The sequence below is a fragment of the Peromyscus californicus genome, unplaced genomic scaffold (assembly GCF_007827085.1).
Source record: "Peromyscus californicus insignis strain IS unplaced genomic scaffold, ASM782708v3 Scaffold_11__1_contigs__length_118956290, whole genome shotgun sequence".
In the NCBI taxonomy this organism is placed as follows: domain Eukaryota; kingdom Metazoa; phylum Chordata; class Mammalia; order Rodentia; family Cricetidae; genus Peromyscus; species Peromyscus californicus.
In genome coordinates, this window is record NW_026294402.1 from 60,882,327 (window position 1) to 61,168,280 (window position 285,954).

At 46.8% G+C, this 285,954-nt stretch overlaps 5 protein-coding genes across 9 annotated transcripts; 3 read left to right on the forward strand and 2 right to left on the reverse strand.

The window, feature by feature from the left end:
- The first annotated feature begins 7,975 nt into the window (after positions 1–7,975).
- On the forward strand, positions 7,976–14,979 carry Ppib (peptidylprolyl isomerase B). Its single transcript, XM_052712795.1, has 5 exons — positions 7,976–8,202; positions 9,332–9,445; positions 10,810–10,903; positions 13,559–13,743; positions 14,416–14,979. Exons 1-5 carry the CDS (start codon positions 8,068–8,070, stop codon positions 14,536–14,538), a joined length of 651 nt encoding a protein of 216 aa, XP_052568755.1. The 5' UTR covers positions 7,976–8,067; the 3' UTR covers positions 14,539–14,979.
- Positions 14,980–15,098: 119 nt separating this feature from the next.
- Positions 15,099–17,881, reverse strand: Snx22 (sorting nexin 22). Of its 2 annotated transcripts, XM_052712805.1 has the most exons (7): positions 17,716–17,879; positions 17,288–17,371; positions 16,802–16,906; positions 16,242–16,336; positions 15,901–15,933; positions 15,643–15,710; positions 15,099–15,326 (listed from the first exon to the last, which is right to left on the reverse strand). In XM_052712805.1, exons 1-7 carry the CDS (start codon positions 17,788–17,790, stop codon positions 15,250–15,252), a joined length of 537 nt encoding a protein of 178 aa, XP_052568765.1. In that variant the 5' UTR covers positions 17,791–17,879; the 3' UTR covers positions 15,099–15,249. The 2 variants fall into 2 exon arrangements, with proteins under 2 accessions (XP_052568765.1, XP_052568774.1); XM_052712814.1 differs by lacking the exon at positions 15,901–15,933 and having other exon boundaries at positions 17,716–17,881.
- A 20,396-nt stretch (positions 17,882–38,277) lies between these two features.
- Positions 38,278–77,838, reverse strand: Snx1 (sorting nexin 1). 2 transcript variants are annotated; one of them, XM_052712835.1, is made up of 15 exons: positions 77,809–77,838; positions 62,226–62,337; positions 57,619–57,746; positions 57,039–57,105; positions 52,847–52,890; positions 49,480–49,621; positions 48,272–48,350; positions 47,622–47,697; positions 45,077–45,190; positions 44,803–44,896; positions 43,591–43,796; positions 40,906–41,049; positions 39,783–39,863; positions 39,373–39,444; positions 38,278–38,713 (listed from the first exon to the last, which is right to left on the reverse strand). In XM_052712835.1, exons 1-15 carry the CDS (start codon positions 77,821–77,823, stop codon positions 38,663–38,665), a joined length of 1,425 nt encoding a protein of 474 aa, XP_052568795.1. In that variant the 5' UTR covers positions 77,824–77,838; the 3' UTR covers positions 38,278–38,662. The 2 variants fall into 2 exon arrangements, with proteins under 2 accessions (XP_052568795.1, XP_052568787.1); XM_052712827.1 differs by lacking the exon at positions 77,809–77,838 and adding an exon at positions 75,865–76,135.
- A 139-nt stretch (positions 77,839–77,977) lies between these two features.
- Ciao2a (cytosolic iron-sulfur assembly component 2A) lies at positions 77,978–89,987 on the forward strand. 3 transcript variants are annotated; one of them, XM_052712849.1, is made up of 6 exons: positions 78,224–78,340; positions 83,013–83,086; positions 83,863–84,027; positions 84,394–84,443; positions 87,275–87,320; positions 89,344–89,987. In XM_052712849.1, the coding sequence occupies exons 2-6, from the start codon at positions 83,047–83,049 to the stop codon at positions 89,439–89,441; spliced, it is 399 nt and encodes a 132-aa protein (XP_052568809.1). In that variant the 5' UTR covers positions 78,224–78,340; positions 83,013–83,046; the 3' UTR covers positions 89,442–89,987. The 3 variants fall into 3 exon arrangements, with proteins under 3 accessions (XP_052568817.1, XP_052568804.1, XP_052568809.1); XM_052712844.1 differs by lacking the exon at positions 83,013–83,086 and having other exon boundaries at positions 77,988–78,340; XM_052712857.1 differs by lacking the exons at positions 83,013–83,086; positions 84,394–84,443 and having other exon boundaries at positions 77,978–78,340.
- A 21,442-nt stretch (positions 89,988–111,429) lies between these two features.
- Positions 111,430–223,717, forward strand: Dapk2 (death associated protein kinase 2). The gene is made up of 11 exons (XM_052730139.1): positions 111,430–111,454; positions 111,804–112,111; positions 119,772–119,869; positions 180,866–181,087; positions 192,480–192,618; positions 210,150–210,279; positions 213,447–213,495; positions 214,230–214,256; positions 217,191–217,343; positions 218,869–218,914; positions 220,293–223,717. Exons 1-11 carry the CDS (start codon positions 111,430–111,432, stop codon positions 220,905–220,907), a joined length of 1,812 nt encoding a protein of 603 aa, XP_052586099.1. The 3' UTR covers positions 220,908–223,717.
- The last annotated feature ends 62,237 nt before the right edge of the window (positions 223,718–285,954 follow it).

Here is a 285,954-nt window from a genome sequence, read left to right on the forward strand (position 1 = left end):
TACAAAAAAGCTTTCAAATTTTACACCCCTTTACAATCCACTGGCTCTAAAAACAAACAAACAAAAAAGGGCATTAAATTTGCCTTTTGTCACTCCATCAGCTCCAGACATGTGCAAAAAATTCCAAAAGCTAGAGGTCTTTTGAGACAGGATTTCTCTGTGTAGTTTTGGTGCCTATCCTGACCAGGCTGGCCTCAAACTCACAGAGATCCGCCTGCCTCTGCCTCCTGAGTGCTGGGATTAAAGGCGTGCACCACCACCACCTGGCAAAGCTAGAGGTCTTAACAGGATTAAATACATTCCAGCTCATCCAAGTAGCCCCAAAGGTTACAATAACCAAGACACTAAAAGGCAGAGGCAAGCAGCCTCGACTGCTAGCCTAGCCACACCCAGTGATTATGCTGGCTGCTTTCCACTCATCTGAGTCTGAGTGCTTGTGTTAAGAGAGAGATCCTCAAAACAAAATATGGAACACAGGCCGACTGAAAAGGGATCCAAGAACATGTTAAGTTTCAAACAAGGACAAAGGCTGAGGAGCCTATTTAACATATTAAAGTGGACCTGGCCACCAGATTCTCAGAGCATCCCTCAGTCCCTACCTGTTACTGGGTATGGCTGGCATACCCTGCCCTCTACCCTGAACTCTCCAGCCCAGGGGCTGGGCTGCCCGTCCCTCAGAGGCTCTTCCCGCTATAATCCAGACAGTTTGGTTAACGGTCTCTTTTGTACCTTTGGCCTCCTGGCTGCTGCCCCTCGTTCTCTTTCCTCCCCCTCCCCCCATGACTGAGTTCAGCCTGGTCATGTGCACTCTGGACTCTCCCAGATGTCCCTGCCTCTACCTTTTATCCACAATAAACCTTCTTCTCCACCATACCTAGGAGCAGTCATGTCCTCCCCTTTCCTTTTTATTCCTTCTTCCCCCATTCAGTGCATATCATTAAAAAAAGACACACATATCCAAACCATCCCAAACCCAGAAAAACAGTAACCCTTCTGACCACAAGACAGATGGACAGTAAATCAGAATGAAAGGCTGGGGCTCTACCCTCTTAGGCCTCCAAGAGCCCTTGGTCACTGTAGCAATAGAAAACTGCCTAATTAGGTTTTTGGTAGACACTAGGGCAGATGCTTCTGTTTTTAAAAAAAATCCATTGGGACAGAGGTTTCTCTTTCTAAAAATCCAGGTACCAATAAAAAGATACAAGGAGCCACAAACACAATTAAGGACATTCTCTTTACACCTCAAAATCTCTGTGAGCCAAAAACGGGTAAGTCACTCCTTCATGGTCCCAGACTCCCCTTTCCCCATTCTGGGCAGAGATCATCTTTGAAAATTAAAAATATCGCCAGGCGGTGGTGGCACAGGCCTTTAATCCCAGCACTCGGGAGGCAGAGGCAGGCGAATTTCTGTGAGTTCGAGGCCAGCCTGGTCTACAAAGCAAGTTCCGGGAAAGGTGCAAAGCTACACAGAGAAACCCTGTCTGGAAAAACCAAAAAAAAAAAAAAAAAAAAAAAAAAAAAAAAAAAAAAATCTTCTGGCTCTTCCAGACTCCACACAAAAATAAATTCAGACCCAGAGACCCTGATCCAGCTAAGTCTCTTGGCTATAGCCACATCAATATTGGTCTGACAATAACCCTTAAATCAGTGGTTCTCAACCTTCCTAATGTTGTGACCATTTAATACAGTTCCTCATGTTGTGGTGACCTCCACCTACAAAATTATTTTTTAACCAAACACTTTTTTAAATTTATTTTTCCTTTTTTTTTTAATGTACATTGGTTTTTTGCCATGGGTTTCAGGTCCCTTGGAACTAGAGTTACAGACAGTTATGAGTTGCCATGTGGGTGCTGGGAATTGAACCCGGGTCCTTTGGAAGAGCAACCAGTGTCCTTAACCACTGAGCCATCTCTTCCAGGTCCTATAAAATTGTTTTTATTGCTACTTCATAACTGTAATTTTGCTACTGCTTTGAACTTAATGTAAATATTTTTGGAGATAGAGATGTGCCAAGGGGGTCACAACCCACAGGTTGAGAACTGCTGCCTTAAACCAAAAAGCTAAACTGGGAATTGCTCCTCATATCAAAAGACTGTCAGAAGCTAACATTCTCACCTCATGCCAGTCAGCCTGGAATATACCATTCCTGCACGTCCATAGACCAGGGACCTCAGATAACAGCCAGGGTCTCGGAGAGGTAAATAAATGAACTAAAAACCATTCAACCTTCTGTTCCAAATCCACCCACTTTGCTCAGTCACCTCCCACCAGGCCACCAGGTCTATACACTCCTGGATTGTTTTTTTAGAAGATGTATTTATTTACCATATATACAGTGTTCCACCTGCATGCATGCCTGCAGACCAGAAAAGGACACCAGCTCTCATTACAGATGGTTTTGAGCCAACATGTGGTTGCTGGGAACTGAACTCAGGACCTCTGGAGGGACAGCCAGTGCTCTTAACCTCTGCGCCATCTCTCCAACCCCATAATCCTGGATCTTAAGTCTGCTTTTTTCTCTATTCCCCTGGCATCAGTTAGTCAGTCCATATTTGCCTTTAAATAGATTGATTCGATGTCCAAGACTAGACAGCTACCTGAACATGGACTACTCCAAATTCCCCTACACTCGTTGGGGAGACATTACAAAAAGACCTCACAGAGTCAGGGTGTCACACTCCAATTCAACTCTGCTCCAGTATGCAGATGACCTCCTGTTGGCAACACTTGACACTGCCACCTGTTTGAAAGACACAGAAGATTTACTCCATGGGGAATAAGATTAAATTCAACTGGGCATGATTGGGGTGCTCTGTGTACCACCCAGAGCAGATTGTATGGACCCCTCCACCCCATTGGCCCCAGAGCCCAGCTGGATAAACCTCTGGTTGCATTCCCCTCCCCTCCTTTTCCTCCAGGTAAAGGGAGTCAAAATCTCCTGTGGCCAATGGCCCCGGTATATTTATCAGCCCAGGGGCTTTGTTAATTGCCTTCGTTCCTAAAGAGGTCTCCCCTTGCCTGATCTTTACACCCAGCCTGAACTGACGCAAGACTGCTGGATCTGCTTAAAAGCCTGCCCCCCATTACGTCAGGTTAAGAACAAAACTTGCAATAATCACGTCTCCCATGTCTTCTCTTGTCCACGCTCACAAACCACTATTACACTGAAAAATGTGACTAAAATCACTTGGTCTTGTCACTACAAATTGCCCACTTGCCAGTTCCCCCTTTTGCCTCTTGTAACATTAGTCTCATAGTAACTTTTTGTTGTTGTTGTTGTTGTTGTTGTTTTGAGACAGGGGTTCTCTGTGTAGCTTTGGTGCCTATCCTGGATCTGGCTCTGTAGACCAGGCTGGCCTCGAACTCACAGAGATCCACCTGGCTCTGCCTCCTGAGTGCTGGGATTAAAGGTGTGCGCCACGACCGCCCAGCTAGTAACTTTTAACTCAGAAGCTTATTTCACTCCCCCAGAACCTTGGTTTGCCTGTACCACCAGGCTCCCTCACTGTACGGCCTCAGAACACCTATATAAATATGTCTACGACAGATAAACAATCAGAGAAATGCAGACCTCAGACACCCTCATCTCTCCCTCGCTGGCTCCGTACCCAGGGAGTCTCTAACAGAAGTAGTCCTCCAAGGCTGAGAGGCTTAGACTGGGTTTCCATGTCCCAAGGAGGACTTGGTGTGACCCTGGAGGAGACGGGTTGCTTCTATAATAAACAAACAAGAGTTATCCAAGAAACCAGCCAAACCAACCAACTTTACAAAAAATAAAAAAGAAATAAAAACAAAAACATAAATAAATACTTTCTCATACCATAAAATGTTGGATTACAGTCCATGGCTCTCAGTCCTTTTCACGGCCCTGGCTGGCCCCTTACTCCTGCTTGTTTTCGAGACAGGGTTTCTCTGTGTGACAGCTCCAGCTGTCCTGGAACTCGATTTGTAGACCAGGCTGGCCTCAGATTCACAGAGATCCGCCTGCCTCTGCCTCTCGAGTGCTGAGATTATTCCTCCTTTTTAAGGACTTGCTGTGGGGCCTTAAAATTCATCAAACAAAATTGCCTTAATTAGGCTAATGATCTTCGGGACCCAGTATTTCCTGCTTACCCAAGAGCGAAGATTTAGAGATAACTTTAAGTGGGGGAATGAAATGCCTAAGGTAACGCCAGCCATCCTGTCTGACTCCATTTGATATTTGCTTAGGCAGTCCTCAGCCTTCTCTCCGCTGTCCCCCAATAGCCACATCTGCCTTGGCAACACATTGGAGAATTTTATGGCCTTGACCATGGTCCATATATATTAATCAAAAATAATTGGTAAGTGATGTCAAAATGTTTCAAGGTTATGCTGACCCTCATCTCACTCTGATGTATCATTCTTGCCCCTCCTCAGATCATCTTCCTGCAGGCCATGGTGCTTGCAGGGACCCCCAAATCTGACACCCAACATGGGACTCAGTCCTCAGAAAAGGTAAGAATTTTTCTTTAAATAGAAATTAGGGGTTCAGGAAACTCAGCCTCTCACCCAAGGATTCACAGTTGTGAGAGAGTGGAATTATATGGGTTCTTCTCAGTCCTTTGAGACAAAGCATTTTGTGCAATTATTAAGACATTTGTGTTAAGATCCAGAGGAACAAATATTCAGAGCAAAAGCCCTACAGCTTTACACTCCTAGGAACTCATGGAAAGAAAGCCATGAAAGGGGGGATAAAATTTCTGTCCATTTTTTTATAAATATTTTTATTTTATTATTAATTTAATTTTACATATCAGCCACGGATTCCTCTGTCCTCCCTCCTCCCGCCCCTCAGCAATTATTTTTTTAAAAAGGAGAGAGAGAAAATTTTCTGCCAGACATGTCTTAGCCAGTCTTGGCAGGGTGGGCCAAAATGGACTTGGAGGCCACTCATACTTCCTGGTTGCCAAGCCAGGCACATTGTGGTTTTTTACTTTTAAAATTCCATATCCAGATCTCTGAGTTCGAGGCCAGTCTGGTCTACAGAGCAAGTTCCAGGACAGCCAGGACTACAGAGAGAAATCCTGGAAACCTCTTTATCTCTGAATTTGAGCGTCAAGAAACTTTTCAGACATGTAAGCCTGCTCTTGTTCTGGCCATCAACAAAAAGAATTTAAAGCTTTTAATTGGTTGGCTTAATTAGGGTGGTGTGGTGTTTTGTGTATGCTCCAACAAATAAAACGTTCCTGAAGATCAGAGGGCAAAGACAGCCACTAGTTAGCCATAGAAGCCTGGTGTTGGTGGTGCATGCCTTTAATCCCAGCACTTGGGAGGCAGAAGCAGGTGGATCTCTGTGAGTTCGAGGCCAGCCTGGGCTACAGAGTGAGTTCCAGGAGAGTCAGGACTGTTACACAGAGAAATCCTGCCCCCTCCCCTCAAAAAAAGCTGTATAGCACATTTATCTTGATATCTGGCTCTGGGTTTTTATTAAGACCAGTTAGGATTTATGCTACTGTGTGGTTGTTAATAACTATCTCATGTGGATCACTACTAATCCCAACACTCAGGAGGCAGAAGCAGGGAGATCTCCAAGTTGAAGACTAACTTGGTTTACATAGCAAGTTCCAGGCCAGCCAGGGCTACATAGAGTCCCTGTCTCAAAAAAGACTTTTTTGAATTTTATTTTATTTTATTTTATTGCGACAGAATTTCTTTGTGTAGCAGCTCTGACTGTCCTGAAACTTGACTTTGTAGACCAGGCCAGCCTTGAACTCATAGAAATCTGCCTGTCTCTGCCTACACAGTACTGGGATTAATGGCATGTGCCATTATTTTCTAGGTATGTTTATTGCTCTTGTATACTCTGTGATAAAGCACCATGACCAAGACAACTTATAGAAGAACGTTTATTAGGGCTTGTGGTTCCAGAGGGATCAGAATCCATCAGGGCAGGGCACTGACACAGCAAGGTGGCAGGCATGGCAGCAGGAACAGCTGAGAGCTCACATCCAGAACCCCAGCAGGAAACAGCACTAGCCAGGAACAGTGTAGGCCATTGAAACCTCAAATCCCGCCCCCCGGTGTGCTTCCTCCAGCAAGGCCACACCTCCGAAACCTGCCCAAACAGTGACACAACTGGAGATCAAGGATTCAAATGCCCAAGTCTACAGGGTAAATCTCACTGAAATCAGCAGAGTGTAAGGCTCTCAAAGTATGTGTGTTGTAGAATGGAGCAACACCGTGTGTGGTACAACCTGAAACAGCCCAGGTTAGCATCTTTTTCTACGAAAAAGAAAAGCCAATGTCAGCCTCAGGCCTTTGCATATATTAGTGTATGTATGTATATTAATGTATGCGTGCATAAATTAATTGAAAGCCATCCCAACCAATACTTCCTGAGCACAGACCCCTGGAGAAGGGTTAAGGAAGCCGGATACAGATAATGTGCAAGACAGTCCCATCCTCCTAAAAGAAAGAAAGTGGTCTATTTTTAGAAAATGGGCAAAGAAATTAAAATTCAGGAGCTGGCAGGGTAGCTCAGTTTAAGTAAAGCTGCCTGCCTCCAAGCCTGAAAACCTGAGTGCAAATCCCAGGACCCATGTGATGTAAGGAGAGAACCAACTCTCTCCACGTGCATACTATCGCATGTCTACCCACTCAAATATAATCACACACACATAAAAAAGGAAAAAATAGGGGCCGGGCAGTGGTAGCACACGCCTTTTATCCCAGCACTTGGGAGGCAGAGGTAGGTGGATCTCTGCAGGATCGAGGCCAGCCTGGTCTACAAAGCGAGTTCCAGGACAACTAGGACTGTTACACAGAGAAACACTGTCGCGAAAAACCAAAAAAAAAAAAAAAAAAAAAAAGGAAAAAATCCAAAGTATACAACAGAATGCACGGGCTCCTAAGTTCACACAGTGGGTAAGCACAGAATTCAAAGAGAAAAATGAGTAGTGATGTGTCAAAAATTAAAAACGGAAGCGTGTGTGTGCGTGTGTGTATACGCACAGTTTATGTGTGCAGAGGCCAAAGGAAGAGGTCGAGTGTACTGACTGTTCTTATCATTCTCCACGTTCTTTCTGAGACAGGGTCTCTTCTTGAAGCTAAGAACTAGTCTAGCATCCAGCAGGTCTACCAGATTCTCCTATCTACACCCACCACTCCTACAGCACTAGAGTTAGGAGTACGTAAGTACGTCCATGATCTGCTTTTAGGCGGCTGTTGGATCCAAATCCTCAGGTCCTCATGATTTTGCAGCAAAAGCACTCACACACTGAGCCGCCTTTTCACCCCTCGACCCCTTCTTTTGAGGCATAGGTGTTACCATGTAGTTCTTGCTAGCACAGAACTCACTACGTAGAGGAAGCTGGCCTCAAACTCACAGAAATTCGTCTGCCTCTTCCTCCCAGGTGCTGGGATTGAAGGCACACGCTACGACGACCGGTCGTGTTTGTTTTGAGGTAAGGTCTCACTCTATCTAGCCCAAGAGGAACTGGGACTCAACTCTGTAGCCCAGGCTGACCTTGAACTCACTGTTACCATCCCACTTCACCCTGCCCAAAGCTGGGAGCGCAGGCGCGAGCCACTAGTCCCAGTCCCCGGGCAAGATATTATAGAAGAAGATACAGAAGGCTGCGCTGTAAAACTCAGCCGCTAAATTCAACCCCTAGCACTTCGGTTAAGTATGTCGAGTTTTTGAAGACCACCCACCCACTGGGTAGTGAGTGACTGGGCTTTACACACCCTGACAATCGTCGGAAGGGTTGGTGGGCCGGTCGGGCCGCAAGGCATGCTGGGGTTCGTAGTCTTTTTTTCTAAGGCCAATCCCAACGCCGCCTTCCGCGCACCGCCTTGACGCAGACCGGAGGGCGAGGCGCATATCCAATCAGAGGGCTGTAACGTGGCAGCCACCCACAGCCCCGCCCGCGGCAGCGCCTACCACTCGGCGTTGCAGCGCAGGGGGAACGTGGCGCGCTCCTCGCGCTGCGAGGCCTCCCGCAGCCCCAGGTCCACCCCCGAGCCCGGGCGGCAACGCGCACACACCGCGTGTCCACACCCTCTTCCGGTCCGGGCTCCCGCGACTGTTCTCTGTGCTGTCGGTGGATGCTGCGCCTCTCGGAGCGCAATATGAAGTTGCTCTTCGCTGCCGCCCTCATCGTGGGCTCCGTCGTCTTCCTTTTGCTGCCGGGACCCTCCGTGGCCAACGATAAAAAGAAAGGACCCAAAGTCACAGTCAAGGTCTGGGATCTCCTCTCCCGGCGAGGCCTGCCTTCCGCCGCCTGCGGTCCGACCCCGGCCCGCGCGAGTCTGGCTCAGTAGTTCCGACCTGAGCGTCCTTGTCCTGGTTCAGCCCATCCTTGGGTCGGCTGTGACCTCTTGGAGCCAGGCTCGCCCTACCCACTCAAACTAAAGAATGACCTGGACTCCCCCAGCCTCCGCCCTGACCGAGGATGCTCAGCTGCGGCCAGCGCGAACAACCTCAGCCCTTTGCACATACCCTGCAATACCCTTCTTTTACTATGGACACTTCTAGTTTACTGTGCTTTGTAGCACGCACAGTAAATTGAGTTAAACTTGCAAGCATAGTGATCTCTTTATGTATTTTCCTCTTTTAATGTCAGTTTCTGTCATCTGGAGTCATTGTAAGAGCACAGATTGCTATTCTGTAGTCTGAGAACGTAACCTTTCTTAAGAATGTTGCATAATTTACTTGCTGGGGAGAGGGACTTATACGTGCCACAGTGTAACTAAAGGTCAGAAGACAACTTGCGGGAGTGGATTCTCTATTTCCATTATGTGGGTCTCTCAGGACTTCAGGCTTGGCTTCAACCACGTTTACCCACTAAGGCATCTGGCCAGCCTGTAATCATTTCTTTTGGCGGGGTGAGGATAGGAGGTGATTAATGCAGCAAGTCAAGTATTGTGGCTTATGTCTGTAATCCCAGACACTTGGGAGGATTACAATTTAGCAAGACCCTCTCTCAGAATATTAATTATTAGGGGGTTATTAGCTCTGTAGTAGAGCACTTGGCTGCCTATAGTGGACAAGGCCATTTCATCAGTCCCTAATATGGAGTTGGGGAAATCTAGAACTTTACAGTGTACAGGTGATTGTGAGCCACCATCTGGGTGCTGAGAACAGAAGCTATGTCCTCTGGGAAAGCAGCAGATGCTGTTAACAACTGAGCCATTTGTCCAGCCTGTAAATTTGGTTTGTACAGAAGTTTTGCCCCGGCCAAAATCAGACTCAGCCACAGCTTTAGGGCTTTAGCTGCAGCTCTCTCTCATCAGGGTGATTTCTTGGGCCCTTCCTAATCTACCAAGGACCCTTTAAAAGGCTAAACTTGCATTTGTTCATTTTCCTTAGGTGTTCTTTGATCTCCGAATTGGAGATGAACCTGTAGGCCGAGTGACCTTTGGACTCTTTGGGAAGACCGTTCCAAAAACAGTGGATAATTTTGTAGCCTTAGCTACAGGAGAGGTAAGTGACTGGTACAGAGGTAGGCAACTCCACGTAGTAGGGATGGAAGTAGGTGGACTGCAGGGTGTGACCCGTCTGCAGCAGTGGCTTACACTGACTTCCCTAACTGGCTTCCCTGAGGACCAAATGTTTTTGTTAAGAATATTAAGAATAAAGGGGTCCAGTTTGTCCCTAATTTTTAGAGAAGGCCCTGGTACTGCTGAATTACTCAAAGCCTCAGTGGCCCAGATTTTGGCATTACACAAAGATCCAACCCCTGCTGTTTCGTACAGCTATTCACAGGACACACACAAAAATAATCCAAAGTGCTAAAACTGGTAGTTTCACAGTTAAGGAAGCTGTGCCAAATGGTTCCATGACTGCCGAGGTGGTGATGTGGTCTTCTGGTGGAGAGAACCTAGACAAACATGGCATTGTTTGGCTATAATGTGTGAAGACTAATCTTCAATGTCTGGTTTTATTTGAATGTTCTTAGTCCACACGATGTGACTGCTATCGGAATAAAATAAGAGCTCTTGTTTTGTTTTGTTTTGCTTTGCGTTTTGAGACAGGGTTTCTCTGTGTAGCTTTGGAGCCTGTTCTGGATCTCGCTCTGTAGACCAGGCTGGCCTCAAACTCACAGAGATCCGCCTGCCTCTGCCTCCCGAGTGCTGGGATTAAAGGCATGCGCCACCTCTGCCTGGCTCAAATTTTTAAAAAGGAGAAGAAAGGGTCCAAGGGACTTGATCCTAGAATATGGCACAGACTTTTTGTGGGTTTTTTGTTTGTTTGTTTGTTTGGTGGGACTAAAGGTGTGTGCCACCGCCGCCCAACATAGCACAGACTTTTAAGGAAATATATATTCTATTTAATGAAATTTATATTTTAACGTCTTTGCTCGTTTTGTTTTGTTTTTTCCTGAGAGTCTTGTGTAGCCTCTGGCTGATCTTGAACCTGATGTGTAGCCAGGGGTGCTCTTGAGCTTCTGATAGGCCTGCCCCTACCTCCTGAGTGCTGGGGTCACAGGTGTGCGCACCATGCTCACTTTGTACAGTATTCAGAGTAGAGCCCAGGAGGGTGTTCATGCGAGGACAAACACTCTGCCAGCTGAGTTGTATCCCAAACCTTGCACGTCGTCTTAGGATGAGAAGAACAGAGAGGGTGAAAAAAAGCATTGTGACCTTGAGTTACATCCTTCAGGAACTGCGTAAGGGTCGAGGCTAGGGATGTGGTCTTTTCCAGACGGACATGCTTTGTGTTTGTCCTGCAGTAGCTGGTCACTCGGTCCATTAAATGCCAAATCTATATCAGAAAGCGCTGTAGGTGTGTGTCTGCAGGGCCAGTTTGACATCTGCTACCTCCTTGTCTCTCATCCCTTTTTCCAGAAAGGATTTGGCTATAAAAACAGCAAGTTCCATCGTGTCATCAAGGACTTCATGATCCAAGGTGGAGACTTCACCAGGGGAGATGGCACAGGAGGTAACTTCAGATCCTCTGAAAAGAGGAGCCTTGACATTGTAGTGCCCATGGTGGGGTGGCCAGGCTGCCTCAGTTAAACAAAGTGTCTTCTTTTGCCTGCTGTACAGGCCGGCCTCTCTCTTGCACGGAGATTAGCTGCATCCTTCTTTGAAAAGAGAACCCAGTGCAAAGGAGAGGGAGGTGGGATCAGGTAGACTGTGCTCTCTTCCAGGTGCCCACCATTGATACAAGTCTGTAGCTTGTACCACACACCCTGCTGCTTGTATCACATATATATGCATAAATAGATAAGTTAAAAAGGCCAGTGAGGTGGATAAAGGTACTTGCTGCCAAGCCTAATGACCTGTGTTTGATTCCTGGGTCTCAAACATTGGAAGAAGAGAACCGACTTCTGCAAGGTGTCCTCTGACTGCACGCATGCTCTGTGGCATGAGCGTGTGCACAGTACACATATACAAACTAAGAAACATAATAAATGTGAAGAACTCAAGGCAATTGTAGTGGTGTGTGCCTGGAACCCCAACACTTAGGAGGTAAAGGCAGGAGGTTCTGGGATGACTTTAAGGACAACCCAGTCAACATGAGAACTTGTCTCAAAAATCAACCACCAGGGGCTGGAGAGGTGACTCAGTGGTTAAGAGCACTGGCAGCTCTTGCAGGGGACGTGGGTTCAGTTCCCACCTGGTGACTCACAGCTGTTTATAATTCCAGTTCCAGGGAATCTGATAGCCTCTTCTTGTCTGCTCAGGCCCAGGTGTGGTACCAAGACATACACGTCGGCCAAATACCCACATACCCTTAAACTTAAAAAAAGCTGAGTGTGGTGATGCACTCAACACTGGGAGGCAGAGGCAGGCAGATCTGACTGAGTTCAAGGCCAGCCTCGTCTACAGAGCAAGTTTCGGGACAGACAGGGCTACACAGAGAAACCTTGTCTCAGGGAAAAAAAAAAATGGTGGGCTTGAGGCTTAACCGTTTGCAAGGCAGCTGGATGGAAGTTCTGGGATAGAAGATACTTATTTCTTGAAACTTGGGAGCTCCTTGTGTCTTGAGGAAGAGATTGAAATAGGAGCAATTAAAATCCCATGGTTGACTAAGATTTCCAAGGAAGTTTTTCAAATAGGAAGCGTTAGCAGTGTACAGCCAGGAATCACTGCAGAAAATAAATAGGCCACCTCACTCCCACCTTGCCATCTAATGTAGTCTTGCTTCTCCGCATCCCCAGCTGCTGCACAGTCAGCCTTATCTCCCTTGTCAGTCTCAGGCCGGGGCAGGTCCTAACCTGGGGCCTCCTGAGGAGCTGTGTGATGTAGCTGGAGTTTTCCTGCCTGGCCCACAGTCAGGACAAATCTCTCTCACCTGCCAGTCCCAGAGCCGCTCAGACCCGACCAAGTAAACACAGAGACTTAAACTGCTTACAAACTGTATGGCCGTGGCAGGCTTCTTGCTAACTGTTCTTACAGCTTAAATTAATCCATTTCCATTAATCTATACCTTGCCACAAGGCTCGTGGCTTACCGGCATCTTCACATGCTGTCTGTCATCGTGGCGGCTGGCAGTGTCTCTCTCACTCAGCCTTCCGCTTCCCAGCTTTATTCTCCTCCTTGTCCCGCCTACACTTCCTGCCTAGCCAATGGCCAATCAGTGTTTTATTTATTGACTAATTAGCAACATATTTGCCATACAGAACATCCCACAGCAGTGTGATGAACACATGTGCTGAGAGCTAAGGTTAGCATGCAGGTGAAGTGATGAGCAGTGAGCCAAAGAAAGTGACTCTGTGCCTTGGTTGGCCTGGAACTCCTAGAGCTCTGCCTCCTAAGTGCTGGGGTTAATGCCGTTCTCTGTCACAGCTGGCCTTTTCTGTGCATATATATGGAGTTGGCTAGCACATGCCATTGCATGCATGTTAAAGTCAGAACATGCCTGGCAGCAAGTTCGTTTATGTGCAAGCCTTCTCAGCAGCCTTAGACGATGCTGCTTCGGTGCTAGTTTTCCAGGCCCATCAGTCCATTGATGGGGAAACCAGCTTTGCAGACAGGATCTTGGGGAGGGTGTGGAGCTCTGTGCTTACTGTCATGGCCCCAGTCCCATACCCCACACAGACAGATGACACTTATTCATAAGCATTTTTTATTTTATGCTCCAGTCTTGATAAGAGGCTCTTGGCTCTTAAGAAACCAAAGAACAGCCCTGTGTCCTATTTTTCCTTCCCCAGCTAACCCCCATCTGCTATTCTGCTCTGCAGCTGCACCTGTCTTGTGACTCTGGAAAGGCAATCTGGTTGGCTGTAGCAGCCTTTTTTTTTTTCTAAAGAGTTCCACACTCCCAGCATCCTGCATAGCACCAAGGCATCTCTTTTGCAAAGTCCCTCCCTATAGGCCTCAGGACACAGCCAAGGATAGTTGACATTATGTCCCATGACAGTCATAAAACTACTCATCATACTTCACCCAAGTCAGCCTGGCCTCATGCCCCAGGTGGTCTTGTTTCCGATGGCTTGGGTAGAAGATAGGAAGGCTGTTTTTATGTCCTTGTTTGCCAGTCAAGCCTGGCCTGACAGGACAGTCTGGGTCCCATAGATCCTCACCCAAGCATCTGTTGTGGTTCAGCCCACCTTGGCTAGACTCCCTGACCTACTGATTCTCTCCCCAGGAAAGAGCATTTATGGTGAGCGCTTCCCAGATGAGAACTTCAAGCTGAAGCATTACGGGCCTGGATGGGTGAGCATGGCCAATGCGGGCAAGGACACCAATGGCTCCCAGTTCTTCATAACTACAGTCAAGACATCCTGGCTAGATGGCAAACATGTGGTTTTTGGCAAAGTTCTAGAGGGCATGGTGAGTTTAAAAGTGAGGGCTGAACCCCGCTAGTCTTCACCAAGGACTTCAAGTAGCAAATCTTCCCCACAGGCACCTAATCACAGACACAGCCCAACAGTGGTTCCTCCTAACCTGGCAGCCTGGCATAGGGGTGGGGAGTGTCAAGAACAAACAGCCTGACCAAGTGCCTTTGGTCCTTGCTGTTGGGGAGGCTGAGGCAAAGGGATAACTTGAACTCAGGAGTCCAAGGCCAGGCTGGACAACATGAGACCACATTTCAGAGTGTCCATGTGACTGTGGCTGCATGAGAGAGTGCTTAACCTAGCATGCATAATGCCCTGGGTTCAGCCCCCAACACCACAATCAGGAAAAAAGAATGAAATACGTGATACTCAGCCTTCATTTCCATTGCCCCAAGGTCCTAAGTCCTCCCAGACCCCAGACAACCTGTCCAGAAGACCTTGTTGAGTTTGTCCAGCTGCCAGGACCTCTGTTCAGTCACCCTGGGCGGTACTGGGTCAGCTAATCCATGCTCTGCATTCACCCTGGCCTTCAGTTCCTTGGGTTTCTGTGTTCATCCCATGAGGGTCTCAACCCTCCTAAGCCACTCACTTGGGGCTGTCTCCCAGTCCTGTGTGTCTCTCGACCTTCACCCTGCCCACTCCCTCCTTTCCTGCCTTTCTTTTCTAGGATGTAGTGAGGAAAGTGGAGAGTACCAAGACAGACAGTCGGGACAAGCCCCTGAAGGATGTGATCATTGCAGACTGTGGCAAGATCGAAGTGGAGAAGCCCTTTGCCATTGCCAAGGAGTAGAGTCTCAGGGACCCCATCCCTCCAAGCGGCTGTACTGCAGGTCCCATTACTACCCTCCCAGGGGTGAAGGTAGCCAGTCACAGGCCCCGTGCCACTCGGCCCCAATGCTTCCATCTGAGGGGGTGGACTCACACCCCCTCACATTCCACAGGCCTGGTTTTTATATCAAACTATCAATTCTGATCAATAAAAAAAAGTGGGTTTTCTTTTTTTTATAACTTAGGTGTGGGCTGTGTCTGTAGCACCTGTCCTGAGTGTACATCCCAGCATGTCTAGGACTCTCATGTGGCGATAGATGCATGCCCCTTCCTTGGGCTCCTGCCTAAGCCTGTGCCTGGGTGGTACCCACTCGTCATCAGGCATGGCTAGCCAGCTACTGAGCCTCACCGTAGCTTCTGCCACCTGCCAAGCTGGACTGGGAAATACACCTGAATCTTCTCAGCCTGTGTCTGGAATGACTTTATGCTTTTTTCTTTATCTTGACTTGGAAGAGTCTTGAGGTCTACCAGCTGCAGCTGTCAATGCACGCCAAGTTCGGAGCCTTGAGTGGGGTTGGGCACAACTGAGCCTCAGCTAGTTACATCCTGAGGCCAGTCCCAGGGAAGACCCAGTTTCTTATATGGAACTCCTAGGACTGAGGCACATAACTGTCCTGACAAGTGACCCAAAGACTGGGCTAGTCAGGGCATTGGCGATGGAGCAGGATGACAGTTAGCCTTTGGCTGGGCTAGTGCTGAAGCCATAGAGGCCCTGGAGTACACCGTCCACCACCACTTCCGGGAGAGGTACTGTGGGAGGAAAAGTGAAAGAGAGGGAGGGAGTTAGCATGAGTTCAGCTTTGGGCATGCAGCACCCTGAGCCGCCCACAGACTGGGCTGTCTACCCAAAGGGAGGCACTGTTTGCTTTGCCCAGCCCACGTTCTGTCCATGTTAGCTTTTGAAGACAGGCCACAAGCGGGCAAAGACCAGGTGAACCAACTGTATACTTTGAAGTAAGTAAGCTTGTATAGCATATAGTTTCTATGAAGTAAGTTACAAAGCAGTTTACAGGAGCCACAGTGTGGCCCCAAAGGACAGTAGGAGGGAGGTGCTGATGTGCCTCACCTGGCGAAGGGGTGTAAATGTAGGGGTCCATACGGAAGCCAATGACGGGCCTGTGGTGCAGCTGTGAGCTGTGAGGAGGAAAGAGTTGTGAACCATGAGTGGAGATGTGGCAGCACAAAGACGCACATGGGATGGACGCTAAGGACCAAAGTCAGCAGGGACCCACAAAGGAAGGAACTAGAAGACAGGTTGCTGGCCTGCCTCCTCACATGTAGCCACCAGGGGGCAGCAGGCACTTAGGGCAGGACTTGGACTTGCCTGGTGTCACTAGGCAGGAATTCCCTCAGGGTGCTGAAAAGAAGAGAAACACTCACTGTAAACTGCTTAAGGATACCCAGGGGAAGTGAGTTCGTGGAGACACAGAATAGCCCAGGGGACTTGCTTCTAAGCCCAGTTCCGGAGGTGGAGGCGGCTGGGGTCATCAAAGCTGTCAAAAACCCAGCCCCTCCACCAGGGTCAAGAAAGTTGGTAAGGGAGGCTATGTATCAGAACCAGGCCAGGGCCCAGCATTTGAAAACGGAGAAAGCTTGTCCTTAGGGACCCTTTCATAGCTGCTTGTGAAAGAGTCCTTGTCACACCCCAGCAGGGGCCATCCTTGCCTCCAGCTGCTGGCCTTGGAGTCTGTGGGGAAGTGTCTAAGTCTCAGGAATTCCAGTAGCTCCTTGGGCACATCCTGATTCAGGTATAGGATACCCTAGGGAGGAAGACGGAAGACGCCCGGAATCAGATACAGCTACTAATTATTAATCCGTTGTAAACAAAAATTTGAGGACCTTTGTTCCCAAATTATTAAGAATTTCAAGGCAGTGGAGGCAAGCATTATCAGACCAAGCTCACGACCCAGTATGGACTGCAAAGACTGGCCCCATAAAGTGGGCAGGCTAGTTCAATAATGCCTATCATTGTTGGCGGAATGAGTCCACACACACCTCATGAAGATAACACAGAATCTTACCCCAGGGCTGAAGGATCTTGAAGTATCTACCTGTTGGGTTATTCAAAACTTTAAATAATCCAGATAGAAAAGTTTGCACTCACGATTGTTTGGAAAAAAGGAGCTTGGAGTGGTAAATAACAACCAAGTTGTGGGCCCCCCCCATCTCTCTCTGGGTCACCCCTAGTCCCTGAGGCTAGGGACAACCAAGTATCCTGTGCACACCTGGATATAGGTCTCCAAGCCCTGCCGGCGCTGTTCCAATCCTCTGGTCCTCCAGTTGGGCAGGCGTTTTGAGGGAAAGTCAGGCACTTTGTACCGTTTCTTGATCTGTCATCAGTTACCGAGGTGAGATTCCAGCAAAGCCCTCAAGCCCATTCCACCTAGCTGAGACCTCTCTCCAGTCCTCCCTCAATGCCTTTAAGCTCTAACCTGGGTCTGCTGGTGAAAGGTGGTTGGGACAGACGTGACGTGCCCGAAAGTGGAAAGGACGCACGCAGACAAGGTCAGTCTGAGCTGGGACCTAGCCACTGCGTCCTCCCCAAGAGGGGCCCTGCAGTCAGTCCTTGGGTAGTTGCCCATAATCTGCACCCTCCCGGGACTGGGACGGTAATGGGGGTGGCCAACCAGAAGCTGGAACCGGAGCCCTTTCGCTTGCCACCCAGGGGATTGGCTTGGAGACAGACTGGTGGGCAGTCCACGCCACCTCACCCGCTTGTGTAGAGCGTGGAACTCGCTGTAGCGCCTCGGCACGGTGTGTCTGCGTCCACTGTACAGCACCTCCACTTGGAACACCTAGCGGGGCGGGCGGAGGAGTGCGGGCGGCGGGTCCAAATGATGCAGCAGGACCCGCGCCGCGAGACGCACCCACTTTCTGGCCTTCGAAAGGCACAAAGACGAGTTGGCGTGTGGCCGCTCAGGGAAACCCCTCCCGCACCCCACATACACCTGAAAGAAAAGGCTGACGGCCCGCCCCTCTGCTCCACGCGATCCCTCAAGACCATCATCTGAGGGACTGGCAAAGCCAGTAACCCCAACCTCTGAGATGGACGTCCTAGCCCGGAATGCTGGGTCCCCTTTGCGCTCGTCGAGGGGATATTCGGCGGATCCCCACGCGCACCCCTCCATCCATTGCTCACCATGTGGCCTTTCTCTGGACTCTGCCTGGGCTCTTCGGCCTCGGGCCCCACCGAGGGGATGTGAACTTCCAGCATCCGCGCCCTGACCCCACCGCAGCTTCTCCTTGATGGCGCGCTGAGGCACCCAAACTCCCTAGAGCAGCCAGGCAGCCCTACGAGGTCGCCCCGCCCTCGGGCTCCAGGCCCTGCCCCCGAGCGTAGGCCCCGCCCCATTTTGTGGTCCTTCGGGTCTAGGCTCCACCCTCTTGTCCAGGACTCCGCCCCCGAACCAGTAGACCACGCCCTTGAGTCCCAGTCTTGCCCCGCCCGAGGCGTTCCCTGGCTCACTAAAGTTCTGAAGCGAAAAGATAACACCCTTGGTCTAGTGATGTCGCTCGCGGTACCAGGGGGAGGAACCCTCGGCAGAGTCACCCGTTTGTCAAACATTTCCCTAGCGTCTACTGTCTGCCAGATACGCAGCAGAGATTAAATTTCACCTGGTCTTTGTTGAGTGCCCTGGATTCTGAAGGGGCAGGTTAGGTAGGGCACAGGCAGGGTCCAGGCCTGGGCGTCCGCCCCAGGACCACCCTTGCTCTCAGGGAACCTGGTCACCCCAGCCTTCCCCTTTCAGGTGGTCCCTGGTAGCGCCACCTAGAGTCTCCAACTGAGACAATGCCTGGGTGAGGCTGGGATCCATCCTCGCTTTGATGGGCACCCACAGACCCTACTTCATTTGTTCATCCAGCCATCCACCCATCCAGCCATCCTACCTTAACCTTAGCAGCCCTAACTTGCTTCAAACTAGTGTGTGGCGAAGAGGCGGTCATTTCGAGGTCTAGAGAGCGAGTCCTAGGACAGCCAGGGCTGTGCAGAGAAACCCTGTCTCAAAAAACCAAACCCAAACAAACAATCCTGCTACATTCCAAGAAAGACTATCAGGGCAGAGAAGAGCAGCCTGGTGCCACCTCCAGAACCTCCCACAGTTCCTCTCCTTAGACCCTGCCCTGTAGTTACCTTTATTATCTACCCGTCACTGCCCACCCATCTTAGTAGAACAAGCCCCTAAAGAAGCCACCTTTTTTTTGAGACAAAGTCGGCTGAGTTGCTCAAGCTGACTTTGAACTCCTGGCCTCAAACAATTCTCTTCCTTCAGTCCCACAATTACACGGAACCACAGGCCCATGCCACCCTGCCCAGCCTCACTCAGTTGCTTTTTGTTTTTTTTGTTTTTTTGTTTTTTTTTTTCGAGACAGGGTTTCTCTGTGTAACAGCCCTGACTGTCCTGGAACTCACTCTGTAGACCAGGCTGGCCTCGAACTCACAGAGATCTGCCTGCCTCTGCCTCCTGAGTGCTGGGATTAAAGGCGAGTGCCACCACCACCCGGCTATAGTAGGATTTTAATACAGAACTCTTACGTCATGTGATAGAAATAAAAATGGCCTCTATTTCTACCTCAACCCCACAACCCTCACTCAGCTCTAAGGGAGTTGCCACCACTCAGGAGCACAATGGCAAGTATTCTGTTCTTAAACTGGGTGGTATGTGATGGCTATTCTTAGTTGTCAACATGGCTGCAGCTGGAATGAACTGAAAACCCAAGCAGCTGGCACAGCTGTGAGGGATTTTCAGTTAACTGGATCATCTGAGGTAGGAAGACCCACCCTAAATCTGGCCACACCTTCTCTTGGCAGCCGATGTAAAGACCATGGAAGAAGGAAGCTTTTGCTTTTTGCTTACTTGCCCTCATTCTCACGGATCCTGCTGCACAGGCTTTCTGTCACGGGCATTAGAGCCTACGCTGGGACTCCCGACATATACTGAAGACCAACTGACATCTGGCGTCATGGACTGAATAACTATTGGATTCTTGGACTTTGTTAGTAGACAGCCATTGTTGGACTAGATGGGCCACAGCCTGTAAGCCACTCTAATAAATCCCATACACACACACACACACACACACACACACACACACACACACACACACACACACGTGGGAGGGGGGCTTGGGGGGAGATACACCCTATTGGTTCTGGTCCTCTGGAGAACCCTGACTAATACATTTGTGTAACTGGATGTGGGTGGCAACAATATAAAGTTTCTGAATATGTAACAACTAAAAATTAATTCAAATTCCAACATCTCTAAGGTGTGTCTGGCAGCCCTTGCCCATGTTGCACCCTGAAATGTCACTTCGGCCTTGGCTGTGAGCACACAACATGCATACTTTGCACTGTGCATGCTGCCACACCACGTTCGCACTGCCAATGAAGATTACCTACAACACTTCAGCTGTAATTTGAGATTACTGATGGTTAATGAAATGCTGTGATTTTAATGTACAAAATTTTTTACTCTTATAAAAAAAACATAGTGATTTGAGTCAAAAAACAAAGACTTAGTATTTCCTCTGCCCTTCTTACATGGCAGCGTGTAAGTAGGTGCCCCATTTGTTCTTTGCCAGCTCTGGGAAGAGGAGCCTTAGTTGAGAAAACACTGCCATCAGAGTGCCTGTAGGCCCATCTGCATTTTCTTGATTAATGATTGATGTAGGAGGGCCCAGCCCACTCTGGATGGTGCCACCCCTGGACAGTGGTTGGGGCGGTGTAAGAAAACTGACTGGCCAGGCAGTGGTGATGCAAGAGGCAGAAGCAGGCAGATCTCTGAGCTCAAGGCTAACCTGATCTACAGAGCCAGTTCCAGGACAGCCAGGACTGTTGCACAGAGAAACCCTGTCTTAAAAACAAACAAACAAGGGGGCTGGAGAGATGGCTTAGCGGTTAAGAGCACTGGCTGTTCTTCCAGAGGTCCTGAGTTCAATTCCCAGCAACCATATGGTGGCTCACAACCATCTGTAATGAGATCTGGTGCCCTCTTCTGGCCTGCAAGCATAAATGCAGGCAGAACACTGTATACATAATAAATAAGTAAATCAAAAAACAAACAAACAAACAAACAAACAAACAAAAAGAAAACAAAAAAAGCAGACTGATAGCCAGATGTAGTGGCCCACACCTTTAATCCCAGCACTTGGGAGGCAGATGTAGCCTAGTCTATATAGTAAATTCTAGCCGGGCGGTGGTGGCGCACGCCTTTAATCCCAGCACTCGGGAGGCAGAGCCAGGCGGATCTCTGTGAATTCGAGGCCAGCCTGGTCTCCAAAGCGAGTTCCAGGACAGGCGCAAAGCTACACAGAGAAACCCTGTCTCGAAAAACCAAAAAAAAAAAAAAAAAAAAAAAAAAAAAATTCTAGGACAGCCAAAGCTACAGAGAGAAGCCCTGACTCAAACCAAGCAAAACAGAAAACAATCTCAGCACTCAGGAGGCAGAGGCAGGTGGATCTCTGTGAGTTCGAGGCCAGCCTGGGCTACAGAGTGAGTTCCAGGAAAGGCTCCAAAGCTACACAGAGAAACCTTGTCTCAAAAAACAAAAACAAACAAACAAAAAACAAAAATAAAAAAAAAAAAAAGGAAAGAAATCTCGAGGCCAGCCTGGTCTACAGAGTGAGTTCCAGGACAGCCAGGCCTACACAGAGAAACCCTATCTTGGAAAAAAAAGAAAGAAAGAAAGAAAGAAAGAGAGAGAGAGAAAGAAAGAAAGAGAGAGAGAAGAAAAGAAAAGAAAAAAAGAAAAGGAGACTGACCAAATCATAGGGAGCAAGCTAGAGGTGTTCCTCCATGGCCTCTGCATTAGCTCCTGCAGAATCCAGAAGCAGAGGCAGGTGGATCTCTGTGAGTACAAGGCCAGCCTGGTCTATGTGAGAAGTCCAGGACAGCTAGGGCTACCTAGAGAGACCCTTTCTCAAAAACAAACAAAAGATTGGCATGGAGTTTTACAAAGTTGGGGAGATTTATAGAATATTTGTCCTCAGCGGGCTTAGCTACCTTTGATGGAAGAAAATTTTGCTCACATAGGTCAACCTGATCTACATAGCCAACTAGGGTTACTTTATGAAACCCTGTCTCAAAATGAAAACATTAATTTTGTCTTAGGATTAGGACAGAATTTACAACAATTTCTGAAATGGCCCTAAACATACTTCCGCCACTTTCTGTACTATGCATTTATGTGAAATGATGCTCACACCATTGATGATTTTAAACTCAAAATACCCATCAACTCTGATCAACATTGATGGTGCCCTATGTCCTACAGCATCAAATATCCAGCAAGATTTCAATTTTTTTTTCTGTAGAAATAAACAGGCACCTTCATCCCATTGCTGTGCAAACTTGCTTTCCTTTTTAGTAAGTCGTAAAATGATTGTGTGTACCAAGGAATCCTTCTGCACGACTTCACACGATGGAAGGCCCTGCGAAAGAAGGTGAGAAGCCTTGCTTTTCCAAGACCTGGGAGGAGGTGTTGGGGTAGGGCCAGGAGCAGAGCTTCTGTCTCAAGGGTTGAGGTTGGGAGACACCTTGCCCCTGCTAGGACTGAGGTGCTGCTCTGTGCAGAGGATGACCTCACCAATACTGGGTCCTACATTCTCTTTCTCCACCTTCAATGTACCCTGGCCCAGGAATCAGGAAGCCAACACTTCCCAGAGAGAGGTGGAGGTGTGGTCTCAGGAAGGGAAATGAGCCACACGGAGGAGAAGTGCTGGGGTTTCGTTTCCTCTGTGGGATGTTGGCATCCGAACCGAACAAAGGGGCACCACGTCTCTTTTACCTACGGGGCCACCCCAGTGTTCAGAGCATCCTCCTAGCGGCCTTTGTCTCTTGGCCTCTGCTTCCTTGTCTCTCTCCTGGGTGTAAGGCCGGTTCTCTACCTCAAAATACAAACTGCTATCAGAGCACCTGCTTCCCCACAGCATTCCACTTGGAACTGAGACCCACACTCCCTGCCACAGTCTAAGATGGCTCCAGCCCAACACTCACCACCCATCTCGCTTCAGTCCTCCTGACAGGTACCAGACTCTGCTCAGTGGAATCTCCCAGTTCTTCAAACTTCCACATTCTTTCCTACCTGGAACACACTTTTTCGTGACTCCTCTGGTGAGTTTACGAGGCTTCCTTCCACATCACTCTGTGTACAGTTAGTCCAGTCTGTATTGCTGGCTCTCCAGCGTAGGAGAGGGAGAAGGGTGAGGCACTTTTCCTCACCAACCTCTTGGCTAGGTTTTTGTTTGTTTGGTTGGTTTTTGGGTTGGTTTTTTGTGTTTTTTTTTTTTTCGTTTTTCGAGACAGGGTTTCTCTGTGTAGCTTTGCGCCTTTCCTGGGACTCACTTGGTAGCCCAGGCTGGCCTCGAACTCACAGAGATCCACCTGGCTCTGCCTCCCGAGTGCTGGGATTAAAGGCGTGCGCCACCACCGCCCGGCCTTGGGTTGGCTTTTTGAGATAGGGTTTCTCTGTGTAGCTTTGGCTGTCCTGGAACTCACTCTGTTTACCAGGCTGGCCTCGAACTCACAGAGATCCACCTGCCTCTGCCTCCCAAGTGATGAGATTAAAGGGCCATTGGCTAGTTTTTATGTCAACTTGACACACGCGTTATAAGAGAGGAGTGAGCATCAATTAAGAAAATGCCTCCAGCTGGGGTGGTGGTGGTGCATGCCAAGCCATCTACGGTCAGGTGGTCCCGGGTTCTATAAGAAAACAGGCAGAAGCCTTTGATCCCAGCACTCAGGAGACAGAGGTGGGCAGATCTCTGAGTTCAAGTCTAGCCTGGTCTACAGAGTGAGTTCCAGGACAGCCAGAGCTACACAGAGAAAAACCCTGTCTCAAAAAACAAACAAAACCAAAAAAAAACCCAAAGCAGGCAGAGCAGAGCAGGCTGTAGGCGCAAGCCCAGAAGCAGCGCTTCTCCATGGCCTCTGCATCAGCTCCTGCCTCCAGGTTCCTGCCATTTGAGTCCCTGCCCCGAGTTCCTTCGATGATGAACAGTGATGTGGAAGTGCTTTTGGATGTGATGTTTCATCACAGCAGTAAAACCCCTATAAGAATCATGTTGATAATTCCTATAATAAAAGAGAGGCTAGCGCTGGAAAGACGGCTTAGTAATTAATCACATTGACTGCTCTTCCAGAAGACCCTGGTTCGATTTCCAGCACCCGCATGGTGGCTCACAACTACCTACAGCTCCAGCACCAGATGTGATGACTTCTTTTGGCCTCCTTAGGCACTCACAGGAGCACAGGTGGACACCTATACATAAAACTTTTTTTTTCTCTTAAAATACAGCCAACAGCCTAATCAAAGTTTGATGTGACATGGAATACTTTAGAAGTGAAGGTCCAAAGATCCTGGGAAAACCTTGGGGGTGGGAAGGCCAGGACTGTAGCTCAGTGGTAGAGCATGCATGAGACCCTGGATTCAATCTCTGGCACAACAAAGCAAAGAAAAACCACTTGTTTTTATGCTTAGGTTTCATGAGAAATAGACAGCCATACAGAAAGGAGATTTGACCAAAGGGTGTGATGTAACGTCGAGAGATAAAGGAAGAAACGCAGTGAGGCCTGTCTGCTCAGATTCTTCTCCTCTATGTATGGCCCTCCTCCCGCCTCTCCTGGGTGTGGGACAGGACACTCTGGAATGAGGGTCTTCCGGGGAGTAGGGAGAGAATTATAAGTGAGGGTGCAGTGAAGGAACCACCAAAATGGCTGTTCCGTGCTTGGGGGGAAGATTTTTATTGTAGATTAGAAAGAGAACATCCAGAGGCATCTGGGAGAGTCCAGAGCAGAGAGGAAAAGGAGCAGACATGTGGCCAGTGTTCTCTGCCCGAGAAGCAAGAGCAGCAGAGAGAATAGGAAGAGAGAGAATATTAGGGGCCATGATATAGAGAGTGAACAGGTAGCTACTGCAACAGCCTGGAGCAAGTACAGTGGAGGAGGAGTGTGGGAGGTGAGAGGCCCAGGAGGCTAGCACAGACTTGGAAATGTGTAACAAGTACATGTGAGTAGAGGCTGAAGGAGTCTAGAGGCTAGCATGGGCTTTGATACGTAACTACCTGTACATACTAAGGGAAGTGGCCCTTTCTGGCAGGCAGAAACTCATTTTCTCAGGTTCCTGAGAAATGCTGACCTAGGCTCTTAGCAATCCAGCTGAATCAGGACTGTCATTTCTGAACTGCCTTTTGGAGTTTGGGGAAATTGGAGTTTCCTTTGGACCTGACAAGAATGACCTTTCTAGATGTGATGACTAGCTGTAGGGGTGAGGAGCCTAGCCTGGCCTTGAACTCCCGAACACTGCAGTTACAGATGTCCACCACCATGCACTGGCTGGGTTGCCTGTGTTGCTGTTTAGTTTTCAGGTGTGTGTGCATGATGTCTGTGGGTCGGGGTGCTAACTGTGCATGTGTGGAAGACAGAGGACCGTGCATACAGTCTACCCTCTTCCTTCATATTTTACCAGGGTTCAGGGGATGGAGCTCAGATTGCCAGGTTGGTGTGCATTCACCTTTATCCGCTGAGCCATCTCACTGGCCATGGGTTCTGATGTTACGTTTAAAATAACGTAGAAGAGAAACCCTAGTTTCCATGGGCCACTTCAGGGGAGTAAGTGGGGCAAAGATGAGGGGGGCCTTACTTCTGAGGCCCTTCCAACACCCCCACCCCCATCCCGTTGAGTTCAGGACCATACTAAACGCAGCACACATGCTGCCACTGAGTTCCACAGTACAGTCTCCTTACCCGGGTGTGCTAAGGCAGTGTGGTCTGGGTATTCTGTTCTGGCAGGATCCCTCACACGCAGATCGAAGCCTCTGTTTACTGAAAGGCTGTGAGGTGAGCAGGTGGATGGGGGTGTTAAATGAAGGCTGTGGGGGGAGGTGGGGGGAAGAAGGCCTGAGAGCGTACTGACCAGGGATTGCTGAAGGCTGAAGAAGCCTGCTGCAGGCAGACAGAGACAAGTGTCACTTCCTACCTTCACTTCCGGGTTTAACTCTCTCTCTGTCTCTGTCTCTCTGGGCAGACTTGTGCATTTCATTCTTACTCCATTTTCAATTATTCTTTCTCTTTTTAACAATTGTGTTGATTTACTGTGGGAGAGAGTGCACATGACGTACAGGTCAGAGGACTGCTTAAGGGAAGTCAGTCTTCTCATTCCATCATGTGGGACCCACGGATTGAACTCAGATCACTAGGCTTCGCAGCATGCGCCTTTACCCACTGAACCAAATTACTAGGTATTTTCAAATCAGCGCCTTTTCCTCACCAATTACAGAATGAAGATTAGTGCAGCTGAGGTGTAAGCACATCTGCAGTAACCTTCCTGCTCCTAGGTCCCTCGGATTCCACATAACAAGAGTGCAGAGTCAAACAGAAAGCAAGAGGCTGGGTGTGGTGGCACAGATCTGCAATCCCAGCGCTTGGCAGGTAGAGGCAGGGGTTATCCTAGGCTACATAGAGAGTGTCAAGCCAGCCTTGGCTACATGAGACCCTGTCTCAATCAACAACAGCACCCAGCCCCCCCCCCCCCCCCACACACAAATCTCCTTGCCCCAGAGGACTTACTTAGAGTATCTTTGGGGAGCCACTGCAAGTTATGTGGATTCTTTTCCTCCAAAGAACAATAAATGTCCTCATGTCAACACCAGAGCAGTTACTGCAAAGGACGTGGGCCTTTGTCCCAGATTTGTCTGTAAACCCTAAAGTGACTTCTGTCTAGAAAGTCTCTTTTAAGGACAGATGTTTTAAGGGCAGATCTTGTCTTTTTTTTTTTTTTTTTCATCTCTGTCTAGCATGTGAATTTCATTCCCAAGTTGTGGAGTGACAATTGCTTAAAAGTACTCGGCTACTTTTTAAAGTTTTGTGACATCGTTATTTATTTGTGTACACACAAGCTCAAGTGTGAAGGTCAGAGGACAACCTGCAGGTCCCTAGGAATCAAACTTGGGTCATCAGGCTTAGTGGCAAGAGCCTTCCTTCTGAGCCATCTCACAGGCTCTTGGTCACATTAGAATCTTATACTCCCTTATTATAGAGCAGTGCTTCACCCCAGATTTTCTGACTGCATAGAGCTTGGAGGAGCCTGACAGTGGCATTTTCAGTGAGTTCCAGATCATGTTCTAATCTTCAACATACTAAAAAAAAAATTAAAAAAAAATTGTTTTCTGGGACCCAAATGGTACCTGTCCCTGGACTCTCAGACCAGCCTTCCTTATACCATGCAGACATGGATGGAGCCCACAGGTTACAACTCGTAGGCAGGATCATGGACTAAGCAATAGACGGGAGACACTGGGGGTAACCGTGTCTCCCCAGCATAACCCTGCTCCTGCTGGGGCGCTGCTCCTGCTGGGGCGCGGGAGCGCCCCATGCTGGTGCTTGAGTTGGCTTTGCTCCCGCCTTGGCTGGGGCCCTGGCCCTTCCCCTTCGCGGCCATCACACAAAGCCCCTTTTCACCGGCAGGGCTTCTGCAGCTGAGAGGCGCTCAGGAGGTTTGGTTAACCCCGTTAAGAAAACAAACAGCTCCTGGGTTGCAGCCTGCAGGCGCCACTGGGCACAGAGGCTGGATTCTTTTCTGGGGTGGGTAGGCACGCTGGCCTAGGGGGCTTCCACAGGACTGCCTGTGCAAGGGTGGGTCTAACCTGCTCCCGCAGACCCTAACTTTGCTTGTTTGTGTAATCTTCGACTCCATCCCCAACCCGAATCCTTATCTGCAGGAGGTCTGTACTTGGGTTAAATGACATTATGCTGTTAAAGTATTTAGCACGGGGCTGGCACACAATGAATAAATGTTAGCAAATTTTTTATTTATACAAAATTACTGTTTTTGTATTCCATAAACCAGTGGGATACTGGTAACCAAATTTGGTTCACTCTAATACATTATTACTGATTCGTTTGATTTCTTTCAGTGCATTGAGATTCAAAGGTTTGAGATACAACTATTTCAAGTGCTGAATGCTGCAATCAAAATCCCCCAATTCCTCCATAGTGCACAGACGTGTTGGAAACAGGCTGGAGCGAACCAGCATGTCTTGTTCAACAGATGAGCTTTGTTCCTACTGATTGGCTTTAAAAGATTATATATATATATATGATTTTATACATATATATTACATACATATGTATTATTTTAAAATATATACACATACACACACACACAACTTTTCTTTTCACTGTGTAGTCCTAACTGTCCCAGAACTCACTCTGTATCTCAGGCTGGCCTGGAACTCACAGAGATCCACCTACCTCTATCTCCTGGGTGCTGGGATTAAAGGCAAGCACCACTATGCCTGGCTAAAAGACATTTTATAATTTTTGTTTTGTTTTTTTTCGAGACAGGGTTTCTCTGTGTAGCTTTGTGCCTTTCCTGGATCTCGCTCTGTTGTAGCCCAGGCTGGCCTCGAATTCACAAAGATCCGCCTGCCTCTGCCTCCCGAGTGCTGGGATTAAAGGCATGTGCCACCATCGCCTGGTTGACATTTTATAATTTTTAATTTAATTTCTTAAAAATGGCCTCTCCTGTCTGGCCTCCAACTAGCTGTGGCTAACCCTGGACTTCTGATTCTCCTGACTCCACTTCCTGGAAAATGCTGGGATTTCAGTTGTATGCTACCTTGTCTAGTTTTAGGCAGCACAGGGTATCAAACCCAAGGCTTTGGGTATGCTCAGCAAGCACTCTACCAACTGGGCTACAGCCCAAGCTTGATTTTTAAAAATTACTCCTGTATGTATGTGTGTGTGTGTGTGTGTGTGTGTGTGTGTGTGTGTGTGTGTGTGTGCTAGTTTCCCACATTGTAGAACAGGGGCTCTCTTGTTTCTGCTGCTAGCTACATCCTAGAGGCTGGGTGGACCTCAGGCTTCTGGGTGGCCCTCCTTTCTCTGCCTTCCATTTTGTTGCAGGAGTGCTGGGATTATGGATGCACACCATTGCATCTGGACTTTTGTTTTTAATGGGGGTTTTGGTGCTCAAACTCAGGTTGTCAGTTTGTGTGGTTAGCTCTTTTACTCACTCAGCGATTTCCTCTTCGCCCCCTCCTTTTGAGAGAAGAATTCACCATGTAGCCCAGGTTGGCCTTGAACTCACTATGTTTAGCCCCTGGCTGGCTTCAAACTTACAGAAATCCTCCTGCCTCAGTCTCCCAAGTGTTAGGATTATAGTTATGTACCAGACGTCTACACATTCTAAATTTAAAATAATAAAAATTTGAAAGTATTTTTACGTATGAGTGTTGACTTTCAGAGTAAGAAACCTTTTAAGAAGTTTTGCTAAGCATTTTAAACTACAGAGTTAGTCTAAACTCTCCATTTTTACAAAGTGAGAACAGGGCTTGAGGAAGGAAGGCAATGGGTTTTAGAAAGGGCTGTGGCACTTTGGTGAGCATGTCCTGTGTTACCCCAAAGCAAAACCTAGGACATCAGCCAGCAGTGTCACTCCTGCCGGCCACTTCCTTCCTGCCCAGGTAGGACAGGGGACAGGACTCAGGGATTCTTTCAGCACTTTCCATGGCATAGATTTTTTTTGGCAAAACAATTTAAGTCAACCCATCAGCCCCCCAGTGTACTCACCATGGGGTTTGGGGTACAAAGAAACACTCATGTAACAACTGTACTTCATGAAGATGACTACGGAATAAGAACTGAGGACAACAGGCAGAAAGAATCCGGGAGGGCCTGTGGCTGTTGCACATCTTCAGGTCTGGAACGGAGGTGCCCCACCTCACACCCCAGCATTCCACAGGGTGTTGTCTGAGGCTTCTCAAAGAGTGGGGTTGTTTTGCATATACTGGGGTTGAACTCATGGTCTTAGGTATGCCAGTCACGGGTTCTACCACTAAGCTAGATTCCCAGCCCTACCCATGTCCCTTTTGAGATGCCTGTATGCCCAAGCTGACCCCTAACTCAGGCTCAAATGATCCTCCTGCCTCAGCCTCCCATGTAGCTCAGACCCACACAAGGCTCAACAAGAGTAGTGTTTAGTTCTGTTGTGCTTCTCCTAATACCAGCAAGAAAAGGTGGCCTGGTGAGAGTTCCAGGAGACTGTCTCAGATGCTCAAATATAAGGACAAATTGGTACCAGAATGAGACTTGCTCATAATTTCCCCATTGGGTGAGTTTATTTATTTATTTTTCTTTTCAAGACAGGGTTTCTCTGTGTAGCTTTAGAGACTGTCCTAGAACACTCTCTGTAGACCAGGCTAGCCTTGAACTCACAGAGATCCACCTGACTCTGCCTCCCGAGTGCTGAGATTAAAGGCATGTGCCACCACCACCTGCCATATTCAGGTCTTTAAGAAAACAATTTAGCATGCCTTTAATCCCAGAGCACTTGGGAGGCAGAGGCAGGTGGATTTCTGTGAGTTCAAGGCCACCCTGGTCTACAGAATCAATTCCAGAGCAACCAGGGCTACACAGAGAAACCCAGTTTTGAAAAAACCAAAACAAACAAACAAACAAACAAAAAGAAAACAACTTAGCTAGGCATGGTGGCCCATATTTCCCAATCTTGAAAGGCCAGAGGATCAAGAGTTCAAGGTAAGCCTTTGCTAAGTAGTGCATTAGGGGCCAGCCTGAGTTTTATGAAACCATCTCAAAAGGCAAACGAATAAAACAGCTTAATAGTTCACTGTGTAGGTTCGTCTTGACCACCCCGTCTACCTCATGTGGGGCATAATGGAGCAGACAGGCTGCTGGGAAGTTTGGGTTTAATTCTTAATTCTGGGGTGTTTCCTTGAGCAAACTATTTGACACACTCTTCCTGTAGATAATGCCCACCAGGCAGAATGCCATCTCATGGCCTGAGCAGTGCCTGGCACACGGTGTTCAGATGGCACCTCTTATTGTAGTTGTAGACTCATCAGTTGGCAAGGGCTGTCGAGGACTCTATGCTCCCTGCCTTGCACATGTCCCTGGCTGCCTTGTGCCTCATCATGTTTTTCTGGTGATGTTCCCCAGAAGATAGACAGGCTGGCTGGGCCCCTGTGGTCTTCACACAGCCACTCATAACGCAAGGGGAAGCTGAGGGCTTTAAAGCTGGGGGATAGTCATTTGGAAACAGTTGTCCAATCTCTTTAGGGAAAGGTCCTGTCTCAGACTGAACAGGGTTTTTCTGTGGGTTTTTTCTGGACCCGAAGTATATCTTTTGGAAGATAAGCTGCTGGCTGCCTCTGAGCTGCCTTAGGCTGGTGGAACGTTCTGTCCAGGTCTGGTCATCACAGCCACAGGGGCATTTGCAAAGCGAACCAGGGACCGAGGGAAGAGGCTGTGGAAGGCAAATCTCACGGGACAGGTAGCTATGATGAGGTAGCATGCAGGCTCAGCCTAAGCTGCCAGACACCTGTCTTACTGACCATGGTGGGGCCCATTAAATCTTAAATTAGCACAGATTTCTGGATCCCTTGAAAAGTGGCCTTGGTGGACCCACAGGTAATAATACGGAGCAGGCTATGGTCTTCAGGTAACACTCAGGAGGCTGAAGAGGTCATTTTGAGGATAACAGGATACAAGGCAGAAAGGACCAATGCCCAAGAGGACCATTTCTATCAGAAAGTTTACATATGTTGAAGATGTCTGCAACTCGTCCTCAATAGTGAAAGTCACTTCTTCTGATTATAAATACAGAAATTTTAAGCAATATAAAATGACATAAAAAAGTAAAAGAAAATTTCCATTTCTAGAGGTAACTATACTTAACAGTTCAATCAATACCCTTCCAAACATAGTTTCATTAAATGTGGATCATATAGTTCATGTAATTCTATTTCCTGCCTTTTTCACTCAAAAATGTTTTCCTTGTCCATGAATACAACTAGGCATCACTTTTAATGTCTATGTAATATCTAACAGCATGATTGTACCATACCCCATTTAATTCCTTCCTGATGGCCATTTAGGTTGGTTTCAGTCTCTGCAGCTGTCCACAATGCAGTGATGGACATCTTTGAATAGCTGTCTTTAGTGCTTAGTTCCTATAAGTGTCCATGAGGATCTTCAGTGAACTCTCACACCATCCATCCATCCACACCCATCCACGCCCGTCCACGCCCGTCCACACCTATCCTTTTCCGTCCACGCCCATCCACAGTGTTGGAAATGACTGTTTCAGGAAGGTATAATTCTGAGACTGAGACTGGGAGCTAAGGGGCTGGGGAGATGGCTCAGCAGTTAAAAACACTTACTGCTCTTGCAGAGGACCTGGGTTCAACTCCTAGTGCCCACATGGTAGCTTACAACCACCTGTAACTCCATTTCCAGGGGACCCAACTCTAGCTTCTGATTTCCATGAGCTCCTGCACACACCTGGTACGTATTTGTACACTTAAGAACATATACATATTATGGGGGCTGGAGAGATGGCTCAGAGGTTAAGAGCACTGACTGCTCTTCCAGAGGTCCTGAGTTCAATTCCCAGCACTCACATGGTGGCTCACAACCATCTGTAATGAGATCTGACACCCTCTTCTGTGTACATAATAAATACATAAATCTTTTTTTAAAAAAAGAACATATACATATTAAGAAATGGGGGCTGAGAAAGCATGCTACAGGCACCAATCCCAGAGCTAACAGAAATAAGGAAGGAAAGGGCAGATTTGGAACTCCCTTTGAAGAGATGTTAACTACTGTGAAGGACTGGGAGATAAACAGGAAAGGGTGAGCCAGGGTCCTCACAGCCAGGTATGGGTACCAGGTGGCAGAGCTGGAGTGTTTGGCACCTGTTTTGAGCCTGAACCATGTTTTGAGTTCAGGACCATGGAGTTGCAAAGGCCTATGACCTCAGAGTTTATAGTTTGGTGGACAGTGCCAACATAAAGGCACACAACTGATAAGACAGGACACTGGCGGGTGACATATCCCAAGGTCTGGAGGACGGGCCAACTGGTCTCATCTATATCTAGCACTCAGCTCAGGCCTGACCTGCCCAAACATGGAGAGGCTCGGCCAGTGTCTCCAAAGTTCCCAAAAATGCCAGTTGTGACAACGACATGTCCTTCTCTGCTCCAGGGGATCCACTCATTGTCCTTCCTCCCCTTCCCTTCCAAATGCTGGAGGGGGAAATCTCAGCACCTTGGGGCTAGATGCCCCTCAACATCCGCAAGCTTCACCCTCCTGTGCACCCTGAGCTTGCTGGGCAGGGAACACCCCTTCATCACCTTGCTCTGCTCCGCCAGCGCTTGACTCCATCCTGAGCACATCTCCATCAGCACATCCTTTCTAAAATGGTACGTTTTTAGACTTCCAAGCCACAGAGCCCAAAGTTACTGGAATTTATGTGTGACACTTTCAATCTATCTTAGATCTCTGACTTTGTTACCAAACACTTATACTAAAAATTAGGATCTCTCATTTTCAGATGACATCAATAGATTTGGGGTGTGTGCGCACGTGTGTGTGTGTGTGTGTGTGTGTGTGTGTGTGTGTGAAAGAGAGAGAGAGAGAGAGAGAGAGAGAGAGAGAGAGAGAGAACTCAAGGACCATGTCAAGGTAAGTATAGACTTCTCTCCATATCTTTTATCTAAAAGGCTCAAATGTGCCCAGCTAGCTCATTCAGTGGAGCATGAAACTTAAAAGGCTCAAAAGGGATGATCCTCCCTGAGAGAAGCACAAAAGGAACACCTCTTCTCAAAGGTTTCTTTCCTAGTGCTTCCACAGTGAGCACATGATGGCCCCACCCACAGACACAGCTGAGACAGGGTCTGGAACTTGGTATGTAGACCAGGGTAGCCTGGAGCCTACTGATATTCCCTGGCCTCTGTCTCCTGTGTGATGGAATTAAAGGCTTGTGCTACCATGCCTGGCTGCTTCTTTACTTTTAAGAATTTTTTTATTTATGTGTATGTGTGTCCAGAGGCCAGAGAGGGCATCAGATCCCCTGGAACTGGTGGTACAGACAGTTGTGAGCCACCATGTGAGTGCTGGGAGTCGAACCTGGATCCTCTGGAATAGTAGCCAGTGTTCCTAACCATTGAGCCATCTCTCCAGCAGTCCATTCCTTACTTTTAGGACACAGTTCAAGCATCAGATTCTCGATACATTTCTGTCTCGTGAGAAAAAACACCTACATTTGTGCCCCCTTTCTTCTCACAGGAGCTTGGGTCTCAGACCCTCTTCCCTGTGGCTGACCCTGACTCCTTCTCTGCATGACCCTGAACAACTGGCCCTGCTAATGTGGGGACATGGAAGATGAGCATGAAGCTGTGAAGCCAAAGAAGCCTCCATCCAAGCAAATGAGGAGCCGTGAGGCTGAGCACTGGAGAGGAGTTAACGTAGGAAAACAAGAACATGACAAACAGGGAGAAAGGGGGCAGACTAGAGGAAGCCCCAGGACTGAACCTGAGCTACTCAGGAGGGCTCTTTGTTTCAGGCTGTGGTGGGCCCCAGGGCTGAGCACACACGTGCTGGAAAGCCTCCACCACTGAGTTACACACCCAATTCCTTGATTCTGAATACCTACTTAGGTCATTATCCCCACCTTCCTGGCTATTTCTTTACATGTCTGTGTTGCCTGCGTGTGTGTGGCACACATGTGGAGGTCAGAGGACAACTTGCCGGAGACAGTTGTCAGTTCTCTCCTACTATGTGGGTCCCAGGGATGGAACTCAGGTTACCAGGCTGGGTGGCAATCACCTTTACCCACTGAGCCATCTTGTCAGTCCTTCTTCAGGTATTTTTAATCTCTCTCTCTCTCTCTCTCTCTCTCTCTCTCTCTCTCTCTCTCTCGTGTGTGTGTGTGTGTGTGTGTGTGTGTGTGTGTGTGTGTGTGTGTGTTCTTCTCATGTCTATGGAGAACATTAGAAGCATGGCATTCAAGTATCAATGAGCACACTCAGCACTCAGCTTAGTTTCTTTTTTTTTTTTTTTTTTTGGTTTTTTTGTTTGTTTGTTTGTTTGAGACAGGGTTTCTCTGTGTAGCTCTGGCTGTCTTGGAACTTGCTCTGTAGACCAGGCTAGCCTCAAACTCAGAGATCCACCTTCAGCTTAGTTTCTAATACCATTCTATACTTTAAGGAATCAAGACTCCTTAGAGAAGTACTTAGTCTAGGCCTGGGCTGGGGAAGACAGAAAATAAGCCTGGTTGCCAGGCATGGTGGAGCAACCTTTAACTTCAGTGCTGGTATGGACAGGCAGATCTCTGTGATCTATACAGTGAGTTCTAAGCCAGCCAGGCTACATAGTGAGACTCTGTCTTGCCTGGGCTGGGCTCTCTTGTTATGCTAGAAGGTAAAAAAGCAACAAATTAAAAAGACAAGGGTGATGGGCAGTGGTGGCGCACGCCTTTAATCCCAGTGCTTGGGAGGCAAAGGCAGGTGGATCTCTGTGAGTTTGAGGACAACCTGGTCTACAAAGAGTTCCAGGACAGCCAGGGCTACACAGAGAAGCTCTGTCTTAAAAAACCAAAACAAAAAAAAAAAAACAAAAAACAAAAAAAAAAAGACACAAGACACAAGCACCTGGATAAATATAAGACAGCTTGGGAGTCAAAGGCAGGACTTAGCTGACTACAGTAGGAATCTACACATGTGCATTGATTGCCATGTGGTAAGTACATTGGGGGAGAAGGATGCTGTCTTGTAGGGTGGATGCCACAAGCACAGAAAGCATTCTGCTGCTCAATCGCTGTGGTGACTCAGGCAAGACTACTCACCAGCCGATGCTGGAACAATAAAGGAACAAGATGGTTACAGGTTCTCCAACTATCTTCCCACACTTCATGGCATTCCTACCCAGAGTGCACAACACTCCCGGCTGGTCGGGTGGAACCATCAGACAAGTTCAAGTTAAGAGCCAGCCTAGAAAACAACTGGCCTCCATTTTTCAAAAATGGCTTGGTAATGAGAGACAGAGGCACGCTGAGGAATTCTTCCCTATTAACAGATATATGTAATCACCCAGCATGCAATCACATGTCAGTTAGTAGAACTCATGATCCTTTATAAGGAAAAGAACTGCTACAAGGACACCCGAGAAACAACAGACAAATTTAAGTATGAGCCATGCATTAGATAAAAGTACAGTATTGTACTGATGTTAAACCTGGTGTGTGTGTGTGTGTGTGTGTGTGTGTGTGTGTGTGTGTGTAGGGTACACGCATTTGAGTGCAGGTACCTAGAGGTCACTGAAGAGTTGGATCCCTGGAGCTGGAATTACTGGCAGGTATGAGCTGCCCAACATAGGGGCTTGGAACTGAACTGGAGGCTTCTGCAAGAGCAGTATGTGTTCTTAACCACTGAGCCATTTCTCAGACTCCAACTACTTGGTTTTGAAAACTTCATTTATTTATTTATTTATTTTTATTTTTTCCTGGGACAGAGTTTCTCTATGTAGTCCTGGCTGTCCTGGAACTTGCTCTGTAGACCAGGCTGGCCTCAGACTCACAGAGATCTGCCTGCCTCTGCCTCTAAAGTGTTAGGATCAAAGGCATGCGCCACCACTGCCTGGCTGGTTTTGAAAACTTTATTTAAATTATGATGGGACATTCTTTTTTTTTTAAGATCTATTTATTTATTATGTATACAGTGTTCTTCCTGCATGTATCCCTGCAGGCCAGAAGAGGGAGCCAGATCTCATTGTAGATGGTTGTGAGCCACCATGTAGTTGCTGGGAATAGAACTCAGGTTCTCTGGAAGAACAGCCAGTGCTCTCAACCTCTGAGACATCTTTCCAGCCCCATGATGGGACATTCTTGTTCTTTGGAACTGCATACTGAAATTTGGGGGTGACTGGTAATGCCTGCAACTTACTCTCAAATGATTCAGAAAATACGTGTGAATACTACAGATAAAGTGGGTCAGTGTGTCGGTGCAAATCTGTACAGCACCTGGGAGGCCCAGGAGGCCCAGGCAGGAGGCGCAGGTGTCCAAGACCAAGCTCGGCTACCCAGCAAATTCAAAACAAGCGTGGGCTACACAAGAATCTGTCACCAACAGAAACAGACAAGCCGGCAAGTGGATAACATGTCAACAATGGGAATTTTCATAAAGGAAATACAAGTTCTGTTTGAAATTATATTAACAGTTACCCAACACTTCCTTCCTCAACCAAGAATCCAGCAATGCGTGATGAATCTGAATTACGGTATTCCAGGGAAGTTTGTTTGCTTGTTTTTGTTTGTTTGAGATGGCATCTCACTATGTAGAGTAGGCTGGCTTTGAACTCATACAGTGTTAGGATTAAAGGTATGCTTCAACACACCCAGTCTCCATGGAAGCCTTAAAAATGACATAGTTTTGTGAAGCTATATAAAGACGTGGAAGGAAAATGTTTGTGATATACATGATGCTGAATGGTAAAAGCAGGATACAAAATACTTTGTATAACTTTAACCATGTAAAGCAAGCATCAGAAAAGGACGAGAAGATAAAATTGAAGGTGGTAAGAAGGTCCTGGGGAATACTGGGAGGCAGCTGGGGACAGATGACCTTTTTTTTGTAATTAGCCCATTGACATCAACAGTTGCAGCTCTAGCATCTCCCCTGGTGCCAATGTGGGAACGGGAGTCAGTGCTGTTCCCAAGCCTTAGCCACCCACCTTGACGCAGCCAGTCCAGCAGCCTGTGTGGGGCATCTTTGGAGGTTGGGAGGCTGAAGAGGATTCCCACAGCAGGCACTGTCTTCTTTTCTCTACGGAGGGGCCTCCAGCTCCTCTCTAGTTTGTACCACAGAGGCAGCTGTAGGGGAAGCCCAGCGATGACCGGCCTGAGATCCCAGCTTCCCGGGCCAGATCCAGGCAGGTTTGAAGGCCCCTGGCTTGTGCTCACCCACTAAGGCTCCTGGGGGCATGCTGTCTTCAGGTCCATCAGTAAGACTTAGTTGCTCTGTGATGACCCCTTCTGAGGGTTAAAGCTGCCAGCCCTGCTCACTCCTTACACAGGAGCAGGGACAGCCCTGAGGATGATGTGGCTTTCTTTCTTTCTTTCTCTCTCTTTCTTTCTCTCTTTCTCTCTCTTTCTTTCTTTCTTTCTCTCTCTCTCCTCTCTCTCTCTCTCTCTCTTTCTCTCTCTCTCTCTCTCTCTCTCTCTCTCTCTCTCTCTCTCTCTCTCTCTCTCTCTCTCTTTCTTTCTCAGACAGGGTTTCTCTGTGTATTTTTGTGCCTTTCCTGGAACTCACTCTGTAGACCAGGCTGGCCTCGAACTCACAGAGATTCACCTGGCTCTGCCTCCCAAGTGCTGGGATTAAAGGCGTGCGCCACCACTGCCCGGCAATATGTGGCTTTCTTTTGTGTTGTGTTGGGGACCAGACCCACACCCTCCACATGCTGACAAGCACATACCCAGCAGCTACTAAATACACCCCACCCTCCAGCCTGAGGACCTATTTTTGATAGGAAGCAAAAAGAGGGTTAGAACATAGGATAGGCCAGAGAGGGCTTCAGGTCTAGGGAGGCAGGGTTAGAAGACCAAGGGCCTCCTTCATAGAACAGGCTTTCACTTTTTACTTAAGACACGTCTGTCTTAAAGCTCCCTCCTACAGAAATAAGAACACGATTCAAGCGGACTAAGAGACGCTATAAGCTGGGAGCTGAGGCAGGTAGACAAGAAACTCCAGCCCCACAGGAAGGCAGCGGAAAGTCATGTGAGTGCCTGTGGGGGAAACCTACTAGACCCAGCAACTTCTTGGTTAGGAGTACTCTAGACCTGCTTCCTGCTTCCCGACCACTTCCCAGCAGAAAGCAAAAAGCACTACCATGCTGAGTCCTATGACCTGATTTTCAAATATTTTATTACATAATCTTCCATGGCACCATCAGGAGTAACAGAAAACGTTATTCCCAGTTCCTAAACCACAGCCTGAAAAATATACATTTGTATTTATATATTTATATCAACACTCCACCCCTAACCTATAATTCCACCACCTATTGTAGGTCTTTGCTTAAAGCAGGAAACTATTCTCTTAGGTAAGAAAATATATGTGGAAGCTAAATGAAATATTGGGTAGAGTAACTGGGAACAGTTTGTTTGTGGGGGCACAGTAGAGGGGCTAAGTCCAGCCAAGGCAGGGTGCATCAGTTGGGGTCCATCGAGGGGGAGGAGGGCAGTGTATAAAAAGGCAGCGTCACACAGGTGGGCTCTGGTATCCTTGGTCCCTCAGGAGATGGCCTTCGCCTCAGGAAGGAAGGCTTCCCAGTATTTTGCCAGCTGCAAAGAAGTGAGGAGACAGTAAGCAAGTTCCCCACCTAGTGGTAGAGCCTGAGCTAGCCTGAGCCAGCCTGAGCTAGCCTGAGCCAGCCTGAGCTAGCCTGAGCCAGCCTGGGAGGGAAGCAAGTTCAGTGTGATGGCATACCCCATGGACCACAGGCCACCCAAAAGAAAGGCCTGTGGGGCAGAGGCACCCACACGGTGCCTCCTCCCTCTAGACTTAAGAAGGCATCAGCTTCTGTCCCAAGTCCAAAGGCACCCTCTGAAGGCCACAGCTCTGTCTGCGCCTCACAACGGTACCATTGTTCCACAGACTGATTAGAGCCTCAGAACCAGAGCGGTAGACAGGACCACAGGGTGGGCATTAGGACTCCACTATCTGTGAGAGAAGAGATGGAGGTCCCTGAAAGTGCACTGGGGACTGAAGACAACATGGTTGTCGAGATGGCCAGTGACTGGTAAAGATGGCGACAGAGACGGATCTTCACGCCTAGCAGAGGGCCTGATGAGACAGAGCAGTAGGGCCTGTTCTCAAATATCAACTACAGCAGAACCTCCTCCCTCAGAAGCACGACCCCAGATCTAGTCACCAGAGCCGCACATAGACAGCTGTCCTTTGGGGCAGGCAATGGGGACCAGGGCTGTGCGTAATTACATACCTGCTGTTGGGAATGTAGGAGTGTCTCCAGGTACTTGATCACGTGGTTTTTGAAGTCCTTGGATTTCTCTTTCTATAGGAGACAGGATTCTACACTGACCTCCCAGACAGGTCTTCCTTCCCCTTTTGGTGGGATGGTGGTGTTTACTGCTGACCAAGGTCAAGCACAGCCTTGGGAAGTAGAGCCAGCAGCTTAAACAGCTGCACTTTCCAACCAAATCGCCTCTGCCAAAGCTTTGCAGGCTTTCTTAGAGGGCAGGGAGAGGGAGGGTGGAGAGGGCACACTGCAGCTCTTGGCTTGGCTTTGGTCCAGCAGCAACCGTTAAGGCGGCCACCACATCTCAGGAACTATCACACCAGAGCAGACACACACGTACACGAAGAAGGCCGCACATGCTCTAGCTCACTCACCTCAAATCGAATCACTTCTTTTCGGACAACTGTTGAGATCCTTTCAAAGTCCCTTTCATACTGAGTCACCCGAGACTCCCACTGGGAAGGGAAAAAAGGCTTATTTAAGGTCTGGGGTGCAGCTTCAGTAGCAGAATTCTTGACGAATATGTATGAGAGAGAGAGAAAGAGAGAGAGAGACTGGGCTTGAGCTCCACTACCACAAATAAAAAAAGGTGGTGGGGCTGGGCAGTGGTGGCACTTGGGAGGCAGAGGTAAGCCGATTATCTGAGTTCGAGGCCAGCCTGGTCTACAGAGTGAGTTCCAGGACAGCCAGGACTACACAGAGAAATCCCGTCTTCAAAACAAAACAAAAGCCCCCAAATTGGTGGGGCAGTGTCACTTAACATGGTGCAGTTCTACAGGAGGTCTCAGTGGGCCTGACGTCTGTCTGTCTCTTTGGGAAGGATGAGAGACATAAGGGATTCAGCACTGCATATCACAATCCAGAAGGCCACTGTGGGGATAGGTGGAAAAGACGGCCACGTGCCCAGGCTAAGCCTGGTCTATGAGAAAGTTCTTGTACCATAGCAGCCTCTGACTTGGGAGCTCAAAAGCAGAGCCACAAGCCCCAGAAAACTTAACTTAGCTCTTTCCTGGAGTATGGGGCATATCTGAGTTACCTAAGTGGCTTTTCAAAGATTCGTGCAAGGAACTAGAGCTGGCTGCTCTCCCAGAGGATGCAGGTTCAAATCCCAACACCCACATGGTGGCTCACAGGTTCCTAGGTATCCAACATTCTCTTCCGGCCTTTTCAGGTACTAGGCAGGTACATTGTGCACAGACATATATGCAGGCAAAACACTCATAAACACGCAAATTTAAAAAAATATATATATATCTACATATATCGACATATATATATATATATGTAGACAGACAGACAGACAGATAGCATAGTGGTGGAGAGCCAGGCCTCAAGGTTGCTCTGAAGTTGTTCTCAGAGACCTGCCCAGCAGCCCCGGCCCTTTAATTATGTCTCTTGCCTGTTGTAGGCTTCCAAGCATCTGGTCAGGACGGGAGCAGTGTTCCCTGAGGAACCAGCAGTATACCCACACTGGGCTCACTCGGCTGGGCAGCTCACCTCTGTAATCTCATCCTTGGCTTGCTGCAGTTTGTCAGGCTTGTTGGCCCACAGTAGCCGAGCCTCCGACTCCCGCTTCTTCTGCAGCGTGGCCTGCGCATCCTGCCAGCGCTGCCACGTCTTCATGCGCTGGTCGAAGGCAGCCTACGGGGGCGGACAGTTGGGAGGGGTACAGTCAGCTCCTGGGCAACCTGGCTGGCTCTGCCTTAGAAGGAGGCTCTCCCAGCAGTTGTGCCAGGGAAGCACTGAGCAAGGGCAGGGTCTGCAGCCACTGTTAGTGCCCAGCTGGGGCATTCATGTCTAAAAGCACAAGCTTGGGTCAGGTCCTCTTCAAGCTTCCAGTGGGCCAGTGCCATGCTACTCTCAGGGCCGGATGCCTGTACCTGACACTAATAAAGTCTCTAAACTGCCGTCACCTCAGCCAAGCCAGACCATGAGTCTACACACTTTCCCTGAGTCTGCCACATGTGAGGAGCTAAGACTACAGTGGGAGTTGAAACACATAGTCCTACTCTCAAGGAACCTTATCTTCTGGAAAGGCCGTCATTGTATTAGCTATTACAGTAGATGTTTACGTAAACGCAGGACACTGGGAAAACAAGCAGGTACCGAAACTTCCAGCTAGGGACCTTGCCCAGCCCCGGAGCTGTAAGTCTGCAGCAAGGCAGCAGCAGTTCAGCTGACACAAATGAGACACTTGGTAACAGAAGGACTTTTTTCCCCTTTTGAGACAGGTCTCAGGTAGCCGGGCAGGGCTGATCTCATTACATAGCTGAGGATGACCTTGAACTCCTGAGCCTCTTGCCTCAGTCTCTTGAGTGCTGGCATTACTGGCATGAGTCACCATGCTGGCAGCTCAAGGATTCTTTACATAAACACTTAAAATGGTCACACGACCTACTTACTGCCTTTATCTCACCCACACACTAGTTGGCCTGATCTGGGCTAGCGTGGCCCACAAGAAGCGCTTCAAAAGTCATTATTGGCTTCCTGTTTCTAGTCTTTTGAACAGAATTAGCATTTTCAGAGAAGGTCATTGTTGGCCTAACCATCTCCCATCCCACCTACACACTATGGGCTTCAAAAGGCAGTCCACATCTAAGAGTATGCCTAGGGCCAGTCTCCTAGCCCTGTCTGTCTGCTCCCCAGTCCCTACAAGGGTTCCCTGGATGTGCCCTAGGCTCCTCAGCACACAGCTGGACCAGAACAGAAACCCATGAACGCAGAGTGCAGGGCTACCCATTCACCTTCTCAGCCCTGCTGCTGCTCTGCGGCTTCTTTGTGTCTCCAGACAGGTTTCACTATGTATCCAGTGAACTCACAGTGTAGCACAGGCTGACCTGGAATTTACCATGAACTTCTTGTCTTAGCCTCCCAACTGCTGGGATTACAGGCATGTGTTCCTAAACCTGGCTCCTGAAATTTCTTAGCACATCAATGTCAAAAATTCAGGTAAAGGGTGACTCCATCTCAAAGAAAGGCTTAAACCTAGCCTATTGGGCTAACAGGGGTTCCGGGAAGGACACAAAAGAAACCTTTGCTCATTTCTCCATTCCCACCGTTAGCTTACAACATAAGGGGGGGCACAGGCTCTCTGAGAAAAGACCTGCTCATAGTTCTGTGCTCTCAGGCTGCTGCCCCAGCCCATGGAGAACCAGGCTTGGCTTCTCTTTGCCCTGTTCACACACGCTCACCTTGTCTGGAGTCATATCCAAAAGCTGTGCTCTCTCGGGAACCCCTGCCCGCGAAAACAAAGCTCCTCACAGAAAGCTTTCCCCAGACAGAGCCCTTGCCCAGGATGGCTCTCCAGTCTGAGTAGTCTAACTGGTTCTAAGAATCTCACAGAGGGTCCTTTTTCAAGCCTCTTATCTCTCCAAAGTTAGCAGCAACCCAGGAGCAGAAGGACCAGGAGAAGCTCGCAGGCTTCTGCGTTTAGCAGCTATGACTGCAGGGAAGTGAGACCCAGAGGGCAGCTCCACAGTAGGAGATGCGCTGGGGATGAGGAGTAGGCTAAGGCTCATGCACCCTGATACCGTGCAGAATCAGGTCCTTACAGTGCAGGCGCCAGGCTCCCCTTAGATTCTTCCTTTATCAGGGAGGTCATGCAGAGAGCTAATACTGCCCCAACAAGCTTCCTTAACTGATCCGAGAGCTCTGGAAACAGACACCCTGGTCACCAAGAAAAGTGAGGTGTTGGACCTGAAGGGCAGCGTGCAGTGTTGCTACCAGTGTGGTCAGCACAGCACAAGGAGGGCTCTGGTGACAAGCTCTCTCAGCACGTGGGCCACACTCCTCCATGCAACACCAAGCCAGTTCTATGTCATTACCTGACTGGTCACACTGGAAGGACAAGTGGAAGCCAGCAAGAGCTCTTATCAGGGCAAAGACCAAAGGACTGAAGAGTCACTGCTCCAGGGGCCAAGCAGCAGTCTGTAATAAGCTTTGCTTGGAGAAAGGCGCACAGAGAATACTGTCTGTCCTCAACATTAGGGGGCCTACTTGGAAATTCAAGAGTGGGCTGCTTGTGGGCCTCAGAATACCGAGAGGCTAGTTTAAGCGACTGCTGTGTCTGCAGGGTTCTTTCAAGAGTAGAACTTACAACCACTCCTAAACTAAAATGAGATAAACTTTTCTTAGGAAGTGGAGAGCAGGAGACCCCCTGGGCGGGGAGGAAGTGAGGCTTACTCTGACGATGGCCAGGAGGCGAATGTAGTCACTCAGGAGTTCAGCAAGGAGGAAGAAGTCGTTGTTGGCCTGTTCCTGGTGGAGCTGCTCAATCTTTTCTTCTACCTCAGCCAGCTGGGAGAGCGCTCGTGACAGGGCCGTGTTGTCCTCGGAGCTCCCAAGCATGGCCAGACTCTTGGCAAACTGGGCTGTGTTCAGAGCTAGCTCTGGAAGGAGGTAAAGACAGCAGAGGCCTCTGATCTCTCGGGAGGGGGACAAGGCAGCTGACCCTGTGTAGCAAGTCCTGGCAAGTCTGGCCCCTGCATATCTGTCAACTGGGGGTTCTACAATCTAGTCTCCAAACTCAAAGTGAAGGGAAAGTGGCCTGAGTTGCTATCTACACGTGACTAGGCCTGGCCGCCTGAAGGAAGCAGTTCCAGCATCCTGGAGAGCCCACTTCAAGCTCACGTAAGCAGGCCAAGGGAAGGAGAGGCTCTGGTGTTGGATGTTGAAGATCATGAACTGCCTACATGCATCACACAGCCACACACACAGGCAGCCACACAAATACACACAGCCACACACACAGGCAGCCACACAAATACACACAGCCACACACACAGCCACCACACACACAGACTCTCCCACTTTCTAGAGCAGAGCAAACTTGCTGTACAAGGCCAGTCAGTACCTTAGGCTCTGCAGGCCACGCAGTCTCTGTGGCCTGCTCTTTCTTCCTGCTCTTCTCATGGCAGCAGGGTCCAAGCCCAATCTCTCCTCTCAGCCATGTCAGAGCTCGCCAGCCCTGACCCTGCTTCACGCTAATGATCTCTTAGATTTCTTGTTACCAGTGTGTTTAAGACACAGAAGGGAAGCAAAGCCCACTGAAGGCAGGGGAGAAAGGAGACACAGTAGACGGCTTCCCTGCATTTCCACCTTGCTAGCATGACCAGGTAACAAAGCACTAGGATTCTGGATGCAAGCCACCAACTCCCATCAACAAAAGCAGCATGTACCTAGGCAGGCTCCCTCCACCCACTGCCCACAGTGCTTTGAGTCATGTTTCTTGCCAGGAGACCAGGACATATGGTGTTTATCAGAACATCAAGCAACAGGTGGGCTGAGATTTCCTACTTGGACTGCTGAAGGTTGGGAACAGCATGCTTCTCATCTCCAGCCCACTAAAGACACTGATTTCCTCCAGTCCAGGGGCGTTTCCGAGCCAGTGGTTACCTTTCCTGTGGTTGACTAGCGTCTCTACCACAGCATGCAGCTTCCGTAGGCGCTGCTCCTCACACTCCACCTCCTGGAGCTTCTCCTCGAACCACTGAAAACACATGAGCCCAGAGCTGGGCTGAAAATGTTCCACAAAGTGCAGGGAGTGGCTTTTCTTTAGCTGCTTTTTTTTTCAGGGGTTGTTTTTGTTGTTTGTTTTTTTAATTGAGAGGAAAGTCATCTCAGAAATTTCAGGACTTCTCAGGGCATCTGAGAGGCGTAGGCTACTCACAATGTCTGACTCATTCATCTTGATGGTCATCTTGCTGACTGCGTCTGTAGCTTTGTTGAACATCTTAAGGAGACCAGCACCACTCAAAGCCTGAGTGCCCACAGCCCGTGGCAGCTACAAGACCAAGAAGGCGGGATGGCAAGTTATCTGCTGCCCCTATTTTAGGTTCAGAAGAATTCATATCCATCAGATGGCATGCCCCAAACTTGTCAAAGAAGTTATTTGACCTGTAGATTCTTGTATTCTAAGGAAGTTATAGTAATCTAAAACTAGTATGTGCAGAAACAAAAATCCAAGTGCTATGGCTGAAAGAACCAATAAAATTTTCAGCCTTTGATGTGATTCATAGAAAGAAAGTAGATTGAGTGTTGTGCGGCTAGGCAATCTCACACCAAGACTGTCTGCCTATCCACGTGTGAACTACTTAAATACCAAACATTCCTTTATTTTATTTTATTATTATTATTTTGCTTTGTTTTGTTTTTTGTTTTTGAGACAGGGTTTCTCTGTGTAGCCTTGGCTGTCCTGGAACTAGCTCTGTAGACCACTCACAAAGATCCACCTATCTCTGCCTCCTGAGTGCTGGGGTTAAAGGCATGCACCACAACCATCTGGCCCTTTTATTTTTATTTTTTAACATTTTGAGATTATTTTGTGCTTGTATGCATGTGCCACAGCACACCTACAGAGGTCAGAGGACAACAACTTTGTGGAGTCAGTTCTCTCCTTCCACCTTTATATAAATCTAACTCTGTTGTGTGATATTTTCATTGTGTTCTGACAAATAAAGCTCGCTTAGAGTCACAGGTGGAGCTAGCCACTAGCTGACCATAGAGTTCTGGAGGACTGTAGAGAGAGGAGACAGGAAGTGGTAAGGTGGGGCTGAGAGAGGATCTCGAGCCCTTTTGGTAGGAGGAACAGAAGAGGTAGGAAGTGACTGCTCCCTTGCTTCTCTGATCTTTCAGGTTTTTACCCCAATATCTGGCTCCTAGTTTTTTATTGATAAGATTAATTAGATCAACGCTTCATAATTCAGGTGGTCAGGAATCCAGGGCAAGCACTTTCCCAGGCAGAGCATGGCATCTCTTTGTTAAAGTCAAAGCCTCCTGTAGGGCGTGGGAACATCTGCCTTAATCCCAGCACAGCCAGAGCTATGTAGAGGAACCAAATCTCAAAAAAAAAAAAAAAAAAAAAAAAAAAGGGGGTCTCTTTTAGATGAACACACTCTGCAAGAAGGGCACTCAGCTTTGAGAGAGCTTCCACAGTGAAGGAATGCCCAAGGATAGGAGCATATTCTGTATGGAGCTACTTTTACACAGTAAAACTATGTTGTAAAATGAGATTTTAAGTGTCTTAGGCGTCCAGGATGTCATTCATTACTTCTCAGGTTGAGGCCACTCTGCTCCAGAGGACACTTGACAGTCCTGCTGTCAAGATGAGTGCTGCTGGCATCTAGCAGGCAGAGGGGTTCCTCATTGTGCCAAACATTTTACAGCACAGGACAGCCCCCACACAAAGGGTTATCCAGCCCAAAGGTCTCCAAAGACAAACCCTGCTCTGGGGTTATCGAGTGAGCAAGAATAGATTAGAAATACCCAGAGGTAGAATTAAAGGACTTCAGGCTTTGACATCATTTTTAATTAGAAAAAAATCATTTTGGAGAGGGAAAAAAAATCTCATTACAATAATCCTATTTTCATTATAGTAACATAAAAGTTTTTAAAAATTAAACACAAAAACATAATGAGTCTTGTCATTCTAGTTTTCTAAGATTCTAAAATAATAATAATTTTTCTCTGGCCGCGTGCCTTGCCATCTTTACTGACTTCTGCTTCAGGGAATACTTGCTATTTGATGCCTCCACATACTCGTATTTCTTTACATGTTCTGGTTATGGTCAAAAGAGAGTGTTTGTTGTGTGGATATATTTTATTTAGTTCTCCAGTTATTAATGACTGCAGTGTCTCTAGTTTCCCACAATCATGAATAGCCTATGCATAGTCTATAAAAACTCCTGTCCACTTTAATCAACCCTTCTGCTATATGGCAGTTCTACCGTCTGTGGTAACTGGTTTGTTGTTGTTGTTTGTTTTTGGTTTTTCAAGACAGGGTTTCTCTGTGTAGCCCTTGCTATCCTGGAACTCACTTTGTAGACCAGGCTAGCCTTGAACTCACAGAGATCCACCTGCCTCTGCCTCCTGAGTGCTGGAATTAAAGGCGTGCGCCACCACCATCCAGCGGTACCTGGTTTTTAACTAATGCCTTTAAGCCTCCTAGCACAAAACACACGTTCAATCTGAACCAATTAGTAACGTATGCAAGACATGTCGAGACCCTGCCAAACAGCACTGTTTTCTACAAGACTCGATCGACCAGGTCATCGTTTGATACAAGCAGAGCTGCTTTCATTTGGAGCAGTGGAAATCCTTGTCTCTTTTGGGGGACAAACTCACTGGCTATGGCATTTAAGTATTTGTCAAATGAACCAGTTTCATTTCACTAAGGGTAGACAGAGATATGAAGTTGAGCTTTGTAGAACACTAACCTCTTCTTTTTCCAAAAACTCCCTGACGTCTGGGTCTTGTAACATGGTAGGATGATTGACAATTCTTTGAAGGTACCTAAAGGATGAAATCACCGTCATTTAGGACTCTGAAGGTTTGGGGTGTTGCACAGTGCTGGCTGGGACTCGTGTCTTTTAGTATTTAAAATGGCCTCAGATAAGGCATGTAAGCAAGTTTCTGCTTGTAAGTATTCAAAACTTCATGTTTGGGGCTGGAGAGATGGCTCAGTGGTTAAGAGAACTGACTGCTCTCCCAGAGGACCCAGGTTCAATTCCCAGCACCCACACGGTGGCTCACAACTGTCTGCAACTCCAGTTCCAGGGACCCAACACCCTTACATGGGCATAAAGGCAAAACACCGAGGTACATTCTTCACATTTCAAAAGACAGCAAACTGACTCATCAGACAGTCTTCAGAACCACCCACTAGATTATTCAAGAAGGAAACTATGGTCGTTCTTTCAGGATGGAGAGGAAAAAGATGGCTTATGACTGAAGTGGGAAGGTAAAGACTTGGGGAAAGTCAGCAGTAACAGGGAAGTGTGACTGTAATGACCTCAGTTCATCTCCACGAACACAGCAAACCAACAGCTTCTCACAGAGACCTACAATAGGGCTGGCAGGCACCTACCTTTCCAAAGCAGCCCTCCTTTTTTCAAGAAATTCTGCAGACGAAGAATCTTCCTTCCCGACTTTCACTTTTGTCATTCCTGGAATGGAATTTAAGAAACAAAATAACCAGAAACGGTAAAAAGGACAAATCTACGTTTTATAAAGAGTCATCCGAAGGAAAGGCAGCGAGGACAGCTGGACACAGAGCCATTGAAGGAAATTTCGAGGTCCTGATCAGGGCTGGACCAAAGGTTCTTCACTAATTAAGTTTCCACATGCTGGAGGCTGTAAACTATGGGGTTTAGACCGTATATTGTCTTTAAAAAAAAAAAAAAAGGCACATGTGACGGCACGTGCACGGAGACCTCTGTGAGTTCAAGGCCAGCCTGTGCTACATAGTGAGTTCCAGGCCATCGAGGGCCACATAGTGAGATCCTGTTTCAAAAAAAGCGGGGGAGGGCTGGAGTGATGGCTCAGTGGTTGTGAGTACTGGCTGCTCTTCTAGAACGTGCAAGCCCTATTTCCAGCACACACACAGTGGCTCATAACTCTAGTTGCAAGGGCTGTGACAACCTCTTCTGTCTTCCTCGGCACCGGCACACACTTGGTAGACATACATACATGTATGCAGGCAAAACCCCATACACATAAAGTTAAAAATAAAATAATAAACCCTGTCTTGAAAAACAAAACAAGACAAAATAATAATAGAAGAAAATGTTCTGAGATTCTGAGTATAGATTAACAATCACCTGATGGCAGTGAGAAGCCTCCTCCCCTGGTTCCCAAAGCAATTTCAATCTGGAGGGAAGAGCAATTACTAAGAGTCCCAAAACCGAGGGCAGAACTCTGGTAGAGTGTTTCTCTAATGTTCATGAGGCCTTGTGTTTAATCACTAGCAACACACACACACACACACACACACACACACACACACACACACACCCCCCACACACACGTATATGAGCATGCACGCATGCATGATACTTGATCCTTTCCAGGTTGTGGTGGTGCATGCCTGCAATTCTAGCACTCATGAGTCTAAGGCAGAAAGATGGAGGCCACCCTGGTCTATACAGTGAGTTTGAGGCCACTCTGGGGGGATATAAGAATGTTCAAAGTGCTACAAAACTAAAGGCTAACACCAGAGAAGATGTAAAAATAGCTGGCTATTGCTCTAGTCCCCAAGTGTTAAAACTCAAGTGGAATTAAAGACCACAGGCTTACCTATTAGGCTCTTCTCAGGTGGAGGAGGGACAATGAAGCCATTTTGAGAGTGTTTCTCTGAAAGCTTCTCATAAAGACCCAGAAAATCACTAAATCTTCTTTTCACTGCAAACTGCTTACTTCTGAACATCGGCAAGCTCGTCTTGGGGATGGAAAAAACACAAGGCAATTTTATTTCTAATCTAGGAGTGAGTATCTATCCCGCTGACGTCCAAGGCAACAGATTTCCCCGATCCTTGACCTTTAGACACCCGGAAAATAACTCTGTCCAAGACAGGCTCTTAAACCCCAAGCTACAGTCTTTTCGGCAGTCTGGGAATCTAAGAAACCCTACTTAGATTAATGATTTTAAGCGTATAAAATAAAAAAATATATATATATAGGATTATGGGACTTGGTGGGGGGATGGCTCAATGGGTAAGCACAAGGACCAGTTTGAATCCTCAGTATCCACAAAAAAGCTGGGCATGCCAGGCGGTGGTGGCGCACGCCTTTAATCCCAGCACTTGGGAGGCAGAGACAGGTGGATCTCTGTGAGTTCGAGGCCAGTCTGGTCTACACAGCGAGAGCCAGGACAGGCACCAAAGTTACACAGAGGAACCCTGTCTTGAAAAACAAACAAACAAACAAACAAACAAAAACGCTGGGTATGTCTGAGTGTGGTGGCGCACACCTTTAATTCCCAGCATTCAGGAGGCAGAGGCAGGTGGATCTCTGTGAGTTCAAGGCCAGCCTGGTCTACAGAGTGAATTCCAGGAGCCAGTTACACAAAAACCTGTCTCCAAAATAAAACAAAACAAAACAAAACAAAATAACACTTGCTCCAATTAAAGTAACATTGAATTTTTGCTAAAAGATAGAATTTATGGTCATCTGTAACCAACTTGTCATTTATTGACTTATTTAAGGGTATCAGCTACTATAATCAAAGCAGACAAACAAAATAAGACACACTGAAGAATGCTTCTAAGACAGTGGGGAAGGAAGGAGATAAGATATCTGTAGATAATAACCACTAACGTGCTGTGGGTTTTAGAGTTCACAGGAGGGCCAAGGAGTATTAGAGAAAAACACAAAGAAGCCTCCTGGTAAAAGGGAGAAAAAGGCTAGGGTGACGGCCCAGCAGGTAAGAGCAGTGGCTGCTCTTCTGGAGGACCCAGGTTCAACTCCCAGCTCCCACACAGTGCATCACAGCCATTGTAACTCCAGTCCTAGGTGAGCTGACATGTATATATAAACATATAATCACTCAGACATATAAACTTTATTATTATTATTTTTTTTTTTTTTTGGTTTTTCAAGACAGGGTTTCTCTGTGTAACTTTGGTGCCTGTCCTGGATCTCGCTCTGTAGACCAGGCTGGCCTCGAATTCACAGAGATCCACCTGGCTCTGCCTCCTGAGTGTTGGAATTAAAGGCTAAGATTTTTTTTTCTTAAAGATTTATTTATTTATTACACATACAGTGTTGCGTCTACATGCCAGAAGAGGGCACCAGATCTCATTATAGATGGTTGTGAGCCACCATGTGGTTGCTGGGGATTGAACTCGGGACCTCTGGAAGAACAGCCAGTGCTCTTAACCACTGAGCCACCTCTCCAGCCCCTGGCTAACATTTTTTAATTAAAAAAAGACAGGAAAGCTAGGGGATGCACTAGGAGACATAACTTTTAAAATTTACAGAGGTTGGCCCTACCAGTTACTGGCAAGGAAATGAATCAATGAGAACTTTTGGACCATTTTTTGTATAAATTGGTACAAAGACATTAAAAAATAGTTTATATTCCTTGCATTCACTATTTCCTAGTTGCTTATATACCTAGAGAAACATGTCCATAGGGCACCAGAGACATGTGAGGAAGTATATACAGAGTTCAGTTATGAAAACTGGAAACATTTAGGGAAAACAGGTTTGTATACTACGGTACATTCATGTAGAGGACTAACTATTGTTACTCCCAACAAGGGATAGGTCTGGAAAATCATGCTAAATAAATGAATCACTATTTTCAGCAGATTATTTTTAGGAATCTTAAAGCAAAGCATCACATCACTTAAAGATACATATGCAAAGACTTTTTATAAAGGAAATAAGATTACTCGGGAGCAAATGCCTCTGAGGTATAAAGCAGAGGCTATGACAGGGGACACACAGGAAGGTAGAGTTGATGAACCAATGGTACTCATCTTAAAACTTCTGTTTTACCAGAGTAACAAAACGGTATTTAATAAAAAAGGGGCAGATGAGGAGCAAAAGTTTTAGAAAGTATTAAAAGTAAGCCAGGTACAGTAGCAAATCCTATGATTTCAGCACGTGGGAGACTGAGGCAGGAGGATCATAAGTTCCAGGACAGCCTGGCTTTGTGTTGGGTGTGATGGTGTGAACTTGTGATTTCAGCACCAAGAGGCTGAGGCAAATGTATCAGAGCTTGAGGACAGTGTGGGCTAAATAAGGAGATCCTGTCTTCAACAGCAACCACCTCCAAATTCCTCACTTCTGAGAGTGCATATACAACCCCCCCCCCCCCCTTTTCTCTCTTAGTTTTTTGAGGCAGGGTTTCTCTTGTAACTTGGCTGTCCTGGATCTCTCTCTGTAGACCAAGCTGGCCTCAAACTCACAGAAATCCTGCTTCTGCCTCCCAAGTGTTGGGATTAAAGGTGTGTGCTACCATTGTCTGGCCACATATACATAATTTTTGTTTCTTTGAAAAAGGGCCTCATTAAGTACCTCAGGCTGTTCTCAGACTCCTGATCCTCCTGCTCCTGCCTCCCTAGTGCTGGGATTACAGATGTGGGCCACCTTGTCTAGTCCAAGAATTGAAAAGTTGTAAACAGATTATTCTTCATTGGAGGTAATCCATTAAACTAGCTCCAGTCACATAGTCCCTGAGGGATGGGGAAAAGTCAGATATGCTGTACCTCTTAAACCTTGCAAAGTTTCACACTGAAATATTAGCTTTCTGGAAGAATAATGGGAAGGCCTAGTCTAGTGTACCTAGTTAAGATGACCAAGCAGGGGGCTAGAGAGATGGCTCAGAGGTTAAGCTCAATGGCTATTCTTCCAGAGGATCTGGGTTGGGTTCAGTCCCCAGCACCCAAATGACAGGTTATAACCACTTGTAACTCCAGTTCCAAGGGTTTTTAACACCGTCTTCTGGCCTCTGTGGGTACCAGGCATGCAGGCAAAACACTCATATACATAAAATAAAATAAGATTACTAAGGCAATGTAGACTTGCTACGGCTCGAGTAAATAGGAGAATATTGGAAAAAACAAAAACAAAAAGATACCTAGAAATAATCTAAATGTCAACTTTGTGTGAGCAGTCAGGTCTACTGAGGTACATAAGCAATGTCACTGGAACTCACCTGTGTTGTGACTTTGTAGGCTACATACGCATTCATACCATCCCCTGTGGGAGAACAAGAAAGCAGGAGAGAATTATTCCTTTAACTGAAGTAAGGAAAGCTAATCCAATAACATTTAACCAGAGACCATAAGCTACAGGAGCCTTCTATTAGAAGGGCTTGTTTCATTTCCAGGCTTTATATGTAATCCTAAAATCCAGTTTTTCCTGTGCCTCGGGGATGTGTGGCACACATGCCCCCACGGATGCTGGCTGGGTCCCAGTTTGAGTTAAACAAGAGAGTCAGTCCCCTGTTCCAAAGCCAGGCTTCATTTATATCCTCCACAAAGCAGCACTGGATACTGACAATTCATCAGTTGTTACCATGCCAATATTTGGGCTGGTTACACACATCTGTCCAAAACCAAACAATTCTCTTGCTGTATAAAGCAGGAGAAGGAAGCGACTGATGTAAAAGGAAACAAGCAGTTCTACCCTAAGCTAGCTCCAGGCTTGCTCCGCTCTTTCAGAGACCCCACCACTGGTGCTGGAAGACACTGACCTCTCTGATCCAGCATGTTCACCCAGAGCAAAGGGCCTGGCAGGAAGACACTTGGGCTGCCTGATGTCACAAAAATCTCCCTTTCCTGGAGGAATTATATTTATGAAAAAGCCTTTGACTGTCAAATAATCTGGGATTCAAGCAACTGTTTTCTCTGTGGTAATGTCCTGACCTAGACCACTTAGGGAGATAAAGGCTCTATTGACTTCCTGAGCCCTGAAAAGACATAGATTGGAATCCAGACAAAGCCCCAGTGCTGGACCATGGGGTTTAGGTTTTTTCCCCTCCTCTTTTCCCCTTGTCTCTGATTTTTCCTCTCATGAAACAGGAAAGCCTAAGTCAACAATTCCCAGTTGCCTTTGCTTCTGATCTGATTCTGGAGTGAGGGGCCAGGGAGAAGGGGCAGAACTGGACCAGCAGGGTTCCCATACTATAACATCATTCCATTGTGATGGGTGAAAATGCTTGTTTTCATTTGTAAGTGAACACGCAAGGGCACGCACACACAAAGCTAGAAATTACACAGAAATAGAAAGCATATATGTCTTATCTCACCAACACCTACCAAAAAGAGTGTTGCAAAATAGGATTTACAAGCTAAGCTAAAGAAATTACCTTACACTGATTAGCACCTTTACAATACACTGAAACACTTATAATATGCTGCCTGATACTAAGGCTGTTTACTACTCATTTAAAAAAAAAAAAATTCTTGGGCTGGGCATAGTGGCACACACCTTTAATCTCAGCACTTGAAAGATGGAGGCAGGTGGATCTCTGTGAGTTTGAGGCCAGCCTGGTCTACAAAGTGAGTTCCAGAACAGCCAGGGCTGTTACACAGAGAAACCCTGTCTTGAAAAACAACAACAAAAAAACCCTTAAGTTTAATCAAAATTTCACTCACCATAGAATAGTCATGTCTAGTTCCACAAGGAAGAGGTCTAAGTGCCCATGTCCACAGAGCACATTAGCCAAGCATGACCTCCAGGTACCCTGCAGTGTCTCCAGACACTGTTCAAGCCAAGGCAGTATGTGTGGAAAGAGGTACCTGGCTAACAATACAGAAGCCCTGAAAGTAGCCTGGTCACATGACAGTCTGACAATGAACAGAGTTCCTAAATAACTTCCAAGTTGGAGATGTCATATGCAAATTGCCAAGTCTCTAAAAAGGATGCCCTGGTAAATGTACAATTCTAATTTATTTAGATGTGTTCTGGAATGAGAAGCACATGTTGACTAAAGAGCCCACACAAACAGAACACGCTGTTATAAAGAGCGTGTCTTGGAGAGAAAAATGTTTTAATTAGCTGGTTTCTTGAAATCAACAAGACCAAGAATCCAGACAATATAAAACAAGGGGATGAAAGCACCTAGAGCAATCTGTGTTCAGATCTGATTTGTGAGCTCTGGAGTATGGGGTCAGTACTTCATAACATGACTTTATTGAAAACATTGTCTTCACAGATATAATGACGTTAAAACGAGGTCATTAGGGTGGATCAAGTCCAACATGACTGTCGTCCTTAAAAAAATAGGGCAACTCAGACGGACATTCCTAGAGGAATGATGATGTGGAGACACTTAGAATGACTTGGGACAATGATGACAATGTAATGATGCATCTTCAAGCCAATGATGCACACCTCAGACTCAGAAGGCAGAAGACGGGCAAGGACCTTCCTTCCCTTCCAGTTTCAGAGGAGCAGGGGCATGCCCACACCATGATTTCAGAGGAGCAGGGGCATGCCCACACCATGATTTCAGAGGAGCAGGGGCATGCCCACACCATGATTTCAGAGGAGCAGGGGCATGCCCACACCATGATTTCAGAGGAGCAGGGCCATGTCCACACCATGATTTCAGAGGAGCAGGGCCATGTCCACACCATGATTTCAGAGGAGCAGGGCCATGCCCACACCATGATATCAGAGGAGCAGGAGCATGCCCACACCATGACTTCAGAGGAGCAGGGCCATGTCCACACCATGATTTCAGAGGAGCAGGGCCATGCCCACACCATGATATCAGAGGAGCAGGGCCATGCCCACACCATGATTTTGGGGTTTCTTGCCTCAGAACTGTGAGAAAATCTCTGGTTTTTTGTTTTTGAGATAGGTTTATTTTTCCTTTCTTTTTCTTTTCTCTGTGTAGCCCTGGCTGTTCTGAAACTCACTCTGTAGACCAGGCTGGCTTCAAACTCAGAGATTTGCTTGCCTCTGCTTCCCAAGTGTTGAGATTAAAGGCATGTGCTACCATTGCTGGGCTTTGAGGTAGGTTTTCACTTTGTAGCCCAGGTTAGTCTCAAACTCATGGCATCTTTCCTTCCTCAGCACTCAAGTGTGGGAAGTACAGGTGTGACCCACCACCCTTAGCTTAATTCTTTTTTGTTGTTGTTGTTGTTTTTTTGAGACAGGGTTTCTCTGTGTAGTTTTGGTACCTGTCTTGGATCTCGCTCTGTAGACCAGGCTGGTCTTGAACTCACAGAGATCCTGCGTGGCTCTGCCTCCCAAGTGCTGGGATTAGAGGCGTGCACCACCACCGCCCAGCCGCTTAGCTTACTTCTATTGTTACGTCTGCAAGTTCGCGGCTCTGTTCGCAGCTCTGTGTGACAGCAGGTCTAGGTAACTAACACACTTGCTCTCCTGTTCAAAATCACAGCAGTAAACGTTCAGACAATTAGTACCACTTGTAATTTGTATTATTCTACTAAGGATTTCAGCAGCTAAGCTTAAAATTAATGTGTTAAGGAATATTTCTAGTTCTAGACTATCAGGCAAGAGATTCCTAGATATGTACCCATTGCCCTGGTCCTACTTTCCCTGTAGACCACACTCTGCCTTCACAGGAATGCTGCTTTCTCTTTGGTCCTCCCTTCCCTCTTCTGATAGGTGAAAGAACTGAACAAGATGCCCATAAACACCCAGCTAGAACAGCTGGCAGTTGTGAGAAACCCACTTTAGGTACTGGGTCTTCTGCAAGAGTAGTGGGTGCTCTTAACTGTTGAGCCATCTCTCCAGCCCCTGTTTGAGGTTTTTTATTATTATTAATTAATTTTATGTTTATATATATGAGTGTGGGCATGGCCATGCCATGATACTCATGTGGAGGTCAAAAACAACTTTCAGAGTGGATTCTCTCCTTTAAATGTGGGCTCTGGGAATCAAATTCAGGTGTCAGGCTCGGCTGCAGGTGTCCTTAGGCCCTCAGTCATCTTCTGGTCCCGTTTTAGTTTTTATTTATTTATTTATTTATTCATGTATTTTATGTATATGAGTGCTCTGTCTTCATCCACACCAGAAACCAGAAGAAGGAATCTGATCCCATTACAGATGGCTGTGAGCCACTATGTGGTTGCTAGGAACTGAACTCTGGACCTCTGGAAGAACAGTCAAGTGCTCATAACTGCTGAGCCATCTCTCCAACCCCTGCCCCCAAATCTGCATTTTTAAAGATTGTAATTATATTTCATGTCTCTGTTTTTTCTTCCTAAAGATAAGAGGAAAAAAATCCAAGCAATGTACTCAAGAAGCTTAGTTCCAGGAAAGATACTGATGAAGTACATCACTTTTGCTGGTTCAGCTCTGTTGAGAGCCACTCCCAGACTAGCTAGTTAGGGCCCATTGTAACATCACAAGAGTCCAAAGAACCTTACCGATCTTCTCAGGATCAGTAATACCGACTGTCAGGTCAAACTGGTCCTCCTGTTCTTCTTCCTCTAGCTTTTAAAAGAAAATGAAGAGAATTCACATGAAGAAGGCTAGACATCACACAGTATTCAATACCTGTCAATATAATAAAGTGTTTTCAGTATTCAGCTCTGGCCATTCCCAGTAGCTCCAGTGAACCAATGCTCACAGTTTAAGTCATGAATCAGTTCACAGATCACTTCACATTGATTCCCTTAAACCCTTATTTTCTCGATAATGAATAATTATAGGATTTTGGTAGACTTGGCCTTTTTTGGGTAAAGAGGGGGTAGGGCAAGGCTGTATTTCAGCTTATGGGAGTCTGACAGTAAATAGCATCAGTGACCAGTGAAAACCTTTATGCTGTCCTTGGAGAACAGACACTGTCTAAGAAAGAGTTCTTGTTTGGATTCTGGCTGTGCATTAATCATAAGTCTTCTTCAGGAGCTGTAAATGTTTTCTCAGGTTTAAACCCAAATGAACTCCAGACCAGGAGCACACAGTCCTAAAGACAAAAGTCAGAAGACCAGCAGTGCGTTTTCTTACCTCCTCATAGCTTGGCTGTGGCTTAGGAGAATTTGTGGCTTCTTGTGGAGAATGAGAACTAAGTGTTTTGGCTGGCATCATCTTCTGGTTATTTTGTGTGCTGTCCAGGGATAGTTCCACTGTGGCATCTGGGAACAGTTGATATTTTAAAATGAGCATCAATACTGGGTTTTTGAAGGCTGAACATCAGTCCTACAGGGTGAGGGCCACAAGAAAAATGGCAGGCACCCAATACAACAAAAAACAAGAGCCACGACATTTTTACATGACTCAAAGGAGAGGACACTGAGGGGGAGTGTTACTTATCACAGGTTTGGTAGAGCAAGCCCTTCCTTTTCTTCCCAGATGCAACTGTTTGGCCAAAAAAAAAAAAAAAAAAAAAAAAAATGATGTAGCAAAAAGACTCTAATTTTACTCCTGGGAGTGGTCACTCAAAAGCTTCCATGAAACTCATTTACTCTTGTTTTTAGTAGTTTGTACAAGACAGCACTTTTGGTCATCTGCTTTATAAACAGCATGACAGAACAGGCCAGCACACATCAGAGGAAGCCTCATTAACTAAAAAACACACAGTAACGCTTGGGAAAGGGTGGTTTGGTACATTAGAGTTACATTGAAAGTTTAAAAACTAGCCATAAGCCGGGCGGTGGTGGCGCACGCCTTTAATCCCAGCAGAGCCAGGCGGATCTCTGTGAGTTCGAGGCCAGCCTGGGCTACCAAGTGAGTACCAGGAAAGGCGCAAAGCTACACAGAGAAACCCTGTCTCAAAAAAAACAAAAAAAAAAACAAAAAACAAAAAACAAAAAACAAAAAACAAAAAAAAAAAAAAAACTAGCCATAGCCAGCAGTGATGGCACACACCTTTAATCCCAGCACTTGGAATGCAGAGGCAGGCGGATGTCTGTGAGTTTGAGGCCAGCCTGGACTACAAAGTGAGTTCCAGGACAGCCAAGGCTACACAGAGAAATCCTATCTCAAAAAATCAAAACAACAACAACAACAAAACCAAAACCCACTTCTGATCAGAACAGTTTTCAGAGTGAAGATCTGCTCTTTAAGAGCCGCCTCTCTGGAGAAGACGCAGGTGAGCGGAACAACTCATTCTCTAAGTGTTCCAGAGAAACGACTTCTAAAATAGCATTCTGTACCATTTTTAGACAGTAAAATTTCTTATGCAAATGCACTTCCAATGTGGAGCAATGAAGCTGCAAGTTTTAACCCCAACCAGTTCATTGTTTTTCTTTTTAGTAAAGAAAAACATAAATATCCACTTTTGGGTCTGACGGTTATGTATTCAGTTTAGTCTTGGGGACTACAGAGAAAGCTGCTTCCTTTTCTTTCTAGATTTTAAAGGGGAGCTAGGCAGAACCATAGGCAGTTTTAGATTACTGTGCTGACCATCGAAAGTGAATCATTTCTGCAAAAGATCCTGCCTGCCATGGGGGCATAAAACAGGAAGCAGTACACAGAATGAGTGTGTTAGGTTGTGAGGTCTTTGAAAGAAGAAGCCAGCTCCAGTTGGTATAGGTGGTTCACTGCATGAGATCCAACACAAGAGACTAAGCGAGTCAAACATCAACTATTCATTGAAAACCTTTGGGTGAAACTGGGTGTGATAAATTGTACCTGTAATCCCAGCACTCTAGCCAGGTTCAGAGTGCAGACCTGAAATCTAGCCACTCAGGGGGCTGAGGCAGGAGGATTGGTAATTCAAGGTCTACTTGAGCAATTTAGTGAGTTCTTATCTCAAACAAACCAGCGAACAAAAAATGGCTGGTGTCCTGTCTAGTTTATGTCAGTTTGCCATAAACCAGTCATCTAAGAGAAGGAAGCCTCAGCTGAAAAATACTTCCATAAGATTAGGGTGTAGACACGCCTGGAGGGTATTTTCTTATTTAGTGTTGATGTGGGGCCAATACATTGTGGATGGGGCCATCCCTGGGTTGATGGTCCTGGGTTCTATAAGAAGGCAGGCTGAGTAAGCCATGAGAAGCAAGTCAGGAAGCAGCTCCCCTCCATGGCCTCTGCATCTGCTCCTGCCTCCAGTTTCGTTCGTGCCCTGTCTGATGGACTGTGGTATGAAGGTGTAATCAAAAACAAATCCTTTCCTTCCCAAGCTGCTTTTGGCTGTGCTGTTTCATCACAGCAATAGAAACCCTAACTAAGATAGCTGGGGACCTAATTCAGTGAAAGGACACTTGCCTAATATACCTGAGGACCTATGATCGATTCCCAGTACCATGAAAAAAAATTCCTAAGAAGTTGAAGTAGGATAACAGAATGATAGGGAGTTTGAGGCCATCCTGGGCTACATTAAAGGACCCTGTCTCATATGGGCATGGCATTTTCCAAGCTTCATGCTTATAACCTTAGACTTGGGCTGCTGAGGCAGAAGGGGTGCCATGAGTTTGAAGTTAGCTTGGGCCACAGAGTGATGAAGGAGAGGCAGAGGGGAAGAGAGAGAGAGAGAGAGAGATCTTAAGAGAGCCAAAGATACTTTGTCTCAAAACAAACAAACAAACAAAATCACAAAATAGTGAGGCTAGAGCTTGGCCAGCCTGGGCTATACAGTAGAATCCTGTTTAGAACCAAAGGGGTGAAAATACAGCTCAGTGGCAGAGAGCTTACTTAGGTATACCCAAAGGCCCTGGACTCAATCTCCAGAATGGAAAATAGAAAATATCTATGGCTTGCTGGAATTGTAAGAGCCTTTGAAAAGCTGAGCATTTCCCATTGAAATGACTTCAAGAGATGCCCAAGCATGAAAACATGGGCTTCTTCCCCTTCACTCCTAACAGGGATATGTTTGGAAAGCCTCTGGGATCTAGAGGGACCAATCAGCACTGTGGCAACTGTGTAGGAAATAAAATGGAGCTTTAAAGCATGCTCAAGTCCTAAACAGGATGTCTCACGGCAGAGCATTGAATGCTCCTTTCTCAGTAGTGAAGCAACAACTGGCTGCCTGTAAAGCTGGTAACAGATGACATAAACCAGAATGATTGTGCTGAGAAAATCTGTAAGATTTACACCATTGTAGAGAAAGCCAGTCACTGTGGATAACTGCAGCACTAAGATTTCAGGTTGTAGAAGGAAAGATCACATAAATGTCAAAGGCTCAGAGACAGAGAGTTTACCTTCTTAATACACTACTTATTAAAGACAAGTGATTATTTATATTTTATTAGTTCTCTTTCATTCACCCCTCTTCCCCCCTAAAAATATGACTGCCAGAGTGCACTGTGTACTTGTTCATGTGCCAGAGACCAACTGGAGCGGAAACTTTTAAATCTTTACATTCTCCAAGCCTCTTTGTCCCTTTCACGGTCTTCAGATGGTCTACGGAGTCCTAGTGGGAGGGGTCTCCCCAGATCTTATCTTCAGTCTGTCTCTCTTTCCTTACCATTTTTTTCCTCTGAAAACCTCACTCACGCAGCAGTTTCCATTACCAGCTCTAGGAACAGAATCTCTACGGATATCCACAGCTCTCCTTCTTTGGCTTTGCTTTTACAGACAGGGTCTTACTGGAACTTGTAAAAATCCTGCCTTAGCCTCCTGAGTACTGGGATCACAGGTGTGAGTCACCACACACAGCTGTACAATTCTTTCCCCAGACAGTTCATCACCTGGATATTTTCCTTTATATTCAAGTTCAAAATATTAAAATCTAAACAAACTTTCAGTTTTCCCTCTAAAGCCAGATTCATGTAAGACTCACATATATCCCACCCCCTCTAGCCTCTCTGTCTCTCATGGTTCTAAGGGACAGGCATGGGGGTATATATATATATATATATATATATATATATATATATATATATATATATATTCTATAATTCTAGCACTTGGGATGCAGAGACATGGTCACAAGTTTGAGGCCAGCAAATTCAGGTTGGTGAAGGCTACAGAGTAAAATAGTGTCTCAGATTAATTAAGTAAGGTCAAGAGTGAAAGCATGTATCTGTAATCCCTGCTATTTAAGAAGCTGATGCAGAAGGATTGAGAGTTTGAGAGTTCTAGGCCAAGCTACACAGACTATATATCTCAAATAAAAGCAATGGTCAGTAACCTCATACTTTTGTGAGCTCCTGTGACATACTATTTCTATAATTCCCCTGACCACATTTCTTTTCTTTTCTTACTTTCCTCTTTTTTTTGGTTTTCAAGACAGGGTTTCTCTGTGAAACAGTCCTGGCTATCCTGGAACTCGGTCTGGCCTCAAACTCACAGAGATGTGCCTCCCTCTGCCTCATGCTGGGATTAAAGGTATGCGCCACCACTGCCCAGCTTCCCTTACCATATTTCTGACATTTAATAATTTAACTCATGTACTTAAAAAATAGATTTGTTTGTTTGTTTGTTTGTTTAGGGGTTTTTGTTGTAGTTTTGTTTTGAGACAAAGTCTCAGCTGGTTTGCTAAGTAGCAAGGATGACCTTGGACTCCTGATCTTCCTGCCTTACTTTCCAAGAGCTAGGATCATAGACATAGACCTCCATTGTGCTGGGCTGAAGCTTTCAGACTTATGTATATGTATGGAGAATTTGACTTTAATAATTCATAACTTAATAAAGGTGAATAGAGGGTGCCTAAACTTTGAGTCTCTACTTGCCTGCAAAGAGGTCCTGTGGTTCTTGGTCTTGTTCCTCATGGATCCCATTTTCTTTGGAACCATTTTTGATAGGAAAAAGGGATGTGGTTTTCTTTGGAGACTGGGGCTGACTCTGAAAACAAAGAGATACTCTGAATAAAGCAGAACCATTAAAAACAAACTCAGCCTACCTAGAAAGTGACTGTGATGTCCCTTTGTCCCATGGTGTTTAGAGGAAGACGGACGGGCTTGCTAGGTAGCCAGCTCAGTAAGTGGCAAATGGCTGCTGGAATTGGGAATGCTGTTGCTCACGTGACCACGGGGCTAAGTTCATGCGATTTAGGGTTAATTTTTATAACCTTAATCTTGCTGGAATATGACACCCCAAACCACAAGCTACCAGCACAGATATGGATACACAGAAAATGTTTAATCTGTCCCAGTGCATTTCTGTTTCTCAGCTGATGACCTTTGTCATTTCAAATGCTGACTGGGCGTATTCTGGTGACAAGCACACCACATTGGAATTTAGAATTCAAGCTCTGGTCCCAGGCTTCCTTTGAGGTGTTGGTTAAACTGTTAACTGAAGCTTAGAGATTCCTAACCCACCTGACAAACACAGGAAGAGATAACACTTTCTATCTAATGCTGCTAAGAAATACCGTTCAGTTTTTGATCTGGAACTCACATGGACAGAAATTTAGCCACACTCTGTGGTAGGTGGAAGAATAAGACCAGTCATGCTTGGCCTAATAGTCACACAGTGAAAACACAGTTGGTCCTTGGCCTTTATTAAAAGCTCAGTGCAGAGTCACAAACAAGGGTAGGGAGGATTCCCAGGCCGGTACAGGAGTGAACAAAGCGGGATTGTGCAGCACACGAACAGAAAGCCAGCTTGTGGTACTGTAGGCTTTGAAGTCAGCCCCTACGGCCAAGTCAGTTAAAAGAGCTGACTAAAGGAACTTTTCCTAAAACATCCCCTTAACTAATCTGAGGGATTCTGTCCCCTGGACAGGCCTTTTTTGACCCAAAAGAACAAAGTGAAATGACAGATCTTTCGGGACAGTCTCTGAGTTTGTCATGCCAACAGCTTCCTCACCAGAAAGTTTCAGCTGCATTTGATTTGTATTAGCAAATCATGTTTGTACAGGGGCTGTTCTGTGTTACTGAGGTTCAGTGGCGGATGCTCAGATAGTATCCTCATCTGTCAGAGACAGTGGTCCCTCCTCTAGCTGCTCCCAATTCTAAAGAACAAAACAGAACTACTTCTGAGAAGACAAAGAAACCGAATGAAAACAAAATGAGCACTTCCGGCCTCCAACACCGCTTGGCCACCCTTCCTATACAACCACTTCCTCCCTTCACTCTCACTCCATAAGATCTCAGAAGGCCCGGTTCCACTTCTTTCCCACTGGGACCAGCCTCTCCAGATAGAAAACCTGGAGATTAAAACACAGTAGGCACCGAGGACACAGCTGCACTAAAGGGGAAACGATAAAGCAAGATGGAAGCCCTGTCAGAATTTCCTTTTTAAACACCTCAAAGAATCTATCCCTGTGATGTGTAGATGAATAAATCCGGCTCCACTTCTGATCTACCATCTGATCTTAGAGGGTTCAAGATTAAGACTGCTCTACGAAAAAGTATTGGAACAGCAGCTTGTCCCCTCCAAAGCAAGCCACAGGTCCAGATGAATAAGTTACTTAGGACAACCAGGTAACTGTCACCTGCCTGTCTTCCTCCACCCACCCTCTGCAAGCCCTGACCACAAGTTTGATGGAAACCATGACTGAAATAAGATTTGGGCTATTAGTTAGCTAGGTAACAATTACCTGTGAGAAGAGAAAACTGCTCTCAGATTCCCTTGGGGCCCACATCCAATCATCCATGGCTGAGCTCTAAGACAAGTGAAGGTAGTTGACGCACTATTACCCTGATCTTTATTTGTAGTTCTTTTATAAAAGTATGTTTATATGTACATTTATATGTAAATTTATAAATACATCTTTTTCACGGCTGGGAGGATGGTTCAGTGAGTAAAGTGCTTGCCACACAGGCATGAGGACCCAACTTCAGATCCTCACCTGTGACACACTTAAAAAGCCAGGCACAATGATGAGCAGGCAGGGACAGGATTGTGGGGGTCTGCTGCCCAGACAGTCTAGCCAATTGGTGAGCTCCAGAGCTCTTCAGTGAGGAGACTATCTCAAAAAAAGGTGGAAAGGGAAGAGGTGAGTGGTAAGCGTTGGTGGAGCATGCCTTTAGTCTCAGCACTCAAGAGGCAGAGACATGCAGATCTCTGTGAATTTGAGGCCAGCCTGGTGAGTTCTAGGCCATCTAGGGTAGGTAGATGCCACCAACCCCTGGCAAGTGTATACACACAGACACACACACACTCATATACCACATGCCATATGCAAAAAAGATTTTAAATTTATTTTATTTATTTTCCATTGATTTATACTGATACTGAACCAACTAATCTTACTGGGGAGAAACCAGGGCACAGGTGGCCTTCATAGCATAATAATGTTCTCAAGTTTAACTTACAACCAATAACAAAAAATTGAACAAAGCCACTTAAAGAAAACGAAAAACAAAAACAAAACAAAAACCTTTAGGTCTTCCTATGTAATCCAGACTCTTCAGACTCACAGACCTCCTGCTGCTGTCTCCAACGCTGAGTTATATATGCATGCCACCAAACCCAGCCAGAACCCTTTTTTAAATAAAAGGAGGACATTTCATGGTATCTCTGCACTGTGTGGGTGGGGTGGGGTGCATGGGGTGCACAGGACAAGGCTTCAGCAAGATAGGTTACAAAGGCTTGCCATCAAAATACAACCCGCCCAGGTATTACAACAACAGTTGCCATAGTCACATCTAAAGTTAAAAGCTAACTCAAAGATTCTAAGATTGTTTTTATTTTTCATTAAGTCTATGAATGTGTGTCTCTGTGTTGGTATGTGTCTGTGGAGGTCAGAGACATCAGATTCCCTGGAGCTGGAGTGGCCCCATAAGGGTTCTGGGAACCAAATTCAGGTCCTCTGCAAAAGCAGTCTCTGCCCTTAGCCAGTAAGCTATTTCTCCAGTCTCCAAAAGCTAACTTTTAATTTGTGTTAAGGTTTTGTTTGTTTTAAGAAAGCTAGTTTTGAACATGTAAAATTTCAGGATGAAGTTATTTTTGAAGAAGGAAGAGACACAAACATTACACTGAATGCAGAGCCAACACTAATGCTTTATAAAGTATACAGTAAGTTTAAGCCCACACTGAACTACTCACACCTTTTCAAAAACACTGTATCTCCTGGGTAGTCAGTAAGTTACAGCTACCCATCAGTTCGAAAGAGGAAGCATTTCTAGGCAGCCGATGAAAATAGTACGTTGAAGAAAATAGAGCCAAGGACCTCTCCTGCCTGTCTCCCCTTGTCGCTTTTACATGACAGCCACATTCTCTTTTGTTAGCCGACAGAGTTCCTAGCTAGGATATCCAACACCTGCTTACTCCTTTTGGCTGTGAATTCTAGCAGGTGGTTCCACTGATAAGTCTGTCTAAAAGCTCCTGCTTATTGCAGTAAGAGCAGAGTGGGCTTATGCTAATCTTAGAGATGTACTAGAAAGATCCTCCAGGAAGAGGGCACTTTTGTTAAGAGCAAATGGGTAATTTTTAACAATTATCAGCCTCAAACTCTTAGGCACAGGCCATGAGTGTGATTTCCCTAGCACAGAAAGCCAGGCGTGGGCTCCTCGGAGCTGACGCGGCCAGTATGGACTGGAAACCACAGCCAGGATTCCGGGCAACTTCCCTTGAGGTTAGCAGCTGTGATTCGTCCCCGGGTTGCTTAACTGCTCTTTGCTCCACATAGGACATAACAATTACATTTAAGAGACCTCAGTAGGGTCTGTCAAAACTCAACTGGGGCTGGCTCAGAAGGTAAAGGTGCCTGCCACTAAGCCTGGTGACATGAGTTCCATCCCTGAGACTTACATGGTGGAAGGAGAGACTTGACTCCTGAAAGTTGTCCTCTGACCGCCACAGTTGACAGTGGTATGAATACACATGTGTACACACACACATAAATAAATGTAATAAGTAACTGCATTAAAAATAAAACCATAATTATACTTACAGGCCCAATCCAAATTAAATGCTACGATAACATGGCTTTTGGAGGGCTAGATTTAATATTTGTTTATTAAATTTAAATTTATTTATTTATTTATTTATTAGGGTTTTTTGAGACAGGGTTTCTCTGTGTAACAGCCCTGGCTATCCTGGAACTCACTTTGTAGACCAGGCTGGCCTCCAACTCACAGAGGTCTGCTTGCCTTTGCCTCCTGAGTACTGAAATTAAGGCATGTGCTACCACACCCAGCTGAGTATTTACTTTTTAAAGAGAAAATGAGTACTACTGAATAAAGCTAAGGAGTTAAGGAACTGTTGAACCACACTGCTTTAATAAGGCAAGCACAGAGAGGAGTCAGTCCCAGGAGCCACACCCACACAACAAGCTGCAGTCTTTAAAAATGACTCTAGAAGTCCCTGGCATGAAATAATACTCCCTTTGCCACCTTTACTTGGAGAAATAAATGAGGTGGTATCAGTATATTAGCTGTTTACCAGCAGTAATAAACTATCACAAATTCAACAATTTCATCATTCTTTAGTCCTATCAAAGTCCATACAGGAAGCACCAGGCACAAATCCAGATGTTAATGGGGCTGCTTCCCTTTCTGAAGGTGTTAGGGACAATTTTAGGAAGTATTGTAGATGAGTCCTCTCCCAGAATCAATGTTTAACAGTTTAACACCTACTTGGGAAAAATGAACATTTTGTGTTGGTTGGAATCTGGGTGCATCTTACTCTACAAACTGGGTAAACAAATGGTTAATTTAAACATTTCACAGTGTTACCTTCTCTCATAGCTTTGGCACCCCACCCCCACACACTTTGGGCCTCATAAGCCATAGCATTCAAGGGCTGGTCTCTGAATTTCCATAGGAACAAAATTACAATTTCATTTTCCCTAACCTCTGGCCAAAAAGCACCATTTTCTTTGATTATAAAGGAAAGTATAATTGCAACAGTACTTGAGACAATAACTAATAGACATTAGGTGTTTTGTTCTGTTTTGAAGTGCTGGAAATAGAACTCAGAATCTGACCTGTGTTGGGCAAACACGTCACCAGTGAATCACAACCCACAGCCCAACAGTAGATATTTCTGTATGATGTAACTGCTACAAATACCTAAGTATCATTTGTGCTTATCTTTATTCAAAAATTGGGGTAGTTATACATATTTCTAGATTTTATTATTTAAATCATCTAAAAGGATATGCTTGCTTTTAATCCCAGCACTCCAGAGGCAGAGGCATTTGGATCTCTGTGAGTTCAAGGCCAGCCAGGTCTACAAATCAAGTTCCAGGGCAGTCAGGGCTGTTACACAGAGAAACCCTGTCTCAAAAAACCAAAAAAAAAAAAAAAAAAAAAAAAGAAAAAGAATATTCTGAGTTAGGTATGGTGATCCATGCTTACACATTCAGCATTTGAAGGGCTGAGGCAGGAGGACTGCCCTGAATTCTGAATTCAAGGCCATCGTGAGCTGTATAGTGAGACCCTGTTTCAAAAAACAAAGAAAGCAGTACCTGCTACTAATACTAGTGGTTTCCTTTGTAAGCTTACATATTTTACTTTATGTATTAAAATATTTTGAGAACGGGTCTACAGAATGAGTCCATAACACACACAAAGGTGAAGGACTTCTGAGGTAGACAGTAGATCAAATGAGAAGGAAAGAGTATTCTGGAGGGGTGGAGAAAAGGAGCCTGAAGGCGACCATTTTACTAGTTAAGGAAGATCACGAACCAGGCCATTGGAGATCTCAGAGTAAAAAGGCATGCTGTCTGTGACCAGCTAAAACAGAGCTGCAGACATGGCTCCACTCCCTGCTTTAATTCCTTTTCCTCACTTCTAAGTAGGGAAAGCTCCAGGAGGATCAGAACACTAAAGGGTGGATCAGCTCCGCCATGGAAAAGGCAAACCCAGATCAATGTGTCCTGAAGCCAAGTGAAGAAGCCCAGCTGGCCGTCTGACTCAGCAACAGGATTTTTCTGGAGCTGAGGTACTTGTGGCTACTCTCTGCAGCAGACACCCATGATCTATTCATGCCAAAAGTTACTTCAAAGTGCTGAGAAGCTCTGAGGACCACGGGAGGGAAATCAGAGTTCATTTTCCCCTCTCCACTCTCAACCCTTACCAACTACCCGCAGCCAAGTCATCAGAATGGACCAGACACTGCGTAAGAAGAAAGGCAGGCTCCTTTAGAAACCAGAAGTCTGGTGGCAATTTCAGATGAAATTTAGGTTAGGGTCTCCCCCCCCCCCACACACAGGGTTTTTTCTCTGTGTAACAGCCCTGGTTGTCCTGGAACTCGCTATGTAGACCAGGCTGGCCTCGAACTCACAGAGATCTGCCTCTCTAGTGCAGGGATTAAAGGCGTGCGCCATCACCTCCTGGCACAGGTTGAGTTCTTATTTGGGAACTCTTCTCTTTCCCCCAAGTACTTTCTAACTACTTCCGCTATAATGCTGAAAATTAGGTAAACTGCCAGAACAATTAATGACATATGCATTCTTCTTCTTTTTTTTCAAGACAGGGTTTCTCTGTGTGGCTCTGGCTGTCCTGGCTCTGTAGACTAGGCTGGCCTCAAGATCTACCTGCCTCTGCCTCCCAAGTGCTGGGACTAACGACATGGGCCACCATGCCTGACCTTCAGTTGAACTTCAAAGCATATCTAAGCATATAGTTTGAAGCAATGTGTCCGTTCAAGATATACACTCTAAAGGAAACTTCTTTTGGTTTCTGAGACAGGGTCTAGCATAGCGCTGCTGGCCTTGAAGTTCTTAGCTCCACCCTGGAGTACATGTGCCACCACATCCAGCCTTAAAAAGAAACTTACCTATAACTGCTTACTATTATGAGTTCTAGTTGACTTAACTGTTAACTAAACAAAACAATACACCTTTGTTTAAAATACTTATTACAAGCTGGGCAGTGGTGTCGCATGCCTTTAATCCCAGCACTCGGGAGACAGAGCCAGGCGGATCTCTGTGAGTTCGAGGCCAGCCTGGTCTACAGAGCGAGATCCAGGACAGGCACCAAAACTACACAGAGAAACCCTATCTCTAAAATCAATCAATCAATCAATCAATAAACAAAAAATATTATTGCAGGGTGCGGTGCTAGCCTTTAGTCTCAGCACTAGGGAGGCAGGCATGCAGATCTCTGTGAGTTAGAAGTTAGCCTGGTCTGCACAACAGTGGCAGGGCCAGGATTCAGTCTAGAGCGATTCAGTATCAGAAATCCTGCTAAAACTAGAGAAGAGGGTTGGGGGTATGGCTCAATGAATAAAAGCACTAGCCCCGTACCCAAATCTGATCCCCAGAACCCACATGGTGGAAGGAGGGACTGATCAGAAAGTTGTCATCTGACACCCCCCCCACACACACACATCACCAGCATCATTTAAAAAAAGGCCAGAGTAAAGCTTGTGTCAAGAAATCTAGTGAAGGGCTGGAGTTGGTGAACATGAGGATCTGAGTTCAACTGCCAGCACCCATGTAAAAGCCAGGCTTGACATGAACCTCCCCACCACACATACAAGCACACTCACTGAGAGGTACACACACAGAAAATAAATAACTCCTTTGAAGAAAAAGAAATTTACTGAAGGGGCTAAGGAGACACCTTAATCAGTAAGGTGTCTACCATGGAAGCATAAAGAACTGAGTTCTATGCCAGTTTCCCCCTAAAAAGCTGGGCATGGTGGCACATTAGAATTCCCAGTGCTGGGAAGACTGAGCAGGTCAATCCCTAGGATTACTAGTCTAACTAGCAAATCCATGTCCCAGTGAGAAACTATTTCTTTTATTTTTAAGATTTGTTTATTTTTTATGTACATTGGAGTTTTGCTTACATGTATATCTACCTGAGGATGCCAGATCCCCTAGAGCTGGAGTTACAGAGAGTTGTGGACTGCCATGTGAGTGCTGGGAATATGAACTAGGGTCCTTTGGAGGAGCAGCCAATGTTCTTAACCACTGAACCATCTCTCCAGCCACAAGAAACTGTTTCAAAACACAAGATGGATGGCTCCTGAGGAACAATGCATGATGATGGGACCTCTGGCCCCACATATACAGGCACACATGTGCATGCATACACATGCACCCCTCCACCACAAGAACTTACACATATATGCTCACAAATTTATTGAAGACAGGCTAAACCTTTGGGAATAACCATTATATACGTTTCACAGAATATGGAATTAAAATACTAACCAGGTAAATCGTCACTCTTCTCATTTTTAAAAAAATAAAATTATCAAATTCTGTCCAGACTGAATGAAGTTACTCTACATGCACATAAGGTTGAAAAAGAGATGAGATGGAATTGTAAAATGGTATAAGCACTGAGGTTCTTTAAAAAAAAAAAAAAAAAAAATAAGCCAGGAGGTGGTGGCACACGCCTTTAATCCCAGCAAAACCAAAAAAAAAAAAAAAAATTAAAAATAGAGTCGCCATATGATCCAGCAATCCCACTACTAGGAATAGATCTAAAAGAACTAAAAGAGGAACTTTATGTTTGCACACTCTTGTTCAGAAGCACGTTTCATAATAGCCCAAATGTAAAAGCAACCCAAGTGTCTAATGGCATATGAATGGATAGAAAGAAAAGATATACAATGGAATATTATTCACTTTTAAGATGAAGTCCTGATACATGCACAACATGGGTGAACCTTGAGGATACTATACCTAGTGAAATAAGCCTGCACAAAAAGACACATACTGTTGAGCACAGTGGTGCATGCCTGTAATCCCAGAACTCAGGAGGTCACAGCAGGCAGATGTGAGACTGAGGGCACCCTGGACTTCATAGACCCTGTCCCCAAAACAAAACAAACAATCAAACAAAAGCCCAGACTTCTAAGATTATACTTATATGAGGTATGTACAATAGTCAAATTCAGAGGTGGAGGCAGCAGAACAGGAGTTCAAGGTCATCCTCAACAAGAGGTCGGTCTGGGCTACTACATGGGACCTTGTCTCAAAATAAAAAAAGTAGCCACCAAGTTCATAAAATCTGTGCTAGTCACTGTAATTCATGCCTGTAGTCCCAGTTACTGGGGAGGGTGAAGCAGAAGGGTCAGCCTGGTAAGACGACTACAGTTTGAGACTAGCCTGAGTGACACAGTGAGACCCTGCCTCAGCAGGAAACATTCTTACATACCACGATGCTCACAGAAACAAGACTAGAAATAAAAAGGGGAGTGGGTGTTGTTGGATGGCTAGAGAATTTTAAATTTGCCCAATGAAAACATGAAGATCTGTTTTGCAGTTAAGTGAATAGACTTAACCCAAATTAAAAATATAATAAACTTTGTCAGCTTTTACTACAATCTTTACTACGCATATACCCCCACCCCAGGATACATGTTGTACTAATCACAGATTTAGGGCTGGACTGTAAGAAGTCCATGTCCTTTTCTGTCTAAATGCTAATTCTGTCAATCACAAGCTACTGCTATCTAAGAATAAGAATTGTTTTTTTTTCCTTAGTTTAAAAAAAATTAAATTACATTATTATTATTATTTTTTTTTTTTTTGAGACAGGGTTTCTCTGTGTAGCTCTAGCTGTCCTGGAACTCACTCTAGACCAGGCTGGCCTGGAACTCACAGAGATCTGTCTGCCTCTGCCTCCCGAGTGCTGGCATTAAAAGCATGGTCCACCACCACCCTGCTAAATTACATTAATTTGTGTGTGTGTGTGTGCTCACTCGAGTACAAGAGCATGCATCACAGCACATATGTGAAGGAAGTTAGTGAACAACTTTCAGGAATCAATTCTCTCCTGGGTGCCAAGGATTAAATTCAGGTTGTCGGGGTTGGCAGCAAGCACCTTTATCTTGCTGGTCTACTATCCAAGACTTTCAAACACCAATAAAGGTAAATTATATTCTCTCATTAATCTAAGTCTTATTGTTTGTGTTTTAAGATAGGGTCTGCTATGTAGCAAAGTCTGGCCTTAAACCTGTGACCTTCTTGCCTCAGCCTCCCAAGGTCTGGGATTACAGGTATTACAAATGAGAATAATGAGAAAAAATTTCCTAATTGACTTGACATATCACAAAATAAAGAAGTTGCCAGCTTTGGCCAAAATTGGAGCTAATGATTTCATTTCTCTATAGCCACCATAGTTCTCTCCTTTTTATTTGGAAGAGAAACCTATTATGGTCCTGGCATGCTGCTGAAGAGATGAGCAGGTAGGACTTGGGAGGACAAAGGGATCTGCTTCTGTGAAGCCCTTTCCTTACAGTAAGCAGACCAGTGAAGTCGTAAAAACCTGCATGCCATTTTACAAATTTTGAACATAACATCAAGAACTTAGAAATGCCAATGGCTCTAATTCAGTCCCTTGTTTTATTGAGAGAGAAACCCTATTCTAGAAGAAAGCTTCAACTAAATAATTATCCTGATTCAAGTCTACATCAAAGTTCTGGATAGAGTTTCAGACTTTATTAATGACTTCAGATTTGTTTTCATGATTCTTTTGATTTTAGGCTCTCCAACTCAAATGAATGGCTTATATATTTTGAGAAGTACCTCATGGGCCTATCTGTTGATTACAAATCACATTTTTATTACTGTAGTGACATGGCTTCCCGGCTGTAGAGGAGAGCAGATGGGATGATTAACAACTGCAGCTGTCCAGAAAATTACATGCATACCATGAATTAGTTTAAATGTTACATGCTTCAGCTTCCCAGTTATTTAATGCCTATTTCTTTGTCTCTAAAATGTTAACAAACCACAGTAGGAAGATTAATTTGGGCTGGGGATGTAGCTCAATGGTAGAATGCTTAAGTAGAATGCTTAAGACTCTGGATTCAAGTCTCATCTCCCTCTCCCTCTCCCTCCCTCCCTCTCTCTCTCTCTCTCTCTCTCTCTCTCTCTCTCTCTCTCTCTCTCACACACACACACACACACACACACACACACACACACATACATACATATACACACACAGATTAACTTAAAATAATAGGAAGCCAAAGACCCATAAAGTGCTCTGATGACTTTTAGCTAATTAAATCAATCTTATGGGTTAGCTTTGATTATGATAAACTATTAACCATTTTAAGATTAACTTTTCTAATTTATTATTAGTTTTGTGGGAGTTTTGACTCAGAAATGGTCATCAACTAATACAGCCCAAGCTCTCTAAAACAGTTAAGGTTCTTTAAATATTTATTGTGTAGAAACAACTGTTCCCAGTATTTCACATCCTAACTTTACCCTCATAATAGTAGTAGTAAATACAGCAACCTCCTGCTGAAGTGTGTGTGTGTGTGTGTGTGTGTGTGTGTGTGTGTGTGTGTGTGTGTGATTCTACTATATCCCTCTTACCCTGTCCAGGCTTAAGGAAGCTCAGGTCCCTATTTATTTTAATCTCCTGAGACAATGTCCCATAAAGTCCAAGGTGGCCTTGATCCTCCTGCCTCAGTCTCCCAAGTGTTGTGACTTTTCCACCCCCAGATACTTACTTTTCCCTCTTGTTAGGAACTGAGGAAATGTACTTACAGCATACTTTGTCCAAAGTTAAGCTAGCAACACTGAGCCTGGTGGAGTATGCCTGCCTACCATTCAGAGGTGGAGGCAGGAGGGCGACTGGGAGTTCAAGCCAGCCTTGGCTACATGAGACCCTGTCTCAAGTAATAACAAATAAAAACCAAAGTTAAAATAGCAAGAAGTACAGCCCAGATTAACATCAGACTTCAAAGCCTTATTATTTTCTCTGTACCCAGGCTGACCTTGAACTTGTGACAGAGGCCCCTGCCTCAGCTCCAAAGCAGCTGAGCTTATATACAGGCTTGTGCCAACAGGTCCAACTTGATTTATTTTTCAGTGCTTTTCCTTAACTATAACTGTGCAGAAGTGCTGCAACCCTTTATATTTGTTGGCTCACAACTAAAGCATCTATTAAAATATAATTTATAATTAATGGCCCCTTAATAAAGCAGTTTAGCGAAGCCTTAGTTTACTTAAGATTAGTATTCTGTGTCAAATCTAAAGATAATTAGTGACTCAGGACATAGTTCAGTGGTAGAATGTTTGTCTAGCATTTGAAAAGATCTGGGTTTGACCCTAGCACCTGCTTTCTGTGGTAGAGCAAAGTCAATCTGACCTTCCTTCCCTCCTTTTTTTGGGAAGGAGACAAGAGAAATCTAGTCTTAAGAAAAAGAGGTTTCATGCCTCTATCAGCTTCCTGGCTGAGCTTAGTAAGATCACAGACTTCTGAACTTCACTTGAGAACTCTAGAAAATAGCTCCTCAGTGCCAGTTTCAATTTTCATCTGTCATCCCAGCAGTTATTAACAGGGGCTGGTCTCCATAATTTATGAGAGATTAACTATATAAAGATACTTAAAACAAAACAAAGACTACATTAGCAGTGAGCTATTCTTTTTTAGAGTAACAGACATCATTAGACAATTTGCTGTTATATTAGCACCAGCAAGAACTTTATGAGCTGGGATTAAGGCCCTCAATTTCTCAACACAGTAAAATTCTAACTATGATCATGGAAGAAATGCCTCCAAAATCTAAACTTTTTCTGACATAAGGCGCACCTTAAAAGTTTTCAGACACATGCTGTATACAGAATTAAAAATTGTTTAACTCAGTCAGATACTGATTAGCTATTCTGAAGAGAAACAAAAACCAAGACCGAAAGATAACTCCATAGACTCAGTACTGAAGACGTTTATAAGCTGGAACTAACTGTACCAAGTGGTATGAGTCAGTGTTCTCACAAAATAGCCCAAAACATCTCTCCTGGTACTGTTAACTCATGACATTCCACATATAAAGACTAGGGGGTTGGTTTGTTTTACCAGCAGCTAGCTCTCATTTGAAGCCTGGATATTTATCATGGGAGACGTTTTTCCTCTTCACATGGACAGATCGGTTTCCAAGCACTTTAACGTTTTCTTTTACCAGAAGCAAAGCTTTCTGGTCCGTGTAGTAATTTATCAACTGGTTTTTGGCCCGATCCTTTGAGAGATCAAAGGAGTCACAACCTAACTTTCATAAACTAGGATTCAGAATGGGCTTTTGGTAATGACCAGGAAGTGCTGGGTCTAACAAGAGGATCAGTGGGCGGGTCATGATCCTAGACTACCCTAGATCAGGTTTCCCCTTTCGGAGCACTAAGGCCGGGGAACTGAGGGTCTGCACTCCTTTCTCTTATCTGTCATATTAAGTTAGTCTCCCCAGGTCAAAACCAGCAGAACTGCCAGGTGGATCCACGAAGTAACCACACCGCAGAGACAGAGGACGGCCTAGGTTGCTCTTGGCTATTAAGGATCCGCGGGGAAGCCACCACACCCCCCATCCTCTCTTCCCGCCCCGGCTTGGGCAGCCCGGCTCGAGGGCTCCTCTCACCCAAGGGCCCTCGAGTCCTGACTGCTGACACTGGACGAGGACTTCCCACCAGGCCCACTATCCTCAGAGCTCTCGAACCCTTGAAAAGCTTCTCTTCTCTTTCGAGGGGAGCTTTCCTGTCTGCTAGCTACCCCAAGGGTGGGAACTCACAGCTGCAGCAGCGCCAGTGAAAATATCCTCCCCCTCTGTGTCGCTGTCCCCAGCCTCGGGTTCTGACCCCCCGGCAGCCCCTTCGGACTCGGGATCCATGCCAGGGAAGGGCGGAGGGAGTCGTTCCGAAGCGCTACAGCCACCACCTCCCGACGCCATCTTCCTCCACCGGTGGCGGAAGCAGCAACAACAACTTTATAGACAGTGCCGCGAGCAAAGCGCTCCAGCTGTGAGAGGTGCGCGAGGGCCGTTAGGGACCCCGAGGGACCAGGGGGGCGGGGCTTCGAGGGGCAGGCACTTGGGGTGGGGCCTGGACTGTTGCCCAGCCAATCCGAGCCCCGAACCGCAACGCCGCACTCGGGCGGGCCAAACGGGCAGAGGAGGAGCTAGAGGCTGCCCCGTTCCTCCAGGCCTTTGTGCCCTGCATAGCTCTATCTGTCACGCTTCTAAGGTTTTGTTGTGATAAAAAAGTCTGTGACTAAAAACGTTTGAAAACCTCTGCATGCCACCTGCTCATGCCAAGGACAGTGCTCGTACAGAGAGTCAATAAATATTTTTGATTGAGGTCTGAAAAGACTGCAGGAAGTTTGGCTATTTATTCTTCGGACACTAATTCATTCAACATATACTGTGCATTCACTGTGAGCTTGGCACCTTACTGTGCATTTCAAACACAAACACAAAAAGCTCCTGGCTCACTAAGTGCTTACAGTTTAATGAAGGAGACAGTTTTGTAAATCAACAATTTAAACACAACTCAGGGTTACAGTGTGCAACAATAAAAGGTTATCGATTCTTTTGTGAGAAGTTAGGCTTCACATAAAGGGGAGATCTTAGTGTATTAAACTCGTTCGTTAAGAATTTGGGGTTATCGACCAGGCAGTGGTGGCTCACGCCTTTAATCCCAGCACTCGGGAGGCAGAGGCAGGCGGATCTCAGTGAGTTCGAGGCCAGCCTGGTCTACAAAGTGAGATCCAGGAAAGGTGCAAAGCTACACAGAGAAACCCTGTCTCGAAAAACCAAAAAAAAAAAAAAAAATTGGGGGTTATCCTTTCAATGGCTATGAAGTGAAATGGAAGAGATGACTGGGATATTGTTGGGACTGGACTAAAATTTCCTGGGACCTAATCATAGGTTGGTGAGTCGAAGTCAACTAGAGTTCAAAGATAATGTAGGTTATGTTATCATGGACTAATTCTGCACAATGATCCTTTCTTTTCAGAGATGAAACTTGTCACATCAACAAAGGTGGTTTGCTTTTCTGGTTGAAACAAGGTCTCACTTAGGCAGGCTTGAAATTCTGTAACCAAAGTAGGCCACAAACTCACGGCAATGCTCCTCCCTCGGCCTCCCAAGTGCTGGAACTACAGGCGCCAGCCACCAGGCCTGGTAAAATTGGTTGTTTTTAACCGCAAACTCCACATCAGTGGTGGACTCCTTCACAGATTGTAAGCTGCTTGAGTGTCTTAGCTTGTAACCTTTATTTATGCAAATTAAGTGTCTAATAAATATTTGACGCTGGAAACACAGTCACCCTGTAACTGGCACCCATCACAGCCATTAACACAAGAAAGCTTAAGGGATGCTTTTTTTAGAATGGTGATTTCCATTATCATCACTACACTCAGTGAACACAGAGAAAGTTCTCCTGCAAGGTAGAAATACTCCCCATAGAGGGAAGCTGAGTTGGACTGTCTCTAGAAGACAAACAAACAAACAAACAAACAAACCCAAACCCAAATCTTCCCTGCCCCTTCATCATGCCTAACTATCAACACTGGTCTCCTAAAATACTCCCTTTCACCGCAAAGGAAATCCACTTCCGGCCTGATCAGGAAGTAAGAAAGATTTGATTGGAAGCAGGTTTCTCTGAGAAATAGCTGAGAAGAGTCTCCGTTCTAGGGCTTCATCTAACAGTAGTAACCTTGATCTCCTCTTCCCTACCTCTTCAGGATTCATCTTTAATTCTTCCTAGGAGCTGAGTGGGGCACCTGGTGACGCCTAACAGTCCGTTACTTGATCCTCTGGATGAGACTACAAGTCCCAGAATGCAGTTCGCCGCCACTCAGCTAACCCCAGACATCCCAGCATGCAACGCGCCTAACGGGCCGCCAGCGTGGTTTTTTCTGTCCCATGGTAGCAGAGCAAAGCATCCTGGGGCATGTAGTCTTTGCAGTTTACTTCCCTAAGTCCTTCGCGTTACTGTTTTGAGACCCGCCTAGTCTTTGCTCCCCGAAACCTTTACACGTGTCTTGGTTTATTTGAAGACCAGGAAGTTGATAGCTCCTGAGGCCGGCTGCGGAAAGACGGTGGCTCGGTTGGGACAGTCGCCAGGGATGGCGGAACGTGAGAATGGAGCGGGTGTCCGGGCTGCTCTCCTGGACGCTGAGCAGGGTCCTATGGCTCTCAGGCTTTTCTGAGCAGGGAGCTGCTCGGCAGCCCCGGATCATGGAAGAGAAAGCGCTAGAGGTTTATGGTAATTAACTTTACCCAGAACAGCATTTGTCGTTATTTGGAGAGGCGGCAGAGGAGAGAGGGTGGAGGAGGGCCTCACTTTTGGGCTGGAGTGGACACTTGTTTTTTTTCCAGACCTAGAAGGAAGCGTGTACTTCCGGGTCCCAAGTCACGCAGCAATTTCGGTCATTCTGGGACCCGGGCTATTCTTAAACCCGGTGCGAAATCGAGTCTGGAACTCATAAACCTTCATTCCCCTGGTCTGCCTACTGCTCCAGGGACTATGGCAAGGCGTGTGGGCAGAATGAGTTCACAGTGGGCAGGGAGCAAAGCTGAGAGTCTTTCCTTCTTCAGCTACTGCACACGCGCTCCTCCCGCCATAGCTGAGGCCACTGTTGGGTACTGGCTGAGCTGGGGACTGGCCCAAGGTCATAGCCACTCTCTCCTGTGAGAGAGTCAGTAGGAAGTGAGGAGGTTGAAATAGACATCTCAGCGTGAGGCTTCAAATGTACAATTCTCTTACACAGTCAAGATATGTATGTATGTATTCTCTCAGATACTCTCCACTTTGAGGGACTGTCTTCATTGTACAGATAAGCGAGGGCGGGGAGGAGTGGTTTAACAAGTACCCGGAGGTCACATTGTCAATAAGGAACAGAGAAAACCAAACTTGTGATTCCAAACGTAGCGCCTTGTTCTCTCTCTCTCCACCTCCTCCTCCACCCTTGACCATCCCACCCCAGCCTTTCCTTCCCCACCCCCACCCCCAAAACTTGTAGTATTCTTTTTCTGGGTCGGGGAGAAAATCTAGGGTCTCATGCAAGGTAGATGTGCTCCACCTCTAGCCTAGATGTACCGCTAAGAGATCTGGTCCTAGCTGGGTGGTGGTGGCTCACGCCTTTAATCCTAGCACTTAGGAGGCAGAGGCAGGGGGATATCTGTGAGTTCCAGGCCAGCCTGGTCTACAGAGTGAGTTCCAGGGCAGCCGGGGACTGTTATACAGAGAAACCCTGTCTCAAAAAACCAAAGAGGAGAGAGAGAGAGAGAGAGAGAGAGAGAGAGAGAGAGAGAGAGAGAGAGAGAGAGAGAGAGAGAGAGAGAGAGAGAGAGAGAGAGAAACAATCTGGTCCTACAAATATAATTTAGGTAAGGATTATAGGCCAGGAAGGATGATTCCAAGGATGGAAAGAGCCGGGGACCTAATCAAGTTTACTTCTCTCTTTGTAGAGGCAAGGCTGACAACCCCAGGCAGAAGATAATTATGAGTGTTCTATCTCCACAAAACATTCCTGTCCTACCGTACCTCTATCTATAGCATCTGCAGACTGCAGCTCTGCAAGAGAGATGATTCTAGTCCTCAAGTTCATAGTGAATGAAACCCACATATGCAAAAATATAGTATGTAGTAGAAGAAGGTCACAGCTTAGTAGGAGATACGGACATTCAGGGAAAAGGGATAGTAAACGGACTAGAAACATCTGGAAAGATGTACGAGCGTTACTTGAGTTGGGTCTTGAAGAGTAATTTGGACCTGGATGTCAGAGGTCATATAAGCTTGAAGAAACCAGAGTAAAATATGGAGATGAGAAGACATAGGGAATTAGCAGTCCAGAAGGAGATACCAGTGTTTGCAGGTGGAGGTGTGTGGCTGGCTGTTGCTTTAGATAATAGGTTGGAACTGAATACTGAAATTTTAAATGACTTCTATTACGTTTATTTACTTTGTGCATGTTTGCACATATGCACGCACGTCACAGTGCAAATTCAGCAGTCAGAGGACAACTCGCTGGAGTCAGTTTTTTCCTTCCACCAAGTGGGTCCTGGGGATGGAACCCAGGAGGTTAAGCTTATTTGGTGGCAGGCACCTTTACCTGATGAGCCATCTTAGCACATCCCCCAGTGAAACTTTTAAATTTAAAAGAAGAATTTTCTTTTTAAACATTAACTTTTAAAAGTGTGTGTGTGTGTGTGTGTCTGTCTGTCTGTCTCTGTCTGTCTGTCTGTCTGTCCAGGGAGGCCAGAAGTGTTGGATCTCCCTGAAGTTGGAGTTACAGGAGGTTTTATACTGCCACATGTTGGTGCTGAGACCTGAACTTAAGTCCTCTGCAAGGAGTAGACCTTAATGTCAGCACAGAGCAGCAAAAACTTTCAGTGGCGGGTACAGGGAGAAAGGGAGAGGAATGGGAGAACAAACTTGATACCTTGTTAAAGAAACCAAACTTCTCAATTCGCTAGAAAGCTAGAGGTGTTAATAAGGGGTTAAGTTTTAATTTCAGTATTTAGTAGTGTTCAAAGAAGATAATACAGCTTTTTACAAGTTAAACTTACAAGGAGAAGCCTAGGATAGGAGAAGGAAAACCCTACCTCCCTCAATCCCATAATAACCTGTTAAGTGAAGGGAAATTTTATCCTCTTTCCTGCCTGTATTTTCAAATTCATTTTCTAGTTTATTGGCAAGGCCAGAAGATGGCCTGGGGGAAGGAAAATTTGATTGATTTCCCCAGCTGCTCATGTGGTCACTGGGGAGGTATGTGTGATAAAACAGACCCCCAAGCTCCTAAAAGTATCAAGCCCGTATCCACTAAAGCCCTGCCCCCACTTTGTCCTTATCAGTCTTCTCTTTAATTTATTTATTTATTTTTTCTGTAGCCTCAAGGTAAGATGGCACTCTTGTTCTGGCCCCTGCCAACGCAGGGTCTAGCCTCCTCTTCATCTTCAGTCCCCTTCCCTAGCCCCTGCCAACGCAGGGTCTAGCCTCCTCCTCGTCTTTAATCCCTTTCCCTGGCCCCTGCCAACTCAGGGTCTAGCCTCCTCCTCGTTTTCAATCCCCTTCCCTAGCTCCTGCCAACGCAGGGTCTAGCCTCCTCCTCGTCTTCAATCCCTTTCCCTGGCCCCTGCCAACTCAGGGTCTAGCCTCCTCCTTGTTTTCAATCCCCTTCCCTAGCCCCTGCCAACGCAGGGTCTAGCCTCCTTTTCATCTTCAGTCCCCTTCCCTTCCACTGTCTTTTACCAGCCTCCCTTCGTAGTTTAGATCTCCTTTTTTTCAACCTTCCCTTTGAGCTAAAAGCCTCTGCTTTTAAAGCTTCTGCTTTAGGAATGCATTTTCAGTTCTGTTAGCTTCCTCTTGCGCTCCATCTTCTGCCAAACTGCTTTCTTACTAGTGGCTCGTGGATTAACAAATTAAGACCACCTTAGCCTGAGTTTTCCCGGAGTGTTTAAAGTTGACCACCTCTGTCTTCCCTTCTCATTCTTTTTGCTCATTCTGATCCTTTTTCTTTTTGAAAGTCTCACAGTGTAGCCCAGGATGGCCTTGAATTCAAAGTCTTCCACCTTAGCTTTTCCTGTAGCATTTGATGTTGTTAAATATTTCTCTCTTCCCTTCTCTGTTCCTCTTTACTTTTCCATTTGGGTCCTTTTCTTTCTGAGACAGGGTCTCATTGTGCAACCTGGGAGGTCCTAAAATTCAAGCTCCTCCTGCCTCAGTCTCAACAGTGCCAGGATTACAGGCATGTGCCACAGCCAACTTTCAGGGCTCTATCTGTGGGTTTCCCTCCCTTTACACCAAGGCGTCTCAAACTAGGTTGCATATAGGAATGACCTGAGAGGGCTGGAGAGATGGCTCAGCGGTTAAGAGTACTTGTTGCTTTTGCAAAAGACCAGGGTTCGATTCCCAGCACCCACTTGGTGGCTCACAACTATCCTAACTTCCAGGTCCAGGGGATCTGAAGCCTTCTTCAGACGTCTGCAGGCACCAGGCATGTGCCCTGTGCTGCACACATAACACATATATATTGCACACATACATATACATGTAGGCAAAACATTCATGTGCATAAAACCAACAAAAAATTTCAAGAAAATAATCTGAGAAGTTTTAAAAACTCTAGCTGTTCAGGTCATGCTTTAAACCAGTTCAATCAGAATGCCTAGGGGTAGGGTCCAGGCAACATTTTTTTTTTTTTTTTTTTTTTCAAAATATTCCTGGTAACTGCAATATTCAGCCAAAGTGCTTCTCATTCTTTTCTTTTTCCAGACAGAGTTTCTCTGTGTAGTTTTGGTGCCTGTGCTGGATCTTGCTCTGTAGAACAGGCTGGCCTTGAACTCACAGAGATTCACCTGCCTCTGCCTCATGAGTGCTGGGATTAAAGGCGTGTGCCACCCCCAACCCCACCCCACCTCACCCCACCCCCATTCAATTACCACTCTGGCCTTGGTGTACACTACACTACAGAATTTGCTGGGGCTGGCTGGAGAGATAGCTCAGTGGTTAAGAGCACTGACCTCTCTTCCAGAGGACCTGGGTTCAATTCCCAGCACCCACATGGTGGCTCACAACCACCTGTAATGAGATCTGGTGCCCTCTTCTGGCCTGCAAGGACACGTGTGGGCAGAACACAGTATACATAATAATAAACAAATAAATGTTTAAAAAAAAAAAAGAATTTGCTGGAACGTTTCGTTGGCTTGTGCTGAAGCACCTTCAACATGACTACATATGAAATTGAACTATTTGCTGTCAGTCTTTCTACCGTGTGGGGCTGAGAGATCAAACTCAGGTCTTCAGGCTTGACTGCAAGCGCTATATTTTCTCCGGCTAGCCTCCATGACCCGTTTTTTATCTTAATACTATTCTCTTAATACTATTAACTTAAAATCTGAGTCATCTTCCTTTTCTCTCTGTGCTTGTCTTTCAGATGTAACGAGTTGCCGCGCGCCAGTTCCTCTGAAATGACTTCATTGCGTGTCCCATCTCTGTCCCTGTTGTTGGGTGCTGATTTTAGGCCTAGCTTCTGTGTGGCTGTCCTTAGCACTGCTCTTTGGTTCTGGGCCTTGTAGCTGACAGCTCACAGCACTTTCCTTTTCTCTTCCTTGTTCTAAGTCTCTTGAGGAATCTCTGTTGCCTGTGGCTAGTTGTGAAAGACCCTGGTGGTTGGGCCCCACCCTTCCTTTCTCCTCTTTCCTTACACTGGGTTCCAAGCTAAGGAAATTCCTGGTGGTTCTGTCCTTCAGTTTAAATGTGAAATATTGAAAGGCTTAATCCCACCTTCTCTTTAGCTGAAATTCCTCAGATGCTCCCTTGATGTTTTCCCCATTCGTATTCCCTAAGGATATGAATTAAGAAACTGGATGTGGGCTAATAATGATCCAAGAAAATAGTTTTCTCAAAAGTAGTGGAAATTTCTGTCAGAAAATTGGGAGTTGCTGAAATGTTTGTTTAAAAGAAAGTTAGGGTGGGGTGGTGGGAGCAGGAGAGATGGCTCAACAGTTAACACTGGCTGTTCTTGCAGAGAACCTGGATTCAGTTCCCAACAACCATATGACAGCTTACAGCTGTATGTAACACCCATTCAGTGGGGTCTGACGCCCTCTTCTGGCTGCTGTGGGCACTCCATGCACATAGTGCACATACATATAGAGGCAAACATCACATAAAATCAAAATAAATCTTTAAAAAGTAGTCAGTGCTCCAGCTGAGATGGGAAGAATTGTCCTCACTTTGGATACTCATATTTTCATTTAATGCCTCGTCTCTGATTCCTGTAGATTTGATTCGAACTATCCGGGACCCAGAAAAGCCCAATACTTTAGAAGAACTGGAAGTGGTAACGGAGAGTTGTGTGGAGGTTCAGGAAATAAATGAAGAAGACTATTTGGTTATTATCAAGTTCACACCAACAGTACCTCATTGCTCTTTGGCAACTCTTATTGGTAAGTGTGTGTGTGTGTGTGTGTCTGTAAGCTGTCATAGAGTATGTGGACAGTCTGGGCTATCATACAGTATGTGGATGTAGTCTGGGCTGTTGTATAGTATGTGGACATAGTCTGAGCTTTGTGCTTTTTCTAAAACCAGTAAGAAGAGATAAAAGACCAGGTGTTGGTACATGTCTTTAATCCCAGCACTCAGGAGGCAGAGGCAAGCAGATTTTTGAGTTCAAGGCCAGCCTGGTCTACAGAGCGAGTTCTCGGATAGCCAGGGCTGTTACACGGAGAAACCCTGTTTCAAAAAAACAAAAAGAGGGAAAATATAGACAGAGAGAGATAAAGAGATAATGGAATTTTTTCCCCCCGTCACAGGACTGTGCTTAAGAGTAAAGCTTCAGCGGTGTCTGCCATTCAAACACAAGGTAAGAAAGCTTGTTGTTATCTTTGCTAGGCCAGTGCCCTGCCACTGAACCATGTGCCTACTCCATATTGTCTTTTATGACACTTGTTAAGATATCACACATCATACAAGCCCCCTGAAGTGGACAGTAGTGGTTTCTCGTAACTCCTCCAGAGCCCTGCAGCTGTCTCTGAGTCACTTTTAGAACATTTGCATGCCTTCAAAAGAAGTCCTTTATCCAGTCAAGTGTGGTTGTATATAAGTGTAGTGTCACCACTTGGGAGGCTGAGATGGGAGCTAGCCTGGACTACATAGCTAGATCCTGTATCAAAAATGGAAGGGAAGGTAGGCAGGAAGGAAGACAGGAAGGCAGGCTGTCTGTCTGTCAGCATATACTTACTAGCAGTCACTCAGCTCTTAGACCATGCCCTTCTCTCTACTGGCACAACCATCTATCTCCTATCTCCATGATTTGCCTTTGGACATTTCATTTTAATGAAGTTATATAGTATGTGGATTCTTTGACTTAGTATGTTTTCAGTGTTTATGCTTTATCATGCATAGGTATTTCATTCTTTTGTATTATATAATATTCCATTGTATAGAGACGCCTTGTTTTATTTTACTTTTTTATCAGTTGTTAGACATTTGAGTTGTTCCCACTTTTTGTGAAGTTAAAAACATTGTTTTGGGGGGCTGGAGAGATGGCTCAGTGGTTAAGAGTATTAACTGCTTCTCCAGAAGACCTTGGTTCATTTCCCAGTACCCACATGGCAGCTCACAACTCCAGTGCCAGGGACCAGACACCCATGGCAGAACACCAACACACATAAAATAAAAATAAAATTTAAAAAAACTGAAAAAAAATATCATTTTGGGGCTGAGGAGATGGTTCAGTGGTTATAAGCACTGACTGCTCTTGCAGAGGACCTGAGTTCAATTCCCAACACCCACATGGTGGCTCACAACCATCTATAATTCCTATTCTTCTTCTGACTCCCATGGACATGCTATACACATACATAAATGCAGGTAAAACATTCATACACATAAAATAAAGTAAATAAATCTTAAAACGATATATAATTGTTTCCCCAATTGTCCAGTAATATCCTTCATTGCAATGTTCCCTCCCATTACTACCCTTCCCTGCCATCACATGTTCTCATTAGAGTCCATTTTGGCAGCTTCCCAAGTGCTGAGATCATGAGCACCAACAGCACATCCAGTGATCTGGACACTTGTGAGGAGTGTAGAGTAGACATTTCATAGATTGTCTCTCACATTGGGTTTTCAGATTTTTTTTTTAGAGATTTATGTATTTATTATGTATACAGTGTTCTGTCTGCATGTATGCCTACAGGCCAGAAGAGGGCACCAGATCTCATTACAGATGGTTGTGAGCCACCATGTGGTTGCTGGGAATTGAACTCAGGACCTCTGGAAGAGCAACCAGTGCTCTTAACCTCTGAGCCATCTCTCCAGCCCCCTTCAGATGTTTTATGATTAGATTGTTACTCATTTTTGGCAAGAAAACAGAATAAGCATGATCTCATTACATGACATCAAGAGGCTATAGTTTTAGTTTGTCCCATTATTGATCACAGTTGCTTCATTAACTACTTGGTTACACTGAGGTATATTAATAATTCACAAAGGAATAGGGGGATAAATACTCTTCATCTCTGTTTGTCAGCCTTTTTTTGAGACAGGATCTCACTATGTAGCTCTAGCTGTCCTGGAGCTCATTATATAGACCAGGCTGGCCTCAAACTCACAGAGATCCACCTGCTGCTGTCTCTCAAGTGCTGGGATTAAAAGCATCTGTCACCATGCCCAGCCTATGGCTATTTCAGAATACTGAGTCATGTGAAGGAGTGGAGAGTGATACTCATGGGTTTGATAAGCATTATGCCACTGGGGGAATCTGCATGGTGGTCTTTCTAATAGTGTGTATGTGTGAGTGAGGATGCATGTGTTCTGTAGCACATGTATGGAGGTCAGAGCATAACTTTCAGGAGTTGCTTCTTTCCCTCCTTTGTGACTTCTAGGTATTGAATTCAGGTCATCGGGTGCGTCTGGCAAGCACTTCTACATACTGAGCATCTCGCCAGCCCATATTGTGTGTTTTTAAAAGAGACTGAGCTAGATGATCTCTAAGGTCCCTATCAACTCTAATGGGTTCTGAGTGTTTTCCATCAAACAACGCTGATCTCCGTGGTGATTCTGTGCCTCTGGGCACTCTGCACAGGCTTGCCTGCGCCACAGGATTTGAAGCCGTTTTGTGGTTGCATCAAAAGCTCTTGTGCTTAGAAGTTGACTAATTTGTGGGCCTAGCAAGTCTAAATGAGATGGCTTTACTGGTATTACACTTGGGAATAAATTTTGCAAGATAATAGAGGAAAAGGAGGATGCAAAAAAAACCCTACATATTTGTCTCATTTTTGTAAAACAGTAACTGTGTGTGTGCATATAAAATATGCATAAGAGAAAAAGATATGAGAGAGTGAGTGTGGAAAGGAGGAAGGAAGAAATAACACTAGGTAGTTGATGTGGCCCTCCTGGGAGGTGGGACAGAGAGCAAATTAGATACGGATTTGGAAGGATAAGAGGGTAGGGCAAAGGTCCTGTGAAATCTCTGTACAAAACTGTGTGTGTTCATACACAAGTCCATGTGCACGCCCCCTGCAGGTCAGTTGGTGGAAATACTACCGTCCGTTCCATCCTGTTGAGGTCTCTGATAGTAGAAAGGGGGTTTGGGCTTTCCTCCCTGACCCCTGGGTCTGCCCTACACACCCCTCCCTGAGCTCTCAGGATGTTCAGATGTTTTGCTTCTGTCTCGTTTCTTTCCAGTTGGAAATCTACATTTCTGAAGGAACTCACTCGACAGAAGAAGACAGTAAGTGATGGCGACCGTTATTGCAAACGGCTGCAGCCAATTCTTTTGTCTGGGTCCTAGGTTGTCTGTCAGCCACTGCTCTGTTGGGGTGCCTGCAAATAGAGGGGACACCATGAGTTGTGCTTTTCCGTCATAGGTCATTTTCCACTGTGTCTCTGGTAAACTGGGGCCCATGAATAGTAACTGGTTCAGGTCGTAGGCTACAAACGTATCTGTAAACATCCAGTTCTAGGGATCGTGAATTCCAAAGGTTTGGTTCTGCTCTGACAGTCCCTTAGCTGTGGGAAAGTTGAAACTGGGGATCTCACAAATCAAGCATTAGGGAATCTCAGGGCTGAGGCTGTCTGTTAGAGTTAATGTGCTAGGATGGAAGTGGGGGGTGACTGTCTATTGAGGACCCCTAGTCTGCAGAGAGAAGTCAGCCAATAGTCATTTGAAAACTGTAGAGGTGGGATTTGAAAACAGAAAAAGACATGATGTTTCCTAATTAGTGACGTGGTACATGGGAAACAGACTATTATACAAATGACGAGACCAAGTAAAGAGAAGAGCACTGGAAATCTTGTTTTCTGTCAGGTGTGGTGGTGCGCGCCTCCAGTCCCAGCAGTTGGGAGGTAGAGGCAGGCCAATCTGAGTTTGAAGCCAGCCTGGTTTACATAGTTAAGACTACATAGAAAGATTCTTTCTCAAATAAATGATAAAAATGTTTGTTTAGCTTTCGTCACTAGATAGACTGATAGTGTAAAGAAGAGCAGAGGAGGGAGGGGCAGGATGGTGACGGGAAAGAGTGAGAAGGAAGAGCATGAGCCCAAAAGGTACACACAGGGCTGCGGGGAGACAGAGACACATCAACATGGATACTGGGAGAGAGGAGCAGAGAATGCTCACTGCTTCAGAGGAAGCCCGCCAGCCTGTCCTAGAAGTCTGCTAGGTACTGTCAGGACAACGGGGAAAATCATGTCCTAGCTTTATATTCCCTGGGGATAAATGCACCAAACCCCAGAAACTAGGAGCTTTACCTCTCACTTTGCTTATTTATTTTTATTTTATGTGTGTGGATGTTTTGCCTGCATGCATGTCTGTGCACCTGTTTGCATGCCTCCAGCGCCTGCAGAGGCCAGAAGGGGCATCAGACTCCCTGGAAGTGAAGTTATGTTGTGAGCTGCCATGTGGGTGCTGGGAATCAAAGCCAGGTCCTCTGGAAAAGCATCCAGTACTCTTAATCTCCGAGTCATCTTTTCAGCCCTCACTTTATTTATTTTAATTATTTACTCTTTGTCATGCTGGGGATTGAACCCAGGGCCTCATATATGCGAGGCAAGTGCTGTACCATTGAGCTGTATTCCCAGTCCATTTAATTTATTTGTGAGACTTGGTCTCATTTCGTAGACCAAGCTGGCTTCAAACTCACAGAGATCCTCCTGCCTCTTCCCCCTGAGTCCTGGGTGTAAAGGTAGGCACCACCATGCCTGGCCAAAACACTTAGAATTTTTGCTATGTAAGCAGCACTGTAGTTTAAAAAGCAGGCTTACGTGGGGAAAGTGGCAGTTTAGAATTTCACTCTGAATATAGAAATATGTGTGTTGGTGATGCCGAGAAAGAAAGAAATTAAAATAGCATTGCTTGTAGAGTGGTAGAGCAATAAAGAGTTTTTCTCTTAAGACTGCTTTCCAGACCTTAGACATGGTGTTAGGAGGGGCTAGGGAGCCGGCTCAGTGGTTAAGAGCGTGTGTTGCTCTTCCAGAGGACTGGGGTTCAGTTCACCCCACTTAGAGCTTCAGCCCCAGGACATGCAGCAACCCTATTCTGGCCTCTATAGGACTTGTGAGCAATTCTCATACATGTGTGTGTGCACACAAAAGAAAAACATCTTAAAAGAAACTGAATGATGCGTAATTAAAGTTCTCAATAATTAGTTGTAGGTTCTCAAGGATTTAAATTCGTCGTTTTTGCAGGCTCATACAAATGGCCGTCTGGTCTCTGTTGACACAGCTCTGTTAACTTTTGTCCACGTGTTTTGCAGTCAACAAGCAGATAAACGACAAAGAGCGAGTGGCAGCTGCAATGGAGAACCCCAACCTACGGGAGATCGTGGAACAGTGCGTCCTTGAGCCTGACTGAGACGGCTGAAGAGCCAGGGACCGTAGTCATTCAATCTGTTGATTTAAATCTTTGTAAAATGCGGGACTCACGTTGAATATGTAGGTGATTTGTACCTCAAAGCATTTTTTTTTTAAATTTTTTTGGTGTTTTTTTTTGTTTGTTTGTTTGTTTTTGTTTTTTGAGACAGGGTTTCTCTGTGTAACAGCCCTGGCTATCCTGAAGCTCTCTTTGTAGACCAGGCTGGCCTCAAACTCACAGAGATCCCCCAGCCTCTGCCTCCTGAGTGCTGGGATTAAAGGCGTGTACCACCATCGCCTGCTTTTTTAAAGGATTCTTTCCGAGCAGTTATGAAGTAGAACTTAATTGTTCAGAGAGTAACATTCTCAGGATTTCTAACCTAAGTGATCAGACAGAAAAATATTTTCTAGTTCTTATGTGTAAAATGTTACTATTTTTCTGATGACCATTCTGATACAACTGCTTTTCATGTCAAATATCTACTGTGCCCAAATATATTTGATTTAAATCATCATTCTAAATAAATACAACAGATGATTCTTGTAATGGCTCACCTAATGTCAATGTGAACTTCGAAGATATCTCCAAAACTATGTTCACTGATTATTATGTAGAGAGAAGTCTAAAAATGAGTAAGAATCCTTAAGGAGAGGCCCTGCCTTCCTTTGTGGGGAACCCTGGACCCATTTAGAGCTGAGGAACATAATGTGGAGAGGGTCAATTTTAAATAATTTATTTTATGTGTATGATTGTTTTACCTGCATGTTTATATGTGCACCGCATGCTGGTCTGGTGTCTAAGGAGTCCAGAAGAAGAATCAAACCCCCTGGGACTGGAGTTACAAACTGTTGTGAGCTGCCCTGTGGGTGCTGGGATCGAACCCAGGTCCTCTGGAGGAACAGTGCAGGTAGGGGCTCTTCAACACTGAAAAATCTCTCCAGCCTGGTGCTTACACAATTTTAAAGAAGTCTCCTAAAGAAGAGTTGGGGTTATAGCACAGTGAAAGTATTGTGCTTTGCAAGGTCATGTACCTGGGTTCAACATCCCTCCAAAAAAAGAACAATGAAGTTGTCTCAAAGGTTTTTGTTTTGTTTTTACTGAATCAATCCAGATGCTTGTTCTGGTATTTCCTTATACTTGGTTCATCTTGATACGGGGAAGAGTGTTCATCTGACGTGTACAAAGGGTGTAATAGGTAGCTTGCACCAGCCCCTGATGTTCCTCACTGCCTGGCACTTGTGTTCTCAGTTTCTTCTGCATTGATTCAGAGCTGGTAGGCAGACCCAACTAGACATGGCAGAGGACAGTGTGGGATTGTGAGTGTGGATTGGAATAGGTATTGCTCACTCTGCCAGGATCTGGCCACCATAGTCTGAGAGCATTCAAGCATCCCAGTGGAGATTTTCACAGGTAGAGGTCGCCACAAGGCTTCCTACAATCACCATGCACCAATTTACAACCTGAGTGGACCACCATGGAAGCCATCTTCCATCCTCAGTCACTGTGGCAAGTGGGTAAGAGCCTAATAAGAGACCCTGAGCGAGAACTGTCCAGATAAGCCACTCCCCAATTTCTGACCAGAAGAGCTATGCAAGAGACTGCATGTTTATTGTTTATTTCACTAAGATTATTTTTTTGAGGGAGGGGTTAGTTTGTTATGAAACACAAAGTCACAGAGTGCTGGGTGCCAACACCCATTTTGGCAGAAGGCTGGGATGTAACGTGGCACTCTGTTGAGGGGAATTTTAAGAAGCCAACTCAGAGTTTGTGCTGTCTGCAGATGACTCGGGACATCAGTGGCAGGCCTTAGGGACAAAGTGGAACAGGGCTAGAGGTTGGGGGCAACTCCTGCTTTGGAAATTTAGAACTACTTTGAAAAAAATACTATTTTTTTTTTCTAAATTTTAGGTGTATGTTTTGCCTGCATGTGTATCTGTGTACCACATATGTGCCTAGTACCTGTGGAGGCCAGAAGAGGGCATCAGATCCCTTGAAATAGAAGTTACAGATGGTAGTGAGCTACCATGTGGGTACTGGGAATTGAACCTGGGTCCTGCAAGAGCAACAAGTGCTCTTAGCCACTGAGTCATCTCTCTGGCCCCAGGGTTAACTGCTTTGAAGGCAAAGCTGTGCTTGAATATTTCTCATGAGTTTTGCTGTGGGGTTATAATTGACATGGTTGATAGCCAACAGGCTCTCAGCAGGGCCAAGGAAACCTCAGCAGAAAGGGTCTAGACATGTGCTGCCTGGTGCCCGGGAATCAACTGAAGAACAGCAATGAGCAGTGAGGGAGGAGAGGCCTCTGTTAGGATCAAGAACTCGGGTGAGAGAAAGCACCTTCGAGCTCAGAGACCATGAGCTGACCGGCAGAGGAAGAACTGTCTGGGTGTTCAGCAGCGCCTCACAGGGCTCCCCAGGCAGTGGAGAATGACCAGTGGGGGAGTGAAAAGGAGGGGAGAGGGGCAAGGAGCCGCCCCTTTTCCCACACTAGGTTCAAGTCTGAAGAACGAGACTTCATGCCAGGTTCATAGTTTCAAGCATGAGATGTGACGGGATATTTTGATGAAATGTGATTATAGGATTAAAAGTGATAGGTGGGCGGGCTGCAGAGCTCAGCTGGTAAGGGCTCCTGCTGCCACAACTGACAGCCTGGGTTCAAACCCAGGGACCCACATGGCAGAATTGAGAGCTGATTCCCGAAATTGTCCTCTGACCTCCACATACGTGCTGTGGTACAAGCACCCACACAGATACACACAAAAAAATAAGATGTTATCAGAAGTAAAAATGGCAGGAAGGAGCTTAGGAGGTGGCTCAGTGATAGAACAGTGTGTGCCCTAGCATGTGTAGGGTCAGTGCCCAGCACCACTACCAAACAGAAACAGACAAATCATTCCAGAAAGACAATCAGACAAAAGTCATGTGTGTTTGAAATCCCCCGTGGACAGAAGGTAAGTGCTCTTCCAACAGAGCTTCAGGATAGTGGGGGATGGGAAAGGTCAAAACTGATTTCAGCACAGCACTGGTCGTAGAAGTTTCTTTAAAAGCCTCCTGGCTTCCGTTGAGATGCTGTCTCAGCACAGCTCTGCCTGCGCCCTTCCTTCCTCTTGAGACCATGGAAACGTTAGCTTTGTGGAAATACTAGGGTTTCCTCCCTATCTTTTGCTGTAACTTTCCAGGGGCTTCTTCTTCTCTTCCAGTTCTTGCAAAACATGTTACCAGGACTAGGAGTGTTGTGCATGCCTGTAACCCAGCTCTCAGGAGGTAGAGGCAGGAGGATCCAGAGTTCGAGGTCAGCCTTAGCTACAGAGGGAGTTTAAGGCTGGCCTGGGCTATGAGACATGGTCCCAAAAAACCAACCAAACAAAAATGTTACCTACGTATGTAAATAGTGAAGTGTTCCTGATTTCCTTTCTTTTGTTGTTTTGTTCTGTTTTTTTTTTTTTTGTTATGTTTTTGGTTTTTGTTGTTGTTGTTGTTTTCTGAGACAGCTATTCTGTGTGTAGCTTTTGAAGCCTATCCTGGGACTTGCTCTGTAGACCAGGCTGGCCTCGAACTCACAGAGATCCACCTGCCTCTGCCTCCCAAGTGCTGGGATTAAAAGCGTGCACCACCACTGCCTGACCATTCCTGATTTTTTTTTTTGGACATTAAATTTTTTTAAAAGATTTACTTCTTATATATGTGAATTTCTTGCCTACATGTATGTATATGTGCTGTGTGCATACCTGGTGCTCACAGAGACCAGAAGAGGGTCCCTGGAACTGGAGTTAGGGACTGCCATATGACTGCCGGGAACTGAACCTGGGTCCCCTGCAAAGCAGCAAGTGCTCTTAACTGTAGATGAATTGCTAAACGGTCTTATTAATAAAAAAATCTCGGAGCCAGAAATTGGAGTTAAAGCCTGAGAGAGATCAGAGGAATAGGAAAAGCCACAGCTAACCTCACCTCACCAACTCCGCTGCTTCCAAAGTGAGCTACTTCCTGTCTACCCACACCTACATGCCTTTCTGTTCTCTCATTTGCTCTCTCAGTCCAACTACATCACTTCCTCTTCCTGCCCAGCTCTGTCACTTCCTGTCTGTACAGACCTCCAGACCTCTGTGGCTAGTGCTGGGATTAAAGGCAGGTATTACTATGCCTGGCTCTGTTCCCAGTGTGGACTTGAAGTCACAGAGATCCATATGGATCCCTGCCTCCCAAGTGATAGGATTAAAGGTGTGTGCTACCGTTGCCTGACTTCTTTGTTAATATAGTGGCTGGCTTTTTCCTCTGATCCTCAGGTAAATGTTGTTGGGAGACGCAATATATTGGGGGACACAATACATCACCACACTTAACTGCTGAGAGCTGTCTCTCCAACACTTTGTTTTTGTTTGTTTGTTTGTTTGTTTGTTTTTTGCTTTTCTTTCTTTTTTAAAGAAATTCTCCTAATATTTTGTTTGGCTATGACTTCTTTTAATATATATTTATTTTGGGATGAGGTTTCACTATATTGCCCAGGTTGGCCTTAAATTGGACTCGAGAGACCCTCCTGCGCCAGCCTCCTACAGAGCTTGGGACTTCCAGTGTGTGCTGCTGTACCCAGCACGTGTTCCTGTTTTTCAGTCATCACTGTAGACACCCGCGGTGGTTTGAAAGAAAATGACTGTCAAGAGAGTGGCACTCTTTGGAGGCGTGGCCTTGTGGGAGGAAGTGCGTCACTGTGGGGGTGGCTTTGAGGTCTCTTTTGCTTAAGCTTTGATTAGTGTCTCGGTCAACTTCCTGTGGCCTGCAAGATGTAGGACTCTCAGCTACTTCTCCAGCACCAGACTCATGCGTATAATCCCAGTGCCCTGGAGACTAAGGCAGGAGGATTGCCATGAGTTCAGGCCAACCTGGGCTAAGGAGTGAGACCCTGTCTTAGCCCCAAAAGTAATTAAGACAAAGCCTCAAAAGCAAAGTTTCTCTGTCCTTCTGCCCTCCTGTGTCCTGTGCTTCTGTCCCTTTCTCCCCTGGAGTCATAGAAACCAGAAATTTCTTCACCAGGGCAGGTCCAGGAATAGCCCCTCTTCCTGCTTTGGAGCACAGCATAAAGAAACTCAGCTCTACCGTGTCTGACAATAAGATTCTTCTTCATTCCTCGGAGGGAGGACTGCTGCAGAGAAGCTAAGAAGAGCCTGGACAGAGATAGGCCCTCCTAGTTTCCTGCATGCTCATTACCTTATGCTCTTCTGTGCATCTCTGGCAGAGAAATTTCTTTGAAACAGAATGAGTTAGGAAACATTTTAGGGTAGCTGAGGGTCTAGCGCTATGGTAGAGCACTTGCCTCATATACACAAGGCCTGCGTTCAGTCCCCAGCACTGCGGGAAAAATTCCAGTGGTGGTGGCATGTTGTTCTTGAGAAACTGAGACAGTAGGATCCAGACTAAGACCAGCCTTGCTGCATGGAAAGACCCTGTCTTAGTTACTGTTCTATTGCTGTGGAGAGACACCATGACCAAGGCAACCCTTACAAAAGAAAGCACTAAATGGGGGCTTGCTTACAGTGTCAGAGGGTTAGTCCATGATCATGGCAGAGAGCATCATGGGAGCCAGGCAGGCAGGTGGCTAAGAGCTTACATCCTGATCTACATACAGGCAGAGAGAGAGAGAGACACACACACTGGGCCTAGTGCCATACCCTTTTCAACGAGACCACACCTCCTAGTCTTTCTCAAACAGTTCCACTAACTGGAAACCAAGCATTCAAACATATGAGCCACTGGACACCATTCACATTCAGACCACCACAGACCACCACAGATCCTGTCTTAGTCAGGGTTTCTATTGCACTGATGAAGCGCCATGTCCAAAAAGCAACTGGGGAGGAAAGGGTTGATCTGGCTTAAGCTTCCACATCATAGTTCATCATCAAAGGAAAGTCAGGACAGGAACTCAAACAGGGCAGGAACCTGGAGACAGGAGCTGATGCAGAGGCCATGGAGGGGTGCTGCTTACTAGCTCGCTCCACATAGCTTGCTCAGCCTGCTGTCTTATAGAGCCCAGGACCACCAGCCCAGGGGTGGCACCACCCACAATGAGCTGGGCCCTCCTACATTATTACTAAATCAGAAAATACCCTGCAGGCTTGTGTACAACTTGATCTTCTGGAGGCATTTTTAAATTGAGTTTCTCTCCTCTCAGATGGCTTTAGCTTGTGTCAAGTTGACATAAAACTGTCCATCACAGAGCCCATCACAACAAAATAAAACATGAGAGGAGAGAACGAGAATGCTTGAGACTTTTTAAACCTTATGTTCTGTTAGGACTGTTTAACTCAGGATAGCAGGTAGACAGAGTGCCCGAGTTCCAGTAACATTTATATGTGGGGTCTGGGGATGGGGCTCAGTTGGCAGTGTGCTTCCCTAGTGCATGCGAAGCCCTGGGTTCTATCCCCAGCACCACACAACCCAGGGCGGTGGTGGCACACGCCTTTAATCCCAGCACTCGGGAGGCAGAGGCAGGTGGATCTCCAAGTTCGAGGCCAGCCTGGTCTACAGAGCAAGTTTCAGGACAGCCAGGGCTACACAGAGAAACAAAACAAAAAATAGAAGAGACTTCTGGCGCTAACTGGGTTCTAGGCTAGGCGCGATTACTTGAAGAGAACACTAGATGGCAGCAAAGCGCGACTCTGACAGCGTTGGGCTTGAGGCGAGGGCTGCTTCCATCCAGGCAGGTGACATCAGATTGGACCCCATTGCCACCAGCTCTGCACATTCTTTCTTTGTTCTGATTGCAGTACTGGAAACTTTCTTAGGCATGGAATTTTTCTGCCAAAGATTATGATTCTTTTTACTTATTATTATTTTTTTATTTTATGCATTTGGGTGTTTTGCCGGCATATATTGACTGTACACTATATGCATTCACTGTGTAGGTATTGGGTTTCGAACTGAAGTCCTCGAGCAGAGCAGTCACTGCTCTTAACTGTTGGGCCATCTCTCCAGCCAGATCATGATTCTTTCTGAGTCACTGATATGAGTTGCTGAATATAGCCGGGCGGTGATGGCGCACGCCTTTAATCCCAGCACTCAGGAGGCAGAGGCAGGTGGATCTGTGTGAGTTCGAGGCCAGCCTAGACTACAGAGTGAGTTCCAGGAAAGGTGCAAAGCTACACAGAAAAACCCTGTCTCGGGAAAAAAAAATTGAGTTGCTGAATATCATTCTGAAGAGTCTGTACACATAGATACAAAGAATGTGGCCTGTGTGTCCCCGCCCTGCATTGGCATTAGAGTTTATTACTTTAAAAAAAATTGGCCAAGGTAAAGGATGAGAAAAAAAGTCTTTTTCTATTTACATTTGTTTGCTAAGGTTAAACATTTAAAATTTTAAAATCTCATTGGGAGATATATGTATCTCAAAGGATTTGTGATATTATCTACTTTTCTTTTGATATTTTCAGATTTTAAACCTAACTGTAGGGACTGGAGAGATGATTCCATGGATAAAATATTTGCTCTACCAGCGTGAGGACTTGAGTCTAGGTCCCCAGCACGGATGTTAAAGCTGCCATGGTGGCCTGTGGCGGCAGGAGGAGGATCCCTGGGGCTTGGGAGCCAGCCAGCCTAGCCAAAATGGCAAGTTTCGGGTTCAGGGACAGACCTTGTCTTAAACCACAACCTGTTAAAACTCAAAGAACAAGAGATCATGGGAAGCCCAGTCCTGGTGCACGCATCCACAACACAGCTCCTGCACCTCAGGCTTGTGGCGGAAGAGGGGGCAGAAAGACTGTAAGAGCCAGAGGACCAGGACGTCTGCTGAAAGTGTGTCCTAGAAATGTCAGAGAGACTACCTACACTCATGAAGTCTCATTAACATGGCCACCTCAACAAGACCTGAGTAATGATGACACCAGTGGAAGAGAAAGCTCTTGGAGCCCCAACCCTAGACAAAGAACTCTGGGCGACTGGGGCATGCTGAGAGTGGGAGAAATGGTCTTCCTTCAGGAAGAGCCCCCCAGTGGGTTACTCAGTACCAACTAGTTAGCCTTGAGATCATGTACACACAGGTAACACTATATGGACTGAGCAGGTTGCATTTATGTATTTGTGTGTGTGTGTATGTGTGTGTGTGTGTGTGTGTGTGTGTGTGTGTGTGTGTGTGTGTGTGTATGTGTGAGAGAGAGAGAGAGACAGACAGGCAGACAGACAGAGACAGAGAACAACTAAAAAGAAGTCATGAATTTGAGAGAGCAAGGGGAGGGCATGGAAGGATTGGAGGAAGTAAGAGGAGAAAATGATGTAGTTACATTACCACTTTAAAAAAATGATGGAGAGCAATAGAGGAAGACACATGATGTCAACCTATGGTTTCTATGTTTGCATGTACAGGCAAGCACACACATGTGTATGCCTCACCCCAATGCACACACACACACACACACACACACACACACACACAAAAAAAAAAAAAAAAAAAACCCTAAGTATAAAGTAGGTATGTGCTTGTTTGTAAACCTGGTACCTGGAAGGAGGGTTGTATGAGTTTAAGGCCAGCCTGGACTGCATAGCGAGACTTGTCTCAGAAACAAAAACAAAAAAACCGAAAAAGCAGGATCTGGAGAAATGGGTCAGTGGGTAAAGTGCTTGCTATGGAAACGTAAAGACCAGGAGTTCAGATCCCCAGGAACAATGTAGATAGATGCAGGGTGGGTGTCGTAGCATCCTGCCTGTAATCCCAGCTCTTGGTAGCTGAAGACAGGGGAGCCCAGAACAAGCTGGCTGGCTTAGTCAAATTGTAATGCTCTAGGTTTAAGAGAGATAGCTTGTTTCAATATACAAGGTGAAGAGAGGTTGAGAAAAACATCTGGCATCAACATTGGGCTTCTACACACATGTGTTTATGCATGTGCACATGCACAAATATGTGTCCACTCACCTGTGAGTACACACACACACACACACACACACACACACACACACACACACTGGGGAACATTCCTTTATGCTGTGTGAATATATGTCACTGTGATTGGTTTAATAAACAAGCTGACTGGCCAATAGCTGGGCAGGAAGAGATTGGGCAGGAAAGCAAGGCTAGCAGGATGCTGAGAAGGAGGGTGGAGTCAGTAGTCACCAGCAGATACAGGAGGAGCAAGATGGGCATGCTGTGCTAAGAGAAGGTAGCAAGCCATGTGGCAAAGCATAGATAAGAAATATGGGTTAATTTAAATGTAAGAGTTAGGTAGAAACAAGCCTGAGCTATCAGCCAAGCATTTATAATTAATATTATTTTTATCTGTGTTGGTTATTTGGGAAGCGGCTGCCAAAATACAGAAAAACTTTGCCTACAAATGGTGCCCAATGTGGGGCATAGATCCACATAAGACTTGAAAAAGCTTTAAAAAGGTTCTAAACACATAAAAATGGAGCTAAACTCGGCTTCCTAGTCTCGTGTCTCTCATGCTGGCCACAGTACAGAGATGCATCTCCTGGCAGCTGCCAGTACACCATGAGCTAAGCCACATGGTGGGTTCCTACAGTCTCTCATACAGGCAGTGGTACAAAGAGGCATCTCTCAGCCACTGCCTGCAGGCTTAAACTACCAGCACAAAAGCTCCACCAATATGCTGCACAGTGAGGTTTGGGGTTTTTGCTCATACAGAGAGAAATGTTTACAGATATGCAGTAAAGATTCAGATGGGGGAAAAAAAACCTGTAAACGGGTTACACTGTGTTTAAAAATATACATAGGCTTGAGAGAGAAAAGAAAAAGAGTAGAAAAGGCCCTTAAAAAGGGAATAGAGTAATAAAAAAATATAATAAGCCAAGTAAAAATGGAAAATACACTGAGTCTGCATCCTGTATATTATTGTGTTGTCTTTGAATTTTTTTGGCTGCTAAGAGATACTGGACTATAAAACCTGCTAGATCCAACCAACCTATATATCTAAAAAATATTTTTATTTCAAAAGATATGTTATTTTTGGGGAAAGGTTATGCTTTTATTTTATCTGGAAATAAGATGCTATGGATTCATTCTGGGTTAAGAAAAGTCAGGTTTGATTGAGGAAGACCCCATGAGAAATCGGACTACAGACATAAAAAATAAACATAGCAGAACTAAAAGACATGTGATGTATATTTTACCTGCTCAAACATAAAAAAAAAATTATCTTTGGCTGACATGTGTACAATGCACAGTCTATATTTGTATTAATACAGATATGCAAGTTACCTTTAAAAGTTTATGCATTTTCAGAACAAGGAGACCAAACACCAATAAAAACGGATGGCCCAGGTGATCCAATGTTTGAAAATGCCTCTGTTACAGTCTCTTCAGAATTCTGCATCCAGAACAGCTTCAAGGCTGCTGGCTGAGATGATCTAGCCTTACAGAATACTCCAGTCAAGACTTGACCATAATCCTAAATTTTCTCAGGGTCCCATAAAGATTACAAGCACCTCCAGTCATCAGGAAGTAGTCTAGAGAACTATGCCCACATTCCCAAAAAATGGATTATGGATGTTTATTATCATTTAAGGGGGGGTGGTTACAAGTTGTTATTGGTAATAGAAAAAAAACTGAACAAAGGAGATTAGATTCAGTGATCTTGATCTAAAAAGAAAAGGGGGGGGATATAGAAATAATAGGATGAAAGTGTAGATTATTGAATCTACTTTAATCCAAAAAACAATTAATCTTAAATATTTTATGTTGGTATGGATTTTGGTTTATTGATACAAATTTAAAGTTAATTTTATTATACTGTATGTATATTTCTACTCTTCTTTAAGGCATTGTGTTTATGCAGCTCATTTAAAATATAATGTGTAATTAATAAATACAGATTATTAGTCATCTATAATGGTCAAACTTATAGTCAGGTTAGGTGTGTTTTCAAGGTCATACACCGATATATACACTTCAAAGACCCACAGAATATGGCATTAATATGTTTAATAACTTAAGGCTTTTCATGACAGTGAGACATATCTGCTCCTGGCAGCACTGATTGCTTAAGAGAAGATGATGGGCACCGAAGAAACTCTGTATGGAGTTTGTTGTCTTCATGGCAAAAGCTAGCCATGTGGGCAAAGAAACTGTCCTTGCGTCAATTGCTGACAGTTACTGTCCAAACTGGACTAGCAGGACACAAGAAAGGCAACTGCAGAACTTTGTCAAGAGAAGGTGGGACAGTCCTTCAGAATTCCCTGCTTCACAGGAAAGTCTGTCAGATATGCTAGGCCTGTAGGCCAGAGTAGGATGCCCCAATGTTACAGAGGAACTCTGAGTGGTTGTCCGGGCAGCCTGGTGTCCCCGTCATTAGGTAACATTTCATCCTTCTGGGGTCTTTGATGAAGTTAAAGACTAAATAGTTAAACTTACAGTTTTCCTTAGTTATGATAAAAGATAAATTAGGTATAAAACTTTAGACTCACCAAGATAAGATAGTTAATATTTTCTCTAATTTTGCAAAATACAAATAGACTGAATATTGTAACTGTAATTCTTACTTGATGACTGTTTTTGTTGTATATAATTTTACTATGTTAAAGTTAAAACTGTTGTGGCACGGGTGTGTGAGTTCATGTGGATCCATGAAAAGAAGACTCGGAGGTACCTTGAGAATGAATCTAGTCTTCTCAGCTGCAGGGGGGGGGGGGGTCCAGCCTCTAAGGACTGAAGCACTTTCCCTTCAACCAGGGCATTTTTATTTTTCTCAGTATTTACACTTTAGCAAGTTGATTTCCATATGCTCAACAACCTAAAAGGAGCTCCCAAAAGGGTTGGGGATTTAGCTCAGTGGTAGAGCGCATGCCTAGCAAGCACAAGGCCCTGGGTTCAATCCTTAGCTCCAAAAACAAAAAAACAAAACCAAAAACAAACAAACAAACAAAAAACATGAAGGGAGCTCCCAAAAATACAATGTCAAGTGCAAATTCCTCCATTTATCAGGTACCACGGTTTTCCCAATTTCCTGAACCAACTTTTGCATAGGCTTTGTATCCTTGGGATACAGACAATCAGACAAGATTCACATAGGGCAACTAGAGAAGCAAAAGGTATCAGTTAAACAAAAATGGATTAGGGCTAGGTGCTACTCTCTGAAGCCAGACCAGGAGTAGCTCAGCAGGAAGGCAGCTGCATAAAATCTTTCTTTTAATTAGACAAAAAGGGGTACATGCTGTGGAATAATCCTTATGTACATTGTGTGAATATATGCCATTTAATTTGTTTATTAAATATGATTGATTTAATAAACAAACTGACTCACCAGTAGCTGAACAGGATAAAGTGAGGCGGAAAAGCTGAACAGAGAATGATGGGATGAGGAAGGGTGGAGTCAGAGTAGTCACCAGTCAGATGGAAAACAAATCATACACATGCAATGGAATAGAGGTAAAAGCCTTGGGGGCAGCACATAGATTAATAGAAATGGGTTAAGTTGTAAGAACTAGTTAGTAACAAGCCTGAGCTATTCACAGAGCATTTATAATTTATATTAAGTCTCTGAGTCAGTTATTTGGGAAGCAGCTGCCAGTTATTTGGGAGCAAGAGGTCAGGACAGGAAAACTCCACCTACACACACACACACACACACACACACACACACACACACACACACACACACGGGGTGGGGGGGTGCAGGGGGAAGAGAGTTACAGATCAAATGAAGCCCAGTGGTGGTGTATTCAGGAAGCAGAGGCAGGCAGATCTCTGTGAGTTTGAGGACATCTTGGTATACAAACTGAGTTTCAGGTCAGCCAGAGCTACATAGTGAGACCTTGTCCTAAGAAAAAAAGAAATAAACCCACAGGGATGTCTCCTCAATGAAGGAGATGTATACCTGTTTTCTACCTGCAAAGCTAGGGATGGTTGTTAGTTAGTAGCCTGGCGTTCTGTGCTATCTACAGGGCCAGGCCACACCTGAATCCCCCAGAATATTATGTTTGTTTTCCCCAGACTCTTCCTCACTAGACTTTCATCTTGAGCATTGTTTCTCAGTCAACAGAACCCATTCTTATGGGAGATGATGTCACTTGTACTTTGCAATGGCATAGGTGACCTCTGAGGCACCTGTAAGGTCAGGCCACTCCTGGCTACCCCAGACTTTTATGTTTATGTCAGTTGTTCTCCCTAGACCCTTATCTTGAATTCTGTATCTGAGTCAACAGTAACCATCTTTATGGAAGAGGCCAGATACTTTGTAAAGAGTTTTGATGTAAATGTATCTGAAGCTTTGTTGGACACATGGGATTGAGTTGTCATCAGGAAACTTTCCCCTCAAAATCATGCCGTGCTTAAATATGGCTAAAATAAACTGCTCAGGGTCAGACTCGAGAAGTTTGAACCAATACCAGCTACTGAGTTGTGTTGAACTGGATTCCTTCTTGCCTCACATGGGTTGTTCTTCTGCTAATCCTGGTGTTTGCAGAAACCCCCACAGATATTTACATTTTCCATCGTATACTGTTTTTCAATTTTTTGCTTATTAAATATGGTTGGGCTGAAGTGATGGCTTAGTGGTTAAGGAACTCCAGCTTCAGATCTGATGCCCTCTTCTGGCCTCCATGGTCACCTTGCATGCATGTGTTACAAACTCATGAAGACACACACACATACAGCTACATAATAAATCTTTTTTTTTTTTAAACAAGTAAACATCTTGATCGTTACTTATTCCCCGTTTGAATGAGCATGCCATAACATGATGCAAGAGCAGAACAGAAGAACAGAACTGTATGGGGTGAAAAGCTTGCTCCCAAACCAGTTCTCTCTGGTTAATCATTTCTTACTCATTCTCGAGTGTTTTCTTTGGTAAACAGCAATTCCAGTATGCATGCCCCTTAGCATGGGTCATGTAGGGCCACTCTGCTCTGTGCTTTCCTTTATCCTTTACATTAACAATGTATCTTTTGTATACCCCCCATCCGTTTACAAAGAGCTTCCTCAGTTTATAGCCTCATAGGGTTTCATTGTATGTATCATACTGATGGACATTTAGGTTATTTCCAGCATGGTACTGCAATAAACAAAACCACAGTAGGCAATGCCAGACACACCTCATATTTGTCATGTACAAGTGAGCGCTAAGGTAAATTTCTGGAAATGGGATTGTTGGGTAAAGGCTGTGCAGTTATTACTTAGGTGGATAATGACAAATTGTCATCTACAGAAATTGTACCGACTCATACTTCTACCATCAATGCCTGAATATGCTCACATAGGTAGGACATTATAAGACTTAGATTTTGTTTGTTTGGTTGGTTGTTTTTCTTTTCCTTTTTCTTTTTTTCCGCCCCGCAACTGAGGACCGAACCCAGGACCTTGCGTTTGCTAGTCAAGCGCTCTACCACTGACTAAATCCCCAACCCCCAGACTTAGATTTTGTCCAAGTGGTAAGTGAAAAGTCCCACCTTGGTAATGTTCTGATATTTCTCTTAAGGATGATATTGAGCATCTTTTATACATATGAATTAGAAGCATTTGTATTTCCTTTCCTGTGAACTATCTGGGTTTTTTGTTGTGTTTTTAAAAGTTTTTAATCAATTAATTGGTTGATTGATTGATTGATTTCTGTGTATGCCTGTGGAAGTCAGGACAGTTTGCAGGAATTGGTTCTCTCCTTTCCCTCTTGTGGGTCTCAGGGATAGAACTCAGGTCTTCAGGCTTGGCGGTGAGGGCCTTTACCTCCTGAGCCTTTTTGCCAGCCTCCTTTTAAATTGTGAAGACGTTTTGTTTCTGAGGGCTTTGCTGCTGCTACTGTCGCTATGGCTGGGCTCATTAGGCTGACGTGGGTCAGAACAGCAGAGTGTCCTCATTGCTGGAGCCCCAGGCTTTCACATCAGTGTTCTCTGGCTACTTTGAGGTGAAGCCTGTCAGGTGAGTAAGTGCACATGAGAACATGTACGGGGCTCCAGGCTGTCTTGCTGGGAGACCTTAGGAGATCACAATTTTGTTAGAGCTCCATGAGGAACCCTGGGGACTGGTTCCACGTCAATCTAATCCTACTACCCACTTTTTTTTAAAAGTTTATTTTTATTCTATGTATATAAATGTTTGTCTTCATGTACATATGTGCACCGTGTGTTCCTGGTATCTGAGAAAACCCGAAGAGGGTATTGGATCTCCTAGAACTGGAGTTGCCAACAGTTGTGAGTTGCCATCCAAGTGTTGGAACTGAACCCAGGGTCCTCTGCAAGAGCAAGTGCTTTTAATCACTGAGCCAGCTCTGCAGTTCCCTACTACCCATTTTATAAGTAAACAAACTAAGTCAAGAGATGGTGGATGAGTTGTCTACACCACATAACACTGAGAATCAGACTGTGGAGTTAAGATATATGGAAAGTTCCCAGGTGCATACTTGAGAATCAGCAGCACGAGTTAGCCAAGTCATATTGATACAATGAAATTAAAGATAGAATAGGGGCTGGGGAGATGACTCGGCTGGGGTGAAATGTTTGCTGTTTAAATGGAAGGACCTGAGTTCGAATCCTCAGAACCTACATAAAAGCCCAGCACTGCGGTGTACATCTATAATCCTGATACTTCTATGGGGATCCTGGTAGGCATAGACAGGACCTGTATTCTTCTATCTCAAGCACCATAAACATGTAAGTAAATAAGAAAATATGTATAATTTTCTAGGTCCTTTTTTTGTGTATTGAAAACAAGGACAGGGGTTGGGGATTTAGCTCAATGGTAGAGTGCTTGCCAAGGCCCTGGGTTCGGTCCTCAGCTCCAGAAAAAAAAAAGAAAAGAAAGAAAAGAAAACAAGGACTAGGTAGATTGGCAGACACAGAACGTCTTGATACAAACCAGGTACAGCTGGATGAAAGAAGAAGGTGTGGTGGGTCCCATTTACTTCGTTTGTAACCATTTCTGAAAGACATTTACAGCACATGCGTCTACACGTTGGTGATTTTAATGTTCATGATTGTTGTAGAATAGTATTTCAAGGTGTGTTACATTTGTTTATCTCTGGAACATTTGTTTAATGATGCAAAGATTTGTTTAATTAAATAAAATTCACTTGTGGCCAGGAGGCTGCGTCAGCAATAGCTGACAGGAAGTGGTAGAGAGGAGCCAGGTGAAAAAGGGTTTATAAGGAGGGTGAGGAGAAGCACAAGGGCTTTTTGGAGGAGGAGAGGAAGGATAGGAGGTGAGCTACTTTCTATTCAGCCTCTGAAGAGTGGAATTCCACCTTAACCTTTGACTCTTGAGTTCTTTGAAGGGAGGGAGGTTTAGTTAAATTCCCTTGTATTTTTAATATAAAATGCCTTTTCCTTCTTAATTCCTTTAAAATATTTTGTCTATCCTTAGGGTTCTAATATTTCATAGTGATGTCACTTGACAGTATTTTTAAAAATTAATTCTACTTGTCACTTGGTGTCCCCCTCCCTGCCCTCCCCCCGCCCCTGCCCTGAGATAGGGTCTCGTAATCCTAGCTGACCTGTAACACACCCAAATAGGAAGGGGGATTAGAAATTGGACAGCTCCAATAAATGCAAATATTTGCTACATTCTTCAATTTTCTATCTCCCCACTGTATTATAGAAAACGCAATAATTTTACTCTAAAAAGTATTCAGCATGGGGATTAAAGGAAATATTTGGAAGCTGGTTCGATGAACTCTCCATCTGTTGATATGATCTGGGTTGAAGGATGAAAATGTTCTGTGTGGATGGAATGATGGGAACCAAGACTGAGAGGTCAGGGAGCTCCCACAAAAGGAAAGGGACGAGGGAACCTGGGTCCTTTAGCCTAGAGAACAGGTCTGAAAAGGAGAGGGCAGAGGCCCCCTCCTGTTTGGGACAGAGGCCACGGTAAAAGGGTGGACATCATTTTCCAGGATGCAGCTGTACTTCATGGGGTCAGGGCATGGGCTGGGTTCATATGTTGTCGTCATGCAGACTCAGGAGGGCAGAACCCGGGCTTTGAGAGGGAGAGTCAGGACACACAGGGATCAAGGGTCAGCCAAGGGTGTGGAAGGAGTCATCCTAAAGTCATTAGCCCTCATCAGGTAAGCCTGGGAAGGAAATGCTGTCCTTTCTGTCCTTCCCATGTGGATCCAAAAAAGGCCTCGGGTGGATCTCACAGTGTGTGGAAGGGTGATAACAGGAGTCAAGAACCTGTTAGCAAACACAGGAAGGTGAAGTATCTTCAGCTTTGCATTAGGACTGAATTCAGGGAAGAGTTCCCGTCCTGGGGGGCGGGGCAGGGAGCATCCCTACTGTTCCTTTCCAAGTACTCAACACCCTTCTCTCCAGTCTCTGGGCTCCTGCTGGGCTCTGTCCAGACCCTGGCCTGGCCCCAGAATGCAGAATTCGTGCGTCTTTTCCTAGGATACCCCCTCTGCTTGTCTCTGAGCCCCCCACCCCATGTTAGTGCTTCATTTCTCCATGGGAGCAGCTCAGGGTACCAGCGGTGGGCACCGAGAAAGGTCTGAATGCATGAGGTGGACTCAGGTCACAACTGAGACCTGGAGAGATGGAGAAAAGAAGAAATATTTCTGAGGTGGAGGAAGGAGCATGGCTGAGAGAGATGCTCAGAGTCAGACTGTCTCAAGGTGGGGGACCTTGGGTCAGGGAAGGGAAGCTGACATTTGTATTACTGCTTTTTCAAGTGTTTGGCTCTGTGTGTGTGTGTGTGTGTGTGTGTGTGTGTGTGAGAGAGAGAGAGAGAGAGAGAGAGAGAGAGAGAGAGAGATTCTAACATCAGCCCTGAAGGTGTAGTTATTCTCATTTCACAGATGAGGCAGGATACAAACAGGACTGTGTGACTTCTCAGCCTAAACTCATCAGTGGGTAGCCATAGGTTGGGGCCTTGGCTAAGTACCATATCACCGGACTCTGCCCTTAGTAGAAGGCAAATGTGTGGGTTGAGATCCCTCACTGTGGCCCCTCTGCTGGTCAGGAAATCCGGGCAGGCCATGACGGGCGGCTTCACACCCACAGTCCTTTACACATACACAGAGGTTCCCGTTTTCCACACCCCCTTGTTCTCTTCTGGTCCTTCCTGCCAACACAGCTCTTCTTTCAAGCTGGACTCCAGGTTTCCCTTTCTCTCCAGTCTTCTCACGGGACAGACCTGACCCTTGCTAACACTGGGCCTCCACCTCTCGCCAAGTCAGTACCCTACAAGTGCAGCGCGATGCTTGCAAAGTGAATCTCCATCCTCCAAGCCTCCCAGACGCCAGCTCCTTTCTTTCCTCTCTCTTACCCTTCCCACGGTGGGCTCAAGACTTTGCCCAGTCCAGCAACATTGTAGTTACAAAAGCCACCAGACCTCCCTCATGAGGAAGCAGGAAGAGCTCTGTCGAAGCTTGCTCCACACCCGGGTTCTGTATGGCTGGGCTTAGAAGTGCAGAGGGCATGGAGCTGGGCAGGCAGGGCTAGAAAGCCAGGTCACTAGGCTACCTTTGGGAAGAGGAGGTTTCCTGACTGTGCCACCCAAGCAGTGGACCAGCTGTGGAGAGTCCCCTGCTCTGACTGGTAGGAGAAGTGTCATTGTCAGTCATCACTGGACCCATTGCCAAGACATCTACATGGCAGACTTTATTTGGTACTTCCTTAGACTCTGCTCTGGGCAGGGTGGGGGTGGAGTGGGTGCAAAGGTGAATAAGATGTACCTTCTCCCCAAGGGAGCTCACACCCAGACATTTACAGAATAACAGAGGTAGCTAACGCTAGCTGAACCTGTAATGGAGGGCCAGGCACTGACCTCAGACTTTCAGAGGTGTTGAGAACTAACCGAACATGCTATTTTTAGCTCCATTTGACTTCTGGGGGTGAAGTACAGAGAAACCAAGTCACTCGTCTGAGGTCACAGTGAGTAAACTCTAAGCTTGTACTTACACTTAGTCCTTCATTTAGCTCTCATACCCTTGCGTCATCTAAGCCAACCCCAGTGTCATCCCAACCCGTACACCAGCTTCATCCCTACACTGTCTATCTGCAGGAGGTCATCAGGGTCTGTCAACTCATCAGTTGGCACAGCCCGGTTGTGGCTACCATTTGCTGCCTGCCCCTGGGACCTCTTTACCCACACACGGGCTTGTGTTGTCATCCTACAGAAACTTCCAGCTCCTCCGATGCTCCCATTAGGGCCCCTTAGAGCATCTTGCACAAAGCAAGCACTCAGTGTGTTGGCAGTTTGGTAGATGGTGGAAGATGCATTCGTTTCTCCAGGTCTCTGAAACAGGGGTGCAGTGGTCCCCAGCCTGTGCCATGGAATCCCCCGATAGTTCAACAATGCATGATGTACAGAACCTGTCCTAGAGATCTTAATGTAAATGATGCAGGATGTAGTCAGGGCACCAAGACTTTTTAGCACGTGGCCAGAAGTAACCCTATTTTAGAGATGTTGGGCAAAGGATGGTGGTGCACACCTTTAATCCCAGCACTCGGAAGGCAGATGCAGGTGGATCTCTGAATTTGAGGCCAGCCTGGTCTACAAAGAGAGTTCCAGGATAGCCAGACCTACACAGAGTTAACCTTGTCTTGAACAATAAAATTAAACTAATAATAAATAAAAAGAAATGTTGGGCTAGGTGTTGTGGTACACATATTTAATCCTAGCACTCTGGAGGCAGAGGCAGGTGAATCTCTGTGTTTGAGGCCGGTTGGGTCTACAGAGGGAGTTCCAGGACAGCCAGGGCTATGCAGAGAAATCCTGTCTTGAAAACAAAGAGATGTGGAAGTTTCAGTTGAAGTCAGACATTGGGAGAAGGAAAAACTTGTGCTGTGGAGGTGACTAGGCAAGATTCACATCACAGCTTGACCCCTCATGTTGTGTGAACTTGGGAAAAATTAACTGCCACGTGTCTCGGTTACCCTATCTGTAAAATGGGAGAATAACATTCACCTTGAAGTAAAATACTCCAAGTAAAGGCTTGGGAAGGCACATGTTAGAAGATATATGATGTGTAGTAGTTGTTAAAATTCATAACGTATTTGTCTATCCAATGTTTAATTTAAGATTTATTTTATTTTTAATTGTGTGTATATGTGTATATCTGTGTTGTCATATGCATATGTGAGTGCAGATGCCCTTGGAGGCCAGAAGAGAGTATCAATCCACTAGAGCTGTAATTACAGGGCTTGTGAGCTGTCCAACATGGGTTCTAACCCTGCTTTTTTTTTTCTTTTTTTTTCTTTTTTTTTTTTTTCTGAGACAGGGTTTCTCTGTGTAGTTCACTTTGTAGACCAGGCTGGCCTTGAACTCACAGAGATCTGCTTGCCTCTGCCTCCCGAGTGCTAGAATTAAAGGTGTGTGCCACCACCACCTGACTTCTTTCTTTCTTTCTTTCTTTCTTTCTTTCTTTCTTTCTTTCTTTCTTTCTTTCTTTCTTTCTAAAGATGGTCTGTTGCTCTGTTGCCTAGGATGGTTTTCAACTACTTAGATCAGGCAATTCTTCTGTGTGGGTCTCTTGGGTGCTGGGATTAAAGGTGCATGTCATCTGGCCAGGTTATCAGCATGTGATTATCTAGCATCTTCTCCTGGGGTGTGTGATAGCTAATATTCATAGTCATTTTGTCAAGACAGACTCATCTAGGACACACATCTCTGAGCATGTCCAAGAGGGGGTTTCTAGATTGAGTTAACTGAGGGGGAAGACTCACTCTTTATGTGAGTGGTACCATTCCATGGGTTGGGCTCCAGACTGAATGAAAAGGAGAAAGAGCTGAGCAAGCATTCATCTCTCTCTGTGCTTCCTGACTGGGAATACAGTGTGATCAGCAGTCCCATGCTCCTGCTGCCATGAAGGACTGAACCCTTGAACTGTGAGCCAGAAACAAACCTTTCCTGTAGTTGGTTGTTTTTACTCTTTTGCTCTTTTGGGGGGCCCGCCACCCAGCTCCCAAATAAACACACATGGAGTCTTATTATTACTTATGAATGCCCAGCCTTTGCTTGGCTTGTTTCTTGCCAACTCTTCTTAGCTTAAATTATCCTGTCTATCTTTTGCCTCTGGGCTTTTATCTTTCTCTATTTCTATATACCTTTCTTTACTTCTTACTCCATAGCTTGCTGTGGAGCTGGGTAACTGGCCCCTGGGGTCCTCCTCCTTCCCCTTTTCCTGCTTCTTGATCTCCTCCCGCCACCCCCCCCCCAGATTTCTCCTTCTATTTATTCTTTATACCTGATAGACCCACCTATTCTTCTGTCTTGCCTAGCTATTGGGCATTCAACTCTTTATTAGACCAATCAGGTGTTTTAGACAGGCACAGTAACACAGCTTCACAGAGTTAAACAAATGTAACATAAAAGAATGCAACACATCTTTGTATCATTAAACAAATGCTGCACAGCATAAGAGAATGTAACATGTCTTTTTTTAAAGATTTATTTATTTATTATGTATAGAATATTCTATCTGCATGCCAGAAGAGGGCACCAGAACTCATTATATATGGTTGTGAGCTGCCACATGGTTGCTGGGAATTGAACTCAGGACCTCTGGAAGAGCAGTCAGTGCTCTTAATCTCTGAGCCATCTCTTTGGCCCAAGAATATAACACATCTTAAACTAATACTCCACAACACTTTCCTTCCTTAAGTTGCTTTTGTTTTGTTGCAGAAAAGTAACTACTACCTGGAACAACAGAGAACAAGACGGTTGTGGTTTCTTCTTTTATGGCACTACATTTGCACTCAACATGCTTTTATTGGGTTTGGGATAGCATGTAATCTGTTAGTTCAAGATGGACAAGAGATTGTTTTTGCTCTTGTTGAAAGTGGATATTAATCTTAAGTAAAACATAAGAAGGGAAAGAACTAGAGTGACTATTAGAGGATGGACTCCAGGAATGCAGGAGCATAATGAAATACTTGTTTCGTATCAGCAAGGCTAGACTGGTTTGTCACACAGCAACAGCACTAAAGACAAGAGAGGAGGTATTTGGGACTGGTTGGAGGATGAGGGACCTCTCTATTGTGGTGGCACCTCACCACCAGGGGGTGTCCTCCTCTCTGCCCACTGACTTCAGAAGCCACCAGATGGTAGCTATTCCTCTGTAGCATGGTGTTCGAGAACCCCAGAACCTGTACAGACCTGAAAGGTCAAATGTGAAGGTCTGGGATCTGCCCAAACTCTAAGGCAATGATCAGAGTTGGGTGGTGCTGTCAGTGCCTCGGTATTGAAAAGACTGAGGGACAGTGTGCTCCTCTGGGTGCATTTTACATGTTACCATTCATTCTCTAGCATCACTAATGACTACACTGGAGGCTACTAAAAGAATTGTTCCCACTTCCTGGGAGTTGGGGCAGTGGGACTTCCTCAGGGTGTGTGTGCGTGCGTGGGTGATGAAGGGCAGAGAGAGACTGTTTTCTGGGCAGTTGGGTCGGGCTGTGTAGTGCCTGGAACATCAGCTCACTCAAGTTGATTCCCCACAGCTGGCACAGCATGTGACAGACAGGGCGGGAAAGAACGCAGGGGACCAGCCGGTCTCCTGAGCATCTGCGCCCTCACCTCGGGGCGGTCCCGCGGGGGTTCCAGCAGGGGGCGCCCCGAGCTCCGGGTCGAGTGTCCGGGCGCGCCTCCAGCCGGCGCCTGGGACGGGGCTGGCCGCTCCGCCCCCTCGACTCCCCGGCGGCTCTGCGGGAGGACGTCGGGCGCCGGGAGAAGAACTGAGCCGAGCACCGCGCACCCCGCTGCGCGCCGGTGTCCATCCTGCCCGCCGCACGCAGCGCAGCCTCTCGCCGTGAGTAGCGCCGGGGCCACAGGGCTCGACAGCAGCAGAGGCTGGGGTGGCGGGACATTGCCTGTCTAGGATAGGGCCCTTCTACGGTTTGTGCGCTGTGGCGGCACCCGGAGGCCAGTCTGCACGCTGCTACCTCGGGGTGCCTCCTAAGCTTGGCACTCCGATCCTGGAGACCCGGTGGGGGCACACGGCACCTGGGCAGGAGAAGGGAAAGAGCCTCTCATCAAGTTTGGCCCCCTCAAAGGGGACCAGTTCCGGATAGGAGAGAGACAAGCCCGGTCTCTGTGGGCTCACACCTCCTCCTCCTCCTCCCCTCGGCCCAGGAGGTTGCTTCCTGCGAAATGAACCTCCAGTGTGGCCTAATGAGCTGTGGGCAGGTGGAGGGACACTCCCTGGCGCCCTGTCCTCTAGTAACTGGGTGCTGCTCTTTTGATTTCTGACATTGGTTCCCAACCACCTTGGCATCCTAGGGGAATTTTGTTGACCAAGAGAAGCTGGCACCTTAACTGCTTCAGGGTTAAGTTTAAAGCCTGTTTTCCTCCCAACCCACCCCCTGTTAAGTTTTTTGGCATCGAAAGTGATGGCATTGATAACCCAGTAGCTTCCTCAGAGTAGGGGTCAGGAATTATCTGCTGCCCCCGGGGCAAGTTTCCTGCTGGAGGAATAAAAGCCAGCACCCTGACCAACTCCCTAGAGCCTTCCAGTCTGTCAGATGGGGAGGGGGGCAATCCTGCTCCCCAAGGAAGCTGACCATTCATCAAAAGACGGAGTTTTTCTCGTGTCAACTCAGGGAGGTGGCTGACCTTCTCTGAGCTCCAACTTCTTTATCAGGGATTGTCCAAAGAGGTTCTGTGATGCTAGAGTCCCTCCTTTCTGCTGGCAGCTTCCTCCGAGCCAGAGTCTGAGAATTCTTCATAGGGGTGTGTGTGTGTGTGTGTGTGTGTGTGTTCCAAAGAGTCTAAGAATTCATAGGGGTGTGTGTGTGTGTGTTCAAAAGAGTCTGAAGAGTCTTCATAGGTGTGTGTGTGTGTGTGTGTGTGTGTGTGTGTGTGTGTGTGTGTGTATTCCAAAGAGTCTGAGGAGTCTTCATAGGTGTGTGTGGGGGGTAGGGTGGTGTGTGTGTGTGTGTGTGTGTGTGTGTGTTCCAAAGAGTCTAAGAATTCATAGGGGTGTGTGTGTGTGTGTGTGTGTGTGTGTGTGTGTGTGTGTTCCAAAGAGTCTAAGAATTCATAGGGGTGTGTGTGTGTGTGTGTTCAAAAGAGTCTGAAGAGTCTTCATAGGTGTGTGTGTGTGTGTGTGTGTGTGTGTGTGTGTATTCCAAAGAGTCTGAGGAGTCTTCATAGGTGTGTGTGTGGGGTAGGGTGGTGTGTGTGTGTGTGTGTGTGTGTGTGTGTGTGTGTGTGTGTGTGTATGCCAAACCACTGCCTGCCCTGCCATAGCCTGGCTTCTCTTACTGGAATTGGGTGAGGTGGGGTGAGAAACTCAGAGAGTTAACATTGCAGGATGAGGTTGGACTATATGGGAAGGGAACGGAAGTGGGGTGGTGTTCCAGACCTGGGCACCTACTCCTACCTTGAAGTTGTCCCCCGAGAAGGCCACTGCCTTTCCAATCCTTGGAACCACCTTGAAGAAGTTGGGTAACTATGGGAAGCTTGACGGCCTAGCTGTGTGATGGTGGGCAAGTCCCTTCCCCTGTCTGGACCTCAGATTCCTCCTTTTGTCAAACAAGCGAGTTAGACCAGACCCCAGTGGGTTCAGACTTTTGTTTTGAGGTGAGTTTTTACCCCAAACCCCAGTCCACAGCAAGGATAGTGTGGGAGTGCTCTGGCCCACTTCCTCACTCTGCTGACTTCTGAACTGGAAAGGTATCAGTGAGGTCCCTTTCTGTGGGGTCCTAGGAAGTCTGTGTTACCACCCAGACTGTTGCTTGGTATTAGGGCCATGGGCAGGAAGGTGAATTCCCAAGGCTCCCTTGGGAGATATGTGGACACCCAGATGGGTGTCATCTTCAGAACGTCTGGAACTGGTAGCCTGATTCTCTGGTCAAAAGTTAGTCATATCTCTTGCCTGTGATATGTGGTTTCAGTTTTTCAAAGCTGGTGGCTATAATTCTACCTTAGAGTTGCTGTACATGACTCTGAGAATTTACCAATTTAAGTAAAATGCAAATTGATTTTGTGGAGGTGTTTGTTAGGTAGGAGAGAGTGCCAGTCCACCACTAGGTGTTTTACTTGACAGTGAAGTATCTGAGCTGTGGTCTTGAGAAAGGAGGCCGGGCACTAACTGCAAGCCAACCGTTTATAGAGTACTTGCTGTATATTCGCTACTACAAGGGGCAGAGGTGAGAATGGTACAGCCTTTGCCTTCATGGGGCTCCCAAAGCATTCCACACGTACCATCGCACTTACAAACAAAGTATATATTTACTAGGAGGCCGGAGAGATGGATGACTCAGTGGTTAAGAGCACTGGCTGCTTTTCCAGAGGACCTAGGTTCTGTTACCAGCACCCACAAGATGGCTCACAACCATCTTTAACTCCAGTTCAGAGGATCTGACGCCACCCTCTGGCCTCTTTGGGCACTACACACATGTGGTGCATAGACATACATGCAGGCAAAGCAACCATACATATAAAGATAAATAAATCTAAAAAATAAGTTTAATAGAGATATTAGTTTACTCTCACCACCCCCGCAGGGTCTCATATAGCCCATGCTGGTCTTGAACTCATTATGTAGCTGAGGTTGACCTTGAACTTCTGGTTCCTCTGCCTCCACCTCTAGAGTGCTGAGATTTTGAGTATGAGCCACCATGCCTGGTTTACGGAGTGCTGAGGATCGCAGCTACAGCTGCTTTGTGTCTGTGACGCAAGCACTCTACCAATTGAACCATATCCCAGCGCTTTTATCTTCCCATTTCTTTTTCTTTTTGGAGACAGGGTCTTACCTTGTAGCCCACACTGGCTTGAAACTCAAGGTATCTCCTGAGTGCTGGGATTACAGGTGTGTGCCAGCCACATCCAGTGCATTTGGTGCTGGGGATGGAAGCCAGGGGTTCATACATGCTACGTACATACCCTGCTAACTGAGATATAGCCTAGTCCTGTGGAGACGTTTTCTCCAAATTGACTCAGACAGTATATAATCTTTTTGTGGGCTCTGGTTTCCTTTGTTCTTCATGCTTGAGAGATCTGCCCATGTCATAGCACTTAGTGACTCCATTGTGTGTATATATCCAGTGGGCCTATCCATTCTTTTCTTGATGGTTCCAATTTTTAGTTGTTGCTAGTAGTTTAGTTGTTGACAAATGGGCCATACTGGAAAACAGCTGCACAGGTTTCTCACAGTATGTTCACAGAAACGGTTCCACAGGACTCAGAGTGTTTTTGCCCAGTGAGTATCTCCCCTGGCAGTGTCTGGGTGCTCTACACAGTCGCCACCATCAGGGTTGACTAGGCCTATTTTCCATGGAAGTTAGTTTGAAGCTCAGAAAAGCTATCTTGTGCTTCGTGAAGGTCACAGAGCTGGGGTTGGGTCTAGGCTTTGTCTTTTTCCCAAATTTATTTATTTATTTATTTATTTATTTTTTTGTTTTTTGTTTTTTTTGAGACAGGGTTTCTCTGTGTAGCTTTGCGCCTTTCTTGTAACTCACTTGGTAGCCCAGGCTGGCCTTGAACTCACAGAGATCCACCTGGCTCTGCCTCCCGAGTGCTAGGATTAAAGGCATGCGCCACCACTGCCCGGCGTCCCAAATTTATTTTTATGTGTATGAGTGCTTTGCCTGCATGTCATCTGTGGGCCACATTTGTGCCTGGTGCTCATGGAAGCAAGAAGAGGGTGCCAATTCCCCTGAACCTGCAGTTACAGATGGTTGTGAGCCGCCATGTGGATGCTGGAAATTGAACCCAGGTCCCCTGCAAGTGCTCTTAACCACTGATCCATCTCCCCAATCCCTTTGCTTTCCTTTTTGAGACAGGCAGAGAGATTATGATCTAGAATGAGAAAATTATAACCTGATCCTATTAGGGGGATTTTTCTAGAATTTGAAGAAGGGAAGAACAGAGTCACGGAGCCTCACAGAGAAGGTGGCACATGGGCTACTATCCCCTGAGGGAATGGAGCAGGTATCAGATGGACTTCCCATGGAAGGCGCACTCCTGGAGGTGTGACATGGCAGGGTGAACTGAGAGGACGGGAAAGAGTCACTGTGGCTGTAACACAGGCTGTGTGGAATGAGGAGGTGACCTGGGTCTGAATTCTCTTGTCCTCCACTGCACCCTGGTTCATTTTTCTGGGGGAAATTGGGGCTTCTGTGAATCCAGCTCAGCTCCTGATGGCAAATGGAGCTGGCCTCTCGCCACGGGAAGCTCATAGCTGTTCTGGGATCACGCGTGTTCCTGCCAACAGAACTTTGAGGTTTTCTGTGTTATCTGTCTGTGTGAGATCGGTGCCCTCCCCTAAGAGCTGGATGGATGGGTTATTTGGAAGGAGCTGGTTTCAGGGGTCTTGCTTCAGGGACAGTGAGAGTGAAGACAGGTTCAGTGTCCGATTCCGGTGGAGTCAAACTTCGAGTCGACTGCAAAACCTTTTCCTGAGAAGGGAGTTGAATTGATTGACTTCATGCCATGGGAAACAGAAACACAGTGGCCTGGGGCAATTTATGACAGTGAGACTATCCTCCGTATGCGTCCAGTATCTTACGTCATTTTGCGGTGGATCCACACAGTGGGATATGAAGTAGATGCTAGGATTGATAGGGTGTCTCCATTTACAGATGAGGGACTGAGGATGAGAAAGGGTGCCAGTCTGCTGTGGGTGACAGGGATAATCCATGCTAACCTAGTCCTGTGCCTAGGCTTGCTCTTTTTAATATCTGTGCATACTTAGGCCCACCCTGGCTGTACAGTCGACATGAAGGAAGAGGATACATGAAGGGTCATGGGTGTCCACCGCAAATGGCCCTAAAAGGGAGACCTGGGAGCCAGCCAGCTCTGTCTAGGGGTCTGAGGGATCTGTGTGTTTTGACAGAAAGGATGAAGGAGGGGGCATTTTGGTGATGGGGCTCTGGTTTGTGAGAAGGAGAAATGTATACACCCCCTGAGATCCAGAACAGCCCCAGGCTCTTGATGTTGAGACCGGTCCTATGTGATGATCCCTCAGAGGACAGTCTTTCAGGATCGTGGCTGAGTATAGTTGACATTTGATTGGCAGGTGGGAGAAAAGCTGCCCATGCTAGCCAAAATGGGCCGAGAGACCTTTGCTAAGGACCCTTGGATGATCCCATAGGCAGCTGGTCATATCTCTCTAATGGGGCCCTGCTCTCAGGGTACTGTCTTTAGGTGAGCTCTTTGGGTAAGGGGATTGCAAGGGAAGATACATGCCCCACAGTGAGGGCCCCCCTGTGACTCAAAGTGCCCTGTGTCTTTTGCTGAGGTGCCCTGTGTAGGTAGAGGTAGCTGTGTTCCATAGATGGAGAAACTGGGTTCCTCAGCCAGTGATGAGGTCACTCACAGAGCTAGATGTGGGTAGTACTGGAACCAGCACCTCAGGCTCCTGACTCCTGGTGCTCTTTTAATTTGTCACACCATCCCCACCCATGTTCTCTGTAAGGTGATGAGTGAGCATTTACCAATCCGTTCAGACTCGCCATCGGGTGGCCCAGCCCCCAAGGGAGCTGAGGTCATGATAATCCCTTGTCTTTCCACAGCACTTAATCGTTCACCAAACAATTTCATGACGTGAGATTGATTTTTATAGTATTGACCCCAATTTACAGATGGGAAAGCTACATGTCTGGTGACTTAAATAATTTACCCAGGCAAAACTGGGTCTTACATGCTGGGCATATATTCTACCTCTGAGCTGCATCCCTATATTTTGGCCTTTTAAAATATTTTATGTGTAGGAGTGTTCTACCTGCATGCTTATCTGCATATCACATGTGTAAATGGATTTTTCTTTGGGCCACCAGCTCACAAAACAAAACAAAACAAAACAAAAAAACAACCAAACAAAAAAACCCATGGAGACTTATTATTAACTCAGCCTTAGCTTAGGCTTGTTCTTAACTAGTTCCTATAACTTAAATTAATTCATACTTTTAAATCTATATTCCTTTATGTGGTTCTGTTATCTTTACCTGTATTCCCCATCCTGCTTCCTCTCCATCTGCTGATGACTCTGCCTTTCTTCCTCCCAGAGCGCTCTCTATCCAGAAGTCCCACCTGTACCTCCTGCCTAGCTATAGACTGTTTAGCTTTTTGTTAAACCAATTATAATGACCCCTCTTCACACCATGTAAAGGAATATTCCACAACACACATGTGCACAGTACTAGCTGATGCCAGAAGAGTGTCAGATCTCCAGAACTGGAGTTGCATATGATTGTGAGCCACTGTGGGGTGCTGGGAATTGAACCTGGGTCCTCTGGAAGGGCAGCAAGTGCTCTTAACCACTGACCCAGCTCTTCCAGCCCAGCCCTTGGCTCTTTGAGACAAGGTTTCACTGTTGAGTCTAGGCTGGCCTTGAGTCCTCCATCCTCTGGCCTCTCAGTGCTGGGATCATAGACTCCTGGGTGCAGACACCTCTTTTCTCAGTAGAACAAGTAGCTGAAGTTCCCGCGGTTCTGTTTCTCGGTGAATTTCTTTAGACTGAGCAGGAAGGACTCTCTGTCTCTTTCCTTAACAAGCTGGAGACAGGTGTAGTGGTGCATGCCTGAAATCTCAGCTCTGGGGAAGCTAGGGCAGGAGAGTGACTGCCAATTCAAGGCCAGCCAATGAGTTCTAGACCAGCACGGACTCCTAGCAAGACCCTGTCTCAAAAAACAAAAGACAGGGGGAAAAAAAAAGAATTAAGAAGAATCAAATCATGGGTTTGGGGAGATGGCTCACCAATTAGAACCCCTGCTCCTGCTCTTCCAGGGGACCTGAGATCCCAGAACACATGGAGGGGCTCACAACTGCCGGTAACTCCAGCTGCAGGGCATCTGAGGCCCTCACCTGGCCTGCTTGGCACCTGTACTTGTGTGCACATACCCACCTATAAACACATACACGTGCACATAAATAAAAATACAACTTTAAGAGAGGAATAAAAACTATGTCTTAGAGTTACTGTTGCTGTGGTGAAACACCGTGACAAGAGCAATGTGGAGAGGAAAGCGTTTGTGTGGTTTACACTTCCACATCACTGTTCATCACTGGAGGAAGTCAGGGCAGGGACTCAAACAGGGCAGGAACCTGAGAGACAGGAGCTGATGTAGAAGCCACGGAGGGGTGCTGCTTACTGGATTGCTCACCATGACTTGCTGAACCCAGGACCACCAGCCCAGAAATGGAAACACCCACAATGGGCTGGGCCCTCCCCCATCAATCCCTAATTAAGAAAAATGCCTTAGAGCCAGATCTTGTGGAGGCATTTTCTCATTTGAGGTTCCCTCCTCTCAGATAATCTAGCTTGGGTCGTTGACATAAAAGTAGCCAGGACACTATACATCATCAGCCACACATGAGACGCTCACACAGACCAGTTCTTAAGGAATCAAGGCTGTGGGTAACTTAAACTCTTTTCTCACTTGTAGTTGGTTGCTTTTCAAACCCAGACTTGTAGGCTTGTGCTAATTAGCATGGCCATCTTAAGCTTAGGTTTCTTTCCATTTCAGGATTGTCTGGTCCAGGCCTCGATGAGGAGCCCAAACATGGAGACGTTCAAGCAGCAGAAGGTGGAGGATTTTTATGACATCGGAGAGGAGCTGGGGAGGTAAGAGATTGAGTGAGAGGCGGAGGGGTGTATGTGGACCCACTGACTGTTCTGTTGGTTGATTGGTGTTGTAAAGCTGGGCTTGTCACAGGGTTTTTGGGAAGCTTTCGAAAGAAGCCTGAGGTTCATTCATCCTCATGGGCGTCTCTGCAGCTCTTGTCTCTCTGGAAATGACGTCATGACGTCAGAAGTAGTGCACCGCTGGGGTCTGTGTTTTCGGTATACTCTGACAGCTATGGGAAGTCTTCATGAAATCTGTCACTCCCCCACCCCCCATAAAGCCCTCTCTCCAGGTTGGTTAGACATCTGACCTGTTGGTCTTTGTTTTTAGTGTCCCGTTGGGATTCTCCATGGTTCCCTAGGATTTTCTTTTTTAAGCAGGAGCCTGAACGGGAGGTGAAGTAATCCTCCTGAAAAGGGATTTGTATTGAGTAACAGCCTTACCAGCTTCATCAGGAAGTTTCTGGGATCTGAGTTGCTGTGTTTGCTCAGCCCAGAGCAGGGCTATGCTAAACTTTCTCATCTCAAAGTCACTATTTTGTGAGGGGAGAAATGAGATTTTCTGAAGCCTCCCCCTGGACTTCCATTTCTAAAAATGGCTAATATTTAGTGGTCACAAAACACCAACCCCAGAATCCTGGTCTCCAAACCATATAGGGGATGGCAGTTCCCTTCACTCTGGTCCTCCAGGTAGGAGACTGTGGGACAGGGCTTGAGCGAGTTTCTCAAAGTTGCTGAGGGCAGCAAGCCACACAGCCAGGGTTCTGAGCTGCTCAGTCTGTCCTGCACACTCGTCCCACTCTCTCCTGTGAGCAAGGCACTTGCACACTCAAATGTTCCCCAAGGCACTCCACCTCAGCCCCTCACACACCCAGCAGAACAAAACCATGGGGTGTTGAGGGTGCCCATGGAACCAGACAGGTAAAACAGGAAGCTTTTCTCCTTCTATAGAACTGTTGAATTAGCACGAATTCTTCTATCCTTTGTTTTAAAGGCAAACAGAACAAAGCCAGGGGGCCTTCTCCAAGATGAGAGTGAGCGGCGGGGAGGGGGCACAGATCAGGGGGTAACAGATGTGGCAGGCTGGTTGAGTAGGGAGCGAATGTCTGTCTGTAGACTTCCAGGACTCCTCAGCTTACTAATCTTGAGCCTAGAAAAGGGTTTGAGAAGGATAGAGGGCAGAGGCTTTGGGGCCCTTGCTGGAGCCTCTCTCTGAATGGAAAATCAGGGTCTCTCTGCCACAGGCCCTTTTGCACTTCAACCCCACCCCCGACCTGGGAAACAGCATCTCCTGGCAGGGAGGGACCTGCTAGAGGTGTCTGAGTTGGTGTCCTCGCCTTAGCCCGTGTTCTGTCCCGTGGGTACAATGACAGCAAGGTATTAGGTGTCCCTCCTAGAGCTCCAGCCTGGCTAGAGGCATGCCTGATAACAAGGCCAGGGTGGGACTGGACTAGTGTCTGAGGGGCAGAGGACCTGAGAAGGTGGCTGAGCAAGGGCCCTGGAGAAGCATGCAGAGGTTGTTCCTGGAGAATTTTTTGTATCATTCCCTCTTTGCCTTGGCTCTCCACCACTTTGGACATGAGCTGTTAGAACCGGGAGGCAATCATGTTTTCCAGCCCCCCCTCGCTGCAAGTGTAAAGGCTGCATGTCCCTCGCCTGGGATCCTCCCTCCCCAAAGTGCTGGCTAGACAAAAGGTTGGTAAGAGTCATCCGAGACCTGGGACCCGTGGAGTGCTCAAACATGCTAGGACTTGGCTTAGTTGAGCTAGAAGGCCATTAAAAGTCCTTCCTCGGGTTGGGGATTTAGTAGCTCAGTGATAGAGTGCTTGCCTAGCAAGCGCAAGGCCCTGGGTATGATCCTCAGCTCAAAAAAAAAAAAAAAAAGTCCTTCCTTCTAGGATCCCCCATTTGACTGTGGTTCAAGGTGGTAATGGGTCCTGCAGGGGGCCATAGAGTGGGCTGGAATTAGAGCTGCTTTCGGGTAACCACACAGTTTTTTTGAGGGGTGGGATGTGCTAGAGGACCCAGCCCAGGGTGCTGTCGCCACTCACTGAGTGATGCTCTTAGCCCAGGACCACTCAGCTTATGGAAAGGTTGGTCCTGCTTTCGCCACCTGATTCTCTTCACTTAACACGGTGAGGACCTACTGTGCCAGGCCTTGCCTGAAGCAGTGGAAAGTAGAGCACGTGTCCTGTCTTCTTGCAGTCTGTGATTTATTGGTGTAGAGAGTCACTAACCAAGTGGATTACAGGGGTGAGTCATGGTCAGGTCAGATATGAAGGGGAAGGACAGAGTGCTCGGAGGGAGAAGAATGGGAGACATATTTAAAACAGGCTGCTCAGAAAGGCTGTTCTGGGCTATGGCCCCAGTGCTGAGTACAGAGACTTGTCTGTACACACAAGTTCGGCTCCAGCCTGCTCACAGTGCTGGAGGTTGTCTGCTGTTTCTAGAGTGTTTAGAGAAATGCTAGCTTATGTAGTTTGGCCTCTTCCAGCCTTCATAACTACCAGTGAGGCAGAACAGGGGCCTGGAGCAGGCCTCCTAAAGAGAATTCCATCCCATTCATTATTTTATAGATGAGGTTAAGACTGGTGGCTTGTCCAAGATCACAGAGTGAATGTGTGCTGGAGTGAAGGTAGGGACTGGTCATCTAGTTTGGGGTCCTGGCCTTGAGGGAACATAAAGACCCCCCCCAACACAAAACCATTTTCCTGCCGGGCGGTGGTGGCACACGCCTTTAATCCCAGCCCTCGGGAGGTAGAGCCAGGCGGATCTCAGTGAGTTCGAGGCCAGCCTGGTCTCCAAAGCGAGTTCCAGGAAAGGCGCAAAGCTACACAGAGAAACCCTGTCTCGAAAAACCAAAAAAAAAAAAAAAAAAAAAAAAAAAACCATTTTCCTTTATTTGAATGCTTCTGGGGAGTGAGAGAGAATATATAGTAGGGTGGTTATTTTCTTTTCCTTTGTCTGTTTGACTTTGGGGCCAATGTTAGCAACATAGTAAGATTCCTGTGTCTCAAAACTAAGAGCCAGGTGTATGGTGTACACCCTCATCTTGGTGCTTGGGAGGCAGTGGGAGGATCTCTGTGTGTTGGAAGCCAGCTGGTCAGTTACCTGGTAAGATTCTGTCTCAGAAAAAAAAATCCACATTAAATCATCAGCTATTTTTATTTCTGAGTCCTTTCCTCTAATCTTGCCAAGGGTGTTTCTCGTGCTTTTATACACCCTTCTCCTGTGAGTCCACTTGTGCATGGAGTTCACATTCCTCCAAGTGCTACGGAGGCCCAGAAGGCAGAGGAGCAGGCAGCCCCGGGAGAGGCCAGGCATGAGATCAGGCCTGTCTCACCTTGGTTTACGCTGGATGCTTTGATGTCAGGCCCACCTCTCGTTTCCTATCTTAGGCATCAGACCACACTGAAGCTAAGGCCAGAGGTCCCCCAAACTTCTGTGACTTGTTTTTGCCCTTGCTGGTCCCTTCACTCTTAAACATTATACTTTTAGGGCTCAGAGGTTAAGAGGCTGCTCTTCCAAAAGACCTCAGTCACACCTTTGCTCTCTCTCACAAACCCTGGAATTCAGCTAGAGTGGAAAACACAATGCAAAACACTTCCCTCCACAGAACACCATCAATAGTTTGGTTGAAAAAAATTACGCATTTATTTATTTATTTATTTCTATTTATTTATTTATTTATTTATTTTTGGTTTTTCGAGACAGGGTTTCTCTGTGTAGCTTTGCGCCTTTCCTGGGACTCACTTGGTAGCCCAGGCTGGCCTCGAACTCACAGAGATCCGCCTGGCTCTGCCTCCCGAGTGCTGGGATTAAAGGCGTGCGCCACCACCGCCCGGCACGCATTTATTTTTATGTGTGTGAGATTGTGGGTATGTGTACATGAGTACAGGTGCCCTGGAGACTAGATTCCCTGGAGCTGGAGCTACAAGAGGTTGTGAGCTGATCAACATGAGTACTGGGTACTGAGCTCAGGTCCTGTGTAGCAGCAGTAGATTGTAATCCGAAGCCATCTCTCCATTTAATTCTTTTAATTACTCACTTACATTTTTTTCTGTGTGTGTGTACATACATAGGAAGACAGCGGGAGGTGGTTTTTCTCCTTCCATTATGTGGTGGATCCTGGAGTTTGAACTTAGGTCGTCAGCCTAGGCAGCAGGTGGCTTTTTCCACTGAGCGATCTTGGCAGCCCCTGTATTTACTTCTGACACCATTATGTGATACAGATCCTATCTCCATCCTGCAGATGAAGAAGCTCAGCCTCCAAAGCATTGAGTAACTACCTCAGGCAACAGAACTGTGGGACCAAGAAGTCAAGTGGGAAATTCCGCTGTGACACAGCAAGCCTCAGAGAAAATCGGGGCTGAAAACCAGGGACTTTCTCTAGGCAGAGAGTCCTGTCCCTCATTCTGATCTGGCGGTTTTTTTTGTTTGTTTGTTTGTTTGTTTTTTTGTATTTCCTGCCTCTGAGAACGTGAAGTGGCCTCATGTCAGGGATCTGTCCTTGTCAGCCTGCTCAGAGTCCACGCTGTCCTTGCAGAACAATGCAAGTGGCCTCAACGTCCCCATTTAACAGTTGAGTTAAACAAGGGAATGAATTTATATTCATGGTCACAGTCTGAGAAGGACCACCAGGCCTCTGTTCTAGGACTGTCACACTGGAAAGCTCATGTTCTTTTTAGATTTATTTATTTTATTTATGTGTATGAGTGGACACCTATGCCTGTCTATGTGTACCGTGTGTGTGCCTGGTGCCCCTTGGAGGTTAGAAGAGGGGGTTGTTTCCCTCTGTCACTGGAGTTATGGGTGGTTGTGAGCTACCATGTGGGTGCTGGGAGCTGAACCTGGGACCTCTGCAAAAAAAAAAAAAAAAAAAAAAAAAGTGTCCCTAACTGCTGAGCCATGCCTCTAGCTCCCTGACTCCATAATTAAATCAGAATTGGTCCAGGATATTCTTAGAGGCCATTTATTCTGGTAGAGGCCAGGGCGGTGAGGGTAAAGGTTGTTAAGATACTTGCTGAGGGCCAAGAAGGGCGGAGTGGCAGGGCAAATGTATCTTGCATAAAGCAGAAGTGAGGAGCACACCAGGCCACAAGTTCCCTTGGTGGGAGTCTATTCTGCAGCTTTCACGTGGTTGTTGTTTGAAACAATTTGAGTCTTTTAGCCACACAACTGTGGCCCAGTTTAGGATGGAAAAGTGATCAAAAGCAGGAGAGGTGGATGAAAGGGAGCCAGCAGCAACCCCCTGGATACTGAGGAGGAGCATGACATATTTCCACCTGTCTCTGGTCCTGCCATCACCATAGTAGGCTATGATGGGGGCTTGCCTGTGCCAGGGGTCTCTTGGAGCTCTTGGCCTATGCATCAAATCAAGGTCAGACCTTCTGAAGGTTGGAGACTATTGTGAGCCAGATGGATGTGAAATGGCACAGTAGAGTGGAGCGGCTTCTTGCCACCCATGTTGTGGGTCTGAGCTTCCTGGGCCTAGTATAGAATAGATATGTTTGATGTTAGCATCAAGGAAGCCTTCTGGGCTAGAGCTGCACCCTAGACTGTAAGCCAGTGGCTTCTATAAGGTGTGTGTGTGTGTGTAGACGCATGGGTTCCCATCTGTGCTTTAGGTGACATCTTAGGTACCTGTTCCTATTGGACATTGTCATAGCACAGGAGAGCCGGGCCTCAGTTCTTGCCCATAGAGCTTAAGGCTCCACTTGGGTCCAGGGGTACTCTCAAATGAAATGAGCACATGGACTAGATCCTGTGCTAATGGAGGGCCCCCAAAAACATGTACCAGGAGTACAGAGGAGGAAGGTACCACTTTGGGAGGGACACCTTTTCATGATTGAGTCTCACAGTGGTAAGGGAAGGGATCCTTAAAGTGAGGACTCTGTCAGGACTCAGGAAGGGGGGAGGGGGGCAGGCTTGGGTAAAAAAGCAAAAAAGTGTGAAGGGCCGGAGCTGCCTGCAGAGAGCCCTGTATGACAGAAATCAGGGGCGGGGTGGGGGGGGGTGGGGCGGGGGGGGGGGGGAGGGAGGGAAGCCTGTTCATCACCCATTGTGAGGAAAACAAAGCACAAAGCCACTCAAACAAAGTGACTGCACGGAGCCCCAGCCCCGGCTTCAGTCAGAGGAAAGCTTAGCATCCATGCAAATTGTTCGTCCCGATGGGCGCGTCTCATGGAGCCTGGTTTGCATTGTGTGAACTGAAGAGCTTCTCCTGAGGGGTCATGGACGCCATCATCACCTACCCAGGATTTACGGATGCACTTTATTTTCTATTCATTTATTGTCAGCATATAATTTTGTGTGTGTGTGTGTGTGTGTGTGTGTGTGTGTGTTTTACTTATTAAAAAAAGTTATACCTTTCCGTGCACCCAGAGTTCATATACTAAATTTTCAAATGAAATAGAAAAAAACTGTAAAAATAATGGGCTCCTGTGAACTTTCACCTAAGATATCTCCCAAAATTAAAAGACTCATTTATGTGTGTGTGTGTGTGTGTCTGTGGAGACCAGAAGAAGGCATCAGATCTCCTGGAACTGGAGTTACAGGCAGTTGTGAGCTCGCTGCCTGTTGTATGTGCTGGGAATCAAACTCTGGCCTTCTGCAAGAACAGTAAGTGCTCTTAACTGCTGAGATATCTCTCCAGCTCCTATCTCAATTTTCTGTTGTTGTTGCTGGTTTTGTTTTTTTTTTTGTTTTTTTTCCGAGACAGGGTTTCTCTGTGTAGCCTTGACTGTCCTGAAACTCACTCTGTAGACCAGGCTGGCCTCTGACTCAGAGATCCTCCTGCCTCTGCCTCCCGAGTGCTGGGATTAAAGGGGTGCACCATCATTGTCGGGCTTCTACCTCAATTTTTAGAAGCTTTTTGTATTTGGTTACACTTATTTACTTATTTGTGCACGTGTGTGTTGGAGAGGAGGATGTGCTCACACCACCGTGTGTGCACGTGTGGAAGTCAGAGGAAAGCTTGTGGAAGTCATCTCTTTTCTTCTACCATGTGGGTCTCGGGGACTGAACTCTGCTCATCAGAGTTTATCGGGTGGTAAGAGCCTTTATATGCTGAGCCATCTTGCTGACCCTAGATATCCCAACTTTTACCATTTTCATCACCCCCTCCTTTTTCCTTCTCTCCCTGCCTTCTTTCTTTTTTCCAGAGTCTATGGGTGTATACATTTCTGTCCATCATTGTTTTTGAGCCGTTTGAGAGGGGTTTCCGACATAATGCCGCTCTATCCCGTGATACTTCATCATGCATTTCCCAAGGACATCGACATTCTCTTTCCTGAGTCACCAGAACATTTAATACTATCAGCAGTTAATTTTATTGTAATTATATCATCATTTCTATTTGTGTTTTTTGTTTTTGTAGGGATGTTGATAGAGTATCTCACTATGTAGCCTAGGCTAGCCTATGATTTGCTGTATAACTCAGGCTGGTCTCAAACTGGCAATCCTGTCTCTGTCTTCTGGGTGCCGGGATTACAGGCACATGTCGCTGTGCCTGACCCTCCCACTAGCGGGCTTTCTGTTTTTCTCCCCCTTGATATAGAATCTCAGATATCCCAGGCTAGCCTTGAACTTGCTATTGTAGCTGAGGATGACTGACTTTCTGATCTTTCTGCTGCTATTGCTTCCTAAGTGGTGGGATTACAAGATGTGGTGCGGGGGATGGAACCCAGGGCTTTGTGCCTGCTAGGCAAGCACTCGACCAACTGAGGGCCCTGTCACACACACACACACACACACACACACACACACACACACACACACACACACACACCCCGTTAGTGTTCCTTGTCGGTTTCCTCCCTACTTTAGAAGACCCAGTACAGGATGGTGTGTAGCACCTCACGGTCACTGCCCTCTAGTCATCTTTACTCTCCAACAGTTCCTGATGTGTTGTTTGCCTTGTGTGACACTGGTATTTTTAAATACTGGCCTTTAAAAAATTAAGTATAGATCAGTTCACTTCATGTTATTTTCCTATATAAACATTCTCAATGAACGTGTCTGTTTTTTTTTTAATGCTAAAAACGGGAGTGTTTCTGTGAACTCATTTATTTAGTGTCCTCTCTTGGCATTGTTTCTGTTGGGTGTGTGCCCAGAGGTGGCATACCAAGACAAGAGTTATGCCTGACTTGCTTAAAGGCTGAAAGGGGAAATACTGAGGAGAGTGCAATGTCTCACATCTCCTTGTGGCTTTGCCAACACTCACACATTGATTGTGTGTGTGTGTGTGTGTGTGTGTGTGTGTAATAGTAAAAGAGTTTTGTGAAGGTACGCTAAGATTTTTCCACTGGGTATGTCAAGTAGTTGAAGTCCTGTTTACTTCCCCTTAATCTTAAACTTTATTGTCTTTGTTTCTTTACTCCCCCCCCCCCCCCCCCCCGGAGTGTTTCTGTTTCATTTCGTTACGTTTGCACGGATAAAGTGAAATTCTAGCCATCACAAGGTAGGTAGGGCACATGCTATCATCCTGTTTCACACTGATGAAAGCAGGGCACTCCACCGGCTGGCGAGGACTAGGGACGGCTCCGGCATAGACGGGAGGTGGTCCTTGGGAGCCCAGGGCGCTGGCTCACTCGTGCTCTGCTTCTTTGCCTCTGCTTGTATGAGCAGCTAGGACAGTTCTGCCTGGAAGCGTTCGGACAGAGTGCCATTGGGAGGGTGGGTGCTTGAGGTCGGGGTGCTTTTGAGAGGAAACCGGGAGAAGCTCTTATTCTCCCCCTTGCTGGGAAACCAGAGTGGGGGCCCTGAGGCTCCCCATCAACTCACCTGCAGCGAGTCACCCAGGGTTCTAAAGGAGAAGCAGTGTAGGTGGGAGGTCCTGCCAGGCCCCGCAGCATCCAGGGCCTTCTGGAGAGGGACAGCCACAGCCTTCTGCCTCTTTCCATTACCCGGCCCCAGTATCAACTTGGACAGCCTCTCAAACCTAAGCGCTTTATTCCACGTTGTCTAGTCCAGGGGACAGAAAACTACAGCCCTGCTTGAAAAATCTGAATGGACTTCTGTGTGACAGGCTTGGAGCTGTGTTTTTTTTTTTTTTTAACTTTTAATATAATTATTTTTGTGTTTGACTAAGTCTTTCACTTTGTATCTCTGGCTATAGACCAGGCCAGCCTAGAACTCAGAGGTCTCCCTGCCTCTGCCTTGTGTACACTGGGGTTAAAGGTGTGCGCCACCATGCCCAGCTAGCATAGGTTTTACAAGTGAACTGTTCCAGTGGGTTTGATGGTGGGGAACTCCAACCTAGAAGCGAGAAAAATGTTACCTGTACCCCCACTTCCATCTGGGGACCAATATTCTGTAAAAAGTCCTTAGTTACTTAGTATGTGTCAAACTATAATCGCTTAAAAACTTAGAGAAATTTTGCTTTCTACCGTGTTATATAATAGCCAGAGAATCATGTGGATCTTGCCTTTTGGTCCCCAGGGCCTCAAATATTTATTTACCATTTGGCCCTTTGCTGAGAAAAATACGCCTGCTCCTGTTCCCCTTCAAGAGCGCTGACTGTTTACACAGCAGAAAGTGGACAGCCAAGGAGGGGAAGGAACCGGGGTACAAACAGGTCTCAGTGAAAGGGGAAGGGGAAGAGGGGTGAGCAGAGGCCCCCGGGTCTGCTCTGCTGTCCCTCTCAGTGCCCATACAGGGCCCCTGGGCGGTCAGGGCTCGAAGAAGCCTCCTTTCAGAACAGCCTGTACTCCCAGGTGAACCCTGCCCTTCTCAGAGAGTGACTGAGACGGGAAGAAGGGAAGGGGTTTGAGCACCAGGAACTGTCTGTCCTCTCTAGACCTCACTCTGCACTAGGCCTAGGGGGCCCCATGGCCTGCCTTAATCCTGCAGCCCTCTGGGGTGCTGTGAGTTCTTCCGTTCTTATAGTTGAGAAACAGACTTAGAGAACTTAACCAGCTAGCCACCAGGAGTCAGAGCTGGGATTTGCCCATGACTCCTGATTCTGGTCCCGTGCTCCCTTTAAGGTACCAAGTTGCCTAGCATTTTCTTCCCACCTGTGACCCTCAGATCCCTCCAGAGAGCAAGGAAGAAGATGGATCAGTGCCTTTGGTAGGTTACTGGGTATCTGCTGAGAGTCCCCTTGTCCTGGTCCAATCCATTCCCATGGCTGAGATAGCTTCTTGTCATACCCCTATGACAGCAACTAACCTGAGGCTCTGATACCCTGATCTGGAGTTCTGAGCTGCTGAACTCTAGTAGGCTGGGCACAGGGTCTGGAGTGGACAAAGTGACCTTCTGTCTTTAGGTCATTTATGCTTAGCATGTTGGGGTGAGTGCAGGCGGAGAGGAGGCCATGATCAGTGTGGTTCTGGGTAGTGTGGCATTTCTACCACCTTGGAGGCGCCTGGGCTGAGAGAACTGGGGCACCGGGTGAGAGCCGCTAGGACCCAAGCTGGAGGACAGCCCAGGGCCAGAGCCTGAAGGGCCCATCCTAGCAGCACTACTCTTGAGCTCTGGAGTCACCAAGTCTTCATATGATCCCGGCTCAGCCATTGTGAAATGTTGGATGGGAGCAGCTTGGCTCTCTTATAGGCTGTGTTTATTTGTCCTGAGATGGTCGTTAATTCACAGGGCTGTTAAAACACCACATGTGCAATACAAGTCCTCCATGTTTTCCATCTCTTTGAGATCCCCATCCTTTAACATCCAATGTCCAAATCAAAAGGAACATTCCTGGACCACTGGCACATGCCTTTAATCCCAGCAGTTAGGAGGCAGGGGCAGGCAATTCTCTTGAGTTTGAGGCCAGCCTGCTTTACATGGTGAGTTTCAAGCCAGTCAGGGCTACATAGTGAGACCCTCATAAATAAAGGCGGGTGCGGTGTGCGTGCGTGCGTGCGTGCATGCATGCATGCATGCATGTGTGTGTGTTCAGCAGTTAAGAATACTGTTAATCTGAATTTGAGTCCCAGTACCCACACAGTGACTTACAACTAACTGCCTTTAGCTCTAGTTCCAAGGGATCAGGCACCTTCTTCTGGCTTCCACATGTATCAGGCATTCACATGGTGCACACACATGCATGCAGGCATTCATATATACACATGCAATAAAAACAAATTTTTTTTTTTTTTTTAAGAGTATCCCATCCCATGGCACCAGGAATCCCTGTTGCCTGACCTAGCCCTTCCAAGGCCCCCAGGGAGTACTTTTTCCACCACAGTCTTGCTCTCAGAGCTGGAGGGACCACCTTCTTGGAGACAAGGCTACCCATTCTCTGTGACCTAACTCAGGCAGGGAACAAGGCCCAAATTTGAATCTGCTCTTCATCTCTGAGATAGATGCAGGGCCAACTGAGTTTCATGCTGTGATTGGAGGTACTGAGAGGAATTTCTTCACAGACAAGAAATGAAGGAAATGGCTGCAGATGGGTAACAGACACCTCTGCTCATGTGACTGTGCCTGCTGCCATGATGCTGCAAGTATCTTTTGTACTTACCACCCAAGGGAGACAGATGGTCCTTCCCTTCACATTTAGGCAATTGAACTCTGTTACCAATCTCTCCATGAGGGCCACTGGATTTTTTTTTTCTCTTTTTGAAACAGGGTTTCTCTGTATAGTCTTGGCTGTCCTGGAAACTCACTCTGTAGACCAGGCTGGCCTCAAACTCAGAGATCTGCCTGCCTCTGCCTCCTGAGTGCTGGGATTAAAGGCGTGTGCCACTACCACCTGACTAGATCTTTTCTTTTTGAGGCAGGGTCTCACAGTATAGCCCAGGCTGGCCTTAAGTTCGTGATTCTCCTGCCTGTGTCTCCTGCAAACTGAGATTACAGGCATAGGCCACCATACCCAGTGACTTCTTTTAGGGAAAAATTTCAAAGTACCTTTGAATCTACAAAAGAAAGTCAGTTCTCAGGCTAAGGAGATAGTGCAGTCAGGCCAGTACTTGCCATGCAAGGTGGATGGATGGCCCCTGAGGAACAGCTCAGTATTGACTTCTGACTCTCTCTCTCTCTCTCTCTCTCTCTCTCTCTCTCTCTCTCTCTCTCTCTCTCTCTCTCTCTCTCCACCACCACCCATAATAACAACAAAACCAAACAGAACAGTTAACTCTGATCCCAAACAGTGGTATCCTGTGCCTCCCTTAGCAGGTGATAGATAGTTGCTTTGAGGAGCTTTCAAAGCAGCACCTTTTCCTGTTCCTGCCTCAGATTTAAAGGGCATAGCTTGGTAGGTGTGAAACGCTCAGCAAGTGGCCACAGATACCAACACCTTTGTCCGGTAAAGGTAGCCAAGTCGTTTTGAAGAGCTGGACTGAGCTGTTTTTCCGCTCTTGCTGCCTGTGTTCTTGATTTTCCCTATGTGGGGCTAGTGGACAGTAGGAAGTCATTGTGCCCATCTGACAGATAAGGAAGCAGAGGCACAACGACCCAGTCTCTGCCCTGGAGAGCAGAGAGGTCAGATGGAGTGGAGATAAGGCTACATGTCAACAGAAGCTTATGAATGCAAATCTGAAATGATTCCTGGAGAAAGAGGTTTCAAAGCCCATCTCCAGCTGGAGAGCTGGCTCAGCCGGTAAGAGCACTTCCTGCTCTTACACTAAGTGGACCTGGTTCAATTCCTAGTACCCACATGGTGGCCCACAACTGTCTGTAATCCAGTTCCAGGGGATCTGATACCCTCTTCTGGCCACCAAAGGCACACAGCTGAACCACAGAGATTTCAAACAAAGACACATGCAAGGGTTCAGATTTAGAAGTCTGGGACAGTGCCCACCCCTGTGTAGAATATATAATTGGATCTAAAAATCACTTCTCCAGATGGTCTTTGAGACACACAGTAGACTCTCTGGGATGTTATTCCTTTTTTATTTTTCTTCTTTTTTTTTTCCCCTCCTCTGAGACAGGATTTCTCTGTGGAGCCCTGGCTGTCCTGGAACACTCTCTGTAGACCAGGCTGGTCTCGAACTCAGAGATCCACCTGCCTCTGCCTTCAAGTGCTGGGATTAAAGGCGTGCGTTACTATCGCCCAGCTGGTTTATTCCTTTCTTTCCTTCATTAAAGAAATTTCTTTGTCGTCTGTCTTGGCTATGTTAATTTTCTCACAATGGATACCTCCTGGGCACTCTTCTCTCCCACTGTGTGTATGTGTGTGTATGTTCATGTGCATGTGTATGTATGTGTATATGGTTGTGTGTATGTGTGTGTATGTTCATGTGCATGTGTATGTATGTGTATATGGTTGTGTGTATATGTGTATGTGTGTGTATGTTCATGTGCATGTGTATGTATGTGTGTATGGTTGTGTGCATGTGTGTGTATCTGTGCATGCACACATGAGCGTGTGGAGGTCAGAGGATAACCTCTGCTGTTGCTTCTCACCCTCTGCCTCGTTTGAGAGGAGGTGCTGTGTGCTGCTGTGCTCACTGGTCTAGATGATGCATGAGCCTCTGGGGGATTCTCCTGTCTCCACTTCCCGTCTTGCTGTAGGTATGCTGGGGTTGCAGACACGCCCTAATGTATAGGTTCTGATGATCAGAACTCAGGTCTCGCCTTGGCTAGCAAGTGCTTTTGCCAAGTGAGCCATTTCCCCAGCCTAACCTAAAGCTTTGGCAAAAATAACCGCGGACCGGAGGAAGAACTTGGACTGTCTAATCATCCACAATTGCAGGGCTGCTCCTCCGTGTCTCTGTAAGACTGCCTAATGCCCAGCCCCGTCAAGACTTGCTGACCCGCGTTGATTTTGACTAGGGTGTTGATAGCTAGCCTTGTAAAACTGTGTCAGCCCCGAGGCCCGTGTCTCTCCTGTTTGCTTCTTTCGGCTGCCACCTCAGTTTCCTCTTTGGAGGGCAGGTGCCTCGGTCGCATCTTCTTGTACGACATCTGAAACGGAGCCAGGAGAAAGTGGCTGCTAGGCTGGAGGAGGTGACAGGTAGCCCATCGCCTCACCCTCTCACCATCCAGATCGAATAGTTCCTCTCATCCTAGCTGCTCTGCCTGAGGCTTTTTTTTTTTTTTTTTTTTGTTTTTTCGAGACAGGGTTTCTCTGTGTAGTTTTGGTGCCTGTCCTGGATCTCGCTCTGTAGACCAGGCTGGCCTCGACCTCACAGGGATCCACCTGCCTCTGCCTTCCAAGTACTGGGATTAAAGGCGTGCGCCACCACCACCCGGCCTGCCCGAGGCTTTTAATGAATTGTTCTTTTTCTCCTGGTCCTCTGATCTTATTCCTCTTCTTACCTTCTTTCTAATTCCTCTCAGCCCTTAGATCCTGTAGAAATCCATCCTTTCCCTCGGAGACCTTCCCATGGGCTCCTCTTCCCGGCCCCATTCACAGCTCTTAGAGTTTGTGTTTCATACATCACTGCTGTAAGCAGCATGTTTTCTGTAGTACAGTCTGCATTCCAAGTCAGACTGTGAGCCCTTTGAAGACAGGGCCAAGTGTTAGTTTTCTTAGTGTCCTTGGTACTTCTAGTAGGTAGCTGGATATGTCTACAGTGGGTGTTCAATACGCATGGGCTGGCATAGTGACAGACTGTGTCTAGCCACTGCTAAGCTCCTAAGGGCTATGAATTTGTGTCTGTACCAAGGAGAAGGTAGAGATGCATCCTGAGTGGCATTTCATCAAGGCCTTGTTCTACAGTCTTTATTGTTTTCTTGTCTGGAGGGGACAGAGCCAAGGAACAAGCATGTGACACTGTTTGACATCCCAGTGGCCTCTTAGAATATTTACTTGTGCGCATTGTAGTGTCCCAGGGTCATCCCGCATTGCAACATCTTTTTGCACTGGTGTGGACCTGATGACCCTTGTCTTGGCTTGTTTCTTTAACCCTAGGGGGAGCCATGTTCTTTGGAGCCAGCTGGAAGCGCCTTCTCTCAGGGAGATACTAGGGACCTCCCCTCGTTGGCAGGGCCTGCTCTCTTTCATCTGAATAGGAAGATGAAGAGAAATCCTTTTGCTATAGAAACTCCAGATTGGGGTTTTGGCTTTCTCGGGGCCATCCAAGGATTAGAAGAATAGAAAGAGTCAGCTGTGGTCTCTGAGCCATCAGCCATAGACTTGGAATGAAGAACTTGGTTCAGGTACCAGTTTACACTTCTTCTTTGGGTCGTATGTCATTCGGTGGCAGAGGTAGGATATGAACACAAGTCTCCTCACTTGAGGTTCCTGTTTCCACTACTTCGCCTCTTCACAGAAACATTATGCGTATTTGGTGTCACAAAAAGTCACCTTTCCTTTCCCTTTTAACTGTTCCTTTTGCTTCCCAAGGCATCTTTGAGAAAAGGACTTTATTCCAGAGCCCTCTTGATGGAGGACTCCCCCAAACCATCCTCCTCCTGCTTTTCCTTTTTATAGGTATTTCCCTCTAGTCCGTGGACTTCCTTGGATTAGCCAATGGATGTATCTCTTGACAGTCTTTCAGGAGAGATGGGCAGACTGGTGTTGCCTTGGGGAGGCATTGTTCCATCATTAGGACATAACACAAATATGAGTGATGGGCTGGCTAGGTGGCACAGTGGTTAAAGACCCTTACTGTTGATCCTAACAACCTGAGTTCAGTCCTCAGGACCCATGTGGTGGTAGGAGAGAACCAACTCCTGAAAGTTAGCTTCCGGCTTCAACGTGTATGCCGTGAGATGTGTAAAACCACGCACAATAAATAAATACATGTAAAAAAAAAACTAAAACATTATGATTTAACATCAGCAAGAGAACTGAGGGTGCCATGGTTATCACCTTAGTCAGTATTGCAAGAGACCAGGCCACGCTGCGAAGACCCTCGAGAGAAATGGATTCTCTCAGAGTACTTGGCCTAATTTCTGGCTCTAATGAGTTTTATTCCTTTACCTTCTCAGCTGTCTCTCCGTGTTGATGTGTTCAACGAAATAAGACAATAGAGAGCATTAACATGGGAGCAGAAGAGTCCTGGCTTTGACTCTGGGCTGTATGTGCATAGGCAGGCCCTTTTCCTTCAAGGAGTCTCTCTGTCTCTTTGTCTCTGTCTCTGTCCCTGTCTCTCTCTCTCTTTCTGTCTCTGTCTCTCTCTAAGACCTTACTCTGTAGACCACAGTGGCCTTGAACTCACACTGGCCCACCACCTGCCTCTACTTCCTGAGTGCACTATCAAACTTGGTTAGTTTCTCCATCTTTGACGTGCTCCCCATCACTCCTCTCACATCATGCTCATGTGAAGCATCCTTGCTGGCCAGCAGCCACCTACCTGCTCAGAGAAGGCCTGATTCACTCCCCCTGGTGCTGTGGCCTGTGGTACAGTAAAGCCTGCGGGTGCCACCGAGACTACTGCGGCTGCTGTGATTAGACAAGGTGACTTGGCCCCATGTCTGTGACCAGTGCCTGTTTTAGCAACGTGGTAAATATTGACTCTGCGGTGTGACTGTGGAAAGGAGAGATGACGGCATTAACTCATTCGGAGAAGAGCTCACCCACCCTGATAACGTAAGATGGAGTTACGCAATGGGGAGGTGCCCCTCCCCAACAAATAAGTTGTTTAGGAGTGGAGAGCGTGCAAAAGAACAAGAGAGCCTTCCATGCACAATCGATGGTCGGAAAGCTCTCTGACCCATTTGTTAGTTTTAAAATGAATGTCACATAGAAAAATAATACAAGCCAGGCAGTGGTGGCGCACGCCTTTAATCCCAGCACTCGGGAGGCAGAGGCAGGTGGATTTTTGAGTTCAAGGCCAGTCTGGTCTACAGAGTGAGTTCCAGGACAATCAGGGCTACACAGAGAAACTCTGTCTTGAAAAACAAAAAACAAACAAACAAAAAAATAGGTAGGTAGGTAGGTAGATAGATAGATAGATAGGTAGATAGCGTTTTTTCTCCCAAAGAGTCTGAAGGAGCTTTCGGAGTCATCCAGGTACCTTTGCATCTTGCACAGTGGCACCTCAGCTGTCAAAAACAGAGTCTGTGTAACAGAACCCGATTGCAGTGTGTTTACCTGCTGCTCTGTAACCATCAAAGTGGAATGTGGTGGGGAGAAGAATTCCAACCATGTCAGGTTTCAGGTCCACATTTTCTATGTCAATAGTCATTCAGTTGCTTTGAGTACTTCCTGGTTGCCAGGCCTCTCCCTCCATCAGGGCATGGGGCTGGGCAGAGCTGGGGACAGGGCACACTTGAGAGCTAGAGGTGGGAGGAGCCAGATTTGGAGGAGGGCCCAGGACATAGAAACTGATGCACTGGGGTGCGGGGTAGGCTGGGGTAACATTAGAATAATTCTCATTAATTAGGCACTAGCATTATTCCAGGAGCCTTGTGTGCTATTAGTAACCCCACAGAAATTTTATAGGATAGGTGTTAATCCCACAGGTCGATAATAAGACCATACTACAATTTAAAAACCAAATTTGAAGCAAGCTTTAATTAAATACTGGCCAGGTGGATGGGCTCTAGCCAGGTCTATCCCTGGGTTTCCAAAAGATGACCCCAAGTTACTGATTGCAGCAGCTTAACTGTTTCCCATCAGGTCCAATCAAGGGCCAAGAGTATATATCCTGACTTACCTCCAGCCTACATCCAGTCATGGGAAAGCATACATCCTGATGTATTTCCTGCCTGTGAACCTCCTGCCCACATGTGATCAAGCACATTCGATGCAGATGGGTCAAACAAACTGTTTCAGCAAGTGAAAACATGTGGCTTGTTATCTCCCATAAACAGTAGCCTCCAGCATTTCAGGGACTATCTGTCCTTGGGCAAGGGGCTTGCAGATCAGAGACATTTTTGTTTTATGGATCTCTAAGGCATAGTAATTAAGACTTAAAGTGTAACTTTGGCTCTCACATAGGCTCAGGCTACCTTCTAGGGAGGAGGGTACCTGGGCCAGGCAGTCAGTTCTGGTCAGAACTGGTCAGCAGACTACCTAGCATTTGTACCTTCTACCAGGCCAGGCTGCCTCTCATCTGCTTCATAGTTCTGTACTAGAACAGAAGCCTAAAGGGAGCCTGAGCTAGCAAATAAGTGTGTACAGACCCCATCTGGACTGAGGACCGTGGAGGAAGAGGCAGCCTCAGCTGTAAGATGTGGATGGGCTGCAGATGTGTGGCACCTGCACCCAGGGCTGGGTGTGTCAGCCCTCAGTTGTGGGACAACCCTACGAGGCCAGTTGGTTCAGACTGTGGGGCTACAAGAACCATGGGATAGATAGCCTCCTTTGAGGTACCTTTTGGCTAACCTGGAGGTCCTTCATTTGCTGACTATTTGTAGAATGAGGAGGCCCTTTGTTTGGGAGCAGGGAGCTGGAGTGTAGGGAGCTCCCTCAAGGCTCTGGGGTGAGGAGAAGGTGGTTGGTTGGCCTTCCTTGTTTCTGGTTGAGTAAACCAGCAAAGGGGTCTTAAGATTGTTCAGCTTTTGAGCTGCATTATTAGAGCTTGTGTCTGAGTCGCAGGAAGTAATTGACTCTGGTTCCACAGGACCTGTCTCAGAGTGGGGGACCTACCCTGAGAAATCTCCCGTCTGCACACTTTAAGTGGAAAGTGCTTGTCCCCAGATAAGGGCCTGTCTTCCCAGGGTGCCCCAGAGCTGGCCCTTATCACTTAATGCCAGTTTCCACTTAGTTCGTTTTCTTAGGAGGAAGGATCTGTGTTTCGGGGGAAGGGCTGGAATGTTTGTTTGTTTGTTTTAACCTAAGTGGCTGAGTTGATTAGAACCTACCCATACTCATAAAAACGGCTTATCCCATGGTCAGGATATTTTGAGCTGTGGCTAGAATATCTTTGGTTTCCCGGCAAAGCAGTTTGTAATTTGATGTTGGGAAGGTTTCAAAGTTGCAAAAACAGAAAGGAGCCGTGGTGTCTGAATTCTCTTTGAGGTACACACCTCGGTTCTGGCTTTTACCCAGTGGTGATTGTTGGGAGGGGGAGCCCGCCTTTGGTTAGAGCTGTAAAACTGACAGAACATGTTCACAAACACCGTCTGTCTCCTTCAGTTCTTTCTTCTGCATTTCTAGAAAGCCTCAGAGAGGTTAAGGGACCCAGCCGCACACCTAGGGAAGAACAGTGTCACAGTTGAGTCACGCTCTCTGCCGAGATCAGAAGCAAGGTGGGAAGCTTTATGTTCTTTTTGAGGTGCTGGCCCTTTCAGGTTCCAGGATGTGAGCCCTCTGCACACAGGCAGGTGTGATAAGTCACTGACTGGGCCAGGCTAGGAGGACCAACAGTGTGGGACCAGTGTGGTGCTTTGTCCTCCAAGACCTTCTGTGGCGGATGCTGATGCTGCTTAGTGTTCGTTTTCTCCATGGAGCGGGCAGGTGGAGAGGTAAGTATTAGCTCCATTTTACAGAGGAGGCAAATACTGTCTTAGAGTGACTCAATATTATTAATTCATCATTCACAAAACAAATACTATAGGAGGCACGAGGAACTGAGGTCACAGCTAGTGACCGGGGAAGAAGGGACTTGAAGGCAAACACAGTAGGTGCCTGTTTTTATTGCCAACTCGACACAACCTAGAGTCACCTGGGAAGAGGGAGCCTTATCTGAGGAGTTGCCTCCATCAGATTGGCTTGAGGCGCTCGCTGCCTGTAAGAGACTGACTTGATGATTAATCTGGGAGGGTCCAGTCCACTGTGGGCAGCACCGTCTCTAGGCAGCTGGATCTCAGTTGTCTGAGAAAACTAGCTGAGCATAAGCCAGTGAGTGAGCCAGCAAGCAGCTGGCTTGGTCCTCCTCCGTGGTCTCTGCTTCAGGTTCCTGCCTTGAGTTCCTGCCCTGACGTCCATCAGTGATGGACTGTGACCTGGAACTGTAAGGTGAAATAGACCCTTTCCTCTCCCGAGTTGCTCTTAGTCATTGTGCTTATCACAGCAACAGAAAAGCAAACTATAACAGTGTTCAGTGTCTAGTGAGTGAGTACCCTGGAATGAGCCAGGCTGGGTAACTCCTGATGTTCACCATAGCATTGAGAGCAAGAGGACTCCAGCCACTGCTGCAGAATACTTTTGCTATGATGTAAATCACGACAATAATAATTGCCAGCACTTACTGTATGCCTGCTGTATAGAGGACATACACTGGGCATTTTGCACGTGCTATATCTGATAGTCAGATGGGCTGTGAGGCAGCAGCCATTGACCTTGCTCGGCAGAAGAGATGCAACTCATACTCTAAGTCAGTCTAGGGTTAAAATTGGGAACTGTTGACTACAAATCCAGAACATTTTTTTTTTTTTTTTTTGCTGAAACACATCACCTCTCTATGATGATGAACCTTGAGTTACCGGATAGAGAAGGATATTGCCAGTGTCTTCTGGAAGCTCAAAGTGAAAAAGGGTCAGGTGTGACAGGGGCTCCGGTACGTGGATTGGACCATGGCTCTGGCAGAGAATCTAATGTCTGAGAGAAAGGGGTGTGTGTTGGGGTGAGGGGATCATCCCTTTGTATGACCTCTGTATCTGGTTGGCCTAACGTCCTCAGCAGCAAGATTCCCTGGGCACAGTGAACCCTGAAGGATCTCTGAGCCCCTTTTCTTTGCTGTATGAGTTTCCTGAGGTTGCTGTAACAAATGATCATCAACTGGGTGCTTTAAAGCCACTGGAATCTATTCCTCATAGTTGTCAGAAATCTGAAATCAAGGTCTTGTCAGGGTTGGTTCTCCCTCACTGGGAGCCCATTTCGTGCCTTCCTGACTCATTGAGCCTGATGAGTCTTTGGTGTTCTTCACAACCCCCACCCCCCACCCCCACCCCTTGTGTCTGAGAGTCCAGCTCTCTGGTCTACCCTCTTCCTGCTTCACTGTCATTGGCCTCACCTAGGTAATTCAGGATTGGCCTCATTTTAAGATCCCCACGTTAATTTCATCTAAGAAGACTTACCAAATCTGGCCACGTTCACATTTCCTAGGGGTAGGACGTTGGACATCTTTTAGGAGTCCGGCCCACTACATCTGTCTACCGTTTCCTCATCAAGTCCAAGACCTTTGGAGTCCCTGTCCTCACTGGGCAGAGGTCCCCATACTCATATCAGCTGCTCTGCCCCCTGCCCCCTCCCAGGCCTCTTGGTTACATAGGTCTTGGCTCCCTGTTGCTCACTAATGGTGGGCCTTGTAGAAAGCACCCACAGAGCCCGGGGATTAGCTGCTCTTGTACTTCAAGGTGGTGATTCCTACCTTGAACATGCTGCCTTTTTTCTTTGTGGTACTGGCAGGCAAGAGCGTATTGTTGGCCTTGCAGAGTTCCAGGTCAGCTTGGCGGTTTGTTGTGCTGCCAGATTGACATTGGCACCTATCTGTGACCACCAACTCCCCCCTCCCCCCCATCCTGCTGCTTTACCTGTGTGTCACTCTGCAAAAGTCCGTTCTTCTGTCAGGTCCCTGCTCTCTCCCTGTTTCCAGCCCCTTAGGGCTGAGACTTACTGTGTGCCTGTTGGCTGCCTGCTCACTGTGCTTGGTAATTTACCTCTCTTCCCTGAACTGGGTCATATGTTATTTTTATTTAATGGTATTGGCTTACCTGAGGGCCCAGTTTCTGTTTCTCTGTTGAGATATAAGCTTCCCTGTGACATCTTGGACATAGCTTTTAAGAAATAGCTGTTGCTTCCTTGAGTACTAATCTAGCATAGGAAAGCATTTATTTATTTATTAGTGTTTTTATTGGCATATGTTACTCATACATAACAATAGGTTTTATTATGTCAGTCATACATGGATATATAATGTATTTGTCTCATATTTATCTTTCATTACCCTCGCCTGTTCCCCTTTCATATCTTCTGATCCCCTTCCTCTTCCCACCTAGTCCCTCTTCTACTTAAAAAAAATTTATGTATGTATGAATGCATGTATTTGTTTTGAGACAGGTCTCACTCACTATGTAGCTCTCATTGACCTAGAATTTGCTGTGTAGACCAGGATGGCCTTGAACTCACAGAGATCTGCCTGCCTCTGCCTCCTGAATGCTAGAATTGAAGGCCAACATACATGGCTTATGTATTTACCTGAGGAGGACATTTTATCTCATCTCATCTCTGTTCCTAAATTTCCAAGGTGGCTTTGAATGTGTTACCAGTCTCCTTAGTTTCTATTTCTTTCTTTGGAAATCCAGAGCATTGGACTGTGAGATGTCCTTGAAGGTCCCTTTCAGCCTGATCATTCTGTGATCATCCGAACAGCTTTCAGTTCTCCAAAGGCTCACGTCAGAGAATGTCAGGGCCTGGACCAACGTGAATGTTTTCCTTATGACCACAGGAGGGTCACAGATAGTGGCTCCTCAACTCTGGTCCTGTGTTGGCTAAGTTTCATGTCAGCTTGCCACAAGATATAATTATCTGACAGGAGGGAGCCTCAGTTGAGAAAATGCCTCTATAAGATCCAGCTGTACCCAAGCCTGTAGGGCACTTTCTTAATTAGTGACTGGTGGGGGAGGGCCCAGCCTATTGTGGGTGGTGCCATCCCTGGGCTGAGCAATCCATGAGGAACAAGCTAGTAAGCAGCCTCCTCCACAGGCTGTGTCTGCATCAGCTCTTGCCTTCAGGTTTCTGCCTCAACTACTGTCGATGTGATGAACTGAGAAATGGAAATGTAAGTGAAATAAAGCCTTCCCTCCCCAAGTTGCTTTTGATCATGGTGTTTCATCACAGCAATGAAAACCCTAACAAAGGTAGGCCCCAATACTAGTACTGCCTCTGTAAGTAGTATTTCTAAAAGGCAAACTGCAGGAAGGAGCCATTTTTCTGTTAGAGCAGTGTCCCTGCCAGCCCCATCTCCCATGGATCAGCTTCTCTGGGGTCCATTGAGGCCATCCTGGAGGCTGGAGACCAAAACCAAATAAAAAAAACCAAACAAACAAAACAAAACAAAAAACTGCTTGACTCGCTGTGACCTCCACAGGAACTGCACAGCCACGCCTCCTGGACCTGGCCCCCTCAGCCACACCCGGAGAAGGCGGGTGGCTCCCTCATTTGCTCAGGGAACCGACTAATTTGTCCTGAAGCAGACAATGTCAGTCTTGCTCACAATGGCTTCCTGATTTATTCATGTGAGGCTGGACCACTTTGCAGGATTGAGCCCTTGTTTCCCCGTGGCTTCCATGTAATGGGCAGGCAGCTGTGTTCTCCCAGAATCCATAATTTCTGAAATCCAGCTTGCTTTCCCAGTCACCGCAGGAAACCTATAACTTAATAACACCCTCTTCTTGGGTTTGTGGTCATTTTAGAAGAAAGATATTCTTCTCTGGGCCTCTGTGCCTTCTCCGTCAGTGTGTGAGTTGGGCTAGATGCTGTCTCAGAGATTTTTCGAGCCCTTAACTTCTTTTATTCTTTGTCAATAAATGTTATTGCGCATGTGTATCTTGCAGTAGTGGGTGGGCATATTTGATGTTGGGAATTAAACCCAGCCAAGGGCCAAGCACATGCTCTATCATGAACTTGTCCTCCAGCCCCATGTTCTTTACTTATTTTTAAAATTAAAATATAATTACTTCACTCCCCCCTCCCTCTCCTCCCTCCAGCCCCTTCTGTGCCCTCCTATTCCTTTTCAAATTGATGGCCTCTTTTTCTTTGCTTATTATTGGGGAGGGTGTGTGTGTGTGTGTGTGTGTGTGTGTGAGAGAGAGATATTTCATAGCTGAATACTTTCTGTTGGATAGCCAAGTAAGGGCTCATCTCTGGAAGAGAGATTAATTCTCCTTCTCTTAGCAGTCATTACTGGAATGTTTGTCTAAGCTCGGGACCCGTTAGGTTTCCCCCTTCCTTGTTAGCATGTGCATCAGTGCTGTCACCGTTCAGGTCTTGTTTAGACAGCCATGTTGTTGAGGTATCATGGGGGAAGCCTCCCTGCCATTTCTAGGAGACATCATCTCACAGCAGAGGACTTCCTGGTCCTCTGGCTTCATTTTCTCTTCTGCGATGTTTCTTGAGCCTTGGGTGCGGGAGTTAGGTTGTAGATGTGTCCACTGGGGCTGGGCACTCCACAGCTGGTTGGCCTCTGCATTGTGACCAGTTGCGGTTTCTGTGATGGTCTTCATCTGCTGCCTGGCGAGGGAAAGCTTTTATGCATGATGAGAGCCACACTTACCTGTGGGTGTAAGGATAAGTTTTAGGATGCAATTAGGAGTTATGCTGGTCTAGTAAAGTGGCAATAGTAGGTTATACTCTAAGATCTATGTCCTCGCTAGTAATTGGCTAGGTTTAGTACCAGGCATGATTCCCTCCCGCTACCCTGCATTGAGTGGGCCTTAAGGTTCTCTATTTTCAAGTGTTTTGTTTTGTTTGGCTTTTGTTTTTTCATTCACCTAGCACCTCCGCCCTTTAGTGTATTGCGATACTGAGGGTTGAATGCTAGGTAAGTACCTTCGCCACTGAGCTATATCTCCAGGCCTCTTCTTACCTTTAAATTATCATAATCGTTATTATTTATTTTTGTTTGTATGGCATATGGGTATGTAGATAGTTGTGTGTGTACATACATACCCATAATGTGCACGTGTGTGTACAAACTTACCCATAATGTGCATGTGTGTGGAGGCTAGAAGTCAAAGTCAGGGGTCTTCTATCACTTTCCACTTTATTTTTAAAAATATTTATCTGTCTCTATTTTATTTGGTTTTTGAGACAAAGTTTCTCTGTGTAACAGCCTTGGCTGTCCTAGAACTCACTCTGTAGACCAGGCTGGCCTCAAACTCACAGAGATCCACCCACCTCTGCTTCCCAAGTGCTGGGACTAAAGGTGTGAGCCACCACAGCGCCCGGCTATTTGTTTTTATTTTATATGTATGGATGTTTTCTTGCATGTATATGTGCACCACGTGCCTGTAGAGGCCAGAAGAGGCATCAGATCCACTGGAAGTGGAGTTACAGATAGTTGTGAGCTATCATGTGGGTGTTGGGAACCGAACCCAAGTCCTCTGCAAGAGCAGTAAGTTCTGTTAACCACTGAGCCATCTCACCAGCCCCTTCTTTTTAGTCTTTGAGACAAGGTGCTTTGCTGAACCCGGAGCTTGCAATTTTGGCTAGATTGGCTGGCCAGTGAGCTCCTGGGATCTGCCTCTCTGCATCCCCCCCATCCCCATCCCCATGCTGGTGTTACAGATGAGCGGCGCCATGCCTGGCTTTATATGGGTCCTGCGGATCCAGACCAGGTCATTATGTTTGTATGACAAGCACTTTACCCACCAGCATCTCCTCAGCCCCCGTCTTCTTATTTTGAGGCATCTCACTGTTACTTAGATTTAGCCCTCCTGTTTCCCTGCGGCTTTTGCTTCCATAGGATGGCACAGAATGTAATCAGAAACATCTCAGTTGCTTGGAAGCCTTTTGTCTGGTTTCACTTTTCTGCCCAATTACTAAATCTTAAAGGCGCCTCGTGTAGTTTAAGTGGTTAGCTCTTGGGCTCTTACCCAGATTCACATAGTGCCTTCCGGCTCCTTCAGCCTCCCAGCCTTAAATCTCAGCGACAAAGGACCAAGTTTTAGGCCTGCTGTAAAGGTATTGGCACCCCCAATCCCAGCAGGAAGAGAGAGTTGGAGCCTGTCACTTTACAGGACATTTGAAATGTTGTTGTGACAGCTGCCGCACTCTGGCTGCAGAATGAATCAGCTCTTAATGACTTGGTTGCCACCTTGTGGATTGTCTGGGGGCCGGCCAGGTGTGGTAGGGATCTCAGCCTCCTTATGGGGACCAGACTGACAGGGACAGTCCTAGTTGTCTCTTCTCCCCTCTCGTGTGTGTGTGTGTGTGTGTGTGTGTGTGTGTGTGTGTGTGTGTGTGTGCGCGCGCGTGCGCGCGCGCGCGTGCATGAGCATTAGGTGTGTGCTCACATGTGCAGAGGCGAGAGGCTAACATTGGCGTACCTTCCTCTATTGCTTTATTATCTAATTTTTTGAGACAGGGTCTCTCATTGGACCTAGAGCTTACCAATTAGCCAGACTGGCTGATTAGTGAGCCCCTGGGACCCTCCTGTCTTTACCTCCCAGTGCTGGGGTTATAGAAGGGGTCATCATACCTGTCTCTTTATGTGGGTGCTGGGGATCTGAGCCAGGGTCCTCATGTTTGGACTGTAAGTACCTTAGCTGCTGAGCCATGTTCCCCATCCCCAGTTGTTCCTGTACAATCTTTTATCAGATGTTAAGATCATACTGAAGATAGACTTGATATCCATTTTTTTTCCAGTTAGAGTATATTTTTCTCTATCATTTCCTCTATAAATATATTTATTATTATGCAGTGTTACAGAGAGGATTTTTGTTTTGTTTTGTTTTTTCAAGACAGGGTTTCTCTGTGTAACTCTGGCTGTCCTGGAACTAGCTCTGTAGATCAGGCTGGCCTCGAACTCACAGAGATTTACCTGCCTCTGTCTTCAGAGTGCCAGGATTAAAGGCGTGCGCCACCACTGCCTGACCGAGAATTTTTAACATGATCATGTTTGACTCCCTTTTTCCAGACAGGGTCTCATTCTATAGTCCAGACTGGTATCAAACTCACACTGATCCCCTTGCTTCGGCTTTCTGGGTGCAGGAATTGGGAGGCAGGAGCTGCCATGCCTGGCTATGCTTAACTTTTATAATTGGAAACTAGTTAATGAAACAATAGTGCATTTAAAAGTTTCATCTCATTGCCCTCCTGGACCTTTCTAGTACCTTCCTTAGAAGTATCATGGCTTCTTCAATAGCCCATCACAAATCCATGCTTATGTAACCATACATATGCCTATTCTGTATTTAAAAAACACAGATGGGACCAGACTACACACAGATGGTATCAGAATATTGTTCCACAATTTTATTTTATTTTATTTTTTTAAAAAAGGTTTGTTCATTGACCAGGCATGATGACACATACTTTTGATCTCATTACTTGGGAGGCAGAGGCAGGTGGATTTGAGACCAGCCTATTCTATGTAGTAAGTTCAAGGCTATTAGCTAGGGCTCCATAGTGAGACCTGTCTTAAAAAAAATTGATTTATGGGGTGGGAGGATGGAGGAGGGGGGAATCTGTGGATAGTATGTGGAGTGAGTAGAAAATTTCTTAATAAAGAAAAATGAAAAAAATTTGATTTATTTTTATTTTATGTGTGTGTTTTCCTATATGCACGTATGTGTACCATGTGTGTACCTGGTGCCCATGGAGGCTGGAAGAGGATGTCAGACCTCCTGGAACTGGAGTTACATATGATTGTGACCACTATGTGGGTGCTAGGAACTGAACCTGGGTCCTCTGCAAGAGTATCAAGGGCTCTTACCTGAAGAGCCAACACTCTAGTCCAACAACTTGATTATGTCTGTCTGTCTGTCTGTCTGTCTGTCTATCTATCTATCTATCTATCTGAGACAGGGTCTCACTATTTAGTTCCAGCTGTCCTAGAACTCACTCTGTAGACCAAGCTGGCTTCAAACTCACAGAGATCCACTTGACTCTGCCTCCTGATTGCTGGGATTAAAGGCGTGCGCCACTATGCCAAGCTTTGACTTTTTAATACACTTTTCAAGATCACTGTACATTTGTGTACACAGATGTGTGCATCACATTCTTTTTAACAGCTATGTAGGGCATCTGTCGACAGACTTTTAGGTTGTTACAGAAATGAACATCTTCATATGTCAGGTATCTCTCCTATCACCCGCCACGTATGGTTCTAGACAGTGAGGACTCACCAGTAAACAAGACAAACACCCGGGTCATCCTCTTTATCAGTGTACCTGTCAAAATCGGGAAAGTGAAATCACCAGCCGGTCCATCTATCTCATTTCCTGAATTATGAGACAGAAAAAGGACTTAGAATATTGAACTGAATGTATGATTAATCAGTGGATGTTTGGATTAATCTCCCTTTCTGTTGGCCCCAGCCACAGTGTGATAATCCTCTCCCCAACCCTCCAGGGCTTAATGGGCATCATCCAGAGGCTTTGGGCAATGGCTCCCAGTGTTGTGTGTTTTCGAGTGCCTGTGAAGCTCCTTCTAGTACAGCTTTGCAGTGTGTCCTGTGTGAGGAAGTCAGAGTGGCTGTTTACAGTTTACAAGAGGAACTGGATCACTAAGAGGTCAAGGTCATTGTGGCTGGAGAGGACAGACTCTTAGTTCCTCACTTTAAGTGGTTGATGGAAAGGCTAGGCTGAGCACCCAGCAAAACGGGCTCTTGTTGGGCGGTGACGCACGCTTTTAATCCCAGCCTTCGGGAGGCAAAGGCAGGTACATCTCTCTGAGTTGGAGGCCATCCTGATCTATAGAGTGAGTTCCAGGACAGCCAGGTTTACACAGAGAAACCCTGTCTCCAAACACAAAAACAAAACAAAACAAACAAACAAACAAAAATCTCTTTCCTGGGACTATTTCAGAGCCCTCAATATTTCTGCCATATAGATGAAAGCATCTTCAAATGGGAAGAGCAGTTAATTTTATCTTTGTTACTTGCTGTGTGGATAGAGAGTCCTCCAGAACTTTTTGTTAATATTCCATGAGTTTATTTAGAATTCTGCTGTGCAGTGTGGTAGCCAAGACTGCTCACAGAGATTTAAAATTAGTAGTAGAATGATTAAAATAATTGAAAGTTAGGTTAGTTCTTCGTTCACGCCGTCTCCATTTCAAGGGCACAGTAGACACTTGGTGGCTGATTGCTGCTGCCTTGGGCAGAGTGTTTCCATCAACAATATCAACTTGAGTGTCTGAAAGGCTGTAGATTGTTTTTCTCCTCAACACTCCAATGTTTATGTTTTAACTTTTTGTTTTGTTTTGTTTTGCTTTTTTGCAAAAGGGTCTTGCTATGTAGCCCAGGCAGGCCTCAAACTCATGGCCCTCCCAGGTGCTGGGATTACTGGCATGTGCTGCCATGTCCAGTTTAGAAGGTCATCTTGGCTTTCTAATTTGTGGGGGAGGCGAGGATCACAGGCAGGGTAGGTGACTTGTCTGCAGTTAAGCATCTGGGAGTGCAAGCCCCAATTAAAGCCAGTCCTCTGCCTGTGTTTTCTCCACGGCCATCTGCCCATTTATCCTGAGAATGCATTTATACATGGTGGCATCTGTTACCTTACTCTGCCCACTGGCTCATCTGGAGGGTGTAGATTCAGTGCCTGCTACAAGCAGGACCCTCTGTCAGGTAGGCCCAAGCCTTTGTACCCCAAGACTATAGTGTGAGTTGTTCACCTCCATATGAGGGTGCTGTGCCCCACAGACTCTCCCCAGGGACTGCTAGCCTCTCTCTGAACCCTTTTCTGATGTGGTCAGGACATGTATCAACAGTTTACCAGTAAGCTTATGGGAAGCTGGGCCGTCACTCTGCATGCAACCCACCCTACCAGTCTGTGGCCCCGGGGCAGGTCCTGAGGAATGATGAGATGCCCACAGACCGGCCCAGTGTTTTCACAAGGGGAGGTAGACAGACAAATTAGAGATTAAAACTCTCCGTGGGGACTCAGCAATTAAAGTGTAAACTCTGAAATCAAGAGCAGCTTCGCTGCCCGAAGTGTTCTTTGGGGGCCAGTGAGTGATGACAGTCATTCAGGACTGAGACAAACGGGGAGCCTCACCACACTGAAAGGACCAAGAAAGTCTATGCTCACGTCCCAAAGATTTAGTTTCCTCATGTTCCTGAAAACTGTCATTAGGAAAACTGCCAAAGCACTGGGTCCTCAGTAACTTGTGATTATCACTGTTTTCTTAGTGTTAGGAATTGTGCTAAGTGGAAAGGCGTGCGGTAGAAATCCCACCCACAGGCAGTCCATGGAGTTGAAGAAACCCTTTTTCCACCATTCAAGAGAGTCCTGTTGAGTGTTTCTCAAACTTGAGTGGACACAAGAACCACCCTAAGTTTCTGATTTAATAGGTACTGACCTATTTTATTTTTATTTCTCACAAATAATGGTGCACTGGTCTGGAGCCACACTTTGAGACGCACTGATTTCTACCATCTGGTGCCAGGGAGAACTCGCTTCAGGTTCCAGTGACATAAGCTTGAAGTTCTGCGTCTTTTTCCAAACCTTGCTACCTGTGCCCCAGCTGTGCCAGCTGCATCTGACCTTGAGAAGACATTTTTGTCATCTTTCTCTCTCTCTCTCCTTTAAATTTCTTTTTCTATGTGTTGGTGTTTTGCCTGCATGTCTGTGTGAGGGTGTAGGATCCCCTGGAATTGGAGTTACAGACAGTTGTGAGCTTCCATGTGGGTGCTGGGAATTGAACCTGGGTCCTTTGGAAGAGCAGCCACTGCTCTTAACTGCTGAGCCATCTCTCTAACCCCCTTGCCATCTCTAAGATTTATTTAAGTGTGCATGTGAGCGTGTATGTGCGTGTGTGTGTGTGTGTGTGTGTGTGTGTGTGTGTGTGTGTGTGTGTGAGTTTACACACAAATGTAGGTGCCCTTGGAGGCCAGAAGAGCATGTCAGATCCTCCAGAGCTGGTGTTACAGGCAGTTGTGAGCCACTTGACATGGGTTCTGGGAACTGAAGTCAGGTCCTCTGCAAGAGCAATATACGCTCTTAATCATTAAGCCATTTCTCCAGCCCTAATTTTTTGCCATTTCTCACCATAATTGTTTCAAATAGTTTTCAGTCCTAACTGTTACTAAGTCTGGAGATTTCCATTGTGCCTCTTATGGCAGGTGTGGTAGATCACAAATGAAGTGTTAGACATTGCCACTCCCTTAAGTAGATTAATCTAGTTTGGGGGTGAAAGACAGATATTCAGCAAAGTACACAAGAAAGGATGGACGTGAAAAGATGATTAGGTGCACTCAACTGTAGGATCATCAGAGGTGACGATCCTTGGGAGTTGGCATGGTCAGAAAGGCTTGCAGGAGGAGTTGAAACTTGAAGCAGGAGGAGGACTTGGATAAGAAGCTCTCCCAGGGTAGGCAATCAGGACTAGCAGAAGCCCTGAGGTGGAAATGAGTATGCCGTACTGCGCCTAGTGGGAAGCCAGAGTGCAGTTGGGCAAGTGGATTGGAGCCAGGTGATGAAAGGCTGCTGGGGCCCAGCCAGGGAGCTCAGGCTTGATGGGAAGGGGAGCACAGCATTGAGTAGAGAAGACATGATGATGCCAGTGCTCTAGGAAAGTGGGCTGGGGAATGTGGGCGTGGGCTGGGGTGTGGGTGGGGGACAGGAATGCTGATCTAGGAGGTTGTGCCAAGTGCATTGGTTTATGAGTAATGCTCAAGAAGGAGGCAAGAGACACAGAGAATCTAGCATAGTTCTATTCTGAAAACAACACACACCAGGAGACAACACCGGAGAGATGGCTCAGTGGTTAAGAGCACTTACTGCTCTTGCAGGGAACCCAGCTTGAGTGCCCAGGACCTGCATCAGGAAGCTTATAACGGCATGAACTCTGGTTCCAGGGCATCCCATGCCCTCTTCTGGACTCCATGGGCACCTGCACATAAACTTACACACACACACACACACACACACACACACACACACACACTCGCACACTCTCTCTCTCTCTCTCTCTCTCTCTCTCTCTCTCTCTCTTGCATGTGCACACACACACACACGCACATATTAAACTTAAAAGAAGAAAATGCATATTACAAATCTACTGTGCAAATATTGTCAGGTGCCAGAGTACAAGGAGGGATACTTGTGGGCTCTGTCCAAGGTGCTCAAAGTCAAGTAAGAAGAGGAATGCTGTGTGTCACCAGAGAACTTCGTGGTGTCCATGGTGATAGGCATTGAAGGAGAACCTCCTACCAAAGACAGATCCGTGGTGACTGCAAAATGCTGCCTAACTTCCTGCAGACAAAGACGAGGTTTACAGACTGCAAGTGGGGGCTGGCCCCTTTCCTTCTCTGGCCATGGTAAGGCCCTTGGTGACTCTGTAGGCCAGTGTCCTGTCCTCCAGGTGACCGTTGACTGGATGGTGGAAGAGCACCGCCATGTTTGTTAGGGAATGTGACTGTGTAACTGTCCCCTTTCTCATTTGCTCTCTGTTGAAACGACACAGGAAACGTCATTTTATTTTCTCTCTTGTCTTTTTTTGTCGATTAAGTTTGTTCTTTGACAGTTTCATACATGTGTATAACGCACTGCAATGGCTCTCGCCCCACAGCCCTCTTTCATCTCGTCTACACTGGTCACCTCCATCTCCCTATGAATTCCTTTCCCACAGGCGTTCTTTCTGTTTTGTGACTCCTTGATTTTAACCAGGGCCATCTCTGTGACCACAGGTTTCGTGCCACTCACTGGCGTCTGGTGGGCTCTGTGTTTGGTACACAACTAAAGGCAATGACTGCCCCTCCCCCAGAATCCATCCGTAGCCAATAGTTCAGCAGAGAGGGCTGGGGCACACACACACACATACACCCGCACTGGCACAGGCAGGTGTCTGAGGACAACTTGTAGGAGTTAGTTCTATCTTCATGCTAGGTCCTAGGACTCAAACTCGGGTCATCAGGAGTGGTAGCAAGCCTTTAGCCCTTGAGCCATCTCACCAGCACAAAGATGTCCTTCCTGGTGTCCATCATTTGAATATCCATATAATTGTCCATTGCGTCCAGACCATCTAGTTGTCATAGGTGGTTCTTGCTAGAGGATGCCTGGCTTATTGGGTCCTGCTGAATGCTCTCCATAGGCTAAATTCCCAAAGAACACTGCACTTAGATAACCTGATTTTAATTTCAGATGTGACAGACTGTCTTGGTCAAGGTAGTTCTGTAAGCCTCGTGTTTCTGGTCTGTACAATGCTGGTAACACCGACTATGCAAAGGTAGAGACAGAAGCCGTGCAATATGTACATTCCAGTCATCTGGGTAGAAACCAGCAGGGGTTGGGTGCTGCTGAGCATGGTGAAGTAAGGATGGGCCCACTGCCTTGTAGCTGTCCCTGCCCATGCAGTTGGTAGGTTTTTCTGAGTGAGGTTTGGGCCTCTCTCTATTCATTTGGTTTCCTGGAATTGGGCTACCTGTGGGTGGGAGGGAAGAATAGTCTCTACTTCCTTCTTGGCTACCTGCTTCAATGATGTAATGTGTACTTGGCCTTCTCCTGTTGTGGCTGCCAGCCCTTCCCCATGTAGGTGCCAAGTAAGAGTTGTAGGGAACATGAGGCTGGATGGGAAGGAACGTGAACTGGGCTACCTGACAGGAGACTTCTTGGTCCTGAATCTGCCAAAGCTTGGGCAAGAGGCAAGTTCTTCACTTGGACCTGACCTCAGTTTCCCCACCTCTGGTTTGAGGGTGATGATGAAAAGTTCCCTTTATTTCTGTGGCTTGCTAAGCTCTGTGTCTTAGGGGAATCACAGACAACACTTATTGGTTGGCTCTGCTGTGCTCTGTGGACATGAGCTGGATCTGCAGGAATTGGTGACTTCTATTGATTCTCTCTCTCTCTCCTTTCATGTGCATTGGTGTTTAGCCAGCATGTATGTCTGTGTGAGGTTGTTGGATCCCTTGGAACTGGAGTTATAGACAGTTGTGAGCTGCCATGTGAGTTCTGGGTGTTGAATCCAGGTCCTCTGGAAGTTCTTCACCACTGAGCCATCTCTCCAGCCCCTCTTTGAGGATCTTAATGGAGATACTGAGGCTGTCTTCCTTAGCTGGAGACAAATGTTAACTCTTCATGGCTGAGACAAATGCCTGAGAGAAACAATCTGAAGGGGGAAAGATTTGGGCATGACATCATGGTGCCAGGGGCATGTGGCAGAGGAGCTGCTCATTGGCAGCCAGGGAGAAGAGGGAGGGCTGGAGCAAGATTCAGTCCACAGGGACATATCCCCAGTGGCCTATTTCTTGCAGCAAGGCCTTATTTCCAAAAGTTTCTACCACCTTCAGTAATGCCAGCAAATTATGAATCCATCAACAGATGGATGCACTGATTAGGTCAGAGCTACTATGATCCAGGCACCTCTTAATGCCTGGATCTACCACTCAGGGACCAAGATGTCAACACATGAGTCTTTGAAGATGGCTCATTTAAACTGTTGCCAAGAGCTGTTATACACCATAAGACCAGGACATGATATGAGGAAGAAAAGACCACTTTGGTTTCTGGTACCTAACTGATCTGTTTGGAGGCCCAAGGACCCAGTGGTTGGTGCTGATTCTTTGGTTACTGACTTGAAAAAATTGTATTTATGTGTATGTGTCTGAGTGCATGCAGGCCTGTGTGCAGGTACCCATGGAGGCCAGAAGAGGGGGTTAGATCTCTTGGAGCTGGAGCTACAGGTGGTTACCTAATATGGGTGCTGGGAATCAAACTTCAGTCCTCTGGAAGAACAGCAAGTGCTTGTAACAGATGAGCCTTCTCTCCAGCCCCCTGCCTACCTTTCGATAAACTGACAAAAGTTACATGTGACAGCCTGGCCTAGGTACACAGTGCAGTGGCAGGTGCTGCTGTTGTGACCCAAGTCAAGTTGGCCTGGGGGAACTGTGACCGTTAGAGTAGCATGCTGGAACCTAAAGCCTCAGGAGTGATAGGGTGTTAGAGCAGGCACAGGGAGAGCCATGCCCTCAGGCTGGTTCTGCCCACCATGCCTCTGAGGGGGTTGGTTCGTTTGTTTGTTTTAGGGGGAAGGTGCTCAGCATGTATCTCTGGCTGGTCTAGAACTGGCTATGTAGACCAGGATGGCCTCAAACTCATAGAGATCATTTTGGGATTAAAGGTGTACACCACCGCGTCCAGCTGCCTGAGAGTTTCATTGTGGGAACTTGTTCCACTCCTGGATCAAATGCCAACAATTCATTTCCGTTCCTCTGTGGGCAAGAGAGTTTCTCAGTTTTTCCCTTCCCACTTCCAACCTGCCCATCTGTCTCCCAGTGTTTGCCATTGGCCTCAGGCAGGAGGGACTCTGGGCAGACTGTTAGGGACTCACTCCTGTCTTGGAAGGTCATGTGGCCACCCTCCTACTTCTGAATTGCCCTAGGCAGCCCTTTCCACACCTTCTCCAGCACCTGCACTTATTTCCTGAATACATATGGCATTCCTGGGCTGGCATGTGGGATTTAGGTCAAGGAAGGGTAAGTTCCTACTCTGGTTTTTAGTGTCTATTTACTTCCCTGACTGAACCTCATGGCTTTACACACGGAGCCTGAAAATCTAGGTAAGAAGGCTGGTCATGAACGGACTGTGCATCCCTCCGGAGGAGAGCCTCTTGGCTTTCCTGAGACCACACAGCAGAAGGCCCCCATGAATTGGGGATCAGGCTACGTGGCAGCACACCCCTGCCTTGTCATAAACATGCTCTCATCCTCCTAAGGGCAGATCTGAGGCCGGAGTGATACAGTATGGAGAGTAGTTGAAGCTTTGGGATCAGTTTCCCTGTCTAGGAAGTAGGGCTTCTCTCCTAGCTACCTTCCTCACTTGAGTGCTAGGAGGATTGTGTAAGAATGCTTCGAAAGCTCCTGAAAATTCTCACCTCAAAGGGGCTCTGGCAGTTGGAGAAGTTAATGTTTTAAAGGGAAGAAAGACAGGCACACATTGCTTTTGGGACTGAAGCCAAGGATCTGAGGTCAAAGAACAAATCCTGGCTGCTGAAAGGGAGGGTGTGTCTCTCAGAGTTACCGGACTCTTGGACTGTGTCCTGGGCTCGGTGAGCAGGTCTGCACGTGCCCAGTGTGTTTGTGTGTGTTTCCCAGAGCTTGTGTGGAAAGCCCATCTCCAATCCAAAGGGCGCAGCAGGTAGATGTTGTGATAAAAGACCCCCACTCAGCCATTCATCAGAGTCTGCAGAGGCTTAGCAGAGACCCCCACCTTCACCTATTGCAAATGGGGGGCCATCTTTGGAAGTCTGAACCCCACTAAGAGCCTAAACTCTCAGACTGCTCTTCTTTAAGCAGAGCTGTCCTATCCTTGCAAAGATATCATTTGGCAAATCCTTGACCAGCACAATGATGTTTTAAGATCACTCACTCCCTTTGAATTAATGAGTCTAGACCTGGATGCTAGTATCAGAGAGACAGTGGCATTATACTATACCTCTTCCAGCGGATACATATGATGCCACCTATGAATTTTGTCCATCAGACCTGAATCTGAAGTATATGGGGGGAGAAGAGCATGCAGACACACTATGGAAAAGTGATCAACAAATTCCAGACTGAAAAGCTACACAGTTCAAACAACCTGTTTTGTTTTTTGTTTTTGTTTTTTTAAACAAATGAAGTATAAGGGATAGAGAGAGAAGGGGAGGAGGAGAAGGGCTAAGGAGGGGTAGGAAGGAGAAAGAAGAACCGATGGACTGAGAGGAGGCTTACGAGGCTTTCAACAACTGCAGTGCAGGACCTTATCTGGATCTCGGCATAACAATGGGAACTGTAAAATATCCTATTTTGACATGATCGGAGAAGTATGAACATCACTGGATATTGTTGGTGTGAAAGAATTATTGATCACTTTTGAAAACACAAGTACTATGGCTCAAGATTTTTTTTAAAGGAGTCCTTATCTTTCAGAGGCATATTTTGAAACGTTTATAGATGAAATCATATTATATCCGGGGCCTGGGGATGTGGCTCAGTTAGTAGAGTACTCGCTCAGCATTCACCAAGCCCTGGGTTCCATCCCCAGCATAAATCAGTTGTGGTGTCGTGTGGCCGCAGTCCCAGCTCTGGGGAGGAGAGTGGGTTCAGGATGATCAGAAGTTCAAGGTCAGGAACACGAGATGGCTTCGGGGATTAAAATACTTGCTGTCTAAACCTGGCAACCTGAGTTCATTTCCTGGAACCCGTGTGGAAGTGGAAGGAGAGACCTAACCAGAGTTGTCCTCGGGCCTCCACACTCACTCTGTGGCATGTGCACTCCACCCCAAGCACATATAAACACACACAATAATAACAAAACAGAGATAAAAATATAAATTCAAGATCATTTTTGACTAATGTTGAGTTCAAGGCCAGCCTGGCATATATGAGATCCTGTCTAAAAAAACCCCAATATCTCAGATTTGCTTCAAATTAATGAAATGGGTATGGAGAACCTAGGAATTTAGATGAAATAAGATAGTTATGAGTTGATGATTGTGCAAATTAAAAATATCTGTAGGGCTGGATAAAAGGCTCAGTGGTTAAGAGCCCTGGCTGCTCTTCCAGAGGACCCAGGTTTGATTCCCAGACTCACATGGCCACTCACAACCATCTGTAACTCCAGTTTCAGGGGATCTGATACCTTCTGGCTTCTATGGGTGCCAGATACATGCAGTGCACATGCATACATATAGAAAAAACACATACACATAAAATAAAAATTTGGTATGGTTTTTGCACACATTTAATCCCAGCACTGAGAAGGTAGAGCCAGAGGGAATCTCTGAATCAAGGTCAGCCTGGTCTACAGAGTGAGTTCCAGGACAGCCAGGGATACATAGAGAGACCTTGTCTCAAAATTTAAAAAAAGAGAAAACTTTAAAGAAAATCCATTTTTTTTTTGTCAAGGTTCAGTGGCACGTGACTGTAATCCTAGCATTTGGGGCAGCTGGATTGAAAGTCCAAGGCCAGTTTAGGCTCATGGCAAGACCTTGTTTCAAAAATGAAATCATGTTAAGCCAAACCAAACTAAACTAAACCAAAAAACTATTGTTTTGCTTTGCTTGCTTGTTTTGTTTGAGACAACTCTTGTAGGCCAGGCTGGCTTATAACTGTGACTCAATTTCCCTTGATGTTAACATCTTATGTAATTCTGGTGTATTTGTCACAACTAGCCAAGGAAGGTGGCTCACACCTCTAATCCCTTCACTTGGGAGACTGAAGCAGTAAAAATTTGAGGCCAGACAGATTAAGTACTACAGAGTAAAACCTTGTAGTTTATTTTAAAAAAAATTGTCATAATGAAGAATCCATTGTGGGGGGCTGGAGAGATGGCTCAGTGGTTAAGAGTCCTTTCTGTTCTTCCAGAGGACCCAAGTTCAGTTCCCAGTACTTACATCGGGTGGCTCAAAATGGCCTGTAACTCTAGCTTCAGGGAATCCAATGCCCTCTTCTAGCCTCCAAGGGCACCAGCACATGCTTGGCATATACATACCCAAAACTAAACAAAAATAAAAGTGGATCTTAAAAAACAAAACAAAACAAAAAAGCCCTCTCAGGCTTTCTTCGGCTCTGGAGTTTGTATCGATTTTACCAATTTCCCCTTTGGCACCCTGTTTTGCTTGTGAGAATTCATCCAGGACACTACATTGCGCTTAACTGTCATATCTCGTTGGTCCCTTTGCTGTCAGGCTCTTTCTTGCTCTGTGTTTTTTGGTTTCTCGTGAGCTTTTGGAGTTGGGGAGTAACTGGTCAGATGTTTTGTGGGATGCCCACAGTCTGTCTGATGATTTTCTTGGTGTTAGACTGAGGTTATAGGTTTTGGAGAATGGCACACGGAAGTAAGGGCCCTTCTTAGCCCTTTAGATCAGGGCTGATGTGACAGCGTGGTCGGTCTCGGGTGACGTTGGCCTCGATTGGTTGTTTGAGGTGATGTCGCCCCGTCTCCCCTTTGGAAGGTCACAGTTTTCCTTTTCCATAGTCTTTAGAAAAGAAAGTCCTTCAAAGGATAGGAAATGGAGCTCTGCATCTATACTGAGATTCTCCTCCAAAAAGGATTCTGTAATACCATTTATAAGATGGGGAAACGAAGGCACAGTTCAGCAAACTGCCTTATTTAAGGCATGCATTCTCCATAGGCAACCATAAGCAACCTTGTGAATACCCCAACTCTAAACGTGGTCCCTTGACTTGCCAATAAAAATCACTTTGTCATTTTAGCTCTGATTCATTCTGACATGTTGTTTGTTTTTTGAGACAGAGTCTTACTCTATAGCCTTGGCTGGCCTAAAGCTTACTATGTAAACCAGGCTGACCTTGAATTCACACAGATCCCCGCTCCTCCCAAGTGCTGAGATCAAAGGCAGGTGCCACCAGGCCTGGCCCACTCCAACATTGTTTAGCAGCTGCCAGCACCAGTCATGGAACCCCAAAGGGTAGAGAAATTGATTTTCAAGCCATGTTTCTTAGAACCTAGGATATCCTAAATTACCACACAAATAGAGGGGACAGGAAGTGGTCCAGCTGGCTTTCTTACCCTTATTCTGTTCTTTTGTTTAAACGTTAGCCCTCCCCAATTGAGAAGTTTAAAGACTATGAATAGAGTCTAATATCGTGTGTGTGTGTGTGTGTGTGTGTGTGTGTGTGTGTGTATACATTCATGTGGAGGACAGAGAATGTCAATGTTGGATGTCTTTTATTTATATTTTATTTTATTTATGTATATGTGAGTGTGTCCGAGTATGACTATGCACGTTTTCTGGTGCCCTTGGAGGCCAGAAGAGGGTGTTGCATCCCTTGGAGCTGGTGTTGCAAGTGGTTGTGAGCCGCTTGACATGGTGCTGGGAACAGAACTTGGGCCCTCTGAAGAGCAGCAAGGACTCTTAACCGCTGGGCCATCTGTCCACCCATCGGATGTCTTTCTCAGTCACTATCTTACTTTTTGAGACGAGGTCTCTCGTTGATCCTGGAACTTGCTGACTCTGCTGGACGGAATGGCCATCAAACCCCATCGGTCTTTCTGTCTCTGCTTCTCCAGTTTGGGATGACAGGCACACTGCCGTACCTGCTCCTTACATGAGTGCTAGCGATCTGGAGTCAGGTCCTCACGCACACACACTGACTGAGCCAAGTCCCCAAGCCTTTATCAACTTTATAATACAGGAAGCTAAGGCCTGGGGAGGATGGCTGATTGGCACTTGCTTTCTCAGCTGGCCAAATCCAGGTTCTGAACTCCACTCTCTCAGCAAAAAAGCAGGTACATCTCCATGATCTGGAAGCACCAGATACTTTATAGGACCTTGTCTTATAGTCTCCAAAGGTCTCTGCCAAGACTTCACAGTGGCTGTGTCGGAGCACATTGCTACTAAACCTTCCTGTGAATTGAGATTAATTTCACACCCTTTGGAGTGTTGCTGACTTTGCTCAGTCTCTGGACAAAGATAGAGTCCAGGACCTGAGTTGGCCTTCAGGAGTAAAAGAGCAGAGCTGGGGAAAGGGGTCCTTTACCTTCTCACCTGGAAATCTCTCTTCTGAGGATAGTTCTTCCCCACTTCTTTTCATGTCTACCCCTCCCTGATCAGCCTCCTGATCCCACTCTTGCTAATTCTTGATGGGGGAAGTTAATGAAGGACCCAATTATGATTCACCTCCACCTCCACTTCTCTCTCTCTCTCTGCCCCAGTTTCATCCATTGGTTAATTCTCTGTGAAAAAGATTTTTGTTTCATTATTTTTGAGGCAAGGTCTCATTAAGCCCAGTCTAGCCTCAAATGCATCATGAAGTTGAGAATGACCCTCTACTCCTGATCTTCCTGCTTCTACCTTTCAATGATGAGAGTACAAGTATGCACCGCACCCAGAAGAAGTGATACTTACTTACTTAACTTATTTACTAACTATATCTATGGCTGGCCTGAAAAATCACTATGTAGATCAGGCTGGGCTTGAACTCACAGAGATCTGCCTGCTCCTGCCTCCTGGGTGCTGGGACTAAAGGTGTTTGTCATCATGCCCAGCAGGAATGACACTTTTAGATGAAATGACAGGCATGGATTTATTTGAGGGACACATGTTTGTCACACGTAGAGGTCAGAAGACAGTTCGTTGGCGTCTGTTCTCTCCTTACACCATTTGGGTCCTGGAGATTGAACTCAAGTCATCAGGCTTGGCAGCAAGCTGCTTTGCCCACCAAGCCATCTTCCTGGCACTCTCCCAGTTCGCTACAAGTCTCTGCACACCATTTTATGTTGGGATTTCTCTTGTTTACAAAGACGATCCCTTTTACTATCATGTTGGCCTCACATCAGACTCACATAGGCAGGGCATTTTACAAAAGGGGAAACTGAGGCTGGGAGCTTAGGATATGTTCTGATCACCTTTCTCATTGCTCATCTATCTGATCATCCATTCATTAACTAATTTTAAAATATTTACTGATTATAGCGTGTAAACCGCTGTGGTAAATGTTATGGAGGACATGATGATGGAGGAGACACAGTAAGACCTCTCAGGACCTGCCACCTTCAAAAGCATTTAGTTCAAGCACACATACCAAAAAGATACTGCTCACTGAGAGAGCATGGGAACCGACTCCTATTTCCAAGAAAGCCCAATCAAGGCATTCCTGACGAACTTTGCTACTAGAAAACATTTAAGCACTTCCCGTGCTTTCCTGTAAACACCAGCTAACCCCGGCTGAGCTGTGCTGTTTCCATTCTGTGACTTGAAATGACCATGTAGTAATTTGTTTGCTCATGATACTGGCCTTACCAAGACAGGAAAATGGATTTTCAGCAAGAAGGTCCAAACTGGAGGGGATTAGCAGTGAATTTGAGGGTACCCAGATTTCTACTAGGCAGTGGGTTCAGGCCTCGCTGCTTGTTAAAAATTCCTCTCGTGGTTTAATGTGTGTGCAAACTGTGTAGGTGCATGCAGATTCTAATTCAGCAGGGCTGGGCGAGGTCTCAGACTGTACCTTTCTAAGCAGATCCCAGGTGAACACTGTGCTACTCATCCAAGGAAAGCAGTGTTCTCAGGATACTAAGACGCAGTGATGGGTGAGGACAGGAACCGCAGAGCCAAGCATGGTACTGAACTATCCGAGCAGTAACATGAGGTTTTCAGAAAGGTCCATGTCCCCATCTACATCTGGAGGGTAGAGGCTGATGTCTTCCCAGGCTGGGCGTATGCTTTGAATTTTGGATGGTGAAGATATACACTGTGAGCGTTGGAGCCCCATTTGGGGTTGGGAGGAGGAAGAAAGGCGATTACACCATCAATATGGTAACTGACCTCCAGAGGGGCATGCTGTATTTATTTCCCCATGGCTGCTCAGTGATCTAGAGATAACAAAACAGGTCAGTTCCTCCTATCAGTATCTGTTCGTGCGGGGCAGCAGAATCCAGGGCAGACTGCACGGTTTTGGGGTTTGGATGCTTTTGTTTTGTTGTTTTCAGGGGGTGGAAGTGAAGCATGTTAACTTACAACTTGTTTTTTTTTTTTTGGTAGTTGGAGGGACAACTGTCAGAGCTGGAAACCGAACTCTTACATTTTTGGTTGTGAGCCTAGCCTTTAACAGCTGAGCTATCCTTCCAGCCCTACAACTTGTTTTTTAAAAACATTTAAAAAAATTTTATTTACTTAATGTATTTTTTATGTGCATTGGTGTTTTGCCTGCATGTATGTCTATGTGAGGGTGTCAGATGCCCTGGAACTGGAGTTATAGTCTTGAGCTGACATGTGGGTGCTGGGATTTGAACCTGGGTCCTCTGGAAGAGCAGCCAGTGCTCTTAACCTCTGAGCTCTCTCTCCAGCCTGACTTACAACTTTTGAAGAGAATGCAGATATGTGATCTCAGGCTCTTCTCGCTGCTACATTCTCTTGACATGCTTTGTCTTCCTTTATGCCCAGCTTGCTGGTTTCTGGATACCCACATGCTACCCTCTAGCACCCCAAAGACCCACATGGAACATGGACGTTTTCTATGAATTTGAACCTCTCCTGAGCTACCTAGTGAGACTCATCTGAATAATAATATAAAAAAGCTAGGTGTGGTGGTGCATGCCTGTCATCCCAAAACTTGGAGCCTAAAGTGGGATATATAAAAAAGGTCAAAGCAAAGGAGGACACAAAGCACCCATGCTCCCGTCACGTGGGAGGCTTCTGCTGTAGAGCCCCTCCTCTTCCCCTGCTCCATTATTCCTCCTTTCTCCCACCTAAAAGTTTCCTTTAATGTGCCAGGCTTTCGTGGTGCTGTTGATCCCACCGGTCGATAAGAAGACCACTACCACAATCTAAAGCCAAATTTGAGGCAAGCTTTAATTAAATACTGGCCAGGTGGATGGACTCTGGCCAGGTCCGTCTCTGGGTTTCCAGAAAATGGCAGTAGCTTAAGTATTTCCCATAAAGTCCAATACATTCCTGCCTACCTTCAGCCTACATCCAGTCAGGGCAAGCATACATCCTGAGGTATTTTCTTCCTGTGAACCTCCTGCCCACATGTGATCAAGCATATCCTGTGCAGATGGGGTCAAATAAACTTGTTTAGGGGAGTAAAACATGTGGCTTGTTATCTCCCATAAACAATAGCCTCCAGCATTTCAGGAACTATCTGTCCTTCGGCAAGGGACTTGTAGACCAGAGGCATTTTGTTTCATTGATCTCTTAGGCATAATAACTAAAACTTAAAATGTAACTTTGGCTCTCACAGTGCATGCCTTTAATTTCAGCCCTTGGAAGATAAAGGCAGCCTGGTCTATATAACAAGTTCCAGGTCAGCCCATTTAAGCAGTGGGACACCCTCATCCCCTGCCACAAATTCCTTAGCTTACCTGAGTTCTACCAGTTGGTGAAACCTAATGCAGTTAATTAATATTAATGGATACATGACTACTAACCCAACTATTATTTGTGGTTTTATGAGTTTTAACACATGATCCTTCTCTCCCTTGGTCCCCCTAGTCAGAGCCTACACCTTAGAGAACCTATAGAAGTCTCATTTTGTAGATGATGATACCCAGAAATCCAGGTGCAGAGAGAGCTTTGGGGCCAGTGCTCAGGTCTACCTACAGCAGGTGTGTTTCTTTGGGAGCAGGGAAGAGATTCCTCCCCCTCTATTGTAGGCCTCCACTGAAAACAGGAGGCTGTGACATAAGGGCGACTAACTGTAGTACTGTGCTTTTCATGCAGTCTTGTGGTGGAGACATAGGGGCTAGTCTGTGCATATGCATATGTGTGTGTATGGATGCATGTGCGTGCACATGTGTCAAATGACTGCTTTGTGTTTTTCCCTTTCAACCAAAGTGTCTTTGCCTTGACCTGTTTTGTATATCCTACTTTAGGCTCCAAGTTGGGATGATAGGTATGTGTGTCTGGCTTTTTATTTTATTTTTTTAGTTTGGATAGGGTCTCACTATGTAGCTCAGGATGGGTTCAAATTTATAGTAATCTTCCACGCTCCATTGGGAACAGATGTTTATTTGCTTGCTTGCTTGCGAGGGTCTTGTATAGCACAGGCTGACTTCGAACTCACTATGTAGACAAAGTTCAGTTTTAACTTTTGATCCTCCTGCATCTCCCCCCACATGTTGAGATTATAGGTATGTGCCACCATCCCCTGCCTCCAGAACACGTTGTCACAGTACTCATAGAATGGCTTTCTTTCAGAAATTATGATTGCCTACTTGGAAAAACTGGTACTCTTCCTTGTCTCAGAGAGAGAAATAATCTCTCTTAACTCTTTAATTCCCTTTTGTTGTCTTGGTGGCTTAGATCTTGGGTATATTTCCTATTGCTTTTATACTGGCATTTCTTAGACTCACCTAGGGAATGTGTTAATATTCAAGTGTCACAATTTGCCAAATCATAATCTATAGAGGGCTTAGGGCTTTTTTTTTTTTTTAAAAAATAGGAGTATAGGGTCTTATTATGTAGCCTAGGCTTGCCCAGAACTCAATTATCCTGCCTTAGCCTCCCAAGTGATGAGAATACAGGTACGTGCTACCACACTCGGCTTCCGCTTTTTAATCTTTACTTTTCTGTTCCACTTTGAATTTGACTGTGAGCTTCCTGTTGTGTATTGCCTTACATCCTGAGCATACACGAGCAGGAGGAACTTTAAGTGACTTGCACGGCAATCTACACAAGATCTGCCGGCTCAGAAAGGAAGCATGGAGAGAGGCAGTGAGGAGCGCACGGATGCAGTCAGCCCTCAAGTACTAACGGCACTGTAAGGCAAGATGGCTAGATGGGCCGGGGGTGTAGTTTAGCTGATAGAATACTTGCCTTGCGTGAAGGAAGCCCCAAGTCAGATACTACCCAATAAACTGGGATGGTGTACATGCCTGTAATCCCTGCATTTGAGAGGTGGGGGCAGGAAGATCAGGAGTGCCAGGTCATAGCAAGTTGGAGGCCAGCCTGGTGTACATGAGATTCCATCTCTCTGAATGACAACAACATGATCCAGACAACCAGTTGTAGTTTATCTCAATGGCCATGCTGACTGACTGCAGAGTGGAGGCTATTTCCCACAGGAATTCGGTGGATTCACCCTACTGCTTCTCCCAGGCTTGCGAGTGGCCATTCCCTCATCCCCACCCTTCCATAGATTTAACTGTGTAGATCCACACCCAGACTCCCCATGCCCACAAGCCCAGAGGGCAAGGTGGGGGTAGAAGGCCCTGGCTCCAGTCCTCTTAGAAGCCTGCAAACTTCCCTCCACACCCCCTCACACCCAGCCCCGATTCCCAGCAGCAGCCAGAGCCTCTTCTGGGCAGGCAGCTCAAAGCAGCCCAGCCATCTCCTCTGTCATCGCCGCCGCCAATTAGCGGCTCCCGGGCGCCTCTGGGGCTGCCACTCCCACCTGGCTCCTCTAAGTGTGCTCTGAGCTGTTCTGAGCGTTGGCACTGCCTGCCAGCCTAACTGTCAGGGCACAGGAAGGGTACGTGTCACACCCAGTAATAGTTTCCCTCTCTACCTAAACTGAGACCTAAATGTGCGCTAACCTTTAATGCTGCCTCTCCCCACCTGCTGAGCCTCATCACCACCACCACCGCCACCGCCACCGCCACCACTCCTCCACCTTGCCATAGTTGCTTTCAGGTGGTTTACTCTTTGCTGAGGTGGCCCACATTGGTATCATAGAGGTTAATAAGCATTCCTCTCAGGGTATGGGGGGGCGGGGCTCAGATATGGAGTGGACCCCAGGAAAACTGCATGATGGTTCTGTTTCTAGCTGCTAGTGAGGTGCTGAGTGAGTTTCTCGGTCCTTTGATGGGGAGGATAAACCCCCCTCAGGCTGTAGTGAAGATGAAATGTGTTGCTGTCTGTGAGTGCCCATGAATGATCACGGAATCCTCCGGGTTCAGTTTCTTTCCCTGTGTAGTGAAAATAATACACTTACCCCGTAGAAGAGCTGAGGAGATTTAACACTAGAACTATATGAACACAGTGGAGCACACCGGCTCATGTCTGTCACCCCAGCACTTGGGAGGAAATAGGAGGATCAGGAGGCCAGGGTCACCCTCAGATACATAGGTGAGTTTGAGGCTAACCTGGACTACGTGAGACCCCGTGTAAGCAAATACATAAATAAACACATGCACACTCATCCTGGAAGACCCATGGTGCTCTGGGAATAGTTCTGATTGATGAAGATAAATTAATCGATGAGTTTCAGGACTCAGAGCAGACGTTTCTACTCACGGTTGCAGGCTGCCCTTTCCTACCCATCAGTATGCCAAGAAAATCACCCCGACCCTCAGTGAGGCAAACCCAAGCACAGTCAGTTCCTGGCTGTCACTCAAGCCCAGGCTGGCCGGACAGGCACATTCCTGCCTTATCTTGAGCATTAGCAGGTCTAGGCTTCCCTCCGGAGCAGAGGGAGAAGCCAGCTTTTGTCTCAACGTGTCAGGACACAGCATAGCCAGCCAAAGGACAGACTGTCTCCCTAGGGCCACCTGCTGCCACCCTGTTTCCCCAATTCTGAGTCTCTGCCAGAGACTGGGTCTGGCTGGCATTGCTCTAATACCAAACAGGGCTCTCGGTCTGGGACCCAAGGTCTCTGCTTGTGTCCCTGTCTTAGTGGAGACCCAGGGACGTTGCCTGGAAGCCCAGCCAGTTGTGGCCAAGATTACTGTGACCACAACGACAACAGGTGCCCCCTCCGTAGCTGGGCATATTCCCCATGGCAGCTTTTGCCATTCTGGAGCGAACTCTCTGGTGAGCTGCGTGTGCCTGCTATGGCTGTCAGCTCCCGAATGACCAATGTGGCTCTCTTGTTCATCATTGTACTTTAGCCTCTATAATGCCCACTGAGTATCAGATGACTGGATTTGTCCTGAGTGTAGGTACAGGACACAAAGATGAACAAGGGCCTGTCCCTTTTCCACAGGGAGCCATCAAATATTGGAAGAGGGCATTTACCTACCCATTCCCCCAAGAAAGTTTCCCTTGTTGAACTCCATGTCCTCTGTTCTAACACTCCCTGAGGACAGGACTGCTGTGTAAACCTTCTTCCTACCCCAGGTACACAGTGGGTACGCTACACACAAAGCTCAGCTCAGGAACATGGTCCCGATGCTCTGCCAGACACCCACCCCATCTCTCTGAGGCTACTGTCTGCTTTGGAATGGATTTTCCCATGGATCTCAGATACCAGCAAGAATCAAAGTACTTCAGTCAAAATCCCCTTCCTCTGCAGCCCAGAATTCACTAAGTAAGATGGAGCTGAGATTAGGACTTGCCACAGGCTAGATGTCAGACCAAGCCTTTCCAGGCACAGCTGTGTGCGTGTGACGATTTTGCCTCTACAGAGGCAACCTTTTTTTTTTTTTTTTTTTAATTTTTGAGACAGGGTTTCTTGTGTAACAGTGCTAGCTGTCCTGGAACTCTCTTTGTAGACCAGGCTAGCCTCAAACTCACAAAGATTCACCTGCCTCTGCCTCCCAACTGCTGGGATTAAGGCGTGCGCCACCACTGCCCGGTAGAGGCAACCATTCTTAAGCCTGTACTTAAGAAACACTCCTCCCACCCTTTCAAATAAATATTACAAGGCAGGTATGGTGGCACACACTTATAAAACCAGCCCTGTGGAGGCTGGGACAGAAAGATTGCTATGGCTTTGAGACTAGCCTGGGCTACATGGCATGACCCTAATTAAAAAAAAATAAAAACAAAACTACTAAAACAAACAAACCCAAAGAACATTGCACAATCTGATGGATACTTTAGAGACAGGAGGTGCTTTGTCTAAAGGGAGTCTGTGTGGGAGCCTAGCTGGGAGACCAGCCCCCACATTTTATGACAGAGTACTCTTGAGGAGTGAGAGATAAGAGATATTAGATAAAAGGATAGAAGGGAGAGAAACAGAAACACAGGATAGACTCGAGAGGGCCTAGGTCATTATCTACCGGCCCCTTCTGTCTCTTCTAAAGGGCCTTTTATAGGAATGCCAAGGGGTGGAGCAAAAGACCTCCCCCTAGCACAGCCAAGTGCAGACCCTTTCCAATTACCTGGTAACCACATACATGGCCAAGCAATCCTCTAATGCAGCCCTGCTGGGTAAATCAAGCTCAGATCTCACTAGGAAACCTTTGTGGGCCTCCACAAGTCTGGTTGGCCACTGGCCTTTGGCAGAAGACCTGCTCATTTGCAGATGCCACTCCTCCCTTCATTTGGCCAGGATGAGGGACATTGCCAGGAGCAAGAGTGCAGTGGCTTTGAGAGAAATTTGAGAGGTGAGGGATGGTGGAGGAAGCCCTGTGTCTATGAAGTAAGTCTGGAGATGTGCCATGAATGGAGAGCCTAGGTGAATAACAGTGTCAAGAGTTTTACAAGGGCATGGTGGCTCCCTCAGAGTGTCCCCCAGGCATGGTGCTAGGGTGAGTGAAGTGACAGACTGGAGAAGAGAGGGGTAAAGTGCTCCAAAGACCTAATGGTCCTTTACAGACGTTAAGCCTGGAATGACTCTGCCATAGGAAGAGAGATATTTGAGCATATTTGATTGTCTAATATCACAAATATGTAAAGAGCTTTTTACAAATAATAAGAAAAACCTAAACAGTCCAATAGAACACTTAGAGAAACTTAAATAACAGTTCAAATTCGCAACAAATATAGGAAAACGTGTTAATTCTTACAATTTTTTTACATTTGATGTCCACATAGTGAGTTCAAGGTTACATAGTGAGACTCTATCTTAAAAAGAAAAAAAGAATATGTAGAAACCACCCCAATAAAAATATTAAAATAGGGGCTGGAGAGATGGCTCAGAGGTTAAGAGCACTGACTGCTCTTCCAGAGGTCCTGAGTTCAATTCCCAGCAACCACATGATGGCTCACAACCATCTGTAATGAGATCTGGTGCCCTCTTCTGGCCTGCAGACAGACATACATGCAGACAGAACATTGTATACTAAATAAATAAATCTTAAAAAAAAAAAAAAAAAAAAAAAAAAAAAAATATTAAAATAAAAAGAATGTATATTGAGATTTGTGTACGGGGGTAATTATAATGATGTTATTAATGATATTCAAATTGAAACAGGAAGTAGGGTGAAGAGGTTCCTGTCTATACTCACAGGAGATATCAGGAGTTCAGCCTTGGCTATATGAGCTGCTATCTCAAAAATCAAACTCAAAAATACTAGAAATAAACACTCATACTTAACCCAGGGCCTTTAAAGCAAATTTTTATCTGTATAATGAGGCATTTAAATTATGGTGGGGAAATGTTCACAGTCTGTTCTTAATAGATAATAAGGCAAAGTGTGATGACACACACCTAGAATCTCAGCACGTGGAAGGCAGAGGAAGGAAGAGTTAAGAGGCCAGCCTTGGCTGAACAGCCAGCAACAGCAACAAACAAAGAAAGTGCAACAAAAAGACTGAAATTGTATTTACAGCACCATCTCCCTTCCATCAAGAGCTGGCGTGGTGGGGCGGGCCTGTCGTTCCAGCTCCTCAGGAGGGGGATTGCAAGTACAAGGCTTACCTGGGCTGCAAAGTTGAGTTCAAGGCCAGCCTGGACAGTTTATAAGACCGTCTCAAGATAAAAAGAAGGAGGAGGGCTGGGAACATAGCTTAGTAAAGGGCTTTTCTAGCATGTGTGAGGCCCTCACTTCAACCTCCAGTATCAAGAAAAAGGGTAAAAAGAGAATGAAAAAGATGATAGAGTATGCACTGAAAACAGAAATTCCAACCGAGCAGATCCCCCAAATGGTCATCTCAGGAAGATAAGTTGAAGAGAAGGTTTTAGCTTCCTCCTCCTCTTCCCCCTCCTCCTCCTTTTTAAAATGAACACGTGGGCCAGCAAGTTGGCTCAGCAGATAGTGACCCTTGCTACCAAGCCTGGTGACTTGGGTTTGATCCCTGGATCCCACAGGGAGAAAACTGTCCGCTATAAGGTGGCCTCTGACTTCCACATGCACACAGATACACCATATAAGTGTAAGTGTTAAAGATAATTAACATGTTGCATTTATGAACTTAAAAAATCAAGGATGTTTTCTTTTTTAAACAATTCTGACATTGAAGTGCCCTGAGACATCGTGGGCTGGCTGGGGGAACAAGGCCCTTCACCATACTACCTGCCTCTTCAGCTATATTATTCATTTCTTTCTTTTATTTTTTATTAAAGATGTTTTATAATAATAATTTATTGATTTTTTTTTTTGTTTTTTTGTTTTTTTTGTTTTTTTTAATTTATTTTAATTTATTTTGCAATACAATTCAGTTCTACATATCGGTCACGGATTCCCTTGTTCTCCCCCCTCCCGTCCCCCTCACCTTCCCCCCAACGCCCCCCCCCCCCCCATTCCCATCTCCTCCAGGGCAAAGCCTTCCCCACAGACTGAGGTCAACCTGGTAGACTCAGTCCAGGTAGGTCTAGTCCCCTCCTCCCAGGCCGAGCCAAACAATCCTGCATAGGCCCCAGGTTTCAAACAGCCAACTCATGCAATGAGCACAAGATCTGGTCCCACTGCCTGGATGCCTCCCAAACAGATCAAGCCAATCAACTGTCTCACCCATTCGGAGGGCCTGATCCAGTGTGGACCCCTCAGCCATTGGTTCATAGTTCATGTGTTTCCATTCATTTGGCTATTTGTCCCTGTGCTTTATCCAACCTTGGTCTCAACAATTCTCGCTCATATAAACCCTCCTCATTCTCGTTAATTGGACTCCCAGAGATCCACCCAGGGCCTAGTCATGGATCTCTGCATCCAGATCCCTCAGTAGTTGGATGAGGTTTCTAGCACAACAATTAGGGTGTTTGGCCATCCCATCACCAGAGTAGGTCAGTTCGGGCTGTCTCTCGACCATTGCCGGCAGTCTGTTGTGTGGGTATCTTTGTAATTTATTGATTTTTTAAATTTTGTTTGCATTGGTATTTTACCTGTGTGTATGTCTGTGTGAGAGTGTCAGATCTTAGAGTTACAGATTGTGAGCTGCCAGGTAGGTGCTCAGAATTGGGTCCTCTGGAAGAGCAGTCAGTGCTATTAACCACTGAGCCATCTCTCAAGCCCCTGTATTAAGCATTTCTGCACTTGCTGGCTACATACTCATGTTGTAGCTTGTGCTGGGCTAGACCCCATGAAATGGCAGTCCTTACTCGCTGAGAGTTGAGGACTGGGGTCAATGTCCGGGTCATTTGCTAGAGAAGTATTTCTGTGGTTGGAATGTCCCTTGTTTTCCTGGGCTCATCTTCATAGATGGCACATGGGCATCTCAGAGTGTCAGCCTGAAGCTCTGGTCTTCTAGAAACTGAGGTGGCAAACATGATCAGACTAGTATTTTATGGCCATGATTGAAACCTAGAAGCAGCCTGTGCGTCTTTGGATTCATGCTTCTCACTGATATAGACGTGTGATGTACTGACTAGCATCAGAGAATCTTAGCAGGATAAGATGGAATGGGATAGAGACCTGATGGAGAGATTTTGGTCCATCACTTTATTTTCTGATGACAGAGCTAAAGCCCCAAGAGATAAAGCAGCTTGGAATTGGGTGACAGGGCCAGGACGCCAAACCCTGTGTTGTGTTCCCATGTGGCCTTTGCCATTCACAGCCCTTGATATTGAGAGGTGATGGGCCAAACAGTGGTGATGAAGCAAACCGTGAATAAAAAGTTCACAGAAATCCTGGGAAATAGCACCTACCTTTAGGATGCTAACAGTTCCAGTATACCGATTAAGAAGTTGCAGCCAGAATCCCTTAGCCTATAACCCCAGCCCGAGGGAGGTGGAGGCAAAAGGATGATAAATTCCAGGTAGTCTGTGCTCTATAACAAGAATCCCTTACGCATTAACGTTTGGTGTGCTGGCCTGGGGATACAGGGGGATGTGCTAGCAACAACAATCAAAGCCAACACCAACCAACCAAACGAAATCTCCAAATCTCCAGAAGAAAGTGGATTGTGATCTGTGGACACCGACACACACATTCACATCTACCCAGTGTGAGTTTTGGGAAAGTAGAAAGATCTGGCTCTAAGTAGTTTCTCTACTTGACCAATGTTTGCCTAAATTTGTTGCTAATTTTTTTTTTTAAAGTCATTAAAACGTGAACATGTTACTCAGCAAAGAGATCCGTTTAACTCTGGAGTCTCTTGTCACCTTGTATCAATTATGGAAGGAATTGAAGGGTTCGTTAGAGCGCCTGCATGCAAGGGGAGGGTCTGCAGATTGGGATGGAGGTATTCAAGAAGATGAACCATTTGTGTTAGCTTATAATGAGGGATGACCTCACATTCCACAGCAGTAGGAGAAACACCCTGGGTTTTCAATCTGTGAGGTCTTTTCCTTTGTCCAAATATTTCTTTTTATTATTATTCATTTATTTATGTGGATGTCAGTGACAACTTTGCAGCAATTGATTGGTTCTCTCTACCCAACAAGGAGGCTCTGGAGCTCGATCCCAGGTTGTCAGGCTTGGTGCTTTGACCCCCTGAGCCGTCTGGTCAACCCAAAGTCCTCTTCTTGCTCTGTAGCCCAACTCATGTTTAAGGATCTCTTCTGCATGGACTGGTCTCTAAACTCCAAGGGAAGCTTGAGTGAGTGCTGAGCTCCGTTTTCAATGAGAACACTTCCCGGTATAGTCAAGCCTGACTTGGACTGAACATGCTTTGTTTTAGAACGTGTGTTTGCGCACCTCTGTTCATTCGACAGCAGCCTGAGAATGTGCTTACGTTTCGAAACCAGTGACCCACCCTCCGCTCCACTTGGCTCTGCTCAGCAATTCCTTCCTTTTTGTGCTTTAGGAATTTTTTTTTTTTTCTCACAGGAAAAAGAAAAAAAGACAGAGGAAGGAAGTTAGTCTTCAGGGCCAGAGCTAAGCTATGAAAACAGCTGTCACTGTCCATCCAGCACAGAACAGCACCTGTGACTGGGGACCGGGGACATTTGTAGGCCAGGCTTCAGTTCCCCGGAGACTTCTAATTCTTGATCCTTATCTTACACATATTTCTTATTTTTTTAAAAAAAGATTAAAAAATGCTTATTTATGTGTATGTGCATGTGAGTGTATATGCCCATACAGACCAGAAGAAGGCATCTGACCTCCCTGGAACTCAAGTTACAGGTGATTGGAAGCTGCCCAATGTAGGTGGTAGGAACCATACTTGGGTCCACTGGGAAAACCAAGTATTCCCTTTTAACTGCTAAGCTAAACCATCTCTCCAGCCCCATGTTTCTTACTCTCGACCCTGAGTTCACTTTGATGAGCATGCTTCTTAAAAGAATAGATGCTTTTGCAAAGCATCCGTGTCTCCTCTTTTGTTTTCATTTGCATCTTGAAACTCCCTTGGGATCATCTAAATTCATGCTTCCGTGTTTTAAGAAGTACTTCTCAAACTCAGTTCCCTGGAGCACTGGAGGTTCCACAAAGCCTTTAAAGGGTGGGTTTCATAGATGTGGGAGCGGCACACAGGCGGCCTCAGAGTGTTTCTCCCACCAAAGAAATGTGGCTTCTTATCTGTTTTACCTATTGGATTTCTACAAAGTATTTGCCTGAGAGAGGCATCTCCACCCCTGAATAAACGTGAAAGTCGTTGTCAAGAACCTAGCAATGCTGAAGCCGTGAGCCAGGGAGGGGGCAAAGCATTCCTCAGACGGCAGACAGACCCTTTGGATGGATGTGGGTCTCTTCTGTTTGTCCGCTGTTTCTGTTGCTCCAGATCCTCCACCTGCTGTGGGTGGGTGCTGCTCCTCCTTGTCTTGTTCCTGACTCATGGCCCTCATGGCTTTGGGCAAAGCTCTGCTCCTTCCCTCTCTCAGATCACCTGCTTTCTGCCCTGGCTTCTGACAACATTATGTTTCTTTACTTTGGTTTCTTGACTGTAGGGTCCCCTGCTTGTCCTGACTTGGATACCGGTGCCCTGAAGTGACGTATTTTCTGTCTTCCTGGACCCAGATCCGACCAGGGCACCCTGCTCTTCAATGGCCGTAGCCCTTCCAGCGCTATTTACTTTGAAGCTCAGGCTGGGGTTCCTCAGGGTTCCATCAGGTTCCTGAACCCACTGGGATTAGGAAATGGAGATGTGCTGATCCAGTGAGTAGAAGGAGACAGTGGTTTGCACCCCTGGAGGCTTGGTTTACCTGGTGCTTTCCGATTCCTTTCATTCACATGACAGTGTGGTAAAACTAGAATATCCCTGTCTGTGTTATGTGCAACCAAACTGAGGTTGAGACTTGAATAATTTGCTAAAGGCAACAAAATCTGAACTAGACCCTGGGTCTTTTGACTCTCACTTCTGAATTTGGATGACTGTAATTTATGAATTTACATGTATGAGATTAGAATCAGGTTGGTGGCCAAGACAGTGGGGGAACACGCACGGGCACACACACACAAACACACACCACACAATTTCTGCAGTCCTGGTCATTGAACCTTTGGCCTTGTGCATGCTAGACGAGCAGTCTACCGCTGACCCATAGCCTCAGCCTCAAGAGTTGGGAGTAGCTTGGTGGGAGGATGGTTATGTTGGAAACAGCTGGGAGATAAGAAAAGGGCAGCAGGGCCGGCCACAGAGGCCCAACATTGGAACCCAACCAAGTAGAGTGTAAATATAGTGAAACTGCCCAGGAGAGGCTTTGGTGGGTTTGGACCAAGGTGCCCCGCTGCGGGTGAGGCACACCATGCAGACGGTGTGGAGCGGTGGAAAGTTACTCACAGGGCAGATGGACATCCACGTGGAAATTTCATTATTAAAGGGAGAGAAGGGAGGAGAGGGGAGGGAGAGAGAGAGAAAGAGGGAGAGAGGGAGGGAGAATGGGAGGGAGGGAGGGAGGGGGAGAGAGAGAGAGAGAGAGAGAGAGAGAGAGAGAGAGAGAGAGAGAGAGAGAGAGAAAGGGAGAGAGGTGCACATTACCTCTGGCAAGGTGGGGGGGGGGTAGAGGGGGGAGAGAGAGCGAAGGGGGAGGAGTTTTTTCTTAAAGGGGACTTTATATAAGATGAAGTCAGGGTGCTGGGCGAGTCCCCAAGGGGTGGTTCAGAATACTAACAGAGAGGCCTCAGAGACACCATCCCCAGAGTGGCTGTGCACCCCTTAGAATTAGGCTGATCCAGTTCCTGGGGACTGTAGCTTTGACCTGCTCCTGCCTTTGAGACACTGGCTGAAGGTCCCTGTTGGGCTGCAGCTTGATTTTCTAAGCACCATCTGTCCTTGTCCTATGGCCCTGAATGCCTGCAGGGTAATTCCAGAGGAACTGTGGTTCATTGTTCTCTGGGGGAGGTGTGTGTGGGGGGGAGAGGAACTTCAGTAATGGCTATGGGGAAGCAGGAGGAGGAACCCTTTGCCTGGGAGTCCTTCCTAATCCCCTCTTTCTGGCTCAGACCCTATGTGCTCTGCTGCTCTGCCTCCTCTCCATCCTGATAAACTGATGACTTTGGGACACTCACTTCATGGACACCTGAGAGTTGATTGAGAAAGGGAATGAGTTAGATCCACTGTTCATTCACAGGACTTACAACATCTCCAGCACCTGGCCCCTGGGAGTTGACAGAGCAAGTCTGGCTGGCCTTGGCTTGGCAGAGAGGAGGGGGTGGGTGGGCAGTGGGAGCAGTTAGCCTTGATGTGGGCGTGAGTTAAGGGTTGAGTTGCCTTTTGAGAATTTAACATCAGCAATAAAACTTAGTTTTTTGTTTTTTGTTTTTTTTTTAAACAAACCTGCTGGCAGTGTTAACAAATCAGCGTTAAAATGCTGCTCCACAAGGCTGGAGATTGTAGTTCAATGGCAGAGTGCATGCTTACATGAATGAGACCCTGGATTTGAACCCCAGTCCTGCAGAACAAACCTTTCTTCTGGGATGGGCCCTCTCCCTACTGCTTGGCACGCACTTCCTTGGAGGGTAGTTACCTTGAGAACCCTGACGCTGGAGTCAGAAGACAAGGACTTGTGTTTATATGACTTAACTCAACTGTCAAGCTGCTTAACTTTTCTAATCCTAGTGTTCTTTAGAAGTTACATTTATTTCTTTATTGTTATATTTAGTGTGTGTGTGTGTGTGTGTGTGTGTGTGTGTGTGTGTGTGTGTGTGTGTACGTACAGCACTGCATCTGTGGAGAGACAGCCTGCAGGAATTGGTTCTTTCCATCCTTTGGATCTCAGGGATCCAGCTCAGCTCATCAGGCCAGGTGGCAAGTGAATGGAAATCGGGACACACCCGCCCCAAGGTGAAGTTGAGGTTTATTGTAGACGTGAGGGAGTGTAGCTAGAGTTTTCCTGCCTGGCCCACAGTCAGGACAAATCTCTGTCACCCGCCAGTCCCACAGCTGCTCAGACCCAACCAAGTAAACACAGAGACTTATATTGCTTACAAACTGTATGGCCGTGGCAGGCTTCTTGCTAACTGTTCTTATATCTTAAATTAATCCATTTCTACAAATCTATACCTTGCCACGTGGCTCGTGGCTTACCGGCATCTTCACATGCTGCTTGTCATGGCGGCCGCTGGCAGTGTCTCCCTCCGCCTTCCTATTCTCTCAGTTCTCCTCTCTGTTTTTGCTTTTTTTTGGTTTTTCGAGACAGGGTTTCTCTGTGTAGCTCTGCGCCTTTCCTGGAACTCGCTTTGGAGACCAGGCTGGCCTCGAACTCACAGAGATCCGCCTGGCTCTGCCTCCCGAGTGCTGGGATTAAAGGCGTGCGCCACCACCGCCCGGCTAGTTCTCCTCTCTGTTAGTCCCGCCTATACTTCCTGCCTGGCTACTGGCCAATCAGTGTTTTATTTATTGACCAATCAGAGCAACACATTTGACATACAGACCATTCCACAGCAAGGGAGAGTATAGCCAGAGGCATCTGGAAGGGTCCAGACTGAACCGGGGCGTGGGTGCGGAGATGAGAGCGGAGAGGAGAGAGGGAGCAAAGAGAGCACCTGGGAACCAAGAGACCAATAGCAAACCAGGAAACCAGAAAAATGCATAACCCAAATGGCTGAGCTATAGAGGAATCAGGCAGGGAGAAGGGAAGCTGAACCCAGCCCCTGGGAGGGAGAGGTTTAGGGTAGGGGGTGGGGTGAGTAGGGCTGGGAGGAGCCACAGGTCCCAGTGAATCGTGTCTGGGGTTTCTTTGAGACCTAACAGCAAGCACCTTTACCCATGGCTTCAACCCCCAGGTTTTATTTATTATTACTGTGTGTGTATGAGATGTGTGTGTGGGCATGCGTGTGGAAGTCAGAAGACAGAGGGTCAGTTCTCTCCTTCCACATTTCTGTGGGTTCCAGGGATTCAACTTCAAATCCTTAGGCCTGCACAGCAAGCCTTTATCCATTGAACCATCTTGCCGGCTCCCTCAATATTCTAATCTAGAAAATGGAGCGAAGATTGTGTCTTCAAATATATATATGTGTATATATATATGCATATAAATATATATGTATAATGCATATAAATATATAGAGAATGACTATAAAATTAGCCTTTAAAGAGAATAGCTGCATGTGTAACAACATCCCCATAGCTTTATGAATCTATCTCATGGTGTGATATTTGGGCCATTTGGGGATTATTCTCTCTTGGCAGTGAAGAGTTTGAGAGGGTTGAGTCAGGTTTTTCCATGCAGTGCTGGGTGTTGGGGTTGGGACATTAACAAACCCTGAGACACTATCTAAAAATATACTCCTTTAAATGGGGTTCCTAGGCAGATAACAGGGGAGCCCTTGTGAGTTGCTACCAGGCCCAGGAGAGTTCTGGAACTAGGCCTAGGCAAGTTCTGGAACCAGGCCTATCTGCTAGTGACCTGACATCTTTGCAGCCTGCCCTGTTCTAACAGGTACTGAGTGTTTGGGGGGGTAAGAAACCTTGTCTCAAAAAAAAATCAAAGAAAAAAATTTAATTTACATTGTTTTCCATCCCTGTCTTCTCCCTGTAACACCTCCCTTTCCCTCTTCCCTCCCTAGGGCTCTCTCTCAGATTTATGGCTTACACACACACACACACACACACACACACACACACACACTGTTCATCAACATATTGACCACAGTTTGCATAAAGCCAGAAGACATAAAGAGGCTGTTAATCTCTTCTACAACACTTTGACTTTGCTGATAAGGACAAAGGCGGTAGAAGCATACCTTTCACAGGGGCTGCTGAAAACCAACGACACTGTCTGTCTTGATGTGTAGATTACTATCCCAGCAGTTATATCCACAACTCCCTCAAGCAGAACCTGATGGTCCTTTCCCATGTGATTCCCCGTCTCCCTAAATAGTATGGTTAGATTAAAGAAGACCTCCCAGGGAATGTGACACCAGGAAGGCCAGCCAGTGATAACAGTGACCCTAATGGGGTGCTTTACCTGCAAAGGAAGCTGTTCTAAGTCACGGTTCCCAGCATAGCTGTCTAAGAGGGTCACCAAGGGGCTGGGCACAGGGGTGCATGCCTGTCATCCCAGCACTGGGGAGGCTAGGCCAGGGGGATCAGGAGTTTAAGGCCTGCCTAAACTACATAGTGAGGCTCTCTATAAAAACAAAACCAAACCAGAATAAGACAAAAAGTTAAATATCTTCGTCTCCTGGCCGCAGCCCAGATAACTCAGTCTCTGGACTTGAAATCTAGATCTCCTTCATTTTAAAATTCCCAGGAGGGTTCTAGAATGCTGCCAGGGTTGCGACCTGCTGCTCTGGAACTGAAAGAGTCAATGAATTGCGTAGAGTAGAAGTATGTGCACATCTGGGTGTGCGCTGGAGTCAGGGGAAAGGGCACGTTTAAAATTAGCCTTTGGCCACACCTTCCAGACCGTTTGAAGCAGTGACTTCCAGTCCTGGGTATCTCTCATTCAGTCCTCGTCTACGCCAGCTGTTACTGCTGACGGCAAGCCAACCTTACAGATGTTTCCTTTACAACGGTCTAGCCGTGAATCATGACTCCCGTTTCACAGGTCAGGACATGGATACTCAGAGCAGGTAGTGCCTGGCCCACATGAGTGCAGAAAGAGGGCCCTGGAGCAGGTCTGCCTAACCTTGAGACCTGTCCCAGTTGCCTGCCTACCTCCCACCCACCGCATTATGGGCCTAGTGGAAAGTTTTCTCTGCTCTTCCTGAAACAGCCAAAGGCCAGGGGAAGGCAGCCCGAGGCTATGGCTCTCCTTCTGGCTACCCCCAAAGCCTGAGCAGGGGGCCCTTCCTGAGAGAAGAAAGGCCACAAGATGCCTGGTGTTCGCCTCCATCCTAGCTATCCACTCTTGGAGTGCCTCCCTTTGGAGGGAGGAGGATTAGGTCTGCCCCACTCTCCATTCTCACCCTTATCCTGGCGAAAGTAAGAGCCCAAAGCAAACACTCGCTTGCTTTTTGAGAGCTTGAGGAATTTTTCGGTTATGTGACAGAAAGACAGCTCCATTCCCTTCATAAGACCAAGGAGATGCTACATTAAGGCGATCTGAAACCTTTGGCTCTGTTTTACAACATCATGTTTGTATCTTCCCAGGTCATGATATAGTCAGTGCAGCTTGAAGCTGGGAACTGGGGCTGTGTGTGTGTGTGTGTGTGTGTGTGTGTGTCAGACCTAACCCTGTACCACCACCAGCATGCATACAACTGAAAATCCTTGAGTTTCACTTTCTCCATCAATCAACTCACTCGGGATTGTGGGGGGACAGTCACAGGAACTCTGAAATGCCAGGCCTGCCAGCAGGTACCGGGAGGAGAGGAATCTGCTGCCCTGGTGCTGACCCAAAGCTTTGTTAAGTGTTTGCTGGCACCCACTCAGGGACCTTATGTCCCCAAGACCCAGAGTGGCTCCAAGTGGCATCTGTGTTAGAAGTCACATTGAATATGCTCACTCTGCCCTTCTTCCGCTTCCATCAGACCCTTGTGTGTGGACAGCTCAGAGCTAACACTTGGAGCCTGGACAGCTGAGACCTTAGAGTTAGTGGACGGTGTAATGTAAATTTGGCCCCAAGCCTAGCTCCTACGGACCTCCTCTCCCCCAGGGCTCCCTCTGCACCTGCTGTCTCTGCCTTTGTTCCCTGTTATTTACCAGCCAGCACCGGGCACGTGTTCGGACAGTGTTGAGTGAAGGGCGAAGGTGGAGGGATGGCGTCTCTCAAGTGCTTGTCGTAGGAGGCTGTTTCGCTCTTGGCTGTCCGCTTGCTTGCTCAGCTTTACTTTATTTACATCAGCCAGTTTATTTAGAAGACCGTCCCTTTAAAGTTTCATCTGGCAATAGAATACTCTAGATGCAGTGCCATTTTCTGAGGTCGGGACAAACACCCGGTTTCTCACAACTGTAACTCTTACCCCAGATCCACTAAGGAAGCATATCTGGGCTCTGGATCCAGCAGGCCCCTTATTAAGCCGTTAATCAGAATAAGAAACCTTTCTGAGTTACCCAAGCAGTGGGTACTTGAGGGAAGGTGGAGGAACATAGGGCAATGCGGAAGGTGAGAGGGAGGACCTCAGAGGGGAAGGAGGGGACACTAGCAATCACCAGGGATTTAGATCTGTCCCAGCTCGGGGCCTGGATTGAGATGAAGAAGCATGGGTTGTCCTCAGAGCACCCAGGGAAGCTGGCCCAGGGCTGCTTGGATCTGTGGCATGGACACCATTTCATGGTCTCTGTCTCAAGGAGCCTGAGCGGGGTCGTGTCTCCTGTAACTATCTGGGAAGCGTTGTGGGCAGCTGGCTTTGATGTCTGGCTTTGTCATTGTGTCGTGAGTCACTTGACCTCTCCTTGTGCCCCAGTTTCCAAATTTTACAACTCCCTGTTCACACTGTGATGGTGACTAACCCTGGTAAGTGGCCTTTACCCTAACCCCATCCCAGTCAGGATTCTTACCAACCCCACCTGTTTATGGACATTGTGACTGTAGCTGGTAGTTCGGACTTGGGTTCTAGCTGAGGCTTTGCAGGGACAAGGCCGTGTCATCCTAACCAAGTCAGCACTTGCCAGGGTCTTGGTGTTCACCTTTGTATACCAGCAATAACTTTAACATCCTTTCCTAGTAAAATATCAGGGTCTCGTAGTAATAGAAGGGAATCCCAGTCCCTGCCCTATCTCAGTCACTGCGTGTCAGCCAGGCAGGGCCACCAGCCAGTGACATGCCTTTCTGTCTTGGTAGAATAACTCGGTGATTGTCTTGGTAGCTGGCTGTGAGGGTCACTCCTCCAGTGGCTACACCTTAATTGTGTGGGTCCGTGTCCCCACAGCGGCCAATTTGCCATCGTGAAGAAGTGCCGGGAGAAGAGCACAGGGCTGGAGTATGCAGCCAAGTTCATCAAGAAGAGGCAGAGCCGGGCCAGCCGTCGGGGCGTGTGCCGGGAGGAAATCGAGCGGGAGGTGAGCATCCTGCGGCAGGTGCTGCACCCTAACATCATCACGCTGCACGACGTCTATGAGAACCGCACCGACGTGGTGCTCATCCTCGAGCTGTGAGTGGGGCCCCAGGACCCATGATGGGGGGGACGTAGGGTGGGCAGCAGAGATAGGTCAGGGTGGTGGAAGCCCTGGCCACAGGCCCCCAGGGCGACCAAAGCTCAGCCCAGAGGAGATGCAGTTAGTGGTAGGCAGTTTCCCTCTGCCTCGGTTATTCCATCCTCCTCCTAAAATGGGGCCAAAGGAGAGGGGTGAGCTTGCCAAGTGGCAAGGATAGCGAGGGATGGCCTAACTCTTGCTTTCATTGGGTCTTGGAGATCAAAGAAACCAGAGTTTCTGGCTTCTTTCTGGCCAGAGGAGCATTTATGAGGGTGAGAAGGAACAGAGGGTAGTGTGGGTAGCAGATGCTGTAGCAGATGTGGGTAGCAGAGAGGGGTCTGTCTTAAAGAGAGGAAGATGAACATCCTTTCAGCTCTTCCAGAACCCTTCTCTAGCCCTTCCCTGGGGAGAATCCGCTACACGGGCACTGTGTTCAACACTTGTGTTATCACAGTGGTAGCTGTTTTTTACCCACTCTCTGGTCAATAGCAACTGTTTAAAGAGCCCAGCTATGCCCCTGCATTTGCAAGATGCCTAGCGTTTGTCGTCTTGCTCAGTCCTGGCTTTAGGGAGTCTTACTAACTCAGAAAGGTGATTTTATATTCATTCTGTTGACCTTACTTCACCCTCATAGTGATACAACCACAGAGACTCTTAGGATACTCATTTTACAGATCAGAGCACCAAGAAGTCAACATCCTATCACTGGGAAGTGGCAAGGCTGAGACTGCCATCTAAACAGCTTGTTCAGATAGCCATGCACACGAGGTGGTACAGCCTTGTGATGGCCTTGCTGGGAGGGACTTCACGGTGGTTGGTGGAATTTACTTAGGTGACACTAAGACTCCAGCTTGGTTGGCCACTCTGATGTCCTCCTGAATGAGTCTCCATGGAATGAGCAAGTGGGGCCTGGTGGGTAGTAGAGTCACAAGTGACAATAGCCTTATCCAGCCACTCAGCAAGACCCCATGATAAGAGTATTCTGAGCCTCATGAGCATGTAGTACACATCTGTCCATCAGCAGAGGAGTGGGGTGTCTGCCCCAGAAATTCTTGATTTTGTGACTGTGGGCAAGTCACTTGTGAACCAGAAAGTCTCCTTAACCTGCCTCCAGATTAAGTGGACCACCTGACATTTGAGATTGCTCTAATCTGAGACTCACCTGCATATTGGCAAGATAGAAATTTATCTAGCAGAAGGGAATTTGCATCCTCTCACATTTGGTTCTTGAATTATCAACCTCTGTGTTGAACTGCATGGAGTTGCCCATGCCTTCCCTAGGGTCCGGTGTCCTCTGTGTTTCACCCATGGGCCCCTTGGTAAAATGAACTAGTTATTGGCTGTGCCTCCCTGACCCAGACAGGAGCCTGATGAAGACCACCTTCTTCCCCAGGGATGGTCAGTCACATGGACACTCCACATGGTGTGCACCAAGGTGAAAGGTCACTGGTTAGCATCCTGATTCCCAGCAGATAGTGACAAGCCCATCTTCCTGGGAAGGCCAGAGTCACTTCTTCAAATGGCTATTTATTATCACCCCCTTTCATCCCAAACCCCACAGGAACTGCAGGGAACGGATCTGTAATTCTCCTGTCCAAACACAGCTACTTTGTTTCTCCGTGGTTCCTCTTAATCTTTATCGCTTTGTATATAATTTTACAATTTCCTGTCCTACTTTTTCAAAATCTCCAACTAACAAAATTCCATATATAGCCCTTTTTTCCATTTTAATAACTATATCATGTTTCATTAAATTGCACAACAGTGTTTCTCTATTGCTGGACATTTGCTTATAATTTTACAGCTGTTACCTATTCCAAATTTTACTGGCAAAAAACTTTCTTCCCAATGTTTTCTCCTTTTCTTTTGAATTAGTTATTTCAGCTGAATCTCCAGGAGTGGAGGGTTAAATTAAAGGTGGGCAGGTACAGGCTCTTGGTGACTTCACTTCCAAAGGATGCAGGGACTGGGCAGTGTTTCTGTTTGCCTTCAGCCTTGGTGGCCGTGGGTCATTTGTTTAAAAAAGCACCTCTTTCTTTATTCATCTTTATAGTTATAAATCAGTATCTTATGGTTTCAATTGGTGTTTCTTTAACTGCTGGGAAAAATGGTCTTCCCCTGTTTGTGGAACCCCAGCATTTGGGGTATAAGATGCTTCTGCCTTGTCTCCAGCTCTTCGAACCAGGGCTCACGATCAGCCAGTATTTATATGCGCGAGTGGTCATCTTGTGAGTGCAGGTGCACCATGGGTAATATCAGTCCCCACGCAGGTGCTCCCGGACTTGCCGTGATTGTTGAGTTCTAGCTGCCCACAGTTTTTGTCTCCTCCTCCACTTCCAGGTTGCCTCGTTGTGGTCGGGATGTCTAGCTGAGGAACCCTAAGGGTTTATGAAATTAGAAAAGAGCCAAGTTTTCAAAGACCGTGCTCAGACCACACTTGCTGACCTCCAAGGAGGATTTCCTAAAGGAGGAGGACTTCTGGGGAGGGGAGGACTTCCCAGGGGAGAGGAGGACATCCTGGGGGAGGACTTCCTAGAGGAGGAATTCTGAAGGTTTTTGCTTGGACTTGGTGACTCTTGTTGGACTGATCAGAAGTTTTTGGCATTTGAGTCCTCACTGGGCAGTAGGCTTGCCCAGGGTTGGTCATAAGGGTTATTGTCCTCTTGTTCATTTTCAGAACTTGTTTATTTGTCAGTGTTTTTCTCACACAGCATCTCACTACTGTAGTTCAGGTTGGTCTAGACCTCATGACACTCCTGGCTCAGCCTATGAAGTGCTGCTTTGACAGATGTGTGGGTTTATAGATGTGTGTCACCACATGTGTATAATGTGTGTGTGTGCACATGTATGTGTTCAGTATATGTACACATGCGTGCATGTGCCTCTGTGTGTGGAGGCCAGAGGAGAACATCCAGTGTCCTGCCTTATTTCCTCGAAACAGGTTCTCTCCCTGAAACTGGAGTTGGGCTGGCAGCCAGCAGACCCCACTGAACCCCCTGTTCCTGCTCTGCACAGTACTAGGGTTACAAGGGTGCATGACTACACCCAGCTTTTTACTTGGGTCCTGAGGATTTGAACTCGGGTCCTCAATGTTTGCAGAACCATCGCTCTTACCCGCAGAGTCATTTGCCCAGCCCCTTACTTGCAGTTTTAATGGTCACTGTTCCCAGTGCCCTCTTCAGCAGCTGTTGTCTGGTCTGGTGCTTCCTTTAATGTCTGCTAAAGGGGCTGGCACTAGAAGACATGCCAGGCCCTGACTCCTGTTCCTTTCAGCTGTCTTCATCCCATCTGTGGCCATAGAAGCACCTGCTTCTGGTCATGGCAGGTGAAGGGAGGATTAGGAAGGATTTTGTTGTCGAAGTTGACTTCTGTATGGCACTAAGACTATATTCAGTGTCTCAGTAGCTGAGCTCATCTCATAGTTGGAGAATGTTCCTTTGCAGCTCCAAATGCCCTGGGTCCTCCTGGGCTCTCGGATGGCAGCGAGTGATACCCTGGCAAGTGCTCCTAGGTGTTGCTGATGCTTCCTAGTCTCCTGGGCCCAGCAACTGTGGCAACATTGTTTCTCCTTGTGCAGGTCATTTATACACTGTTGCTGGATCCTAATGGCTCCCTTGGGGGAGGGGGTGAGAAGGCACAGTGTCAACAGCACAGACACTGGGAGTCAGTTGAAGGCAAACAACAAACTTGTTTATTCAATGATACCCTCCTCCCAGCACCCAGTCTATGTCCCAATCTGGTGGCATTGTATGGTTGTCCCCCATTGGCTGGGCATGCTCAAGAACTCTGACAGTGATCAGGAACTCTGACAGCGCCTGTTGCTAGGTCCTCAGGCCGACTTCAGGTTGGCTCATAAGGAAGTATGTTATGTGCATGCCTTGGCAACTGGTCTGAGCCAATTTCCTCAACCCTATGGGCCTGTCCTACTACAATACACGTTATCAGAAGGACTCTGGAAAATATTTCACCAGATGTACCAACCTGCAAGGGAGAAGGGGTTGACCCTGAGAACACTATTACAGAAGAGAGCAGCCAGACTCTTAGCCTTTGCTTTACATGTTAAAGCTGGAGATATTTGATTTGGTGTGTGAGCTAAAGAAGCTTGGAAGGAGCCGGGTGGTAGTGGCACGAGCCTTTAATCTCAGCCCTGGGGAGGCAGAAACAGGCAGATCTCTGGGAGTTTGAGGCCAGTCCCTGTCGAAGAAGAAGAAGAAGAGGAGGAGGAGGAGGAGGAAGCAGCTTGGGAGGAGATGGGAAATGACCCAGGACAGAGGTCTTAGACCTGAGAGGCTTTGGGGTAAAAACTATGTTACCAGGTTTGTATGTGTCCTCATTTCCAGAGTAACTTGGGCTTCCTGATGTGGAGAGAGCAAGGTGAAAGGGTCCCATGGTGATCTGGCTTTAAGTCCTGGTTTTGTCACTCACTAGCTGTGTGACCCAGGGCGAGTCACTTGCTCTCTTTGACCCCCGTTTCCTCCTATGACCAATGGGGTTAGAGAAGTAATCTGCGTTCCTCCAGGTAGATGTGAGGGTCAAGCGAGAGAATATTCAGGAAGGCGTATTGCAGGAATGGTGAACTCTCAATAAACTTTTTTGAGACCTCCTCCAGCTGTACCCCTGCAGTGACACTATACCTAGTTTTTACTTCAAGGACTTATCAAGGGCCTCCCGGCACTGATCCAGCCTTGAGTCAGGAGTCCTCCCAGCCTGAGGTGTCCAGGAGACATCTTTTCTCATTCTTGTTTCAAGAAGAAAAGCTGACATCCTGGAACTTGCACACTGCCCATCCCAAGGTTAAGGTTGTGGAAGACCTGGGCCTCCACCCTAGCCTGGGGAACAGACTCAAAGTGACCCTTGCAGCAACTGTGAGGTTCCAGTGGGGACATGATGCTGGATGATGTCACCGTGAGACACAGAAAATGCTGTGTGTGCTAGACTCCTCCCCAGCACCCGATCATCCCCTGAGGGCCACACCCAGCTCACCCTGAGCAGAGAGGGCCTGCAGTGTGCACAGCAGATTCGCTCCATGAGTACCTGTGTCCCCTTCCCCCAACCTTAAACACTAGTCCTGTTTCTGTCATAAAAGGACCCCAACAGAAGCAACTTGAGGGAAGACGGGTTTACTTTGGCTCCTATTTTGAGGGTGTAGTCCATCACGGCAGGAAAGGCACACTGAACCACATCCACAAATCAGAGAATGTCAGCGCATAGCTCAGCTTTCTCTTTTTTACCCAGTCCAATAGAATTGAATATTGACCATGTGTAATTCTAAATTTTCTAGTAGCCACATTAAATAAATAAAAAGTAATAGGTGAACTAATTTTAATAGTAATTTTATTGAGCCCAACACATACTGACTTTATTATGTAGCCAGTGTGAAGTTATTGAGTTTTATATATATATATATATATATATATGTATATATGTATGTATGTATGTATTTTAATTCTAAGTCTACATAAGCTGATGTGGATTTGACATTTAGAGTGCAGATCCACTTGTAGGTAATGCACTGACTGGTTAAAGTGTACAGCAGTTCTATCTAAACAGTAAACTTGTGCTTAGTGAAGAAATTTTATTCTGCATCAGTTTTTGTGTTAAAATTAAATTAAATAAAAAAATTCAGTTCCTTAGCCACATTAGCCATATTTCAAGTGCTCAGTAGCCACACATGTTTAGCGGCCAAATATCATTGAGCAGACTCGATAGAGAGGGCTAGTGAGGCGGCTTCAGCAAATCGAGCGCTTGTTTGCAGGCCGGCACTCCCGTGCACTATTATGGAGGTGTGGAAAACGCTGGAAAGGGCCAGTTCTGTAGTTTTTTTGCATATTATTTTATGAAGTATTATGTGTAAGTTAAGGACCATGTCTAGATTATCTTGAGTGCATGAAGAAGGCACATTTCATAAAAGCAAAGACAGGAAGCTCTAGGGGCCATTTTGCCCAATCTTCTCTTTTTTTCAGGCTAGAAAAACCACCGAGGCTTGCCTGGAGCAGGGAAAGGAGACACCAGGTCACAGCCAGGCAGGGCTGGCATTTACTCCTCTTTGTCATCTGTCTCAGGCTGTTCAGACTGTGACATTCATCCCCCTTACCCCCCCCCCCAATTAATGTCATCCTCTCATGTAAAATATGTCTATACTGTCCTAAGAGGCTCGAAAAATCTTAACTGATTTCAGCATTAGAATTTAAACCCCGATGACACGCCAGGCATGGTGGTCCATGCCTTTAGTCTCAGCACTTGGGAGGCAGAGGCAGGTTGATAGATATTTATGAGCTTGAAACCAGCCTGGTCTACAGAGTGAGTTCTAGGCCAGCCAGAGCTACAAAGCAAGACCCCGTCTTAAAAAAGAAAACAAGCAAACAAACAAAGCCAGTGTCTTGGAGAGCACATCTAAGGCAGTTATGGGTAGGTGATTCGTTCTGAGGTCAATTAGTGGAAATGGGAGCCATCACACAAGCATTGTGGTTTTAAAATTCAGTGTGTGGTAGGCACAGTATAGATCTTTCTATCCCAAAGGAGCAAATTAGGAAAGGAAAAAATGAGTGACAGGTCTTGAGTCAGCAAGACCTCACAGCTTTAGAATCATTTGGCCATACTGTTTTGTCTTTCAGGCCCACTCGGGCACCCACAGATCCTGCATAACAGCTTTGGGTAACCCTGCCCCTGTCTTTGCTGGGAGCAGCCCACACCATAGCCCTCACAGGTTGGAGTCGCTTGACTGTGGCTCTTCCAGGCTAGAATGGTTCACACACCTGTGGGCCTACTGGTCTGGAGTCTCCGGGCAACCCTATTCCCATGGCCTGCTGGGTATTACTGTAGTGAGCGCGCTCCGCATTGGCCTCCACCCACACCACAGTTCTCTTTCCAGGGGCCACCAAACTCTGAGGCATCCTTTGAAATCCAGGTGGAAGTAGCCACACCCCCACAGCTTTGCTTGGCACAGAGCAATCACTTCAGGAGCCGGTGGGAGCCACACCTGGTGTGACTGATGTGCGTGGTGTTAGAGTTCAGGAAGCAAAGGCCTCCGTATGAACCAGTGCTGGGCAGTGGCGGGACTCTTCCCTTGAGAGGGTTCTGTCCTCCGGGCCCTGAATGTGGCCTTCTGATGGGAGTGGAGCCCTTTCCCTCCGTGAAGTCTAAGATGACTTGAAATCATTATCTCATTGTCTTGGACAATAGGCCCTTTATACAGCTGACTAATCTCCCGCATTGTCTGGATGAACAACACCTGGCCTCCCAGGGATAGGCGATCCATGTAAAGCTCCTTATCAAGCAAGCCTCAGGTACACCTGTGCTCCCTCCTCCACAGACTTTTCTCATTTTTTTCTTCCCAGTAGGAATAGTCTGGAAAAAACTTCCAACTTTTATGTTTTCCTATTTATTTTAACTAATAATTCTATTTTTAAAATACTGCTCTTTGGGTCAGTGAGATTGCTCAGTGAGTAAGGGTGCCTGCCACCAAGCCTGATGACCCGAGTTTGATCCCTGGGATCCATGTGGTGGGAGGAGAGAACCACCTCCTGCAAGTTGTACACACATCACATGCATAGACTCACACAGACAGACACACATGCGTACATACTACATTTTAAAAAAATTATCCTCTTCCTTTACATTTCACGGTGTCAAGAGGAACCAGACCACTTAATCAGCATGGTGCCTAGACATTTTCTCAGCCAGATGTCCAATCTCATCACTCACAAGTTCGACCTTCCATAGATACTAGCACATAAACAAAATTTGTTGGGGGATATTCGATCACACTGTAAACCCCAAGTTTGCATTTGCGTTAATTAAATAACGCAAGTTATTGGGTCAGGAGGCTTCATTAGCAACTAGCTGACAGAAAGTAATCATAGAGCCTTAGAGGGCATCCGGGAGAGATAGACACGGGAAGTAGAAGGGAGGGATTTGGAGTGGCGCAGTCTTTTCTGGTTTGGCCAAGCAGAAGGAGAGAAAATTAGCTAGTAGCTACTCAGCCTTTCAGAGCTCACAGGTTTTCATCCCAGCCTTTGAATCTCGAGTTTTTGTGGGGTTTTTGTTTGTTTGTTTTTTCGAGACAGGGTTTCTCTGTGTTGTTTTGGTGCCTGTCCTAGATCTCGCTCTGTAGACCAGGCTGGCTTTGAACTCACAGAGATCCTCCTGGCTCTGCCTCCCAAGTGCTGGGATTAAAGGCGTGCACTACCACCGTCCAGCTTGAATCTCGAGTTTTATTCCTAATTAGAACGACAGAGATTTAGTTAAAGCTACTTTTAGCAGCAGCGACAGAGCCAGTGCATGCCGGAGCAGAATTGTCACTGGACTGCGGCCTGAGTGGCCAGGTTGCTGCCAGAGAAGCAGGCCTTAATTTCAGAGTTGCAGTTGCTGACTGAGATAGCAGTAGATTAAGGCACAGACACTGTGTTGAAGTTAAAACAGCAAAAATTCAGTGAAATTTCTCTGCTGTTTTATTACAAGAATGGTCTCTGTTCTATCGACCGATGCCGCATCCTCAGTTCCACCTCATCGGAATGGTGGTGCCCTCTGTATTCATCAGCATTCTGTTCAGAACCACTCTGATGCTTTCAGGGTGTTGAGACTCCCCTCCCCTCATTCTCTGCCCTCCCCTCCCCAGAACCATTCCCTGCAGTTCATTGATGACATTGAAACTTATTCCGGCAGGCATTTTACAACTCCTCTGGCCTCAGCTGCCTCTTACTTACTTCTGAAGCCACCTCCATATTTTTAGTGTGTGTTTGTTGGTTGGTTGGTCACAGTTATCACCCCACTCAATTCAATACACCTGTGTTAGGTTCTTCAGTTAGCTATATAACCAAATACCATAAACTGGGTGGCTTATTCAAACAGAAGTTTATTTCTTAGACCTCTCAAGGCTGGGAAATTCAAGAGCAAGACACCAGGAGACTTGTCTTGGGAGAACTTGCTTCTTAGATAGTGGTCTTCCTGGATAACTGAAAGGTTTCTGGGGTTCATGGGAAACACAGGTACCTGGATATCCTGTAGTCAAGGGGCAGGAGTTAGTCTGAGAGCCAACCAACCTCTTAAAGAACCTAGATCTAAACGGGACATGGTGGTGCATGCCTTTAATCCCAGCACTTGGGAGGCAGAGGCAGGAGGATCTTTGTGAGTTTGAAGCCAGCCTGGTCTACAGAGTGAGTTCCAGGACAGCCAGGGCTGTTTAGAAAACAAAGTTTCCCAGTACCAAGGGAAACACTGGGACAGATTGTCCTTTTGGGTAGGAGATTTATTGGAAGAATTATTAGTGCCATAGATAGACAGGTAGACATGCCAAGGGTTTTGAAGAGAGTTTAGGCCCCCAGGGCTAAGTGATCTCTTCTGTAGGTTCCAGAGGGGACAGAGTGATCCCATACTACGTAGTTGAGAAGTAGCTCATCGTACATGCTTGCGACCAGGCTGCCACCGATTCCCAGGTGGAAGGGGAAGGGCAAAGATTTGGTCCTTTGGTTACTATGTGTCTGTCATATGGGTTGTGCTGCCGGCAGCCCCTGATTATAAAGCTTCTCTTGGGAAGTGAGGATCCTAGGCTCCCAGACAGCCGTGGCAGGGCACCTGTTGTCTCTTTTATGGGGGCTGTTAGGGTAGAGACAGAAAGAAGTCTGAGTGACTGCTAGTCCAGACCTACCAGTTATGACCTCAGCAATTGCAAGGTCTTTATCTCATCCCGTTTACCTTTGCTTCATTTCGTTTTTGTCCTTTTTGAGTTCGAGTCTTACTCTGTATCCCTGGCTAGGCTGGAAGTGGCTGTATAGACTGGGCTGGCCTCACGTTGGGGACAGTCCTCCTCCTGCTCTCGTCCTTCAAGTCCTTGAGACGGACTGGGGGTGTGTAATTTTAATTATTACACACACCACACTTCACACAATATTTGTAAGTTACAGAAGAGCTAAGCCAAGAAAAAACATGCTCTATAGGATCCTTCTCTGTAGCTCTGGCTGTCTTGGAACACGCAGAGATCTGCCTGCTTCCATCTCCTAAGTTCTGGGATTAAAGGTATGTGCCACCAAGCCTGGCTAAACTGTAGGATTTTAAAAGAAAAGGCAGAGCTATGCCAGGACTATGGGCATGGCTTAGTGGGTAACGTGCTTGCTGCATAATCGTGAAGACCTAGGTTCGAATCCACAGCTCCCACATAGAAGCTCCACATCTCTAATCACTGGGGAAAAAGAGATGGGAAGAGCTTGCTGGCCTCAAGTCTAGCTGAATCCATGAGCTCTCACTGAACCAGAGAGAGGCCTTGTCCTAAAATACAAGGCAGAGAGCACTTGAGACAGACACTTGACGTCAACCTCTTGCTCCTACATGCATGTGTACACAAACATACACACATCCAGAACGACGTGTAAAGGGTCAGTACAAACAAAATACTCCCAGAGATCAGACACTAGGTCTGGATAGCTTCCAAGTGGCAGTCCCAGAGCAGGGCAAGTCACGCTTACTTGAGTCCAGGACAGTTAGAATTTGTTACTTGATGATCTACAGGACAAAGGCACATTGGAGGGGTCCATGACTGTGGTGGGATGGTGTGCCATGCTGCAGTCTGTGGTTCCTCCATTCATAAATCTGGGGTGAGGGGAATGTGTCATTCATTGGTCTGATGGGTGCAATGAACTCTTGAGATAATTTTTATTAACGCAGATAATTCACTCACCACTGTCTGCCTTCTGGGTGTACCGGGCAAAGGGTATTTGTTCCTATGGACAAACAAGATACCAAGTCAGGGGCTGGGAAGACGGTTCAGCAGGTAAAGGGGCTTGCTGCTGAGGCTGACAGCCCAATTTCAATCCCTGGAACAAACACGGTTGGAAGTAGAGGACCGCCGCCGCCAGCAAGTTGTCCTCTGACTTCCGCCTGCACGCCATGGCATGCATGCCATGCCCTGCATGCCCCAACCTCACCAGCTAACTCACTAGCTAGACGCCACATCATTGTACCTTATAAGGCATTGATACCCAAAATGGAGGGGCTTCGGATGAACTGCTGCTCTTTCTAAGATGTAATACAGGGCAGGGCACAGCCTGCTCTTTACAGGGAAAGGGTAATATCCAGAATAATGAGGGACCTGGGCCTAGAGCACTAGCAGAGGTCTTTTTTTTTTTTTTTGCTGGGAACACGCTGATAGTGATTCTTGACTCTGAGGTTCAACAGAAAGCATACAGAAGCAAAGCCAATATTTGATGCCGACTAGACCCAGGTTAGCTCCAGGCAGGGCAAGGGGGATTCTATTTTCCAGAGAATCTGAGGCGGGTGTAGGCCCTGCACCCATCACCCAGGCCTCATGACATGCAAAACTAACTGGGCCTGGCCCTCCCCGCCGGTGTCTTCCAGAGTGTCCGGAGGAGAGCTGTTCGATTTCCTGGCCCAGAAGGAGTCGTTAAGTGAGGAAGAAGCCACCAGCTTCATTAAGCAGATCCTGGACGGGGTGAACTACCTTCACACAAAGAAAATCGCCCACTTTGATCTCAAGGTCAGTAAGGGGAATAAAACAAAAAAAGTGTTTAGGAAGAAGGGACCCTGTCCCCTTGTCATCCATAGGAAGGGTCACAGGCCCACTCATCACCTTCAACCCCAAATCCTGACCTTGGGGGCGGGGTGGAGGTGGTGGTGAATAGTCTGGTCCAAGTATCCACCTCGGTTTACTTTTCCTTTCAGCATATGGGGGCTGACGAAAGATGCCCTTTGATCAACTGGAAACACTGTATCTCTTCCAGAGAGTAGAATGAGGCGTAGTTAAAAACAAAACAAAGCCAGCCAGGAGAAACTTGAAGCAAAACCCATTTCATAAGAGGAAACTGATTGACAAGGAAGAGCTAAGTCATGAGTGGGCAGGACAAGCAGGATTTGCAGAATTGCTGAGGTTGGCTGACACTCTAGACCCAGCACAGCGTGGCCTTCTGTCTCCTCACCAGAGATTATAGATCTTGGAGCCCAAGGACCATTGGCTGCCTGCTCCTGCCTTACCTCAAACTAGAGCCATAAGATTGCTTCCAGGGCCCACTGATCATTTGTGGTAACTGGTGTTCAGGGTCGGGAAAGTTCATCGTGACCGCATAGAACTGCGTAGAGTATGACTGTGGCCGAGGCAGAGGGATTGACTCTCTGAGTGAGCTCTGGAGCATGCACTGATGGGTCTCTGCAGGGAGCTGACTCATGGAAGTCCCTCAACTCATGTGCAGACTCCTGTTTCTGGGAGAACACCATCTGCTGTTAGTTGTCATGACTTCTTTATTTGCTTTTGAGTCATGGTCTTATGTAGCCCAGGTTGGCCTTGAACTCTTGATTCTCCTGCCCCTGTTTCCCGCGTGCTGGGCTTACTCGGATGCACCACCACACCTGGCTGTCTAATCAGTGCTCTCTGCAGAAAGCCTCGTGTTCTGGGCTTCGCTCCTCCTCTTGAGGAGACTGATGCAGGAGACAGATAAAAAAGATAATCATTCTAAGAGTGTGACAGAGGGAAGCACTGGGGAGCTGGTGAGACTGAAGGGCAGACCTCTGACTGATCCTGAAGTGATCAGAGAGGAATGCCTGGAAAACCTGGCATTTGAATTTTCTAAAGAATCGACAGGGCTTTGCAGAGGGAAAGGACCATGTGTCCAGGTGTCCATGATCACAGTAACAGCACAACACAGTCAATGAAATACAGGAAAAGGGAGTGTGTTCATGACTGGGGAAGAGCCTGGGAAGAGGGCAGGAGGAGTTGAGAGACGCTGACGGTGAGCCAAGGAGGTGTCCTTTACCCTTTGCCCCTTGCCCTTTATGCAGAGAGGTGAAGGGGGCCAGGTTAGCAGGCATCTATTTCAGCTGGCTTCCTTCTGGCTGGGAAAATGGATGGAATGGAGCCGGCTGGGCAGCTGGGGGCCCGGCAGTGATTAGATGAGGTATGCAGTAATTCAGGGGTCAACCTCAGAATTGCTTAGGTGCCTAGTTTCATGTGAAGGTTAGGGTAAGGCCACGTCTATAGTGACACCAAGTTCTGGTTTGAGGGACTGACCCAGAGAGAATGTGACATGCGCACAGTCTTATGTCAGCCACCCCAGGGGGCGGGTTCAGTTCCCATGTCGCAATTCTTATTCTAGCAGGGTTCCCCTCCTGATGCCAGTTGTCACAGTATTTTGAATTACTTCTACTGAAGTTGTCTTACAGAGTCCCCTCAGTTGTCACCAAATAAAAATAAAAATCGGGGCCCAGCGGAGGGTGGGACTGGGCAAGCTTTTGAATAGTGGGGAGGTGATACAGCAGGCAGGTCATGGTCTACCTGGACTGCTTCTGTGTCTCTTTCCTAGTAGCACCATGCACAGTTAACTTATTTTCTTGGGTCTTTCCTGGCTCCTGGACACTGCCTCCAAATGGGCTCCTCTTGTCTTTTCTCTCGAGGCTGATAGAAGTGGGACGGTTTGCTGTGGGGAAGGGGAGCCTGGGTTGGAGTCGGCCATGTTGGACTTTATACCTCATTCCGCCATACCCCGGAAGGCACCTGAACCTTGGTTTTTCAGCCCTGTTGCAGAGAGTACCACCTACCTGGCAGAGCTGACATAAGAGGGAAGCAGTGTGAAGTGATGCATACAGATGTGTGTTGCATGCTGTTATTGTCATCTCCCTTCCCAGAAGAGAGGAAAAGAAAACACAACTCCTATTACGATGTTTTGGGCTCTCTGTTAGACCAGGAAAACAAACCCTGGTAATGTGGTTCTTACGCTGCTCTGCGAGAGCTGAGACTTCTTGTGGGGTGGCTGATGGGGCTATTTCTAGCTCTCAGACTCAGCCTGGACATTTTCCATGGCCTAGAGACAGCCTGAGTTTACCCTGGTACATATAGCGTAAGGATGCTGCTAAGCTAAGCTCACTCATGGCCATGCATCCTCGGGGTATACAGACTCTGAACTTTCTGATTCCCCCTTCTCATGGGTACCTTGGCCTAGGTCCAGATCGGCAACTTGGGGGAATGATGTGCAGCAGGACCACAAACAGATTTTCCTCATGGTTGGGAGACAGCTCCCGTACCTAGAATGTAGCTTTGTGTGCCACTGGACTGGAATTTTCCACTATCTTCGCAGGATACAGCCAGCTGGTAGCCTAGAAGAGGTTTCTTGGTTCCATGTTGCTTCCTACCATCTAAAATTCACATAGTCCTCTTAGTTTTCCTTTTCTGTGAAGAGCTTCTGTTTCCCTCCACTTGCCTGTGTTCTTTTACTCCTCAAGAAGAAAGCCTGGCCTCCCTAGGACACAGCCACCATGCCATCTCCATGCTCCATCCCTTACCTCTTTCCAGCTGGAAGGAGCCATGGCAGAGGAGGGTCAGCTGTCTGGCTACCTTTGTGATGTGAATGACCTCCTGGGAAGCTGTCTTAGTTTCTTTGCCTGGTGCTGTGATAAAATACCATGACAAAAGCAACTGAAGGGAGAAAGGGTTTATTTCAGCTCACAGCTAAGGGACCAGTCCATCATGAAGTCAGAGCAGCGGAACTGGAAGCAGGTGGGCCTTGGAGGTAGTCAGGAAGCAGAGAGGGAATGAACCCATGCTCATGCTTAGCTGACTTTCTCCATTTTATAGACTCCTGGATCCCCTTTTCAGGAAGGGTCCCACCCATGATAAATAGAGGTCTTTCCACACCCATTAACATGAAGATAAGCCTGTGGCTGTGGTGCACGCCTTTAATCCCAGCACTCGGGAGGCAGAGCCAGGAGGATCTCTGTGAGTTCGAGGCCAGCCTGGTCTATAGAGCGAGATCCAGGACAGGCACCAAAACTACACAGAGAAACCCTGTCTCAAAACAAACAAACAAACAAAAAAGAAACAAAAACAACAACAACAAAAAACAAGCATGAAGATAATCCTCCACATACATGCCCACAGGCCCGTCTTCCGGGCAATTCTAGAGACCATGAATGTGTGTTACAACCTCTCTACTCTTCCTTTTCCCTTCCCAGGGCCTTCCTGCTCATCCTCTAAGACCCCAGCAGGAATTTGCTTTCCTCTGGAAAGCCCCTGCTATTTGACCAAAGTATAACTGAGAATTATCCAGCCCCTTTGCTTCTGTTCCCAATGTGCAAACTTCTGCAGGGAGCATTGATCTTTTCATTTTTAAACTTTTATTGATTCTCTGTGGATTTCACATCACGAATTCTGATCCCACCTATCTCCCTGTCCCCTCACATCCACTCTCTACCCTTGCAACCTCTCCCCGAAATAAAAACTAAATTTAAAAGAAAAACCAAAAACCAAACAAAACAATGAAACAAAACCAACCAACCAACCAATCAAACAAAGAAGAATCCTGTCCTGGAAGCTGTGGTGTGGCCCTTTGAGTCACAGAGTTTACCCTTTAGTCCATTTATCTTTACTTGCAAGTCTTCATTGCTGTGAGTCATTGGTCTGGTTCGAAGCCTCTAGTTTCTGCTGTATCACCAGTAATGGGCTGTCCCTGGGGTTCCTCGGGGATTTCCTGCTGTTGTCCTGTGCCATAAAGACCTTGCCATTTTGAAGCTATAGTTCGTTCCCTTCACGTGCTCTAACAGTTCACAGATGAGGTGGATAATGGGGTGGGCCCACTCATAGCCCTGGGTCTGGGCCTGGGGGGTAGCTGGGTTGGTCAGCCCGCCAGCTTTCCCTCATGGTCACTACCCAGGCGAGCTCTCCAGCCCTGCCTCGGCTAGCTCACCCACTGCAGCCTGCAGCAAGGGGCGGGGCCAGTTCTCCTGCTCTCAAGCCCTCAGATCTGGGTCACCCACACTCATACCACCAGGGCCAGCTCTGCTGCTTGGCCCAGGCAAGGTGCAGGGCTCTCTGGGAGCACTGTTCTTTATGAATCACTTTCTGTGGCGTGGTGCCTGGCATAGTAAGAGTCACTGGGCGCTGAATAAATGAAGGAACAAATGAATGAATGCCTTAGTGACAAGCAAGTGTGCTCATGAATGTTCAGCACCTAGCAGCTAGTTCACCAGAATGCACGTTTATTGAGGACCTACTGTAACACAGGGGAAAAGCAATTAAACAGTGTGACGCAGCCCCTGCCTTCCAGGGGCCTAATGTCTTCAGGGAGATGGACGCGGTGAGGCTTGGTGAAGAGGCCATCTGCAATAAAACCTAATAGGCCAGTCTGGTCTACAGCACGAGATCCAGGAAAGGCGCAAAGCTACACAGAGAAACCCTGTCTCGAAAAACCAAAAAAAAAAAAAAAAACAAAAAAAAAAAACCTAATAGGTCCTCACTAACCATGCCCACTTCCAAGGAGTGAGCTCTCTGCCTCGGGCAGAGTGGAGATCATTTTGGCACATATTGTAAACTGGACACAGATTTGGTAGGCTAGAATGGAAGAAGAGTAAGTGGTATTCCCCTGTTGGGAGGGACATGGCCGATGGCCTGTTGGTATCAGTGACCATCAGCCAGGCTATCCATGGGTCAGGTCACCAGGAAATTGGCCTTAGTAACCTCACCTTTGTACATGGTCTCATGTACAAATAGCGACTTCTAGAAGGCGTTTATATGCGGTCTTGGTGTGGTTTCTCCCCTGAGCCTTTCCACCAACCAAATCCAGCCTGAGAACTCTGAAATAAATGGAGGGGCCCCAGACTGATGGTATATTAAGCAAAAATAATAAACCATGAGAAATGACTAAAATTGTATGTAATCCAGAAACTCAAAACTCTGAGGAGGCTTTTAATTATTATGAACACTAATAAGAGGGTAAACTCCAGAGCAAGGACTCCCCCCAAACCCAAGCTTCCAAGCTCCTTTATGCCCAGAATCATCCTTAGTGCTGTTTTTATGGTCATGGTGTAATAGAGACTGCTGGTCGAGCTTCTCTTAGGGTGATAATGGTTAACACTTTAAAGACATAGTACTTTCTAGAATGCAGCATGCTTACACCTTTTTCCTCATTTGATCCTCATGGCAGCAGAAGGTGATGTCATGTTTTTACACACCAAACAGTTGAGATTCAGAGAGATTAAGTAACATGCCCAGGACCACACAAGTATCAGATGACAGAGTGGCACTTGTTATTCATGCAGTTAATCCAGGCTCTGGGCTGGGCTACACACTTTGTTTTGTGTTTCTGAGACAGGGTCTCATGTAGGCCAGGCCGGCTTCAAACTTGCTGTATAACCAAAAATGACTACATATACTCGGTCCTCCTGCCTGTGCCTCCCAAGTTACGAGCATGTGCCACCATCCCTGGCTTCTAATCTTATTCTTTACAGGGTTAGTTTCCTATCTGGTTACATCGTTTTCTTTTTCTAAGATTTTAGTCATGTTTAAAAACTGGACATTACTGGTTGCTATCGAGTGTGCATGCACTGGAGAGTGAGTAACTGGTCATGGGTTATGGGTACAGGAATGCGGAGAGAGAAAGAACTGTGTTCTTCAGTCTGCTAGGGCCAACATGTGCCTCATTTTTCAGTTGAGCAAAAATGTCCCCTCTCCTGTGCCCATTTCCTTTCCTGGCATGTTAGGGGACTCAGAGGTGTCTGGCTTCCCCAGCTGTGTGTTGCCCTCTACCTGAGCCCAGCCTCACATGGTTTCTTTGAAGTCCCATCGCAGCCTACCAGGAGCCCCGATGCTGCTGCAGCAGCTCTCAGTAGGAATGGAAGACTCTTGATTCTAGAAGCAGCTAAGGAGAGTAGAAAAAGCAGGAAGACCTGGACTGAAGCTGGCTAGACATTAGTCGTGTGGCCTTGAATAACTTGCCTAACTTTATTACATATACCTCAGTTGCCTTGTCTGGAAAACTCCAGCACTAGCCTGCTCTTCTGAGATTCTGCAGTGTTGTTTTTGTGTGTTTGGGTTTGGTTTTAGGTGTTTCCTTCCTTCCTTCCTTCCTTCCTTCCTTCCTTCCTTCCTTCCTTCCTTCCTCCCTTCTTCCTCCTCCTCCTTCTCCCCTCTCTCTCTCCCTCTCTGTCTCTCTTTCTGAGACAGGGTATCATATTGGATGACCTTAAACTCCCAGCAGTCCTTCTGCCTCTGCTTCCAAGGGTTAGGATGACGTCGATGAGCCACCACACTAGGCCCTACGCAGGAGTGTTTTTCTGACATTGAGTTCTCTAGGGAAATGTATGTATATCCACAATTACTATACACATGCAAGTATCACAATACATATGTACATATACTGTCAATTTTATTGATATGAAGGTTTGTGGCACACACTTTATAAATGGAATAAATATGTAATTTTTATTGTAAATCCCAGATAGCAGATTGATTTTCATGTAACTTATAGCATTCCCTTGGCTCTTGCCAGACTCTTGTACATGGCTGTAGCCAACAAATGAGTACAGTTTGACAGGAGTGTAAGTTGATACCGTCTACGTTAAGTGAGGTGAAAATGAGACAAATCATAGGGAAATTTACATATTTAGCAAATGACCTGAGCAATTTTTCTACTGAATTTAGACATTAATTTTTGACTATCAGAAGTATAGTTGATTTTCTGTACTGTTAACAAAGCAGTTCCTATAGACATGGTATCCTCTTATGTTTGATCACATTATTAAGCAATTTTCATAACTTTTAATAATCTAGAGTAAAAAAGACAATAGATTGAGATGGAGAGATGACTTAGCAGTTGAGAGCACTGACTCCTGTTCTGGAGGACCTCGGCTTGCTTCCCAGCACCCACATAGTGACTCACAACCATTTTTAACTCCAGTCCCAGGGGACCCATCACCCTCTTCTGGTCACTGTGGGCACTGCAAGCCATGGTACACAGTCAAGCAGGCAAATGCCCATAAAATAAACAAATCTATTTAAGAAGAAGAAAAGGAGAAGGAGGAAGAAGAGGAGGGGGCAGAGAGAGAGGAGGGGGAGGGGGAAGAGGAAGAGAAGAAGAGTTGAGGGCTGACTTGTCGTTTCAGTTTTTGTGGTAAATATATACACTGTGGCCAATTTCAGTGGCATGCTGCTGTCTCTTACTGCCATGGGGTAGACAGATATAAAAGTGAGAGTAACTGAAATAGACTAGACAATACTCAATTATAGTTCTATAAAAGATAAATTATGAGTCTTAACTATTTCTAGTTTTTAACTCAATTTATTTAAGTTTCAAATTTTGGTAAATAGCCCTGTATTAACAATCACAAAATTCCTATCGAATTCTCTGAGACCTGGTAAACAAAGGTACTCATGAGCAAGGTAGTGCCGAATTCAGTGCTATGGTGGTAGCCGTGATGGAGTAATAGTGACAGTTGGCATTCATTGAGCACATATTATGAAAGCTAAAAGTAAAATTAAAAGAATGGTGACGTACCAATGGTAATAGGACTGGGGATATGGAGTTCACTGGGGGAACGCTTGCTCTGTGTGCATGAGTTCCCAGGTTTGACACCGAGCACAGCTGGGGGGATGGTGGTACCATATGAGGGTCTCTTCTGGTTCTCTGCATGTGTCTCTCATGTTCTCCATGCAGCAGGCTGCACCATAGAAAAGAGAGGTTACTAGGAAGCTCCTAGGACTTCACTGTGCCTCCTTAACTATCATGGGGATGGTGGTGCACACCTTTAATCCCAGCACTCAGGAAGCAGAGGCAGGCAGATCTCTGAGTTTGAGGCCAGCCTGGTTTACAGAGCGAGTTCCGGGACAGCCAGGGCTACATAGAGAAGCCCTGTCTTAAAAAAACAACAAACAAAAAAACCTAAAAAACAAAAACAAACCAAAATGATCTAACCTAGCCATATTAGTTTTCTCATTTGGCTGATGAACCAGCGAAAGCTCACGTAAGGGAGTGGCCTGCTAAGGTCACAGCACAGGGCGGAAACAGAACACAAATCTGTGTCTGTCTGATGCCAGAGTCACCCCTGGTGACAAATGCTGAGCACTCACTCACAAAGAGTCACTGTGGTTCTTTGCAGAGCTTGTTTTACATCCCTGACTGTGAGCCCCACTCCTGGAGTAGAAGTTAATTAATCTGGTCATCTTAATATGGTCCCCAGGGAATTCTGAGAAGCAACAGGCCTCTGAATCATAGGAGGCCCCCAAACAGCACGGAACTCAGAATATTAGCGCTCGGGTCAGATTCTTCATTGCTTAGACAGGGGTAGTAGCCAGTCTGACCTCATCTAGTGGCTCCACAGGTCTGCTGAGGAATAAATACAGAGAGCCCGTAAGGAGTTCTGGTTGTCATGTGGTCCTAGCTTGCATGGCCTTGAGTAGAGTTAGAGTCAGATATGGTAGTGGACCTGTTATCCCAGCACTTTAAAGGCATAGGTCAGAGGACTACCAACCAGGTCTCCATAGCAGTAGTGAATCTTTACCTCTTCCTCCCCAGCAGAGCAGAGATAGAATAGGCAGTGATCTTTCCTGCTTTTCTCAACAGAGGACAAGAGGTCAGAGCCACATGGTGGCCCCACTGCTGGCGAGCGGGTGGAGGCTGCGGCTTGGCAAATCTAAGAGCAGCTGAGTTAGGCCCTTCCCTAAGCCACAGCGGTGGCTCTTCTGGGAAAAGCAGGGAACTGGGGTGGCACCCTGACTGAGACACCAGAGCCAACTCGAAATGCCCACTCTGCCGGCAGGCTGGGGTGATCCCAAGGACATGGTTGCATCAGTTAGAGGAAGGGAGACATCTTAGGGTAGGAAGCATACCGCTGTAGCCTCAGCTCCAGCCCCTACTTGGCAGAGACACCTTGGGTAAACCCTTGATCTCTTTTGCCTTGGTTTCTTCATCTGTGTGGCCTGAATCCTGGCAGGACTGGCCTCATACGGTGGAGATCAGGTGAGCTGAGTGTGCTGGCCTCGTAGACGGTCAAGTGCTATGAGTTGTTTTTCTGTACATTATGCATGCTTGCTGGCTAGATGTTCTGAGGAGCACTAGGAAGGTGTGTTATCTATTAATGCAGTGGGGGAAGCAAGACTCATTATCAGGAAGCCAAGCATGGTGGCTCTTCCCTGTCATTCTCAGTGCGCAGCAGGCTGAGGCAGGATCACTGAGTGTTCCAGGCTAGCTTCGTCTACAGAGTGAGATCCTATCTCAAAAAGCAAAACCAAACAATAACAGCAACAAGGAACTTACTCCTGGAATGCTTGGGCACAGTGGAGATGACTTGGGGAGGGGAGAAGGCTGGGCTGCAGATTCGGGTGATGACTCCTAGGAGAGGCAGGACTTGGGCGGTACCTGGAAAGATGGCAGATGATCATGTCCTCATCCTAAGAGGGAGAGAATCAAGCAGATGGTCACAGTGCTGAGGATAATGGCCGTGGGTCACCTTGGGCATCATGTTTGACCCTCTTAGAAAGCCTCCAGAGTAACCATTCTCAACTTGTGGGTCATGACTCCCTTGGGGGTTGGACAATCCTTTCACAGGGGTCATCTAAGACCATCAGAAGACACAGATATCTATATTACAGTTCATAATGGTAGCAAAATTACAGTTGACAAGTAGCGATGAAAATAATTTTTATGATTGGAGGTCACCACACCATGAGGAACTGTATTAAAGGGTTGCAGCATTAGGAAGGTGGAGGAACCTCTGCTCTAGAGGTAGCTTTCGTTATTATCCCGAATTTGTAGCTGAGAGAAGTGTCAGGTGTCTTGCTCCGTGTCAGGCTGCTGTTCACGGCAGAATGGCACCTGAGCCCAGATTCCAAGGCCTGTACTGTTAGCCGTTACCTGCACTGATTCTCTGAAAGTGGGCAGTGTGAGAAGTACTGGATAACTGTTGGTTTATTCATTTGCTTACTTGGAACCAATAACTGAACACCTGCTACGAGGCTGGCCACTCTTGGATGCCAGAGATGGCTGTAAGAGGCAAAGCCCCCGACTTGCCTCCTGGGGCAGTGTGGGCAGGACATGTAAGGAAGTGATTATCATTGTCCTGGTGGTGCTCTGCCAGAGGCCTCTGTAATCATCACACAGGCCCTTGGGTGGGAACTGGTGGTGTGCTGGAGAGATGGGCCACAGACTGTGTGGGTGTTGAGCTTGGGCAGCTATTAGAATGGGAGTGCCTGGCAGAATAAACTGCTGGTCGGGGCAGAGGAGGCAGGGGGATGAAGTCGATGCTGAGCTGACAGTGGGGTCGGGGCCCAGGAAGTCTTTGAATGACAGACAGAATGGGCAATGGGCATTGGCTACACTGGAGGCTTGTGGGTCAGGGTTGCCTATGATTCGTCCTGCTTTCTCAGGTTGCCCAGAGGTCCCTGACCAATTTGGGCTTGGGCTTGGATTGTTCATGAAGTTTTCTTGTCCTCATAGCACAAGCCCAGCTGGGCCTCGGCCTCAGCCTCACCCAGCAGCAGGCAGGCCACATGAGGCACCCGGGGACTCACTACACTTGAGCTCTGCCCCTTGTTCTGTGACCTTGGCAGCTTCTTGACCTCTCTGGGCTTCCGTGCAACATGGCTGACTAAATGACCTCTGAGATCCCTTGTGGCCCCAACATGTACCCACTTATAGATAAGAGAGAGAGGCCCCCAAAAGGACCAAGGACTTTTGCCCATGTTTCGTATTTTCAGTGGCAGAGCTGAGAGGTGAACCGAGACCTGCCTGACGCCAAGCCCTTGTGTTTTGCACTTTACTGCATAGTTCTTGAGGTTGCCTCCATCCTGTCTCAACCACTGAGCATGCTGTACTGGTCCCGAGAAACATGGGTCCCCCTTGGAGGACCAGCTTCCAGTTGGTACCACGATAGGCATCGTTAGCAGAATCTACTAGGCCATAAGGGGGCATGTTGACTTCTCCCAGGGTGCCTTTCGTGTGTGGCAGGCCAAGTTGGGCATGTTTGTTTTGACAGGTGGGGGCAGTTCCACCCCACCCCACCCCCCAGTAGCAGCTCTCTGGATTCTGGGCAGCAGCACCTAAAGAATGTGGAGCCTTCCCCCAGCCGTGCTTTGCAGGTGATGTCAGGTGCGTGGGTTAAGTACCTGGTGGAAGTGAATACCGTTGGAGGAGGATAGATAGGATTGTACTGCCCACAGGGTAGTCTGGCGGGGGCCCAACCTCCTGTGACTACAGCAGCCTATTCTTCCTTCCTGACCTGAGGCAGAGAGACAGGATCCGTTTCGTGTCCAGCAGCAGAAATTTGCCCCAAACTGCTAAACCTGTATCTCAAAGGGCCTTTGGATGACATCGGATGCCTCACTTAGAGTTGAGAGCTAGGTCCAAAGAAAGGAAGTAGTCTGTTAAGCTCAACACCTTTGCTAGTGGACCTGAAACTGTTTCCCAGGCCCAAGGCTTGGGCTCTTTTCTACCACTGTGTTCTATTTGGGGAGGTGGGATCAAAGATCTCAACCTGGAGAACTGCCAGTTTGCCAGATCCCAGGCTACCTTTCAGACCATACCTTAGCCCTGTTAGCAGCTCTCTGGGCAGTAGGGCTCTCTAGCACTCCTAGTGGTGGCCAAAGGGCTTACAGCAGGCAGAGAAGGGTGGAAAACCTGACTGGAATTCTTTCACTGCATTTACGAGACTGTTAATGGAATATGGTGCAGATAGCAGAGACCACGCCAGGAACCTTGAATTGAGTTGACTTTCCCTAGGGAAAAGGCCACCCACCTAGGAAAGTGTCATTATAGATGAGAGACAGCCTACAGTGAGGACCGCTGGTAAGCACCGTTGGCTGTGGAGGATTAGAGCCTTGAAAATAAGGGAGAAAAAGGAACAGGGTCATGGGCATGGCCTGGAAAAGTGTGGAGAAGAGTAGCAGAGGCTTTCAGGCAAAAGTAGCAGTTACAGCCTTGGGAGAGTGTCTTTTTCAGGGATGCAGCCCGGGGAGGCTGCTCAGGCTCCAGTAGATGGTTCCACATCTGTGCCCACACAGGAGAGGTAAATGAACTCAGTGAAGGTGTTTGGGGGTGGGCTTGACCAAAACCTTATATGCATGTATTAATATTAAATAAAATATTGAAAAAGAATAGAGCTGCATCTGAGGATGGACCAGAGCTGATCTGAGGTGCCTGAGGTAGTGGTACCCACCCCGTGGGGAAATGAGAGTAGGTCCAGGTGTGGGGTACAAGGCTGGAAAGGTAAGGGGGGGCTCGGGTGCTGGTGTTGTTGGGATGTGAGTGCCTCAGTCATCAGAATGAGCTTCTTTGGGTCACTGGGACCACTGAAGATATTTAACAAGAGTGGATGATGTGATCTTATTAGGAGCTGGGCTGCCAGGGAAGCTCTCCTGCCATGGTGAGCTGATGGGCCTTGGGGCTAGTCTTACAGTTCTCTAGGCATCAGTTTCCTGCATCTGTGAAATGGGAAAGCTAGTAGCACCTGCTTCTCAGGGTGGCAGCAAAGATCGTGTTCTCATTGAGATGAGTCTCTGGCCCCTGGAAATGGTCAGGCTGTTACTGGAGGCTGGAGCAGCAGAAGGAAGAAGCCCTGTGAAGACTCCAAGATTTCCCTTGGTGGCCTGGAAGCAGCAATATCATTTGGTGGCAGGGAGCCAATGGCCTTTCTGCACCCAGTCAGGGCAGGTTTGAGCATATAGGGCCATCTAATTCAAGTAGCTCATTGAGTAGCTGGTGAAGTGGGAATAAGAATCCCTGTCCTAGCCAATCCCAGGAGTTGGGAGGCAGAGGCAGGAGGATCTCTGTCTACAGAGCTAGTTTAAAAAAAAAAAAAAGAATCCCAGTCTTACCACCCAGCAGAATATTCCTGCAGCCCAAAGGCCACCTCCCAGGTTGAACTCCTCAGGTAATGTTTCTTTGTGTATACCAAACTTGGGTCCATCCTCCCAGGACTTCCCATTTTCCATATTTATTTATGTATACATCTGTACATCTGTGTGTATAATGTTTCATATATGCAAGTATCTCTGGAACCTGGCAGACGGTGTCAGATCCCTGGGAGCTGGAGTCACAAGCTACTGTGACCAGCTTGACATGGGTGCTGAGAACTGAACTCGGTCCCCTGGAAGAGCTCTTACGTGCTGAGCCGTCTCTCCAAGCACTCCTTCGCCCTATTTGGTTTTCTTGTCTGAGATGACGGCACCGAGCTTAGGAGCACTTGGAGATGTGAAAGCCAGGCTGGGGACATGGTTTGGATGATGATGCTCATCTGCATGGAAGCATCCACAGAAGAATAGGCGTCCTGTGGAGGCAGGCGGGCACCTGCTCCAGACACTAAACCACCTGGATTCCCTAGCTCAAGCAGGGAGAAGGATATTTAGTCTAGAGTGTGGGAGCAAGAGCTCTGGGTATGACAGATAAATGCTTAAGTCCCCATGTCCCTTGGCTGATGTCTTGGCTACTTCTTCAGCTAGAAAGGAATAACACCCACTGCTTGAGGCAGTTGAGTGAGGTGTAAACTATACCATGTGTTTGGTTAGTACTAGGTCCTGCATATTGCATCGGCTTACTAAAGGGTGCTTGTCTCCTCTCAGGGAACACTTACTGAGCACTTGGTGGCTGCCAGACTCTCTCCGAAGCTCCGGGGAGATGCTAGAAGAAGGCTCTTAGGAAGCTTGAAGCCCGTGGAGGGAGACGGAGAGTGAGAGAGGAACTCTAGCTTTGGGATGAAGGAAGTACTCTAATGGGGAAGTGCAGGGTGTTGGGGATCTGGGAAGGGAGGGGTGTCAGGAAGACCTTTTGGAAGAGACTGGCTATCTTAACTGAAATGTGAATAGACATCGCCAGATTTGGGGAGGGGGCAGAGAGGGGAAGTGCTCTAAGCAGCCCTGCTCCAGGCAAGGGCTAGAAATAAGATGGGTAAGAAAATATCATCTTCCACCGTTCTTCTAAGCCAGTGGACAGACTATTGCCTCTGTATCGTGAGCTACAGATCTGACTAGATACAAGACCTGGGACTGTCTCTTCTTCTCTCAGGGTAGCACGGCCCTAGAGATTTCAGTCTCAATTCTTTTCTGCCTCATCTCTGTTGCTCTGTTGTCCTGAAGATCTCCAGGTCTAGGATGTCCATTTCTGTGGCCCATGGCTCCCATTGCATTCATTGTGGTGCTGTGCTGGGTTCTGCTGGGGCATGGCCTCTCAGTGCAAGAGCCGTCTCAGGCCCAGGAGAAGTTCCTAACAAGGTGGCCAGTGATGTGGGTAGAATAGAGGAGAAGCTGCCTGGCAGGGAGGTAATGGCTAGTAGGGAAGATATGTCTCAGTGCAAAGAATAACACGGTGTTCCTATGGCAGCCATCAGAGTGCTGGGCGGGGACACTGGAATGGGGCCACGGACACGGGTCTTGTCTCCGGACCTCCTCTGCCCTCACACGCCTTCAGCAGAGATGAAAAATCTGATCTGCCTTGGGAAAGGACTTTGACACATTTTCAAAATAACGTTGAGAGTAATCTCTAGAGGGGAGGAAGAATAAACAAGCTTTAAAAATGCAAAAGGAAACGTGTTATTTAAACAAACCAAAAAAACCAAAAAGAAAATGGAAAAATTACGAGGGAGGGCCTCAACTCCCTTGAGTCAAAGTCTCTAGCTGCTGTGACAGGAGGTCACAGAGACTTCAGAGAACCAGAGACACCTGGTGTATGTGTTGGGGGAGGGGGGTGACCAGTCCAGATTACATGTAAATTTAGCTAAGAATTAGGATCATGCTCAGTAGTGTGTCACCATAAGGAATCCACACAGCATTTGGGGAGGGAGGGCATTGCAAGGTCTGAGTTCTCCCTCCAGCTGGGGATAGTTCTGCCAGAGAGTCAGGAAGGAGGGGCTGCTGGACTGGAGACAGCAGCCAGATGTCCTAAAAGATCTGAATAAGCAGAGGGGCCTAGGGATGACCAAGATCTGCTCACATTCAGGTAGGGCCTGGGGCATAAGGAATGTCTTCTCGGGAGAGACAGTTTGAGCAAGTCCAGTCAGGATTTTACTGGGAGCAGGAGGGCCAGAAGACCTCCAGGTACAGACACCTGTAAGCAAAGGAGCAAGGTGGGAACTCCTCAGTTCTTACGGCAAGGTGGGAACTCCTCAGTTCTTTTATGGCAAGGTGGGAACTCCTCAGTTCTTTTATGGCAAGGTGGGAACTCCTCAGTTCTTTTATGGCAAGGTGGGAACTCCTCAGTTCTTTTGAGAACGGTGACTTCTGAGCTCTCTAACATGTTTATCTGGTTAAGAGCTTTTCTGAGCTGTAGTCCACATATGACATGGTCCCCCATGCTGTGTGTAAACGATAGATTTTATAACCAAAAGCACAATCGTTTGCAGTGCAGTTTTAGAATTAATTTTAGAATATATTTATCACCCTCAAGAAATTACACATTTATTAGCAGTTCCTACCTATTCCCCAGTCTTTTAAAAAATTCTTTTTATTGTATTTTTATGTATTTGTGCATACGCATGTGCAACTGTGCACATACGGAGGTCAGAGGTCAACTTGCCGCAGTCAGGTCTCTCCTTTCCACCATGTGGATCTCAAGGATTGAACTTACACCTTCAGGCTTGTAGCAAATTCCTTCACATCAGTGGTTCTCACCATGTGGGGTCGCATATCAGATATCCTGCATATCAGATATTTACATTATCATTTCTAGCAGTAAAATTATAGTTATGAAGTAGCAATGAAAATATTTTTATGGTTGGGGATCACCACAACCTGAGGAACTGTATTAAAGGGCTGCAGCTTTAGGAAGGTTGAGAACCACTGCTTTACATGGTGAGCCACCTCACTGACCGTATTCCCCAAGTCTTATTCAGTTACTAATATCCTTTCTGTCCATGAGTATTTGCCTAGTCTCTGCGTGTATTCCTCATAAACAGAATCCTGTGTTATGTGCCCTTTTGTGTACATTTCTCTCTTTTAGCATGTTCTCTTTCTCTTTCTCCTCTCTTTCCTCCTCCTCCCCCTTCTTTTTTGGAAGAGACTTAAGATGTCGCCCAGGCCAACCTCAAATTCACTTCAGTCTTCCTACTTAGTATCTCAGGCACTAGGGTTTCAGGCGCAACCCAGCACCTGGTTAGTATATCATGTTCAAATCTTACCTACATTGTAACATTTATCAATACTTAATTTCCTTTTATCTTTTTATTTTATTCTTTTTTTATCATCAAATAGTATTTTTAGGGCTGGTAAGAATACTTATCTTACATAAGTAAAGATTCTGGATTTTGTCCTGAGCCTGAAAAAAAGTAAGTCCTCCTGTGCGAATATTATATGTGGTGTGGGTATGTCACACTCTGTCTCTTCTTCAGTTGATGGGCATTTTGTACCTTAGGGCTCTTGTGGAGGTGCTGTAGTGAATGTTGTGTGTATAAGGTTTGTGTGGGTGAAGTTTTCAGGACAGGCCAATTTAAATGGTATCTAAGACAGTCATTGGAGGAGTAGAGGAAAAATGGCTGAGCAGGTAGACCTGCCCACTTCCTGTCTAGTCTTGGGCTTAGATGGGAATGATGAGGGTGGACTTCAGGACCCTGTCCCAGCTTCCCTGGGAGCTGAGAGATGGATGTGGCGGGGGGCGGGGGGGGGGGGGACACACAGGCTGTGAGGGTCTGGCCAGTGTCTCCTCTCTTCCTGCCAAACCTACCTGAGTTGTCAGTCAGGCCACCAGCTGTTTCAGGGCCGGAAATAGCTTGGGCGGCTGGTATTTTCCCTGGAAGTCAGGTGCATTTTGTTTTTATGTCCTGCCAAAAGCCCAAATTAGTTAAACACACATAGAGAAGTTGGTTAGTCTCAGAGAAAGTCAACAGGAAGCTGGCTGGCCAGAGGGAAGAGGGAGGTGACACAGTCGATCAAGGCCAGCAAACCTTGTGTAGACCTGGGGGAAGCTTGTGTGTCCCCCTCACCTCACACTCACGCAGGGAGGTGGCTTTGCTTACTGGAGAGGCTAGAAGTATCTGCTCAGTCCCGTCTGAGTGACAAGGAAGCAGTGAACCACACTGAAGAGATCTTCCATTCAGAGACAGATCAGACATTACAGCCCAGTCCTCTAGCTTTGCTGTCTATACAGGGTTAGTCAAAGCTGGCCCTTGACCCTTGGTGCTGGATTTGAGAAGACCTAGGACACAAAAACAAGAACTTCGTTGTTTTAGTCCCCCCACCCAAAAGCGCACAAAACCCTACCCTAACCCCAAAGGAAAATACAAAACAACACTTTAATTATTGTCTCTCCTTCTTTCTGTTCTGTCCTCCAGCCAGAAAACATCATGTTGTTAGACAAGACCATCCCCATCCCACACATCAAGCTGATTGACTTTGGCCTGGCTCATGAAATAGAAGACGGAGTTGAGTTTAAAAACATTTTTGGAACACCAGAATTTGTTGGTGAGTTTTGGGACTGTTTTTCTCTCAATCTGGCATTGGGGCTGAGGAGAGAATCCAGACCTGGCATCAAGCCCCAGAATCCATGTAAGAAAGCCAAGAGTAGTTGTGCACTCTTATAATCCCAGAGCTGGGGAGGCAGAGACAGGTAGACCCCTGGGGCTCACTGGCTAGCCAGCCTAGCCTACTTGATAGGTTCCAGGCCACCGAAAGGTCCTGTCTCAAAAAATAAGGTGGGTTGTACTGAAGGACCAATAGCCAAGGCTGTCTTCCTGTGCGCGTACACACACACACACACACACACACACACACACACACACACACACACACACTCTCTCTCTCTCTCTCACACACACTCTCACACACTCTCACACAGTAGAAGGGAGGGAAATTCCAAGAACAATCCTCATGTCTGGGCTGAGAAATGATGCCTTGGGATACCTGCTATCACCCGAAAGGGTTGAGAAGGAATTGTCTTACTAGGCCCTGGGTGAAGAGACAGGCATGGGCTTTGGGTGCCCACTGGGCAGAGAGTGACCAGGTGGGGCTAGAGGCCTTTGTAGAGTTACTTTCCCAGAACTGGCCCCACCGTTTCCTCTTGGAGAAGTTTATTGTGCAGACTTAAAATCCCTTCCCTGTGTGGTTCCCCACAGGAATTCCTCCTCTGAAGTAGCTTTTGATTTCTTGAAAAGGAAAGAGGTATTTATCTGCCAGGTATCAGCCCCACCACCTGCCTCTCCCGAGAGCCTGGCCTTCACTCACCCATTGGAGCAGCCGGCTCCAGCGAGGGCCTGGCCTTGCTGGATTTTCTCTGTTCCTTTCACCCTCTGCCCCAGCCCTTTCTGTCCTACACCCTAGAGACTCCCCTGTGGGACCTGGCCCAGAGGTTGGAGGATCACAAGAAAATCCCTCTGCAGAGAGGAAAGGAATGAGAGTTGAGAACCAAACCATTATGTATCTATCTTCTCGGGGAATTGAAGTATTTCAGACTTGGAGGGAGTGGCCTCCTCAAAAAAACATCTTGGCTTATTTTTTTCCATCAGGTACTTTGTTCTAGGCCAGACCCTGTCTCGAAAAACAAAACAAGACAAACACAAAAGACCTGGCACGATTTGAGAGAACTCGATAGAAATTTAGGGCTGGAGAGGCTCAGTGGTTAGTGGTGCATACCACCCTTGCTGAGGACCCAAGTTCAGGTCCCGGCACTCACAGCGGATGGCTCAGAATCTTCTATAACTCCAGCTCCAGAGGATCCAAACCCTCTCCTGGCCTCTTTGGCACCTGCACACCCACACACAGAAACACACATCTGCACAGAATTAGAAATAAAGATAAAGATAAAAAAGACATTCAGTATGTATGTGCGACAGGCCGCCCTTTTAGGAAGATGCAATGAGATTAATTTCCTAGGGCGGAGGAAGTGTTGGTGAGTAAAGCGCTTGCCTTGCCTGCGTGACCTGAGTTTGAATCCCCAGAGCCCACTGAAAGCCAGGCGAGGTCGTGTGCGTCTGTACTCTCCGGTTCCTACAGGACAAAGAGCAGACAGGAGAGCCGGGCGGCGGTGGCCCGCGCCTTTAATGCCAGCACTCTTGTCTTAGCAGCTAGCAGGACCCTCTTCTCCTGAGGTACTGCATCCACTTCATTACTACATTCTCAAAAGTCACGGCCAAAGTGGGTGTCAATTCAGCATTGGCTCTCTGGGGCCGCGGCGCTCTGGGCCGCACATGGTCCTCTTGTGTCTATAGCAGAGTCTTCTCCCCTGACCTCTACCCTCTCTTGGTCACCCATTAATGGCTTCAAATCTGATGCTTGGCTCACGCTCCTCCCCTGCAGCCAGCTGTCCCCTGGCATGTTCGGCGTCCCCTCAGGTTTATCACCTTAACTCAGTGACCCCCCCCCCCAAAAAAAATGTCCTCAGATGATGCCACCTGTCAGGCAGGACTCAGAGGAAGATGAAGGCCCTCTCTGCCTTCTTCCCCATCACCCAACAGCATGGACCCGTCTGGAGTCTCTGTCCACCAGGGTTCCTCCTCATCACCGGGCCTATAGCACGAATCTTAAAAGTTCTTATTAATAAAAACAAACCCAGAGCCAGGTACTGGGGTGAACACTGAAAGATCAGAGAGAGAGAGAGAGAACAGGCCACAGCTAACCTCACCTCGCCAACTCCTCAGCCAATCCTGTTTCCTCAAACTGAAAGCCTCTGTGTCCTCATCCAATGGATCTCAGCTGAACTGCTGCTCAAAAGCCTAACAGCTTAACCAGCTCCAGTTCCTGGTTTCATGCCTTAAATACCTTTCTGCTTCCTGCCATCATTTCCTGGGATTAAAGGCATGTGTCACCATGCCTGGCTGTTTCCAGTGTGGCTTTGAACTCTCAGAGATCCGGATGGATCTCTGCCTTTGGAATGCTAGGATTAAAGGTGTGCCACCATTTTCTGGCCTCTGTATCTAGTGGCTTTTCTGTTCTCTGACTCCAGATAAGTTTATTAGGATGCACAATATATTGGGGACACAATATATCACCACACGGACCTCTATGTCTTCTTCCTGAACCTCCTCCTTCCCACATTCCTCTTGCTTTGTGCCTTCCTTTTTCTCCTCATCAAGGCTTGTTCATGAGTCATTTCTCCCAGGTTAGCAGGAAATCAAGTCTTACCTTGACCGGCTGCTGTAACCAAACACCTGAGACTGGATAGATTATAAACAACAAACATGTTGGTCAGTCACAGTTTGGGTGGTTGAGAGTCCCAGATGCTGCCAGTGGGCCTGGTGTCTGTGAGGGACCTTTTCACACAGATAGCAGTGTCCTTCTCTATCCTCATATGGAAGGAGGGAACAATTCCCTTGGGGCTTTTTATAAGAGTCTAACTTTATTCCTGAAGGTCGTACTCTCATGACCTAATCACCTGTAAGGCTCCATCGTTTTATACTGTTGCCTGAGAATTAGATTTCAACACAGACTTTCTGTAGAAACACACACTGTCCATAGCAACTTATTTTCTCAACATTCTTACATCCTGATTATTTCCATCTACCATTTGAATATTCCTTCCTCCCTCTATTGGAGATTCAAGATGGAGACATTTGGCACCAATTACTCTAGAATTCCCTAGAACCATCTCCTCTCATCTCTACCCCCTCTTGACTCCTCAACATGACTTCTTTCAGCTCCAGAAATCGTGAACTATGAGCCACTGGGACTGGAGGCCGACATGTGGTAAGTGGTGGCCTGGGATCCTTCCGGGGGCAGAAGGCCTCTCCACCCCTGGTTTAGATGACATGCCCTTGAGTGTGTAAGCCCCTTTGTTCACACTCACATCTAGTCTGTAATACTCTAGGAGCACTGGACATGGAGCCAGGAGGCAATGAGGCTGGGATCCATGGCCAGTTAGAGCTTTGTCATCGGGGGGAGGCAGAGGCAAGCGCAGGCTCATCCTGGGCCAGCCCCGACTGGGGTCTAGGTAACAGTTAAGTGAGCACCGTGGTCAGTCCAGCAGGTGCTCCACAGGAGTACCCTAGGTCCCAGGCGTATGTTTTCCCAGTAGTACTCCTGCGATCAGTTCTTTACATGTTTTATTTGAACACTGCTTTACAGTTGGCCCAGCTCATGACTTGGCTTTCTAAGATCTTGTCAACTATGAGGCTGTTCTTATTATTTGTTGTCCTCCTTTTATAAGGAAAGTGGGCTCAGAGGTTAAGGGACATGCTCTGATGGCAGAGTCTGCAAATACAGGAGTCAGACCTTGAATTTGGGTCCTTGATTCCATGTGCAGAAAGTGAAGATTCTAATTGCATTCGGGTCTGTTGCAGAGTCGGGTAGGAGGGATGGGGCTTGAAATGGCATTCAGGGGCCACCTGGGGAAGGAAGTGACTTCTCGGGGCCTGCGTGGTGACTGCCTTGGGGGTTTGAGGTTGGAACCCACACAGCTCTGACATGACTCTCCTTTGCAGGAGCATCGGCGTCATCACCTACATCCTGTGAGTATCTCCAGCCTTGGGGGTGCAGACCTGCTTAGCTCAGGAGGAATGAGGGGGGCAGGGGGACATCCATAGATGTGTCAAGTCCACAGAGCACCTGAGGCCGAGCTCGGAGCTCCACTTCATACACTGGAGCAGGGCTAGGAGTCTGGGAGAGCAGCCCTCCCTCCTACACAGCTCACTTCTAAATTCCTTTGTGGCAAGCTAGGGCTGCTCAGCTCAGCCTTCCGCAGACTATATATGCTCACCATAAGACTGTTACTTCGCCAGAATCCTTGTGACAGCCACGAAGGCGCCTACACCTGCCCCATCTCCCTCCTCTTTTCTCTCTTCTCATCCCTAGGTCCGTTTTCCTCCCTCTCACACCCCCTTTCCTCCTCCTTTCTTTCCCCCTTTCTTGTCCCCGTGTATCTGGTGACTTAAGTCACAGTTTCTGCATATGTGGTTTTGTGCGATTTATTTATTTATTTATTTAGTGGACTGGGCCTCGTTTGGGACAGGATACTAGCACTGTCTCTTTCAGTTTGTGTGGCCATGGGTAGGTACTTAACCTTTGGATCTGTTTTTCTTATCTGAAAATTAGGAATCACGGACTTCCTGCCACAGGAAGTGGGGTGGGTGGGAATAAGCCACTTGCACAAGTTTCAGAGGCACTGCTGTGGCACACAGAGTTGGCACACAGAGTTGGCACACAGAGTAGGCTAGTATACACTCAGCCCCTCGCTGGTTCCCAGTGGCTACCCTCTCGTAGCCCACATAGAAAATACTATTTTCATGGCATTTTCAGGGTAAAAGCCCATAGCCAGGGCCAGTGTTCCACAGGTGAAGGATTGTTCTCAGCAGCATAAGCTGGGAGCTCTGTGCAGCCACACTGTGACTCCCCCAGCTGCAGCTGAGGCCCTCAACCCTGGCTGCACAGGAGATCTCTTAATACCTCCAGTGGCCGGAGATCCATTCAGTTAGAATCACTAGGGGAGAGCCATGGCCCCAGCTGGCTCTGCTGCAGCCCGAAGGCCAAGGAGCCTTCCTCTGTAATTCCAGAGCCAGGGAAGTTGCCTATTGCTTCTTAAATCTTGGGTTTCTTTAGAATTCTAGTTTTCACATTGAACTATTAAAGAATTCTGCAGGCCACACAGTCTTCTTATGACTCCTTGAACTTGATATTTATTTTATTTTATATTATTTTTCTTTTGTTTTACTGTATAGCTCTGGCTTTACTCATTTATTTTTTTGTGATACTAGGAATTGAACCTAGAGTAATTGAACGTAACTAGGCAAATGTGCTACCACTGAATTATATCCCTGGAACCTCTTAATTTTTTTTCTTTTGAGATAAGAGACCAAATTGCCCAGGCAGGCCTTGAACTAATGATATTTCTGCATCAGCTTCCCCAAGAACTGGGATTATAGGCCCCATGTGACCAGGCCTGACTGATATAGCTTAATTGAAAACCTGTTTTATCAGAAGCACTGGGTCAGAAACTCAGGATCCTGACATGGAGGAGGGTTGGATTTTCTTGTCCTGGGCTCTGTGTCTGTGGGAGATACACTTCACAGCTAATATCACCCTATGGGAGCATGGTTACATTGGAGGTTTAAGCACATGTCTATGAAACCCAGAGGGAGAGGCTGGAATTGTAGAAGGTAGGTAAGTAGGTAGGTAGGTAGACAGACAGACAGACAGACAGATATATTTGAACTGGGAGATATAGAATAAAATCAACTCCCTGGATAGTAAAGAGGTGGGCGAGGACACAGCACATGTGATACAGACCAATTTCTGGTCTTATGGAAACAGAACCTAGAACTCATAGGAGAGTTATTTGTATTTTATCAATGACAGAAATAATGACCATTAATTCTACAGCCACTAGTATGGATCAGGGTTACAGAAGGCAGTTTATCTATTTCTTGTGGTACTCAGGATTGACCTCAAAGATCTTGTACATATTTGGCAAGCACTCTACCCCTGAGATACATCCACATTTATTGACTTTTTTTTGAGATGGGGGTCTCACTGTGTAGTTCTGGCTGGCCTAGACACTCTATGTAGACTACCCTAGTTTCAAATTCATAGAGCTCCTTCCCCTGCCTCTGCCTTCCAAGTGCAGGGATTAAAGGTGTGCCCCATCATGCCTTAGCCTTCCCTTGGTCTTTTGAGACAGACTTTCTCTATGTGGCTCAGGCTGGCCTTGCTGTTCCCCGGGCTAAGAAAGCAGCAATGGGGACAGGAATGACTGCCAAGAGCTGTTTGGTGAATCGAGACAGCGAGAGTTTCAGCCAGGTGAGATGTGGCGAAGGAATAGAAATACAGTGCAGGGTGATTGCTCTTTCTAGCATGATGTGGTTAATCCAGGTAGGCAGTGCGTGCATGGGGTTTGTGCATATCAAGGGTGTGTCTGGGTAGAGGTACCCGGTGCTCAAGGGGAAGTCAAATCAAGAGCTGGTACTTCAGGGGGTCCTTGTACGATACACCCTTGTCAAGCCCTGTGGGGACCAAATCTTGTACACCTTCTGTGTCTCTCAAGCTGTGCTCAAGCTGCTCCCTCAGTCTGGACGTTCTTTCTAGGGCTTCTCTGATGGTTGACAGCCTGTTCATTCTTTAAGATAGAGTCAGTGCAAACTTCAACCACCCTATGATGCCGCACCCCCCCACTTCCCTGTGCTCCCCAACTTCTTTGTCTGGCCCCTCATTGTATTTTGCTTTGTTCTGCCGGGGACTGCCATCCCTTCTTTTAGCTTCTGAGTCCATTAAACACAGTCTCCCTGGGTCAGGTACTCAGTTGGAGGTCCAGAAAGTGAATTGAGTTGGACAGCACTGAAAAGTCCATTGTTTGGTTGCCTGGAGAGAGCAGGCCAGAGTTCCCTGAGTCTGTTACTCCAATGTCTCTCTCCTTTCCCTCCGTTACATGGGTCTTTCTTTGTTGTGCTCAGACTAAGTGGAGCATCCCCCTTCCTGGGAGACACGAAGCAAGAAACACTGGCAAACATCACAGCTGTGAGTTATGACTTTGATGAGGAGTTCTTCAGCCAGACAAGCGAACTGGCCAAGGACTTCATTCGGAAGCTTCTTGTGAAAGAGACCCGGTAAGAGGATAAAGAAAGATGGTGGTTTCTCCGGTACTCATCCTTTCCTATTGCCTTCCAAAGTCTGCCTCGCTTGGTCATCTGGGTCATGTAGCCCAGTCTGGTCAGGTGCTGAGAAGTGTCACTGGCCATGACTTGGCATTTATCTTGTCATTTCGGTCTTTGCCTTCATCTCCTCCTGCCAGCATACAAATGACTCTGTCTCCAGGAGCATACACATGTACGTGCTTGCATGCATGTGTATTTGGAAACCAAGGGTTATTGTGTGCAGTCTTCCACATACGGATGCAGGACTCTGATTTGAAAGATAAACAGCGAGCATTTTGAGACCTGTCCAAGTTGAGAGTGGAGGCAGACCGGCCCAGAGAGGCCAGGATATTGGGAGAGATGCGACATACCAATCCTACCCCTGCGTCAGAGCCCAGGTTGAGCCTCATGGCTATATGGCCAAAGAAGGGGGATGGGCAAGAAACTGTGTAGAGAGCTGTGATGTAGCACAAATCTTAAAAGGTATTATTAATAAAATCCAACCTGAAGCCAGGTATTGGGGTGACTGCTGGAAGATCAGAGAGACAGAACAGGCCACAGCTAACCTCACCTTGACAACTTCTCAGCCGATCCCATTTCCTCAAACTGGAAGCCTCTGAGACCTCATCTGAGTGGATCTCAGCTGAACTGCTGCTAAAAGCCTAAAAGCTTAACCAGGCTCTAGTTCCTGGTCCTCACACCTTATATACCTTTTTACTTCCTGCCATCACTTCCTGGGATTAAAGGTGTGTCTCACCATGCCTAGCTGTTTCCAGTGTGGCTTTGAACTCAGAGATCCAAATGGATCTCTGCCTTTGGAATGCTAGGATTAAAGGTGTGTGTGTCACCATTTTCTGGCTTCTATATCTAGTGGCTGTTCTGTTATCTGACCCCAGATAAGTTTATTAGGGTGCACAATATTTTGGGGAACACAATATCACCACACTGTGACTTTTCTGTGTGAGCATCACAGAAAGGCCTGGTTGGGCAGGGGACAGGGCCATATGTCCTCTGGTTTTCACAGGTTTCAGAGAGAACCAGAGTGGGGTCCTGTGATGTGCAGAAGCCCTGGTCTCCCTGTGTAGGGCAGTGCTGGGGTTGGAGTACCTACCTGTATGTAGAGCGATCAAGGTCAGAGGAGATACCTAGGAGGCAAACACAAGAGCAGCCACCAGAGGTTTGGCACTGCAGAGCTGCCTTTCAGAGAAGTCTCAACAGAGGGTGGCAGTTAGGCCCTTCAACTTCGGAACTGAAGCTGAGGGATTGGGTGGTAAGGTGTCTCTATTGAGGTTTCTGCCTGGCCCACTTTCCCTAGAGTATTGGAAACGCAGCCAGTTTTCGGCCTTTCCCTAGAGTATTGGAAACGCAGCCAGTTTTCGGCCCTGTCCGCAGCTGTACTGCCTTGATGTACAGCCAAAGAATGTAAAAAGGTAAGACACGGGCCACTGCTCCCATCAGTTGTCCTCATGGAATTTCTGTTTCCTTGTCCTCATTGCAGGAAACGGCTGACCATCCAAGAGGCTCTCAGACATCCCTGGATCATGGTAAGGGCATGGTAATGAATTCCAGTGAGCAGGAGGTCTGCCTTCTGCCCCCAGAGCTGGCTGTGGCAGTCAAATACAAACGGCTGTTAAGAGGCCTGTGCTTGATCTCGGGCAGTGGTCAAGGGTCCTCAAGAGGCCTGTGCTTGTTCGATGGGGTCATACTGGCTCAGTACTGGAGTGCTTGCCCCGCTTGCATGAGGCTGTGAGTTCCACCAGAGCACCACAAAAACAAACCAACAAAAATAAATAAAATAGGCTTATGCTACCTTAAGTTTGTGTTTCATGGGTTCAGAGAGCCAATGGAACTATCACAGACCTCAGCTAAGACACTTTTCCTTCAGAGGCCAGCTTCGAAAATGTTCTTTGTTGGAGGTCATGCTGTAGCCAGAATCTCTGGCCACTAAAACCTTGACTCTGTGATCGGGTCCATTTCTTTTTCTGTCTTCTGGGCTCTCACTACAGGATGAAATGCAAGTCTGTCATGTAGCTTCTTTAGGCACTGTGTGGCCTCAGGGATTGGGTCCTGAGACAGAGACCTGATGGGGAAGAGAAGCCAGATGTTAGGGGAAGAGAAGCCAGATGTTAGGACAGTTCTGTTCCCTGTAGGAGGGTCAGGGCATAAAATGAATCCCCATAACCTGCCTGCAGTGGAGGGCCCACTGGTTTCCACAGTCTTGGAGTTTGGCATGAAAAGCACGTTGGGAGTGATAGAGGACTCAGAACAAGGCTCCAGCCCTGGCTCTGTGGGCTGACGAACTGAACACGCCTCAGACTACCTTCACTGTTCACAGAGAAGGCCCACAAAAAATGATCTAAGTGTAGATAAGAAGGGTAGAGGGCTATAGATGATAAATTCCTTTACTCCCTGGAGGATGGGGAAGACCAATAATCTTCCAAGTTGGGATGTGCCCAGAGCCCAAAGCTAGAGAGCCTCTTGGGCTCCTTCCTGCTGAGCATGCTGGCTTTTGCCCGGGCTGCAGTGTCCTGAAAGGCAGATATCTTCAGCCTTCCTTCCTTCCTCTGCCTGCTGTAGCCTGCATGTTTCAGCCCTTGAGTGGATGTCTGCAGAGCCCTAGCTGCAGCCTGCTTGTGTGTGCGAGCTACTGTGAAATTCTATGTGTGTGGTAACCCTCTCTAATGGCCATGGAACCCTGTGCCCTGAAGTAAGCATGCAGGCGGCACCCCCACATTCCTTAACGTCTCTTATGGTCTTGTTGGGGGCAGGGTGCTAGCCTCACCCTGGCTCTCCCTACCATGTCTTGACCCGAGCAGTGAATGCCAAAGAGGCCATGTGTGTGCCTTCCGCCTGCAGTGTGGACTACCCCGTAGAACACATATCATGTTAATATTCTGGTTCTTCTGTCTGAACACCTACTAGTCAAAAGCAGAAGCCAGAGCCCCTGAGCAGTGGAAGACACAGCCTGCCCAGCTGAAGACCAAACGCCTGAGAGAGTATACCCTCAAATGCCACTCAAGCATGCCCCCCAACAACACTTACGTCAACTTTGAGCGTTTTGCCCATGTGGTAGAGGATGTGGCTCGGGTGGACAAGGGATGCCATGCCCTAGCGGAAGCCCATGACACCCTGCAGGATGATGTGGAGGCCTTGGTCGCCATCTACAGCGAGAAGGAGGCTTGGTACCGAGAGGAGAATGAGAATGCCCGCCATAACCTGTCCCAGCTCAAGTATGAGTTCCGTAAGGTGGAGTCCCTGAAGAAGCTCCTGAGAGAAGACATCCGGACCACAGGGGCCAGCCTTGGAGGCATGGCCAGGAAGCTAGACCATCTGCAGGTGCAGTTTGAGGCTCTGAGGCAGCAACTCTCGGCAGACATCCAGTGGATGCAGGAACTGGTGGGCAGCTCCCAGCTGGAGAGCGGGAACACAGATGGTTACGGTCTGGGCTCCGTGTTCCACCAGGACACCAGTGAGTCCCTGTCGGAGCTGCTCCAGAGATCGCACACGGAGGAAATCCTGGCCAGCTTGAAGCTCTGAGCACCCGAGCCTAGTCAGTAGTGCATTCCCAGTGCTTTGCAGAAGCATGTTGTCTTCTTCTCTCCTGGGGCATCCCACTGGAATTATCCTGCAGAGTGTGTGCGCATCCTTCTGCTCCTCCAGAGTTTCCCAGCCACTGAGGTGCTAGCTAGTGATTTACTCTGCATTCCCTCACCAGCCTGGTTTTCTGAGAGGGCGCTGACACAGCAGCTGGGCTGTGAAAACAATTAGAAAATATATCCCCTCAGCATGCCCTTCTCCAGGGGGTATCTGCCAGCCCCCAGGGGATACTTGATAACTGAGTAATGGTGATGGGTTGGCTCACCTCTCAGGTTCCATCTGCATGCCTTGAGTGCAGATCTTGGGCAATGATCGACATAACTAAGAATAACTTAGTCGCCAGGGTTGCTTTCCAGTTACAGAGTCGGGATTTTAAAATATACAGAGAAAACATTAACTTTCTTTTAAATTGTCTTCTCACTCATCAAGTCTTTATGTCTGTGACCTTATTGGATTTGTAAAGAACTCTGTGAGATAAGAGGCTGGGATATAGCTCAATTTCTAGAGTACTTGCCGAGCATCTGCAGAATCCTGGGCTGTATCCCCAGCATAGCATAAACCGAGCTTGGTGGTGCACACCTCTATCTGGTACTTAAGAGGAGGAGCCAGAAGGATTGGAAAATTAGAGTTATCTCTGGCTATGTACTGGGTTCGAGTTAAAGGCCAGCCTGGGGTATATGGGACCCTGTCTTGGGGTGGGGTGCAGCTCCGGGAGCCGAGAAGATGAGTGACAGTGTTTTTACTATTCATTTCTCTGTGGCCAAGGAAGAAATTGACTCAGAGAAGGAGAATGAGTTAGGATCATGCATAACCTGTTGGAAACCCAGGTGCCCATGTTTGAGGCGAGGTATGGAAGACGTTTCGTGATGCTTAGCTGTAAAAAGCCACCTTAATATTAAAGTGCTGATCCCGGAGGCTAAGGGGTCAACTTTACACTGAAAATGAAGACAAGAGGCACACAGCAAGGAAGAATTTCTTCATGTCTTCTAGGCCAGTGGGCCCTGAAGTGTGGGAAACCTCAGAGAGCTTTGGGAAGCACAAGGCTCATTGGTCTCTTCTAGCACCAAAGCTTTGAGCATAAGGAGGTTTGTGTGATGTCATCTCCCTCTCCTAGGAGGAAGGCCCATCAGTACATCCATGCAGACAGCACATAGAATATGGACCCTGAACCCCAAATGATGCTAGGAGCTTGGGACTGGGGACAAACTGTATTGTTTCAAGTACCTCCACAGCCTTGCAAAACACCCATAGTATTTTTATTAAATATCATTCTCAGGTTAGTGAGAAAACAAAGAATGTGACTTGTCCTGGGTCATCATAACATTAGTGATGAAAGTGGGAGCCTTCTGATGATTCCATAGCTCTTTCTGACTCCCTTAACTGCTTGGACTCTAGGAACTTACGCTCTGCTTAAGTGATACCCAAGTTCATCCTTCCATTCAGACATAGTTAGCAGGCACCTGCCAGTTTCCAAATAGTTTACTTGAGTCCAGGGATGTGGTGTCAAGTAATATCAAGCTGGTTTTCTGCTTCCCTGAAGTTCTCAGTTGAGTGATAGTTTCTAGCATTAATCAAGAATTCTAGAACTACAGAACTACAGTTGTGAAAGAAAAGTAGGCAGCACTGCAAGGCCTACAGTGAGACAGACAGACAGACAGACACAGACACAGACAGAGTTGAGTTGATCTGCTCGGGGGAGGCAGCCATGTATGGAGGACACTGGGGCTGTGGGCAGCTAAGGAAACTGAGGAGAGAGGTGTCCCCCATGGGGCCATCATGTCAGTGTTCTGTGGTGAGAGGGAATGGAAGGAAAACTGAGGGAGAGAGAATGGGAGTTATAGAGTGTGGAGATAGCTGAGGACGAGCAGAACCAGTGGGACTTTGGCTTGTTGAGGAGTTCTGCCTTTGTTCCCAGGGTCACAGAAACAACTAATGGGTCCTGGGAGAAATTCTCAGTGGGTAGCGCAGACTAGATCTTGATCTGATAAAGCCAGTCTTTAGAAATATATATATATATATATACATATATATATACATATATATGTATATATATATATTTTAATTAGCAAGCTGGATCATATATCACATATATTTAATAACTGTAATCAAAATTATTTTAATCAAATATAAGAAACCACAATGCATGATGTGTGATCATTTTATGGACAATTAAGAAAGAAAAAAAAAATCCTGTCAAGGGCAATCTTCTAGGAGGTAGTACACAATGAGAGGGCGACCGAGAGACAGTGTCACCGTGCAGAAGGGAGAGCTGGAAACACACCCAGCTGCACTTGGACCCTGGGTGGAGAGGAAAAACTCAGAGCAGAAGGCCTTTGCACCATTACTCTGGGATTGGACCACCTCAGTGTGCATCAGAAGAACCTCAAGCAGGGACTGCCGTACCCCACAGTCGAAGGCAGGGGGACCCTACCTGGCTCCCCAGAGCTGTGCGGTCTTTTCTCCCAGTGACCTGCTTCAGTCCAGGCCCACGGTAATGAGATGCCACATTGATCAGTGCTACTGATGTCTGAGGTCTGACATTGCACATCCTGGAACCGAGGAAAGATTACAGAACACTGTGCCTTCCCCTGAAGACACATGACTCTGCAATTGCTTCAAAGTCCTGTATGCCCCGTCATGGAATGTTGCATACTTGTTTGGTACAAGACACTATGAATATTAAAGGTCCTTTTGATTGCATCAACATACCTTGACCTCTACATCTGGTTTCTGAAGAAGAAGAAGAAGAAGAAGAAGAAGAAGAAGAAGAAGAAGAAGAAGAAGAAGAAGAAGAAGAAGAAGAAGAAGAAGAAGAAGAAGAAGAAGAAGAAGAAGAAGGCGGCGGCCATGGATGGAAAGATGCTCAAGGAACCATCTTTGAAGGCCAAAGTAAATGCAAGAAGATTTAAGTGATGACTTGATTAGGGAGGACGGGGAAGGAAGGCAGAGCTGGTTTTCTTGGGTTTGTGGAAGCAGCTACTCTGTTCACACTGAGAGGGTCCTCAGAGGTAAACTCCCCAGTCCTCTCCCCGTTATAGCAGTTTACAGGGCAGCACTTGTCCAGAGTCACGCGGCTGTCAGCCTCTGAGCTGGCTCAGAGCCGTAAGTGGTTTCCTTCCCCACAGTGAAACTGTCCTCTGTGTTCATGGCCAGTCCCTAGTGGCAGGGTCTCCTTTAGATGTTCTATAACCAGACCCTTAACTGTACAAAGACAAAGTGAACCGAGAGAAGCACCCCGAGACTGTCAGGGAAGTTAGAGAAGACTGTGTGACTTTCCTGTGTCACCTGCCAGACAAGCTCCTTTCTCCTGAGGTATCACATGATGCAAAGGGGCGTCTGAGGAGGCCCAGGGAATGAGGCGAGCTAGTGGACCTGTTTGCTCCTTATGGGCTCACAGCTGGTATTTGAATAGCCACCTGGAGCACAGGACTGTCATGGCAGGAGGGTGTGGGGGGGAATGGAGTGTTTCACTGGGACCTAGAGGAAGGAGGCTCGGGAGCGGTACACTGCTCCATAAGCCACTGCCACCATGGAAGCTTTTGCATTCAGGGAGAATATATTTATATATGGGGGTGCACATATGTGGACAGGTGTACACATTTTATCCATATGTGTGTGCTTGTGGAAGCCAGTGGCCAACCTTGTTTTTCCTCTGGAGACGTCTTCCTTGGTTTATGTCTTAGGGTTTCTGTTGCTGTGAACAGATGCCATGACCAAGGCAAGTCTTATAAAGGAAAACATTTAATTGAGGTGGCAGCTTACAGTTTCAGAGGTTTAGAGTCCATTATCATCATGGGAAGCTTGGCATCTGGGAGTACGGCGGCGTGCAGGTAGACGTGGTACTGGAGAGGTAGCTGAGAGTTCTACATCTTGCAGGCAAGAAGTGAATTGAGACACTGGGTATGGCTTGAGACATATATGAGACCTCAAAGCCCGCCTCCACAGTGATACACTTCCTCCAACAAGGCCACACCCACTCCAACAAAGCCACACCCCCAATAGTGCCACTCTCTTTGGGGGCCATTTTCTTTCAAACTACCAGTTTATTTTTGATAGAGAGTCTCACTGTATAGCCCTGGCTGGCCTAGAATTTACTGTGCAGACCAAGCTGGCCTATAACAGAGATCCACCTTTCTCCGCCTACTCAATGTTGGGATTAAAGGTGTGTGCCACCATGCCTAGCTCATCTACCTTGTTTTTGAGATGGGGTCTCACTGGGACCACATCGACAAGGTTAGCTAAGCCATTGAGCCCCAGGGGTCTGCCTCTTTTGGCCTCCAAAGCACTGGGAGCATGAGTACATTCTACCATGTCCGGCTTTTTACATAGATTTGGGGGATCAGACTCAGGTGCTCATGTTTGTGCAATAAGCGCTGTGCTGACTCAGACTTCTCCCCAACCCTCATGGAGGAGTTTTAACTTACCAGACTTTAAAGCTTGGCTTCATGCTCAGTTCAAACACCACCCTAGCTGTCAGGGAAAGTGTCATCGCCCCAAAAAAGCAGCTCCTAAGGAAGTTGGGAGGTGGGTCCCAGGACAGGCAGCTGTCCTATCCTGTGGTAGCTACAGCCATGGCTGTCCTGTGTATGTCAGGAAGGGTGGCCACAGTTGGCAGTGGATGTTTTTGCAGATTCTGAAGGCTGACAAGAAAGAGGTGGAGCGGAGCAGACTGAGTAATCATAAGGAGAACCAGGGTCTCCTCCTCAGCTTCTCCTCCTCAGGTGACAATATGACGATGGTGGCTTCCAGTTGAAGTGGCTGTGTGCCCAGATGTCACCACCCCGTCACTGTCAACCTTTTAGAAATGTCTGTGGAACTGAATGGCTTTTCTCCTCTGTGAAGTCCTTGGCCTGTGGAGAAGGTTCTTGGCCCTGGAGAAGAGAAGCAGCAGTGGGCATATTGGAGTTGCAGAGGGGCCCGTTCAGTTGAACAAACACTCACTGTGTTCTGGTTCTAGGGGGAGAGGGCAGATAAGGGCATGGCAGCCCTTGGATAAGAGGCCCAGTAGACTTAGTTCATGGGTGGTAGGGAGAGGTTCTTTAGTGATATAGCCGCTGGTAAACTCATCCAGGCTCCTGTAAACAACCCTCATGAGTCTCATCAGGACACACACACACACACACACACACACACACACACACACGACTTGAAAGTAGAAGAGGCACTAGTTACAAAGAGGAAGAGAATTAGTACAAGAGTGGAGGAGAAATGAGAAGGATTAATGGTGTGTGTGTGTGTGAGAGAGAGAGGAAAAAATATGATTGAAATACATTGTGTGCATGTATGAAAATGCATAATGAAACCATTTACTAAATATAATGAATATATGCTAATAAAAACATTTTTAAAAGCTACCTCAAAGTGGAAAAAAGACTGGGTATCAAGCCAATGGGATCCAGTCAGTTGGGAGGTGGGAAAGACTTGGTAAGCAATCGTTTAGAGCAGTGTTCTCAACCTTTCTGACGCTTCAACCCTTCAATACAGTTCCTCATGCTGCAGACCCCCAACCATAAAATTTTCATTGCTACTTCATAACTGTAATTTTGCTACTGTTATTAATCGTAATGTAATATCTGTTTTCCAATGGTCTTAGGCGACCCCTGTGAAGGGATCGTTTGACTCCCATAGGGGTCGTGACCCCCAAGTTGAGAACCACTGAGTTAGAGGCATAAGACAGCAGAGCTGAGTTCTGGTGGAGGCAGCACATGAACAGAGGGCTGTGGAGGTCTTGGGCAGCTGCCTCATCCTGGAGACACCTGCTCCCTCCCATGTTGGTAGGAAGAAGGTCCTGGATAGGATCTGGAGGGCTGAGCGCAGATTGGATCAGGAGCTTGGAATTGTTGAGCGACAGTTGGAAAGGGGAGGTTACAGAGAGTAAGGAGTTTTTTTCTGTAACATTATAAAGGGAAAATTCCAAAACCTACACAGAAGTATGGAGGAATGGTGTGGTGAATTCTGTGTGTCGCACCCTGTTTCAGCAGGGATCAAGTCCAGGGCAGTGGCTTCATCTCTTACCCTAGCTTCTTTTGAAGCATTTAAAATACTTTAAAGCAAACTTTAAATGTATTCAACTCCTAAGTCTCCCCTCCCCCTTTTGAGACATCTTGCTGTTTAGTTCAGCCTGGCCTCAAATTCACAATCCTCCTGCCTCAGCCTACCAAGTGCTGTGGTTATGGATGTGTGCCACCAAGCCTGGCAGGACCTTCCTCAGGTGCCTTCCACTTTTCATTTGAGACCAAGTCTCTCATTCTCCTGGAACCTCACCAAGAAGGCCGGGCTAGGTGGCCTTTGGGCTTCCAGGGATCCACCTGTCCCCTCCTCCCCTCTCTGTTACTAGAGTTACAAGTGCATGTGACTGTGCCCAGAATTTTATGTGGGTTCTGGGGGGTTGAACTGAAGTCCTCATGCTTGTGAGGTGAGCCTTTCCTAACTTGAGTTGCCTTTCCTGGCTGACTTGTCTTTTCTGTATCATTATTGTGTCGTCATCATTCCACTGTCCCTTCGTAAACTTACACCCTCCTCCCACGGCCAGGGTATCTGGGACATTCAGTTGGTTTGTTCATATCAGGACCCAAGCACAATTCACTCATGGCCTTTAGCTGATGCCTTTCAATTCTCTTCAGGACACAGGAGGGAGAGTTTTGGAAAGTTTTTTCTTGGAAACAAAAATTGCTCAGAAAACAGAAAGTCTGGCAAAGAGGATTAAACTAATGTCCCTGTGTCTGTGCTGAAACCTGACAGGAAGATGAGGCTAGGCCAAGCACAGAGAGGAACCTCTTCACCTCCTCCCATTGGCTGATCAGTGCAGGGTCAGCTCTGGGGCACCCAGCCTTTCTGCTCACCGTACCCAGGCAGGAGGAGGCAGAGACACCACACAATTTTCACCTGCTGCATCTTCTTGGGAAAACAAGTGTTTGCCAGCAGGGCCCAAGCTCCAGCCAGTAAGGGGAGGGGTCCCCTGGAAGAGACTTGACTGAGAGAAGGGAAGTCTCCCAGGCCCAGAGTGGCAGTTTGGGGCAGGATAGAGAAATGGTTACTCCTGCCTTTCTGCAGAGTGTGGGGCTGTCAGGATGGTACAGATGAAGGCTGGAAGAGCTAGTCTATTTGCAGAACCCGTGGAAAGCCTGGTATTTAGAGAAAAGTCACTGGAGAGGGGGCCGCAGTTCCTTTCACACGTCTTGGGGGTGGCTGCTGCTGCTGCTTCCTCTCCCTGCCCTGTGGAAGTCATTTTAGACCCTAGGGACATACCCCTGGGCTGTGTCAAGGACATTTGCATCTGTGTAAACAAAGCCTGACCCCAGCCACAGCTTTCTGTTTTCCCACCTCTCTTCCTGACCTTTTTTGCAGACACTAGACAGACATTCCTAGGATCCTGGTCAGAAACGCCTGGGCTCCCTGGTGTCAGTGATAGGCAGTAACTGGAAGATGGGCACTCGCTGTCTATCTGAAGAGGAAGGAGCAGGAGGCAGACACAGCCCCAGTTCAACAGAAACAATGCCACATTCCTTCCGGGGACGAGTCTCACTGCAGAATTTATGTCTCTGACTTTCCAGGCTGAGATGACAGCATCAGCCTTTTAGAGACTCTTAGCAACCAAGAACCCCTTAATGAGGAAAGGCTAGCCTGACAGATTCATGGCTTAGGTGGCCTCTTCCTTGGAACTCATGTGGCTGTGTGTAGCATATAGAGTGGCCCAGAAGTAATTGTCACCTCCTGTTGATGGGCCTGGGAGTAGGCCTGCATGACATTTCATGTGGGCCTCTTTGCTCAATGAGTGACATTGTTGAGCCTGTAGGAAGTGGGGTTTTCCTTAATAGGATTCCCCTGGCCTCTGTGTTGTCTCTCCAGCTATGGGGGTAGGGGGAAGAGGTGGGAATGAGCCGTTTCTCTTCTGGGTGAGGAAACCCATCAGTAAGTACATAAGAAGTCCCTTCTTTCCCTGAATCTACTGATCTACTGGTTCAAATTTCCTTATGAGAAACAAATACACCCTATCAGGATTAGGCTCAAAGGTCATTTATGGCTGAGTGAATTGCACCTCTAAATGGTAGTATGACAGCTGAGCAAAGTGCCCTGGGCCTCCTATTGGTAGGTGTGAGCAGGTCCCAGGTTTAGGATTTTTTTATTATATTTATTTGGTGTGTGTGTGTGTGTGTGTGTGCGCGCGCGCGCGCGCGCACACACACGCATGCAAGTGCCCCATGGCCCATGTGTGGAGATCAGAGGACAGTTTTTGTCACATGAAACCTGGGATTGAACTCAGGTCATCAGGCTAGGCAGCCAGCACCTTTACCCACTGAGTCATCTTGTTGGCCTGGACCTGGGATTTTATTGCAGTTTGTCCTGTCAATAGCTCAGGGAATCAATTCAACCATGCAACTGGTAAGTGGGAGCACCATTGCCTTGGGGAGGAGGGAGGAGGGAGGAATGGCCTGGGGGTATAGACAAGGACACAAACAAATCCCAGTGTCCTCAGGTTGCTCCCCCCCCCCCCCCCCCCCCCCCCCCCCCGCCTCACTGCCAAGTTGACATCATCAGGTTCCACACACAATAAAAGAGCTCACGAGGCTCTAATGATATCAGAGTCGGCAATATTTCCTGACAGACGTCTGAGTTAGGCTTTGAGATATTTGGGAGTATGGGCTGAAGTAGTCCTGGACTGGGCCTCCTGCCCGATGCCAGTCCAAAGCTGTGTGGATGGTCGAGTACACTGGCTTCCTTCTGGTGCCCGGTGCCGTGAGGGGAATGCGAGCAGAGCTGTGCTCTGAGTTTGGTTAGGGAGGACCCAGCTCTGAAGAACCTGTAGGCTGCCTTCTGTAGCTCTCAACTATGACAGCATCACAGGCTGTCAGAACAGAACAAACAGCCGAATGGGCCTGAGGGATCATCCTGGACAGTTGTCCTTAGGGCCACAGGGTCCCTTGAGAATCCACGGAAGCTATCAACTGTCCTTGGAACCATTGCTTGCCTACACACACATACACACACACACACACACACACACATTTTTACTCCCACAAACAATATATCATAAACTCTGCAATTCAGTGGTTCTTAATATTTTTACAAGGTCATACAGCCACTGTTCCCAGAACATTTTTACTAACCCAGAAGGAAAACATATTCTTAAGACTGGAGAGGTAACTCAGCAGGTAAGGGTACTTGCTACTTTTCCTGAGGACCTGAGTTGTATTCCCAGAACCCACATAAGGCGTTGGCTTCCCATGAAGCTGGAGTTACAGGCAATTCTGAGCTGTTCAATGTGGGTGCTGGGAACCAAACTCGGGGCCTCTGGAAGAGCGGTATTTGCTCTTAACCACTGAGCCATTCCTCCACCCCCCCCTTTATTTTATTTTTAATTATGTGTATGTGGAGGGGGGAAGGTACATGTGAGTCAGGTGCCTAAAGTGGCCGGAGCCATTGGGTCCCTTGGAGCTGGAGCTGCAGGTGGCTGAGAGCAGCTGGACATGAGTGCTGGGATCGAGTCAGATCCTTTGCAAGAGCAGCGTGCACTCTCTCTTCACTGCTGAGCCTTCTTTGCCGCCCCGGGAAGAATTCTTCCATAGTCGTTCCACATTCCCTCCTGGCCCCAGCTAGTAACCTAATCTGTTTCCTGTCTCTACTCATCGATCTCTTCCGGCCATTTTATACAAATGGGAGCACACAGAGTCAGTCTTTTGTGTCTGGCTTTTTCCTCTTAGCACATTTTCCAGATTTATTCATGTTTATTGTGGCCCAATACTTCACTTATTTTCGTAATTAATACTAATTAGTGTCACATTGCATGGGTATGTGCCACATTTTGTTTATCCAGACATCGGCTGATAGGCTTTCGGTTTTTTCCACTTTTTTGGATCTTAAGAATAACGCCACTCTGGACGTAAGGGTGATCTGGCTGTAATGTCTGTTGCTGCACTGAAGTTGATCTGGCTGACGGGGTGGCTGTCCCTTTCCTCTCTCAGTATTCCATGTGCGTGTCTCCCAAAGCTAGGTACATGGTCAAAGATGGCTTTCCCTGTAGGGAGGACTGTTCTGTCAAGGATATATGAGTAGTTCTGCTCTTCTGCTAGAACCTCCAAACAAACTCTGAAGAAAGGTGCCAGAGCCGGAGAGATGGCTCAGCAGGTCAAGGCCCTTGCTGCCAAGCCTGAGTTCACTTCCTGAGACCCACGTGGTGGAAGGAGAGAACCGGCTCCTGCAAGTTGCCCTCTGACTCCATCCATATCTGCCGCACCCCCACTGGTGAATAAATACATGTCATTAAACAAAAGAGTGGGGCTACTCTGACCATTCATATACAGGTTACACTCTTAAAATCAACAAACCATTTTAGGATGTCCACAGACTCCCCAAAACCTCTCTCTTCAGCTAGGAAAACCTTACTTTACTATCTTACAAAAGGGGGACATTTAAAAGGAAATGGAGAAGGATAACGGCAATCAGTGTGTTGCTGCTTGCTGAGTGGTCCTGGATTAAGTATTTCACATCCATGGGTTCATTCCGCCCTGTCATATGCATCTCAAGATTACAGGCGAGACAGCAGAGGCTCAGAGAAGTCGTGGGGAGCTTTTTGCAGTCAAAGACTGAGGCTGTGTTGTGACTGTCCGATAGTGAAAGACGACTGTGCGTCTGTCCTCATTTGACCCACCCTACCCCACCCCCACCCCGTCAAAGCCCCCATTTCCTTCCATTTCTTAGTACTAGAGGAATATCAGTGCCACGCCTGCCAATAGGCGTGCATTTCACCAAAACCAGAGTCCGTCCAGTCCTCCTTGCCAGAGTGACCCTCTCCCCAAAGTAATACTGATGGCTCCTGCGTCCAGCTTTTTCACTTAGAGATGGCAATCACGTCTCTGCCTGTCTGTCTGTCTCTGTCTCTGTGTGTCTGTCTGCTGGTCTCAGTTTCTCTCTCTCTCTCTCTCTCTCTCTCTCTCTCTCTCTCTCTCTCTCTCTCTCTCTCTCTCTGTATATGCATGCACTACACTGTGGTAATAATAGCTCAGGGACACCCAGGATATCTTCTGGGCAGTGAGACATTTGTAACATCACCCTTACGGCGACATTCGACATTCCCGCTGCATGCCTTGCTGGGGAAGGAGGTACACCAGGGGCAGGCTGAGGACGGTGTGGAGTCCAGGATCTTTGGGGACGTGGGTAGCTGCCATTTGAACTCAGTTGACAGCATCACACCGTTCTCTCTCAGCCGGTGGACAACCAGCAAGCTATGGTGCGCAGGGAGTCCGTGGTCAACCTGGAGAACTTTAAGAAGCAGTATGTCCGCAGGCGGTGGAAGGTGCGTCAGGGCTTGGGGGGGAAGGGCAGGGGCCTAGTGGGGGCTCCCTGCTTCTCTCCAGATCTCCCTGCACGTTTTATTTACCTGGTGGTTCTCTTCTCTCTTCCCTCAGCTCTCCTTCAGCATCGTCTCCTTGTGCAACCACCTCACTCGCTCCCTGATGAAGAAGGTACACTTGAGGACAAGCGAGGACCTGGTGAGTACGTGCAGAGCCCTTGGCTTGGGCAACTCCTGGACTGTGGGAGTGGATGGAGGAGGACATTAACTGTTTCCAGCCTCTTCTGCCCTGGAGGCTGCAGGAGACCAGCAGAGGGATATGTTTGAGGGACCGTCAGGCATCCTTTCCTATGGGCTGTCTAAGGGACTGCTGTTGCCACTCCACCTCACCCCTCCAGCCCCTACCCAAGGACCAGTATCCCTCGTGGAACTGTGGAAATGAGTCCCATAGACCATCCAAAATTTATTCTGGCCAAGTCTGAGGATGCACACCTATAATCCAACACTGGAGAGGTGGAGGCAAGGGTGCAGGCCAGCCTAGGTGACATGAGACCCTATTCCAAACTACCCCACCACAAAAAGTTCATTTCTGACAAACCCCAGTTCGTCTTTAGAATGCGTGTTTTATACCCTCTGTATCATTCTCTTTCTAGTTTGCTTTAGACTGTCTGTATCAATAACATTTGATGATATGTTTACTTATTATATTTTTTTGTTTATTTACTTTTTCTTGGAGTACTAAGAATTGAACCCTGGGCCTTTAATATGCTAGGCAAATGCTATACCATTGAGCTACGTCTCTGGCCCTTTAGTGGATGTTTAAAACAAGAGGCTTATAATGGAATATACTCATCAAGGGGGTGGCTTCTAGAGCTTGTCTTCCAGAATTCAGGTCTGCCACTTACTTGCTTGCTGTGTGGCCTCCAAGAGGTTACTTAATTTCTCTGTTCCAAAATGTCATCATTTGTAAAATGGGAATGATAATAGTTCCTACCTTGTTGGACAGTGATTAGGCTTAAGTGATGTCCTTTCCTTAATGCCTGTGGGTAAGTGCTCAGTGTGTTAGCAACTGTTACTGCTGCTTAAAATCCCCAAGTAGTTCTTCAGATGGGCATCAGTGTTGACATTGCAGTTGGTAGGGGTACCCTGGGATAACCTCTCCCTCCGCATTGAGTGGAGAGAGCAAGGGGTGTCTGGAAGGTATAAATTATGAGAAAAGGTGACTCTTTGCTCAGCAGGGGACAGGAAAGCAGCTGCCTGGCAGTGGCCCTGTGTAAACTGAAGATGCTTAGCACTAGTCCCGTACCCTGGCTGCCAGCTCATCCCTCACTCCCCACGGCCCCAACATGTCCTGAGGAGTCGTCCTTCTTCGGACTGAGCTCTTGTTTATTCCCACCCTCGCCAGAACTTGAGAATTGGTAGCACCAGGGGCCTGTGTGGCTTTTCGACCCCGAGTCCCTCTTCTGGCCACCAGCCTCATGGACTGTGAAGGGAACCAACTTTGCTCGCTCTGGGAATCCCTGTTCATCACAGGAGGTTTTGTCCAGCTTACTTTTTTATTGTTTGACTCTGACTCATTCGAAAAAGTTGCTGTTCAGCAAAGCTTGAGTTATTTTTGTTGTCCCAGTCAGACTTGATTCAGGATGTGTTTGGCTCAAGTTGATCTTGACCTCAGATTTCCAGCTGGCTCAGGCTCGCCTGGAGGGGTGTATGACGGGAGGAGATCAGGCATGCCTCTCACACTAAACCTGGACCTTTCGTCTTGATATAGTTACAGGGAGGACTGTAAAGAGTTTAAATTTCTTTCCTAACTTTTTCCGGTACAAAACATAGTCTTTTTTTTTTTTTTTTTTTTTTTAATTCAGACATTTGGGCCACTTGCTCAATGGCTTATTCTACAGGAAAAAAAAAGGCTGGGTCCCACATACGTGTTATATGTTTTTTCCTATTGGACCTTCTTTAAAATTATTTTTAGAAAGATAATAACTTTTGTTTAGGAAGCATAGAAATTAAACATTTTGGGGGCTTATTTAAATCTGAATTATTCTTTTAATAACTGGAATTAACTGGAGCTGGAGAGATGTTTCAGCAGTTAAGAGTACCTTCTGCTCTTGCAGAAGACCCAGGTTTGGTTCCTGGTGCCGATGCAGTGACTCACAACTACCTCTAGCTCCAATTCCAGGGGATCCAGCTCCATCTTCTGGCCCCCATGGGCCTCTGCATGCATATGGTTCACATCTATTCACTCAGGCACACAGACAAAATAAAATAAAGCTTCATAGTTTGAACAAACGAAACCCCTTAAAATAATCATCGCAGTTTTAACACTTCAATTGGTGGGCCCTGACTGGAAAGACATTGTAACCTCCAGGCAGTTGTTCTAGCTCTGCTTTAGCTGTGTGGGGGGCTGACAGGTTGTACTTTCATGGAAGTGAAACTCAGAAGTCATTCCATTTGAAAGGCTTTGCAGTAAAGCTTGCTGAGGGCATAGTGGAAGCCCGTTGAGGCCAAGGGTCTGGAGTGCTGGCCAGAGGACCTTACGGAAAAATCAACCCCTTCCCCACAGGCTGAGTCAGGAGACCCAGTGTCCCACAAACCACCTTTCCAAGTGGCCTTGACTATCAACAGGCACAAATTATCCACACCTAGGGGACTAGCCTCCAGGCAGCTCAGGGCTCAAAGAGCTTATACTATGACTTTTTTATCTGAGAGGGTTAGGGAAAAAGACACTCATACACTCTCTCAATGGTTTCCTTCTTTATTCTCTCTGTTCTTCTGTGTTCTTTCTCCTGTACACTTTTTTTTCTACAGCTTATATACCCCAACAAAGTTTTTCAGGCAATTTAAGAATTACAAGGTGGTTACATTCTGTTTTTCAAGTGAGTAATTACAATGAATACAAAACAAACAGTAAAAAAACAGCATGTTTTCCATATCCCTTACATAATTAAACATTTTATATATTACAGGTGAAAAACAATTTATCCCAAGAACCCACATACATTCATATCCAAGCAACTTGTTAAAGATTAACTATGTGGGCAAGCAAGATATTCTTCTCAGTCAGGTCTTTTACTGGCAGGCTGCATTTTGTGGTTACAAAGAAAGGGCCAATTACTTTATTACTTATCTTGAAAGGTAATCTTATAAGGAATCTTAAAGGAATTATAAACCTAAACTTTTGTATATGAAAAAGAATCAGTCAGCTTTACTTTAAATCTTTAGGGTGCATTCCCACCCATCAATAGTTTTTTACATCAGGAGATTGAGGGCAGAAATGGGTATAAGGAATTAATCATCACCTTTGGTCATCAACCAATCCTAGCAAGAAAGGCGAGTCAGCTAATGATAACTGGGCTGCTCTGTTCTTGTTCCCTGACCTTAAAGAGTTCCTCATTCAACTGTGTGCCTTTCTAAAACTTTAGATTGTCTTCTTGGGTTTTTCACCTCAAAGCTGTTTGACAAAAACATCTTAATCTAACTTTAAGTTATTTTCAAAGCTTTGTTCCAGCTGTGATGCACTCTGAAACCTGTGAACACATCTCCCAGCATTAAGGTTAAAAGAATTTAAGCTAGCTGGGCTACTGGGACTCAGTTGTTTTCCTTAATCATTAACTTAAGCCACAGTCTCTACGGCTCCTCAATAGAAACTCATGTGTTTTAGCTGTGTGACACTTTCTTGTATTTATTTTTATTCATCAAAACTCTGTATAAACTAATATTATAATTATCAATTAGACAGGACATCTTAGGAAGAAATCATCTTCATAATAATCCACAGGTAAAAATGCGGATTAGAAAGGATGTTTCCATGAGATAAACACACTGCATCACAGGCTGTGGGGATCTCCCCACACCCATTCACACCATGCCAGATACCAGAGAAAGATGGCAGCAGCAAACATCTAAAGGCACAGCAGAAGCAAAAGACAGTCTGGGGTCTGGGGTCTCGGGGCCTTGCCTGTCTGAGGTTGACCCATCAGACAGTTTCCTCCTGGTGGGCTGACACCTTGAACGTCAGTTGCCTTTGACATGGCCACTGGCAACAAATGGCACCAGATGACATTTTCACTGTTATAATTGGCCCTTGGGCACCCATTTTCCTGTGGATGCCCCTCCTGCTTTCCTGGCTCCTGAGGAGGTCTCAATACAATTAGTTTGGGCTCATTTCCAGCCCCCTCCTGTCTGCTGGAGGTCTCTGGGTGGAAGAGCTAAGGGCTTCCCTTTGACACACCCCCCACCCCACCCCACCCCTGCTTCCCCCAGCTTATAAGCCCCTTGCTTGAGTATATGAACTTGGGCTCCATTCATGTCATGCTGTGACACCCTGCTCTGGGCCTCTTTTTCTCCTCCCCAGAGGAACTGCGAGAGTGATACAGAGGAGGACATCGCCAGGAGGAAAGCCCTTCACCCCCGGAGGAGGAGCAGCACCTCCTAACTGGCCCAGTTGTCAGTGGCTGCCAGCAAGGTCCAAGTCCCTTGTGTTCCTTCTGTGCAAGCTCTTGGACCCTGCTTATCACCAGTACCCAGATGTTCTGTGTTCCTGAGCACTTTACAAGAGAGAGAGAAGTCTGCAGGACTCAGAACTTTCAGGAGACCCTGGGAGCTGGGGCTGTCTCCTGCTGGGGAGTCTTCAGCATTCCCCAAGCTCTTAGTGCTCCAGAAAACCAGCTTTCACCTGTCTGCTAACCTCAGACGCCGAGATGGGGTGTGGACTGAGGAAACGGCTGTAAAGGAGTATCATTTTTACCGCAGGTTAAAGGTCAAATTTAGGCAGCTTTCCTCACTCTGTGACAGAGTTCAGTACCAGCCTGGGCAGCAATCTTATCGGGAAGACAGAAGCCTACCCTGTCAGGACACGTGAGTGAAGAGACTCTCTAAAGTGAGAGGACCAATCTTGTGACTTCCCAGGATTCACAGGAGTCAGGACGTCCAGCATTAGACTTTGTACAACAGCCTCTCGCCAGCCTACCTTCCCAGGATTCACAGGAGTCAGGACGTCCAGCATTAGACTTTGTACAACAACCTCTCGCCAGCCTACTGTGTTGTAATCTTTTCTCATTTTTATTATTAAACTTGTTTATCTAATGCTTGGCTGTTTTGGGAGCGATCTCCATCTGGTTCCCTATAGCCCAAGACCCCGTGGCTTGGGTAACACTAGGGTTGGCTGCTAAATGGACAGAACATTGAGAGCAGTCTTCTTTTGCCAACAAGATGCAAGCTCTCCGCATCCCCCCTTAAAAGTGCCCAGCCCACCATCATCACAGAAGGCTGTGGCCCTTCCACCACCTCTGCGCCGCCTGCCTCTTAGGGGCTGGCTTGTACTTCTCCTAAATTCGCAAGTTGAAGTCCTAGCCCTCACTGTCGCTGGAGACAGAGTGCTAAGCAGCTCATGAAAATCAAATGAGATCATCAAGATATGCCCTAATATGATATGACTAATATCCTTATAAAAAGGGGAGAGCGGGGGCTGGAGAGATGGCTCACTGGTGAAGAATAATTTCTGCTTTTGCAAAGGACCCAGGTTCCAGTCCCAGCACCCACAAGGGGCAGCTCACAACCACCAGTCACTCCAGTTCCAGGGGATCCAGTGCATTCTGGTCTCCACAGACACCAGGCACATGGTACCTGTACATACATGCAGGCATTCATACACACACATAAAAAAATAACAATAAAAGGAGATTTCCTCTGGGCATGGTAGCTCATGTCTGTAATCCTAGCGCTCAGAAGGCTAAGGCAGGAGGATTGCCGTGAGTTCAAGTTCAGACTGGGGATATGGGGGCAATTTACCATATGTGGTGCTGTGTACCTTTAAGTCCTGACTACTGAGGACACTGAGGCAGAAGGATTACTTGAGCCCGAGAGTTAGAGACAGCCTGGGTAACAAGGAAGAACAGGAGGAAGCAGAGGGGATTAAGATACAAAAGAAAGACCACGTGAGAACATGGAAAATGACTTCTACAAGCTAAGGGGAGAGGTCCCTAGATGTGGCACTGTATGCCTGTAATCCCAATGCTTGGGAGGGAGAGACAGGGGGATCATGCTACAAATTTGAAGCCACCCTGGTCTACACATTGAGTTCCAGTATAGCCAGGGCTACATAACAAGAACCTGTCTCAAAATGCCAAAGGGTGGAGTGGGGGGACCAAAACCAACCCATCCTGAATCTATCTCCAGCCTCTCTTGTGAGAAAATAAATTTCTAGTCTGGCCGGGCGGTGGTGGCGCACACCTTTAATCCCAGCACTCGGGAGGCAGAGGTAGGCAGATCTCTGTGAGTTTGAGGCCAGCCTGGGCTACCAAATGAGTCCCAGGAAAGGCGCAAAGCTACACAGAGAAACCCTGTCTCGAAAAACCAAAAAAAAAAAAAGATGTCTAGTCTGTGGTACTGTGTTAAAGCAGTGCTAGCAAACTGCAGACCTGCCAGCCACAGACAAGGGAGGCAGAGGACATTTTAACAGTCTACACAGAGGAAGGCAAAGAAGGACCCACAGGGAAAAAAGAGGAAGATAAAAAGTGAGTAAATATAGTAAGGAAATTTCTACTGCAGGCCATGCTTTCCTGGCCATAAGAAGTCCAGAGTCCCTGAGAAGACTCATGGAAGCCCAAGGGAAGTGTGTTGGAAAGAAAAGAAGGAAGTCTGGAAGGAGGTGAGTGAGTTGAGCTCAGGAAATAAGCCAGGAAGTGCAGGTGTGTGTGTGTGTGTGTGTGTGTGTGTGTGTGTGTGTGTGTGTGTGTGTGTGTAAAGAATAGTGTACGTGTGTTGAAAGAATAAGAGGCCATAAATTAGAGAGGGTGTTGTCCTGGGGAGGGCCCGATCCCTGTGGCCTCTCCCTGCTGGCAGATGGCTGCGTGAATTGAATAAGAGAATAAGAAGCCCAGGAGATCCAGGTCTGTTCTGTTGGCTCCAAGCAGGGAGCATTGACCAGCTGACACCTCCAGGCTGAGAGAGGCCACAGTGTGCTCTGACGAAAGTGGAAGATGACCAGAGAGGAAAACCACATTCTGTGAGAGAAGTTCTTTGAAGAGCTCTGAGGTGCCTGCCCTAGAGCAGGGCTGCCTGTGTGCTTGCTGGACGCCACATTAATATCCCACAAACACACACATAAATATTTTAGTGTGCACGATGTTTTAATGTCAGCCTCACCATTCTCCCCTGACTCCACATCTTAGAGTCGCTTCCCTTTTCCGCTCATTTATTTGCCAACAAAACAAAACAAACCGAAAAAACCCAGCATCTTTGGGAAGCAAAAGAAGGTCACATCTAAATAAGCAAGTGAACCATGAGGTGTCTAGAAAGAAAATCCAAGTCCCATGCTCCACGGACAACCAAAGTTAGTACATGTGGAAACTGGGCCGTTGGAAGGGACACCATCTAAGACAGGCTTGGAGAATTTCCTTTCCATCTGCCCCACCCCTCCCCCCCAGTTTGATGTCAGCCCCATATTCTATTCTGTTCTATTGCTGCAAACCCTGAAATATCTCGCTTGGCATCTGTTGAGAAGGTCCCATTCTCAGCAAATCTTAGCAGGCTTAGAGACTTGGAACAGTAGAAGAGCTTCGAACAGTGGTTAATTGGTATTTCAAAGGCACAGGCACAGTGGGTGAGCTTCCTTCAAGTTTTTCTCTTCTTGATATCGCCTCCCTCCCACTGATGCCTCTATGAGCAGCAATTCACAATGGATAGCTGAACCCTGATTTCCCTAAGTCCTGCACTCACTGGCTAGAATTCACACCCGGAGCTCTTAATCTAGAAAACACTTGATTGTATGATCTTCCATTCAATCCCCGGTTAAAGAAAACAGTAACAACAAAAGCTCTAGCAATGATTTCCAGGGACCTGTGCTTCAGTCTAGCATTCTTCTGCAGTCCTGTTCACAGCCTTGTAAGGGAAATGAGCTCCATTTAGAACGATGCTGAGGCGAGCCTCAGCAGAGTTAAGAACTCTGCCTCCTTCTCCCAGCTGGAGTGCTTGGGATCTGGATTTCAGCCCAGATTTGCCTACCCCGAATTCACATTCTTTAATACTTTTCCTGGAAAAAAAAAAAGTGGTAAATGAAAAAAAAAAAATCCTGGAGAACCACATACAGTATGGTTCTTTTTTTTTTTTTTTTTTCAGTGCAAAATCTATACACAATAACATGTTTTAGAATTAGATGACCACAGTAAAAATCCAAGGTAAAGCTCACTTCAGGGCAGCTTCCATGGGGGAGGACAAGGCGGACACTGGCTGTTGTTCATGTTCTGCTTTTTGGTTTTGGTTTTGCAGTCCTGAAGATTGAGCCCGGGCCCTTGAATGGGTTAGACAAGCAGTCAACCACTGAAGCCCGGCTGTCAGAGCGCCGTCAAGGTCCCCTACTTTGTTTCCTTGTTTTTGTTGGTGGTGCCGTGTTAGTGAGAAATGGCATAACAAAACACCTCAGTCTGGGTGACTTACACAGTAGAAATCGATTTCCTTAGCTTTAGAGCTGTGGCTTCGTTGGAGGCATCTTGGTTTGGCACCTTCTCCCAGTCTTTTTTCTGTAGATATCTATGTCTTTTTTTTTTTAAAGCAAGGTCACCAGTCATTCTGGATTAATGCCCATAATATATCTTGATCTTATCTATTCATCCCTATAAGGCCTTATCTTTAAATATAGTTACTTTCTGAAATATAGGTGACTAAGAGTTCTAGATATGGGTTTAGGAGGAAGTAAACACAATTCATAAAAAATACCTTAAACACAGGCTAGGGACATAGCTCAATGGCAGAGTACTCTTCCAGTGTGTACTGGGTTCAATCTCCAGTACTGGTATAGATAGGTATGGCTGTGGCTGACTTGAGTGCTAGCCTGGAAGACCCAGGGAGAAATACCTGTGAGTCCAGACTCACCAGCATCTGTAGCCACCGCGTCAAACCTCGGAAGCTTGATGTTCTAGGGGAGGGGACTGAGGACATTCGCATCTGCTGAGTCACAAGGATGTGGACTCTGTGTATTCACAGTTGGACATATCTCCTTTCACACACAGGGAGAGGAAATTGCAGACAGGCTGGCTGACCCTGCATTCTTCCAGAAGGTTGTGACCTTAGCTAACCCAGGAAGGAGTGGAAACAGGAAAGCTCTTGAGACCTACAGGCTGACAGAAGTCAAAATGACTTGGAACAGCCTTGGTGTTCCTCAGCTGAGTCCCGGGTCGTGGCTTTCTCAGACCTTTCCAATAACCAAGCTGTGGGCTTTGAAATGGAGGGTGCATTTCCTAGTGAGGAGGAAGCAGGGCAGACCTTTCTGAATGGTATAAACTACAGACCTCATGGAACTCTCACTTAGCCTAACCCTGGGAAGCCCTGCCAAGCCATAAGAGATCATATTCTGGAAAATTCTCCTTTTGCTCTTCGGTCAGACAACAAATAACACCGCATACGATCTGCTTAGCCACAATGTTGTCAACCGAGTCTTGCAAGCTTGTCTTAAACAGTGAGATGTACCCCAGGAAGGAGTGGGGCAGAAAGTCTGGGTCATAGACTTCAAGGTAGGGATGGATTTTACTGGTTCCTTCCCACTGCAGATGGGAAAGGACAAAGAACATTTACGTGCTTTTCTGCACCTAGGAAGGTACATGGATGAGAAGCTTCAAGCAGCGTGTGGGAGGTAAAACATATCCCCCAGGGCCATTGAGATGGCTCAGCAGATGAGGTTGCTCACCATCAAGGCTGATAACCTGAGTTTGATTCCTGGGACCCACATGGTGGAAGGAAGGAAGCATCCTCTGGCCTGCACGCATGCATAGTAGCACGTGTGTGTGTGTGTGTGTGTGTGTGTGTGTGTGTGTGTGTGTGCGCGTGCGCGCGCGCGTGCTTACATACACAATAAAAAGTGTTAAAACACATCCCTAGGCATTGTTTTGTATATATACTGTTGCAGCAGGTCTGAACTATAGCCAACTGGCTGCACATGTCCCAGGATAGCTATATGTGTGGCCCAACATCTGTAGATCACAACGTCATGTCATAATGTCAAAATATTGAACACCCTGCTGGAAAGTAATAGTCTGCATTCCCGGGAGCCCCGGCTGGAGCACAGCTGTAGATCCTTGGCTTCATAGTAAATAAGCCATTTACTCCAGCCTCATAAGGCAGGTGTTGGGGAGCGGTGTGAATATATCAAGGTGGAACTTGTCCTTCCGGGGACGTGGTGAACAGGGGGGAGGACAAGGAGGCTGCCCTGACTAGGAAGACGTCTCCTCTGGTGGTTCCCCGTGTTCAATCCGTGAGGGCCGCTGGCAAAGCACCGTGCTTGCCTAGTAAGATCCATCCAGCCCGTAGAACCTGTAGTTCTGAAATGCAGGGCAATGAGTTTAGTCAGGGGGCAAGTTCTCCAGTGGAGACAGGGGCCTGAGAGGGAGGTTGAGATGGGCACTATGTGACCTGACCAAGGGCTTTGGAGACTTGGTAGGTGGTTTATGCAGTGCTGCTGAAGGTATTAGGGAGTGACAGGACCCTAAGGAGCTGGAATCAAATTATTCACGTTTGATAGGTTCTTTCTCTGGTTGGGCCCAAATCCATCTCCCCAAAGATCCATCCATCGGCCCTGTTCTGTCTTCTGCAGTCACATGCACTTAACAAATGTGTAGGCAAAAATGGGAACACAACAGTCCCCCAGGAACCTACAGTTTAGTGACAGGATGGAATAGGAACTAAGCCAGGAGCTGCAGGAGGAGCCTTCATTCTGACCGACAAGGCCCTGGTGAGCTTTTGAGACGAGCCTAAAGAAGAGGCCTTGTGTGTGTGGAGGGTCGACAGAGTGTAAGCCAGGACCAGCCTGGGCAGAGAGACCCTGAGATGGGAAGAGCTTGTATCTGCTGAGGATGTGGGGTGGCCTGGGAGGGAGGGTAAGGCTCAGGTAGAGAGCAAGGTGGAGCTGATCGGGCTGGGCAAGGAAAAGACTTTGAATATAGGCTTGAGCCTCCTGGGTGAAGGGGAAGTGACTCTTCTTCAGGGTTGTGGTTTAGATCAGCATTTCTGAGTGTGGTCCCCGGCCATTGACTGGAAACTCTCTAGAGGTGCACATTCTCTCGCTCACCCCACCTTTTCTGTATTAGAAGCTCTGGCGTGGGGGGCGGGGTGCTTAACAAGCTGGTTAGGAGATTCTGCTGTGATGTTTTAGAAAAACCACTCTGCAAGGCTGGGGCAGCCGTTCTTTTAACCTGTGGGTCACCATCCCTGGGGCTTAAATGACACTTTCACAGGGATCGAATATCAGATAGCCTGCGTATCAGATATTTACATTATGATTCATACAGTAGTAAAATTACCGTGATGAAGTGGCAATGAAAACAGTTTTACGGTTGGGGGTCACCACAGCGTGAGGAACGGTGTTAAAGGGTCACCGCAGCTCAGGAAGGTTGAGAACCTCTGCTCTAGGGAGATAGCTCAGTCTGTAAAGTTCTTGCCCCACAAACATGAAGACCCGAGTTCGATTTCTAGAGTCCACACAAAAACACAGGTGAGGCAACACGTAGGTATTAATGCCAGCACTGGGGAGGCAGAAACCCGAGGATTCCTGGGGCTCACTGGCCAGCCAGCTTAGTCTAATCAGTGAGCCCCAGGTCCTAGTGAAAGACCCTGTCTCAAAAAAAAAAAAAAGGCTCCTGGAGAATGACACCCAAGGTTGACCTCTGCACTCCACATGTTCCTGCACATATTGGAGTGGGTGGGACATGAGGAGGGGACAATTCAGGGCTACTAGAATAATCTAAACGAGATAGGCAAGGACCTGAGGCTGCAGGAGAGCTAGACAGGTTTGCGTCCCTTTACCTGCACAGACATGGGCAAGACAGACGAGCCTAAGCTGCCGGGTTTCAAAGAGGCATCAGGGCTGGCAGATGGCTGTAAGGATCAGTGGGAGATGGCACCGGCAGAGCAGAGCACCCAGCTGTCCAAGTTTGCCTGAGCCTGAGAGGTTTCATGCCACAGAGCTGTTGTAGAAGACAGTCCACCAAGCGAAACCACAGTCATCTTCATCAGGGCAGAAGCCACTGTGGGAAGACACGTCCCGCCCTTCCCCCCTCAGATCAGGTTTGTTGACTGTTGACGCTTCCTCACAGAAGCAGGGGATAGACTGGCTCATTGGACCCTCACCTGAGATTCCAGCCACACCTCCCAGCCAGTCTTATGCAATTCTGCTCTATTTCCATGAGGGCTGAGGCTCTCTCTCCACAGGCATTAGAGCATATAGGCTGAGGAGGGCTGACCGAAGGAGGTTCCATCTTTGTGACTATGGGAAGTCATCATCTAAGCTTGGTGAAGACCTTCCACTGTGCCTGTTTCAGGATCACCCACTATTCTGCCAGTAACCCTCGGCCATGCTCTGTAAGGGAGCCATAAACTCTGCTTCACCGGAGTGAGCGTGGGTGGAATTGTGCTTTGGCTTGCCATTGGAACCTTATGAAGAGAGAATAGATATGTTTATATCTCCCCAGAGAAGAAATTCTCTCAACTGTGGCAAACCTAGGAATGTCCAGTGCTCGGCTGGACATTTGGTCACCTTACCCCATGGCGTGGCGTTCAGAAAGAAGCATTGGTTAGGGTGTTTATGGAGAGACCAGGTGAAGAACGGTCCCAAGTCGATTTTCAGGCATTTTAGTGGCATCTGAAGTTGCCTGTCTCTCCTGCCACCCGTTTCTGGTGCCTGTTGAGCTCAGTAGACACTCCTGCCACACTCTTCCTGTGGCCTGGACCTGCAGATCAGCAAAAGAGTAGAGACCCAGACAAGGGCATAAAGACAGCACCTCCGGCTGTGCTGCTGGCCTGGTGCCTGGGTCACCTGAAATACAATAAGGCTCATGTCTCTCAGGCCTTGCTGATGCTGTTGGAAGCTGAAAATACCCGGGCCCTGGCCTGACGCCTGGGTGGCTCCTCTGGGCCAGGAATCACAGAGTAGCTGTGATGTCTCCATAGGGCTCTTGATACAGCCCAGGCCTCTGGGGGGTGGAGGGGGGGAATGGCAGGGCCCACACCTCTCACCTTTCCAACAGGTTGAGTATGTTAAACAGACCAGGATTTTTTTCCCCTTTATCCCAGTTCATGCCCGGGGGGGGGCGGGGGGGGGGGGGAGTGACTTCACCATGTTTACTGAGCTGAGAGTATCAGACGGAAAGGTTATGGGTACTGTGATAGTCATAATTGCCGAGTTGACAGGATCCAGAATCACCTAGCAGACCAAGCTCTGGGTGTGTCAGCGAGGGAGATTCTAGGTTAGGTTAACTGAGATGGAAAGTCCCACCATAGCTGTGGGGAATACTAGTCTGGGAGCTGGGGTTCTGGGCTGCATAATAAGGAGAAATCTAGTTGGACCCAGTACTTGTCTATCTCTGCCTCCAGCAGACCCAGTGTGACCAGCCACTTCACACTCCTGCCTTTGCCATGATGGATTGCATCCCCTCAAACTGTAAGTCAAAATAAACACATGTGGAATATTCCTTTACACGTGTGAATATATAGCTCTGTGACTGGTTTAGTAAAGAAGATAATGGGTAATAGCTGGACAGGATAAGGTTAGGGGGAAGCACCAGACTCAGGACACTGGGAAGAAAAAGGGCAGAGTCAGAGGATTCGCCAGTGAGACACAAAGAGGAAACAGGAGATGTAAGATGAAAGAGAGGTAACACCATGTGGCAGAATGTAGATTAATATAAATGGGTTAATTTAAGTTGTAAGAGTTAGCTGGAAACAAGCCTGAGCTATTGGCTGAGCATTTATAATCAATAATAAGTCTTACTGTGGTTATTTGGGAGCTGCTGCCAGGACATAGAAAAACTCCACCTACAAATGGCACCCCCACGTGGGGCACCTACAAACATGTCTTTTTTTTTTTTTTTTTGAGACAAGGTCTCAATAAGCAGGCCTGGCAGGCAGGCCTAGAACTCATACTCTAGACCAGGCTTACCTGGAACTCACATATATCACCACCACTGCCCCCTTCAAGTTGCTTCTGGTCAGGTGCTAGGTCACAGCAATAAGAATAGTAACTTACATGCCTTTGTAGGAAGTGAGCACAGACATTCTGAAATCATAGCAAAGCCTTTCTTGGTCTACATGTTCATCCCTAGACCAAGAGTGGAGGGACCAGGGGACAGATAAGAGTGGTTTGTTTAGACCTGAGACCCAGTGCCTTAGAGCCCAGGGCAGTTATCTTCCACCAAAACTGCTAGCAGGCAGCTGAAGCCATTGCAAGAGAAGGGGGCAGTGATGGGGGGGCAGGGGAGCATGATACCTCCATCCATGCTCCCTGCTATGTAAATGGACATTTCCTGTCCCAACTACCTGTTTCCAAATAGCCAGCAACCCCTTCCCAAATTACCACACAAGGCTTATATTAATTATAAATGTTCGACCGTTAGCTCAGGCTTGTTACTAACTAACTCTTACAACTTAAATTAACCCATTTCTATTAATCTATGTATTGCCATGTGGCTCGTGGCTTTACCTGTCCCTCAGCATGTCTTGCTTCCTGGGAGGCTGGCTGGCATCTCTCCCTGACTCTGCCCTCCTTCTTCCCATCATTCTCAGTTTGGCTTTCCCACCTACCTTCCTGCCTGGCTACTGGCCTGCCAGCTTTTTATTAACCAATGAGTAATACATATTCACAGTGTACAGAAGGATTATTCCACAGCACTGATAGGTGATGGAGGGCGACGTCTCTTACCCCATATCCATCTGACAGTTGCCCAGGAGGTGAGCTTTCCTGCTCCTCAAAAGCTATAGGTACTTACCTCTGTTCCCTAGAAAGTGTCTTTCAGCTGGACATGCTGGCATGTGCCTTTAATCTCAGTGCTTAGGAGGCAGAGGCAGGTGGATCTCTGTGAGTTCAAGGCCAGTCTGGTTTATATAGTATGTTCCAGCCAGGACTGTGTAGAGAAACCCAGTCTCAAGAAAAGAAAAAAAGAATAAGAAAATATCTTTCAGCTGGGCAGTGGTGGTGCACACCTTTAATCCCAGCACTCAGGAGGCAGAGGCAGGTGGATCTCTGTGAGTTCGAGGCCAGCCTGGGCTACAGAGTGAGTTCCAGGAAAAGGGACCAAAGCTACACAGAGAAACCCTGTCTCGAAAAAACAAAAAACAAAAACAAAAACTAAGAAAGAAAGAAAGAAAGAAAGAAAGAAAGAAAGAAAGAAAGAAAGAAAGAAAGAAAGAAAATGTCTTCCAGCCTAGACCTGAAGTACTGATCTGGAAACACTGGCTTGTGAGTCTGGCTAGGTCTCAAAGTGAATGTCAGGTCTGTCATCTTCTTGGCTGGTGATTTTTAACAGGGCATTGGGCCTCAGTGTTCCCACTTGTAAAATGGGCATGACAAATATCTTCCCTGCAGGACTCCTGTGACTATTCAGCTGAGTTAGCTAACGCATGCCAATGCTTGGTGTATTGCGCTCAGGAAGTGGCTTCCGTCGTAATGACTGTGCATGACGGACAACAGTGGAACACAACTGTGTCAGTCAGCGGAGCAAATGGAAGAAGGGGATGGAATTCTCCTGTGTTTCCGCCTCTGCCAACCATTCTGGTGACTGCAAAATGTCTGATGAGCAAGGCCCTTGACATGACATGCCTCTTGCTTTTCACCCTCTGCCTTTCTCACTGCGTGCTGGGGGCGGCCCCACATCCTGCAGACTCTGGGGGCTGTGGTTGATTCAGAAACCTCATGCCCAGCTGCAGAGCGCCTTTACTTTCCATCCGTCTGGCCCCTTCAGCTGCCCACCATGAAATGCAAAGGGGCCTCGCATGAAGGCAGCCGCTGACGTCCGTCCTGCCTGCCTGCCTGCCCGTGGCCCCTGTGGCCAGGAGACTAAGGTGTGGAGGGAATGGCTTTTTGTTTTGTTTTGTTTTGTTTGCTTTTCTGAGACAAGGGCTTACTGTGTAGCCCAGGCTGGCCTTGAACTGGCAACCCTTCCTACCTCAGCCTTCCATGCTGGGCCCCCAAGTGGGTACCATGCTCTGCTATTACTGTCTTTTTGCTTCCCAGATGTCATGGGGTGAGCAGCTTCCGCCATGATGTGCTGTCTCACCATAGACCCCAAAGCAAACAGCTGTGGACCCACACTTCCCAAACCAGGAGCCCAGCCAGGCAGGCCTTTCTTCCCCTTGTGGTGATTATCTTAAGTACTCTGTCACAGCAATGGCAAACTGACTAGTAGTCTGAGGGTTTTAGTAGGCCCCAGCACTGCATAAACCATACATGCTGGTGCACGCCTGCACTCTGGAGGCAGAAGCAAGAGGACCAGGAATTCAAGGTTATCTTTCGCTACATGGTGAGTTCAAGGCCAGTCTGAGCTATATTAGACCCTGGGGTTTTTAGTTTGTTTGTTTGTTTTGAGATAGGGTTTTTCTGTATAGCTTTGCACCTTTCCTGGATCTCGCTCTGTAGACCAGGTTGGCCTCGAACTCACAAAGATCCGCCTGGCTCTGCCTCCCGAGTGCTGGGATTAAAGGTGTGTGCCACCACTGCCCAGCTGACCCTGTTTTAAAACAAAACAAACTTAACACATCTCCCTAGAGTTCTGCATCATTTTGTTGTTGTTTTATTTTTTTAAATGTGTCTGGGTGTTTTGCCTGCACATGTCTGTGCACTATGTGCATGCAGTTCCCACAAAGTCCAGAAGAGGGAGCCAGATCCCCTAAAACTGGAGTTTCAGACCGTTGTGAGCTACCACGAGGATGCTGGGAATGGAACCCTTGCCCGCTGGAAGACCAGCCAGTTCTCTTAACCACTGAGCCATCTTTCTAACCTGGGTTCTATATCTTGGAGAAGATATAGAAGAGGGAAGTTAAGAGGGTCCCCTGATGCCATGGGTGAGAGACTAATAGGCTCAGAGCTATACTTTTTCAAGAGCAGATGGCCAACTTCATTTGTTTTTCTGAGTGCCCCCAACTTCTGGCCTATTCCTTGTGATTTCTTGTCCATTTGGTTCTCCGTAGGCAGTGGGTTCCCTAGGGACAGGGATTGGGCTCTGCTTCCCAGGTCTTGCTTGATGGAGCACCTGGGCCTACTGCGGCCTCACTAGGCCCGTCTGACCTTCCTTGTGGGGCTGCAGGTGCTCTTGGAGCTCCCTCCTCCCCACAGCCAGGGCTTGAATCTATACCTTGGCAGCTAAAGAAGAAGCGAGGGTGGGGGGGGGGGGCAGTGAGATGGCTCAGTGGGCAGAGAAGCTGCTGCCAAGCTTGATGGCCTCAGTTCCGTGCCCAGGATCCAAATGGTGGAAGTTGTCCGCTGCCCCCTGTCTGCCCCCACACTAAATAAAAAATAAATAATGTTGGGGTTGGGGATTTAGCTCAGTGGTAGAGCACTTGCCCAGCAAGTGCAAGGCCCTGGGTTCGGTTCTCAGCTCCAGAAAATAAAACACAAAAATAAATAAATAAATAAATAAATAAATAATGAATGTGATTAAAAAAAAAAAAACAAGAAGGAAGGCAAGGATTAAAAACATCAGAAACACAGATTTCTTCTTCCTCAACACTTCCAGAGCCCGAGCCTGCCTAGGAACCATGCTTCCTTCTCAGGTGCCAGGGAGAACTTACTGATAAAGAGCTAAGTTGTCAGTAACTAACACAAGGAAGGGAATCGGTGCTTATCAAGACCCTGTTCTTTGCAGGCGCTGTGCTGACCTAGTTTCCCTGACTTGTATCTACCACCTTTTGCAGATAAGGAAGTGGAGGACCTTAGACGTAAGGCTAGCTGGGAGGTGATGGCACATACCTTTAATCCCAGCACTCATGAGGTAGGCAGATCTACAGAGTGAGTTCCAGAACAGTCAGGGCTACACAGAGAAATCCTGTCTTGAAAAACAAACAAACAAAACAACAGCAACGAGAAAACCCAAAAACAAACAAAGAAGAAGGTGAAAAAAAAAAAAAGACTTAAGGGTAGTAGATAGTGGAGCCAGGTCTTGGCTCCGGACTTTGAAGCCGGACTTTGAAGCCCATGTGCTGTTGCTGTAGGCTGCCTTTGAGGGGCTCCTTAGAGACAGAGGTCATGAAACTTTAGTGATTGTATAGCATTCTACCCACACAAGGCAGTCCTGGATGTCCATCATGTGTCAGCTGGGCCATCCTCAGCCAGTTTATCGGCACAGCACCATGTTGTCCACTGTCAAGGTCACAGACGTTCTCAAAGATTATTCAGAGAAAAGCTTGGATCCTTACCAGGCCATGGCCACCAGGTGGAGCTGCAAGGGCTGAGACGTTTATCCTACAGCTAAAATCCATCAAGTTCTTCCCTGACATCTAGGACACATCAGGTCCCTCCTAAAACAGGCTCCAGGAAAAAAATTAAAAAATAAGCACAGGCCAAATCCCTGAGAGTCTGGTTTAGTATTTTGCATAGACTTTGTGGGAATCTGCCAAGACTTTTTTAAAAATGTTTTAATTTTCAGAGTCAGTAAATTTTCATCTATGTGGTTCAATAATTTTCAAGTATAAAAAGGGACCTGGGGGTGTAGCTCAGTGCTAGAGTACCTGATTTGCATGCATATGACTCTGGGTTCAGTCTCCAGTACACACACACACACACACACACACACACACACACACACACACACACACACATATCATATAAAGTATATTGAAAAAGTCTACTCTTGTAAATATACTGCTATTAGTTACTTGTGAATACTTCTAGACATTATATATATGAACATAATACATAATCATCTCTGTGTAAGGTTATATATGAATACATATTTTACACAGTGGTATGTATATATAAAAGAATATATATATATTCCTTCCTTCTTTTTAAACAGATGGTTGCTTTAAAAAAAAACCTGCTTTGGGGGATCATTAAAATGATTCATATGGAAAAGATACTTACTTGCTTCCAAGCCTGATGACCTCAATTCCATCTCCAGGATCCAAATGATGCAAGAAAGCCAGGCATGGTGGTGCATGCCTTTAATTCTAGCACTCAGGAGAGTGAGTTACTATCCAACCAAGGCTACATAGCAAGACCCTGTCTCAAAAACAGCAACAAAACAAAATAGTGGAAGGAGATAATAGACTTCAGCAAGTTGTCCTCTGCCCTCCACACATGCTTCAGGGCGTGTGTGTGTGTGTGTGTGTGTGTGTGTGTGTGTGTGTGTGTGTGTGTATGCATGTTTCCTTCCCTTCTAGGGAGGAAAAGATTCATAATAGTCATCTGCACAATAAGACCCCCTGCCGTTTAAAGAAGGAAAGATAGTGATCTTAGTCATACTTTATTTGGTAATTTACTAATAAGATGTGGAATGTAGCATTAAAAAAGAAGCAGAAGCTGGAGAGATGGCTCAGTGGTTAAGAGCACTGGCTGCTCTTCCAGAGGTCCTGAGTTCAATTCCCAGCAACCACATGGTGGCTCTCAACCATTTGTAATGAGATCTGGTGCCCTCTTCGGGCCTGCAGGGACACATGCAAGCAGAACACTGTATACATAATAAATAAATCTTTAAAAAAAAAATAAAAATAAAAATAAGGAAAATAAACATTATTTTAACAAACTAGAATCAATGTATAAATTTTTGTTTTCCAACTAAAACAAGTAAAAATATTAACAAGCAATAGATTATATATATATATATATATATATATATATATATATATATATATATACTTCTTTTTGTTTTTTCGAGACAGGGTTTCTCTGTGTAGTTTTGGTGCCTGTCCTGGATCTCGCTTTGTAGATCAGGCTGGCCTTGAACTCACATAGATCCACCTGCCTCTGCCTCCCAAGTGCTGGGATTAAAGGTGTGCAACACCACTGCCCGGCTATATATATATTTTTTATATGTTGATTTTTGCTTTTTGAGACAGGATCTCATGTAACCCAGGCTGACTTTGAACTTGATAAGTAGCCACGGCTGATCATTTGATCTTCCTGCCTCCAGCTTCTAAGTGTTGAGATTAAAGGTGTGTGCCATTGCAGCCAGTTGATGAGGTACCGGGAATCAAACCCAGGCCCTTGTGCATGCTGGGCAAGCACTCTACCAACTGAGCTTCATGTCCAGCTTGCTTGGTTTAAAATTTTTAAGTTGTATTTATTCTTGTTGCGTGTGCGCATGGAACGTTGGGTGGGACCTGGGCGTGCCACACCGCAAGGGCAGAGGACATCTGGCGGGAGTCAGTTCTCTCCTCCACTGCTGGTTCTAGAGACTGGACTCAGGTCATCAGGCTCGCACAGCAAGCGTGTGTCCCTGCTGAGCCGACTTGCCCGCCCTTGCTTGATGTTTTTGATTGGTTGCTCTCAGATGCTGGTTTTAGAAATGTTTTACAATCCCGGCCACCAAGTCTCTGAGCTCACGTCCTCTGCCAGTGCCGATGGTAAACCCTCCGACAACATCCTTGATTCTCACTTGCACAGGATGTCCAAAAGCCTTCAGTCATTCTGCTGTACCCACTTGACTTTCAAGTGGTGCTGCTCATGTGACTTACCGGAAACCACAATTGCACAGGGTTTGTGATAATTATTGTGGATTCCTTCCAGATGTTTCTCAGCACTTTGGCCTTTGGTGGACTTTGGGAACAGAGCCCATAACCTCCTGTTACTTGGTGATGCCAAACTATGGCTGCACATTTTCTAATCCCCTTGGGATGCAGGTGTGACAGCTACTGTTCCCAAGTCACGGTGACCTGCAGGCCTTAACTCCAGGTCTCAGAGGCCCGTTCGCCATGGTGTAATGGTGTTATATAGTGTATACACTGGTTCATACCTTGCTTTCTTCACTGAACAATATAGAGATTTTATTAGTTTGTAAAAAGCTCCTCATTCTTTTGGAGGGGGATTATAATACATTTATATTATTTCTCCCTTCATTTTCATTTTCCTTCCTTCAATATACTCTCTCTCTCTCTCTCTCTCTTTCTCTCTCTCTCTCTCAAGTTCATGGCCTCTTTTTCTTTGCTATAGTTGTGTGTGTGTGTGTGTGTGTGTGTGTATACGCTCGCATGTGTGTATAAATATTCCCAAATATATAAATACAACCTGCTCAGTTCATCGAAGTTTGTATATATGGATATGTTGTGGAATATTATTTCAAGGTGTGTTACTTTTGTTTATACTCTAGAACATTTGTTTAATGACGCAAAGATGTGTTTGATGAAATAAAATTCACCTGCGGTCAGGAGGCTGCGTCAGGAACTAGCTGACAGGAAGTGGTAGGGAGGAGCCAGGTGGAGAAGGGTTTATAAGGAGGGCAAGGAGAAGCACGAGGGCTTTTTGGAGGAGGAGAGGAAGGAGAGAAGGTGAGCTACTTGCTATTCAGCCTCTCTGAAGAGCGGAATTCCACCTTAACCTTTGAATCTTGAGTTCTTTGGAGAGAGAAAGGTTTAGTTAAGTTCCCTTAGGAGCTTTGGAGAGTTGGAGCCTGTGGGAACAGAATTCCCTCCGGCTACGGGCCTTGCTACCTCACTGCTGCTGGTAGCGGCAGAGATGCAGTTGCTGATTCAGACAGTTGTGGCTTAAAAGGCAGCAACCATTTAAAAAAAAAAAAGGACAGCATGTGTGTGTGTGTATATATATTTTAAGGCTGACCATTTGGATAACCAATTGCTGTGTCTTCCCTGGGAAAGTAGTTTATTTCTTCTGCGCTCAGCATTCCTTATAACATTCCTTAGTTGCCTGTAGTTCTTCGTCTAGGGTTGAGGCCTCCTAAGCTTTTCCTGACCACATCAACATGACTATTGGTGTTGTCCTTGTTCTGGTCATGTTGAGGCAGCCTTGGTGAGGAGACTTCATGGGTACAGCTTCTGACATTTCTTTTTTTTTTCTTTCCCTTCCCCAAATCCGCTTCTGACATTTCTAGGAGACACAATCTCACAGCAAGCTCTCTGTTCCTCAGCTGCTTACAGCCTTTCCGCCCCCTCTTCCACAATTGATGCCTGAGCCTTAGGTCCAGGAGTTGTTTGCAGATGTATCAGTTGGGACTGGGCTCCACAACTCTGCATTGTGATTGGTTGTGGTTTTCGGTAATGATCTCTGTTTGCTATCAAGCGACGTTTCCTTAATGAGGGTGGAGATCAACACTGTGAGAACAGGGACAAATGTTCAGAATGTAGTTAGGGATGATGCTGGTTTAGAAGGGGTGGTTGTAGGTTCTTCACAACCCATGACTTTAACCTCTTTCTTTGCTATACCCACATATTGTTCCATTAAAGGGACACAACGTTTTGTTGTATCGTTTTGTTCTTGAGACAGGATCTTCCCTAGGTTGGCCTGGAACTCACAATCTTCTTGCCTCAACCTCCGGAGTTCTGGAATTACAGGTGTGTAACAACCACACCTAACTCTGTGTGTGGTGTGTGTGTGCACGCATGCGTGTGCATGCATGCGTGTGCATGCATGCGTGTGCATGCATGCGTGTGCACGCACTTGGGCAAGCCAGAGGTCAGTGTCAAGCAACTTTACCTATTGTGCTTCGTTGTATTGTTTTGAGACAAGGTAACTCACTGAATCTAAAGTGGATTGATTGCTCCAGATGGGCTGGCTAGCAAGCCCCAAAGGTCCTCCTGTCTCGGATTTCCCAGCACCAGGAGTGTAAGAGTACAGCCTCTCATCACCGTGTCTGGTCTTGTGCTGGGGATCTCAACTCAGGTCCTCATACTCATGTGAAAACCACTTCACAGACTGAGCCGTATCCCCAGCCCTGGATACCATACGTCCTTCAGATTCTTCTCTATTTAAAAATAAATAAATCAAAGGGGGATGAGTAGTACTCTTGTAGAGGACTCTAATTCAGTTCCCAGAACCCACGTTGAGTGGCTCACAACCGCTTGTAACTCCAGAGGAGTCAATGCCTCTGACCTCAGCAGGCACCTGCACTCACGTGCTCAGGTGTACAGCCGTACTCACACTTACACATAATTAATTTTTTTTAAAGATCAGGGGCTGGAGAAATAGCTCAGAGGTTCAGAGTACTCGCTGCACCTCTAGAAGACCCAGGTTCAATTCCCCACACCCATATGGCAGCTCAAAGCCACCTGTAACTCCAGTTCCAGGGGATCGGATGCCCTTTTCTGGCCTCCTCAGGCCACATGTACATACATGGTGCACATACATACATGTCAGCAAAAAAATATGTACATAAAATAAATAAAAATTTAATCTTAATAAGTAAACAATGAAAGAAAAAACACAGATGCAGTTAAGGCCTCTTGTGGATCCAACCACAGCCCATTCCTCACTCTCCCACCCTCTTAACAGGAACCAATACTGTGGTTTTGGTGCAGAGTATTCCTTTATGCTGTGTGAAGATGTGTCACTATGATTGGTTTAATAAAGAACTGAATGACCATCAGTTGGGCAGGAAGAGGTTAGGCGGAACTTCTGGTAACAGAGAGAGCTGGGAAGAAAAAAGGTAGAGTCACCAGCCAGATGGAGAGGAATCAGGATGGGCAGTACAGAGTAAAGGTAAACAAGCCATATAAAAGAGAATAGATTAAAAGATATGGGTTAAGTTATAGGAACTAGTTAGAAACAAGCCTAAGCTATAGACTGAGTTTTCATAATTAATAATAAGTCTCCATGTCATTTTTTCGTGAGCTGGTGGCCCAAAGAAAAATCCATCTACAGACTTTAATGTCTACCATAGATAGTTTTACACCTTTGCTTACATACTTCTACATCCATAAAGACTGCGAGTTTCTAGGCTTTATTTGTGCTAAATGATACATAATTTTTCACTTAATTTTATAGTTTTGAGCCAAAAACTATTGATACATGTGGTTCCAGTTTGTTGATTATTATTATTATTATTATTATTGTTGTTATTATTATTATTATTATTTGGCTGTGTAGCATTCTGTTAACTGAACTACAGTATGACCTTTTCCCTGTTGATGAACACTTTTTGTTATAAACATCACTACCCTGCCCAAATGTAACAGTTGCGTTAGAAGTAGAGTAGAGTTTCTAGGCTCCTCAGTATGAACATGAGTATGAACATGAGTACAAACTTCTTCAACTTACTAGGTACTGCTAAGTTGTTCTTTCAACCAGTTTTACAAATTGAGTATGCCGTTGACACCCTCATGTAAACTGTTGATCTATCGTTTTGTTTGAACTTAAAATACTTTCCTTTTGTAGCATATCATGCGGGTCCCATAGCAATCTTCTAGAACGTCATTTCTATTTCCATTTCAATTCAATAAACATTACTGGTCAGCTTCTGGGATCAAGCACTGGGAAAACTCAGTGCCAAGCTGACCTCACTCCTGGCCCTTGAGAGGTTTGTACTCTAGCATACGAGGGAGAGCCAAGCATGGCATTAACCAACCACAAGAAATTGCCCATGAGTTACAAACAGGCCTCTACGGTTACTTCACTAAAGAAGTAACTATTTTCTTTCCAATGAAGATTTTAATTTCTATTTTAAAAGGAAAAAGTCTTTTTGAAAACAGAGAAAATTGGAACTGGGCATGTTGGTTAGTGATAAAACACTTAGCATGCATGAGGTCCTGGGTTCAAACTCAGTACAGCAGGGAGTGGTAGGAGGAGAGGGAGGGAAGGAGGAAGGCTGGGGGTGTAGCTCAGTGAATAGGGTGTTTGCTTAGCAAGCGCAAAGATTAGCACCACATAGATCAGGTGTGGTGGTACATGCCTTCGGGCCCTCTATCCTTGGCATGCAGTTCGCAGCTATATAGTTGAAAGCCAGGCTGGGCTATGTGAGATCCTGTCTGAACAATAACAACAACAGCATAATTAATTAATAATTAAATCCAGAGACAACAGATGTCCTTTCTGTTAGGGAGGAGGTGATTTGTTCTGAGCAGAGACTGTAGTTAGGTGGCATGCAAACCGTGAAGAGGGGACAGCAGTCATGCAGGCCCTTCTTAACTTCCATCAGACACCCTGAGATCACGGCACCCGAGTCCCAGAGTAGAAACGATACTGTGAGTGCGTGACACACTCGTGTAAGGGCTGGTTCAGAAAGGTAAGACAATCTTGTCGCTTCTGTGGGTCGTTTGTCTGTCTCTAGAGTAGTGGCCAAAGATTTTTCTAGGCTTCAAACTTGAACAGCCTGGTCTACAGCTGGCATGTTGGCACTGTTTGTTCAAAGTCAAATTACTTGTAGGTGTGTGTGTGTGGGGGGGGGGGGGGTTTGAGACAGCCTCATGTAGCTAGACTGCCTCGAACTCAGCTATGTAATTGGCCATAACCTTGACTATCTGTTCTTCTGCTTCCACTTCCCAGCTGCTAGGATTATAGGTATGTACCAATATGCCTGGTCTATGCAGTGTTTAGAATTAGGATTACAGATATGTACCAATATGCCTGGTCTATGCAGTGTTTAGAATTAGGATTACAGATATGTACCAATATGCCTGATCTATGCAGTGCTTAAAATTAGGATTACATCTCGAAAAAAAAAAATTAGGATTACAGATATGTACCAATATGCCTGGTCTATGCAGTGTTTAGAATTAGGATTACAGATATGTACCAATATGCCTGGTCTATGCAGTGTTTAGAATTAGGATTACAGATATGTACCAATATGCCTGGTCTACCCAGTGCTTAGCATCAAACCCAGGCTTCTTGCATGCTAGGCAAATGTGCTGGGTAGTTTTTGTTAACACTGCCATGCTAGGAAGAAGGAACCTCAAGTGAGGAATCGCTTCCCTCAGATTGACCTGTGGACGAGTCTGTGGGGCATTTTTATTTATGGTTGATGTGGGAAGGTCCAGCCCTCTGCGGCACTGTCACCCCTGGGCAGAAAGCAAGCTGAGCAAACCAGAGAGACCAAGCTGGTAGGCAGTGCTCCTCTTTGGCCAGCTTCAGTTCCTGCCTCTAGGTTCCTGCCCTGAGTTCCTGCTCTGACTTCCCTTCATGATGGACTGTAACCTGCAAACTGAAACAAACCCTCCCTCCCTGCGTTACTTTTGGTCACGGGATCTGCATGGGAAAGGGAACTATGACAGCAAGTGTTAGGCCAACTGAGCTGCATTCCTTCCCCTGGCTTGTTTGAATAAAGTGAGGGGAAGCAACATTAAACTCTGTCCCACAGACAGCAGTCTCTACTCCCCTCCAACCCTGCTGTCCCCACTGGCTCCAGGGCAGCCCTGAGTGTTGACAAATCCACTCAGGAGAGTTGTCTCCTACAACCTGGAGGAGCATCTGTCCATGGGGACCAGTACCTAAGAAGATGCTGAGCAAGTCTGGCATATGCACACACTCAGTCATGGGCAGCAGTTATCTTGATGGCCCTGCCAACCCTTCCTGTTTCAATGGAAGAATTCTTTGCAACCTGATTGCCTTCTGAAGGCCAAGGGGCTCTGGACACTACTGTCCTTTCCTACTCAAAAAATCTGCAGAAAAAGTAGCCCCAGAGAGGCGTGATTTAGCTGGAGGCGGTCAAGCTGGGGCAATCCCACTTGATTCAAGATCCCAGGCTGTGCCGGCCAATGTGAGGCCAGTCTGTTCTGGCCCACCTGCCTGGTCCTTTCCTCGTAGAAGCTCACAGCACATGATTTACTCGTCTGTTCAGGGCTTCTTGCTCTGACATAGGGCTAGCCACTGTGGGAAAGTCCTCAATGTTTCAGAGGCATGCTCTCTGTCCTAAGCAGCCCTGGTCCCGTTTGGTGACATCTGTATTCTGAGTTAGAAATTATCCTCTTTGATGTTTCCTTAAACATCAAAACAAGACATCTCCATTACAGGGAGTAAGATGGCAATACATTTAGGAAGGCCCATTCCCAAGAACAAGCCTCTGAGGCACAAGGGAAGAACAGGCACCCACGAAGCACCCAGAAGTAAGGGAGCTGGGAAGGGACATAAGACACAGAAAGGGCTTTCCAAGCTTCTCAGACACATAAGGCTCTTATTTTTAAATGGTGCAACATTTGCATATAACATTTGTACATCCTTCTGGATATTTCCACCAGCTCTAGATCGCTTACAATGCCTAATACCATACAAATGTTATGCATTTTGTTTAAAGGATAATGACAAGATTTTTTTAAAAATTTGGGGCTGGGGAGATAGATCAGTTGGTAAAGTGCTTGCTGAGGATCTGAGTCCAATTCCCGGAATTCATGTTTTAAAAAAACCCCAGGTATGGTGGCACACATACAAACCCCAGGGCTAAATGGTGGAGACAGGGACCCCGAGGTCTAGCTGACCTGCCAGCCTAGCTTACTTGTTGAGCTTCTGGCCACTGACAGACCCTATCTTGAAAGGAAAGATATAATGGATGGCTCCAGAGGAAGGATACCTGAGGGTGACCTCTGGCCTGCACATAGATATGTGCGCACACACACACACACACACACACACACACACACACACACACACACACTCTGTACATGTTCATTGAAGACAGGGTATCACTGTGTTGCCTAGACTGGCCTCAAGCTCTTGGATTCATATCATCTTCCTGCCTTAGAAGGATACTTAGCCTTCTAAGTATCTGGAATTCCAGGCATGAAACTGTATCCAGCTTCAAAGGGATTTAGGATTGAACTCTGGATCTTGTGTATGGCAGGCAAGCATTATCACTCAGCTCTTGCCTGAGTTTTGGTCAAAGGTTGATTGGCCATACATAGGGGAGAGTCAATTTTTCTTAGTAAAGAAAATTTAGAAAAATAAACAAAATCCTCCAGGTGCTCATAATTTCACTACTCACATTTAACTGTTTGGAAAAATTTAGAATTTGTATTTTTTAAAATACAGAAACACACATATATTATCTTCTACAAAACTGAGCCCATAGTATAATGGCAAAAATCTCACTTTAATTTTTCACTAATGTGATTTTTAATAAGGCTGAGTGTGTGTTTCTATGTTTAATGGTAATTTGTAACTTCTTTTGGGAATTGCTCATTCATACTTTGTCCATTATGCACTTGGATATCCTCCGTTCCAATTGGTTTGAAAAACTCTGGGTAAAGGAGATATTAGTGTTTTCTTATTGACTATTTATCTTGCACCCCCACTCCCCAATTTCTCATTTCCTTTTAGTGTTGCTTGTGGTACCTTCCTGTCCCCAGCTTAATTAGTGAGATTTTGGGTAGTTACAGCTATTGGCCAAGTAACATAGGGGTGGGGAGAAGTTAGGGGGTGGGGGGAGAGTCCTGCCTTTCCTGCCCTGAAGATAAGGCCTGTTGCTTTTCTCTCACAGACGAAAGGGAAGGGGAAGGTCATCAGCCCCTCACCTGAGATATCCCTACCAGCTGTATGCAACTCCTCCCCAGAGGCACACGGTCTCATGGTTTCTGGAAGTGCTTGAGTTTATGAAGTGTGGGAGGTTTTCTGAAGGAGAGACTCCATCTATCCAGCTGTGGGAATCACCATCCATGCTGGAGTGAGACTTTTCAGTGATGTGTTGATGGCATTGAGATCACTCACACTCCTGAAGCAACTCCTCACCACGCTTCTGTACGTAAGCCCGGTGAACTCACTGGTTCACCAGGCTTGGCCTTGCTGGAAGCCTTACTTGGGTCTGTCATTTGTATCCTATCTAGGGGAACAGATATTTGTTCACTTAGCCCCAGGAAGAGTTAACGCTTAGAGAGATGGCCCAGCAGTTATGAGCACTTACGGTTCAATCATGAGGATCAGAGTTCGAATCCCACCACCCGGGCCAGGTGGCTCACAAATGCTTGTAACTCCACCTCCAAGGGATCCAGCCCCTCTTCTGACCCTGTAGGCACTGGCACACACATACACAACACAAACACTCTCTCTTTCACACACACAACTAAAAATTTTTTATTTTTTATTTTTTATTTTTATTTATTTATTTATTTTTTTGGTTTTTCGAGACAGGGTCTCTCTGTGTAGCTTTGCGCCTTTCCTGGAACTCACTTGGTAGTCCAGGCTGGCCTCAAACTCACAGAGATCCGCCTGGCTCTGCCTCCCGAGTGCTGGGATTAAAGGTGTGCGCCACCACCGCCTGGCTAAATCTATTTTTTAAAAAGTTAATGCAACACCATAGTACCTGGCAAAGTTGCACTTATATGATCTGAGCCTCACAGGGTTGTTTGTTTGTTTGTTTGTTTGTTTGTTTGTTTATCTATCTGTCTGTTTTCCATCACTAGTTGAGATCACTGTTCTTTGCTGGAGAAGAGATGTTCCTTGGGCAGGGTCCAGAACAGAGTGTTAACTGCCAATCCCCGAACACAGCCAGGTGAAGAGCTCTGTTCCTGCCTTTTTCAGGTCACTGACCTCAACTTCAAGTCCCACTTAGCAAAGATGGTTCAAATGATGCTGTCATTTGCTCAAGGCCAGTCCCAGATGAGCCAATGGATGCTCTGTTCCAGGCTCCAGCTTTGGTCTTGGTGAAGGCACCCAGAATGCTGCCTGGGCCTCTAGGTTCACTGAGACTGCTGTTCAGGCCTTGCTGTGGGCCAGCTCTGACAAAGACAGCATCCTCTGTGATAAAAGGGGGTGGAAATGGGAGGGTGAGAACCAGAAGATTCTGTGTGAACTTTTGGTCACTATGTAGACTGCATAATGGCCATTGTTGTAGAATCCAAGCAGTTCCGATAACTCAAAAGAGACTCTCATTGTTTTTCCCTCCTAGAGGGAAGGGAAGGGGAAGGTCTTCATCTACATAGTGACCAAATATCATCTCAATCCAGATAGGGCACACATGACAGAAACAAGAAATGATTGTATTCCTATGTCGCTGGGTGAGCCAGTGAGTTTAATCGGGCTTCCTTAGGAGAGCATGGGCAACTACGCCATAGAAGAAAAGTAATCTCTCTCCCCAGTAACTGTTAAGTGTCTATAATCCCCGGGAAGAGGCGAGGCCTGTGACACACCCTCCCAGGGATGGAAAATTAACGTGCCCAGCCTTGCACAAGTCTCCCTTGGAAATCACAGCTGTTGCCCATTCAAGCCGTGCCCTGTCCCTGGGACAGCAGACCATCGTAGAGGGAGGGGGGTAAACAAAGCATGGGGATTGGAGCATGACAGCCCCAATGCTCAGCTTTGGCATGCTAAGTACCTGTAAAAGACAGGTATTGAAAGGTTCCCCACCTTCCCTTCGCCTTTCTTCATTTGTCCCCAGAAAATCCTAAAAATAAACAAGCCGTAAAACCTCGACAGGCCACTCTTACCTTTCTTCCACAAAGACAGTGGGAGCGAATGATGCAGAGGGAGGTTAAGAAGCTGAACACGCAGGCTTTGCTGGCAACCTTGTTTGATACCATTAAGACCTGGCACTTCAGCCGGGCAGTGGTGGCACACGCCTTTAATCCCAGCACTCGGGAGGCAGAGCCAGGCGGATCTCTGTGAGTTCGAGGCCAGCCTGGGCTACCAAGTGAGTCCCAGGAAAGGCGCAAAGCTACACAGAGAAACCCTGTCTCGAAAAACCAAAAAAAAAAAAAAAGACCTGGCACTTCTGCCCAATCCCATTTCTACATGCCAGTCCATTCTCCACGGAGCCTAAGGGGGAAGACAGTGAGTTCTCCCCAGGTCTTTGGGTCTTCATTTATGATGACTTCAAAGTCACACGAAACTTGCAGTACATTCACTGTGCTTTACTTTTCTGTCCTGCTGTGGGGGTGGTACCTGTTGTGTCCCCTCAAACAGTGACTAAACACCAAGTGTCTCCATCCACCATCTTAACAACTTGAACTTACTATTCCCCACTTTGGTAATAATGGAACTAAGACTCGGAGAGTTAGACTCCTCAGCTGACTTATAAGAAAACCTGGCTTGAATCTACATGCTGTTTCAGCCTTCCAGATTGGCACCTACCTGTTGGCCTAAGGCCTTTGAGCTTTAAAATCCCAGCTTAGCTTCTGGGAAAATGCATAGGGTGGAGCTGGAGAGATGGCTCAGAGGTTAAGAATACTTGGCTGCTCTTCCATAGGACCTGGGTTTGATTCCCAGCACCCACATGGTGCCTCTCAACTGTCTGTAACTCCAGTCCCAGGGGAGCAAATGTCCTTTTGTCCTGCACAGGCATCGGGTAGGCAAGTGATGCACAGGTTATATGCAGGCAAAACTCCTGGACACATAAATAAAATGAATTTTTAAAAACTTTAAAAAAAATGAGTAACTCATTCACACTAGAGTTCAAATTAAATGATAGAAGTTAAAATTCTCCAAGACATGGGTCCAAGTCTGACTTTTTTCTATTTTACACACAGCCTGAGATGACCTAGGATGTCCTGGGATGGCCCTGGATACCCTGAGATGGCCTAGGCCATAGGAAGAAGGTTAGTTAACTATTTCTTTGGGAAATTTCTCCTCAAGTTTGGGCTTTTCCCTTTAAATCTCACTGGAAAATCCCCAGGAGCTCACTTCCCTCTGCCCCTTCCTGGTTGGCTGTAGGCCAGACTAGAGGTCAACCAAGACCAGGACAGGCTAACACTGGGGCTTAGATGTCTGCCCTCCCATCTTCAACACGCACACTGCTCACCTGGGGTGCATGAAGCCCTGAATTGGATCCACAGCACCACACAAACACAACCATAATCTCAGCACTCTAGAGGTCAAGGTAGGGAGATCAGAAGTTCAAAGTCATCCTCTACTAAATGTTGAGTTTGGGACTCAGCCAGCCTGGACTACATAAAGCCTCACCTCAACAAAATAAAAAATAAAAAAAGTGCTGGGGGGCTGCTGGAGACTGCTGCAATGGAATCATCTCTCTCATGGTCTCCAGACTTGAGGAGAGGAGAAATCCAGGCTTTGGATTCCGACAGACTGGGAATGAATTCCCATCGAGTGCTTTGAGGGACATAACCTCATCTCTCTGAAACCTGGCTTCTTAATGGTAAAATGGGAACAAGACCTTAAAAGTAGCCAGTCATGAGGGCTGAAAGAGCCAATAAGCTGAAAGAGTCTGGGAGGGCAGCTTCAAGAGTTGACAGTATCTTCCCAGAGCAGTGTCTGGAGAAAGTTCTTTGCCAAGAGTTTGAGCTGAGAGGATGGGAATACACTCCCCCCCTCCTGCCACACACACACACACACACACACACACACACACACACACACACACACACACGAGTCACCTCTGGCCCAGGGCAGAGTAGGTGCCAATAGCTAGGAATGCCCTTTCTCCCACTTCTGCTAGTTAACCTTCCTCACAGGTCACTCCCTGACCCCTGGTCACAAACCTACCTAGCCTCTAAGGGTCTGAGGTTTCCTAAAGGGACCTGGATTCCAATCACCATGAGGTATGTCTGCTACCACAAGTGTCAGGATGGCTGAGAGATTGCTCACTTCCGACTGAGGGTAAAGTTCATGGCATAACACTGTCTGTTGTGATGAGGCCCTCGGTCCATCTGTAGCGCGGCAATAGATAAGTATAGATATATACAGAGAAAGCTTATACATAGTTTGTATTGATATTTGTATATTCTATGCAGAGCTTCTATATTGCTCTATATTTTGCAAATGATTACAAATCTACATGCTGAAATACTAACAGTGACATGTGTGTTATGACTGGATAGAAAACACATGCATACATATACACAGACTGAGTGTTCCTTATCTAAACTACCTGAAGCCTGGCCAGTGAGATGGCTCAGCCAGTAAAGACAACTAACATGTGTGCACCACTAGGCCCTCCCTGTTTACGCGGTGCTGGGGGTGAAATCCAGGGCCCCGTGCATGCTGGGCAAGCACTCTACCAAGTGAGCTACATTGCCAGCCCGGACTTTGTCTTGAAAGTGCTAAAACCTGTATTATTTTACTGGCAGGTGGATCACAGGATAAACAGTCCAAATGTCTCCTAACATTCCCTTGCTCATTTTACTTGTTATACTTTCAATATAAAACGTCTACCACAGGCTTATATACTAGAACCTAGCTTCAGAATGCCCTCTTCTGTGGTGGTTCGAATGAGGAAGGCTTCCATAGATGCATATGTTTGAATACTTGGGCCCCAGTTGGTGGATCTGTTTGAGAAGGATTAGGAGGTATTGTTAACTTTGTTGGAGGAGGTGTGTTTTAAGTGGGCTTTGAAGTTTTAGAAGACTTGGTCCATTCCCAGTGTGCTTTCTGCTTCCTGCTTGTAGATGAAGATGAGGCTTCTCAGTTGTTCTTGCTACCATGCCTCTGCTCCTCCATCATGGACTCTCACTCTCTGAAACTGTAAGCCAGATTAAATGCTTTCTTTTATAAGTTGCCTCAGTCATGGTGTTTTATCACAGTAATAGAAAAGTAACTAATACAGGGACTTTGGGAAAGTGACTGGATCCTGGAGATTCTGACCCAGTCAATGGACTCACTCCTGATTGAGTTATAATACAGCAGCATTATCTGGTAGTGGTGAAAGGTAGAAAGTGGGGACTAGTTAGAGGAAGCAGGTCCCTGGGGTCGTGGCTGTAGGAGATCAGCTCCCACTTTAATTTACCCCAGGGACTCTTGAGGAGTGAGGGATAAGAGATTTAGATAGAAATAGAGGGAGAGAAACATAGAAATGCAGGATAGTCTCAGGTGGGCTGGATCCCTATCCACCAGCCCAGAACTTTACTCCAAAGGGCTTTTTATAACAATGCCAGGGGGAGAGGCAAAGGACCTCCCCCTTGCTAGTTACAGCCAAGTGTAGACCCTTCCAAACACCTGGTACTCAAGCCCATGGTCCAATCAATCTCTTATGCAGTCCTGCTGGGTAAAGCTACTAGGAAACCTTGGTGAGCTCCAACACATGGCCTCAGTGGTTGTATCTTGCCCTGGACCCTTTCTGTTTTCCCCTTTCTCTGCTTCTCAGCTGGCATAAGGTGAGGCATTTCTCTGCCTCACGATGCTCTGTTTATCACAGTACTGAAAGCAATGGAATAAACAGACCATGAGTGGAAACCCGGGAAAATGAGCTGAAATGAATCTTTGCTCCTTTTATTTTATTTATTTTTTTATTTTTTTTTTCGGTTTTTTGAGACAGGGTTTCTCTGTGTAGCTTTGCGCCTTTCCTGGAACTCACTTGGTAGTCCAGGCTGGCCTCGAACTCACAGAGATCCACCTGGCTCTGCCTCCCAAGTGCTGGGATTAAAGGCGTGCGCCACCACCGCCCGGCTGCTCCTTTTATTTTACATCATGTCGATCAGGTATTTGTGACAGCCATGAAAGTCTGACACAGAACTCTCAAGTATCTTTGAGATACCCAAAGAATCCAGCTGAGTTTCTTTCCTCTTAATTCAAAGCCCATTTACTAAATGCCTTGCAATTGGCTTTATGCCAGTTACGGTGGTTGTGCTAAGAAATCATGATAGGGCTGGGAGATGAAATAGGAAACATCTCTGTGCATGGGATTTGGAGATAAAAGCTTTATATGCAGGTGGATAAAAGCTAAGATGGGCTGGGCGGTGGTGGCGCACGCCTTTAGTCACAGCACTCGGGAGGCAGAGCTAGGCGGATCTCTGTGAGATCAAGGCCAGCCTGGACTACCAAGTGAGTTCCAGGAAAAAGGCACAAAGCTACACAGAGAAACCCTGTCTCGAAAAACAAAACAAAACAAAAAAAAGCTAAGATGGGCCTTCCCAGTAGGGCAGTAGATCCTCTCAGGCTCTGACTTGGGTCCTCCAGTGTCCTCTCAAATTCCGCGGATGCTTGGGGTCCCCAGGTCTGCTGTGGAGGGCTCAGCCTCTCTGGGCAGCCCCCTCTTCTCTGCTGACTCCAGGGGCAGAGCTGTGGAGCTCTAGGTTGCTAGGGCTGGGGGGCAGCTTCTAGGCCGGGCTTTGGTTAGCACAGTCTCTATAGCTCTCCTGTGTGCCTGGTGGGAATGTTAGCCCCTCGGAGGGCCACCCCTGCCTGTTGAGCATTGCTTCCAGCCCAGGGGAGAAGCAGACCTACCGTCTTCTGGTCTCAGTGAGAAGCAGCCTTGGCAACTGGAACCCTAAGGGAGAGAGCTGTGCCCGGAAGTTCCCCATGGACTCAACCTGAAGATGTCCTCAGTGACAAGGGTTAGTTAAGTCACCAACAGCTGCATGGTTCCAATGAGAAGGAAGATGAGAGGTGTGGGGCTGGGTGTCCATCTGGAGAACTGGGTCACGAATTCTCTGGCTAACTTGGGAATACTTGTTTCCCACTGCCTGCCAGATACTGCAAACTGCAAACATCTCTTTGTGTGTGCTGGGGTGGGGAGAGGGTCGTGTATATGGGTGTAGAGACCAGAAGTCAACCTCAGATGTCACTCCTCAGGTGCCATCCACCTTGTTTTATGAGACAGGGCGACTTTATAGACTTGGGGCTTGCTGGTTTGACTAGCCTAGCTGGCTGGCAAACTGAAGGATCCACCAACATCTGCCTCCCCCTTGCTGGAATGGCAAGCATGCACTAGCACATCTGGCTTTTATGTGGGTTCTGGGGACTGAATTCAAGTCCTCGTGCTGGGCTACCTTCCCGGCCTCCACAAGCTGCTGCTTTTGGCTGATAAACCAATCAAGGCCTGGAGAAGCTCCTGAACTTGCCCAAGGTCACACAGCTAGAATTTCAGTGCAGGTCTCTCAGGCTCTGAAGGCAGTGACAGGAAGTGCTTGTATGGGTTGGGAGTAGGACACAGGTAGACTTGGCTAACTGAAGAGCTGCCTTCCTGCTCATTCCTGCATCATGTCCAGCCTCTCTATAGGAAGAGGAAGAGCAAGGAGAGACAGAGGCTGTGGAAGGCAGAGAGGACACCTGCCTCAGAGTCAAAGAGGCCTGGACTGAATTCCAGCTGTGACCTTAGATGGCCTAGGAAGCACCTTGAAGTCACCTCCGGTGACTGGAGCTAGTCTCTGCAGACTTCCAGGGATTCTCCAGAGTCAGTCTTTCCCCATCTGATGCTCTCCACAGCCAGGCTGCTTCTCCCCATTGCTACCTTTTGGCTTGTCAAATGAGGGTCAACATGTCCTGGCTCCTCAGCTCGCCCAAGAGGATACAGCTTGCTGAGATTCTGGGAGTCACCTGTCCTCATGGATCACAGGCCTTTCCCGTTTATGACATCATGATCCTCACAACAGCCCCGTGTTGTCATGTTAGAAGAGAGGGTTCAATGGGCTCCCCATCCTACAGATGAGAAAACCATAGTGTTCTGACTTCTAGAAGGCATGCCATCCGTCTGTGAGTCCTAGCCTTTTGCTCAGGTGAATAACCACAGTTGCTAATCTGGTCATGTTGCTGTCCTTTCTCCAACCTCCATGGAGTCCTTTTGCGTAGCTGTTTGCCACTGGGAATGTAGCCTGGCTCCATGGGCATCTCAGGTTACTGCAGGAAGCTCCTGGGCTAGTTTTTCTGCAGGAATGGAAGCTGCTCTGTGCCTCATTCCCGCTGACAGGAATAGCACTGAAGTACTGGAAACATCTGGGCATCAGAAAACAGCCCAGGATGGGGTAGAGCTAGGCAAGCAGTCTGCAGTGGCGGGGGGGGGGGGGGGGGGGGGGGGGGGGGGGGGGAGCGGACGATGAGGAAGAAGGATGAGGAACAGGGGAGAAAGATACATAGACTTGGAGAAAGACGGGGGGTGGGGGTGGGGGGAGGTGTGTGCGAAACATACAAAAGGAGAAAGAGAAGTGGGAGGGGAGCGGTGGGGGGGAGGGCGGGAGAGTGAGGAAGAAGGAGAGAGAGAAGGCAGAGAGGAGAGATACAGAGACAAGGAGAAAAGAGGAGTATACACACACACACACACACACACACACACACACACACACACACACACACACACGATGGAGGACTGTTTATCTAAGACTCATCCTTGCCTCCCTCCACTCCATGCAGAAGCCAGGTCTCCCATTCACCTGCAGCAGAAGCTGGCGCGGGACCCTGGAGTGGTGCGCTGCTCAGGATCAAGTGAACAGAGGAAACCAAACCCTGGTGCTCTCCTTCAGACAAGATGAAGGTTTGGCTTTGTTCTTGTCCAGGAAGAGCAGACTTTGGCAGGTGACAAAAATGCTAATGAGGCCCTGGAGAGAACTGTCCAGGTGGAAAGAGCCCTAAGCTTGGAGTCACATAGGACTCTGCTGAGTTCCAGAGGTGTGACCTTGAGCTAATCAGGTTGCGCCTCTGAACCTGCTTTGTGGGGTTGGTGGGAGGGGTGAGCAGGCAATGCTGAAATACTAATAGGCTTAGAAAGATGCTTTTACAGTGTGTGGGTATGAAAATAAATTTTAAAAGGTATGTGCAATAGACCCCAGTAGAGCATCTGGGGAGATGGCTCAATGCAAGCAGGAAGACCCGAGTTCAGATCCCCAGCTCTTACATAAAAGCTGGGCATGGCAGTACGTGCATCTAAGCACCGTAGGCTGGCCAGTCTATATAAAACTGAGCTCTAGTTTAGCAAGAGACCCGGTGGAAAGGGATGGAGAAAGTGTGAGAGCCAAAGTTACATTTTAAGTTCTAATTACTATGCCTTAGAGATCCATGAATCAAAAATGCCTCTGATCTGCAAGCCCCTTGCCTAAAGACAGATAGTTCCTAAAATGCTGGGAGCTACTGTTTATGGGAGATAACAAGTTTTTTTCACTCCTCTAAACAAGTTTGTTTGACTCATCTGCATCAGATGTGCTTGGTCACATGTGGGTGGAAAGTTCACAGGTAGGAAATACATCAGGAAGTATGCTTACCCCTGATTGGGTGTAGGCAGAAAAATGTCAGGATTGGACCTGATGGGAAATACTTAAGCTGCTGCAAACTGTAACTCCAGGCCATTTCCTGGGAAACTGGGTATGAACCTGGCCGTTGTCCACCCACCCGGCCAGTATTTAAATAAAGCTTGCATCAAATTAGGCTTTAGATTGTGGTAGTGGTCTTATTCTTGACTAGTGGGATTAACAGAAGATACCCTTTAGCCTCTACTGTGGGCATGAATAGAATAGTGCACCTGTATACAAATAATACACACACGAACACATACATACACACACACACACACACACACACACACACACACACACACACACACACACACACCAGTGATGACTCAGCAGAACTAGACATTAGTGGACAAGCACTTGGGAGACTGAAGCAAGAGGAATGTGGCTTTGAGACCAGCCTGGGCTACATAGTGAGACCCTATCTCAAAACAAAAACCACCACCAAAAGAACAAAAAGGTCAAAGAAACGGCTCAGTTGACAAAGTGCTTGCCCTGCAGCGTCCAGAAACTACGTAAAAGGCCAGGTGTGGTAACGCAATTAAAATTCCAGCAACCGTGGAGACAGCTGGATCCCTGGAAGCTTGCTGGTCACCTGCCTTGGCCTATTTGGTGCAGTTCCAGGCCAGTGAGGCACTCTGCTCTTGAGCTGATTATGGCACAAAGTCATGGTGCTTCTTGGAAATAGAGACTAGAGTCTGAGGGACAGAGGAGTTACACAAGATGCAAGCTGATGATGAATTACCATCAGCATGTGAAACTTTGAGGAAGAAACTCTTTGATGTCTTCTGTGGGAGACCAGCTCCCACCTTTGACAGGGTTCCTATGAGGAGGAGAGAGGGATAAGGAATTTGTAGATAGCTAGTGGAGACAGACAGAAACACAGGATAGCTTCGGGAAGACCTGGGTCAAAACCCACTGGCCCCTCTGTCTCTTCAAAAGGGCTGTTCATAACATGCCAAGGGGCAGGGCAAAAGACCTCCCCCTTGCTAGATCAAGGTATACCGCACAGCCCAAGTGCAGACCCTTCCAAACCACACACGTGGTCAAGCCATCCCCTTATGCAGCCCTGCTGGTAAACCAAGTTCAGATCTCACTAGGAAACCTCTGTGAACCCCACAGTCTTAGTTGAATTTGAATTCATCAAGGGACACCCATCAAAACCTGGAGAATGGCCAGCAGTCATCATCAAATCTCGTCGTCTGACTCATAGTTAACAAGCATGTCCTTAAATGTTGGGTTCAGCGTGTGCCCTTTTCATATGATGATTTCAGTGATGTGTGCCTGGAGAAGATGTTTGAGTGAGACTTGGATTCTGACTTCAATAATGCCATTTCTGAATGGACTGTTGTATTAGTTACTTTTCTGTTGCTGTGGATAAAATCCACGACCAAAAGCAGCTTGAAGAGGACTTCATTTTGTCTTATATCTGGAAGGCTGGAGTCCATAATGGCAGAGAAGCCTTGGCAGCAGGAAGAGAGGAAGAGAGAAAGAGAAAGAGAGCAAGCAGGAAATGAGGAAAGGCTATAAACCCTGAGAGCCCACCCCTGTGACACACATCCTCCAGCAAGGCTCTACCTTCCAAAGGTTCTGTAGTCTCCCCACACAGTGCCATCAGCAGCCGAGGACCAAGCAATCAAATATATGAGACATAGAGGAAATCTCTCATTTAAACCACAGCAACCACCACAGAAGATAAATGGTTTTGGACATTTGAATATAGGGCTGCTCACCTGGAACTCTTTGGTAAACAGCTATATCATACTAGACTTAGCAGGAGTGTTTCTAGGTTGGCTAACATCTTGATCAATGGGAAGCTTTTTGATCTTCCAAGAGGTGAATAACAGAACATATGAAATCCAGGAAAGCTGGCACTCGTGGAGACACTCTGGTCCTGAGGGAATGGTATTGGGTTGGGAAGAATGATACTTATCTGGTAACAACACTACTTCAGACTTTTCTTCATGTGATACCTCATCAGTCAGACCTTGTATCAGAAGAGGTGCACTTCCTCCTCAGCCACCTTCCCAGGGAGACAAGACCATCCAGAGACTGGCTAGGTTCTATAACCTGATCAGAACAGGGAAAGGGTTTACAAGGGACCACTAAACATTACACTCCAAAAGTACAGAGACAATGTCACTCATTTGTAGCAGGTGCTTACTGATGGGCCCTTAAGATCCAATGATTGGGTTTTGCTGGGGGAGTAGTTGACACACCAAGATAATCAAAGACTCTCTCACTGAGAGAATCTCAGAATCTCTCACTGAGCACCATATAACCAACTGAACTAGTCTCTGTCATCAGTGACTTGGCTATTAGATATGGTGACCAAGCAAACACATCTAGGTTCAGCTGGTTACACTCTATGAGAAGACAGAATTCCTGATGACCTGGAGAGGTTATCACAGGCTGACTTTATTCATCTACCATGGAGGGTGGTTGAATACTAGCTGACTGAAAATCCAATCAAGAGGTATAAGAGGTTATATCTCATCTGTATGGTTCTTGGCCAAGTGTTGACTCCAACTCTTTGACCATTTGGATCTTCTGTGACCCATCATTAGTTACTAGTATCCATCATTTGCTTGAATACTTTGCAAGGCTCTGTGACAAGTATGTTATCCCAAGGATGTTTTCATATCTGCTCTTTCATAAGCTACATGTAGACAAGGATGTAAGTATGCTGTTTCTACTATCTCAGGCAGAAGAATCAGATTTAGAACTCCATCTCATTCAAACTTGCTGGCTTAGAAATTGTCACCAGATGACTGAAATACTTAATAACAATGACTTTGCCAGGTCAGGTGGACTTCATATATCTCTTAGTCTTGTTCATCATGATATGGTGTATAGACTCTCAACTATTTAAAAATGCAACAAGGAAACTAGATGCTATAGAGGTATGTGTTACACATGTTGTCCTTAACAAGATCAATTACAGAATCAGCACCCTGGCTGGCATTTACATTCTGCTACATCCGGGTGGTGACCAACCTGAGCATCTATGAGACTTGCCTGGTTTTTTGAGATGTGCTCACCTTTCCAGGCATGTGCTCATCTTCTGAAGTGGTTTGCCATGGGTTCTGTTTCAGTAGGCATGTATTGTGTGCTCTGGAATTTGAAAATGATTCTCACTTGGATTCTGAGAATTAAATTCTAACTCCTGCCTGCATAGCAAGCACTTGACCAACTTAACTACCACACTCAGTTTTGATGTGCTCTTTAAAAATGATTTGTTGGGGTTTGGGTTTTAGCTCAGTGGTAGAGCACTTTCCTAGCAAATGCAAGGCCCTGGGTTTGGTCCTCAGCTCTGGAAAAAAATTGTTTTATGTATATGGGTGTTTTGGCCTGCATGCATGTGGTACTCTTACAGAGGCTAGAAGAGGGCATTGGATCCCTTGGGAATGGAGCCACAGATGATTATGAGCCACCATGTGGGAACTGGGAATCTGAGAATTGAACTGGCTCCCCCAGAAGAGCAGCTAGTGATCTCAACTGTTGAGCTACCTCTCCAGCTCTCCCTTGAACTACTTTTAAGACTAGTAGGAGTCTGTGAGATGGCCCAGTGTGTAAAAGTACTTGCCACCAAGTCTGATGACCTGAGTTCTTCACCAGGACCTACCTGGTAGAAGGAAAGAACTGACTTCCTGAGGTTCAAACTGGTATATACTGGTTTGGTTGTATCTGGGGTTGACTGCCTGTCTAAGGGAGGAGATGGGTTCCAGGGACAAGAATGGTTGCTGTTGTAGTCTGTGACTGCTTTCTTGAGTGCAGGAATAGTTGAATTACAGAGGAGCTTTTACTGTTCACTGTCAATAAAACTACCAAGACTAAGAAAACAATAGGTGGCCTGGCAGTGATGGCACACACCTTTAATCCCAACACTCAAGAGGCATAGGCAGGTGGATCTCTATTCGAGGCCAGCCTGGTCTACAGAGTGAGTTCCAGTACTGCCAGAACTGTTTCACAGAGAAACCCCTACCCGAAAGAAAGAAAGAAAGAAAGAAAGAAAGAAAGAAAGAAAGAAAGAAAGAAAGAAAGAAAGAAAGAAAGAAAGAAAGAAAGAAAAAAGAAAGGAAAGAAAGAAAGAAAGAAAGAAAGGAAGGAAGGAAGGAAGGAAGGAAGGAAGGAAGGAAGGAAGGAAGGAAGGAAGGAAGGAAGGAAGAAAACAATAGGTCCAGAGTTGCTAGTTGACTTGGGTCAGGAAAAATAAACAAAAAGAATGTTTGGGACTGAGAGAGCATGGCCTGGGCCTGGGGTGTTTGAATGGATCCCAGGCTATCATCCTAGGTATGCATTATTTAGGCTGCTTCCATCATATTTTCTGCTTCTCAGAAATCATTCATACAAAAATCTGAGCTCTAACTGACTCTATTAGTTGTTCACCCTAAAAACATTTATCCAGTATATAGTATGCATTATCTGGATCTGGGGAACAAAAGTGGGGTATAACTCATAGATTCAGAGTCCCTTTTATGAAATTTGATTCAATGTGTGGTGTCTGCTTATACAGCTTTTCAAGAACCTTGCTCTCTCACACTTCTTGGGGGGCATCTGTGCCTCTAGTATCCTTTCTTGTCATTCTTATCAACAGCTCCATGACCCTCATTTCTTCTGAGCCACAGCTGGATTCCTTGGCAGCTCATAATTTGCTGATGTAGGCCTGACACCAACTGGCTAAGGTCAGCATGGACAGCCCTGTGGAAAGGTACTTGTTATCACCGGCTGGACCAGGACATATAAACTGTGGAGGTGTCAGGATGTACAAAAGCAGCAGATGTGTGCATGTATGTGCATTGTGTATTCATGTATGTGCATATGTGTATGCCAGTTTGTGCGCATTTGGACGTCAGAGGTCAACATCGGGTGTCTTTCTCAGTCATTCTCCTCTTTAGGTTTTTGAAACAGGACAGGGTTTCTTACTGAGTCTTGAGGCCATCGACTTGGCTGGACTGGTGGGACAGTGAACCCCAGGGATCTGCTCATCTCCACCCTCCACAGCGCTGAGGTTACAGATGTGTGCTCTCACATCTGTATTTTCATGTGGATGCTAGGGGTCCAAACACAGGTCTTCAAGTTTACATAGCAAACATTCTGTTAGCATCGCCATCTTCCCAGCTCTGAATAGCACATTTCTAATCGAGTGTTCTCCCATCTCCCAACACATGAATCTAAGAATGTTCACAGTCATCCCCTCTGCCTGGAACAGCCATGGTTACTTGGAAGTCATGGTTTTCAAGGTATGAGTTCAGTGGTCCCTATAAATTTCTCAAAGTGAGGGGAATAAGATCATCTTTTCTTTTTACCAATTTTATGGCTAATAATATATTTGGCTTTCCAGAAATCAATCATGAGGAACTATGAACTTGCAAAATGACTCCATGAAAGATAATCTTTTTTTCACACTGAAAATATCTGTCTGATACCAACCACCCTGTTTCCCAGTCTAGGGAACAAGAGGAGAATTAAGCTGTAGATTCAGGATTGCCTTGATCAAGCTTGATTTAGTTTTCAGAAGGAGTCTGTTTATGCAGCCTTTTAGGAACTGTGCTCTTCCCCCATCTGGGGGCGTCTACACCATCTGTGGGATTACTTCCTGTTTCATTTGTTTTCAGGTTATAAGGACTGTGGGAGCTCAGGAGATTTTGAACATTATCACTGTAGAGGGAATTGCTCAGTCCTGAGGTGCAATAAAAATCGAAACTGAAAGGCAGATGTAAAACAGGCGTGAAGACTCATTCCGAGGGGGAAATAAACCCACACAGATCGCCTTCCTCAGTCTGGAGTCCAGGGGAAAGCAAGAAGTGACAGGTACATGGAGTTCTCTGCAGTTCCAGAGTCAGCCAGCTACTCCTAGAAGGAGGCATGAGCTGCTGAAGGGAATAAGGCTGAGGGGTTCTGCCATGTGCACACACTGAGGGGAAGCCAGGGAGGCGCTCCATGATGAGTTTCAGATGCGTCCAACTGTGTCATGGAAGATGGCATGCCATGCAGAGGAATAAGTGGTCTGTGCCCAGTCAGCCACCACCCACTGGGCAGCTGTGCCAGCCCAGGTCTTCCAAGAAACAGACACTGAAACAGGATGAGATGAGCACAGGGTCATTAGGCAAATGCCTAGAAGCAAAACTGGGGGTGCAACTGGGGGGACCTCAGACCTCCTTGTGGGTCTGCCCTACATAAGAGAAGGAAGGAAGGTTAGATGGCAGCTTCTCATGCTACCTTGAGAAAGGCGGGCAAGGCAGCAAGCAGAAGGGAAGTTCCTGAGCAGAGGGGTCCCCTGACTTCCGGTCTGCTGTAGTAACCTCACTGGGAAAAACCTGTGGAAGAATGGAGAGCTATCTCATTTCCCTCGCCTCCCTTTCCAAAGCTGTAAAGTGAAGGTGGTTAGGAGGATTGACTAAGATAGCATGTGTGATGTCATCCCAGCACTTGGGAATCTGAGGCAGGGGGATCGCTTGGAGACCCTGTCTCCAAAACCAAACAATAGCACACATAAAGTGTTTGGAGTGGAGCGAAATAACCAGAAAAGACGATGAATGTAAATGCTCTTTACCTCCTTGTCAGGCCCCACCCTGAGCCAAGTTCTGCCCAGGATGACATGTCCTCTCTCCCCTCAGCTCTCGTTAGCCTTACTTCCCCCCAACCCCCAACCAAATATACAAGGAGGCAGGAGTGAGCACGCCAATGGCCTGTGCTTTGGCAGCCAGCTCTTGAGTTTCTATACGAGGCCACAAGACCCCAACCCTGGATGCTGACTGGGGCAGGGGGAGAGCTAGCACTCTCACTCGGAGGGAACCTACAGCACAGTTGGAGAATTCAGCCATCCCCCTTCAGGAGCACTCTCAGGGAGGACTCTCATTCCAGCTCTGCTTCTATGACGTGAACTGAGGGTCACACACCCCTACCGCACCCACTGTTTCCATCTAACTTTCTGCCATCCTCCATGGGCCACATGTACCTGCCATGCTTCTTCCTCTGGCCCCTCTTCCTACAGCGTCCTCCCCCAACCCCCCTCCTAGTGAATGCCTTTTTCCTGTCCAGCTTAGATGTTCCCTCCCTGGGCACCCTTCTCTGGCACACTGCTCCCACTACTGGCTCCAGTCCCCTAAGCTTGTCATCTCGTGTGTCTCTGCACCTGCTTCTCGTATCTGGAGAAAAAGAGGATAGATACTGATAATGGTGCTACCATAGTTAATCCCTACATAGTGATGAAACTTAGGCAAGAGAGCAATTAAAAAAAAACCCACACCTTTAAAGGACTACATAAACAAGTGCCTGGTCTATGCTATACCTGTGTCCCAATAGATACTGCTGAATAAGTGTTTAATTCTGTATTGTAGAAGTACAGAGACACAGGAGAAAACTTAGACCCAGTGTGCTCTGAGCCAATCCCATCCTATCTGGACCTCAGCCTTTTCCTTTGTACAGCAGGGCATGGCCTCCCAGGGCCCTCTTGGCTGTGCCTGCTCGGGTCAGAGGCTCTGAGTCCTAGACACTGTATGCATCCGCAGAACTTCAAGATGTTCTGTGCTCCAAAGTTGCCGACTTCCCAACGCTGGACAGCTCCCACTCCCATCCTGCAGCCATGTAGACTCCTAGCTCTCAGCACCTGGACAGCACCCTAGGCAGAGACAGCAGGGAGCTGACTGGCTGGTAGACTCCAGCCCTCAGATTCCAAAACAGTGTGAAAGAGAGGCAAGCGTCTTCCCTGATGGAGAGGTAGGCCTCAGCAGCAGGGTGGACCTCCAGACTTCAGGGGGGCATCTGGTCAGGCTCTGGGCCTTAGCCGAAGAACTCAGAGACTACAGCTTTTGGGATCAGCCCCCTACTTTTAGGGCCAAGATCCCAGAATCATTTAGATCAGACCTAATCCAGATGTAGGACGTATTAGGCTTCTCACTTGACGCTTTATTTGTTGTTCATTTTTGTTCTTTGTATGTAGTCAAGAATGACCTTGCAGGCTGGAGAGATGGCTCGGTCGTTAAGAGCACTGGCTGTTCTTCCAGAGGTCCTGAGTTCAATTCCCAGCAACCACATGGTAGCTCACAACCATCTGTAATGAGATCTGGTGCCCTCTTCTGGCATGCAGACATACATGCAACCAGAACACTGTATACATAGTAAATAAATAAATAAATCTTTTTTTTTTAAGTGTTAAAAAAAAAAAAGAATGACTTTGCATTCCTGATCCTCCTGCCTCCACCTCCTGAGTTCTGGGATTCTGGATGTGTGACAGCATGCCTGGTTTCACTTGATCCTATGGGGAGTTTTTTCTTTCTGTCCCCCATCCCCCACTGTGAATGTTCAGAATCTTATTATCAGTTAAGAGTTCTATCCCACGCAGCCATTTTGGCACATCCTAGGCTATGGGATATTTTTACATCTCTCACTGTTTCTTTGATGTTGGAACCAATAATTGATTCTTAGACATTTCCACCATGAGTCATTCTTGTTCATTGACATACCTCATTTTTATTACCCGGTACCACTTATAGCTGTAAAAGATAACACAAAATGCATGAAAACATTAACATTTTATTTCTTTTAAACAGATTCTAAGTTGCACACTTTCTGCTGGGTTATTGATCCATCTGCTCATCAGTGTTTAGTGTCTCCTGCGAGCTAGACCCTGTACTTGGACTTCCATATCCACCCCCATAACTACCCCATAACTCAACCCCATAACTACCCCCAATGAGGCAGGAATTATAATCCCCTTCTCAAAAATGAGAAATGTATGACTCAGAGGTTAAGTTTCTTTTCCAGGGCCTTCTAGAAAATGACCAAACTGGGATTTCTTTTGGTGCCTTAACCTCCTTTCATTTGGTATTTTCTTGTTTCATTTCTGTTACTGTGGTAAAATATCCAGACAAAAACCATCTAAGGGGAGAAAGGGGTTTATTTGCCTTACAACTCCAAGCCTCAGTCTATCATCTCTGGGAAGTTGTGATAGGAACGCGGGCAGCTAGTTGCATCGTCCTCACGTTCAAGAGCCGAGTGAAAGAAATGCATCCACGCTGCCTGCTTGCTACCTCATATAGAGTTCAGGGTCCAGCCTAGGAAATAGTGTTACTCACAGTGGCTTGGCTCTTCCTATAATTAAGACTCAAGACAATTCATCACAGACAAACTTGTAGGCTCAAACTGATCTAGCTACCCACTTATTAAGACTCTGGTCTTAGGGTTTTTATTGCAGTGAAGAGACACTATGACCATGGCAACTCATACAAAGAAAACACTTAGTTTAGAGGGTAAGTCCATTATCACCATGATGGGGAGCATAGTGGCATGCAGGCAGATGTGATGCTGGAGCAGCTTAGAGTCCTACATCTCGCAGGCAACAGGAAGTTGACTGACTGCCACACTGAGTGAAGCCTGGGGAAAAGACCTCAAAGCCCGCCCCCACAGTGACACGCTTCTTCCAACAAGGTCACATCTCCTAATAGTGCCACTCCCTTTGGGGGCCACTGTCTTTGAAACTACTACAACTCTCTTCCCAGGTGACTCCAGGTTAGGCCAAGTTTAACAAAGTTGATAGTTTAACCAATAAAATTAGTATTGGGAATTAGACCCAGAGACTCATATATACCACTCAATCATTCTTCTAAACCTGTGGTTCTCAATCTGTGGGTTTCAACACAGGGATTCCCTAAGACCATTGGAAAATATATATTTACATTATGATCCATAACTGTAGCAAAAGGCTGTTGTGACGTATCAACAAAAATAATTTTATGGTTGGGGGTCACCACACCATGAGGAATTGTATGAAAGGTTGCAGCATTAGGAAGGTTGAGAACCAGTGCTCTAAACCAACAACCTCCTCCTCTGCCTCTTCTTTCTTTCTTGTGCTCCTGAACCAGCCTCCTGAGTAGCTGGAGTTCAATTTCTGATCATATCAGATTGGATTATGTTACCCCCTTAGCTGCCCATAGTCTTTACGCCATTCCCATCTCCAGCTCTTGCTTCTCTATCTGTTTGGTTTTGTTGTTTGAGACAGGCTCTCACTGTGCATCCCTATGTAAACTCACTATGTAAACTCACTATGTAAACTAAACAGGCCTTGAAGTTGCTCTGATCCTCCTGTCTCTGCCTCCTGACTGCTAGAATTCCAGACATGGGCCACCATACCAGATTTATTCCCACTGTTTTGAAGCACAGAACACTGCAGTGTCATGGTTTGGTAGGTGAGATTCATCCGTCCTGGTAGAATATGCACGTTCAATTTTTTTCATTTGTTGGTTCAATATCAAATGATGAAAACTGGCTAAACAGGGTTATTTGTTTAATTTTATCCCAGAGACATAAAGACCATGATTATCTTTTATATCAAGGTCTCCGGGGACCCAGTACATCACCACTCCTACACTGAAGAAGGAATTTGTTTAAGAACAAATAACTAGGACTCAGGGGTCTGGGAGTGTAGCTCATTTGGCAGAGTGCTTATGTGACATGCACAAAAACATGGATTCAGGCCCCAACACCACACAAACAAGGTGTGGTGGCTTATGCCTTTGTTCTCAGCACTTGGAAGATGGAGGTAGGAGGATCAGGCTTCAAGATCATACTCAGCTAGACAGCAAGTTCCAGGCAACCTAAGCTTCAGAAGTAATCTGTCTCAAAAACGAAAACCAGCCGGGCGGTGGTGGCGCACACCTTTAATCCCAGCACTCGGGAGGCAGAGCCAGGCGGATCTCTGTGAGTTCGAGGCCAGCCTGGTCTGCAGTGCGAGATCCAGGAAAGGCGCAAAGCTGCACAGAGAAACCCTGTCTCGAAAAACCAAAAAAAAAAAAAAAGAAAAAAAAAAAAAAGAAAACCAAAATCAACAACCAAAACCCTCGGAACCAGGGCTGCAGAGATGGCTCACAGGTTAAGAGTGCTGATTGTTATTGGAGAGGCCCAGGGTTTTGTTCCTAGCACCCATGTGGCAGCTCACACCTACTTGTTAGTCTAGTTCTAGGAGATATGCTGCCTTCTTCTGATTTTTGCATGCTTATAGTACACATACTCATAAAAATTTTTTATTAATAATAATAATAAAAAGTAGGGACTTGGTAGAGAGGCGACTGGTCTTGTAGGAGAAGGCCTGAGGAAGAGAGATGGGAAAAGATCTTCCCTAGGAGACGGCCACATTGAATCATGGAGTTAGTTAAATGGAAGCGATGTAAGCTCTGATTTGAGAACTGTAATAGATCACTCACGTGCCAAGGACAAATGCCAGTGATGACTCCAAGCGAACATGGGTGGCCTGCAAAAGTAAAGGGTCTTCTGCATGCTCTGGAGGAAAAGGAGCATCTCTTTGATAGCCCTAGTTGGGTGTCACAGGCGAAAAAGGCCAGTGCAGTAAGGGACTCAGTGAGGGAGAGAAAAGTTTTGCTTAGAGCTAGATGGCCCAGGTTAAAATCCCCCTCCACCCTCCGACAAGCTTTAAGGAAGCTACAAAGAGTCCTACATCTGATTTAACTCCTGACTTATATCTATCGCTAATGTTAGGGGGGGAAAAAGCAATAGATCTTTCAAAATTTAAGCATCAGTCCATTCCTAGATATATATATCCCCAAAGGAATTAAAAGCAAGGGCTTAAATGGACATGTGCACATCCATGTTCATAGTAGTGCCATTCACAGGAGCCAAAAGGTGGAAATAATTTCTGTGTTCAGTCCTGACTGAATGGATATATACAGTGCTGTGGTGATATTGTGTCCCCCAATATATTGGGCACCTTAATAAATTTATCTGGGGTCAGAGAACAGAACAGTCGCTAGATAGACATAGAGGCCAGAAAATGGTGGCACACACACCTTTAATCCTAGCATTCCAAAGGCAGAGATCCACCTGGATCTCTGTGAGTTCAAAGCCATGCTGGAAACAGCCAGGCAAAGTGACATACACCTTTAATCCCAGGAAGTGATGGCAGGAAGCAGAAAGTTATATAAGGCATGAGGACCAGGAACTAGAGCCTGGTTAAGCTTTTAGGCTTTTAGCAGCAGTTCAGCTGAGATCTATTTGGATGAGGACTCAGAGGCTTCCAGTCTGAGGAAACGAGATCAGCTGAGGAACTGGCGAGGTGAGGTAGCTGTGGTTTGTTCTGTTTCTCTGATCTTTCAGCGTTCACCCAATACCTGACTCCAGGTTTGTTTTTATTAATAAGACCTTCTAACAATTTGTGCTACACAGTGCTTTCTTTATGTAATGGAAATAAAGGAATGAGATCCTAGTACATGCTGCGGCATGGATAATCCTTGCAGAAAATAATTCAGATGCAAATGGACACATGTTGTATGATTCCATATGAGACATCTAGAATAATCAAACTCAGAGAGATAGAAAGTGGAGAGGTGGTTAGCAGGGGCTGGAGGAGGACAAGTGAAGTGTTATCAGTTAATGAGGACAATTTCAGTTAGGATGTTGGAAAAGTTTGAAGATGGGGTCTCAGGCACACCAATGCAAATGTTCCCCTGAACTTGATGTTCAGAAAATGTTCAAGTACTAAATGTTGCTACCACAATAAGAAATAGAGTTAATACCCACAATAAAAAGGAGCCAAGAACTGGGTGTGGTGCACATCTGCAATCCTAGCATGTGGGAACTGGGGACAGGAGGATTTAGGGTTCAAGATCAGCCTTGGCTATGTATCTAGTTTGAGACTAGTCTGGGATGAATGAGACTCTGTCTAAAAATAAAAACAGGATTAAAGGAGTTCTGAAAGAGAGAGAAGTATAAAGTAGAGTCAGTTTTGTAATCTGGGCCGTGAAAGAAAAACAGTATGCAGTATATGCAGTGTTTACATTTTTATGAGAGCAGCTGTGGAATTTGGGGATCTCATGAAGGACTTTAACACTTTGTTTTCTAACTGAGAGAGAGTGGGGGGGGGAGAGAGAGAGAGAGAGAGAGAGAGAGAGAGAGAACCTCTTCTAAGAACTGAAAGTGGTTGGTGGATGTGACTTGTTTTCCTATCAGCTTTTAGGATAATTGGACTCTGGAAAAGAAAAAACCCACAATCCAAAGTGCATGATTCATTATTTTTTAATGCTCCTCATTACGTTCTATTCTGAGGCATTGAATTTAATTCCATAATAAAACTGGTCCAGGCCCATGAAAGGCAAAGTCATTGTTATTGTCAGGAAGAGGCAGCTAATGAGCACTCAGCACCCTGTGTTCTTCGTCTCTGCTCGACAGGCGACAGGCGCCGAGGGCAGGGAGTGTCCTGCCTCAGGATCCTGGTGTGTCCCAGGGCAGGGAGTGTCCTGCCCCAGGATCCTGGTGTGTCCCTTTTGGTAAAGGAATCAACTAGGCTTCCTGTTTATCAGTCTCTTTAAGAGTCCGCCCTGGAACCTGTTTCTCTGAACCTAGCTACCCACAAGTGAGCTCTGCAGATGGATTTGCAATCTTGAAGATGAGGACTGAACTGGGTGACCTAAGGGACTCCAACAAGGTGCTGCTTGAAGCTCTGCCTGAAACAGCCTGGAGATTTGGGTTCCTTTAACTCTGTGCTTACTAACACTTAGAGCTGAGTGTGTAGTTCAGTAGATGCTGGCCTGACATGCATAAAGCCCCAGGTTCAATCCCCAGCACTGAAAACCTTATAGCACTTAATGGCGAAAATTGAAGTATGAACCATGTGAATAAAGGTTAGCATATACCAACACATAATTTGGCAGTAGCTGGGTGTGGTAGCACACTCTTGTAATTTAAGTACTTAGGGAACTGAGGCAGGAGGATTGCCATGAGTTTGAGACTAGCCTGGGCTATATAGTGAGGTGTGTCTCAAAATAAATAAATAAAGAGCCTGGGCTATATATTGAGGTGTGTCAATGAATGAATGAATAAAACCGATCAGGCATGATGCTCCTCGAGAGACTGAGTAGGGATATGAAAAGTTTACAACCAGCCTGAGTAACAGTGAGGACATCTCAAAAGAAAATACCACACAAACAACTTTTGGAAGAGTACTTAACTAGCATGCACGAGGCCCCAGGTTTAATCCCAGTACCATGTGCACACAGACACACAAACTAACTTCAGAAGTAAATGGTGTAACTTCTAAACAACTCTCCACTCAAAGTAACTGTTTTTAAGCAACTCAATATTCCTATTTTGTATATGTGGGTTGGGGGTCCTTGTTTTCCCTCCCCTTTTTTTTTTTTTTTTTTTTTGTTTTTCGAGACAGGGTTTCTCTGTGTAGCTTTGCGCCTTTCCTGGGACTCACTTGGTAGTCCAGGCTGGCCTCGAACTCACAGAGATCCGCCTGGCTCTGCCTCCCGAGTGCTGGGATTAAAGGCGTGCGCCACCACCGCCCGGCTTTCCCTCCCCTTTTGACTTTTAAACACACACACACACACACACACACACACACACACACACACACACACTGGGGGGTGTGGAGGTGTGGAGAGATGACTCAGTGGTCAGAGCTCTTGCAGAGGACCGGAGTTCAGTTAACAGCACTTACACAAAGCAGCTCACAACTGCCTAAGACCCTCTTCTAGCCTCCACAGTTCTTTGTTACTTCCCTCTGTTACCTGTACCTGTTACCTGCTGTCCCTTGAAAGCATCAACAGGACTCCCTCCTCCAAACCGTGGTAACAATTTTTGAAAGAAGGATTCAAAGTGCGTTAGCTGGATCTCTCTCTCTCTCTCTCTCTCTCTCTCTCTCTCTCTCTCTCTCTCTCTCTCTCTCTCTCTTTCTCTTTCTCTCTTTCTTTTTTTCTTGTTACTTCCACCTGCTGAGATCAGTCCCATTGAAAGGACCAAGCAGATGCCATAACAGGCTGCTCAGTCTTCTCTCAGAGATCAGGCCTCAATTTCAGTTTCCTGAGACTTGAGCAAGCAGTTTCTGGGAGGGCCATGAACAAAAGACTGCTCAAAGTTTAGCCAGATGTTTACTTTCTGGGGCCCCTCACCAACTTAGAGTTATGTGCAGTACGTGCTTGACCAGCCAGCCCCCATGGTGGCTCAAGGACAAAGCCTGGGACTTGTGCTGGACTGCCCCCAAAGTAATAAATTGTAACCACCAACCAGTAAATTCAAAGGTTACATACCCTCACCCAATTAAAAGAGAACAGAGATAAAGATAAACCAATCCGAGTTACACCCGTGCAAAACTCCCCCAACCCCCCTGAAGGGCTTGTGGATTTTGCCTATAAAAAGCTAGCCACACAAAGAAAAAGCAAGTTCCTCCTGGCCTCACGACTATGAGTGAGTGCTTTGGATCAAGCTTCCCTGTCCGCGGCTTGTAAACAAACAGAAATAAACCATGCTAATTGCATTCTGAACCTAAGGTCTGTGGTGGTTTGTCTTTGGGGTCCCAATCTGGGCATAACACCATCATTTCTCTGATGCTCCCAGCTTCCCCAATCAGCACTGTGAAGTGGTCTCTGCAACCAAATCCATCAGATGCTGTGATGGTAAATATGAGTTGTCAATTTGACAGGTTTCTGAATCACCTAGGAGACAAAGCTCTGTGAAGGAAGTTTCTGGATGGATTAACTGGGGTGGGAAGAGCTACTGTAAATGTAGGAGACACAGTTCCCTGGGTTGGAATTCTGGACTGAATGAAAAGGAGAAAGCAAGGTGAGCACCCCCACCCCCACCCCCCCACCCCCCCGCCTTCATCTCTGGTTTACTGACTGCAGAGGCACTATGACCAGCTGCCTCCAGCTCCTGTGGTCATGCTTCCCTGCCATGATGAACTATACCCTCAAACTGGGAGCTAAACTAAATCCTTTCTTCCTAAAGTTATTGTCAAGCATTCTGTCACAGCAACAAGAAAAGTCACTAATACAGATGCTTCCCTTGACGGCTTTTCCCACCGCCTCTGTGGTGACGCACTCTCTGGGTCTCCCAGTGCCGTCCTCTTCTCGGCCCCCTCCCTTTGCCCTGCCCTTATGTACCTGGTTTCTTTAGAGGTCAGGCTCTCTGTGCTGGGTCCCCTTGCCTTAGATAGCCCCTCCACCTCCCCCGGAGTCAAAGCCATCCATGTGCTACCAAGACCAACTCTCTGTATCTTGTCAGTCCAGACCTCTCATTTCGGCTCCACCCTGAGTCCTGCCTGGCTGCCCTCCCTGGTCACCACACAGGTGCCCCAAACATGTCTTCCTCTTCAAACCACCTTCTCTTCCCTATTTCAGTGACTAAGGTCAGATCTTGGGTGTCACCCTCCTAGACAGTGAACCC

Excerpts from the sequence above, each read along its gene's own strand:
- Ppib (XM_052712795.1), top strand. The coding sequence starts at position 8,068 with ATGCTGCGCCTCTCGGAGCGCAATATGAAGTTGCTCTTCGCTGCCGCC. Across the intron at positions 8,203-9,331 it reads GACCCAAAGTCACAGTCAAG|GTGTTCTTTGATCTCCGAAT; the intron begins GTCTGGGATCTC and ends CATTTTCCTTAG. Across the intron at positions 13,744-14,415 it reads GCAAAGTTCTAGAGGGCATG|GATGTAGTGAGGAAAGTGGA; the intron begins GTGAGTTTAAAA and ends TTTCTTTTCTAG.
- Snx22 (XM_052712805.1), bottom strand. The coding sequence starts at position 17,790 with ATGCTGGAAGTTCACATCCCCTCGGTGGGGCCCGAGGCCGAAGAGCCC. Across the intron at positions 15,934-16,241 it reads TCCAAGGCCAGCAGCTGGAG|CACCCTGAGGGAATTCCTGC; the intron begins GCAAGGATGGCC and ends TCTTCTTTTCAG. Across the intron at positions 15,711-15,900 it reads TTCCTGCCTAGTGACACCAG|CTCACAGCTGCACCACAGGC; the intron begins GCAAGTCCAAGT and ends TCCTCCTCACAG.
- Snx1 (XM_052712827.1), bottom strand. The coding sequence starts at position 76,023 with ATGGCGTCGGGAGGTGGTGGCTGTAGCGCTTCGGAACGACTCCCTCCG. Across the intron at positions 47,698-48,271 it reads AGGAGGGCTGCTTTGGAAAG|GTACCTTCAAAGAATTGTCA; the intron begins GTAGGTGCCTGC and ends TTCATCCTTTAG. Across the intron at positions 44,897-45,076 it reads AGATGAATGAGTCAGACATT|TGGTTCGAGGAGAAGCTCCA; the intron begins GTGAGTAGCCTA and ends ATGTGTTTTCAG.
- Ciao2a (XM_052712844.1), top strand. The coding sequence starts at position 78,217 with ATGGAGCGGGTGTCCGGGCTGCTCTCCTGGACGCTGAGCAGGGTCCTA. Across the intron at positions 84,028-84,393 it reads CTCTTTGGCAACTCTTATTG|GACTGTGCTTAAGAGTAAAG; the intron begins GTAAGTGTGTGT and ends CCCCCGTCACAG. Across the intron at positions 84,444-87,274 it reads GTCTGCCATTCAAACACAAG|TTGGAAATCTACATTTCTGA; the intron begins GTAAGAAAGCTT and ends GTTTCTTTCCAG.
- Dapk2 (XM_052730139.1), top strand. The coding sequence starts at position 111,430 with ATGGTGTTCGAGAACCCCAGAACCT. Across the intron at positions 111,455-111,803 it reads GTTCGAGAACCCCAGAACCT|CTGGCACAGCATGTGACAGA; the intron begins GTACAGACCTGA and ends GATTCCCCACAG. Across the intron at positions 192,619-210,149 it reads TCGCCCACTTTGATCTCAAG|CCAGAAAACATCATGTTGTT; the intron begins GTCAGTAAGGGG and ends TCTGTCCTCCAG.